The 210,965-nt window shown below is 34.9% G+C and overlaps 1 protein-coding gene and 1 long non-coding RNA gene across 2 annotated transcripts; one reads left to right on the top strand and one right to left on the bottom strand.

Annotated features, from left to right (window-relative positions):
• Nucleotides 1-6,002: 6,002 nt before the first annotated feature.
• Nucleotides 6,003-176,316, bottom strand: MDN1 (midasin AAA ATPase 1). Its single transcript, XM_074310297.1, is given in 103 exon segments — nt 6,003-7,768; nt 11,434-11,576; nt 12,146-12,209; nt 13,435-13,549; nt 13,656-13,729; nt 14,295-14,469; nt 15,652-15,767; nt 16,940-17,029; nt 20,014-20,183; nt 21,020-21,190; nt 22,164-22,365; nt 23,919-24,020; nt 24,552-24,713; nt 25,211-25,533; nt 26,502-26,643; nt 27,039-27,191; nt 27,836-28,020; nt 28,807-28,948; nt 30,128-30,265; nt 32,813-32,974; nt 33,852-34,024; nt 34,233-34,388; nt 34,856-35,079; nt 35,358-35,861; nt 37,140-37,255; nt 38,489-38,594; nt 39,809-39,935; nt 40,929-41,075; nt 41,891-42,053; nt 44,296-44,491; nt 45,009-45,082; nt 46,108-46,217; nt 46,922-47,071; nt 47,681-47,802; nt 48,219-48,313; nt 49,382-49,477; nt 51,186-51,421; nt 52,238-52,511; nt 55,145-55,306; nt 57,523-58,228; nt 59,023-59,132; nt 59,743-60,130; nt 61,006-61,220; nt 63,085-63,252; nt 64,026-64,149; nt 64,793-65,024; nt 65,124-65,334; nt 65,814-65,931; nt 66,197-66,354; nt 68,280-68,312; nt 68,314-68,414; nt 69,495-69,610; nt 70,731-70,863; nt 71,651-71,764; nt 73,525-73,745; nt 74,584-74,795; nt 75,652-75,800; nt 76,490-76,698; nt 77,379-77,495; nt 78,062-78,221; nt 79,560-79,821; nt 80,878-81,141; nt 81,256-81,345; nt 83,478-83,666; nt 83,816-83,923; nt 84,957-85,154; nt 86,594-86,716; nt 89,027-89,235; nt 95,146-95,343; nt 96,010-96,231; nt 100,015-100,144; nt 103,062-103,206; nt 104,889-105,019; nt 105,464-105,599; nt 108,145-108,283; nt 108,369-108,503; nt 109,832-109,973; nt 111,187-111,333; nt 111,545-111,753; nt 112,572-112,750; nt 116,045-116,196; nt 118,401-118,511; nt 119,583-119,730; nt 122,241-122,354; nt 124,461-124,557; nt 125,227-125,371; nt 128,805-128,908; nt 130,007-130,218; nt 131,762-131,822; nt 131,906-132,054; nt 134,121-134,233; nt 138,312-138,407; nt 142,406-142,487; nt 144,716-144,909; nt 148,429-148,543; nt 150,140-150,243; nt 153,093-153,224; nt 153,391-153,603; nt 154,866-155,058; nt 155,184-155,291; nt 156,261-156,485; nt 159,275-159,501; nt 175,866-176,316. Coding segments are annotated over 103 exon segments (16,797 nt in total). The 5' UTR covers nt 175,968-176,316; the 3' UTR covers nt 6,003-7,579.
• Nucleotides 78,068-125,121, top strand: LOC141566153 (uncharacterized). Its single transcript, XR_012489242.1, has 2 exons — nt 78,068-78,235; nt 124,920-125,121. It is a non-coding gene; the product is annotated as an uncharacterized LOC141566153 (long non-coding RNA).
• Nucleotides 176,317-210,965: the final 34,649 nt, after the last annotated feature.

The raw sequence follows: 210,965 nt of genomic DNA, 5'->3' as shown, positions 1-210,965 counted from the left end.
CAGCATGATAATTGTGAAAATATCTATAGAAGAACTGCACATATTTAACATATTTTGGATTACTTGCTCTCTAGGGGAGGGATGGGGGAAAGGAAGAGAGAAAAATTTGGAATACAAGGTTTTGCAAGTGTGAATGTTAAAAACTATGTACATGTTTAGAAAATGAAAAGCTTAGGGGCAGCTAGGTGGCACAATGGATAGAGCACCAGCCCTGAAATAAGAAGGATCTGAGTTCAAATGTGACCTCAGAAACTTAACACTTCCTAGCTGTGTGACACTTAACCTCAATTGCCTCAGCAAAAAAGAAAAAAAAAAAAAAAAAAAGCTTTAAAAAAAAGAAAAAGTCAGCTTCTCGAGGATAGTAGCCTTCTTTTTGTTTCTCTTTGCATTCTCAGCACTTACCACAATGTGAGGCATTCAGTAAATGTTTAATCAATTGAGGGGCAGCTAGATTGTGTGATGGATAAGCACCCTAGAATAAGGACTTAGAGGACACCTAGCTGTGTGACTGAGCAAGTAACACTCTTCATGCCCTCTCCAAAAAAAGAAAAAAATAACCCATCAAATTGTATATTTCATTTTCCTTCTGGTCTTCATTATAAATGGGATAAAGTGAATGAAGGCCTGTCTTTATTCAGAAGAATGTGGCCTCAAGCTCTAGCCTAATTATAACTTGTTATTTGTGATATAGCCAAAAGTCACAGTTGTTTGCTTACATTTCTCTCCTGCTCCCCCTGTCCTTTTTACTACAATTATCATTAAATTCTTAACGAGGTAAAAAGTCTGTCTTTGGCTAGTATTCTTTGTCTCCTGGTAGATTATAATCTCTGGGTAGATTTCTACATTAGGATGTTAAGCCTGAATTCCCCCAAACAAAGAGAGAAAAGTGGGTAGGAGCTTCCATGTTAGGGTCTATGAAATGCTGTGTTTGCAGCTTGTGCTTTGCACTTCAATATCACACTGCTGTCATTGAGAGCTGACCTTTCTTGAAAGATCCTAATAAATCCTTTTTTGCTTTTTACCTTGAGAGTGTCTGATTTTAATTTGGGTATGGGTTGCTGTCCCACACAGTTTTGAGGGCTCATTCTGGGATATTTCCTGTTTGTAAAGATCTCTCCCAAACTGAATCCTTGGGCAGGTGTCTTCCAAAGAGTTCTCCTGTGGCCCCTGGACTTGGCTTGAGAACTCCCACTGCAATAGAGTAAATTCTTGAAGAGAGACACTTGGAGAAAGCAAAAATGAAAGTAAATAGAGCTCTGAGACTGGGCTAGCAAAGACAGGATTTATTCAATTCAGGAGATAAGCCAGCAGAGAAAAGTTTGGAGTCAGTCAAGTACATGTTGGACACAATCCAGATAAGCAAAAAACTGGGAGGTATTGGGGGGAAAGGAGGGATGGGGCACTCTAAGTGATTAGAGTCCATAAGAGTACTTTCCCTTTCACAGGAACTAGTGAGCTGGTTGGGAGATTCTAGAAGAGCTGGTTGGGAGAAGAGACTGTAAGAGTGCTCCCAGTTCTCTTTGTTAAGATCAGGTGAGTTGCCTGGGTGACTGAGGTTGAGAGAATCTAAGAGGTTTTAGTCCTTAAGAGTGCTCCTATTTCCCTTTGGTAAGATCAGGTGAATCCTCCATGAAAATGAAGATTCTATGAATCATGGGAAAGGAAGATTTAAGATAGCTGGCTCTAAAACCTATGTAGTGTCCCAGAAAATAGCCCTTTAGAAAGAATTGGGATGAAGTACCAAAATTTACACGGAAAGACAAAAAGAAAATGATTAAGTACAGTAGTTTTGTTTGGGCAGGCACCCCCTTGGAGGAAATGTCTTCTGGCCAAAGTACTGATTGATTCTCCCAGGCCTGGGAGTGCCAACAATTGCATCTATATGTAAATTCAAAGGAGACTGAGGAGAGTGAATATGTGGCTTTGTGATTGCCAACTGTGGGACAATTTGTATGTCCCAGCCAGCTTCTTTGCCTCTTCCCCAAGAAACAGGAAGAACAGGCGCTTGATTGATTTAGAACTACTATCTATTTCCTCCCTCTCTTTTCAGAGGGAACTTAAGCAAATATTTAAAAGAAGTCTGTGTATGTGAACTTGTGTTTTGTCTTCTATGTTTCTCTCAATCAGCTGAATTACAAAGGAAGAGTTTTTTCCCAAAAATGTGACCTAAATTTATGTGTTTAAATTTAAATGGTATGTGATTAGAATTATTTTCAATTGATGAATTTGGACATAAGATTTTAGAAATATGTGTGCATCTTCCAGTTGATCAATGATGGACAGAAATAACTACAACCAGAGAAGGAACACTGGGAAGTGAATGTAAATTGTTAGCACTACTGTCTATCTACCCAGGTTACTTATACCTTCGGAAGCTAATACTTAATGTGCAACAAGAAAATGATATTTACACACATATATTGTATCTAGGTTATATTGTAACACATGTAAAATGTATGGGATTACCTGTCATCGGGGAGAGGGAGTGGAGGGAGAGAGGGGATAATTTGGAAAAATGAATAAAAAAAAAAAAAGAAAAAAAAAGAAATATGTGTGCATTGATATTGAAATATTGTTACTAGAAATTTAAAGCTGTATTTGATTTGATTTTAAGTAAAAAATTGAGTATTAAAACAAAGTTCTCTGGTAACTTACCTAAAGAGATTACATGTTTGTATATACTAATTCGAAGAAATTTTATTTATTTATTTATTTAAAGTACCATGTTGCTTTTTAAATTGCACATTGGGCAATTTATAAAAATCATATGAGTTGTGTTAACATTTTTATCAGCCCTGATGGATATGAGCTATAAATTTTGTGAAATTTGGTCCTAAGTTATTTAGATATTACCTATATTCTGAATCTTAAGATTTGTCTAGCTTTCTCCCTTTTTAAAAAAAAGGGGTGACAGGTGGTTTAAAAGCAAGAAAGGTTGGTTGGGAAAGCAATTGATAAGATTGAAGATTTTGAAGGAAAAGTTTTCTTTCCCTCTCCAAGCCTCACTATCCCCACTCCTTGTTGCAAGGATGGGCAAATGGGATAGAGAAGGAAATATATTCAGCATAATGAAGTTATTTTTTTTTTTTGAAGCTGGGGTTAAGTGACTTGCCCAGGGTCACACAGCTAGGAAGTGTTAAGTGTCTGAGACCATATTTGAACTCGGGTCCTCCTGAATTCAGGGCTGGTGCTCTATCCACTGTGCCACCTAGCTGCCCCAGCATAATGAAGATATTAAAAGCAAATAGAAGCAGGAAAGTACTGGATTAGAATAATAAAGAAAAATAGAAAGGAAATTGTAAATAAAGGGTTTGAGAATTTTGGGAACTTTAGGGAAATAGAAAAGCAGTTCACTACTACTTTAAAAATTCTGGCAGCAAACGGCCTATTTTTACTGGTACTTAATCCTTTCCTGATTCATTAAAGGAAGGAGAAAAGGGTTGGAAGCTATTGGAGCAAAACAAAACAACCTTGAAGTATTGATATTGGTAATAACCCATTGAAAGTGTTAAATAAGGGCATGACTAGAATGTGTAGTGTCTTTTTATTAAGGAAGTTATTTTGATGCTCAAGCAAAGAAAATTTGGAAAGGCGGAGTCAAGGAGCAAACACAGGAGCTCACCCAGTCTCTCCCCCAGGCCATTCCAAATTCCTTTGGGTGATGGCTCTGAACAGATTTTAGAGCATCAGAACATTAAAAAAAAAAAAAAAAAGTAGAAATTTTCTGACTGAAGGTAACTTGAAAAGTCAGCAGAAAAAGTCTGTGATACCAGGGTGGGAGTCCAGCCCACAGTCCTGGTGCAGGTCCTGCCATAGCAGCCCAGGTCCTAGCCCCTGCCCAGTGTCAGCAAAGCAAGAAAATCTGGTGTATAGTGTAATTGCAAAACAAATATCTGAAAAGTGTGTGTAATATGTCTGAAGATAAATAAGAAGGTATTGAAGTGTCCCTCAGAAGGGGGGAGCCAGGCTCCAGAATATTCAAGTTAGATTTTACTAAAATAACACCAATGGGGGGAAAAAAAGATATTTACTAGTTATTGTGATTTTGATAAGATGGGTGGAAGCTTTCCCCTGAGCTCTGCTGCCTTAAGAAGTTAGTGAAATAATATTGGAACAGATTGTATCTAAGTATGAATTGGTAGAGACTATTGATTCTGATAATGGAACATACTTTTACTTCTAAGATTTTATAAGAAATAATGGGAGAAACTGCAAACTGAGTGGCAACTCCATACACCCTCATTAGGCAAAGTAAAAGAATAAATCAGATTCTTAAGAAACAAATTACTATTTTAGAGACTAAATTGCCTTGGAACAAATATTTGCCTATTGCTTTGTTAAAGAATTAGAACTGTCTCCAGAAGTGACCTGGAACTTTCCCAATATGAGATGCTGTTTGGTTTATTTTATTTGGGAGAAAGAGAAATCCCTTCTTTTGAAACCAAGGATATGTTTTTACGGAATTATACACTGGCAGCGTCCTCATCCCCTTCAGCCCTTTGGAAGCAAGGATTGCTGGATCAGACAATACCTTTGGAGTTTGCCAGGACCAAGACTGCTGTCTACAGGCTTGAGAAGGGATAGATTCATTTCACCAAGGTTAAAGAATCTGTGGCATGGATTGTTAAGGACAGTTTATAACTTCTAAAATTGATTTTGCACCAGGGCAATTAGGAATGTTTTGGTGAGGAGATTAATTGTGCTTAAAGGAATTTTAACAATATTGGTGTTGTATATGTTTTTTATATTTCCAGAAAAGTTTATAGGGACTCCTTGATTGGAGCAAACTGAATTTTTTAGGATAAAGAAATTATTAATGTTAATTCTGATCAGGATATTAGGAATTAGGATAGCATATTTTATATTCTATTTGAGTTTTAATTGGCTGCATAAGGTCATCTTAAAGCCAATTCCATTGTTTAGGGGGATTCTAAGAACGGTGGTCTATGTCTTTGTTCCTTTTGAACATAATATCTGAACATGTTTTCCTATAGATTAGTTATTGAGCATCTTAAAATAAAATGATTTGTGTAATGTTGAATTTAAAACCATCTATTCAGAACTTAACCTGATTATTCTTGAGTCTGGCTAAAAAGTGAAATTGTTACTGCGTGATTGTCAGCCGTGAAACAAACAGAACTAAGGATACTTTATCTTGTCATGTAATTGCTCTCAGGCTGAGGACCTGAAGGACCAATTTGATATTATCATCATGTCCTCTTGTAGCAAATTCTAAAACCAGAGCAAATAGTCAGTAGAAGCCACGAGAACAATTCAAATTTTCATTCTGAAAATTTGTGGTCATTATATTCTAAATAAGTGAAGTATTTGATCTAATCATCTATCTATCTGTTGCTAGATGCATATATCTGTGTGTTTCTTTTAGCATTTCTGTTGCTGACTTTCATGACAGGCATCTTTATTTGTGAAGGGTTACCTATTCCAATAACTGGGGACATAAATGGTTGGGGTGATAGGTGGCCCCAGATGGGAGTTGGGATAAAGGACCCCAATTAAATGCTGAATAGACTAAATAGACTTCAGGCTACAGCCGAAATAATAATAATCCAGACAGCAAAGGTATTGGTAGACCAAAGAAGCAGTACTCCACCACAAATTGGTGTTAAGATTAGTTAGCTGAAAAAGATGGAATTTGTGGGAAATTAAATCTATCCACTTGCTGTATGAAAATTGATGGTAATGGACAAGTAGTAAAGGAAATCACCAAAAACCTCAGAAAATTGGCCAATGCCCCAAATCCAGACCTGGATTTCACCATTTAATACTTCTTAATGGTCTTAGTTTGGAGAATGCTAGTGAAAACAAGTTTTTTGGGTCCTCTTGATAGCTTTAAGAGAGAAATCATACTACTCTCTGTCTGTCTCCCCTGTGTGATGCAGGAAGTCTCATATTTATATGTGACTTCAGATACTTCCTAGATATCTGATCCTGAACAAGTCAATTAACCTGTTTGTTTGCATCAGTTTAAGAATGGCTATGAGTTACATACAACAGTAATACATTTTTTTATTTTTACCAAGAATAGAAGCTGCATAGCTTTTTCAATGAAAAAAAAAAAATCATATACATGCTTTAGGACACTTGGTTAACCAACAAATAATCTGTCTTTAATGACCACCTTGGACAAGTGGCAAACTTCACAGTGTCAAATACATACATAGGGATATTTATATCATGGCATGTTTACACAAAATATCTTTCTGACATAAGACACCAGTAACATTTAAAAAGTGTTATTAAATAGAACAAAGAACACAATTTCAAGTATTCAAGTACTGTTTTTTGGCTGAATAGAAACCCTCCCAAGAACCATGAACATGTTTTGACTGCAAAAATAAATTCAGCTGTTCAATATTTCCCAATAACATTTCCTTCCTAGGAACAAACTTGATTCCTCACTGCTTAAAACTAGCATAAGGAACTGCTTTTCCTATTACATCCATCCTTCTCCCAACAGTTAAGAAAAATATCAGCTAAAGGAATAAATTACTACAACAGTGGCGTAAACAGTGGCACTGAGATACTGCAAAAAATAAAGCAAAAATAACCTTTTCATCATTGCATAGTAGCTTACAATAGCAAATGAGAGGGAGCAGCAAAGACAGGACACAAAAACCCATTTCCACAAGGCCTAAAAACTGCTGTGAAAGTTAACTAGAATCCACAGTGCTTAGACAGGATACAAGAACACAAAAAAGGACATATAGATATCTCCCTTCTAGGACAGTTCATTCCCTTCACACTAATCCTGATAAAAATTGGTCTCTTACACTCAAAACCCATCAGCTTAAATCAGTTGTCAGTCACTTAGGATTGGTGAATGCATTTTGCAGGCTTATTAAGGCAAAGCTGCAACAACAGAAAGATGGAAAAGGCAGCTACTCTTCTTCCTGCTATTGGGGAGAAGCTAATCAGCTCCTGTCTACACTCAACCTCTCCTATATAGCATTGACAGTTACTTTCTAAGGCGGCTGCCAGGACTCCTCCCAAAAAATCCTCTAAGCTTATTCTTAGCTAAGAAGAGTAGGGATGCTTAAGAGAATGGATGATGATGATGATGATGATGATGATGATGCTGCTGCTGCTGCTGCTGCTGCTGCTGATGATGATGATGATGCAAAAGCTTTGGGACATAAGTCAATGATATAATTTCTTCATGGGCAATAAATGATTCCAGGGCAGACATATGAAACGTGGAAGAAATCCTAAGAATTCACAGTTGAAACAAGACTGGAAAAACATTTCTACCAATGCCCTATCTACATTTTCTCCCTAGGTTCACAAATACCAGTTCTGGAGGGAGGTCCTTAAGAGTATGATGTAGTGTTATTAAATAAAAATGTAAATACTGAATATTTTAAACATTATAGCCAAAATTGTAACATCTTGTAAATGAGCTCTGGGTTCATTTAAGAACAAAGATCCAAGAATGTCATGCATCCAAAAATCTCTTCAACTTTATAGAAAGCGCCATCCAACTGGGAGCATCTGGTGATGAAGAATACTATTCTAACCATGTTACAGATGAAGAACTTGCTTCAGGCTCTGCTGTCAAGCCTTAGGGTCCATCAGAAGCAGTCACCAGCTCAAACCACTGCCTAAGGGCATCGCCAAGGGTCTCAGGAAGTGCATTCACATCTCTAAGGATCAAATAGAAGGGGAAAGGGAACTCTTCTATGTAGGAGTGAATTTCAGGCAGTTCTCCTGGTCCTTTGAATACTGGAACTTTAATGTCCAAGATGGAATCCTGCCAATATTAATAGAAAAAAAAAAAAAAAAAAAAAGTCAATGATGTGAAGCGTATGTGATGTATTTCACTGCTTTTCTGAGAATATTGACAAAGCAAGTTTTAAAACTGGTAATCTAAGGGAAAATGATACTGTGTTGGCAAAGATTAATACAGCAGAAGAAAACACTCAACACTAAAGGCTGAATTACTCATGTTTTGTCAGTTAGAACTAACTCTTGATTTGAGAACTTTAGAATTTTCCAAACTAAATGCTTTGAGAAGAAGGCTGATCTTGTAAATACTTTAGGATCTTTCACTCCCTAATACTCTGCCATTCTAATCCTACTCATCTATATTACATGGATGGTTAGCTCTCAACTATCATATAATTTTTCTATTGGCCATTCACTAAAATTAACATGTAAAATCTATGATGAATTGAGGCAGCTTGTGGTCCCTTTAAGAAAATGATTTGTGATCCTTTCAGATTGATTTGTGATTAAGATTATTCCCAGCCCCTCCTGGCTGATACATTAAGTCTGCACCTTAGATTCACAAATCCTGTCAAAAGCATCCCTTTAAATTCCAATAGGAGATCCAGACTCGTCCCAGCCCCCATTGGATCTGAGCCAACTTGGGGGACTCCACCCCCCCCCCTTAACTAAATCTTTCATTATAAAAAGAGCCAAACTAAAACCCTCTCTTTTCAGAGGTTCCAAACATACCAGCCCTATACTTGGCATGCTAAGGGTCTCTGCCCACTGGAATACTGTTTTCAATGCCATATTCTCTTTACCTTCACCTATTCCCTTAACTAAACTTTAACCTTAGTTCCAATCCCCATAATAAACCTCTTTTATAAATCTAGGTTTTAAGGTCTGTAAATTCTTTAAAGAGAACTTCTTGCACCACTAAAAGGGAGTTCCTCAGAACTCCCTAGCCTTGTGCCAAATCCCAAGGGATGCAGGAGAGCCAAACCTATCCTGTACCCCGAACCTGCCACTAGAACTTATTTAACTCCCTGACCAACCAGAAACCCTAATTTCATTTGGGTACCCAAAATCTAAACCTCATCAGAATAACATCACCTGAGTTCTCATAATGGTTCAATGATACTTTTATACTACTGTTATTAACTCTGTCCCTAACTGTTATTTTCTTTTCTCTGAAAACACTGAAGTAGCAGATGACTTGTTTCCCTTTTTACTGAGAAGACAGTATCTGATGTGAATTAGTCTACTGTTCCAAATGTCTTGAAATTATTGCTCATTCTGATATTTTTTCTGGTTCTGTATCCTAGATCCCAATCTGTCTCATACAGTCAAAACCTCTACTTCCTGCATCATTACTATTTTTCCCTTCACTAACTCCTTTCCACCTACTTATAGGTTTAGGCTTCTGAAATCATAATAAAGACTCAGATTTACCCTCTGATTTAATCCAATGGCTCTCCCAATTCTCTTCTTCCCATACCTATTAAATTTCTAAAAAAAAGTATATATATGGAAAATCCTACATGCCATTTAACTCCATGTTCTTTTGGTATTTAAAGTTAATAACTACATTTTCATAGTTCTCTTTGACTTCTTGAATCATTTATTCTGTCATTCCTCTTTGGTTCTGCTCCTGACTTTGGACTTCTTTCTCCATCATTTCCCTAAAGGCCTTCTCACCTTGAAATAGCCCTCTATTAGTTTGAGCTTACTCTCTTCCCTTGTCAGGAAGCAGCCCATCTGCCTCTTATTAGAACCAAGTACCAGATTATCCTATTTGTATAGAATGATTTGTAAGGATCATGAGCTTTATTAACAATCATGATCTAACCCTCAAACCTTGGGCATCAGTGAGATACTGACCTGGTCAGGCAGTTGCATTCCATCCAGCTTTTCTTTGATCCCCCACTTTGAGCTATTAAATTTTGTTCTGGTACTTTCTCTCCTCTCCTGAAAACCCCCCTATGAAAATACACCTACCCATGATGAAGATGAGAACTTTTCAGGACTATTCCCTCTATTGATGTAAATTGTATCCCCTTTAACCTTTGGGGGAGCCCTGATGTAAACTCTGTCCCCTTTGGGGAGAAGGTGCTCCTGATTCTCTGCTCTCTGAGAAGGACACACTCTTCCCAGACAACTCCCAAGATAAGTAATCTCATTCAATTTTAAATTGAATTGAATTGAAAATCAGTCTCTCAGAGACTGTGTTTTGATTTAAAAATTGCAAAGCATCATTTGGTAAACATTTACTAAAAAGGAAAAAAAAAAACCCTGTGTTTTGGCCAGAGATTTTACAGATGATTACTAGTTCAACACATTGATGAGAACTATAAAGAGAAATTATGCCTTTTCCTCATTCCCCTTAGCTATGAGATTCTGTGAATCTCAATCTCTACCTCATTGTCTTCATCTGCAAATTAGAAACAATAATTACTCCTACTTTCCAGGGAAACTGAGGATAAAATGAGCTAATATGTGTAGAGTATTTTGTAAGTCTTAAAGTACTATGACAATAATATTATTATTGTTGTTCAGTTGTTTGTTTGTTGTTTTTTTTAGTCACATATGAACTATTATTACTATCAATTATTATAATAATAGTTCAGGTAACTAGGTGATACAGTGGATAGCGCTCCAGGCCTGGAGTCAGAAAGATCTCAGTTCAAATCTAACCTCAGATACTTCCTAGCTATGTGACTCTAGACAAATCACTTAACCCTGTCTGCCTCAGTTTCCTTATTTGTAAAAGGAACTGGAGAAGAAAATGGCAAATTACTCCAGTATCTCTGTCCCAAAAAACACCCCCAAACCAAAGGGGTCATGAAAAGTCAGACATGACTATCTGGCATTCAAAAGCCTCCACAATTTAGGAGCATTCTCTCTTTTAATCTTCGTCTTCTCCTTCTCTCCTTTCTCCTACTAGCCTTATATTCTATGACTGAGTTAAACAGTACTTCTCTCTGTCAAACATAACTTCATATCTCTGCTCATATAGTTTACTATGCTTGGAATTTCTTACTACGCTTTACCTGATTAATTCATGTTATATTTCAACTGTCATCTCCTGCATGAAGTCTTCTCTGACCATGTACTTGGCAACAGTTTTCTCTTCACATTAAATACTTAATATATGTATTTTAACTATTTGTTGAATTATAACTGAATGAATGTAAAAATATTCGATAGCTGATCAGACACTAGGGTGAAGGAGAAACTCCCTATTTTGTGACAAAATCATTTTAAATTCTTAATTTTCTGAAAACGTAGTACTTGAACAACAAAAAATTCCTTAGCATAATCCCATATGGATGAACAGTATTTGAAACAAATAAAATTTTGGATAAATACTTTAATAGAATATTTGGTGCTCATTGGTATTAAATAGATCATGATATAGTAATACCAGTAAAATGAGGAAAGAAGTAATGAATGTTTTCAAAGGTGTTTAAACCCATTCTCAAAAATGGTGTAAACTGGACTAAAAATTTAAGTAGGTTCCTTTAAAGTAGGGATTGTTTCACTTTTGTCTTCCAATATAGCATATAGTGTAAACAGCTGTCAGATTTAATTGAAGGTGTAAAAACCACAATCCACTTTATAAAGTGATCAACATGAAACCACGTTTCTGATATAAAAGTCACAGGAAAAACTGTCAAACATATACTTTTCCTGCTAGCACCCACTTACCCGAGAATTGGGATTATCCAATATGACAAAGATGACAAAAATGTTTGCACTGCGGGCAGCCTGAACTGCTGCTGTGACTCGGTCTTTCCCCTCCAAGAAAAGGCCTCGGCCATCAGAGACTATGAGAAGCAGCTGTGCTGTTTCTAAGTAAGCAGTACATAGGAGAAGGAATAAAATGAGTCATTTTTAATAATTCAATTACCCATATTAGGAAAAAAATCTAGCAACTTTTAAAAATTGCATTAATGCCACAACAGAAACATTTAGAAAATGAAAAGCTATAACAAAAGTTATGTATAAGCCTTGTGAAAGAAACTCTTGTGTGGGGGTTTTATTGGCAAGGGAGGTTTATCCACAATTTCTACCCACTAGTTGAATCCCAGGCTCCTAAGCTACATACAGTGGGATGAGCACAGAGCAAGGAAGCCTATGTAACATATATTTATGTATCTTTGTATTCAAAAACCAGGAGGTGGGGTATAGTTGATTATAGATTAGGCTCACGGTACTTCTCCATTATTATAGAAATTTATACCCAGGAATTTCCATCTTTGTCTGAAATTACCAGCCACGAATGCATTTTAAGAAAAGATTTCCAGAAGTGCAGACATTCAGAGGCAGTGATAGGTTTGCATATTGTATGGCAAATAGGCTGAAAATGTAGAACAAGTGGTTACTAATTTACTATCAAAGAGAAGAGAATTGAACTCACCTGGACTGGTATTTTGAGAGAGCTGCTGTGCAGCAGTGAACATGCTGGCTGATGATTCTAAAAACTGAATGAACAAGAACCAGAAAAAAGAAAAGAAGAAAACTCTTTGTCATTTCTTGCCCTAAGGTACACAGAAGACATTATCCCCTAAGGGGCCTATATTTCTTGATTACAGGTAAGGAAATAAAAACCTTCCATCCTATACAGATTGGAAAACTTTAGAAGCTGCATTATGGCATCTCTGGGGTACACAACTTCGCAGGCTTGGTCAAGATAAATGCAAGAAAATAATGCCTAGTGTTCTATAAAGGACAGTCCAAGTGTAAGGACATGACCCTCATAGTTTCCAAAAGGAACAGTGAATTTTGATGAGCAAACTAAAAATCCCAAAACATGCTCAAAAAAGAGCCTCCCTTACAATAATCATACCCAACAACAATAACAAAGAAACTTTAAAGTCTAAAGGCAGAATCATGAACTAGAGAATCCAGAAGACTGAGCAATGACTCCTGGAATGATTCAGAAAATGGCAAAAAATCCTTGGATTTTGTCTCTCCAAAACATCTGAGAGAATCATTAGGAACAGATAATTCTCTTTACAAAATGCTCCAAAATTCTCAAGATAAAACTGGCCATGACACTTAAAAAAAGTTCTAGACTCCTGTCTAGAACCAGTTCTATAATTCAATGTTTACAGGTGTCACTTGGATGCACTATTTAAAAAAAAAAAAAAAAAAAATCACCTGAGGCCTGCCTTACTTCCCCATTTCATTTTTTCTTCCTTCCTCTACTTCTTTCCACAAAGTACTGGGAGTTATGCAAAAGAGTAAAAACATTTTGGGGGAAGAGATAAGTAGGCACAGAATTGTAATTATTGGTAAATTAATCCAAAGGATATTTGGAGAGTTCAGAAATATAGGCCAAATCCTGTTTTACATCAAGAAAATGTCCACATTTCTAAATTTCATGTTCTAAATGTCAATTAAAATAAAGGGGGAATCAGCTAAGGCATGGGAATCTTTCTGCAATTCACAATACTCTGAAAATAGTTGATCTGAAAAAAAATTGATGCTAGACTATGGGTGGAGAATGATGTTTATTTTTGTGAAACTTGACTGATGCTATTTGTTTTTACTAAACTGCTTTTTTCTTTCTTATTCTTTGTTAAGATAGAGGAAAGATATTCAGAAATTAAAGCGACATAAAAATAAGAGACAAATTAAAAATTAAAGAAAATAACTGCAAAAGACCATTTGATTCAAATAACATTTGCACTTTTTTCCCCATACCTGAGCAATCTTAGTTTTCTTTTGTTGGAATTTACAGTGCTGCAGTATCCGGGTTCCTGATTGATCATTAAACTGTTCATGGAATGGATGCAGCAGCTGAATAGTTTCCCCAAAGCTGGGAGGAAAAAAATACAAGAATATATTTTTATTATATGACTTAAATAATCAAACCTCAATTTGTTTGGGGTTTTTCCCTCCCTAAAATGAAAGAGCATCCCTACCTGTATACAGCAATCTGACCCACTTCCAAAAGGGACAGAGCATTTCCAATCACTGCCAATGATTCATATGCAAGCTATAAAAAAATATAGAAGTTGAAGAAAGAAAATAAATATTACATGCTAGATACTATGTTGAGTACTTTAAAAATATCAATTCATTTGATCCCACAATAACCCTAAATTGCAGTTGAATGAAATGAGGCAAATAGAGAATAAATGACTTGCTCGGGGTTACCTAATCTAGTGAATGTTTGAGGCTCAAAATATTGTCCTTTGATAAAATGATCAGTATTTTTCTTATGCAGCAAGATAACTGTATAAATATGTATGCATATATTGGATTTAACATACATTTCTACCATGTTTAACATAAATAGAACTATCTGCCATTTAGGGGAGAGAGTAGGGAAATTGGAACACAAGGTTTTTCAAGGGTTAATGTTGAAGAATTAACCATGTATATGTTTTGAAAAATAAAAAGCTTTAATCTAAAAAAAATAAATAAATAAATAAATAAAGATGAACTGATCAATACTATAAGCAATTCACATCCACTTGTAAAGATGTTAAAAAAAAAAAAAAATCTGGTGACTGCATTATCACCCATCATGCAAATCTCTTATTGTCTTTTCTCTTTACCTGTTTGGTGTGGTTGTCTTCCATACTAGAGGAATCATCAATGGCCAAGCAAATCTGATATTGGCGTTTGCTGGGCTTGGTCCTTCGAAGCCAAATTTTGTCCTTCCGAAACTGACTAGCAATATATGGAATGACTTTCCGCATGTTCAGTCGTTTCCCTGAACGATAGTCTCCTCTGTGAATTTATGGGGGAAAAGATATAAATATGTATTGTTTGCTATACATTTGCTATATATTTTGCTATACATGCCATTACATCTGTAATGCAGAGCTTATATCAGTCCATTACTGGACTGGTACTTTTTAAAAATAACAAAATCACCTTAATGTAACCTTTCAAATCAAATCCATCAAAACAACTGAAGCAATCAAAGGCACCATCAATTGAGGTTGAAGAGTTCAGATGATGCTGGCCAACACATAAAAATTTGAATGGATAAACCAATAGCTAGGTAAACATAAAATGAGTTTTTAAAAATAACATTTCTATAAAAAATAGTAGTTTTAAAAATATATCAAAAATTGTTTGATTCTGTTTAATTTAGGGGAACAAGTGAGTAGAGCTGTGAAGTAGAACCAAAATCATAAAAGAAAAAAGCATTTAAAGACCCTCAATTCATGGATCCAGACCTTCATGGCTCTGACTATGGAAACAAAATTATTATTAATAACTACCTTATGTGAATAGATGCATGGAAAACATCAGTTATTGTTTTTGAAAAGAGGTTAATGCAATGAGATGAACCAAATCAGTTCCATTTGTTCAACAATGAAGAGAACCAGCTACACCCAGTGAAAGATCTATGGGAAATGAATATGAACCATAACACAGCATTTCTATTCCCTCTGTTTTTGTCTGCTTGCAATTTTGATTTCCTTCTCAGGTTATTTTTTACCTTATAGCTAATTCTGACTTTTCTTGTGCAGCAAAATAACTATGGATATATATACATATAATGTATTTACCATATACTTTAACATATTTAACATGTATGGGTTTGCCTGGCATCTAGGATAGGGGGTGAAGGGAAGGAGAGGAAAAGTTAAAAAAGGGGGTTTTGCAATTGTCAATGCTGAAAAATTACCCATGCATATATGTTAAAAAAAAAGAGAGAGATTAATGGATGAACTTCATGAATATTAAAAATTCCTAACACAAATAACTTGGAACCCAAATGATAAACTTTACTCCAAATCACATAAAAATAAATTCAGAACACCAGCAATATTATGGTATATTCTTTCTCCATAACTAGGTTGTATTTCTCAGTATTCATATAGACAGATTTTTATAATTGCCAAAATCACCAAGTTTCCTTTATACTCTAAGTATCAATGACCTGAAAATATCACTTACTTTAGCTTAGCTGCCTGGGTGGGCTCCAAGATAAGTCTAAGTTGTTCACAGAGTTGCTGTGAGAGAGGGGCAGTCAGGACAAGGTATTGTTGCCACATCTCAGCTGCTGCTTTCTCCTAGGACAAAAAATGTAGATACCCTCATTACTTGAGAGTAAATTGTGAAGGTACTTTTTCTCAAACATTTGCCTTTTTTGACTCATCCCAAACATTCTATTTCATGAAAAATATGTGACCACTCAATTTTAACTGATGGAAGAAAAAACTCTATACAAGGATGGACTAGATTATCCACATGTCCAAATGCAGCCACATCTGCTCTAAATGAAAGATTCCTTTTTTTAGTAGATGGGTGCTGATAACAGAAAAGCCAACCACTTCATCACGGATACATTTCCAAAAGTGAAGTTGCCAAGCAAATAAAAATAGCTCCACAAGAACTAACCATATAAATTAGTTTTCTGCTTATCCAACCAACATGTTTTTTCTACTAATATAATAGGCCCAGTATATTGGCACATGCATATGTGTGATTATAATGAAAAATATTTCTCTCAACAAAGTCACCAAAAATTAAAACCCTCCCCTGATTAATCAAGACTGTCACAAGTAAGTGGACTGCTTTTACTTCCTCCTCTCTCTTCCTTCCCTTTTTTCCCCCAATTAATGTACCACTGCCTTTGATCAGTACATGCTTCCTGGGTGTTTCCATCAAAGACCAAGGAAGAGAAATCAAAGCAATTTGAACAAATCAATTTTGCTGGTTTTTTTTTTTTTTTTAAATTCAGATAAAAAGGCAAAAACCATTGGATAAGATAAAGCTTTTAAGGTTTCAATTATCCATGCCATTGCTGTTCTCTATTATTAACAAGAGGTATGAAGTTTTCTAGGTCTTTAGAATTGATTTATGGTTGAGATTTCTTAAAAGAACCCATGGATACAGCACAGTGGAGAGATCTCTGAATTTAGAGTCAGAAAAACTGGTTTCTAATCCAGGTTCTGCCAATGTAAACTGTGTGACTTCTGACACATAATGTTGCCTCAAGGGCAGTGAAAGCCAGACTATAGCTTTCCAATGAGATGGGAAATCTTAGTCCTTAACTGACTGCCCTGGCCCAGAGGATCCCCTCCATATCTCTAAGGAATCTGCCTACTTTGGCCAGTGAAGTGTGAGGATCCCTGGATTTTGTTTTTCCACCTTGCACTGGAACACTTTTTAGCTAAATTGATGACTGTTCATGTCAACATCCTGGTGTTTGTTTAAAATCCATCTAACAAAGGTCACTTACTTCATCTGGGTGTCCTGGTTCTTGATTTTGCCATGCTTCTAGTTGTCTTTCCAGCTCTTCCCGTAGTTGTCCAACATCTCTAAGAATGTGCTAAGAAAGCAAGAGAAATTAGTTCAAACAGGACAGGTAAGTCCCATATTTCTGTCATAGGATACCTCTGCCTCAATCTTTCCCAGTGAAAGCTAAGTCACACCTTGTATACCAAAGACTTAATTTAACTTCATATTTAGAAAACACTGTGAGACTGAGATAATTGCTGAAATGCCTTCCAAATCCAAGATTTTAGCATGACACACTGTCTCCCTTCACCTTTTTTTTTTTTTTTTTTTTTTGCTTCATGTCTCAATGTATAGATAGTGCCAGAGTTTAGCAAAGGCATATAAATTTATAAGTAAAAAAAAGATAAACAAAAAAAGTAGCTGTAATTTTCTTCAGGTTGGCCATAAATCAAAAATGTAAGTATACACATCCATCAGCAATAAGATAATGACTACAATGGGACTAAGGGCAGTAAAATGGAGTTTAAAGCCATCATGGCCACCAAACATAGCTAAGTAAGGACTGCCTCCCTCTTCTGTTCTATGAAGAATGTAAATAGCCCTGTTTTGCTGTGACTTATCGTTATTGTAGATTGATGCATGAAATGATGTGAAGAGGGCATCACCTTTCAATTTATTTTTAAAAAAGAAGAGGATTATCCCCGAAATGGATTTTAGAAAATTCTAAAGACAGTGCTGAATACTTCCTTGTTTCCCATATCCTGTAATATCCTAGGGAAGGGCACACTCCCCACTATTTTAATCACAATTTTTCTGAAACCTACTTTATTGATGCTTGCCATGCTTTTTCATGGAATTTTTATTTTATTTTATTTTTATTAAAGCTTTTTATTTTTCAAAACATATTCATGGATAATTCTTTGATATTAACCCTTACAAAACCTTCTGGTCCAATTTCCCCTCTTTCCCCCACCTCCCCTAGATGGCAAGTAGTCCAATATATGTTAAACATGGTAGAAATATATCTCATGGAATTTAATTCCTGTTCAGTTTTACTCTCTCTCTCAACCCCAATCCCCTCCCTAATGCTCAGGATATTCAATATACACATTAAAGCCCCTCACTTTGGCTTTCTCAATTATTCTATGTTCTATTTCTTGGATTTCCCCATTATATAGAACTATATCCACCGTGACTTTAAATTCCTGAAATTATAATTTTCTCATGGGTATTTTTTTCTTCCTCTCTCACTGTACTTTTTTTTCCTCCAGTCCTCTAAAATCTATTCTTCATCTTCAATTTCCAGTCTAGTTTCTTTATTCCTCCCTCTTTTCTCTCACTTTGGCTGTTTTTTTCTTTTTTTCCTTCATCTCAATCCTATGAGTTAGTCAGTTCTACCAAAGCATTCAAGCCTTGAATCCTTTGCTCCTTTATTCTATTACTCCTGATACCCTGCCAAATCGTAACTCTGCTTTCTCCTAACCATCTATCTTCTTAGATAGTTGAAGTCTCGAGGCCACTGAGTTCTCTGTGAATTTTTCTTTACTAAGCCATCCCTGCTGTACAGCAGTCCTTTTATTCTTCCCCACTGGATTCCCTAGCACATGTGGATGTGAGGAAAAAGTTTAAGAAACCCTACCCTATAGTATCTCTTTTTTCCTCCTCAAAAGAGGTCTTTACTTCCTAATACACTCAGAAAAGATTACTTGCTGTGGATTTCCCCTTCTCCCAAATATACTATATCTCTTGCTGCAGTCTCTGAGGGAAAAGCAGCCCTCTTCATGTGAAAGTCAGCCTTACTCATTGTGCCTCTCAAAAATCCATTCCCTCTCTTCTTCCATCTCTTCTCATCTCTCTCCTGGATTTTTCTCTACTGCTCTCAGTCCTGCTGCTCAAATGAAAGTGCTCTATTTTTTCCAAATCTCTTAACTTTATTGTTCAAAGATCTTTTCTCAATCCTCACTCTCACTAGATATTCTGCAACTTTTTACAGTGTCCACCACCATCTACGCAACATTCACTCTCTTTCTTTCCCAGCTTTTATAACACTGCTTTACCAGGTTTCTCAACTGACATAACTGCTCTTTCTCAGTCTTCTTTGCTGGACTATCATGTATCACACAACTATTAAGAATAGATAATTTTACAAAAATCTTTCCCAAAGATTTTTATCTTCAATCTCTCTCGATGATCTTGAGGCAGCATAACCTCTCTTATTTCCATGCATATCATTCTGAATATATCCATTCTGAATCTCTCTACATCTCCAACTGTCTAGTGAGCAGACTTGGATATTTCAATGTCTTTTAAAACTCACCCTGTGCAGAAAAGGATTTACGTGCTTCTTCTCTTCTCTCCCACCCTTCACCCTGCCATCTACGCAAGCTGCTCCTACTCCTCACAATCCTCCATGCTTCTCCACCCTTGTATGCCACTCCTTTCCTTAAGTCAAAATTTTGTCACCTCTTGCCTCCACTCTTCATCTGGTGTTCCTAATTATAGTCTCTCCCTTCTTTTTACCTTTTCACACAGCTTTCAAGTTGCTGTTTGTAAAATAGAGGTCTAACCAAGCTACTTCCCTTCTTAAAAATCTTAAATGTCTTTCAATTGGCTAGGATAAATCACAAATCCTTTCTTATCTATCACTCCCACCTTACTTCATAATGCACTGGATGTTGTAGCCAAACTGGACTACATGCTATTCTGTGAAGTTTACATTCCAACTTCCACCTCCACACCTTTGCAAAGTCTGTCCCCTCTTGCCTGGAATGCACTCCCTCCTAACTTTGGACCCCTTAAAATCCCTTAAATCAGAGGCTACTTCCCAAAAGAAGAATTTCCCCTTTCCCACAGTGGTTAATGCTTTCTTCCTCACTAACTTAGTTTTACTACTTATCTTTGTATATAGTAGATAACAAGCTCCTTAAAGATATATTTTCTTTTGTGTTCCCAGTGTCTTACACATAGCAAGCACTTGGTGTTCATTGGATTGAATTTGGAAATCATTTTTAAAAGCATTTTGGCAATTTTTGAAATTGGAAATTTATCAAATCAAATTAACCAAACTTCTGATACCTGGAAAGTCAAGTCCGTGAGGTACTGAGATGCTGTATGGATGGTTGACTCTCTGCTTCTCTCTTGCTTTTCATTTTCCATCTTAGTAGGTGGTGATTTGTCTGGTCTCACATCTTGGTCTTTTTCTGTGTTACTTGGCTGGATTTCCATTTCAGTCTCATCATTACCTACTGTTACATGAAAATGTATTAATTAAATCCTATGCTATTATCTAAACTTGGTTTATTCCCTTGGCACCATGGTTAATTCTTTTATTTCTTCTTAAATATCATTTACTGATTCTAATCTTCCAGCACTCTTCATTAGAAGGCCTTACCTCCTACTGATATAGCTTCACTCAAATATTCCTAACTTCTCTTCCACATAATACCATTCCTAATTTCTTCTACTCTTAAGAGATAGCTTTCCCCTTGTCTTTATGTAAATATTTCCTTTAATATTCTAAGCTGCAATGCTTCTCCTCTGTCCAAGATGTCACTTCTACTATTATCAAGTACTTAAGTAGTGATGAATTTCTCTGACTATTCAAGAAGCAAGAATTAGAACTAAGTCTTCCTCTGCTAGGCTGCCTACAGCTCTGCATTCTGCACATAATTCTGGCCCTTTAGTGAGGGGCACTTAGCTATCAACTTGCTTTAGGTTCCTGATGGAAGGATAATTTGAGTTCAAATGAATCAAATTTTTTCAGGTATCTTCCTTCAGTTACATAAATCTCATGACTCGGGCAAGGGCCCAAGATAAACATGTCCAACGCATTCTATTCAGAAAACATAGAACTTCAGGAAGTTTTCTCCTTCAAAATTAGAAATCAGGTTTTCATTACAAAGATGGCTTTTTTTACCCCCCTCAAATTAGAAACTTAACACTTGACATAGAACCAAAACCTAAAACAGTTATATACTAAAGAATTACACAGGCTATCAACTTTTGTGATCACCAGGATACAAGTTTTAACTAGTTATAGAGAAAGACATGAGATATATAGCAGAAGAGGAATTAGGCTTACCTTGGGTTGTTAAGGCACCAGATTTAACTTCATCTGGCTTCAATTCCTGTGTATTTATTGTTTTGAGATCATCTTCTTGTTCTTCTAGTTCCATAGGAGCATCTTCTGAGTTTTCTTTCTGCTCATTGCTGGGGGGATGAGCAGACTGTTGCTGCTCCTGGCTGGCCACATCTATGGTCAAAGCATAAAAATCCATCTAGATCACAGAAAGTAAACACAATACTTCCCTAATTTCTAATTTCAGAGATTTATTAGTGTCACTGTCTGACTTATGCAAAATACTTCATAATGCATGCCTCAGAGTCCTCTGTGTTGCACAGAGATAAAAGTACCTCTCACTATTTTCTACAGATGTGTGAATATGTGAAATAATTTATCAGTACTATGGGAAAATGTACACTAAATAAATACAACTGAATCCATAGGAGAGAAGTGTGATTCAGCACCAAGAATGCTGAATTTGGGATCTGAATACTTAAGTTTGAATCTAGACTCTTGGATATAACTGTCCAACTTTGGCCAAGTTACTTAATTGCTCTGAGATTCAATTCCCTTATCTGTAAGATGGGATGAATACTTTCTCTACTTTTCTTAATAAGGTTATTGTGAAGAAAATGTCTTGTTAGCCTTTCAAGTGCTACAGAAAAATAAGCTGTTTTTATTGGGCTGTCCTCCTCAGGTAGCTATCATTAACTTTATCCCATGTAGATGGATGGCTACATAGAGAGGTCAGGGAGTGACCTTTAGGAGAAGGGAATGCATATTTGAATCTGATGCTAGACCTAATTCATTGCTCCATTTTGCCTCTCCTTTTCACTAAGTGAGGAAAACATCTATTTCAAATCCATAACTCTTCATACTGGAGATGCCATCTTTAAGTGAGTTTTAAGCAACAAACTACCTTAGATTCATTAACAGTATATTAGGTGGGGTTATTTAAGAATGACAAAAACATTTTAAAAAGCACATTGGGAATAGAAATCTTTCAGCTTTTACTGCAATAGACACTTTACATTGCAATTTCCTCTAAGAGTACTTCTGCAGAACCCTAAGTCCACAAGGAAATTGCATAGATTCAGCTCACAAAGAGATATAGAACATCAACCAGGACTATGACTGCTCTGTGGTAACCAGTGATATTCACCATAGGTCTGTGTATCATAGGATTCACTGTCTTGCTTAACATATTCAAATGCATCAGCTTCTTCCACTTTCGCTTGTGGCTGGGCTGATTCTTGCTCTGCTGGGCTGGTGGATTCCACTGTTCTTAGACGCTTATGCACATGCTCATTGTGGTCTCCCATGGAACGCTCATTGTCAGCCTGGCCAGGCTTTCTTTTATAACTCTGTGGATAAATAGTCAAGGGACATGAACAAGGAGTTTCCCATGAAGGAATCTACAGTCATATGAAAAAATGCTCTAAATCATTAATAATAAAAAAAATTGATTAAAACCATCTTGAGATATCATTTTATATCTACCTGATTAGCTAAAATAATAGAGGAGGAAAGTGACAAATGTTGGAGAGAATGTGGAAAAATTGGGACACTGATTCATTTTTGTTGGAATTGTGAACCTGATCTAACCATTTTGGAGAATAATCTGGAATTATGACCAAAGAGTTATTAGACTACCTATATCCTCTAATAACAATACCACTACTTGGCCTATTTCCAAGGAATAAGGAAAAGAATCTATGTTCTGAAATGTTTATAACAGCTTTATGAAAATTGGGGGGATACCCATCAACTGGGGAATGGCTGAACAAGTAGTAGTATATGATTGTGATGAAATACTAGTATGAGAAATAATGAGCTCAATGATTTTAGAAAAACATGGAAAAGATTTGCGTGAAATGAGCAAAATCAAGACGACACTATACAGTAACAGCAATATTATTTTAAGAATGACTGAGTGAATTAGTTATTTTGACTTTTATAAACACCCAAATTAATTATAAAGGAATATTAAGAAAGACCCTATCTGTATCCAGAGAAAGAGAATTGATAAATAAAAGTATGTATTGAATAATTTTACATACACAATATGCAAACACATATTTTTAACTAATAGTAGCCATCTCTAGAGTGGAAGAGAGGAAGGAGTTGGATGGGAAAAAAAGAGGGAAAAAGAAATTTACATGACCATTTTGTTGTATATGTGAAAGAAATAGCAAGATCTGCAGTGTCATATAAAATCATCTTTTCTATTTCATTATGAAAATGCTTTATTTTCTTCCATAAATAAAAAATAAAATAGATTCTGGGGGAAAAAAACTTTGTAGATGTATTAAAACATGGGTGACTGGTTTTGATAAGCACCTTGGAAAAAAGATTTATTCTTCTAATTGTCAATTAGGCAACCTAACAAATAGAAATTTTATGGAATGAATCATTCATTCAATAACCACTTAGATACCTACATGTCAGAATCTAGGAATTGACCGTTATCAGAGGATAAGCCTAGCTGAATTCAGAAACACCCAGTACCAAACTAGCTGCTATCAGAGACCATAAATGAAAATTATGAGCATGCTGTGTGATTTGTGACAATGGAAGTAGTTATGCCAACAAAATCAGAAGTCTGTAAGTATAGCACTATGTGCCAAAGTATAAAACTCTGATAGATACTTATATGGAACAAAGAAAATGTAGCATAGTTCCTTCCTGAACCATAATGCTCAAAGGGAGAAAGTTCCAGCAAAGTGGCCCTATCAGGAAAAGCAATTTTAACGTAGTGCTTCTGGGACACAAGATTAGAAAGAGGACAGAGCACGAGAGACAACAACAACAACAACAACAACAAAAAAAAAAAAAAAAAAAAAAAAAAAAAGATCTTGTTTATAAATGCTCTTTTCTATAACCTACATATCAGTTGAGAAGAAAAACAGAAAAAGACCTGTGTTTTTTTCTTGCTTTGCTTTTGAGAAGCCAATCGGGACATCAGCTTGGACTCATGGCCCTCTGCTTGCCTTGCATCTGCAGTACCACTTCCATGTTCCTGAAAATCCAAGGCCAAAGAAGAATAAAGCAAGAAGAAATTCATCAACAATTTATTCTAGTAGATAACAACTAATTTAACATTTGTTGACCTTACATTCTCACTACCTAGATCAATGTATAAGAACATTCCTTTCATGATTTAGGATATACAAATACAAGTTAAAAGTATTTGTAAGATTAATGGCTAACCAAAAACAAGCTAACACTGTTACAAATATATCAGTGTAGGAATGCCCATTCTAATCCCTTCTAGGGGGTTATTTTTTAAAAATAATTACGCTTACTTCTTTGAACCCATCATACCAGTAACACTTGCTATTTACAAATCTCTTAAATACATGCTCTTCTATAGATTTCTGTATACATGAAGCATAATCAAAGGTGAACTGTGGAGTGTTCAGAAAAGCAAATAAAATAATATATCCCTATAATTACCAAGACTTCTTTCAATATGGGTAAGGGGAAAAAAAGGGGGTTTAATCATCATATAAGAATAAGCCTTGAACTGTAAACTAAAATCCCTAATTACCTCTTTAGCTTGGTCCTTCTCAGATGCAGCTCCGGCAAGCTCAATAGCAATCTCACTCTGGAGGTTCTCCTCTCCTATCTGCCCACAGGACTCATGTTCCTTCCTATCCATGGCTTCAGTTACCTCTTCATCCACTTCTGGAAGTTCCTTTTCTTCCTCTTCCTAGGATCAATGTGAATATAATAATTAGCATCATAAGAGGAGGCAATACAAAGGAAACCATCAAAACTAGCAAGTAGGCAGTAGCCTACTTACTATTAGAGTGCTTTTCTCAAGTCCTTGGCCAGAGGGCACTTAAGCAGATTGAAAGTCATATCAGGAGATCTTTTAGTCTAACCCCACCATTTTCCATTTGTATTTCTACCCTATTGTCTTACAAATGAAGAGTCCTAAAGAGATCAAATGATTTGTTCAACTTCATACTGAACTGGGTTATGATTTAAACCCAGATCCTTTGCCTCTCAATTCAGTTCTTTTTACTGCTCCATGCTGTCGGATGAGCAGAAACTAAACTATTAAATACATCACAAGTGTATGAATAAGAATGTTTTTCTCGCCCCATCTCCCCACATAACAAAAACATTTTTTTCCTTTCTCCTTCCTTCTTTCTTCTCAGTTCTTTCCTTCTTTGTTTGAAGGATAACCATAATCACACACACCTGAGGCTGGAGGCCTGGGTGAGTAGGGACTTCACCCTTCTCACTGGCTTCCTCACTGGCCTCTTTGTTCTCATCCTCTGGGTACTGTGGCTCTTCCTCGGCTGCATTCTCCTCTGAGTTTTCAACGTGATCTTTCTCTTGATCATCTGTTCCTGACTCTGCCTCTTTTTCCTCCTCCTTTTTGCTATCTTCAGATACTCCTTCTTCAGGCACATCTTGATCTTTAGCCTCCTCAGGAATAGCATCTTCATCTTTTTCCTCAGCTCCAAGGCCAGCTTCTTCTGGATCCACTGGCTTCTCATCTATTTCAAGAGGATTCACTTCTGGAGAAAAAAAGAGTGAGTTTCAGAAATCCACAATGAAAAGATTGCTCTGGATTAAAGAATAAATGAAACCAGCTTTTTGGGAATGTGAGAACTGAAGATTCTTCATTGTTTACAGAACTTATAGAACTTATTTGGAATTTTATATATCAAATAGTCTGACTAAAAATCTTCATGCTACTTTATAGATGAGTAGGATCATGCCTACTACTAAAAAAGCCTCAGAAGAAAGCCAAGGATGTATGGAAAAGTGGAAAAAAACACAGAAATTTAAAAGGTTCAAGTCCTTTGCTCTTTGCCCCATATGAATTTCATATATCTCGGATTCAATTTTTTTTTTATCTTTAAAATGAGGAATTTCAAGATCTATAAAAATCCCTTCCCACAATGGCAGTATATAATTATGTATCTACATAACTATTTATCTATAGCATAAATGGCTGCCGTATAGAGAGAGCACAAATGTTGAATCACTCTAGAGGATAATATTGTGGGTGCATGTGCATGAAAAAGAAAGAAAAAAAAAAAAAAAAAAAAAAAAGAACACAACCATGGTAAGAGAAAAGATAAGAAAAAACAATATGAGGGGATTAAAAGAAACATCAAGAATATAAAATAATACCAAGATTAAAGAGACATCAGCCAGTTAATAGGCTTTACTTACATATAGACTATTCTATATTCTCTTTTTATACTTTACTGCTACACAGACTACTTTACCCCTAGGAATAAAGTACTCTGTACTATAAGTGGGGAATAAAAAAACAAAAACAAGCAGAGGTGGTCATTTCAAACTGATCCCATCACATGACTTCTGGCCTGATCTCGATTTTAGCTTTTATATTTTATGAAGTTTTCTTTTTTCAATTTATAAGGATTTTTTTTTTTTTTTTTTGAGAAAGTCAAAATATATTTTTCAACCATTTTTAGCAAATTCCAACTGCTGAAGCAGTTTCTTCTACTGGTACCTCCTTCTTCAGCTTTATCCTCCTCATCACTCTTTTCTCCACCATCAAGATTCAAGTCATCAGGAAGGTCCAGAGGTTCTGGTTCAGGTTGCTTTTCTTGGTTGCCATGATAAGGATCCACTTCATTTTCATCATATTCCCTCTGTGAAAGAAAGAGAACAATGTAGTAAGAAATATCTATGTATTTTAATGCATTAGAATACAAACTCCTAGGAAGATGGGGCTGCTTCCTTTATCTCGCCATGCATTTAGGCACTTAATAAACATTAACTGAACTGAACACAGATTTATCAAAAAATCAAACATAAAAGAGATGGGAGAGCCATCCCATCCTTCCTCCCCCAGCACCAGTTCCATTCCAGTGATGCTGTCTGTTAAAAGCCAGGCTTTGTTTATTATGATGTCTACAAACTCATGATACAATTTGAACATAGAACAGTTTTCCTACATCAAAAAGCTTTAAGAGTCAGGAAGAAGTTTTCATTTCATGTCTGCAATTATCATTTTACCTAGAACTTATTTTGAAATTCTTCTTACCTCATCAATTTGTTCATGAATTTTCTCTTTGCTTTGTCCATCATCATCTGCCTCTTCTTCTCCCTCTTCTTCCTGTTTGCTTGGCTGCTTTTGATCTTTGCTCGGATTGCCTGCATCCACACTGTCATCCTTTGCAACAAGTTCAGAGTCCTCCTTAACAGACAGAAGTGGGGAAAGTATGTGATGAAGGTAAGTGTATAATGGCAGGCACAAAAACCCTTAAATCCAAATCCTATAAATTTGCTCACATTTAGTGACCAATTTAGTCACAGGGGATCATACCTGGAGAAATAAGAATCAAAGTAGATCCAAACTGCAATACAGAGAGGTATTTGTATGAAAAATATTCAAAGAGCCATGCTCAGGCAATAAATCTGAAGCTATTACTTTATATCATTCCAAGAACCAAATGACTCTGGCCTCTTCTATCTCCATCATTTTATGCTTCTGGAATAACTAAAACAATTGAAGGAATTCTGTGGCTATTAAAAAGTACATCTTTAAACCATTTTTGCCAAAAGAAGATTTATTTTTGTCCCTTTCTTCTAATCTTAATTCATCATCTACAATTTTAACCCCAGAGCAATCTCACTAACAATGAATGTAACCAATAAAAAACCTAATAAATCTTGGAAGCAGGCAGCAAGAAAGGGAAAGAAGAGGAAGAAAAATAGAAGAGGAGGGTGAGATTTATAGGGAAAAAGAAATACCAAAACATAATCTCTCATATGACCAATATAATTTATTAAGCTATGACTCTGACTTTACTATTTTTTTTCCCCTTTAAACAAAATTACCTCATCCATTCCTGGTCCAGTTTCTTCTACCTTACTATCATCTTCATCTTCATCATCATCATCATCATCATCATCATCATCACCCCAGAGTCTTTCATCTAGTTTTTCAGCTTCCTCTCCATTGAGATCTCCCATCTGTTTATCTAGTTCTTCATTTTCATTATCAGATTTCTCATCATCATTTTCTAAAAGGGGAGAGGCTTTCAGTTTAATAAGACATATCCCAAGACAGAGAGAAATGCAGATAAGATAAAGAGATATAAAAGCTAAAACCTCTTCAAAAAAGAGATACATAAAAGCTAAAACCTCTTCATGGTAAAAGAACAAAGGTTTATATATGATATCAAACAACAGCCTCCATTTACACAAAGCCTTAAATTAATCCACTGGTATGGTAGAAAGCTCAGTGAAATGCAGCAGAAGAATTAGATTTTCAGGTTTGTTATTAGTTGGGTAACTTTGAGCAAGGTTTTTCATTATTCTGGTCCTCAATTTCCTTAATTGTAAGATGAAGCATTTTAGAAGACAACCTAAGTCTCCTTTTAGCTATAATCTAAATAGCAATATTCATTTCTGCAAGATCTAGATCCCTTTCCACCCCCTGCCCCAAGCTACCATTTTCTTTCTTGCTTTGCCATGGGTAATCTCCATGTTGACCAATATATTGGCTTTGGGCAAGCACAACTTTTCAAAATTAAATAAGTCATCTTGTAAGCAAATGTATGAGGTAACTGGGGAAAAGTGGCATCTTTGAAATAACTAGAAATTTCTGCCTTTGTCAAGAGGAAGGTACACATATTTATATCAAATGTTCTTGAACCAACTACAATTCAAACAATTGTTTGAATAACACATTGTTCACAAAACACTGTAATGAACCAACTTGTTCTAACAAGTTAATGAAAACATCAAGTTTCTTGGACTTTAAGAATAAGGTGATACAGGGTCCATATTAGTCAAAAATGCCAAACCTTGCTTTTCCAGTTCCCCATCATGCATTTTCCCATCAAAGTCCTCTGACATTTCAATGGCATTATCTTCTCCTTTAATATCAGGCTTTGAGTTCGGGTCTTCTTTTTCTTTTTCTTGACCCTTTTGATGACTATCTTCTACCTATATCAAATAACATTGTCAAAGACATTAATGAACAACTTAACATTATTTAATTTTGTTTCACCATTACTTGGAATTTAAATCTAAATTTAATCATAAAATGGGGAAAAAATTGGACAACTATAAATAAGAATAAAGCAACAGTTTGCAAATTACCTCCTGAAGGACAAATCAGGCTGCTACTTTTTTTTTTTTTGGGGGGGGGGGTGAGGGGGGGGGGAGAAGGTGGTTTCAATAACAAAACTTTATTTAAAAATGAAAAATTCATTCTTAACTCAGAAACAGGAAAAGGCCACATCTTGGCCTATAAATCACCATTTGCTAAATGCTGAATAAAAATATTTTTTTCTTTTCTTTTGGGGGGCGAGGCAGAGATAGTGGGAACAGACTTGTGATTTCAGCACTTTGGTAAACACCTAGTATGGAAATTCCATCACTACATAGCAGCAACTCATATGTAGCTTACAATCTTAGAAAGTTGGGGTATTCAGAGACTAAAAGTAGCATGTCCCTAATTAAATAATAAGATTCAAACCCAGGTCTTCCTAATTTCAAGCCTGGCACATAATCCATTTTACCACACTCTCTTACAATTTAGTTGCAGATTATACAAAAAAGTAATTTCAGGATCTTTGCATATCTCTATGTCACTTTAATTAACACACATATACTAAATATCTACCAATTCAGATATTAACTGAAGTGAAGACAAAGAGTTTACTCTAAAACATATGAAAACTGGATTTTTCATCCTGAAGTTTTGATTCCAATAAAGAAAATTAAAAAAAAAAAAAAAAAAAAGATTCTTTAGCAAAGAGCTTTTAATAACAAAAGGCTACATGCCAACAGAGCATTTGTTTCCTGTTGGAAGTAAATTTTAATAAAAAGTTTTAATATAACTTCCTTGAGATTGGTTGAGTCTTTCCATAATTAAAAAAAAAACAAAAACAAAAGCACACAAGGAAAAAATACTCCGTAAAGGACCTCCCAAACCACAGAGATTTCCCAATAAAGATAAGCTCCAATACCAAAAAGCTCATTTGTTTTTCTTCAAATGGATAGGCAATAATTCTATGGCAAAGTAATAAGATTCCCTGTGACAAGTAAAAAATAATTTGTTTTTCTAATACTACCTATTAAGAAAGAAACACACAGAGAAAAAGTAGACTCATCACATACCTGCTCTTCATTTTCTATTTGGTCACTCACATCCTTCAAGCCTTCACCCTCTCCGATTCCACCTCCTTCATAGTCATGGAATTCTGATGCTCCTTCTCCTGCACATTCTTCCATCAATTCTTTAGGGAGACAAAATCCCTTTCAAAAAACAGAAATATTAAATAAGTAGTTAATTAACTTAATTAAAGAACCAGAAGAAAGGCCATTTACTTATTTTATTTTCTCACTGTCACTGCTTGCCTCCTATTTAATCATTTTATAGCTATTTCAGAAATTCTGTGAAAACTACTAAATGATTTAATTTGAAAAACTAAAAAGGAATAGCTCTATTAAGTCTTCACTTAATAAAATTCTGTTGTCCATCAAAGATTTTTTGATGATGGATTAATGAAATTAATTTTCATAGAGACCTATTAAGTTTTATTAAGTCGACACAATTTTTGAATCCAAAGGATGACACTGTCAAACACTACTATGCTGATTCATAACTTAGTTTCATTTCACATCATTCAAACTGGCAAAAATTAATCAATAATCAAAAATTGTGAAAAAATAAATACTAACAGAATCTTTGTGAAATTGTGATTAGAAGCCTTACAATAGGAACAATTAATTATGCTGAGAATTCATAAAACTTTTTATACCCACTGACCTATTGAGCCCATATCTAAGTATATATCCTAAAGGAAGAAGGACAGAAAGGCAGGTCCTGTATGTCCCCAAATACTCACATAATAGTTTCTGTGGTAGCAAAAATGTTACCCTATATCAGCTCTGTGTACCCTATATACACAATCTAGCCATACACTATCCTCCCACACAAGCTGATCTCTCCATATTTCACAAGTAACAATCCATCTCTCATTTCTTAGCTCCATAGCTTTGCACTGGCTGTTCTTTCTCATCTCTGTCTCAGAGAATCCTTTTCTTACATTTTTTGATAACCTTTCCTGATTTCTTCAGCTATTAACACCTTCCCTTTCAAATTACCTTATATCTACTTTGTATTTATTCTCCCTTTACTTATGTAGGTCCTTGTTGTTTCCGGTTCCTTGTGAGTATGAAATATTTAATTTTTACATTTTTATTTCCAATATCTAGCATAGTTCCAAGCATATAACAGACACTTAATAAATACTTGTTGATTGATGGATTGATGAACAAGAGGTACCTATATTATCGATGCATCCTTCTAGGTACAATATAAAATTATTTACCCAGTTGATGATGGAGGAATATCTGATATAGTCATAGACCAAACACTTCTTAACTATTCCTATCTGAATCAAAAAATATTGCTCTCCTAAACAAAGCACAGATCTACCCTGATTAAGCAATTCATATTGGCATATAGTTATAGTTGTGAAAAAAAATCTCATGATGTGAATGAAGTTTGTTTTTTTTTTTTTTTCTTTTTTTGCTGAGGCACTTAGGATTAAATGACTTGCTCAGGGTCCCACAGCTAAATGTCTGAGACCAAATTTGAACTCAGGTTCTCTTGACTTCAGGGCTGGTGCTCTATCCACAATGCAACCTAGCTATCCTCATCTCTTAGTTTAATGTCTCTCTTTTTAAAAAAATTTTAATAGTTTTTATTTACCAGATATATGCATGGGTAATTTTACAACACGGACAATTGCCAAACCTTTTGTTCTCATTTTTCCCCTCCTTCCCCCCTGCCAGATGGCAAATTATTCTCAAAGATTTTGAAGAGACAGGAAAAAAAAGCAAATGAATAATGAAGATGTTGCAAATAGACAAATCTGGAATTAAATAAAGAAAGGAGTACCAGTTGGATCACATTTTGAAAACTGTACAGAGTTTTTCAGCAACTATTCTTCTCAGTGAAACAAAAGCCTATCTTTGTAAAATCAGTACTTTTCTCTTGATACTATATGACTGTGAAACATGAATGCCACAATTTCCAAAGAATTAAATTTATAGGCCACCTAAAGAGGAATTAGTAGTGGGTGTTAATAATCTAAAAAATATTACCAAAATAAGAACTGTCTACAAAAAGCAGAATAAAGAATATCTATTAGACAAGAAGACAGGAGGTAGGTCAGTAGGAAGATTCAAGAAACAGATGGACAGTCTAAGAGTTCTATAAGTATCCATATAATCCTAAAATACCTATGTGGATAGACACTTGTGAAAGATTTATGGAAGGACAAAGGACAATCATAGGATTAGAAAGTGTGGATGGCTTGCGATTTGCACCATAAGATACACTTAAGTTTCTTTTCTTTCTTTTCTTTTTTTTTTTTTTTGAGGCTGGGGTTAAGTGACTTGCCCAGGGTCACACAGCTAGGAAGTGTTAAGTGTCTGAGACCAGATTTGAATTCCGATCCTCCTGAATTCAGGGCTGGTGCTCTATCCACTGCGCCACCTAGCTGCCCCTACACTTAAGTTTCAAAACAACAAATAAGAAAAAAGCATTCATTGCAATGGGGTCTCCAGGTTCTATGAATGCCTATGTATGAATTCTAATGGGTTTAACAAAATATAATTAAAAGAGAAACGATTCTTTGGAAAAAAAAATCACTTGCCAGGGCAATAGTCTCCTAAGTAATATAATATAATTCTTCCTGTTATTTTGTTAAAGTCTATCAAACAAAAACTAATTCTAAGGTTTTTGAACATTTGGGTCTCTTCTGACCTAAGTGGTCTCCAAATGCGGCTTACCTTCTGACCAAGTTCAGAGAAGACATGAGTGAGCACAGAGAGCAATTTCCCAGTGCTTCGGTGAGTTGCCAAGGACATCGTCAGGTGAAACAGGACAAGATCTGAATACCTGGAAAGCATGGGCATGAGGCGCACCAACAAGGAACAGGCTTGATTGAAGAACTATACGTTCAAACAAACAAAACAAAACTCTTCAGTGACAAGTGCCTTGTTTTGCCAAAGCAACAGTAATGGTTCACAATTCAAATTATAATCCTGGACAAGAACCTGGGGAACTGTCAGTATGTGTGAAAGACAGGATTTGAATACATATAGCCTTAATGCTAAAGTCAGCCCTCTGTAAAATATTAAATACTGCCTCTCCAGTGGTACAATAAAACATAAAATTTTACAAAACAACTATAAGATTGCTACTGGGATATTTCAACTTCTCATAGTTTAGGTTATTATGGAATGACTGAAAATTTCAATTTATTAGTTAAAATATCTTAATATTATAAACTATTAGTTTAGCATAGGAATAATTATTATTAGTAAAAATAACTTCATATATACTGTTGAATGTTAATATTTGATGGGGATTTTTTTTTTGTCTAGATCTGTAACAATATATGAAACTCCCAACAAGGAAAACCTCCTACCAATTTTGATAGGCCCCTATTCTGCAAGTTCTAGTCTTAACAGAGTTCCCTGGGGCAATAAGAAGTTGAGTAACTTATTCCATTGTCACATCAATTACCCCTATTTCCACAATGGAAATTAAATATTACATAATAAAACCTAACTGAAGATGGTCTAGCTTTCTGGTATTCAAAATTGCTTTTTCCTTTTTCAGGCATCTACTTCCAAATAGCTCAAAGTATCTACATATCAAAATCAGTCAATAATTTATCATGAACAAAATCAGGACAATTTCTCCACTATGCCATCTTGAAGACTGTTAAAGGTAGTCAGACTGGAGATCAGATGGAGTCAGAAGCTTTGTGCTGCTAGAACAGTCTGTAAATACATAAGGTATGTACTTAAAGAGTTAACTTACGTTATGTTTCTCTGTTGTACAGTCCTCACCATAAGATTTCAGCCTCTCCAAGAGCTCAGAAATAACTGAGATTATTTTTTGCACATGGAGAGAACTCACATCAGCCCATAAGTCATCTTCTAGGAGCTTTGTTAGATGTCCAGATTGTACTCTCTCCATTGAGTCTGTTGTTTCTTTGGTGACACAAAAGAAAAAGTGTCAGAAAGCCATACATATACCAAAATCAAATCTGTAGAAAGTCATGGAGCCAGTGAGATAAATCAGTGGGTATCAAACTAACAAGAATCAATGTGGTTTGAGATTTTTTCATCAAATAATTTTTTTTTTTTTACATAATTTTTACCTCACATGAAATTAATCTTTCCCTCACATGAAACTTACCACTGTCCTCTTGGGGGGTTGCTTGTTCTTTGTCATTTTTTATCTTTTGATTGTTTCTCTCTGCTAAACTCTGAGTGGCAAAGAGGATAGCCTGGATAGCAACCTCCATTTGTGCTGAGAATTCCTCCACAAATCCTTCATCCAATATGTGGTTGCCTTGTGAAATAAAAGATAATGAAGTGTTTGTACAAAAACTCTATTGGAGGGGCAGGAATGTCATGAAAGTGTGTGCAGAAATATAAGATGCTTGGTAAACAACACCAATCTTGGCCTACATTTCTGAACTAAGCCTTTCAGTCTGAAAAAAGGCAATATTCCTAATCAACTCCTGCAGTCTTGTTATTTTACACTACTATGATTTATATTCTCTAAGACAATTAACAGGCAATATCTAGCAGACAGGCAGGAAAGCTGAGAAGCGAGGTAACAAAGCCTTTACAAATTTTGTCTTGTATATATTAAACTCTTTTCCTTCCAAGCTACAGTATTTCTTCTGATGTAATCTAGATTTGAATTAACATTAATCTGGAGTTGAATAAACTAAGTTAATGCATCTACTGCTTTAGGCTTCCCATTCTTTCCCCAAAAAATCAAAAATCAAGTAGAAAAATTGTCCTTTTCACCTTGTTTGGAGGAAGTAAGAAGATGTGTTTTCCAGTCAGAGAAGTCAGTTGTGGTTTTATCAATTTCTCCTCTAATATATTCCAGACTCCTGACTAATGTGATTTGCTGTGCAATTTGCTCAGCCTGTGTCCCTGGAAGAACGAATAAGGACTCTAGGTCCTGCAATTGAGCTGAGACTTTGGACATGCAGCTCAACCCAGCAGAACACACTTCAAAATGTTTCCTGCAACAATATAGAAACATTGTAAAAGTTGAATGGGAAATGAGAGAACACAAACTTTCCCAAACATATATACCAGATAAAGCCCACATTATTTTGTGACTAGACATGATATTTAAGGCATATGCTTTTATATCTCATCTTCTACAATTAATCCAGCAAACCAGAACTAAATGAGTTCAAAGCAAAGATTTTGCATATCTGTAAATTCCAATTCTTTTTCTACGAATGATAACTTTTAATTGCACAGTGAGCTATGTTACCATGCCCCATCCACTCACCAAGAATAAAAGAGAGTTTCACAAGCCTGCTGCCTAATTTTGTCCACTTCAGCTTTCACAGCTTTAATGGCTGTTAGCATCTCAGTCACTCTTGCCATTGACTGCTGCCATAAGTCGTCTAATTTCCGCATTCGACAACCAGGGGGCAGGTACTCTCCAGACACGGGAGATGGGCAGTTCAGTTCAATTGGGATCATGTTAGGCATTGCCCCAGAAGCCTCTCCTAGAGTGGATTTGGTTACTTCTGAAGGATAGATTTTACCAGAGTAGGGAGTGGAAAGCTCATCTCCCACGTTCTTGTCATCCACCTCACTTAGAGACTGCTCCATTGGACAGCATTGAAGAAACCAGGAAAGCTGCTCAAGCATTATCATGCTTTGCATGGACAAATGCTGTAGTTTTTCAGTCCATTGCTGAATACCATCTTGAGGTGGGAAAGCAACATGATAGCCATGAGACCCGGGAAGTCTGGAATGAATTTCCTGCACACAACTGAGAAGGTTCCTATTGGAAAGAAATCAATCAAAGGAACATATTTAAAAAGTTCTTCAAATTCCAATTTAACAAACATTTATTAATGCAGACTAAGTATATAGCAGGTTTTACAAAGGGATGGACTTATATGCTCTAGGGTGGAGGCTCTTCCATTTGATCAGAACATTAAATGATTTGTGAGAGTTTGAAAGTCTACTCTAAAATCTAAAGATGAATTTTCAAAGCAAAATGCTTGCTCACTTGCTCTTGTTTATAAGAGCAAGTATATATATATATATATATATATATATATATATATATATATATATATATATATATATATATATATATATATATATAACTTCCTAGAGACTAGAGATTATTGTTCTTTGAGAAAATATCTGGGGTTCCTTTCTTATGAAATAAAAAAAAAATGAAAAAGAGATACTAAGAACTCCTATTTAAAATAAATACTTAGGGTAATCTGCTAAAGAAATTATCATGGATAGTGAGAGGTTATGGCTGAAAAAAAAAAATTACTATACACCAAGGACAACCTCTCAACCAAGAATATACAATTTACTGTGATCTTCCCTAAAGTACAAACACCTATGACTGCTAAAAACCCTGATATGAAAGAGCAGCCAATTGCTGCTTGGTCTCACAAAGATACAGGCTTGCTTTAAACTCTGACTCTGACACTACGGATGTAGATATGGCCAAGTCACTAAAATTCCTGTTACTCAAACTTCCCCATCTATAAGATGGGATAATAAAATTTACTATTGCACCAGATTGTTGTTGGGAAAAGACTTTTATAATCTATAATTTCTATATAAATGTGAATTTTATTTACTATTTTTACCAGTAATAAACAAAACCAAGCTTTGGCAATCTGATCTCTAGAATATGGTTTGGTGTTGATCATCCTAAAACTATAAAAGTATGATATTAGCCATGACAACATTTAGCAGGTCTCAATCTAACTCACTTATGCTGTCATTTCACTTTCAACTCGGAACAGTTCTAAGCAGGTCTCCTTTAACTAAAAGTCTCTACAAACTTTTCACAAGGAAACACAAACTATTCATTTTAAGCAAGCATATTCACCTTACTGGAACACAATAATTAAGCCTCACTTTTCCTGTACTTAACTGTCAGGTCTTTATTTAGGAAAGGTTCCATTTTTGTTACCAGCCCTGATAAATCTGAGTTGATTTAATCTATGAACTAAATATACCATTCTTTCTTTCTCAATCTAAAAGGGCAAGCTCAGTTACTACCATCACCACCCAAAGTGGGCAATACCTGAGAATAATCCATTGTTCTGTCAGAGCTGTCAGTGAGCTCCTCTGGTGGATAAGCGTCTTCATGAGATGTGCTGAAAATCCTTTACATCGGTCAATGATACTCACTCCAATCTCCTGCAATGGGGGGGTTGGGGTGGGAGTGAGGGGGGTGGTAGAAGGTAAGTAAGTACATAAAAAAAAATAACAGAGTCTTACACACAGGCCATTTTTGCTCTTTCTCACATGAGACATTCCCATAGCCTGTTTCTATGCTTTTGGAACTGGCTCAAGATGCTTACAATATACACCTCCTCAATTTAACCTTTTGGAAATCCTTTTCCCTGCAAAACTCTGTTCAAGGGGAAGCTAGATGGAGCAGTAGACAAGAACACCATCCCTGAAGTCAGGAGGACCTAAGTTCAAATCTGGCCTCAGACACTTAACACTTCCTAGCTGTATGACCTTGGGCAAGTCACTTAACTCCAATTGCCTCAGCAAAACAACAACAACAACAACAACAAACCCCATTAAAGTATTGACTGTGAAATCTTTCCTGATCTCCCTGTTTGCATTTTTCATATAAAATGGCCTTATACTTATTTAGCATCCCCAGATCTAGATACTGAAGCCACTCTGGCTATGGGGACTCCTCGACACGGAAGCACCAAAAAGCCACGGAGGGGACAGGGTCACAACTTAAGGAAAGAGAGAGAAGATCTATAGAACAGTCAACTTATGTTAAGCTCGAACTGGCTGCCCTTCTATCTGGACACATCTCCTCTGAGAACATATAAACATGAAAGTGGGGACTAAAATGTTCTTGTTGATAGTTAACGGATCAGGCCTTTAATCGATGCATATTAACTAGTGACTGATAGCAACAACTGCCTCACATAAATGCTGAGATTGAGAATATATGTGAAGCATTTTGCAAACAGACCCACATGAAAGTCAAATTTAATAACTGCTAGAATATTAAAGAATGGATTTGTCTGTCAGCCTGATTCACAGGAAGATTTTTTGCAAGCTTTATTGATAGCTATGTGATTATCGTTGCCTCCACTTCCAGTGTATAATCAGAAAAGTTTTAAAAATAAATTTCATAGGGGGTAGATAGATGGCACAGTGAATAGAAAACTGGCCCTGGAATTAGGAGAACCTGAGTTCAAATATGATCTAAAATACTTGACACTTACCACTTGGGCAAGTCATTTAACCCTGACTGCTTCAGAAATGAATGAATTCCATAGAAATGACATATCTAAACCATTATCTACTGAAAAACATCTTTGTAAGTCTATCTCTAAGAGGCTAAAAACAATAAGAAAACCTGTACTTTTCACTTTAGCAGTAGCTTTCCTCTTTTACCTTTGAAGGTTGCAAAAAAGCGGCTTGAAGTCTTAAGTGGCGAGCAAGTGATCGATAAAAATATTTCTGGCACCCATCCCAGGAAGAAGAGATTTCTGCGAGTAACCTGGAAGAGAGGAGGTATGATTTCATTCCTAAAGCCACAGTCCAGGTCTTGGAGTAGGTTCCAAGCCAAGTAATCAAAAAGTCCAGTTATAACTAATAGCCAACTGTCTGGATTCATTTGTTCACTCAATACATAAGTACCTACTGTGTGCTTAGCATTTTGTATAACATAATCATTGAAACAAAAGTGGAAGTCACAGTTGTTGCTCTAAATGAGCTTATTATCTTGCTAATGTTCTCTGCATTATAATTATTAACATTTCTAAGATAAACAAATGTCAAAAAAATTACTCAATACCCTTTGACCCAGCAGCGCTACTACTGGGATTATATCCCAAAGAAATACTAAAGAGCGGAAAGAAACATATATGTGCCAAAATGTTTGTGGCAGCTCTTTTTGTTGTAGCTAGAAACTGGAAGATGAATGGATGTCCATCAGTTGGAGAATGGTTGGGTAAATTGTGGTATATGAAGGTTATGGAATATTATTGCTCTGTAAGAAATGACCAGCAGGAGGAATACAGAGAGGCTTGGAGAGACTTACATCAAATGATGCTGAGTGAAATGAGCAGAACCAGAAGATCACTGTACACTTCAACAACAATACTGTATGAGGATGTATTCTGATGGAAGTGGAAATCTTCAACATAAAGAAGATCCAACTCACTTCCAGTTGATCAATGATGGACAGGGGTAGCTACACCCAGAGAAGAAACACTGGGAAGTGAATGTAAATTGTTAGCACTAATATCTGTCTGCCCAGGTTGCATGTACCTTCGGATTCTAATGTTTATTGTGCAACAAGAAAATGATATTCACACACATGTATTGTACTTAGACTATATTGTAACACATGTAAAATGTATGGTATTGCCTGTCGTCGGGGGGAGGGAATAGAGGGAGGGGGGGCAATTTGGAAAAATGAATACAAGGGATAATATTATAAAATATATATATAATAAAAAAAAAAAAAAAAGAAAAGAAAAATTACTCAAAAATAAAGTAATTTAGAGGAATACAGACGGTTTGTCCTATAAAATAAAGCATCTTAAAAGATGGATAGTTCTGCAAAAGTACTCAGGATTTTGAAGAGAAATATAGAATCAATAGGGTAGGGGAGAAGATAGTGGTAAGAATTCCTGAGAAAACAACTTGATCATTTGAACAGAATGTTCAAAGTATAATTCACAGCCAAATTCTAACTGAAGCACAAACCTTGCATCTGATCCCTGTGTGTTGCCAACAATAGAAAGTGCACTATGAAGATCTAATGGGTGCAGATGAAGAATATTCTGAAGATCTTTGGAACGAGCCCAAGTAAGGCCTTTACGATAGGACAAACCTTAAAAAAACAAATTTTATTGTAAGTTTATGAAAATAAAAATCATCAACATTCTTAATCTAGTTACTCAGATGTTCATGCTTTAGAAAAGTAAAAAGTGAAAGAAAACTAGAGAGCTGCCCACAGGAAATGGACATTGAGTACAAGAATCTAGTAACATTACTGTTCAATGATTTATAATGTATTATCTGTCATCACCCCCCCCCCATACTCTCAGCCCTTGAGTTATTTAATCTTTTTTTTCTTTCTTTAGGAGAAGTGGGAAGAGTGTGGAATAGGATGTTTATAACCTGTCATTTCACTAGCAGAAGAATTTTCTGATGAGGAAGATTATCTATTAATGCAGATGAGCAACAGTATTTTTTTTTAATTGAAAATTTCTTAAATAATGATTCCTTACTTTCCCTCCTACCTCTCCTCATTAAAAAATAAATAAATAAATAAAAAATCTTGAACACATATGCATAGACAAGCAAAATAAATCATGTCTGTTCTCCATCTTGAGTCCATCACCTCTGAATCAATGCTCATACATGACCACTGTCCTCTGAAATCATGATTGGTCATTACTTTGATGAGAGTTCTTAAATTGTTTGAGGCTGTTAACAAATATTTATTAAGAATCTTTGTACTGCAGTATATCTCAGAGGTTATTCCAGAAACTGTATGATTCTCCTGGCCACTGCTGTCCATATAACTCATTGCAAAGAATTATGCGTTGTCACTGCAATTAAAGAGGTTTTAAAGAAGACCTGGGGCACTGAGAGATCAAATAAGTTACCCAGATTGACTGAGACAATATATTTATGAGTCAAGACCCTCAGCTCAGTCTTATGAATTCCAAGGCCATTCCTCTACCTATTATACCACACTGGTTTTCTTTGTGCATGTATATATGCATACACACACACTCATACACTTTTCATATACATACACTAACAAAAAGGATTAAATGTACTAGAGAAATATATTTTCCTTTTAATGAAGACTCACCAATTTTCATGAGATACTTGAAGAGCTCTGATAGGGCCCGCTGCTTCTGCAAAAGAATGTGTTTAACTTCTGATTTTTGTTTTTCCTTGTCTGTATTTGGTTCCACAGTTAAGCTCTGTAGTTCACATACAGAGGAAATGACATCACCTGTAGGGAGAAAAGCAGAGAAAAACAATACAACTGAAAGCTTAAGCTTGTTTGAGCTAAGGAGAAGTGAATGCTTAAAGGAGCAACAAAAGTTCCATTTGTATGAACTAATGTGAAGAGAAGTATGAAACAATGAGAAACCTGAGAACTCTGATCAATATAATAATCAATGATTTTCAAAGGATTTAATGGTAAAAAGGTATATGGAAGTATATGCAGAACAGATGTGGAATGAAGCATGTATTTTAAGATACAGCATGTATTTTATACACAGTGTATATGTTTGTGTTATATGTTGTGTGGGTGTTCACACATACTCTATGGTAAGGGAAAGTTAGGGAGAGTCACTGGCAAGTGACAGTAATATGAAAAATAAAGAAAAGAGAAGGCCTTTAAAATATGAAAGGGGCAAGTATTTCCTGAGGACCTAGAGCCCACATCTCACTACCAAATCCTGCCCGAAAAGGAAAGGACAAAAGCCACTTCACTACCAAGCAATGAGACATGCTTTTATTATAATTTAGAGATTGGTACTCTTTTTGTTGTTCTAAACAGAGAGATCCCAAAACTACCACTTGTTTCACTTTTATGAGGGCCCCTCATTGCTCCTCCTTTCTTTAAATTGTTTAGGTGATAAAAATTAATCAATTGCATTGACAAGGGTCACTAAAAAATAATGAAAAGCAGCAGAATCTGTCCTGCAACAAACAAACCAAAAAAAAAAAAAAAAAAAAAAAAAAACCCAACCCTCACTGCTTTTCTGAATTTCCTAACCATAAAATCCACCTTACTGCTGTGGGCACCTACTTACACACCTGTAAACTCATCAAGGTTCTCCACAAGGCCAGGCAAGGGGCTCTGCTTTATGACTGTAATACAGATCTTTTTCATTCGTTTGGTGAGCTTTGGCAAACGGCTCTGCAGTAACCCCTCCGAGAAGAAATTTATGATGTTTTGGCAAGCATCAGTAAGCACAGTCTGCAAAACAAAGGTGGAAATAACTTGGAAGCAGATCACAACCAGCTGGCAATAAAGTGCTATCAAATTCACAAGTCTCAAATGTTAAATACCACTAGCACCTCTGATGTCTTAGGGATATAAACATGCCAGTTTCTTAAGTATTGGGGGGAAAAGCAAGTAAGAAAGTCAAAATGTGTGTCTCTTGACCTAGAAACACATGCATACAGTAGTGGATGCTATCAGACATGGTATCCCTACACCATGAATCTTCATGACTGTAAACATAAGTATCGACACAATAATTAACATGAACAAAAAAGGAATTGGATGATAGTATTTTTTCCTCCAAAAATGCTAAAAGAAACCTATGATATTATTTTCAGTGTTAAAATGACTAGACTTTGAGATAGATCTCAGTATGTATCTAGCCCAAGCCTTCTTTTTATGGATAAGATCTGACTAAATGGTTCAGTCCCTTACAATGTTGGACTTGGGAAGCAGGGGAAGACTTGTTCTAACTGGCTCTGTGAAGGACAAGTAATTTATTCATCTCTGCCTCTGTTTTTTCATCTGCAAAACAGGGGTGATGATAATAATAATGCTTATGTCAAAGGACAATTGTGAAGATCAGATGAAAAAACATACATAAAGCACCTTCAAACATTAAGAGTACTATATACATACTAGCTTATTATTAATTGTTTTTGTTGTTCTTATCCCTAGCCAAGGTCATAAGGTCAGTAAGCAGGAAAGCCAAAGTTCAATCTCAGGTCTTCTGACTACAAATTCAGCATTCTTTTATCTTTCTAATTGCCTCATGGCCTCTGAAATAAAGTGATCCATCAAGAGATCAAATGAGTGACTTACGTATTATTAGCAACATACTCTAAATAGCTAAGCCAATGTGTTGTGCTTTGTTGGGGTTTGGGAGATGTTTTTGAAAGCTAAGCAGATAGGTACCCAGTAACATTTATGTGCTTAACTAAAATGTTACCTATGCTTTTTGAAAAACTAGTTTCAGGTATCAAGTCTCTCAATATGAGATACAGAGGTGTCTTTTAGAGGAGAGTTTTTAATTCTAAAATGGACAGATGGTAATCAAAATCTCTGCCTGATGGCTCAAAGATAACAAACAAGTATGAAAATGGGGTAAACCTGTTAAAACATTGGCATTAGTGAATCCATTGAAAAATTAAGTTCTGAACATGGAAGATGTTCATGAATTCATGCAGAGTAAGATAAACAGCCAAGAAATGAACATATAAAACTAATATATATTGGGGTTAGGAAGGGAAGATAAGGAGAACTGCATCTTTATGCAGTCAAAATCAGATTAGCTGCTATAACTTAAGAGAACAGAAGTTCTTGGTTCAGACGTCACCAACACTGTTAGATAAGGTTACTATGCTCCTTGATTTTTGCTTAAATAGTTTTCTTTGTTACATGAGAAGATTGAGTGGAGGTGGGGAAGGGAAAGAGGAGAGGTCCATAAGAAATCAGTCAAATTGAGATAACAAGATTAATTTAGAATTTTCTACTTTCCACAAACCTCCCAAGTTGGAAGGTAGCATCTAACAAAAAGACTATCAATCTCCTCTTTGGTGGCAGATTTTAAAATTCCTCATTCTTCTGGCTCTCCTTACAATTGTGTGGAGAAGATACAGGGGAATGAGGAACAAGTACTGACTGAAGTGCACCCTGGGTACAAGGTATTTGTTGTGCTAAACCATGAAAATAACAAAAACAGAATGAGAAACTGCCCCAGATACCCAAGAGCTTCCTGAGAACAGTGATTTTCCAGCATGTAAACAAAGGATAATTTGAGAGGAGAGAGAGAAAACTCTAAATATGGGGAAGGGAAAAGGCTTCCAGTCTGAAGCGGCACAAAAACTGAGCCCTGAAGGGCCCCTCAATCTGAAACAAAATGACCTTCTGGGATAGTTTTACTGATATTTTGAAAGAGCCAAAAACAGTGGAATAAACAACACCATGGATGAGTTCTCCATAAGCTAAATTGATAAACTGACTCATGTTTCTATGCCAAGACTGAGCTTTCCAGCAATTATGTCTCACTGCTCTGCCGTATCAATCCTTTAATTGGACAAACAACCAAAACTTGAAAACTTCTTTACAATACTTCGAAAGATCTAATTGTCCTGTTTTGAGTTATGAAGAAAATTCCATAGATATCAGGAATCTGTCATTCCAATAAAGTAAGAAATGAATAGAAAATTTCCCAGAAGTCGGTGAATATACATACCTGGGTACTGCCTGGTCTGGCTAAGAGAGTTTCCACCAGCAGGCTGTTCAGAATCTGAATTGGAGTTTTCTCCCCATCTGTTGCTGGTTGCTTATGTAGACAGTCTACCTGCTCTTCTTGGGTACCTTCTACCAAGGAAAGCCTGCAGGGTTCACTCAAGACAGCTTCAAATTTCTTCATGAACTTAAAGAGGGTCCTGACCACAAGCAATGATAGCAATTAAGGGATAAGTAAACATGATTTGGAATAGAAGAGTACTTAAAAATCTTTATCAAAATTAACATACATGTCCTCTTTACATTGACATTTTATTTCTTACTGTTCTATTAAAAAAAATACTTTCTAAAAAGAATACTTTCTAAAGGCAAATACCAAGTGAGGGATTTTTAATTTTGAATCTTTCTATGCATTTTTTTAAATTTTGGTAACAACTTCAATAAAATTGGTTTCCTTCATAATCTTATTATATGTATTCTTTTATGCATTCAAAAGCATTATTCTGAAACAGGACCTACAAGCATCAGCAGATTGCCAAAGGGTTTAATGTTACAAATTAGAATCTCTGTAGTAGGCACTTAAGGCATGATGTACTAACAAAAACAGAATCTAGAGACTTTCAGAAGTTGTCCTAACACTATCCCAAGTGGACTGTGGTTACATACTTATGCATAGTACAAAAACTGAACTCAAATTTCATAAAGTTTTATTACTACCTGTGTGTCTTTTCCACAGACTGCTTTATAGCCCAGAAGCTGACATCATTCCACTTGGAGATTTTAACAAATTCCTATAATATAAACAAAAATCAAATATTTATTAAAGCTGGCAGAAAGTTTATTTTTAGGATCAAAGACTTAAGAAGTGGAAATTATCTCAGAGATCATCTCTTCAGAGGTCATCTACTAAGATCTTCGTTTTAAAGGTTCAAAAAGAAGTAGCTTGCCCAAAGTCCCAAAGGTAGTAAAATGGCAAAGTCCACCTTCAAACCCAAGTCCTCTGACTCCAAACTCAACCCTCTCTCCGAAGTACCATGCTTCATTTTGCTCTCAAACTCAAAAACAGGTCCAATGTTCATTTGTAAACTGCAGGCCCAAGTGCTGGCCATTGATGCAAGCTTTAGCGAAAAGCCACTAAGTTTTATATGTAACATTAGACAAATCCAGTTCTTTTATTAGTGAAGGGATGCCCATTCCTAGAGGATACTATGTGCTTTTAGCTCTTATGCAGTGGGAATTAAAATCAGTGATCCACTTGAATACTCCCATTTTCAGCTATATAGCATCTATGTCCCACAGAATTTACTACTGGAATAAGAGAATTGGTCAGTTCCTTAAACCACAAAGGAATCTATGTGTAATAAGAAACTCAAAACTATGTCAAAGAAGATGTCTGATTCAGTAAAAAGAATATTCAACCAAGACACACCGGATTTCAGTTTGCAATCTGACTCTGCCACCTACTACCTGTGTGACCTTTCTGGATTTGAAATTAAGGTAGTTGGAGAAGATAACTAATACTTTTAGATACTAAATCTATGATTCTTTAAACAATATTCTTTGCTGATCCCAGTTTAAAAGGAAGATGATAAGGGATTGAAGTGGAGGGTCTGTGACGTAAAACTGGAAACCATAAACACTAAAAATCCACATTTTATTATCTTGTTTTATATTAGTCACCTCTTCTTCCCCAAATTGCTTTTCTTCAATAAAATTCTCAAGATTGTTTGATGATTTTAAGACTTAGGAATAATCTAAAATAAATTTGCATTTGCTAAGGTGTTCTGATGAATCTCAAGAAAAATCTTTCTTTTACCTTTAGCTCCTTTTCCAATGGGGATCGAAGCTCCTCAATTCGGGCCTGAACTCTGTCAGAGAACTGTTTATAATAATGGTACAAATTCCAGAGAACACTGCCAAGTGAATCTGAAAGAAAGAAAAGAAAAATGAGTAACAACTGTTTCTAAAAGGAGGCTTTCCCTCCTAGCACTATAATTTGAATAGCATTAAAAAAGTTTGAAGCAGCATAAATTTCAAATTTCTCTGATGAAAATGTTGCAAAGTCTTTGAGACTCTACATCTTCAGTAAAGATCATTCTGTCATTGTTCTTTATGTTATCTGACTCAAAAGACAATGGACCTTAAAATAATGAATTAAAATAAAGTAGATCCTATAAATCCAAAGAAGAAAATATCATCTACACATTTTTCCCCCCACAATCTAGTTTACTAATGCATTACATGGAAAAGAGTATAGATAATATAACTGAAATTTCACTGGTATATGAACCTCATAGGTGAAAAAACTTTAATATATAACATCACCTTCTCTTAGACCAGGAGTCAGTAAACTACAGCTTACAAAAAGCTTCATTTAAAAATGTAAGAGAAGTGGGATAGAAAGAGGAAGTAGGAGGGAGAAGAGTCAGCTTACAGATTAGTCTGACTGTTGACCTGCCCCTATCTTGGAGCTACCATAAGTATGTGGAGGTCAGGGGCCTGGTTCAAGTTGCACAGCCACCTAGGTCTTCCTGGGCTCCCAGCAAGTTTTCTATCCACTTCCCTTGTGCTGTCTCTCTAATGCAATATAGGAATAGCATATGTATATATTAAAACAATCAAACTCTTACCTTTTCCTTCCACTTGTGGCATCAACAAGACATGACAATGGAAAACTAACAGCATCTGAAGTCGTACATGGAATTCTCCCAAGGAGGCTCCTTCAATGAAAGCTTGTAAAGTACTGACCAACATTGTCAGTGCCATCTGCCTGTCACATTCTAGGAAGAATTTAAGTAAAAAGAATATATATATTTCTAGCACATCTTAACACCAAAAAAGGGGCATTTAGTCATAAAAGTTTTCCAATGCAGAATTGGGAACTGGCATAACATAAGCATGAAATGAACTCTTTTAACTAAAACTTATGTATGTAACTTTCTCACTGAAGTAAGAGTGAAGATTAATTTTATCCATATTACACCCTTACCTGTGACCCTTACCATGTTAGACCCATTGTCTAACATGAAGGTACTTCATTTATTCATAATGATGGGTTAATTATATGAAATAGAATAAGTGTTCTCTAAGAGCAGCTAGGCTCATTGTAGAATGATGCAAAAAATACCAGACTACATGACTGGAGAATCTGTTAATCCAGACAATTACCACTAAAACTACACCCTGGAAAACTGGAAGGAAACCATTCCTCACTTAAGTAGATTGAGGAAGAAGTTTAACCTTAGTCAATTTTAACTAATGTTCCTGCTGGGTAGGAAATAAATTTGTTTTCATCTGCTGAAGGGTCAAAGGGCTGTCAATGCACTTCAAATTCACTGTCTTCTAAATCTAAAGAAATTGACAAAGTATAATGTATTAGAAATCATTACCTTCCTTCCCTTCTGTTTGCTCTTGCATATGTTTTTCAAGCATCTGATATATAGAAAACCAATGTTTGGTGGATTTTTCTGTGTGCCTTCTCATGGTGTTATCTAGACTCAAGGACCAGCACCTGAAACATGAGAAAAAAGGCCCATGCTGACAGTTAGGAAACACATTTTGGATTACAGATGCAAGTGTCAAATAGCCACAATGTAGCACAATGCTCTTTTCCCAAGTAAATGTATTTGGAAGAAATCCCAGATCTGGTGGGGGATTCAAATTAGCTCCTACTAAATTGATAGTATGTCAAAACCCATGTGCAGTATATGAGAAGCCATTTCAAAATACAATGATCATTTTGGAAAAGTTTATTCAAAAAACTGCAGAATCATTTGTGTGTGTACAAAACATAAATAATATCAGCTTTTAAAACTAAATAAACATGCAGACCACATGGGTCTCTAATTATTGATTAATGGCTCCAATTCTATATGAGTCTGACACAACTAATTAAGGTACTGAGAGGCAGACATTAATACCACTTACTTAAGCTCCAATTTACGCCACTGGATGATTAGATGACTGACCAAATCAAGGTGTTTCCGTAAGGACAGACTTCGGCTAGCATTCTCTTCCCAATCCTAAAGATAATAAAAGTAGCTCTTTATCAGATAAGTGATTTTTTGATAACAGAACGTCAATCCAAAATGGCCATTCCTTCTTTGATTAGTTCCTTCCCTAATATATCACCTCCTTGTACAAAAAAGATGGTTTTTAAACTGTTTTTCTAGTGGTAGCAATGAATTTGCACTGATTTTACCTACCTACAATCTTTGTCATTTTAAAAAATTTAACACAAATTTATAAACAGTCAGATGGGGAATAGATGAGGTTTTGGATATAGAACTCCTTTTGGTGCTAAAGGAGCAATGTATAAAGGGACCCTCAAAGGGAAATGATGTTCATAAACAAGTAAATTTAAGTTCTTTCAACAAGTTGTGCTCTCTTTTCTGAGTAAATCAACAATAAAGTCTTAAAAAAGCAAAAAATTTGCTTAACTGAAGCGAAATGAAGAACAGTTGGAAAAGAGTGATGAGCTTAGGAAAAAAAAGAGCAGAGTCCAAGACTTGGCTCCAGCACTCACTAACAGTATGACTTCACATATTCACTCAATCTTTTGGGGCTTTGATCTTCTAATCTTTAAGAGAGTAGGACCTCTTTAAAGTCCTAGTCCAGTACTGGCAGTCATGGCACAGAAGTGACCTTGCTTCTCAAAAGCTATGCCAGTGTAACACAAGCCCTAGAAGGCTATTAATAATGATTGGCAATGTTTTCTACACATAATTAAATAAGTTTACAATAACTGTGTGAAATACATAATTACATATGAAGTATTAATATCCATAAATAAGTAGCAATTAAGTTTGTTTGCATTATATATAATATAGCATGTAAGATAAGACTTACGTTTCAGAGACATGTTGTTCCAAGTCCTCCATTTGACACTTACTGGCTAGGTAACCCTAACCAAATCACTTTAACTATGAATACCTCTGACAGTTCTCTAACTCTATAAGGTGCCGAACAGTTGCTGATCTAAATTGATGGGAAGGGATTTGTTCCTGGGGAGTTCCCTATGTCAATCACAGGGAAATATGATCTTGCCCATTTGTGCCACATACCATCCCTGCCCCTTGCAACAGTCTTACCTGTGATTTTGCCAAAAGAATCTCTAAGCCATTCAGAAACTTTGAAAGGGGACTAGAGAGTGGGAAGCTTCGGATTCTGTCCATCACAACCATAAGCTAGAAGAAAATATATTAAGTTTCAGGTAGTGATTACCTTCTGACCACACTTGACAACATACTTAAGAGAAAAAGGTCATCTATGTTTCCTGCTTTAAAAACACTCTTATTTCATGCATTAAAATTAGCAAGGAACACTTAAAAAAAAATCAATAAAGGCAATAAACTAGCCTTTCCTGAGCTGTGCACATTTGGCTTTGCTCTGAAATCCAGAATAAAAGGGATATGATAAATTGGATCTTTCATAGGAATACCATTTAAGCCAGCAAAAGAATCTCAAAGTTACAATGACATTATTCTTATAGACTTAAGGAAAAATATAAGGCACATGTGAATCTAAGTATAAGCACTAACAGGCAGAATATTCTGTGTCAGACATATTTGACTAGCTAACCTTCCATACTTTCTTACCCCCATATCTTTTCTCTAACCATTCCCTATGGAACATCCTTAGGATGTTCCCTTATTTCCAATTGTTGAAATTTTTGCCTTATCCTTCAAGGCCTAATTCAAATGCCACCTCCTTCATGAAGTTTTCCTGATATCCCCCATTAGATATGGGGGGGATCTCTCCTCCATTAGGTTTTATACCATTCTTCTCTTGTACACTTACTATATTCAAATATATAAAGAGACTTACAGAAGGGAGTACAAGTAGGAAGCTAACTCTAGGTAGGGATTGATGGATACCATCAATAGACAAAAGGCTACCTGTGCTAGGAAAGTCAAGGTCAGAGGAACAATAATAGTAAGTAACTAATAAAATATATTGATGATAACAGCAAGATGGTGAACTTTGATGAATTGATGCTCCCAATAATAATATAGAAATTCAGAAGAGGGAATGTTCATGATGGGGAGGGGAGGAAAAGAGGGAGGGTAAAGAAGGGAAAGATAGGATGAGGGAGAGAAGAGAATAGGGATAGAGGAAAAAGGGGAATGACAGGAGAGTGGGAGGGAGGGAGGAAGGGGGGAAAGCGGAGGAAGAAGAGAGATAGAAAGAGAGAGAGAATGACTTATTTTGGATATTCTATATTTAAGAAGCCTATGAGACATCAAGTACAAAATGTCACATCAGCTGATAATGTGGAACTAGAAATCTCAAAAGAAATACTAGAAGATGGATATATACACGTGGACAACATCTGCATAAAGATAATAAATGAATCTATGGGAGCTGGTAATATCAGTATCAATGAGGGAATGTAATGAGAAAAAAAATGAGGCCCTAAAACAGAACTTAACACCTAGTTAATGGGAAAGACATTGATTAAGAACAAGACTGAGAAAGAGATACAGGGCAACCAAGAGCATGCATTCCTAAAAAGCCAGAGTAAAAAAAAGTTGTGGACAAAGAAGGTTGTCAACAGTGTCAAATGTTTCAGAAGTCAAAAAGGAATAGGATTAATAAAAACCCATTAAATTTGGCAAATAAGACATCATTTAAGAACAACGAACACATTATTTCAGTTGGGTAATGATATTAGAAATCAGAATGGAATTTAGAACCAAATATGGAACTTTTCCCAACTAAAAAATAAAATTGACTTTTGACAAGAGTCAAGCATGTAATGTAAATAACTAGCTCCCACAGTGTTAATCTATACTCAATGAATTGAAGCTCTAAAAAACAACTTTTACAAGGAAAACATCATTGAGCATGTACTTGCAATATGTGGTTGCCATTGACAGACCTGATGGGACTTACCTGCATGAGGGCTGGGTGCTCTGGCCAATCCTCTAGAAGTCGATTTACTTCTTCAGTGAAGTCATGCAGCACAGGCTGGCACTGTCTGACTTCCTTTATATTGGGATGCTGATAAAAGTCATATGGACCATCAGGTTTCAAAGTCAGGTCTGAAGCTGCCTCTTCAAAAAGAGTATCATAGAAGAGGGCACTACTCAAAAGCTGGCTGCCCAGAAGCTTGTCATTCACTTCTGTGCCTGTAATACCAGATAACAAGAATGAGACCAATGACCATTAGGGCTGAGTCTCTGCTTGATCGAAGAGAATTTTTCATTTAATTTTTTTAAATAGAGAATCTGAAATTTGTTTAACCAAAGGTATGATAGGCAAATAGTAAAGCTGCCAACAGGTGAGAAAAAAAAAAAACTAGCATTAATGAATTTTTCTTAAAACATGTCAGGTCTGGGATATGGGTAGTTACTGGCATGTCTAAAGAATGTTTCCAAAATCTTCCAGTTTCTGTCATATGTGAGACATATTGAGTGTTTAAGTCTCTTTTATCATTTATATTATGGACTTGACCTGTCCGTTTTATAGCTGCTTTGACTAACAAGAAAGGAAATTCTAATTTAGGGAGCAGAAGTAGTTGGAATACTAGAGAAGTTAGATATGAATAAACCAAGAATCTACAAATGCCCCAACACCCAGTTGTGAAGTCATCTATCCCCTAAATCACAATATTTTATAACATCTTTTTAAACACTGAAACAAAGATTTCAACATAAAGATAGTGAAAAGACCTATGGGAATGAAATTATCATCCAACACAAAAACAACCTTTATGATCTTAATTTCCTTTTCAAAGTACTCAAGTATTAAAAATTCCTTATCATTCTAAGTTTTTAAAATGTAGTATTCTGGACCTAAACAATTTCATTTCTTCAGGAAAAGAAATTAATCCATTAAGAAATATTTAAGTGAATAGCATTAAGTACAAATTTTAACTTAATTTCTTATTTTAGTCTACTCTATCAGCTGTCACATATACTATAAATAAAAATACAACAACATACCCATCCAAGGGTAAAACTGTGTCACAAGAGATGCACCAGTCTGATAGCAGGCCAGAAATAAGCTGAAGTAATGTTTAGGTTGATGTGATGGCAGGTCCTGTTGGTACCAGAGGGATCGTGCAAAATTCAGGCACAATTGTTGATGTACCAACATCACAGCCTGCATTGAGCTCTGGGAGAAGAAAATTACATCCTTGTCTGCTCCCTCCACTGGCTCATCTTCAGTTTCCATTTTTTCCTCTAGAGTTGGCTGGGTTATAATATCTGCGAAGTCCTATAGATCAGATTAAAGCAACAATTAATGTTAGCTAATTAGTAATTAAACCAGCATTTTAAGTTGCATTCTATTGTAAGGGGAAAGAGAAGAAACAGGGTAAAGGAACAAAATAATAGAATAGCTGTACATTTGTCATTAGAATGTAATCTCCTTAAAAGTAGTTTTATCCCCAGCAACTAGCACAGTGCCTGGCAGATACTAGTTTGGGAAGGCAACACAGTAATCAATTAAACATAAATTAATTTAATGCTCCTTTGTTGATCTACTATTGATTGAGTTCATATGGTTGTCATCCATGGGAATTCTTTTTACTCTCCTCTTGGGTCTTAGCTGTTTTGTAGGCTGCCTCAAGGCGGTAAACTATTTTAAGTTATATATGACAAAGTTAATGACATAATTTTTACCAGCTTATGTTATTGCTTTATAGAGTGACATTATTTGTTCCAAGAATATTTCTCTAAATTTTTAATTTAATTTAAATTTAAATTATCATGTTCTCTGAACACATCTGTCAACCTCTTTGTCCTTTGGATGATCAAATATTAGTTTTTCTATAGCTGCATTGGGGAAGGGAGTAGCAATTTATCCTATTTCTTTGATGTTGTACATGGTTTTTTTTTATTTGAACATGTTCTAAAACAATCGTCCTTCACTTATGTTCAACTTATATTCAGAACTAATTATCATTATTATAGTCCCTATATGGGCAAGACTATATTGAAGTTAAACTATCTCTCTGGAAGATTCCTTTTTTAAACATTAATTTCCCTTGGCATTAATGTATTGATGTCAAAGATGTATAGAGTCAAAGACTTTGTGATAATCAATAAATTAGCCAATGCAAATTGTATAATGTGCTACTGTGTGCAGATCCAGAAATGTTTTTACTCTTTCCCAAATACTGTGAAAGAATGGATTTGTTTGTGATTGGTATCATATAATATAATAAATTTAGTAGCTTTTAATTTTTTAATTACTTTGTTTTGGTATAATTGGTTTAATAGTTGGATTTATACTCTCCACCTTAATAAAAGGAAAATTCCATTGTCAAAAACAAAACAAAACAAAACAAAACAAAACAAAACAAAACAAAACAAAACAAAACAAAAAAACCTTAATATTAAGTGCCAGATGCTATATTAAGCACTGGGATTACCAAAAACGAATGAGGCAAAATCAAGGAGCTCAAAATCTAATGTGAAAGACAACATGCAAATAAATAAATCCAAAGTTATATGTAGGATAAATAGAGAATAATTTCAAAGACTCTCTGAAGGCTCTGGAATTCAGAAAGGTTAGAGAAGGCTTCCTGTAGAAGGTAGGGCATTATAGACAAGGAGGAATACTAGAAAGAGTGCTCAGAGATTACTCAGAGATTTAGTGACTTACTGGAACAGGAAGCCAATGTCTCTGAATCAAAGAGTACAAATTTAAGAATAAGATTTGAAAGGCAGCAGAGGGAGGACATGAAGGGATTTAAATGCTAATCAGGGCAATTTGTATTTGGCCCTGAAAGTAATACAGAACACTGGAGTTTAACGAATAGGGAGTAATACCAGTGGTTGTCCACTTGGATGATGCTGATACAGAGGAAAATATCCTAGACTTGAAAGTCAATGGAACTGAATTTATATAGTCAGTATATAATAAACATATCATAATGATATCTGCCACTTATTACACTTGTGGCTTTTTACTTCAGTTACCCTATCTATAAAATTAAGAAATTGGACCAGATGACTTTTAGGATCCCTTTTATATCTAAGCTGATGATCCTATGACATTAAGATTCTGTCCCCTAGACAGCTAGGTATGGATAGAGCATCAGCCCTGAAGTTAGGAGGACCTGAGTTCAAATCTGGTCTCAGACACTTAACATTTCCTAGGTGTGTGACCCTGAGCAAGTCATTTAACCCCAATTGCCTCAAAAAAAAAAAAAAAAAAAAGATTTTGTCCTCTACTATGTGAATGGTCCTGAAAAAGTCATTTAAACACTCTGGATCTCAAACTTTATCAAAAGTGGATTAGAGTAAACCTCTGGGTCCAGCTCTAATATTCCATGATTCTATTTCCATGTTTATATGTTATATTTTGAAGGGTAGTGTACAAATCATTTTTTTTTAAAAGAGCAAGGCAACCAAAATTCTGTAAATGAAGTAAAACCATCCATTAATAAACAGTTCCCCAAAAAGGAGGCAGAGAGATTGGGGTGGGAGGCACAGATGGGGTTCTAGTACTGTAAAATAAGGAACTGGCATTAGATGACTAAATACATTAAATCACTTGATCTTCATAACAACCCCATGATGTTGTGCTAAAACCACCCCCATTTCACAGATGAGGAAAATCAAAACTTAGAGTAACACTTCTATTTAATTATCTGAGGTATGATTCAAAGTAAGGACTTCCTGACTCAGTGTTCATTGCTCTATTCACTAGGCTATGCAGAATGAAAATTGAAAGCACTTTGGCAGTTCATTTTTGAAAAATCTACTGAGACTTATCACAGAGATCACTAAGTGACCAATAAAGGAGTATAGGGAGGCACATAGAACACAATATATGCTGTAAAGAGGATCCAATCTCAAAGGCATCTCCACAATCTCCCCATCAAAATTCTAGTAATCTACCTTTTCATGAAGTGGAAATCGTTTCCTGAATTCTCTTTCCTCTTCTTCCTCCTCACTGAGTCCTGTTCCATGGCTCTTATTCTTATATTTATACAGGCTATTTTCCTGCTCAGCTTTTTCCTGGGCACGGCGTTCTTGTTCATCCCATTCATTTATGATTTCCTAGAAAGCCAAAAACAGAGAGAAGTTTTGCTGCCTTTCCCTAAAAACTCTCACTGAACAAAAATAAAATAAAAGCTTACCTTTTTCTAGATTCCTCAGAAAACCTAGAGTAAGCATGGAACAAAATTAAAGCAAAGGCTCAATCAAATCAGTCAGGAAATATTTACAAAGTGCTTATTATGTGCCAGGCACTGTGCTGTTAAAACAATGGGAATACAAAAGGAAAAATACAATTCCTGCCTTCAAGGAGTTTATACTCATAATACAAAGTACCTTACATGGAAAGCATGTACACAAAGTATGGAAAGCAATCTCAGGAAGAGGCCTAGAAATGGGCCTCTGAAGGATATGAGCTGGATACTGAAAGATGCCAAGGAATATAGGAAGCAGAGTTCAGAAAGTTCAGCATGCTAGGTTCAGTCAGTGAGCCAATGGAAAGGTATGGTATAGTGTGATAGAAGGTCATTAAGAAATACAGCAAGTGTTATTGGGATTATATCCCAAAGAAATACTAAAGAGTGGAAAGGGACCTGTATGTGCCAAAATGTTTGTGGCAGCTCTTTTTGTTGTAGCTAGAAACTGGAAGTTGAATGGATGTCCATCAATTGGAGAATGGTTGGGTAAATTGTGGTATATGAAGGTTATGGAATATTATTGCTCTGTAAGAAATGACCAGCAGGAGGAATATAGAGAGGCCTGGAGAGACTTAAATCAACTGTTGCTGAGTGAAATGAGCAGAACCAGAAGATCACTATACACTCCAACAACAATACTGTATGAAGATGTATTCTGATGGAAGTGGAAATCTTCAACATAAAGAAGATCCAACTCATTTCCAGTTGATCAATGATGGACAGAAATAACTACACCCAGAGAAGGAACACTGGGAAGCAAATGTAAATTGTTAGCACTACTGTCTATCTACCCAGGTTACTTATACCTTCAGAAGCTAATAATTAATGTGCAACAAGAAAAAGGTATTTACACACATATATTGTATCTAGGTTATATTGTAACACATGTAAAATGTATGGGATTACCTGCCATCGGGGGGAGGGAGTGGAGGGAGGGAGGGGATAATTTGGAAAAATGAATTAAAAAAAAAAAAAAAAGAAAAAAGAAATACAGAAAGGCCAATGTAGCTAGATCATATGAAGAAGAGTAGTGTAAAATGATAGGCAAGGAAAGGACCAGCTTATACAAAAATGCCAAACACTGAATTTTAAATTTTATATGGGAGGTAAAGGGAGTTTATTAACCCAGCATATTAACATGGCTAGATGAACCCTTTGGCAGCCAAGTGAAGGAAGGAATGGAGTGGACTTATGACAGAACAACCAATTAGAACACTACTGCAATAGTCAAATGTATGAGGCGATGAGAGCTTTTACCAGGTTGGCAGCTGTATGAATAGAGAGAAGAGATTGTGCATATAAGTTGATGTGAACCCAGAAATTATAAAACTTGCCAATAGACTGGATATGTGGAATGAGTATAAGGAGCTGAGGATGACATCAAATCTATAAACTTGGAAAGATGGTGGTCTCATCAATAAAAAAAGAAAATTATTGAACAGGAAAGGTTTTGGGAAGTCATATTAAGTATGTGATGGCTTGGTAAACATCCTGTTAGAGATGTCCAAAAAAGGAGGTGGTAGAGCTCAGAAGAGAGCATAGGTCTGGGAAGAGATCTGTGAAACATCTACATACATGAAAACAAAAAAAAACAAAAAAAAACAAAAAAAAAACAAAAAAACAACAACAACAAAACAAAACAAAACAAAAAAAAACAGCTGAATTCATGGACATGATGTGATCAAGAAAAAGAAGAGGGGAGGGAAGAGGAGGGAAGGAGAAGGGAGAAGAAAAAAATACAAAGCCATGGGGAACACAAAAGATTAGCATGTATGACATGAATGAAAACTGAACAAAGGTTATTTAGAAGGAATGATCAGAATCACAAAACAAAAACCAGGAGAAAGCAGTATGAGGAAAACCTAGAAAGGAAAACTAGAAGAGGATGTCTGATAATATCAAAGTCTGCACAGAAGTCAGGAAGCATGAGGATTGAGAAAAGTACATTAGATATGGAGAAGTAAATTCACATAGGATTGTTAAAAACCCAACAATCTTTGGTTTGTCTGTAGCATTTGTTCCTTGTTTTCCCCAAAATATGAGGATGAAGAGGAGCAGGAACATTTAGGCATCCATCCTTACCTGACAGATATGCCTAAAAAGCATCAAAGTTTTCTGGTCCATTTCTCCTTTACAAAATACATGGGAACGAAGGTAAAGCAAAGCATTCATCAGTAGCTGCTCTTGGGTTGGACAGGGTTTCTGGTGCTTGCCTTCTAATTCATGCCCAAGAGAATGTTTCACAGATAACTTCTTAAGTCCCCGGAGTACTTCAATCATCTTTACAGAGCACAGAGCATCTGCATGGGAAAAATAGGTGGGAAAGGTAGAGTCCACAGAAGGGAAGGCCAGCAGTGAAGTGACCAGGAAACTCAACTTATCTGGACAGACCAAACCACTGTGGAGTCTGGCATAAACTTCAGAGGCTATCAATCTCATGCCATGCTGCATCTGTAAAATGGCAGTCTGAAATGGAGCCACAGCATCTGGGTACAGAGCAAATTTCTCCATTAGCCGTTTCCTAAACTGGTGTTGCGATTGCTGCCAAGCTATCTCTTCTTTCAGTAAGTTCTGTGTTTTCTGGGATGACTTAGACATATCTGCTCGAAGGCTCTGCAAAAGACGGGTGAGAAGATCTTGGACTGAAGAAATCCGAGCTGTGCTGGTGATATAGTGGTGAATTTCCTGGATTATCAATTCATAAGAGGGACTTTCCGGTCTGAAGGCCTGCTTTTTCAACAGGCTATTTATCTGTTCCTGCAGACGCTGTATCCTTTGGCCTAGTATTCTAAAGGTAAATGAACAAAACAGGATAAACTAATATAGGAAAGACATAAATTCCAGCATAGTCAAAATATGAAATTAAACAGATGTTAACAGCTTGCAGCAGGTTTAGAATAATTGAACTTGTATAGCACTTTAAGATTTCCAAAACACTTTTAACAAATAACACATCATTTTATCATCATGAACACCTTGGAAGGTAGGTGCATTATTATCTTCATCTTATAGTTGCAGAATCTATATCATCTGGCTCTTAATTAACAAATAAAACAAGCTTATAAAGAATGGAGAAGAAAAAGAGGATTAAATAAAAAAATTACAAATCTCCATTACATATAGCTATGTAATTAATTCAATACATAATTTTCAGCACTTTCATTTTATCTTATGATTTTCTTACCTTCTATTCTTTTATTCACTTAAAAAAATTTAATATATCTCTTTTCTTTTCTTGCATAACCAAGTAAAACAAACTCCCATAATGTCTTCAAGAAGACAAGAATTATTCTGCATTTGAGTTTAAAGGCAGAAACTAAGGTTTAAGGTTTAAACCAAGTCTTTCTGTCTTCACCAAAAGCAGTATGCTGTCAACTATCCTACACATGATGTCTCTGCTTCTTAGGTATCATATCTAAACTTCTACTGAATAAATCATGATCTAAGTATTCTTGAAGAAACTAAATGTTACATGGTTATGATCACTAATAATTGTCAGACAGTGTAAAAACAGATATTGTTACTCTTAACCCTACCCCAATCATTTTAATCACACTACAAACTATTGGTCAGCTGACTTACCTGATGTGGGGATGAGAATAAGTGATTACAATTTCATCTTCTAAGTTTCTTCCTGTATGCAGCTGTGATAAGAGGTTTCGAGTCTTCCACTCACACTCAAGCTGATGTAGCTAGCAGGAAAATTGGCAAAAAGCATATTAGTAAAAGTTACATATGGTGAGTATTCTGATTATCTAAAAATCAGACTCTCTCTAGATGATAGTTTATGTCTTTATAGTAAAAGGGAATTTTTAAAAGGTGTGCAAAACTGAATTGATAACACTTTAATAAGAATGTGACATTTTTCATTAAAAAAAAAAAAAAAAATCAATGCCATTGGTATCTGGATCAAAAAACTGTGCCCAGAACATTTTACATTTGCGCTCACAAGAAAGCAATGGCTTACAATATACTCTACTCTCTATCATCATATTCTTTATAATCTGAGTTTATGGAAAACAGTAACTTCAAGAAAGAAAATTCCCTTCTCCCCTGCCATCCCCCAAAAAAGGGGACCAAAAGAAGAATAACTGCCATACTCAGCCACCTCACAGATGAATAAACTTTAATTCTGTGAGATGAATATAACAAATATAACATCAGTAGCAAAAGCTGAATTGGCAACTGAAGAGTCCAAAGGCAGCATCTACCGTTCTTATTTCCTCAACCAAACCCTTCTCTTCTCAGAAGACTGCTCATTGCATGGGGGCCCACACCCTCCCAATTCCCAAATTACTGTACCTCTTCCTTGGCATACTTGAGCTTGTACTCTCTTTTTACTGCAGGATCAAACTGTGTCTGAGGAAGCCATGCTTGGACATGTGATAAGCCCAGGTACACCCACAAGCTCCCTCGCTCAGCCACCTCACTTATGTCCTTCCTAGCCTCTCCTTCCCCAAAGATGTGCCTCACACAAGTCAGAAAGAAAGTAAGAAGCTCTTGTGGCAGCATGTCCCGCCTCATCATGTCACTCAGAGTCATGCACACTTGATGGAAAGCTGATCTGTCTCTGGTTGGCAGCCTGATACACTGCTTTAAGTATTCCTGCTTCCGGGACTCTGGGAGCAGTTCTGCCACAGCCAAAAGGGACCTGTGGAGTATCACTCGTTGGAGGAGGGAATCTGTGCTTCTGAAAGAGGAACAGTATTAACAGATGTTAACAATCAGGGAAATGAACCAAAAGGGTGTGTGGGTATGTGGGGGAGAAGGGGGGGGAGAAAGAGAGAAACTTACTTAAAGATCATACTATCCTTGCCCACTCCCAAAAAAGAAAAAAAAAAATCTTTCTTTAAAAAATTAGATGTATACACATATATAAAGAAGTTTTAGCAGTGAATTTTTCATATATAGGGAACAAGTTTATATTCATCACCTATATTCATGCCCTGTTCCCCTTTGTGAACATCAATATGTGATATGAAAGAATATGTGCTGAACAAAGGGAGTAATTTCTGTATGTGTGTGTTTTCACTTTATTTCAGAGAGACTAAAGCTCTAGCTATTCCTGAAGACCTATAGTTATAGCTACCTACATTATCACTAAGACTGTAGCAGCTATCTATCCCTGTTAGCAACCCCAGAAGAGTTCTGGACATTCTGGAATGCCTCCCATAATCTTTTTACATTTAATTTTTATTTTGTGCAGTTAAAAAAAAAAATCTATTCTTTTCACCATCTTCCCTACCAACACACATTATCAATAATAATCATAATCATAAAGAATTATGCATACTAAAGATGAACAAATTCCTATATTAGCCATATCCAAAAGCATATGTCTCATTTAAAGCAAAGCAATTTAAAAAGGGGTTTACTAATGAACCTGTATTCTGGTCATCAGTTACACAATATGTTACCCAATGGAACTAATCAATAAACTATTGAAAACTGATAGAGAGCCATCTCTGTGCAAAAACACTGTATGAAGAAAAATAACCAAGAATTAAAGGAGATCCAGTCTAAGATATGGAAAGAATATATGTAAAAAATTAAGAAAGGAAATACCTCAATCCTGCCATAGTAAGAACAGGCAAATTGGTCCAAAGATTGGTGCTGATGTCCTTAAGCTGCTGGGCTCTCTCTGCCCATTCTCCAAGGGTGACATGGGAAGAAGAGAGGACCGAAAGGCCACTGATATCCCAGGGGCTTGTTTTGCAGCTTCGTGTTAAGACTTCAAAGAAGCATTTTGAGAAAATAGGTCTGTTTAAAATGCCTGGTCCCTGAAAGATAGGAATTAAAATACAATATCACTGTTGCCAAACAAAGTCAAATTCCATAAAGGAAGACCTTCATTTCTGGAGGTACTTTGATAATCAGCTATTCTGAAAACAGCTATGACCAGGAACTCAATAAAGGAGCATTTTCCAATTATTATTCTTTGGAGTCAGAGAATTCTAAGTCACTATTCTCCTATACAGATCACAAATGTCACTTTTAAGATAAAAGTACTTCTAAAATAATTTATTTTTACAGTTCAGTTCTTAAAACAGAGAAGTCATAAGAAAAAATATATAAGCACACAATTCTTTACAGCCAGAAAAGAGGAAGAAACATCACAAAGCTCACTCTTCCCAGGAATTTCTCACAATGGACATACTACTATTCTACACCTCTTGGGCTCTGATCTTAAAATGGCTGGTTTCTCCCAGAAGCTCCATTTTAAGGGAAACAACCAGACCAATCAAGTCTTCATTCCTGCCTCTCCTGGAATTTTTATATAATCACACTTCCATTTCCTGCTTTTGCAGGTTTCTTGTTTGTGCTGTCTTCCTCCATCACAAGTGCTCTCTGAAGACAGAGACTACCTTTCTTTCTATTTCTATTTGTATTCCCAGCCCTTAAGCACACTGCCTGGCCCATAGTAAGCACTTAACAAATGCTTACTGACTTGAGAAGATATCAAAAAAGTTACAGGTCTGGATACTGATTTTTATATGAAAATTATCTCAACAATCAAAAGTCAAAGAAACATTAGATAAGCAAAACTTCTATATTAGGTATAAGATGTTGCTGCTGGAAAAAAAGAAATAAAAAGGGGAAAAACATTACAAAGTTCTGATTTGCCATCCTGCATCCTGTTAGATCAACATTACTTATAACAACTATTAGACAACTCACATTTGTTACCATCTACACTGCTCTTTAAGGTTTATACAGTATTGCTGTCATAACATTGTCAGGTAACTAGTCCTAATATCATCCCTATGAACTCTTTCTTGTTTCCAAGACTAGTGTGGTATCCTCTCTCCTACATGAGCTTTTATTTCATTGTTTTGTCTTTACTTTCTTTCTACATAAACTTCTTGTCACCCTCATTAAAATATAAACTCCTTGGGAATAGTAACTAATTCTATTTCCAGTATCCGACACATAGTAGAGACTTAATAAATGCTTGTTGATTATTTTTAAAATGAGGAAATGGTAGTCATTAGACTTGTGCAGGGTTATCAAACAAATTAACACAGTCCACATTCCAAACCATATGCATTCAGAACACTATTAGATTCTTGCCACTATATCAGTGCCTCTAAAACCAACAACCAAGAAAATGTTAAATAAAAGTAAGCAGATCACTCAAATGGCTCTTCATCTTGAATTATGTCAATTTATTATCAGCATTTAATTAACCTGAACTGATGGTGCAGTCTGCCTCTAGAACAAATAAGACCGTCATAATGCTGTATTCTTCAAAAGCATTGGCAAAGGTCTTTACATTTTCCATTATTGTAAAGAGCCAGAACTCAGGAGAAGTATACTTGAAACAAGGTGTTAACTCAGTGGAATTCATGAGATGATTGTTCTCTAGATCACATATATACTTAGTACTTAGCATGGTGATATAATGACAAATCTTGGGCATCTAAATAGTGCAGTTGATAGAGCACCAGCCTTGAAGTCAGGAGAACTTGAGTTCAAATTTGATCTCAGACACTTAACACTTACTAGTTTTATGACTAGTTTTAGCACCCTGGGTAATTTTACTTAATTCACTTAAATCACTTAAAACCCAATTGCCTCCCAACCTCTCCCTAAAAATAAACAACAAATAATAGTGACAATTCTAATGACTTTATGAAAACAAACCTTCAAAGATGGATCCAGAGGTTGAGGAATTTCCTTCCCTTCCATATCAAGGACAGGTTTCCAAGTCAACCAGTATTCTGGATCTGTAGTGACAGTACTGCTCCAAAAGGAGATAAGGGTAGAATTAATGAGCTCCAACCATAATGAAGCAATTTCTTTAGTAGATCCCTGGAGATAAAAAATGAAAAAACAAACAAACAAACAAACAAACAAACAGAAAGCGCTTAGAAAGCTTAGGAAAGATTTTGGTTGTCACATTTCTAAACTTAAGTCTTCTAACAGACCCTCTCGTCGCAAAGCTCTCTTTTTCTGTTTCTGTATATGATCAAATTCAACTCATGTGATCTGTTCATATATTTCTGTGTGCTTATTCTTCAACGACTTTATTGTCATATTAGGCAGATGACTAGGAAAGGTTAGTAAAGGACCCTTCACCCCAAAAAAGGTAATTTACTAAATAAATACATATGGCACTTAATTATAGAATTCCTTCATTACAGAAGAGCTGTATTAGCCACACTCCATGCCAAAAGAATAAGGAATTTATCACTCATTGTTGAAAATGGTCTAGTGATTGTTTTTTTTTCCAATTGACCCGAATGTATGACTGAGCTCTCAAATACAGAACAAAGTGAATGACCCAACTATATAACAGCAACATCAGTGATCAAATAAGACAACTTCTATGACAGACTCTAATCATGCAAATTAAATCTACAGGCCTTTTAAATTATATTTCAAATATGAAGAAACTGTCTTCCAGCCCTTAAGCAACAACACTTTATATTACAGGCTTTTAAGATGAAATTGATAAAATTATTTAGATAAAATTATTAAAGTTTTCTTGTAAAAGAGGAAGGGAATGCTAGAAAAATGAACCAAATATTGCTTAAAATCATCAGTATATATAATGAAGAGGTTTAAAAACACAGTATTATTACCTTATGGTCCATCAGATACCAAAGACTTTTAAGTTGCTGAGATGTACATGGTGTGTATTTGAGGCAAAATGCAATAAGGTGACTTAAGTCATGATTTACTCTTCTTAATTGGTTGTTGCAATCCCTGATTAGAAACAAAGGGAGCAAGACAAAGCATAAAAGAAAGGATATAAGACACTGGAAATAATGAGGTGATACATACATTCACACAAGCACTGAATATTTTTGTTTTAAAAATTAACAAGTGTTGTCTTCCCCCCGCCCCCTGAGGCTGGGGTTAAGTGACTTGCCCAGGGTCACACAGCTAGGAAGTGTTAAATGTCTGAGACCAGATTTGAACTCAGGTCCTCCTGAACTCAGGGCTGGTGCTCTATCCACTGCGCCACCTAGATGCCCCAACAAGTCTGTCTTAAAAGAACAAAATGGACTTTTGAAAATTAGTTAAACAAAAGTTACAAGTCTCTAGTTAATCTTCAAAGCTTCTCTTTCTTTGCCTGGTAATTTTGTGCTTTCCCTCCACTGTTCTCTGGGTCAAGACCATGTGTTCCACTTTTCAAAGAATATTTCATTCCACATTTCAAGGAACAAGGCCAAAATGCCCAAAAGGAATTTAAGAGTGTCCAAGATGGGGCACTGGTCCTGGAATCAGGAGGACCTGAGTTCAAATCCAGTCTCAACCACTTAACAATTACTAGTGGTGTGATCCTGGGCAAGTCACTTAACCCCAATTGCCTTGCCAACAACAAAAAGAATAACCAAGAAATTACCTTTCCAGAAAAGCATGAGCCAGAAAGTCTGTTGTCACCCGGTACTGCCACAGCACAGCCAAGTACTCCATACCTGGCCATAATTGAACCTTTCTGGCTAGTGCAATCAAGGAAGCTGCCTTAGGCTGGCACATAATCGATTTTTCCATATGTTTCTTTTCTAGGCAATCAACTGAAATCCCTTTGGTTTTAAGCTGCAAATACTGTGCATTTACAATGTTCTTCAGAGTGTCTAAACAAAAGAAGTATATTTTTCGTTAACCTCCAGAGCATAGTATCCAAGGTGACATCCAAATATGACTTTCAACCAAACACCAAAATAATGACCTACCTGGGTTGACATCTTCCAAATAATTGGCTCTGAGAATCAATCCCCAGGCCTGCAGTAAATGTTTCTTCAATGTATAGTCATTAGCAGCCACTCTCAAGCGAATGATCTCATCCCTCTTATCACTTTCCCCCAGGGCAGGTTTCAATTCCAGGATGCCAAGTGATTTGCTGAGTACATTCAATTGCTCAGAACATTCTACCAATAGCTTATTCTACAACAAACCAAAATCAGAACTATTTAACTGCAGAAAAGCAACATTGATCTATTTCATGGGTTCCTTGGTTTAATTACCCATGTTTCCAGGTAACAGGGACTCTTAACTAGTCAAGACTTATAACTCAAGGTAGGTAGAGACTATTTCACATTTGTCTTTATATGCCAGTGCCTAGCACATTGTAGATTCTTATTAAATGTTATCTGATTTATTCACCTTTGAAAATATGACCATATTAAAAAGAAAAAAGAAATCACACCAGTCACCTTGTAAATTGCTAAGTATAAAATGCCAAAACTTTCATAAGTAACTAAATTGTTTGGTCTACAGTATATGTATATGCATAGAAGCTTTATTGGTAAAGGATAAAATAGTTAAATGTATTTCAAAAAATCCTAAGCTAGATTTAGGACAAAAGAGAATTTTAAAAATGGGAAAACCTGTCTAGCCTTTACCACTACTAACAATTTGTGTACCTTGAAAGGCAGAGGTCTCCCCAGGAATTTCTGCATCTTCTTTGTTTTGGTAAAGCCTCCCATTGGAGTACCAAGGCAGTTTTGAATGTTTTCTGAGACCGACAGCATCTCTTTATATCTTTAGAGAATAAGGAAAAAGGAAAAAGGGAGACAGGAACAAAACACAGAGAAAACATGGGTGGTAAGAAAAGCTGTTATTTTTACAGAAAACATGGGAAGAGAATCAACCAACCATATTTACTTATTTCATTACATATTTCACTTAGCTGTTGTTGGGCTTAATATTACCATCCCTATTACTTTTGTTGCTGCTGCTACTATACCATCAGCACAACCACACACAAGGGAGAGTGAGATAAGTGTACCAAAAGAAAGGCACTTACTTCTCCTCGCGACCTATCAATCGTCGGGGAACCCCATCCATCAAATGCTTTGAAACCCAATGCCAGTGAAGGGACAGCAGGGACAAGCCTTGTGAATCCACTGTGACCATATCAGACATTTTCCAGAACCGATCACGCCACAGCACAAAATGCAAAACCTAAAAAGCAAACCAAGATTGGATGCCAGATATCCCTCTTCATCAAATACACGGCAAATTTTCTGCCTTTTCACATTTACACAAAACCCACAATTTGAAATATTAGTAGGAACATTAGAACACACAAAAAAGGCATGGTTCTAGTTTCATTGTGACTTCCAAACTAACAACCTCAAGCAAGCTTTTAAGTATCAGTCAGTTATTCCATGAACATGTGTAAAATATTTATTTTAAATGTTAAGCACTAGAGTAGAAACTTCTACTTTATATTGGGCATAAAAATATAATCATAGTGGTATAATAGAAAGGACACTGTCCTTGCATTCTAATTCTGTCTCTGACATTTATTACCTGTGAGACCTCAGACAAGATACTGCCTGGGGCTTCTGGGCTTCAGTTTCATCCCAGAATCCCACAGATGAAGAGTTCTAATAAACTCTATTTAGCTGCTATGTCCTGCCTATTCCTATCTTCAGGATGAAATAAAAGATGGAGTTGGCTTCTGTCAGGAAGATCTGGATTCAAGTCTTGTCTCTGCCTTTAACAAAGACAAATGCTAGCTCATTTAACTTCTCAGGAACCAAGGCAACTGCACATGTACAAGCAGAGGAAGTTTTCTTACCTCTATAAATGAAAAAAACAAGTCTTGTCAAAAAAACAAAAAAAAACAAAAAAACCACCCCCCAAACCCCCCAAAAACCAAACTCTTCCAACTTAACTCTTCCTTTCAACATACTATTAAAATCTAGTGGGGGGAGAGGGTGGTCTCTCAAAAGTCTAGACTGGAAACTGAGATTTTTATATTCTAGGTCTACCACTAGCTGCCTAAAGTACCAATAATCAAGCTTAATTTTATCTTCTTCACTTAGTTCATTATTTTTGATAATAATGTTCAAGATGACTTCTATTTAACAAAAAACCAAAAATCTACATTTTCAAATATTCTTTAAGAGCTCTGATGATAATCCAAAGTCATCTGGCTACTTCTTCCTGGATATGCATCTTAATAAATGTTAATAGTTAAGGTTAAGGCAGCTAGGTGGTACAATGGATAGATAGCCAATCCTGAAGTCAGAATGATCTGAGTTCAAATCTGGCCTCAGACACTTAACGCTTCCTGGCTGTGTGACCCTAGGTAAGTAACTGAACCCCAATTGCCTCAAAAAAAAAAAAAAAAAAAAAGGCAATTTTCTTTAGTACTTGGTAAGAAAGTATATAATAATAAATAGGATAAATAGGATTTAAATTAAAAATACTTTGAGGATATTTTAAATCTTATGTAATATGCAATCAATAAAGACTTTAATCCAGCTCCAAAGAGATATATTTCATAATAAAACCTAAGGCATAATAAGAGTTGAAACTATGGTTATCTAGCATAGTGCCTTACAAAGAAAAGGACAACTAATAATAAGTTTGTAGAAAAATTTGTTGAATCTGGCCCTTACCTAATAGATAAATACCTTCACTGATAAATAGTCATTTAACTTTCACTTATATATATCAAGTAACATCCCTGTCAATTATACCATGAAATCATTCATTCCATTTTGGGTAATTCTAATTATTAACCAAATTCATCTCTTACACTGAAATAAAAAGCTCCTTATATAACTTCTATCCATCAGCTCTACTATTCTCCTTTGGAGAAAGGCAAGCAACACCAATATCTCTCTTCCATAAAGCAGTCCTGAAAATATTTGAATATCTTATCTCCTGAGTTGTCCCTTCCCTTGGCTCCTTTAGAGCCCTCCTACCTGTAAAGCCTGGCAAATTCCCCTTTTCAGAAGGGGTATTGCCCAGAAATGAATATAATAAATGAAGATATAGCATGGCTTATGCAATCAATCTTCCAATTCACTCTTAAAGACTACAATAAGAAGAAAAGGAGAAAAGGAAGAGGTGAACCATTTGGTAATACTCACCCGAACTAGAATATCATCAGATAACTCCACCTGGGGAAGACTTTACCAAGGACATTATCAGTGAATCGCAAAATTCAAAGAAAGAAGCAAGATGCACCACAATTTCATGGGACAAGTTCTGATAATTCTCTGGATCTTGAGAACCACAAAAACAAAAAAATTCCACATATGTTTAATAAAATATAGAGACATTAGAAACTCAATCTTGATCTTTATATTGCCTAAATACTGTGGTCATTGAACTTTTATTATATTTCTGTAATGGAAATAAGCAACTAAATCTTTGCCTCCTCTGATTCTGAATCAAAAACAATAGTAAAAAGAAGAATGATTTTAAAAATAATGGAAGAACTGGTACTGGGCTAATGACAGACAGTTTTTGATTAGATGTTCAACTATACAATCAGTGTTCTTTCCATGGTTTAAAGGATCTGGATTAATGTTCACAGAAGGGATCGTTCCTTGACAATGGGAAGACTATCTAAGCTGAAGAGACAAGTCAACTAATAAGTTATCTAATACCCTGACATCACAGTTGTTTGACCACTTCACTTCCAAAGATCTCTAAACCCCCATCTAGGAAATCTCACTTTAAGAAAAAAAAAAATAGTAAATTCTTTCTAGGGAATAGGGCCTGGACCTGTGATTTCATCATTGTTGGAAGCTCTTAAATGAAGAAATTCCCTCTACCAATTCAAGTTTTCTTTTTTATTTATTGTTTTAGAGAGCTGCCCAGAGTAGAGGTATCAAAAACAGTGGAATCACTCCCTACTTCCAAGAGTTGCAAGGATTGTTTTAAAATGTAATTGGAAAACATTCAACAAAATAAATAAAAATATAGTATAATATAATCATAGTGCTAGGGTAAAAATAATAAGGTATTTATAGACACTTTTAAAAAATAAAGATTACCAATCTCTTGGAGAGCATGTTCCTAGGACAAGTAATCTTACTTTAAAAAAACAAAATGTTCCTAGACCTATTCTAAAGGCTTCTGATGAAAATTTCCTTAAACATTATACAATGTGTACAGAATACTTAGTCAAGTGAGTAGGATTTTAAAAAGTCAAATGGAGAAAAATTATTTTTCCACTTAAAAAGAAATCTCAGTCTTACATGTAAGACATGGGAGCCTTGCTCTCATAAAAATGCCAAAATTCTAGCTTTCTGGAACCAGAGTAAAAGTTGACAATAATATCAGTTAAATATTCTCACCTTTTTGCAATTCTAAGGACATTCTTAATGTGCTATTATTTGATTTCTTGCCTCCGGTAGACATCAAGTAGGTTTCAGTAAAAACCCTTTTTTCCCGGTTCAGATACAGATTTATCCTATTATAAAATGAAAAGAAAAGTCATAATTTGAATCTGCTTATGAAAATTTACACCTCTAAATTACTATCTACTAATCCAATGTATCCCAAAAATACTTGGGGACACTGAGGATGGCCTGAGTAACATATCAATGTAGTACAATGTATATATACTACTAGCTCTGGAATCAGAGCTACTAGATTCAAATTATGAAGCTGTGTGTGATCTTGGTCAAGTCACTTAATCTATTTAGAGGTTTCAGTTGCTCATCTGTAAAATGAGAGAGTTGAAATATGTGTCTTCCAATTAGGGCTTCTATCAATAGGTGGCGATTCTGCCTTGCCCAATTTCTTTTTGTGAACTTTGAACAAATTAGATCAAAAGATGAACAACATCTGATATAAGATAATGATAATAAAAATCACAGATTTAGATTTGTATAGGTCAGTTAATGTCAGTTTCCTGAAACCACAAACTGTACCAACTAAAATGATCAAATACCATCTAATGGTCCCCCCCCCAAAAAAAAAAAAAAAAAGAGAGAGAGAAAATGAGGAAGAAATAGCTAAGTACACTGTTCCTGATAGAAAATCTATAACATATATATTCAAATGATAGTGAGTCAGCAATATAATACACAGAAATTTATATATTATATACCTATGAGCCATGGGCTGATATGTCTAATGTATTTAAGTGAAAAAAAAAGTGGAAACTACTAATTTTTTTTTTTAAACAAAGACCATACTTTAAAGCAGAGGTGTCAAACTCACAGGGCTTCAACATGAAGCTTTCAGAGATCCATTTCTAACTGATGTTTACTGACCTGGAAAGGTTTAGTGAATATATGTATGTGTGCATATAACATGTGTGTATACATATACATCTGTGAAGAGGTACAGGGAGACCTTTTAAGCCTTTTCAACAAAGCAAACAAAAATCATCTCATTTATGAGTGTAGTGACAAAGGGGACAGCAGTAAATAAGCTGAGATCTACACACTAAAATAAAAGAATGTTTTTCCTCAATTCACTGAAAAATCATTCTACATTAGCTACCTTTGAAGAAGCTACAATATTCAAGAAACTACAACATTCTGTCTGAAGTATAAGAATTCAGGGCTACTACCTTCACTTACCTATTTGCTACAGATTCCAAATGCACAAGGATTTGCTCAGTTTTTCTGGATTCTGTATCAAAGTCCATTGAGTTTCTTGTAATATCCAAAGCCTGCTTGTTCCATCGAGGGTCCAGTGAAATCACAGATTCATCTAACAGCATTAGAAGAATGAAACAATATTGAAGTAGCATTCTTTACCCAACAGGGATTTCAGTTATCCATATTTCCTATTATTTTTATCCAGATCATAAGAAGCAACAATGAATTGGGGTGCCAAAAGGAAAATGTTTATGGCTGAGCATGGAAATGGAAGTAAAGGAATGTATTTTAAAAAACAACAAAACCAATATGCTTCAAAAGCCTTAAAAAATAATCCCAGAAAAGTCTTACTACTATTTCTTTTGCAAATGCAAATGTTATCTTAAATCACTGAAACTATGCACCATGTAAAATTTCTTTTGGTGGATGTTTCAATAGGTCCCACTGCTAATACAAAATAATCCTGAAAATCTAGCAACCTACCAAATAGCCCTACTTCCTGTCATGTTTTCTGTTAAGTAGCATCTATTATTTTCTTGTCCCTGGGTAAATTACTTATGACAAAGCTCTCAGCTTTACCATTGTCTAGTCATAGTCACTTTCGGTAAGAAAACTTTTTGGTAGGTTGCATAGCTAATGAGAGTAGTGTCCAACAATCTACAGCTTAGTGTCAAATATAGAAGTTCTATTTTTAATATAATAGTGATCATTCTCTTTCAGAAATCAATTTTTACATGAAATGATCAGTTTTTCTTTGATTTGAAGTTTTGATAAGTGAGAGTCAGTGCAAAATATACTACATTTAACATCCTGCCAGGTTATCATTTCTTGTAATTCAGTGAGAGTCATGCCCAACCCCTCTGCTTCCTCCCTTTCCCCTAGTAGGTGAAATACAATACCTGTGACATTTGGTTGTATTTTCTTGACAACATTATTGATCTCAGCAGAGAGAGGATTAGAATATAAGTTTGTCAGGGATGTAGCACCAGATTCTAGATAAGTTTTTACACACTCTATAAGGAGGAGGAAAAAAAAAAAGCTAAGGAACTGATTACATCAGTAAGCATGCAATCAATTTCTGCATAAAGTCAGCCAGATATACACTAAAGGAAACATAGATTTTTGTCTATTCCAGTTCATTATCAAAGAAATATAGAAAATATGAATATAAATCTATATAATTTTAAACAAAAACTTTCACCAACAGATTCCATGTTCCACAGTATCTGTTACCTCTAGTGTTGCACATTCTTATTTTTTTCTATCAACTGACAGAAATGACATTTATTGTGCTACCACAAGAAAAATCTGTGAAAATTTATTTTTAGCCTTACATTATATCATCCTTTTATGAATAAGGTACCCATGCTTGGACAAAGAAAGGAAAATAAAATGTGTTATCTATGACACCATTCTTCTTAAAAAAAATTTTTTAAACAGGCTATTATTTTTAATGACTAAATTATTGCTAATGTGCACTTGCACAGATCACTAATTCATTTTATATTATTCTATAGAGTAGAGCCAAAAAGGTTATACAACTTCAGAATCACTTGGGAATATCTCATGTTAGAAAAGAGTGGTTAGGAGGAGCAAGAGGTAGGGAGGGGTGGTTGGGGGCAAAAGGTTTTATTTATATACTTTATAGGATTTGTGATTTCAAAAATGCAGAATTCTCTCACTGATACAAATCATAAGCACACTTACTTACAATTTTTAAAAATTGTCTTTGTTTCAAAAATTATCACCTGGGTATATGAATATTATGGAATATTATTGTTCTGTAAGAAATGACCAGCAGGATGATTTCAAAAAGGCCTGGAGAGACTTACATGAATTGATGCTGAGTCAAATGAGCAGGACCAAGAGATCATTATATACTTCAACAACAATACTATATGATGATCAATTCTGATGGACGTGGCCATATTCAACAATGAGATGAACCAAATCAGTTCCAATAGAGCATTAATGAACTGAACCAGCTATACCCAGTGAAAGAACTTTGGGATATGAGTATGAACCACTACACAGAATTCCCAATCCCTCTATTTTTGTCCATTTGCATTTTGGATTTCCTTCATAGGCTAATTATACACTGTTTCAAAGTCCGATTCTTTTTGTACAGCAAAACAACTGTTTGGACATGTATACATATATTGTATTTAACATATACTTTAACATATTTAACATGTATTGTTCAACCTACCATCTTGGGGGGGAGGGTGAAGGAGGGGAAAAATTAGAACAAAAGGTTTGGCAATTGTCAATGCTGTAAAATTACCCATGCATATATCTGGTAAATAAAAACTATAAAAAAATTAAAAGTTAAAAATAATATATCACCTGGTAATTAATTTATCTCTATGAATTAAAGCTTAGATTTACATGACCAACAGACCCACTATTAACTTGGATAAGTGAAGGGGAGGCACTGTGCCAGCTAGTGCTAGTATAATCTCTAAGAATCCAGGCTACCTCCCCCTCTACATCACGATATTCTATTAGGACTTTAATAGAAACTTTGTTATTCACAGAATTTCTTTGGTAAATGTCTATCACCTACTGATTAAGGGCTGTCTATCAACTGACTAGTCTAAAAAGCCTCAAGGACAATATATAGAATGTAATATGTGATACTTTGAGTTACAACATCAAAACACTATACTTGTTCTCCACAGTATGAATGTTTCATGGCATTCAAAAAGTAAATTAAAAATGATGAATATATACATACAGGCTTACAGAAAAGGACTGAGACCTTGTTACTTACCAAGGCCTTGGGGTATATTCTTGGCCAGATGGTAAAGCCATCTAACTCGAAGAACCCAATCCTGATTAGTTGCTCTTTCGACAAGCAATTTAACAGAAGCATCCAAGACATCGGTTTCATCTAACCAAGAAGTATCCATTTCAATTGCACTAAAGTTCAAACTCTCAGAGTTAGAGGACTGAATTATTCTCTCTAAGTCTTGCAAAGTAAGAGGAAGTATCCTGGAATTCATGAGAAAGGATAAGAATGAGTAAGAAAAGATAATTTCACAATTCAATAAAGCAAGAGCATGAACACAAAAAGTGGTACAAGGAACAAATATTGCAACGAGTATACTGAATTTAAAAATTCAATCACAGCTATGACATTTAAAAGCAATATACACTGGGGGGCAACTAGGTGTTGTAGTGGATAGAGCATTAGCCCTTAAGTCAGGAGAACCTGAATACAAATCTGGCCTCAGACACTTAACATGTCCTGGCTGTGTGATCCTGGACAAGTCACTTAATCCCCAAATGCCTCAGTGAGAGAGGGAGAGAGAGAGAGAAGAAAGGAGAGAAAGGGAGAAGGGGAAAGAGGGAAAGGACAGATACTGCACTGGCTAATACAGCAAATCAACATTAACTACTTTTAATAACTTCTGTTCAAGAAAACAAGAAATCATAATACCTATGTTTTATTCCAAAAACGGATTGAAGAAACTACTATAAAACAAAAAAATCATCTAAGATTTGATACACCTGAACCCCAGAGAAAATCAAGAACATTTGATATCTTGGCCACACAATGTACTGTTCTGGGATATTATGAGCACACCCTCTATTACTCAAGGACAAAACCTAGCATGATAATGCTATGCAGTCCAATCTCCTTATTTTACGGTTTAAAAAAACTCAGATCTCAGGAGATTAAATGATTTGTTCAAGGACGGGTGGATAGCAAGCAACAGAAATGACATCTGAACCCAGTTTCCTTTTACTTCAGATCCAGTGCTTCTTCCATCATACCATGCTGCCTCCTTCCATCATGGATCAACACAGACTTAATTTTCTTGCTCACCTTTCCCATTTGCTGGTTTTTAGGCTCAGCCTATTGAGGCAGTATACCAGGATCTGTCCATCACTTCGGACTGTAGAAAGGTGGGAATCCTCAGTGGCAAAGAGGGCTGAGGGCAAAGAGTCTGGCCACACACCCATGACAAGAAGTGAGCTACCCCATTTTTCTGGTGACTTCAGAGAAGAAACACATCTCATCAATATTTCCTGCACAAGCTGGTAAGAAAAGGAGAAAAAATAAGTAGCATTCAATATTTTAGGGTGATCTGGACTTATGGTTTTATTAGCGTAAGAACCCTCTTATCACCAATTCAGACTGAGAATTTCTCTGCAGCCAATAATTTCAAAGAGATGATTAACACATCGAGTGGTTTTAACTATCTTACACAAGGTCACACACTCAAATATATGTCAAACCCAGAGCTTTCAAACTCAGACTAGAAACCAATTCACTAGGCAATTAATAGTATAAACAATACCCAAGAGATCAGTTAGAAAACTCACAATGTCTTTGAGCTCCTATCTGGACTACAGCTGTACAATAGCATTAAGACAGACGTATCAATAAATAGCCGTACAATTTAGATGCGGTTTTCTTCATCCAATCAGTGGAATGAATTCCAGCATAGGAATAACTGCAATCTTACTAGTGCCCAGGGATGACATCAAGAAGAATGTGACACTTTATACCTGACTCTACTGTCAAGGTCTACTGAACCCATTTATTTTATTAAGTTGTCTTTCTCAGAATATGAAAGGGATAAGACTAAAGGACAATAAATTAATGCTGAACCTGTCCTATAATGCCTTCAAGTACAGACCCTTCATTTTGCAAATGTGACGTGACTTATCCAAGATCACAGAGATAATAAGTGGCATTAATGGGTTTCAAGCCCGGGTCCCTCTGCCCAGTGTCTTAATACTTTGCTTAGACTCTGTAATGTGGTAAGAGATTAAAAAGATGAAAAACATTTTACTGAGAGGTAGCACTATATATATTATTCATGTAACACTGTACTTTTGTATTCATTCTTTCAATATGACAATTCATCTAAGGGTTTAAAATATTTACCTGTCGGCTTCCTGGTGACTGTTGAGCACAGACATAAGCTTCCCAGCATGCTCCATAAAAGGCTCTGGCTACACTCAAGCCTCGCATCAGACGCTGGGCAATGAGTGTGGCCGTGTGAAAAAAGGTAGATAAAGATGATGTGGGAGAACCTTAGAAGAGAAACATTATCATTTCTGAGCAATTGTTTTCAAAAAGTTTTTGTCACAAAATTAAAAATTTTTTTTAAGTATGATTAATTTCAACTCTGCTTAACATCCAATGTGCCAATCTCTCCTTCTCATGTAGGTGTTCTTGATCCAAAGCAGATTTCTTATCTCTGGAAAAGTTTTAACCAACATTGGATTTGCTTTTTCTTTCCTACATTCTGTCATACCATTTTTCAAATTTTTCAGAAATTTTTTTAAAATAGTGAGTCTAAAATAGTGAAGCTGAAGTCTTTGGGTTTATCAAACACTAGGTTATGTTTATTGACTACTCTATCTTATATACCTAACCTATTCCACTGACTGACTATTCTATTTGTTAGTCACTACTAAATGGTTTTGATGACCCCGCTTTTTCATTCATCCTCAGAAGGACATGCATCTGAACTGTAACGTAGGACAGAGGCCCACTGCCTCTAAAAGACTACACAACAACAGTGACAGGAGTTTCTTATCACTGTTTCCACAAGCAAAAATTTGAAAAATAGAAAACTGATACATCACACAAAATGCTAAACAAACAAAAAAAACCCCAACAAATTTAAATCAGTAAGTCACACTATTCTTTGGAAAATTTTTTGTGATTTCTGAAGCACAGGTGCTTATCTAACATAGGAACTAATAATGAAACTTACCTGTAATGATCTCTCTGGTTTCTGTGTGCATGGTTATAAGGGTGTCACATAAATTGTCTCCAACCAAACCTATGCTATGCAATAGTAATTTCAAATCCAGAAGGTCTGGACTATTTGCATCCTTTTCTCCAGGAATGTAAATTTCAATTCCTCGGTTCCTCATGGCTCTGGATATTTCTCCATGAACAGGATCCATTGAAAGAAAAAGCCTGTTAAATGAAGTTTGATGAGATAGAAAAAGAAAAACATTTAAAAAAAAAAAATCACATTTTAACTATTACATTGATTATGTGAAATAAAGGCAAACCTAAGGTCCATCATCTTTGTGGAGCTAATCAAGGCATAAACACAATCTTTGACAAGACTAAAAGATTAAAGACTTTAAGACTAAAAGATCAACAGCATTAATTTTGTCCTTAAGCAGACAAATTTCAAGCTGGCTTAATATTATTTATATCACTCATCTAGTGTTGTTAAAAAGGAAAACACCAAATGATAAATTCAAAATGTAAAGTTTTTATCTATAAGGATTGTGCTTAATCTCTATAACTGCTACTTGCTCAGATAAATAACAAAACTTCACTTCATCTTGGGAATCTGACACTTTGGCATTATAAACTTCTGAAGATTAGCAAAAATGACTACTAATTAACATGGACCCAATGTCAGTCAGGTTTGCCTTGAATATGCATTTCTCTCTTATTTGTATCATTGTATCTAATAAAATAGTTCATAATGCATCTAAGCATAATATTAATAATGTTCATTATATGATCTCTCTGGCTTGATTTCAAGAAAAATAATCTATGGATCTGTGCTGGTAACCTATTGTTATACTGGGGTAGGGGCATAGATAAGATTCTTAGGAGGATAACAAAAAATATAATACCTGAAATTGGGATGTGGAGCAATAGTGGGAGTAGATCCATCAATCACTCCTCTCTCACTAACAGTGAGAACACCTCCAGGTTCAAGCAGAGCATTCAAGCGATCCAACACTGATGGACTGTGTGGCAAAGAATTTCAATGGATAGCAAGTTGACATTCTCAAGTGAAATTAAAGTTTAAAAATTAAAGCTCTCCACTCTACCCCCTGACAATCAAAATCAACTCAAAATACCTGGACATCTTTCACACAGCAAATAAATGGCAAAGCTAGGACATGAACCAGGATCATTGAATCCAAACACAAGTCTTTCTATTATACTAAGTTAGGGCATGTAGAAAAACAGACCTACTCCATGGTCATTAAGGAATTAATAAAAATTATCATTTTCTATGCCAGAAATTAGGAAACCACTATAACCCAAGATATACTATACAACTAAGGGAAAAGCAAAATTTTGATGTTTAGCTGAGTTGAAAATATATCAAGTACACTGTAAAAAATTACTTATTAGCAACTAGTCTAAGAACCAAAAAGCTTTCAATACTTAGTACAATAACAAATTTCAAATAAAAGGAAACATAACTAATCAGAGCTTCTAATTTCTGAGTTAGGTGTACTAATTTTCCCCAAAGTCTATCCTCATCCAAGAAGTCCCAAAGAGTAATGAATGAATGCTCTCTTACTTGCAGAAGTTAACATTGTCCATCAGAAGCCAGTCTCCAGACTGTAAGGCTTGAACTAACATGCTGTCCACCCACTCAAATGTGCCATGACTACGACCATCCACAGTCTGAATAAGCTTCAACCTAAAACTTCGGAACTCTTCCACAAGTCTGGAAAATTCTGAAACATCATAGGTAAGATTTTGCTTTATAATGTTTAACAGTCAACCACCACATTAGAGGAAACTATCAAAATATCAATATTTTATTTAAGAATAGAACTACTAATTTGTATTTTTCCCTGAAATAAATAATTATTATCTTATAAGCTAATAAGGATGTCTCCTTTTTTTATAGTCCATGCTTATTCCAGGCCAATTATTTGTGTCATCCAAATACTTAGTTTAGGAAGGTGCTCCAAGCATCCTAGCATACTATTTTGTCTATCTCCATATGTTCCCCCTACCATACCAAAATTAATAAAAGTGAATATAGGCATCTGTCTTCCTCCCGGAAAGGTGCCCTGAGCCATATGAGCCTATTACAAATTCTCATCCTCACATTTTAAATGACACTTGCTTCAATCATAAATGACTCCTAATAAAGAATGAAAAGGAAAAGTTCCAAAATTTGACTAGACATATCAAAAAATGCCCAAATAAAAGCCTGTTGATATCCTATAAAACCATCATTTCCTAGATTAAAAATGCAATCAATCGGTACATGGCATGAATAGCATTTTCTATTTACAGAGCTAAACTTTTCCTAAAGGGGTCATATCATTTAACAAAACTCCATTCTAAGCAGGAAGAAGTTGGCAGATGGAGATTGCTTTATGAATACCAAGGGTTCTTTATTAAAAGGAGCGTATTGGTTGAGAAAAAGGGGAAGTGGAGAAAAAGGGAAAAAGTGGGAGAAAGAAGAAGAAAGGGAGATGGGGATAGGGAAGGAGAGAAAATAGAGGGAGAAAGAAAGGAGAAAGAGAAAAGAGAGAATTTTTAAAGTGTGCACATGGGCTATGTGCAATGACTGTCTTCTTCATGGATAAAGTAGTGAACTTATTCCTAACAGAGATTTGTGCATCAAAATAAAAATTCAAAGTACCCAGGCTACACTTGACAAAGAATAGAGCTACATCTTCTGTTTAATTTACCAAATTTATATTATAGACCATCAGACTGTAGACAAATGTACTTCAAGTAAAAAACCCTACAGTTACACAAATTGTTGGTATACACTATCAGCAAATTTCAACAATAAAACCCAAAAGGCTAGGAAAATTGGACTTTTCCTAGCTGCATGCAAAATAGTATTGCTGATTCATTGCTTCAGACAAGCATTTTCAACTATATTTTTGAGATCAAAAATTATTCTTGGATTTCAATGACTATAATAATTACTGCATGAATAATGGGTTCGGGGAATTAGTAGAAAACTCCCCAAATGTCCAGGCACCATGGACAAAGGCATTCTACACCAACTTCCTTCAGAAACTTGTGTCTACATAACATACACCTACCTGCCTTGGAGAAGGAGTTGATTTTATTATTCAGGCGCTGGACAAGAAGTAAAACTGCTTCTAGCTTGTTCACAATCTCCACAGTGATATTCTTTCCAACTTCTCCAAGAGACTTGGGCTTAAAGGTAAGGAAGAAATTGCTCCAGGCACGAAGGACCACTTCTGCATCCTCAGGATTAAGAAGAAGGCTATCCCTGAGAAGAATACTCACAGTAGACTCCACTTTTTTGAGCAGCTGTCGCCATGGCCGTATGATGTCAACCTGTAACAAGTAGTTAAGACAGTCACATGCAACTCTATAATAGTCACTAGCATCCCAAAGGACAGCAATTAACATCATTTTAAAGAATACATTAGAGGAGAAAAATATGAAGAATTAGAGAATACAGGAAGCCTTTTAAATATAAAACCTTTATTATATTGGAGGCAGAGGCTAGAGGACAAGGCTCTCCTCCTCAAGGGGACCCAAGTTCAAATTAGGCTTCAAACACTTCAATTATGTGACCACTGCTTGTCTCAATTTCTTCAACTATAAAATGAGTACTAATAATAGTATACCTACCTCACAGGAATATCATGAGGATCAAATGAAATTTCTGAAAAAATGCATGAAATATATTTTTGTAGACTTAAAAAAAATTGAGGGGCAGCAAGGTGGCACAGTGGATAGAGCACCAGCCCCGAAGTCAGCAGAACCTGAGTTAAAATCTGGACTCAGACACTTAACAAACACTTCCTAGCTGTGTGACCCTGAGCAAATGGCACTTAACTCCAATTGCTCAAGAGAAAAAAAACTGATTCAGTAAGTAGAAGCAGGAAAACAATATCTACAATGAATACAATAATGTAAATGAAAGGGGAGAACTGGAGAATATTGTGTAACAATCATGCTTATACTCAGAAAAGAGCTAAAAAAAATTCAAATCTCTGTTGCACAAGTTGGGGAATAGATATGTTTTATTGGTTTTGATGAATTGTTATTTATTTTTTTGGTTTTGCTGAGGCAATTGGGGTTAAATGACTTGCCCAGGGTTACACAGTTAGAAAGTGTTAAGTGTCTGAGACCAGTGTCCTCCAAACTTCAGAGGTGGTGCTCTATCCACTGTGTCACCTAGCTGCCTATTGTTATTATTTAAAAAAAAAAAAAAAAAAATTTTCCTCATCTGCCAATTTGGTTGTTTATAAGGTAAAGTTCCCTGGTAAGAGGAAAGTTCAGATACATGTTTGGAAATGAGTACAATGTAAAAATAAAGAAGCTTCTATAAATAGGATGAAAGAGTTCTTTAAATTAATTGATTAATTAAGACAGGGTAGTTACCTGCTCAAATCCTCCCAACAGTTCAGTGGTATCCATAGCACTATTCATGGCCATAATCCTTAATGTATGTCCTGTCAGGTGGGCCAAGAGCTGGACCAAACTGGTCTTCCCAACAGCAGTGGGACCCACAAGGATGACCATCCAATTCATTTGTACACACTTCATGACAGGCTCAAGGAATTTCAAGGACTGATGTAAAAGAGACAAAGGTCTCTGGGATTGTTGAGGAACATAGTTGCCACGGGAAAGAACTGAATAGCCAACCTTTAAAAAAAGAAAAAAGAAAAAAAAAAAAAGTAATCAAAGGTGAATATGTTAAAAGAGAGAAGAAAATCAGATTAATAATGGGCTACTGAATAAATATTATATTCCCCTCACCTGCACTTCATAAGGAGTAATGTGGAACTGTCTTGTACCCATGTATGGGACAGTTTGAGAACCAAAAACCTCCTTGAAAACAGAAATGACCTAAAGAGAAGGGAAAAAGGAACAAAACAGGAGTTTCTCAGTTCTAATTTACATACTTTACAAGTATTTTTGCTTTTTATGCACAACTACAGAAGTTTAGTGATTTGACAAAGTAGATGTCAAGGCCATGATTCATCCACAGCTATGATTACAATGAGAAATAAAAGTTGGGCTAAAGAACACAGAAGCTACTATGCCTAAATCATGTGAAGATATATAAGAAAAAAATTCTGAAAACATTATCAAGTAGTTCCATCTCTATAAAGGAAGAAATCTGAGTTCCTGGTATAGATTCAGAGAGCCCACATAAAATGATGGAAGGAAATAGAAACTGTTATGATTTCAATGCACATGCATCCCAAATCTATCTCCAAGGCTGGGTGGCAGATTGGATAGATGACCAGCCTGAGAGTGAGTTCCAATGATGTCTCTGACATTAACTAGCAAATCACTTTACTTCTCTCACTTCTTTTTCCTCATCTGTAAAAGGGAAATTAATAATAGCACCTTGCTCAAAGAGTTGTGGTGAGGCTCAAATGAAGTAATATATATAAAAATATTTTACAAACTTTAAAGTTTCATACAAATTCCATTTGCTTTTGTTATTATCAATCCCTGGAAAATAATGTCATCATCCAACATTCAAAAAAAAAAAAAGATGCAATTCAGTAACACTTGCTCCAAAATAATTTCCGTTGAATAAATCCTAATTTTTCTTTTTTAAAGAAATATCTTTCCCTGGAGTAAACTCAAAATCTAAAAGAAAATCACACCTGAAAATTTAACAGCTACTTTAAAAAGCTTATTTTATTGATAAAAGAGGGATAATAAAAAATATAAATGATGTACTAAACTCAAAATGCATGAAACCAGAAACTAGTAATATAAATAAAGTAGGAATAGTGTACTGTATCAGTCAGAAATCTTAGATTCTAGGTATATCTTAATATTAAACTAGTGATCATAGGTAAGTCACTTAAACATGACGTCTTTCAGCTCAAAGATTTTCTACTTAACATACGCCCATTATATAAAGAAAGAAATCCCAAACTACCAATAAGGATATTTCACCAGCTATAAGGCTATATCACTTCTAATTTTATATTCAACTTTTAAAAACCAACCTATTTGATCTTCTTTTCCATTCATTTGAGAATTTCACATAGCTTTTTTTCTTTCTCTTTTTCATTATAGCTTTTTATATACAAAACATATGCATGGGTAATTTTTCAACATTGACCCTTGCAAACACTTCTGTTTCAATTTTTCCCTTCCTTCTCTCCAACCCCTCCCCTAGATGGAAGGTAGTCCCATACATGTGTGTATATTCACATAGCTTTTTTAAAGAACATTTGTCTCATATTACCATTTAATTCTTCTAATAGATATGAAAGTGATATTTCTATTGGACTGAACATGTCATTCTACTGCTCATAATGGAATGTTTTTCCATTTCATTCTCCAACTCATTTCACACATAAGAAAATTGAAGCAAACAGGGCTAAATGACCTGTGCTTAGGATCACACAGCTACTAAATATTTATGATCAGATTTCAACTAAGGAAAACAAGACTTCCTAATTCCAGACCAGCACTTTATCCACTGACTGACTTAGATGCCTTTATGATAAACTACATTTTCTTCTAATTTCCATAGTCACACATATTCAGGTTCATTCTACATGTAATAAAATTATGATAGGACATTTAATCTGTAAGACAGAGCACTTCTTAATACCTGCCTTACCAAAGGCAGCTCATTTAGATAACTCAGGGAATATGAGCTCTGGTCTGAAATCAGGAAGCTCAGAGTTCAGATTCTTCTGTGAGATCCTGAACAATTCATTCAACCTCTGATTCAGTTTCCTCAACTCTAAATAGAGATCATAATAACATCCGTCTTCCAGGTGTTGTTATAATAAAATGAGTAAATTTTAGTAAATCACTTAGACTAGTCCCTGGCACAGAGTAGATACTTAATAAATCCATCCTTCACATCAAAGGGTTCCAACATGTCTAGCATTACTGCTACTCTTGTCACATTGCCAAGCTTGCCTTCCTCTTATGAGAAATAAGCCAGCTTTTTGGTAGGTGGGGGTGGAAGGGAATAAATAAAACAGTGAAATAATCACCTTCTCTTTGTCTTCTGTGGATCTCATTCTTTCCCCATAAACCAAATACACATGCTGGCTAGGGTCATAACATCCTGGAGACTGGTCAACGAGGATCAGCTGACACCAGCGGAAGAGATCCCGTAGGTTAAATTCCCAGGGTCCTCCTTTCTGACCCCATTTCTTCTCAAAAGTCACTTCTTGATCAATCTAGGAAAGGAAAAACTTTTCTTGGAGACTTTGTCTCACCACCAGGCATTATATTCAAGCTCTTGAAAGAATTATGTGCAAGGTGAAATTCACCTCAAGCCTGAGCCACGCTAGAAAGACTGAAAACAAAATACAAAATATGTTCTTACTTTGTTGTTAAAAGCTACCATTTTTGCTACAATGCGTTTTTCAATGGCAGGAAATAAGGTATTAGCGATGAACTCCATGTCAGAAGCTGAAAGTGGGTCTACATAGACCTGGAAGGGAAGAAAAAAAAAGTCTATGAACAATTTAAGAAAATATCATCATTTCACCTGGTCAAATTGCAAAAAGAGCACTATGAAACTTCAACACATTTATACTTCTGCAAAACAAATAAGTAAATAGCTTTTTTTTTTGGGGGGGGGAATCTGGGATTCATAATGGGAAGAATAAAACAGTTTTCCTATTATAGAAATTTCCTTTCTCTTACTGTGCCCTAGGACAATAAAGTCCCTTGTAATTCTCAATTAGGAAAGGAGTCTTCTTTTTATTACCCTCCACTGTCTTGAGGAAAAATCCAGACTTAGAAGGAAGATAGCTTAATAATTTTCTTCACAATGTTCTTAAAAAATGCATTTAAATTATAAGGAGTAGATGCTCAGTCAACTTTGGTTAATTCAGCATAATAGATATAGTAAGGATAGTTTAAAATCTGGATTTATTATAGAGAAGACCTATTAGTCAAACAACTTGGATGACAGTTGGTAAATTAGACTGGTTAAATAAAAGGTCTCAACAGTACTTTGCTCAAATCACCCCCTCACACTATCTTGCCCTCCCCCCAACCCAAACAGATCATGATTGCACTATTGTAGGGAACTTGGTGAAGAAACTTCTTGTGGGGTGGGGATAGGCATAAAAGGTTAAGAAACTTTCCCAAGATTACACAGTCAATATGACTGTGAGGAAAGCTTTTAGCCTTCTCTGTTCATTGCAGAATCAGGTCTGGGAATAACCATGAGGTCTTTATATATTCTGAAGAAAAATCAAGAAAGTTGGCATTAGCTTCATCACTTAGACCTCCCAGAGATGTAAAACAATAAACTCTAATCCAGGTTTGTGAATCACAGTATGGCCTTCCCAGTGACTCAAGTCAGAAGACAGGCCCTTCAAATGCTGCCCAGGTAAAGATACAAAATCAGTTCTCTCCTCATGATCCCAATGTTTTGTTTTTTTTTAAACATCTGAATTATAGACAAGCCCAAAATCCCATCTGTGGGCTCTGTTTCAAGAAATGACAACACTTGCCTGAGTGAATCTATTAAGGAAGGACCGAGGCAAACCCTTTCTTCCCCCTCCTTGTCGATAGGGATTCTGACAACCAAAGATCTTAGTCTTCTTGTGTTGAACTGTAAAGCTCATGCCTATTTCAGGAACGTAGACTTCTGCTCGATGATCAAAACAGGCATTCAGGCCTTCTAACACTGACTGAGAAGCCAGGTTCAACTTTTGTGGTCCAGGGAAGAAAAGGGAGAAAAGGTTAGTAACAAGTAATTGATATATAGTTTTCTCCTCTCAGCAAGTTAAGTGAGTTCTACATTTTACAAGGTTCAAAGAATAAAAAATTTCAATACTCTTATAATATCACAATACACCATAAACATGGAGAAATCTCCCACTAGATTAGAACTATGGAAAAAGGGTCTAAACTTCCCAACCCCTACAACACTCTATTTATTTGGTGATGTGAGAAAAACACACACACACACACACACACACACACACACACACACACACACAAACGCCTTCTTGAAAATGATGAAAAACAAATTAATAAATTCTAATCCTCAAATTTCATATCTGTTAAAAAAAAAGGGGGGGGGAGGGGGAGTGAGACAAGAATCATTTATTCACCAAGGTATTTTTTTTTTGAGCACCAATAATTTGCAAATCATTGTACCAGATACTGGGACTGCAAAGACAAAACTGAAATAATCTCTGGCCTTGGATCTTTTAATCTAAACAAAACTCAAATTATTTAATTTTCCTGCTGAACAGAGATTTTGTGGTGAATGCTTGCAGTGGTATATTTTGGCCAAAAGATGGCAACCATGTATCAGGGAAGCAAAACACAGGTCAACAACAACACTGATATACTTATTATATGACAAAGACCAATAGATTTTACTATAAAATGAGTTAAAGTCAGGGATGTGATTCAATCAAGTCAAATGGGCTGGTGGAACCTAATTATTAATTTGCAGTGTGAGCTTTTACACTTTGGAAGTGGACAAAACATTACAAATAAGAACTTTATTGTTCTGTTGCCTATCTAGACTTAAAAAAATGATAGAGAAAATATTAATAATGCATTTCAAACTTAAGTTTCATGTACGTGTGTGTATGAATGGATATGGATGGATATTTTCTGGAATTAGTTACCAATATTTTTACCAGGACAGAACTAGTTATAGAGAAAAAACTGAGCTAGATTTTTTAAAAAGTATCATCAAATGAAGAAAGTAGAGAAATGTTTTCACCACTGTGCAAAAGCTATTTTATACTGATTATTCCAAAAAAGAAAATTATTTAACAATGTTATGTCATGTTTCTAATAAGCACTATACTAAATGCTATCCTCAATTACCTTTTAAGCTTTGAAAATACAAATGCTGATATATTTTTGGCACTTTTTACTTTATAACACTAAGTACACAGTTTTCCTATGCAACAGGTTTAACAAAAGTATCTATCTAACAAAAGTACTTAGTTGACAACAGAGTATCCAGCATATAGTAGATGCTTAGTAAATACTAGTTCCTTTCTAATCTCACATGCCTTCTAAGAGTCTTCCTGTAAAATATAACACCTTATCTTGCAAGGTTTCACTGTCTGAATTATACAAGTTCTCCCTAAAAACACACATACACACACACACAACTCACCTCATCCAACACAATCCAATGACCTGCTTTCAATGCTGCAAGTAAGGGGCCATCACGCCATGAAAATTCTCCTCCTTTTCCTCCTTCAACAGGTAAATTTGCCCCAAACAGATCAGTGATGTCCTTCAGAGGAAAATAGGGAAAATAAATCGCTCTTAATTGGGGGTACAATAGTTAACTCATTAAGAGACCAAAGGGACCAAATCAACAAAATCTGGCAAAGGTGATCCATGTCTTTTCATAATCTGATACAATAACTTAGTAGTCACTGCCTAAATTTTAATTCATGAAAATGATTCATGATGAAAAATAGTAACATTTTTTTCTTATTCCTACATTATAAGTGGTAACATTCAGAATAAAGTATGCAAGGCACTGTAGTAAGAATCACTTGATAGAAATATGGCTCCTCATTTTTCTAATTGGTAATAAACACTTCTCTATGCTCAGCAATGCAGAACTGATAAATCAACTTTACTCAGCAGCATGTAATATCATTATGAGTCACAGCAGTAGAAATCAAGGCCAAACCAACATTCATAAAGTCAGAAGCCAGCAGGACTGAAAAATATGGCATCTTGCCACCAAAAAAGTGACAAAAAGATACCTAAATGCAAACTAGACACACAGATACACTAGCATTCAATAATGGAGCACACGGACCCAAACTTATTTAATGAAAAACAAACTGACTTACAGGTAAGTATATTTTAGGAGGAAGGTAAAAAGGAAATGTGTAACTGGAACATAGCTTGCATAGACAAGCCATGAAAATATCCACATCAAAACATTTAAGTTTCATTTGTAATAATAAATCAGGATAGCCACTGCATCCCATTTCCTTCTACTGATGGAGGTGTCCACCTCCATATAGACATATTGCTGTAGAATGTAGAGTCCTTGAGAGGCAGGGACTGCTTGCTTTATCTTTGAACATCCCAGGTACATTACGCTTAAATGTTGAATCATTAGATACAAGACAATTTAACTTTGACCTACTTTTCATTGTAGAAGTTAATACTAAGGATTGTCTGTGCCTTTCAGAAAAACAACTAATAAACCATTTTAAAGTTTTCAAAGATTTCATTTGAGCTTTGAAATACAATTATTATGAGTAGATGCCCATCAATTTGGGAATGATTGAATAAGTTATGTTATACAAAAGTAATGAAATATCATTGATTTTAGAAAAGCCTGGAAAGATTTACATGAATTGTTACTAAGTGAAACAAGCAGAATCAGGAAAACACAGTACACAGCAACAGCAAGAATGTTCACTCAACCATCATAGACTTGATTTTTCTCAGCAAATCAGTGATCAATAAATACCAATAAACTGTAAATAGAAAATGCCATCCATATCTAGAGAGAAAACTCTGGAGAGTGAACGTATATCAACACATGCTATCTATGTTCAGTGGTTTTTTTTTTTTTCTTGTGGTTTTTACTTTTGTTCTAATTTTTCTTTCCCAAATTGATTCCCTCCCCCCAAAAAAATGTTGTTTCACATGTTACTGAGAAAAATAAAAATATAATTATTACTATTCCCATTTTACAGATGAGGAAAATAAAGTTCAGAGAACCTAAAGTCACCTAGCTAGTGTCACAAGAGGAACATGAACTCAGATTTTCCTGTCTCCAATCTGAAAGTATCGTAAGGAAAATCTTTCCAGGGCAGGAATGTGGAGTACATTTTGGAGTAGGGAGGGATCCAGAGTACCCCAAAAGACTTACCTACATAATATAATTAAGAACTATCACTTCCAAAATGTAAAAATGAGGTATAGAGAGTAACAGTTTTTCACTCAAAGCTAAACAGTGAATAATGAATGCAAAACAGAATCTGACATCCACACTAATTCACTACAAAACTCTGGGAAAAGGAACTTTTGCTATCTAGGCCTCATTCTTGCAAGTTGGAGGTAAAGATAATTCTTAAATATAATAATAATATATTGGGAGGGAGGGAGGCAGCTAGGTGGCACAGTAGACAGAGCACCAGCCCTGAAGTCAGGAGGACCTGAATTCAAATCTGGCCTCAGACACTTAATACTTCCTAGCTGTGTGACCCTGGCCAAATCACTCTTAACCCCAATAAATAAAAATAAATAAATAAAAATAAAATGAAATAAATAAAAATCAAAATTAAATAAAATTAATTTAACACAACTTTGTAATTACATGCCATCATTCACATATTTGCCAGTACTTACAAAGTCTACAAAGATTAACCACTTTTAAAATAAAGATTTAGGATAAAAACGTCAAAAGGCAAAATCATTAATGACTTTATTTGCACAGATAGTTACAGAAGGGCCTTTTTAACCATATTTATGTCTGAAACAGGTAATGGTTTCACCTTCTATTTATGAATATTTTTGAATGACATTGTCATAGCAACATCTACTCAACCCAAGAAAAATTTGTACTCACCGTTTGTTCAGATAGGTTGATTCGCACAAGGTTATTACCCGAAGCTTTTGCTAAAGCTGACACCAAACTGGTTTTGCCCACCCCTGGAGAACCCTCCAAGAGAATGGGTTTATTCAATTTTGTGGCTCTTAAGACCCTCTGGGCATTCATTGCTGTAGTGCCTGCATTAAGTGCGTAATCTGAAACATCCTGCCTTTGCAAAACAGATCCTAAGAATAAATAAAAAATATACACAAGTTAGAGGACTTTGAAATATATGTGGTGATTCTGACAGTACCCATGAAGCTTAACAGTTATGAATATTTGATTATTAATAACTTTAATTAGCTTACAATTAATAACTTATTATTAGTTATTTTAAGTAACAAAATTTATAATGATGAATGCACTGGACAGGTCTCTTATTTTTTTTAATCAAACAGGATGACGAAGTTCTAATGATATATTCAATTATTTAATTATTCCCTAAATTGACAGGGTTTTGTTTTTTTTTGTTTTGTTTTTTATTTGTTTGTTTTTGCTGAGGCAATTGGAGTTAAGTGACTTATCCAGGGGCAGAAAGCTAGGAAGTATTAAGTGACTGAGAGCAGATTTTAACTCAGATCCTCCTGACTTCAGGACTGGTGCTCTGTCCACTGCACCGCGTATCTGCCCCTAAACTGATATGTTTAAAACTCTTTGAAATGCTTGTCAACTTTTATAGGCCATATCCACTCACATAAAAGTGTGAATATATACATGTGTGCCACACACACACACACACACACACACACACACACAATCCAATGATTAAATTTAAATGATTAAGTAGTGACATTCACTCAACATATCCAACATGTGTATTTCCACCTTCAGATCAACTCCCTTCTTCTTCACTCAGACTACCATCCTAAGAAGTTTTAAAGACAGATCAAATCCCTCCTTTTGCAAGAAGGCTGCCTCCCAGGTGAGACTACCTTCCATTAACACTGTATGTATTGGATATGTACATAGTTGTTGACATGTCTTCTCTCTTATTATAATGTAAATTCCTAGACAGCAAGGGATATGCTTTTGCCTTTCTATGTCCTCCCAAAAGTAAGCTAGTGCCTGGTATTAAGGGCCTCATGAATGCTTTTTAACTGACAGAGCTTTACAATTTATATAGCAAGATCCTTACAACAATCCTATAAAAAAGGAAATACAAATATTATTTCCATTTTACAGATTTGGAACCCGAAGACTCAGAAAATTTAATGACTTGGCAATTACACAGTTAGTAACAGGAAAAATCAAACCTGAGCTGAGGGCTTTTTCAATGCCATATTACTTATGGGCAAAGGGACTCATTTACTCCTAGAGCAGTTGGATGGCAGTACTAATAATATGACAAAGCAGAGACATTATTCACATGAGAAAATATATCTCTATACCAGGAATGAACCTCTTGCTGATTACAGCCTGGTGGTAAAAAAAAAAAAAAAAAAAAAAATCCTTTTATTTAAAACTAGCTCTAATGAGAATGAAGTTTTTCAGGTTGGGAAGAATTCATGAACAAGCATTTAATAAGGGTTTCTCATGTGTCAAGCACTGTCCTGACTACTGAGGATACAAAGAATGTAAAATTTTCTTCAGCAAGAAGACTTTAAAAGTCAGAATTATTTCCAGGAAGAATGGAATAGAAATAAGAAGGGAAAGAAAGGGTAGGGAGAAGGGTACAATCAGGTAAGGAAGATCATGTCCCCTCCAAATTCTTTTAAGTTCTGAGCATTTAATGGTTTTCCCTAATCAAGTGATGGTATCCTAACCATACATGACCAAGAACTAAAGGGAACTAAAGAACATCTCAGTTCAATCTATTCATTTTATTTGAGTCTCATTTATGAAAGACAATACAGAAAAATGAGGTAAAATGAGGTCAACAATCCTTACATTCTAATGGGCAGGTTGCTCTCTTTTTATTATAGCTTTTTATTTACAAAACATATACAAAACAAAGCATGGATAATTTTTCAACACTTACCCTTGCAAAATCTTTTGTTCCAACTTTTCCCCTCCTTCCTCTCACCCTCTCCCCTAGATGGCAGGTAGTCTAATACATGTTAAATATGTCAAAGTACATGTTAAATTGAATATATGTATACATATAGAGAGAGCTATCTTGCTTCACAAGAAAAATCAGTTCTAGAAAGAAAAAAACCTGTGTCTCTCTTTTTTAATCAAAGAGAATGACAAAGTTCTAATGCCATATAGTTATATAACATTATACTTCTCTTAAACATTCTCTTACTTTCACACAGCCATTTTGTATTTTGGGAAAGATATCCAACTAACTTCTCCCACAATGCTCTTATCTCCAAGACCTGAAGCCTTAGTTCAATCAAGAAGTATCCAGGCTGCCTGCCACAGTGCACAACACCTCAGTAGGCCTTGGCATTTACAGACAAGGACTGACTATGCAACAGCTGATATATCATATATTCCCAAGATAACCTCTTCCAACCAATGCTGTGGCAAAGGGAGATGCTTTTGGTATCCTAAGCTGACACCTGAAACAGATTTTTTTCACAACCTTTGTAATGAACTGGGAATGCCTGTTCTGTCATCCTACTTATGTAAAAGAATCACAATGCCTGAAGCTGGGAGGAAATAAATGATCACTCAGACCGACCCACTCATGAACAGAAATTTGACATATGGCTAAGAGGTCAATCAGCCGCTAATTGAAAAGGGAACATGCACTACCTATCATTGCAGCTCATTCCAATCTATGACAGTTTCCACTGTTAAGACATTTTATCTTGGATAATGTTCTTTTAGGTAACCCACTGTTCTTAGTTCTGGTTTCTGAAGCCAAGAAGAAAAAGTCCAGAGAGTTGCCTTTTAATGATAGCCCTTTAAGGAAAGCAATCTTATCCCCCACAAAGTCTTTTCTTTTTCAGGGAAATAATTCCCCACTTGCTTTATAATGCAGTTGGTTAATCAATGTCCTTTCTAAAATAAATGAATACCATGTTTCAGCACTGTTCTGAAAACACATAATATTCTCTGTAACTCAGCTACAAAAAGAATTAAAATATATTTCTGATGACCAGCAGGATGAATACAGAGAGGCTTGGAGAGACTTACATCAACTGATGCTGAGTGAAATGAGCAGAATTAGAGATCATTATACACTTCAACAATACTATATGAGGTTGTATTCTGATGGAAGTGGATATCTTCAACATAGAGAAGAGCTAATCCAATTCCAATTAATCAATGATGGACAGAATCAGCTACACCCAGAGAAGAAACACTGGAAATTGATTGTAAACTGTTAGCATTTATTGTTTTTCTCCCCAGGTTATTTTTACCTTCTGAATCCAATTCTTCCTTTGCAACAGCAAAAACAAAACAAAATTCAGTTCTGCACATATATATTGTACCTAGGATATACTATAAGATATTTAATATGTATGGGAATACCTGCCATCTAAGGGAGGGGGTGGAGGGAAGGAGGGGAAAATTAGGAACAGAAGGGAGTACAAGGGATAATGTTGTAAAAAATTACCTATGCATATGTACTGTCAAAAAAAATGTTATAATTATAAAATTAATAAAAAATATTAAAAAATAAAAATTAAATTAAAAAATATATATTTCTGGGGACTACAAAGCTAATTCCCATTTCTGACACTTTGTTTCAAGAAAAAAAATTGCATTTTGCATTTCATATAACTACTAATAAATGAACTTTTGGGACAAATTGATGTGTAAGTTATGATCTGCTTTAAACTTTCTTCTTTTAACAAGCCAGAGGCCTGCTTAAAAAACATTTTCAAAAGTATACATGGAACAGATGGATTTACATGTGAATTCTACCAAACATTTAAAGAACAATTAGCCCCAATGTTATATAAATTATTTGAAAAAATAGGGGATGAAGGAGTCCTAGCAAACTCTATTTATGACACAGACATGGTACTGATACCTAAACCAGATAGGTTGAAAACTGAGAAAGAAAACTATAGACCAATCTCCTTAATGAATATTGATGCTAAAATCTTAAATAAGATATTAGCAAAAAGACTTCAGAAAATCATCCCCAGGATAATACACTATGATCAAGTAGGATTTATACCAGGAATGCAGGGCTAGTTTAATATTAGGAAAACTATTAGGATAATTAACCATATTAATAATCAAATTTTAAAAAACCATATGATCATCTCAATAGATGCAGAAAAAGCATTTGATAAAATACAACATCCATTCCTACTAAAAACACTTGAGAGTATAGGAATAAATGGACTATTCCTTAAAATAGTCAGGAGCATATATTTAAGACTGTCAGTAAGCATCATATGTAATGGAGATAAACTGGAACCTTTCCCAGTAAGATCAGGAGTGAAACAAGGTTGCCCACTATCACCATTACTATTCAATATTGTATTAGAAATGCTAGCCTCAGCAATAAGAGTCGAGAAAGAGATTAAAGGAATAAGAGTAGGTAATGAGGAAATCAAACTATCACTCTTTGCAGATGATATGATGGTATACTTAGAGAACCCCAGAGATTCTAATAAAAAGTTATTAGAAATAATTCACAACTTTAGCAAAGTTGATGGATACAAAATAAATCCACATAAATCCTCAGCATTTTTATACATCACCAACAAAATGCAACAGCAAGAGATACAAAGAGAAATCCCATTCAAAACAAATGCTAAGAGTATAAAATATTTGGGAATCCATCTACCAAAGAAAAGTCAGGAATTATATGAGAAAAATTGCAAAACACTTGCCACAAAAACAAAGTCAGATATGAATAATTAGAAAGTCATTAAGTGCTCTTGGATAGGCCGAGCAAATATAATAAAGATGACAATACTCCAAATTAATCTATTTATTTAATGCTATACCAATCAGACTCCCAAGAAACTATTTTAACGACCTAGAAAAAAATAACAAAATTCATATGGAAGAATAAGAGGTCGAGAATTTCAAGGGAATTAATGAAAAAAAAGTCAGATGAAGGTGGTCTAGCTGTACCTGATCTAAAGCTATATTATAAAGCAGCAGTCACAAAAACCATTTGGTATTGGTTAAGAAATAGACTAGTCAATCAGTGGAACAGATTAGGTACACAGGACAAAATAGGGTACAACTATAGCAATCTACTGTTTGACAAACCCAAAAATACCAATATTTGGGATAAGAATTCATTATTTGAAAAAACTGTTGGGAAAACTGGAAATTAGTATGGCAGAAATTAGATACGGACCCACACCGAACACCATATACCAAGATAACATCAAAATGGGACCATGATTTAGGCATAAAGAATGAGATCATAAATAGATTAGAGGAACAGAGAATAGTCTACCTCTCAGACCTGTGGAGGAGGAAGGAATTTATGACCAAAGGAGAACTAGAGATCATTATTGATCACAAAATAATATCCTGTCATCTTAGCCAATCTGACAGGTGTGTAGTGGTATCTCAGAGTTGTCTTAATCAGCATTTCTCTGATCAATAGTGATTTGGAGCACCTTTTCATATAACTTTTCAGTTTCTTCAACTGAAAATTGTTCATATCCTTTGACCATTTATCAATTGGAGAATGTCTTCAATTCTTATAAATTTGAGTCAATTCTCTCTATACTTTAGAAATGACATCTTTATTGGAACCTTTGAATGTAAAAATGTTTTCCCAGCTTATTACTTCTCTTCTAAGCTTGCCTGCATTAGTTTTGTTTGTACAAAAATTTTTAAATTTAATACAATTAAAATTATCTATTTTATGATCAATAATGATCTCTAGTTCTTGTTTGGTTACAAATTCCTTCCTCCTCCACAGAGCTGAGAGGTAAACAATTCCTATGTTCTTCTAATTTGTTTATATCATTCTATATGTCTAGATTACAAACCCATTTCAACTTTAGTTATATAGTGTTATTTATGGGTCAATGCCTAGTCAGAATGGAAATTGTAGACAAAAATAAAGATATCAGAACAGATTCTAACTGGGGCAGCTAATACAAAAAAGCCAAGTCAGAAGAATACCTAAGAGCAACACACATGAAAATAACAAGTCAATTTTTTTTTTAAATATAAGTATATAATTTCCAATGACAGGACTTAAAAGTCATTCTCACCTCGTGGTATAAAAAAGGGGTGGATACCACAAAAGTTATCCGTACAAATAAATTCCATATCTTTGATTTTTTCATAAATCCTAAGCTTATTCCTTGCAGAAACTGTAAGATGGACTACTTGAGAAAGTTTCTTGGTCAGGAATTGTAGACATTCTTTGCGAGCCAGGGGTGCAGTATCAAATCCAAAGGAAGTTGTTCCTAAAAGAAAAGACACCATAATATTAATCAAACTCAAAATAAGCCAGATCTTATGGTTAGTTAGCAAGATTTATATAACAGTTCAATGAATAAACTCTGTCCTTTCTAGATATACTACAACCTATACATTGCTCTAAAGAAAGCATACTGACCATTAAATGTTACATGTTATCTACAACCCACTGAGGTTAAGAGCTTATGTAAGACTAAAGGTTAATTGTTGTCAACTTTTGCTCAATGATGATGAAATTGGACATAAAGAGAGTTAGATATAGTCAAGAGCCCTGAGTTCAACTACAGTTCTGCCCACTGCTGTCTGAGAAATTAAACAAATAGAACTGATCTCTGGGAAGAGATAACACAATAATTTCTATATATTTTCAATTTTAATAAATTACAACCAACTAAAACTTAAATGTGTTTAAATGTGCTAAATGTGTTAAATATAAATAAGTTTAAATATATAATAAATAAATAAGTTTATTTTATTTTAAATAAAGTTTAAATTAAAATAAATTAAAATAAAGTTTAAATAAGTTTATTTTATTTTAAATAAATAAGTTTAAATATAAATAAGTTAACTGAATTTATAGCTAAAGATTGGAAAACAGAAAATATGTGAATCTGTATAAAATCTGATCCTAAGGGCTCTTATTACCAACTTACCTGAACCTATTCCATCCACATATACTAGGCATGCACCATGGACAAAAGATGTCACAGCTGAAAGAGTCTCTTCTCCCTCCTTCAAAGTCTTTTCCGCCTTAGTAACATTCATGAAATTGACCCAGGACAGGATATCTCTGATACTGATGATACATCGTCGACCAAACTCCTGACTAGTGAGCCAATCTATGAACTCCATCATAAGTTCAGCTATATCTGTTCCTAAAACACAAAAGAGGAGTAAGAACATACTCTATAGGCAGCCCTGAAGAATGTAATCCCCCAAATAAGACCTATTAACCTAAAAAAGGCTATTCTAAGGGGATTCTCAGTAAATGAAATGTAAATTTGGCTCAAGTCTAGAAAGGATTTTGGTGGTTCCCAATTTTAAATGACGCACTTAAAATGTATTACAATATGATAGAATCAAAAGAGAAATAGATATAATCAGAGGTCCTGAGTTCAAATCCTAGTTTTGTCAAATACTGTCTGAGAAATCAGAGGCAAGTCACTTCATCTTTCTTGACTTTAGTTTTGTCATCTGCAAAATGAAGGAGCTGGAAGAGATGGCCTGTGTTCTAATTCAGCTCCAGAATAAGAGTCTACTATGATAATCCTACAACAAGATAACCTAAGATTTCCTTCCAAATTTTAAGTCTATATCTCTGACAGAGTGGAATTTTAAAATTTACTTCAAAAATTTATTCGCTTTTCCAAATCTAAGGTATAATTCAGAATATGGTAAAATTAATGCTTCTCATTTGTATTTTGATTCATGATGTTTTTGTTTGTGACGAGTATGTGCTGAGATCATGATACTTAAAAAATGAAAAAATTCATTTTGGTAGGATTCTAGAGGAAGAAAACAATAGGCTGAAAAGAAATGAACAAAAGCCATTCTCTTGCTAAGCCATTTTCTACAGATCAGAAAATTGCTTTTTAAAGATGCCAAATGGAAAAAAGGAGGAAAACTCTCCTTTTCTGTCTTCCACAGAATTATTCTCCTAGAGTTCTTAATAACTCCTTAGAAGAAGACAATTGTCACAGAACTCTGAAAATAACAAGTAACCACCTTAGGGACAACCTGATTAGCACAAAGGAAAATCGCAAGGCTCCAAGATTCATTGTGCTGGGAAATGCTTCATGACAGAGATGTAAGAGATATACTCATGGACTCTTTGGAAACAGTATGAATAAAGAAGAGGGTTCCTTTTACTGTGATCTTTACTATAATTAATACAGCTTAAAGAGGGAAGACATCTCCAGAATGGATCTCAATCTAGGCAGGGTAGAAGACAATACTATCTCATTTGTCTGCTTCTACAATTCTATCAAGCTTTCTCCTTCTGAAGATGATTTTTCATGCTTTCCACTGCAGGCAATCAAGTGTAATTCTGTTATAAAGTATGACTGTTTTTCCAAAGACAGGGTCTGGAAAAACCATTTTTTGTGATAAAATTATTTTCTTTAGAGAATCAGTGTAATGATTTTATTCAAGCATTTAGTTGATTCCAGACCAGAGGCCTTTCCTTTGCATTGTGTACAGCAGGAAAATAATCCTGACTTTCAAATACTCTATACTTGTAAAGAACATAAATACTCACCTTGCTTGATTGCTTGTACTTGCAACCAAACCTGAAACATAGAAACTGAGACAAATGTCTCTCAATTTCTATGCCCCCACAACTACCCAATATATTTATGCCTCAAGGAATACTTTTAAAAGTTAGTTGTTCTTATGCACAAAGGGTTATCAAACTGTGCATACCTTTTTTTTTTTAAGTTTTTATTTACCAAATATTTGCATGAGTAATTTTACAATTGACAATTGCCAAACTATTTGTTCCAATTTTTCCCCTACTTCCCCCCCCCCCCGCCATGGCAGGTTAACCAATACTATATTTTAAATACGCTAGAGTATAAATTAAATACAATATATGTATACATTACCAAACAGTTATTTTGCTGTACAAAAAGAATCAGACTTTGAAATAGTGTTCATTTAGCCTGTGAAGGAAATCCAAAATGCAGGTGGACAAACTTAGAGGGATTGGAAATTCTATGTAGTGGTTCATAGTCATCTCCCAGAGTTCTTTCACTGAGTGTAGCTGGTTCAGTTCATTACTGCTCCATTGGAACTGATCTGGCTCATCTCATTGTTGGAGAGGACCACGTCCATCAGAATTGATCATCATACAGTATTGCTGCTGAAGTATATAATTATCTCCTGGTCCTGCTCATTTCACTCAGCATCAGTTCATGTAAGTCTCTCCAGGCCTTTCTGAAATCATCCTGTTGGTCATTTCTTACAGAACAATAATATTCCATAATATTCATATACCACAATTTATTCAGCCAATCTCCAATTGATGGGCATCCACATAGTTTCCAGTTTCTGGCCACCACAAAGAGGGCTGCCACAAACATTCTTGCACATACAGGTCCCTTTCCCTTCTTTAAGATCTCTTTGGGATACAAACCCAGTAGTAACACTGCTGGGTCAAAGGGTATATGCATACCTTTTGATTCAGCAGTATCTCTACTGAGTCTATCTACCAGAAAGATCATAAGAAAAGGGAAAAGGATCTACATGTGTGAAAATGTTTGTAGCAGCCCTTTTGGTAGTAGTGAGGAATTGTAAAATGAGTAGATATTCATCAGCTTTAGGGAATGGTTGAATATATTATGGTATATGAATAATATCAGAGAGGCCTGGAGAGACTTACATGAATTGATGCTAAGTGAATTAAGTAGACCCAAAAGAACCATTGTACACAACAATAAGAATATTATGTGATGATCAACATTGACAGATATGGCTCTTTTTAACCATGAGCTGATTCAGGCCAATTCTAATAGACTTGTGATGGAGAGAGCCACCACAACATAGTATTTTCACCTTTTTTGTTACTGTTTGTTTGATATTTTTTCCTTTTTTGATGTGCAGCACAATAAATATAGAAATATGTATAGAAGAATTGCATATGTCTAATATATATTGGATTACCTGCTCTCTAGAGGAGAGGAGGAGAGGAAAGGGAGTGAGAAAAATTTAGAACACAAAATTCTGAAAGGGTGAATAATGGAAAACTATCTTTGCATGTATTTTGAAAATAAAAAGCTATTATTGAAAATTTAAAAAAAAAATTAAATGGGAATCCTATTCGGGGAACAGAAGAGGTTCAGAAAATTAAGTGGTAGAACCCAGATCTATGATCTGAACTGCATAACATTTGCTAAGAAACACAAATTTAATAAAGCAGCTTGAACTCAGTGGAAGATGTTTAAAAGAAAAACTAAGTCCATTATCTATACAATATTCTAGATTTTTTTTTCCCTTAAAGGCATTCTGAGAAAAAAAAATTAACCATATTTTTTATTTTTTTCCAACCACATCATTTTTTCCCCTACACCTGTAATTTCATTCATACAGGAAGCATCAAATGAACAAAGTTCCTATAACAACACAGATCATCATGTTATATAATTTTTGATCTCATAAAATCTTTTGGACAAGTGAGAAATTAAATGACTTGTTCAGAGTCACGAAGTAAGTGTCAGAGGTAAGCTATGAACCTCTGGCTACTCTGAGGACAAAGCTGGTCCTTTATTTATTACAATAGAACATAAGCTCCTCAAGGGCAGGTTCTAGTGCAGGTATATCTTTGTAATCTGAGCACATATCACAGTACAAGCATATAGTTGCCCTTTAAATTAATTCTTATTAAGTAAATGTATTGCTACTACTCTGCTATCACATTCTACCAAAATGGCAGTCACAGAAGTATAAATGTGAGAGAATGACACAGAAACTAAAATATAACTCCTTTCTTGCTGAAGGAGATGAAATTTAAGCATCTTAGTGAAGGAGATACTATGAAGATCAACCAGATGGATACAGTAGCAAAAAACTATCAATCAACTTGGCTGAAATCCATGCCTGCCTTCATTTCCTTAAATTTCTTCTCCTTGAAATACCAATCTCTCTCTTTCCCCATTTCTTACCTTGATGGTCTACTTTACCCAGAAATAATCCTGGATGAAGATTACGCTTGACAATCTGAATTAAATCTTTGCGGCTCTTACTTTGAGGGCACCATATCTCAGTAAATCTGTTACGCAAAGCAGGAGAAAGCTGCAAGAAGAGAGGAAATAAACCAATATGATCTTAATAGTAAATTTTAGTACAGAAATACTTTTCCTTTTCTGAGCTTGAAAATGCTTTTGAACCTCCCAAAGGATATCCTCTCCTCTTATCAGTGTTCCAAAACCATATATGTAAATTATTTAGTAGATGGTTGTAACCTTGATTACATGCTACAAGTGAGTCTAGTGACCCTAATCCCTTAGTTAGGATGTCATATAAATTGAGAACTCCCAAACAATTAAATTCTATGAAGATATCACCAAATCATAGTCTTAAGAGCAGAATTTCTAACAGGTAGAAAATCAAAGATTTCTGCCCCTCCCCCCCCCCCCCCCCCCGTTCCCTATCAATTATAAGAATTCCTAGTTAATGGGGAAACAAATGGCAATTCTACCCTTGGTTCATCAACTTTCATATTAGGAATGAATACTAGAAAAATGGAAAGTCACTTTCTGACGAAGACAAAATACATCATAAGGTACATGTTTATTATGGCCAAAAAGAAGATTAAGCATTGTAATAAGATCCTTTGAGATTATTGCTTTCTATGAGTAAGAGTAGCTACATATACACCACTTCAATAAAAAGACTATATTGCAAGTCTATTCTTAGCATTTTGCTATTTTTTTATTTTGCAGTTCACTTTCCATGGAGCTTTTCTTTCAGTTCAGTGGTTTCATGGGGCTTATTTGTTTCTTTTCTAATTTGTTGTTAAGGAAAACAACAACAACAAAAAATCTTAGATTTGCTTCTCTTACTCATTTCATGGCACTTCATGTAATCTTAATTACTTTCATTCAGGATCACTATTTCTGTTCCTTAACATTCTTCATCAACATCCTTCAGTTCTTTTAGTAATTTAACTAACAAAACCTATGTATTACCTGAATATCATTTAAAAACAAAGCTGGCTCTTCCATGAGACAGTTAAAATGACAGTTTCAGGAGTGGCACATCCCTAACTGGATAAACTAAATTAATTCAAATGCTGAGTAAATTTGGAACTGAGAAAAAAATCTTATAAATTATTATTAACCTACTCAAAAGAGGCACACAACTATGGAAAAGGGTAAAGATTTGTTCAAATTGCAAGACAAAATTATTATTTTTTATATTAAATTCGATTGTGAAAGCAGGTAGAGAAACAATGAGGAAATATTTTTAATGGTTCATTTGCTGGGATTTTAAAGCTATATAGGTGACAAGAGAAATCATTTTTCTAAAACATAGTATTTTAATTCTATTTGTCCTCCCCACCTCTCATTTTTCTTTTGGTCAATTTCAGTTTTAGTCAGATTCTATAACATAATGGAAATGGTCTTTGTCAAGAAATAGTTTCTTGGAAAATTAGAAACCTATATATACTCAATAATTGGAGAATGTCTGAATAGATTATGGTACATTATTTGTAGGTCTAGAAAAGGAACATGAAAACAAAACATTTTCCATTGCTTCCTTGTTAATTCATTTTATTTTCTCTAGGAAAAGGCTAAAAATTTGGCAAAAGATTTTGCCTTTGCTTTGGTATATTTATTCAATTAAAAAAAAATTTATTAAATGTATAATTTTTTAAAAATTCTTGATCAAAATGGGTTTATAATTTAGACACAAAGGATGATACTATAAGCAAATTAGGAAAAGAAGCAAATCAGGAAGACAGTCTATTTCTCAGATATTTGCAGAAGGTAGGAATTCATTTTTTTAAAAACCTTTTTATTTTCAAAACATATATATGCACAGATAATTTTTCAATACTGACCCTTGCACAGCCTTGTGTTTCAGATTTTCCTCTTTCCCCGCCCCTTCTCTTGGATAGCAAGCAATATACATATTAAAATATATATTAAATCCAATGTTCATAAACATATTTATACAATTCACTTGTTGCATAAGAAAAAACAAATCAAAACAAAATGCAAGTGAACAACATCAAAAAGAGAATGTCATATTGTGATACACATTCAGTTCCCACAGTCCTCTATATTGGTGTAGATGGCTCTAGAAGAAAGGAATTCAGGGCCAAGAAGTAGAAAACATTATGAAATGCAAAATGGGATAATTTTGATTACATTAAATTTTAAAAGTTTTTGTGCAAATAAAACCAATCCAGCATTATCTCTACTGAGTCATTAAAAAAAAAAAATCATAAAAAACGGGGAAAGGGCCCACATATGTGAAAATTTTGTAGTAGCTCTTTTGGCATTAGCTAAGAATTGTAAAGTGAGTAGATGTACATCAGCTGGGGAATGGCTAAATATGTTATGTTATGTTTATGTTATGGAATATTATTGTTCTATAAGAAACGATCAACAGAATGATTTCAGAAAGGCAAATTGAAGTGAGTAGAACCAAAAGAAGACTGTACACAATAACAAAAAGTTTATGTGATGATCAACACTGATGGATGCGACTCTTTTCATCAATGAGGAGATTCAGGCCAATTCCAATAGACTGATGAAGAGAGCCATCTGCATCTAGAAAAAGGATTATAGGAACTGAATGTGGGTCACAACATATTATCTTCACCTTTTTTTGTTACTGTTTGCTTTTTTTCCCTTTCTCATTTTTTCACCTTTACGATCTGATTTTTCTTATACAGCATGATAATTGTGGAAATATGTATAGAAGAACTGCACATGTTCACCATATTTTGAATTACTTGTTGCCTAAGGAAGGGGAGTGTGGGGAAGAGAGGGAGAAAAATTTGGAACACAAGGTTTTGCAAGGGCAAATGTTGAAAATTATCTTTCCATGTATTTTAAAAATAAAAAGCTACTACTTTAAAAAAAGACACAATGGCGACAGTGTTTTTATTTTTGAAATTAATTCAAGAGTACAATGAAAGAGTTGTTGCAACATACTTGTTAGAATCCAAGCAAATTACTGAGTATGAATTTAAGTTTACCTCCTTTTTTCCAAAATCACCCCCAGGGTTCATGGTTGCTAATATACGAAATTTTTTCCCAGCAGTCAGTAGTTCTACTTCATTATTGTCTTCCTCTGGGCTACCTTTTTCAGCCAATACCAGGGTTTTTTCCACTTCAAGGACACTAAAAGGTGAAATAATAGCAAAGAGGCAAAATGAGAGAAGTCTTGTGTACACAATCATTGCTCTACCTGATTTCAGATTTGAAATAAACATCATGCCAGATTCAAAAAATAAAGCTTATCACAATCCTTTTATAAGGGTATGGCTTCCTGAGCAGAAGAAAATTGTCTCTTTCTATTCAACTCCCCATTTAAGCTACTGTTCATTAAAAAGCAGATGTTCTGAAATCTCAAAGGAAGTAATGAGCAAAGTGTAGTATTCAAGACCTATGCTTTAATCTGCAGGTGTGCTGTGACCGATATTGTGCTTCCTCAAGTCCTTTTTATTAGGCTATCTGGTGGATGACAGAGGTAGGAATCAACCTAATACATCTGTGGGTCCATTTCCACTTTAATTCTTGCTAGGGAGGCAGAATGAAGCAGAGAAAAGGGCACTTTATTTGGAGTCTGAGTAAATAGTTTCAAGCCCTTAATTCTTTTTGTCACTTATACCTATATGACCTCAAGCAAATCACTCCAGTTCTGTGGGCTTTAGTTGGACTACATAACTTCTGAGGTCCCTTAACTCTAAATCTTTAATTCTGAACATATGATCACATATAACTGTAAAATGGGTAAAACAATGCTTCAGCTATGTAGAGGCAATAATCAACCTTTCAGTTCTAATATTTGTATATAATTCCAGTTCTTCCTCAGAGCAAGGATGGATTCCACAAAAACAATTCTGTTCCAGAAGAACTACAAGATTTATTTATCCTATTTCCTTATTTTCCCAAACTTCCCTTTCCCCAGTGACTTGTACCATGCATATCAATCATGCAGAAAAAAATCAGCTACCCTTGAAGGTTTCCAGAGTGATTAGATCTTAACAAAGCCAACACAAATTAAGCTGTCATCATCAAGCACCACATTATAGATGAGGAAGAACAATTTTCTTCTATATCTGGTTAAACTGAAAGACAGGATGCCACCCTGTAGTGAAAGAGTGATAGGCTTGGAAGTAATGAAATTTAGACTCAAAAACCATCTCCAGTGCTTACTAGCTTTTTGAATATGAGCCAATCACTTAGCTTCCCTTAGTCCCAATTCCTTCATCTGTTAAAAAAAAAAATTATGTCACGGGAATGTTGTAAGTATCAAATGAGATACTCTGTGCAAAATTCTTTATAGAATAACAATACCATTGTAAACACAGACAACTTGAAAAACTTAAGAACTCAGAACAAGGCAATAACTACCCACAAATAACTACCCACTTTGACAGAGAGATGATAGACTCAGAATGTATTATGAGGTTAGTTTTTGTGATATGAATAAAGGAATTTGTTTTGTTTTACTATGTCTGTTTATTTCTTTACTTTTCTTTTTTTTACTGAGGCAATTGAGGTTAAGTGACTTGCCCAGGGTCACACAGCTAGGAAGTGTTAAGTGTCTGAGACCAGATTTTAACTCAGGTCCTCGTGACTTCAGGGCTGGTCCTCTATCCACTGTGCCACCGAGCTGCCCCTTATGTCTGTTTATTTCAGGGATTTTTCTTTTTTTTTTCCCCCTCCTAAGGGGATATGTGGAATGGAAGGGGAAAAAAAGATATTTGTTAATTGGAAAATAAAATTGTTAAAAATTATTTGTAAACCTTCAAAAGCTATATAAATGTCATGTTACTGTTATTATTGCTGAAACATACCTGTTGAGTCTTTCCAAGACAGAATCATCAGCTAATGATATTTCATCTAAAAGAAAAAAGCCATCTTCTTTCATTGCCAAGACTAGGGGACCATCATGCCACTCAAAGAGTCTAGACTTATCAAGTTCTTCCTAGAAGATAAAAAAGAAAGGATCTATTACTTCATAGACAAATACACAACATATACACAAACATATCTATGCACAATGATATATATATATATATATTCACAATTTTAAATAGAATGTAAGCTCTTCAAGGGCAAAGACTGTTTATTTTTTTCTTTGTAATTACTAGAGCCTAAGCCGAGGATCTGATACATAAAAAATGCTTAGTCAATGCTTACTGATTGTTAAAAATATTTCTTTGATTTAAGAAATAGATTGCAAACTATATTACAAGGAAAAGAAAACAAAATCTAAAACTAGATTTGAAAGCTAGAATGACCTTGAAGCCCCTTTCAAATTTCAAAGAAATGACAGCCAAGGTACACAGTATTTAGTTAAAATGATGTGCAATCAGAGAACCCCAACTTCAGAATAAAGGTGCCTCAGGCACAACACTATGAAACAAACCTCCTTTGACCTCTGTCTGACTGGTCGGAGACCTCCCAGGAAGTCAGATGTCTCCATGTGCAAGTGGCAGTTGACGGAATACAATTTCTGATTTGCCAATGCTGCAAAAATTTGGCAGATAGTTGTTTTCCCACACCTATCACAATGAAAGAAAAGGCAAACAAAATTGATGTATACCCAAAGTAGTGACAGGGACAGGAAGCATATTGTGATTTTGTGTGTATTAGAAACTCCCAAGTGAGGACATTTTTCCTACCAATGCAGGTGGAGTCCTTCATTACAATTTATAATCTCTATAGATTCTCCACATCAGGGGCAAACCCAAATAAAAATAAAGGCCACTAAACCATTCATAAGGATCTTACGAGCCATATATGGACTTATCTATGTCATCTATGTTCTACTGTATTTTTACCTATTTTGTTAAAAATTTCCCAATTATATTTTAATATAGTTCAGGCATATTCAGAAGGGTGAAATGTACAGGACAAGATGTGTTTGGTTCCTGTGCTCTGGAGTACTGAGGTTCGAGTGATTAAGGTTACAACAGCAGGGATGGATCAGATGCCAGATCAGGTGTCATTTGAACATCCCAAACTTCAATACCACTCCATGCTGTCTCTCCATTACTCTAATCAATACCCACTAAAACCTCAGGATGAGGAAGATTCCTTAATATAAAAGACACAAATTGGCCATTTCATGAAATGAGCATCATTACAATATCAGATAAGATACTCCAACTGCAGTAGTTCCATTATTGTGCTTTCCTTTCCTCAGAAAAGAACATTCTTCACTGACTAAAGTATCTTTTTTTTTTCCTACTTCTCTTAATGATCCCTAAAAAATGGGGAATACTCATTACTCTAAAAACTTCAAGGAAAATGTGGCCAAGATGGTGGAGAGGATACACGCATCTATCTAAGCTCTTCTTTGCCCTCAGACTACTTCTTTCATGAAATGGCTTTGGAATTAGTGCTTGTCTGAAAAAACCTACGAATATTGGGAGTACAACACATTACCAACAGAAGATATCCTCAAAATTTGCCAGAAAAAGTCTGTTTTTACTTGTGGACAGGGGTTGGTTAGACCAGGCACAGACCTCAGGCAGGCAGTGAGAGCACAGAAAGCAGCTAATGCTGAACAGACTACAGAGGGGTAAGGTGTGGTCTAAGCCAGTGGAATATTTGTGAGGAGAACTTTACCACAATGTGGCTAGTTTGCCCTGGAAGCAAGCCAGTAGATCAGCAAAGAAGCTGTAAACACAGCGGGTAAAGACTATAACCCCAAAATGCTAGTCTCGTGGGACCTGGCCATACCCACCCAGCATCGGAGTGACTTAGCATGCTCCCAGAGCGTACCCGCTGTGCAGACACAGAACAGCCATTGCTGTCCCACTGCTGCTTCATTGCTACTTCTTGTTGTCTGTAGAAGAAGCTTGGTAATACCATGCTTCCCAAAAAGCAGACTACTTGGTCTTTTTTTGTTTGTTTGTTTTCTTTGTTTCTTTTTTTGTCAAAATGAGTAAAAAATTAAAGCGAGTTCTAAGTATAGATAGCTTCTATACTGATACAGAGCAGAGTTCAAACTCTGAGGAGACTAAAAACAGATTGTCTCTAGATGAATCCCCAAAGAAGGATATGATTTGATCCTCAACACACAAAACTCTCATAAAAGAAATTTTAAAAGGCTCTCACAAGAGAGCTAGAAGAAAAATGGGAAAAGGAAAGGGAAGCTTGATAAGAGGGACGAGATAAGTCATGTTACTCATTAAAAGATACAGTGGATAAAGAAATCAACTCCCCAAAAACAGAATTAGTGAATTAGAAAAAAGAAAACAGCTCTCTTAAAAAAAAATAAAATTGAAAGGAAAAATAAAAAAAATAAAAAAAATAAAATTGGCGAAATGGAAAAAAAGAAATGGCACTCCTTTATGTGAACCTTATGATTAAAAATGATTTTTTAAATATCAATTACATTAAACCAAAATAAAATTTAGTTACATCAAAAATAAAGTTTTATTTTTCATAAAAAGAGGGCAAGAAGAAAAAATGTTAAGAAAAATAGTGGGGGGCAGCTAGGTGGTGCAGTGGATAGAGCACTAGCCTTGAATTCAGGAGGACCTGAGTTCAAATCTGGTTTCAGACACTTAACATTTCCTAGCTGTGTGAACCTGGGCAAGTCACTTAACCCCAGACTCAGAAAAAGGAGAGGAAAAAAAAAAAAAAAAAAAAGACAAATAGTGGGCAATTTACCTTTTTATTAAAAAAAAGAAAAAAAAATTGGGGATGTAAAAAAGACACTATAGGAAAAAGAGACCTGTAATTTCACTGGCATAGGGAATTGGTACAAATGAAGAAACTGCTTCTATGAACACAGATTGTCAACTGCCCTGCAAATTCAGAATCTTAGAGAATTGCTCAGGGCATCCAAAAGCTAAATGGCATGCTTAAGATAATCCAGCTGGTATGTGTCATAAAAAGGTCTTTAACTCAGATCTTTTATTAAATTCAATTCTAACCCTCTACTATTTTGCCCACAATGTCACTCAAAAAATTAATAAGGATAATTTCAAATGAGTAACTTCTGAGGACCCAGAACCCTACAGCTGCAATCCAATAATATACCATTACAATCTCAAGACCTACAACAGCAAATTTCAAAGAATCATAGACTTTTACCCAGTATCTCCCACTAGTAGCACAGGTTCTCCAAACTCTAATGCCCTTCCCACCAGAACAGCCAACCTCCTCATATCTTCAGTCCAAACAATGTGATTGAACTTGGACTTCAATATGGATAACTGGGAAGAAAATTTCCCTACAAAATTAAAAAAAAAAAAAAATTATGTTAAGGCAGTTTTGACAATTCAAGACACTTTCTCTAGCATTACCTCTCCACTTACCCAGTAATTTTTGGACACTTTCTTCTGAGAAAAGGGCCTGTGGACAACATTTCTTTTTGAAATGTTTGTGTAGCACTTCCTGTATAACATCTACTTCCTCTTGTTTCCTAACTCGGCCAGCCAAAAGCATAAAACCTGGCAATAAATCCAGAGGAAATGTCACAGTAAGAGTATGCAAATGCTTCATCTCCCTCACTTTATACCTTCCATTCAAGTTTCATGCAATCATAGTTTAAAGAATGGACTAGAAGCCTCTCAGTATAACCCTCTCATTTTACCAATAAAGAAACTCAATAATTGTGAGATAATAGGTCAATCATTTAGATCTTTAATAAGAATTCAACTGTAGGTCTTCCTGACTCGTTTTCAAAAGGTAAAGTATTGTTTATTTAATCCAAAACAGAGCATCAATATTAGCATTTTGATATATTATAAAGCAATTAATGCCCACAAGAATAAAAAATAGACATCTGAAAGGACTCTTACAAAATTATGCAAAAGAAAAAAAAGCAGAGTCTGTATACAGAGATCATAAAGGAGGGAAAAGGACCTACATGCATAAAAATGTTTGTAGGAGCTCTTTTTGTAGTGGCAAGGAATTGAAAATGTAATGGATGCCCACTAATTGAAGAATGGCTAAATAAGTTATAATATATGAAGGTAATGGACTATTATTGTTCTATAAAAAATGATGAGCAGGCTGATTTCAGAAAAGCCTGGAAAGACTTAAAGAAGTGAGCAGAACCAAGAAAACATTGTACACAGTAACAGCAAGATTATATGATAATCAACTATAACAAACTTAGCTCTTCTCAGCAATATGGTAATCCAGGACAATTCCAATAGACTTAGGATGGCAAATACCATCCCCATTCAGAGAGAGTACTAAGAGATTGAATAAGGAGTAAAGAATACTATTTTCATCTTTTTTTTTTTTTTTGGTGTTCTTTTTCTTTGTGTTTTTTTCTTTTGTTCTGATTTTTTTTGGTCACATCATAATTAATATGGAAATAAGTTTAAAATGATTGCATATTGCCTATATTAGATTGCTTGCTGTCTTGGGAAAGTGAAAAGGAGCTATGGGAGGGCAGTAAAAGAATTCTGGAATGTTGAAAACTATCATACATAAACTATATGTAATTGGAAAAATAAAATGCTACTGAGGGAAAAGAAAAAAAAAAGAACACAAAGAATTAAGTGCCCAATCATTACCAGTACATAAGAGGAAAAGTGAATGAGAATGAAAAATAAATTTTCATGAAGACTTATGAGGGAGTTACTAAAAAACTGTTATTATACACTATGCATTTAAATTAATATACATATGAAGATACTTGGCAATGTCAATTAACCTACCTATGCATTGTTTTATAAAAAAAAATTTAAGAAAAAATACAAGCAGAAATATAATGACCTTGTATCTACCCAGTTTTGCACATTTAAAGACAACAACAAAAGCATACCATCATTTGCTAAATGTTGAAGCCAATCATACTCCTTCTCTGTCTGTTCAACTGATTTGTACCGTTCAGCCCATCGGAAAAGATCACGAAGAGTGATGAAGCCTTGCTTTCCGGCAAACAGAGAAGAACCTCTACGATAGGACTACCAAAGTAACAAAATTAATAAAAGTATTACCAAATTCACAGAACTACATATTTATAATTTTTAAGATAAACAGGTAAAAATGCCCCAAATCTGCAAAACTTTTAACAAACACTCATTCTACCAAGCAAAGTTGAATGACAAATCAGAAAATGCTATTTTGTTTTTGACTGCTCTGGGTCACTATTCATTTTCAAACTGCATCTTAACACTTTAGAATCAGAGGTTAATCCAACAATACTGAAAAATATGGAATTACAATAATAATTATCAGAAATTTTCTGAAGTGATACTTTAATGGGAATGTTTATATTAAAACCTAGGAAAGTACACATATAAATTCAAAAACTAAAGAGCAAAGATTCTTAAGGTACCTAGAGAACTTTAGGACACACTTAAAGCAAAGAAGTTAGAACCCTATGATTACTAACTTCATGGCCCTCCTTAAAAATGTTTCAAACTTCCAATACACCTCAGTGTATTCTTATCCTAGAACTTCCCTCAGCATTTAGGGTCTCCTCAGCCTGAAACAACTCTTTGATCTTTCCACTCTGGAACATGCCTCTGTTATGCCAGTTCCCATTTCCTATAGATGATTTCCTGCTGGAGTTTCTTCCATTTTGGAGAGGAGGCCAATCCTCCAAGCTATGCTTCCGACTTTCTAGATTTCAACCCTAAGTTCTCTCTCACTTCTTTCTCCTTTATCTTCCTTTTAAGCTTTCATTTATAAAATATGAACATGAAAATGGACTCAGGGAAGCAATTATCTTTCTTTTTTATTATACTTATATCATCAACCACATATCACAATACTTGACACATAGTAAGCATTTAGCAAATATCTTTTGCCTCATCTAACAAGTTATTACTTTTAACCAATCTGACATTCATTCTGATGTGAAACTTGGGAATATTTGAGAAAGATTTCCAAAACAAACTTTTCAATATATTATAATCATTTCCCTTCTCATCACAGAGAGGTAGGAAATTATGAGGAATAAAATTGGATCACAAATATAAAGATCTAATTCCACACCCTCATTTTAAATGTAAAAAAACTGGGGTGTCAAAGAGATTAAATGATTATCCTAAGTTTAAGGGCTGGGTTCTGAACCAAAGATCAAATAAGGGGAATTCAGGACTTCACTGAGAGATAACTTTGGTATAAACTTTAAATTTTTAATTAAAAAAAAAAAAATTTGATGTTCAATACCTGTAAATCCTGCATAACTTTAACCAACTTATTGCAATAAGAAGGCGGCAAACTACAACGTTTATGCAATATTGTTTCCAGCTCAGTGCTAGGCAACTCATCAAAATGCAACTCCACAAAACGATTTCGAAAGGCTCGAGAGAGTACCTAGAAGATACAGAGAGCAATATGAAAGAAAAAAGTTACTTTTTGCCCATTCAATCTTCTAAACAGCAGTCTATGCATGACAAGGACAGGAAGAATAAGAAGGAAAAAAACCCTTTCTATTCTTTAGTTAAAAAAGAAAATTCTGCCTAGAAAGAGAGTACTCACAGAAAGAAATCATTAAAAGAAACAACAAAAGAAAAGCCACACAAACCTTTCGACCCCCATAAAGGCCAGGGGGGTTCTGAGTGGCAAAAAGCATGAAGCGAGGATGTGCTTTGACAACTTCTTGAGTTTCTGTTATAAGCAATTCCCGGTTATCATCCAGAAGCCTGTTCAATGCCTCCAACACATCTGTGGGAGCCAGATTCAATTCATCTAAAATAATCCAATAGCCTTTTTTCATAGCATCAATAAGGACACCTTATAAGGGGGAAAAAAAGGGAAACTAATCATTTAAAAGGTATTTCTCACGATTTTAACATAAAATTTGTCACAAAGTTCAAAATAGACAATTATTACTTTGCTACACTATTAGTTCTAAATTTAAGTATTGCTGAGAATAGTCTCTGCTGCCTCTTTCATTGTAGTGAACTATGTATGCTTCATTCTTAACCTTGTCATCTTAATCCATTTCAATCAGTCAATTGTACAAATTTTCTTCCCTTCCCTCAATTTATTTCTGGGAAAATGAAAGTCAAATACAATGTCTGTTGAAATTAAGCTGTCCTGCAGTACTGACATAGTCTGGAACTCTATACCACAGCAATGGTTAATGATGCCCAATGGGAGATTGCCTTAAGGGCAAGACTGTTTTGTTTTCTAATTATATCCCCAATGTCTAGTATATTGTCTGGCATACAGAGGATACTTAATTAATTCTGATTAATTGAAGAAAAGGTGGGTGGTCCCTAGACTTTCTAGATAGACCCTTAAAATTCAGGGAAGGATACTTTAAAAAGAAGACTTCTGTAAATATTTATATAGCCCACCAGACAGAGTATCAGCCCTGGAATCAAGAGGACATGAATTCAAATCCATTCCCAGACACTTGACACTTAATGCCTGTGTGAACCTGAGCAAGTCACTTAACCCTACCCGCTTTGCCAAAACAACAAAAACAAAACCTACCCTGATATGCAGAAATTATCACATCACTTTCACTCAGGCTCAGAGAATTAAGTATGTCGTTGACTCATATAAATGAAGACCTAACACATTACATAGACTGTCAATCATACCTTCTTTAAATACTAGCTTCCCTGAGGCATCCGATGTGTAGCAACCAATATACTCCTGAATGTCAGTATGCTCATGGTTGTTAATTCGTACACAATGATTCCCACTTGCTGCAGCCAGCCAGCGAATTAGGCTAGTTTTACCAACAGATGTCTCTCCCTGAATCAGCACGGGGTAGGTTCTTTAAAAGATGAATCATTGAAACAAAACAAAAAAAAAAAAAAAAAAAAAATGTATTTTTATATTTTAAAATAAAATTTTTTAAAAGGAACAGGCAACTATTTTCCTTATTCAAACACATTTATGATTTGATTTTCTTAATATAAGAAAGGTAACATACCTAATCTCCTAAATTCTGGAAATATAATAAGACTTATAGCAAGGTTAAGGAGTTGTTGAATGAAAAAACATTCATATGGAAGAACTAAACATGCTTTTATTTCACATGGGTAATTTTTCAGCATGGACCTTTGCAAAACCTTATGTTCCAACCTTTCCCCTCTTTTCCCCCACTTCCTCCCCTAGATGGCAGTTAGACCAATACATATTAAATATGTTAAAGTATATGTTAAATACAAAATATGTATACATATTTATAAAGTTATCTTGCTGCACAAGAAAAATCTGATTTAGAAAAAAGGTAAAATAAACTGAGAAGAAAAAATAAAAATGCATATGCTTTTATTTCTTAAACAAATTGTCTCATGATGGAGAATAAAAGAAGATTTATTCTATAAATACAAACACATAACTAGAGATGCTAACAACGTACACTGCAACTTGGGAGCAATAAAAATTCTTTAATTTTCTTTTCTTATTCCTAAATGAAAATCAAAGAGATAGAATTTTGTCTTTTTATTATGACTTGAGTCAAACAAAAGTACCTAAGACAATGGAACTAAAAAACCAATTACCAGGAGACAAGGTGGACTAAGAATGTTGCCAAGGAACATTTGTTATTAATATTAGTTCACTGATAAAAATGGGGATGAGAATGCTAGTACTCCTTCCATACAATTTGGTTTTAGGGTAAATCTAGGCTGTTTTATTCCAATGCTATTACTTAGAGTAGAGTTGGCCAAGCTTCATCTTGGTTGTAAATTCATTTCAAACTTTTTTTAATTAGCATTCAAACAAAACTTTATACAAAAGAGAAAAAAAAAAATCACCAAGAAGGAATAAGGATACTGTTAAGAATGGTGATAGGAATAGGATGAAAGGGAATAGGAAAAGGGATGAAGGGGAAAGAAGGAAGAAAAAATATTTTAAGAAAAACAATTCACTGAATTGAAATAGAATGAAAAACTTAGAAAAATAAAGCTTACTTAGTACAAATAAGATATTAGTAAAATAAAAAAAAAAAAAGGAAACAGTATCACATATACATTTCACACTGTATGTAACAATGCATGTTACATATAATCAATTCCAACTGGATCGATGAGTAAAGGAAAATGAGTAAAAATTAGGGAAAAGTAAAGTTTAAACATAGGGAGAATTTTTAAACTATGAAACAAAAGAAATAAATTACTGGAAATAAAGTAGATAATATAAAAGCAAAATGAATTTTACTACAAAAAAAAATATACATCCCCCAAATAAAGAGATATTAAGCTGGAGAAAAAAATACTTTCTGTTAAATATATCTGATAAAAATCCTACAGCTGGAATTTTGAAAGCAACAAATAAAAGCCTTAAACTAATTAAAGCAAAAATCATACTTATTCCTCAATGGAAAAAAAAAATGGCCCCAGAATAAAAATTTTAAAGGAAATATCAATCTGCTAATTAGAAAACTGTTAAAATTCTTAAGTAAATCAGAAAAAAATATTAAAACAATGATAAAATGTTTTTCTTATACCAAAATTGTCAAAAATACCTAGATAAAATGAAATGAAAGAAGGGTTGTAGAGAAATGACCACACCAGATCTTAGACTTAATGCTGAAAAACTCTTAAGGAGTATCTCTATCTAATTTTGGGGCCACAGAAAATGAAGCCCAGAGAAATTAGGATAACTTGCCTTTAATAACATACACAATAACCTGCAGGCCCAGGATTTGAACCTAGCACCTTACTATTTAAAAATCAGGATTTCTTTTACATTGCACTACACTGCCTTATTCTACTAAATCATTGATGCAATATAGTTTGTTTAGTGAAAGAGAGAAAAAACCCATCTATATATACAACTTTTTGTAGGAAAAAACCTGACAACAACTTGCCCCATGACTGGGAAATAGAAGTTACATGAAATAAGTGAAAAAGTCCAGAATACTACATCATAGAAAAGTTACAAATGTGAATGAAAAAAAAACAAAAAAAACAAAAAAAAACAAAAAACGAATAAAAGTAATATATATGATTTTTCAAAAGTCCTAGCGTAGTTCTAAGGTTTAACTTTTAAGAACTACACTAAGAGATTCTAGGACTGCCACACTGACCATGTCTTTATTTTAAGAAACCATCAACGACGACCAAACTTGACATAGACAGGGAAGAGATCAGAAGTAGACAGAAAATCAGTAGGGAAGAAATCAATTTAGCACTTTACTAAAATTCAATTTAATTTAAAATTTAAACTTTAATCACATTTCAAACACTTTAAAAGAGCAGCCATTCATTAATATGGGGTGCCTCCTTTCTCTTCTCTCCCTCCCCCTCACCCCTGCCACCCTCAGACAGAAACCTAACTTTTCAATAGTTGAATAATGATTTTGAATTGCTCTGGCCCCAAAGTGAAAACAGCAAGGTCTCTGAGTCAGGAATTTCTAGAATCAAATCTGAAGTCTTCCTATTATATATCTCGGGGCAAGTCACTTAATTGCACTGATCTTCTCTTTCTTCATCTGTAAAATCAGATGACTTTTAAGATCTCTTGAAACTAACAGTATGACTCAATACTGAGTGATGAAGTTCTCTAAGCTTAGCTAGGCTTGGCAGTCAGATAACTGTTGTCTAGTCTTGTAGGACCTATCAGAGACTTCTATTCTGACTAGCAAAGTTTTCCAAAGTCCAGAACCAACTCCATGTATATCACAATGAGGAAGTCACATAAAGATTCTTTTTTCTCTGCTCTCTTAGTAATAATTCAGACAGCCTGAATTTTGGTGTTTACTGAATACAATATGTACAAAAATATTTATAGAAGCTTTTCATGGTTACAAAGAAATGAAAACTGAAAAGATGTCCTTCATTATGGAATGCCTGAATAAATTATGGTACATGAATATGTTATATTACTGTTGTACGCAATTTGATGAAAGGAATGGTTTCAGAAATGAACTTATATGAAATGATACAAAATGAAATGAGGATGAGAGTAGGAGTAAGGGGAACTTAGCAGGAAGAGTACATGATATAAAAATATATTTCAAGAAGTTAAAAAATATATATATATGAAATTTTGTGTCTCAAATTGTCAAATTGTACACTTCCTGAAACATATAAGGAAGGAAAAAAAAAAATCACCATACCCTGCAGAGACGACTCTGACAATATCTCTTAAGTTAAGTTTAACAGAAGGAGTGAGTATATATGTTTCATCTATTGTGGGTTCCTTATCTCCCACTGAAATCCAGTATCCTTCAATCTGGATAAGTCGACCTCCTTTAGGTTCTGGAATGGGCTGAAAGATATACATTACAAAAACAAAACAAAACAAAACATACCATCAAAAACCCATTCTTACTTTCAAGTAAGGACAGATCAAGACAGGAAAAAGAAAAAAAAAAACAAAAGAAACTTCTCTAGAAAGCCAGTTCCTTATGGTATTTTTTTCCCCTCTAATATTTTCAACAAGGAAATGACTGCTTACAGAATGAAAGAATTGAAGCATAAACTATTAAATGTTTGAGAATATAGTTGGCCCAAAATAGTTTTACAATATTATTTGATTAGACTGTCTTCTTTCCTAACAAAAATATCCCAAGATATGCAATTATTACACGACAGTATCTTATCTCTAAAATCAGAATCTCCAAAATTCTCTCCAACAAGCATATAAGGGAGCTCTCTGGGAAGTATTTTAAGTTCCTCCCAATAAAAATATTCTAATACTGATATAGGTTCAGGTGTCCTGGTAGATGTCCAATAACTGGATCTCTGAAGAACACAGCATGATATACTTGTAAATTTAATCTGCATTATTAATATTTTCTATATCACTTTCTTTTTTAAAAATTATTTATTTGCAAAGCATATGCATGAGTAATTTTTCCAACACTGATTCTTACAAAACCTTTTATTCCAAATTTTCCCCACTGTCCCCCCCCCCATACCCTCCCCTAGCTGGCAGGTACTCCAATACATACCATACAAGCCCGTTGGACTGTAACCTTCCTGAAGAAGGCAGAGATTATCTTTTTCTTATTTGTATCCCCAGCATTTAGCATAGAGTCTGGCACAAAGTAGGTATGTGAGCAACTAGATGGCATAATGGATAGAGTGTCAGGCCTTAAGTTAGGAAGCCTCATCTTTCTGAATTCAAATGTGGCCTCTGACACTAGCCATGTGGCCCTGGGCAAGTCATTTAACTCTTGTCTGCTTAAGTTCTTCATGTGTAAAATGAGATGGAGAAGGAAATAGCAAACCACTCTAGTATTTTTCTCAAGAATACCCCAAATGGGGTCATGAAGAGCCAGACACCATTGAAATAACTAAAACAACTAAACAATTGCACATAATAGGTAATGGATAAAAATTTATTGCCATGCATCATCAAAACAATAAATCAAGCCATAATTTGCAGAGCTTGCCAATGAAAAACATTTAAAAATCAACTCAGATTTCAGATGACTTCAGCATATTACTAAATATAACATACAAGATTTCAGAAGACTATCATCAGGGCATGGCAAAAAAAAAAAAAAAAAAAAAAGAAAAGAGTCCAAAGATTGAAAGGCCCTCTCTGAAAGCATAATATGTCATACATTCAAGAAGCTAGGTCCAGGAACTACTGACTACAGCACAAAACAGCCTACTCTGCAATGTCAGAGTTTGAGAGTGGTAATAGGCATTAATTGTCCTCGTTTACTCCTCCAACAAATGCCAGAGTCCATGGTCACTCAGTATTTGTTGCACCATAGGGCTATCTCTGTTCAATTCAACTTGTCTCAAGACAAGTGATAGAAGACAAAGAATAGCCTTTTAATTAGTTATCAAAAACCACAAAAACAGTTTACTGTCATTAAAATTACAGAAAATAGATTTTCTTAATGAGATTTCATCAATAATTGACAAGCGCTAGTAATTAGAATATTCATTAACAAATAAATCAATTGAATGAATTTATACTAAGCAGCTACTATGAGCAGAGAGGCAGCCATATGGAGCAGCTTACAGTTGATTTCACTCAGGAAGCCTCCTCACACAAAAGCCTCCTCTGCATTGTAAAGGCTGTGTGACCTGTGTGACCTTGGGTAAATCAATCTCTCATTTTGCCAGGCAACTTTGTAAAACTATAAATTCTGAGAAGATGCCAATCAACACTGCTGGTAAGAATGTCCTCACTGAAAGTGTACCAATGAAATCTCATCCTTGTTCATTGCCTTCCTCCCTCCAAAAATCATGGTGAGGTAAGTATGGCACTAGATGTGGCAAGATAGCAACATCTAGAAAATAAAATACCATTTCTATCCTTGAAAAGCATACACATTACAAGGCTGTCAGTTCTCTTGTATTACCCAAGTACTTCAATTCTACACTTAAACTCATTTAGTTGACAGGATTCAGGATTTTAACATGGTCTTTCATTTCAAATCACTAAATTGATTTAAAATTCTGATATGAAAAAATCTCTAATATTTGTCTAAACAGTCAAAATGAACATACCTGTTTAAGGAGACTTTTGATGTTGCTGGATATAACATGCTGACAAATGAGTTTCTGAACTAAAGGGTGTGATGCCCTGTCAAGTTGTGTAAGGAAACCCAAGCAAAAGCCCTTTAAAAAAGAAATAAAAAAACAAACATTTTGACTTTGAAAATAACTTCAAAATAATAATTATTTTGCAATTACAGATCATTTATTTTTAGGAAATGGACAATCAAAATTCAAATCAAACCATTTTATTACAAAGCTTGGCATTACCATGAAAAGCCATATGAGCAGCCTAAATATTGTTAATTTGAAGAACTAGGTCTTCCTAAAGGCAGTCTGCTATTACCTTCAAGCAGAACAAGGAGAGGGTTTTATAAGTCAGCCAAGTTAACTTACTGTCATCAATTATGTTTATTGTTTCATCTGTTCCTTAATAGTTACATTTCATACTTTTTTAATCGTATATCTTCACTATCTTAGTCATCTTAAATAATATCGTAATGAGATTTTTGTTATTCCAAAGGCTGACAGTGCACTCCTTTTCCCACATTAGGGGAAATTTTGACAGAAACATCTGTTAACAAGTCTGTGTCAATTTCTTCCCTTGTGTACACAAGAAAAAAATGCCTTGATTAAACAAGAAAATAAGAATCAGACTGAATCAATGGCTAAACACCTAAAATTCTGTCTCTTTACTCAAGCTGTAAGCCCACACTTTCTACACAAACATTTAAAATATGGTAAGGTGGTAGAAAATGGCCAAGAGGAAATTTCCTTAAATCAGGGGCATTCCGAAAACTTTGACTAAATGAAAAAATATAGGTAAGTTACCAAAATATATATATATGCTTCTCTCAAGGCACAAAAAGAATCATAATAGCACCCACAGATATCATCTATAAAGAAGATAATCAACAAAATCTAAAGGAACTCAAACAAATAAGATACCACTTGCAAAAAGTTTATATGTATATACACACACACATATACACACACATCTTTTAAAAAACTAATTATTTTAGAATTCTTGTCTTTACATATGGATTTGATATTCTTTTTAGGTTAATAATTGTTATGTTGCATTATTCAATTTATAATTATAAAAAAATACAAACACTTATTCTACTTCTAAAAGTGTTTTTCACATCCACTTCTCATCCACAAATTTAGACAGCAGGTAAAAGTTAATCTCACCTCATACAGGGAGCGCTGGATGTTATGACAAGGATTGGAAGCAGCAAATCTCAGCGCTCTGCAGAGTGTGCGAAGACTGTAATGAGGTCTGTGGCCTGTCCCATCCACCAACTTGTTCATGGATTCCTTTCGCACAGCTATATAGAAGCTACAAAAAAAGATTAAATAAGTGGTTATAATTGTGCTAATCCTTCAATTTCTAAACAAAAAACTATTCCATTGAGATAAGTTTTTCTTCTACTTAAATACAACTTACACCTGAGACATGTACCACTATTTATGCAGAACATTAAAATCTACAAACTTTGAAACTACAGTGTTAGGGGCCGGGACCTTTCACAGGAAACCTCAACAGTGACTGCCTCTTCCAGCTTCCCCGACCCGACGGGGCTTCAGACGTCTCCGGCCCTCCTCCTGGAGACGGGAGGAGGGAATCACCAGACAGAGAGCCGAGGTGGATAGAACACAGTGATGTTTATTGGAGTTACAAGTCAGCAGTGTCTCCCAGAGCCCTTCCGTGCTCGCTCTTTTATAGCCCATTTATCTTTTTTGCATATTTCCCCATTAGAGTTTGGACTCCTCCCTGATTCCTCCCCGAAGGCAGAGCCAATCCTTACTGTGCCTCCCCTGCACCCACCCAGATCCTACCGTGTCAGTTGCCACGGTGACAGATCCGGGTTCGGGCGGGTCCTGACACAAAGACTCTCAACTATCCCCCAGGAGGTTCAGGTCCAGAGCCTCTTACACTACAGTATTCAGTGATTTAGAACAGAGGTTCTCAAACTGCGGCCCACTGAGGACATTTATGCGGCCCGCTGGGTTATGGCAATTGGGCTGAGGGGCATAGACAGAATAGGGTGTGAATTTTTGTTTTTACTATAGTCCGGCCCTCCTACAGTCTGAGGGACAGTGAACTGGCCCCCTATTTTAAAAGTTTGAGGACCACTGATTTAGAATCCAATCTGCTGGGTAGATGGTACCAAATAAGAAAAACCTACGAGAATACCAAAGCCAACTATAACATTTTCAATTTTAAAATAAATACAAATTTGACAATCTTGAGCAAATATACACACTTCTCGTGGAAGGAAAATCCTTTAAGTCAAGCAATATAAATAAAGTGATGTAAAAAGAAGAAGAAATTATAATGTCGTAAGAGAGTCTACTCTAATGATCAAATGAAGGAGCTCAGCCCCTTCTGAGATGAGAAGAGAGAGAGCTATTAGAGTCCAAAAAAATGCCTTTTTTTAGCAATTTACTTTGAACCTATAGTTTGCAAAACAACAAGAACAACAAATCAACAAATAAACTTTGGAGTCATGCTTTACCTAGTAAATATCTATGGAAGAATTTGAAGCTCCTGATTACAACTTGTGGTAAAGCATTTAAATTCACTACAAAAATATCAATCACTTCTACCAATGCAAATTTGGCACTTCTCAACAATTTATTATTTTAGAGCACTGACCAAGATTTGATAAAATTTTATGAAATACCCCAACTGCTGGTGTTAGTACTACTAATACTACTACTGCTACTATTATTACCACCACTACTACCACTATCCTTGAATTTTTAGCTGGTTTAAATCAGCTTAAAGGAAAGAAAAGATAAAAAATTTCATGTCCCAGAGCAAGTCAATAATAGCCAAGAACAGGTCCCAGACCTAAGAATTACAGATACCATACTCATACTTCTACATACATTCAACTAAGCAAACATGCATTAAGTTCTCACTATGCACAATGCATGAGAGACAGCATATAGTATAAGGACAAAGAACTAGGCTAGCTCTGGAGCTGAAAGATGTGAATTCAGGTTACATTTCTGAAACATACTGGTTGTGTGATTCTAAAAAAGTCATTCAAATCTTGATCAATTCTCTCAAACTATAAATTGTTGAGAAATGCCAAATTTGCATTGGTAGAGGCAATTTTCTCACTGGGAATTCCCCATACCAATGAAAATTATAGGTCTGATTCCTCTGCCTCCTCCAAAAAAATTATAAGGCACTATACTAATTCCTAAATGTTAAACACAAAAATGAAACAAACACCCTAACCTGCAGAAGCATACATTCAACAGGAGAGAAAAGTACTTACATGGTTCTGTTCAGTGAGGAATGCTCAATGGGACATATGTATATGTATATGTATAAGGGTATATAATACTTATATGTATATAAGGGATATTTTATATATATATATATATAAAAGAGTATATAAGAGAAAGCTTGCCCACATGCCCACACACAAATCCACAAATTCAAAAGTTGGGAAGAAGAGGGGTAGGTAGAAAGAGCTTGATTAAAATATTGACAACTTACAACTCACAATGGCAAAACATGCTTCTAAAGCATAGCCAATCCTATCACTGAAATAAATATAAATGCCAGAATTTATTTGGATAGATCTAGATTCAAATGATAATTACATCTAATAACTGTTTATACATATCCAAGAACATGTTTATGTGTGCGCATATACACATATGCATACTGGCTTACAAAAATCCCAAGTACTTTACAAAAGGTTAAAATATTCAAAATTAAAAACTAGTAGTCTGCAATAATCTTGTGAGATCAAGAGTCAAATGTACTGTAGGATAAATATGTAATTTTCTTTTAGAAAAAGTGTTTCTAACCACACTAGAACCTACTTGATAATTCCTTGAACTATGTTTTTGTTTACATTCAATCCTTTCAGATAATCCACAATAAGAATGTGTAAATCTTCTTTACTCTCTAATTCTTCCACATAAAGTTCTGTCAACCTAAAAAACACATAAAATATTATTATTCACTTAAAATGAAGCATGTTAATTTCCTGAGATCTTTCTAAAATTGTTTTTTTATAAAATTTATTTGCTACTAACAAGAATAAACCTTAATTTATATTATTATATTAAATATATAATATATATTATATATATAATATATTATATATAATATATAAAATATTATAAATATATATTATTAATTAATATTATTATATTAATTATAATAAAATTAATTTTTCAAAGAAAAGAAACTTTTTTTGTTAATTTTTTAAACTTAGAAAGCCTACTATATTAAGTTTGAAAAGAGTCTATACTTTCTTCCAAAATGTGACTTAGCCAAAACTGCAGCATGGCTTATAAATGCACTAATTTTTCAGGCTGCAAATATTTTTTCCCTTTCAGATGCCTCTGATTTTGACATGAACAATTATATGAAATTCATCTGCATGTGTGCTCACATAATACTAATACACTTATACAAATTTTTTGAATTAAAATATTTTATCAGTCCATGAAAATTCACTTTAACTCCCACTTATTCTTTTAAATCTAAATCAGTTTATTTTAGAGAATTTAAAAAATATATATATATTGCAAAGATATTTGCACCCCTCCCCCATTTATTTGCTTTCCTTCTCATTTCAGTTTTGTTTTCGGAAAAGAAAATTAATTTTATATAATCAAAACCATCCACTTTACCATCAGTGATCCTGCCAATCTCATTTGTCAAGAAGTTCTCTTACATATAAATCTGAAAGGTAATTTCTTCCTTGTTCCATAAATTTATTTATATTACCCCTTTATGTCTAAGTCATATACCCATTTAGAATTTATCTTGGCATAGAATGTGAGATATTGGACTAAACCTAGCTTCTGCCACATTGTTTTCCTGTTTTTGTGGAATAGTAAGTTTTTACCACAATAATGGAAATCTCTGGGTCATCCAGTACTAGGGTACTGTCTAAGTCCATATGCTGTTTGCAATTTCACTGATCAATCTCTCTATTTCTAAATCAATACTAAATTGATTTAATGATTACTGCTCTACAATCTCATTTGGCACTCTCTTTCTTTAGTTAACAAGATATTAATAAGTTTACCAATTAAATAGAATATTGTCATCCAAAACATTGAAATTTATCTCTAAATCATGCTTAGGAAGGAAAAAAAAATTGCACATTAACATACTACTGGGAAACCTTAGGGTTTTTAAAAATCTCCTATAAATCAGAAGCCTAATTTACAGAATAAGGCCTCTATCAAAACTAAATAGGACTACTATCTTCTCAATCCCAGACCCAACTATGAATGAATCAATTTTCAGCAGGAAATATTAGTTAAATCATACAGGAAGAATCCTATTTATTAATCAATTTCACTAATCATAAAGACCTCCAAAAGCTAACAGCAGCAGGACACAGAAGATCAGCAAATGACAAAAATATACACCTATGCCTCTCTCCTTGCAATCAAAGGAAAGTTAATCTCTTCTGTTTTTTTTTTTTTTTTTTTTTTTGAAATTTGAAAATTAGTTTTAAAATTTCTAAGTGGGGAGAAATATGATCATTTGAATCACAGTAGTAAGTGGTTTTGAAAAATAAATGTGTATATGCACATGCTGGTTTGCAAAAATCTCAAGTACTTTACAAAAGGTTAAAATTTAAAACTAGCTATTTCTTAGACTTTATGCTTTTTTTTTTTTTTTTTTTTTTTTTTTTGCTGAGATAATTGGGGTTAAGTGACATGCCCAGGGTTACACAGCTAGGAAGTTGGTGTTCAATGTTTGAGACCAGATTTGAACTCAGGTCCTCCTGGCTGCCCAGACTTTGTGCTTTTCAACAATGAGGTGAATCAAGGCAATTCCAATAGACTTGTGATGCAAAATGCCATTTACATGCAGAAAGGAAAACAGACTATAGTCCCATATTTTATAAATAAGGAAAATTGAGGCATAGCCAGGCTAAATACTTTCTCCAAAGTCACAAAACTAGTGTCTTAAAGGGGGATCTAAACTCAGCAAAACCCAAAGTCTGGCTTCTGAAAATTGGTTTGCTTTTTTCTACAAAGTGTACTCAGCAGCAGTCAAACAACATCTCTTACCTGTTTCTTATTCCCTGAGGCAGGTTTTTTTTCCCTACATCAGTAGCTGGATTCATGCAGGCAAACAGGCGGAAGTCAGGGTGTCGTGTGAGTGGTTCTAAGACAGGAAACGGCAACATATATATATCAGTTGTCATGACAATGTTAACCAACATGGGTAGATCATGACAACCATTATGTCAAAGTCACTTGGTTCCAAGCATTTTCCAATCCCACCTGAATGCTCCCTTACCCTTAGCCTAGCCTACACTGGCCTGGTCATAGTCAAATTCTGGTTCCTCTTACCCACCATGACAATTACCATCCACATCCCTTATCTGGCATGCATTCAAATATTGCCTTTGGTATCTCCAATCCAATGCCCATAATTATTAAAACCACTGAATAAATTATTATTGTAACTAATAACTTATTTTTTAAGCATTTAACTTTTCAGATGTCCACCTCTTATCTCCTTAGGTAAGACACAAATCCTTTTGAGGGAAGGAATTCTATGTCAAGACTTCAATGTTTCTTCAAAAAAGCATCATAAAGCACAGGAAGCAGAGTTGGAGAGAATATAATCCCATTCTCTCATTTGAAGATGAGAAAATTTGAGTGTCACAGACAGGTTATAGCAAAAATGGCTACACAACAGGCAATCAATAAAAATTCATTTAATGAATGAAGCCTCATCTTTATCTATGACCATAAAAATCATTCTCTTAAGTAACCCATAAGCATAGCAGCATAGAAGCATATAAAGGCACTAACAATAACATGTTACCTGTGTCTCCACGATCCATCAAAACTAGTGAGCCAGAGGATCCTTCCAGTAAACCACTCAGGCATTCTAATGTTTCAGGGGCTGCCAAGTTAATCTCATCGAGTAAAATCCATTCTCCTTTCTTTACTGCTTGTGCCAGGGTGCCCTAAATACAAAGACATAAAAAGTTTAAGAGTCTATTGCAACTAATTAAGAAACACATAGCAGCCAACATCATTACTCTCATCAATAATTTCTGGAGATATGAAAGTCTACAATATTTTCCCTAGTGTCCATTGCCGACCAGGTGATCAAAGTGTCTACATGCAGTAAAGTGATACAGTGAGGACAGACCCTGGCCTTCAAGTCAGGAAGACCCAAATTCCAATCTGGCCAAACACATTTAGCTTTGGAACCATGGGCAAGGCACTTAATAACTTGTTTGCCTCAGTTTCCTCTATTGTATAATGGAATTAGCACCTCCCTCCCAGGGGTGTTATAAAGATCAAATGATTCAAGATTTGTAACATCTCAGTACAGTGTAAGGTAGGCATCATATAAATGCTAGTGATGATAATAATAGATGATTATGCTAATGACGATATTGGGTAAACTAGCCTTTTCTTAAGGATTATTAATGAGGGAGAACCAACTCTCTAAAAGTGCAATCAATTCTACCTTAAAATAGATCTAAATGTTAATAAGTTTTCTTAATATAAAGCCTAAATTTGCTGCTTTGTCACTTTTGTAACCCACCATTCCTTGTTCTGACCATCTGTGAACATACAGAGTAATTTTAATCCTTCTGTCAAATACATGGTTCTCTCCTAACCAACTCTGTTCATCTTCCCAGGCTAAAGATCCTTGTTCTAACTCAAAGTCCTTCATTATCTTTACCTGCTTTCCTCTGGAGCTACTAAAACTTAGCAATTTCCTTCCTAAAATGAGGTTATGGGAACAGAACACTATGTACTCTAATCATCTGACGAGTGCAGAGAATAGCAATCTATCATTTCTAGAAGTTACAACTCTCTTAACATAGTTCAAGATTACATTGGAGGGGGAAAAAAGATTGCATTAGCCTTTATGCCTGTCACTTGATACTGTTGATTCATTCAACCCACTGAAACATTCAGATCTCTTTCATATAACCTGTGTAACCACATACTCCCTCACTTTGGACTTGGAAAGCTTCTTTATTGAACCCAAGAGTAAGATATTATACTTATATCTACTGAATTTCTTATGCCAATGTTCTAGCCCATAAAATTTTTTGATCCCACTTGATACTGGCATAGCAGCTATCCATTTCAGCTAAATACAAAGAACAAGCTCTTCTAATAATATGGAGAATTATAAAGTACAGCATGGCTTTATTGGAGAACTGGGGTATAAAAAACTGGATCAGTCTAGCAATATAGCAACATCAATTAACTCAATAAACCAGAAAAGTCTACAGATAATATTTCATATCTATCTTTTAAGACATGTCTGAAGTGGCATTAAACAGCCCATCAACTCAATTTCAGCTGGAAATGTTCATAAAAGGATTGAAAAAAATCACTGAGTCAAATATGTATTTAACAGGTATTTTGCTCCTAACTTTGTGCTAAGCATTTGGAATAGAAAGAAGTCTCTTTAACAGCTCCCAAATCCAGTCCCTGTTCTCAATGAATTGACAACATACTAAAGAATTAAGTACAAACAAGCTAAATACAAAATAAGACTCACTGGGAAGAAAAAGATTAGAAGAATTGAGAAAGAAAGGGAAGGGTGTATTAAGGTGTTACTACTACTACTACTAATAAGACTGGAAGGAATCAGGTTATGAAAGGTTTTGAATGTCAAAAAGAAGATTTCTATTAACTCTGAAGGTGATAGGAAGCCACTGGAGTTTACTGAAAGAAAATGGGAAGGGGAAGAAGGGCAACAGGTTATTGTCAGAGTTGCACTTTAGGAGTTTTTTTGACAGTTGAGTAGAGGATGGACTAGAGTGGAAAAAAACTTCACAGTTTAAATCAAGGCCAAAACACCTTCAAAGTTGAATATGTGGTTTGTCTTTTAGCAGCAAAGTGACATTTTTTTTTTAAAGAGTTATTACATTAAATTGCTCTGTGGTTTGTTTTCATGCTGATCCCACTATGAAAACATAAAAAACCTTTTGAGTTATTCTAGAAATATTAAGGAATAATACTTCTTTGCTTAAAAAAAAAAAAAGCCCTCACTATACTTTTCTGTTTGCCATATTAGATGGCAAAAAAGTAAAGAGACAGATTAAAGGTAGAAATTAAGTTTAAATAAAGATTGCCTCTATTTCTACTTAGATAAGAAGTGATTGGGTTATTGATTCATCAGAGAGCATTTCCTTTTCTGCATTCCCAGAAAGTAGGGTATGTAATTCTCTCTTTAGAGAGATAGAGAATATTGATAGGAAGTGACCCCCCCCAAAAAAAGGGGACTAATGTTTTGTAATACTAACCCAAAACAGCATTTTAACATATTATAATCTTTTCATTAAATATCCCAATAAATATTATTTCAAACTGGCTTGGAGTAGAATCATGTCTTAGGACATATATGTGCCAAAATGTTTGTGGCAGCTCTTTTTGTAGTAGCTAGAAACTGGAAGATGAATGGATGTCCATCAGTTGGAGAATAGTTGGGTAAATTATGGTATATGAAGGTTATGGAATATTATTGCTCTGTAAGAAATGACCAGCAGGAGGAATACAGAGAGGCCTGGAGAGACTTAAATCAACTGATGCTGAGTGAAATGAGCAGAATCCAGAAGATCACTGTACACTTCAACAACAATACTGTATGAGGATGTATTCTGATGGAAGTGGAAATCTTCAACATAAAGAAAAGCCAACTCACTTCCAGTTGATCAATGATGGACAGAGGTAGCTACACCCAGAGAAGAAACACTGGGAAGTGAATGTAAATTATTAGCACTAATATCTGTCTGCCCAGGTTACATGTACCTTCGGAATCTAATGCTTATTGTGCAACAAGAAAATGATATTCACACACATATATTGTATCTAGGCTATATTGTAACACATGGAAAATGTATGGGATTGCCTAAGGGAGGGGGGGGATAATTTGGAAAAATGAATACAAGGGATAATATTATAAAATATATATATATAATAAAAAAATTATTAATTAAAAAAAAAAAAAAAAAAAGAATCATGTCTTAGGGAATAGAGAATTAAGCCAATGTGGACAATTCTCTCTGTAGGTTAGAAGTCCTCAAATATTAGATTGTCAAAATAAATAAAATTATTTCTGGCAGACTTGTACAAAGTATAGTATTTATAGTTCACCACTGTTGGTATTCATCTTCCCTTAATACATTTGTGCCAGCAGTGGTATACATGACTACTTTATAAGGTGGCCTTTTCCATTAAGGAAATTTGATAAAGTTTAATACATACATCACACGTCCGCACGTGCGCGCACGTGTGCACACACACACACACACACACACACACACACACACAGCTTATTTCTATCATGTATTTAAATATGACCACAAAAATCAGTTTGAGAGTCAAACAATCATGCTGTAGAGATATGTAACCAAAGTCAAATACCTCTACAAATGCAAACAGTAGGGCATTTTCAGTCAATTTCATTTGTTGCTGGGCACGGTTGAGTTTCAAACCAAATGCTTCCCACTTTTCTCTTAATAGCAAGCCTGAGAGAGAAAAAAAAAAAAGAAATCTGAAAATTAATTTACAACATAGGGCATTAAGGAATGACTTGATCACAAACATACATGAGGGGGCTGGACTAGATGACATGTGAGTTTCCTTCCAATTCTAAATCTATGATCCAAAGACTCTACAAACATATACAATAAGCTTTAAAGATAACACTTCATTAAACTTTCCAATGAGCCCCCTGAGACAAAGCAGGTCTTCTCTGGGTGAGAATAGCAAAAAAAAAAAAAAAAATTTAATTTTTAAAAAATCAAAGGCCTATTTTCAGAATCATTTTTTTAATATAACATTTTATAAGATGAGAGAATAAAATATAATATAGTGGACATAGAGATGGTTTTTGAGTTCATAATGACTACCTGTTTGACTATGGACACAATTCACTTTCAATTCCCAAGGCAATACTCTAGGTCTCTAAACTACACAAGTAATGATGACTTGCATCAGTAGAGGGAGTTTCCAACACCAAGAGTTCTTTGAAATGATCAAATCTGGACCAGTATCCCTCCTACCACTTACAAATGGCAAGTAACTTAATTACCCTTATAAAATTATAAAGAAGCAAGTACTACTTCTATTTTTGCTGTGAAGGAAAGAAATCAATGGCTCAAGACTCAAAGTAAATCCACAGATGGGGTATCCAGGTAGGCTGAAGAACTCCCACTCCAGGATTCAGAAAGGCAATTACAACATACTTTCAAATAAAATCACTTGCAAAGTTTTGCACAATCATATACCTGTTAGCTTGCTTATTTCTGAAAGCTAAATGAATAGCTATTTGGCAGCAGGTTTATGAGTTTGGTCATCATTAACAAAACGAGTTACAAATAATTGTTCTCTAGCTTAAAAAAAACTATACCTTTCATTTAATTCTATCACTCTCACAGACACCATTGGGGATGTGACAGTACTATTCTGTTGAAGAATTGTGCCAAGAAGTAGTTCTATAGCTGACTTTATGTTCTGATAGCACTCTCTGAAAACCGCATCTTTCTTTATATCATATTTCTTTCATTACATATTTTCCCCTCCCTTTGAGCTGTTCATTTATTGCCTTCAGTTGGCTCTTTTACCTGCATCATTGGTTTTTGTTTCCTTGTTGAGGGCTGATCTATGTACATGTTGCATTAGTTTGAGCAGGTCTCGCCAACGTTTCTGTCTATAACAGGTCTGAATGTGTCCCAAAAATGTAAGATTCTGCTTCCTAGAAAATGTCTGGGTGAAGAGCTCCTCAAAGCCCTCTCGTAAGGGCAGCCATATAACTTTATGGTCCACTGGTTTATAACTGAAAGAAAAATGCAAAGATTCTAGAAAACTGAGTTCAGAAAAAGGAATAATTTAGAAATTAAGGGTGTTACCTAATAATACTTCATGTGGGGAAAAACCTGTAGGAAAAAAAATCATTACAATAATACTTATAAATTTTGAAGTATAATTCCCCCTTCCTCCTCCATAGAGGTCAATCTAAAGACCCAATTAAAAAAATTTTAAATGCAAATGATCACTACTTGATGTGGTCATATAAAATGAGTTGAGCCATCATTGTTTATTATTTACATTAAATAAGATTAAAACAGAAATTAAATAGTCCAAATGTCTAACAATAGGAGAAACACAAAAATATAATAGCCATGTAAATACCATAAAATTATCAAATACAACATTAACCTATAAAATATATAAATGAAAGAAAATCAAGTTAAAATAAAGCATCTAAAAACTTGGGTCTTCCCCATTCACAAAGTCCACTTTCAAAGATCATCTATTATGTGGTAATTTCATCTTAGAAAGGATCTACTAGATAGATGCCTTCTATGTTTGATAAAAAGCTAAGAGATCAATGATATTTATTACAGAATATGAAATAATTAAAAATTTTATTTGAGGGATATGCATCAATTAAGAGCAACATGATATATATCTGACAAAAACTTAGAAAATTCCACAAATACCCAGAGCAGGCACCTCTGCAACTGGCTCACCCAGAAATTTAAAAAACAAAATTTTTAAAAGAGGAAGCCAAGGAAAACAAATTTACTACAAGGAATCATGAAGAAAAAGACAAAATGAAAGAGGAAATTCCACAAAGGAAGCATGAAAGCAGCAGACTAAAGATTAAAAGGACACAAAGCAAGCTTAACAGAATTTACATACAGGTACAGTACAACATCAAAGTAATGCTAACAATAAGAGAGAAAGAAATTAAAAATACCCCTCCCTCCAAGAATGTAAAAAAAAATTAAACCATCCCAGCAAAAAGGGAAATTATTTAAATAAGGTAATCACTTCTTTAAAAAGTTTTTTCTAAGTAACTATCCAATGTTAATAGAATAAATCACATTTTTAATTTTGGAAGCCTATACAGCTTATGATTTGGGTATTTTCTCAAAATAGAAAAAAATGTGTACTCATGAAACCAAACTGCTCCCTCCCCCTCCCCCTCCCCTACAATAGGGGAGATAGAAATGTAGTATTTTCATAGGACAATAAAAATTAGACCCCAATAAACATACTTCTTGCTGATACTTCATAGTCCCTTTCCCACTAATAATTATTTGTCTACGTGTTTTGAATTATATGGAATAAGGCTGTTTGGTTTCCATTTTATAGTGTAATCTTTAAGTACAAACTATTATACCTCATACATAAGTATTCAATGCTGTTTCAGGATGGGATGGTCTAGGTTTGAGGATATTCCTGTCATATTTTACTTAATGCTTCTTAATGAACAAGAAACATAACATTTAAAATGTTAAATCTGCAATCTATCTCATATGAAGCAACAGAAGAGAGAGTAACAATTTCAAGTGTCTAGAAAAAGCACTAACCCGCCAAGCAGATCTGCTGTGTCACTCTGTTGGTTCATGTTAACAACCCTCAAACGGTGACCTTTGAAGAACACACACAAAAACTGGTTATCATTTAAAAATACATCCTATGAGCACAGAAACATCTTCAAGTTTGCTTATTACCTGTAATGTGAGCCAAGTACTGGACAGCAGAAGTCTTGCCGGTGCCTGTCTCACCCACTAACAAGACTGGCTCCCCTTTGCTGACACACACTGCAAGCTGTTCCATTAGTACAGAAGCTGGTCGAGTAGCAGCAAAAGTGAGTTTCTCCCTGATCAGAAAAGATGGATAGCAATAGTGAAAAACAAAAGTCATCCTAGAAGACCTGGGTTTTGTCTAAACTGAGCAATTTGTGAAGAATAGCTCCAAAAGCACCACCTTCTTGCTAAGACTAGCATCAAAAGACTTTATCAAACTTGTAGTCACTATATGGCTTCTAATACTAGATCTGCCACTGACTTGTTGGTGGACACAGGGAAAATCCCTCAACATTGGAGCCTCAAGTGCTATTTTAAAAAATAAAACAAAACAAAACAAACCACAACAATAAAAAGAATGTTTACTCCAACCATATTTCACTCAATAATTACATTTATAGCTAGAAGGGACCTCAAACTACTATCTAATCTAACTTCATATTACACATGAGGAAACTAAGGCTCAGGGCATTAAGTGACTAACACAAGTCTTTCCAGCTAATAAACTAGAGTTGGAATTTGATATCCAAATCTACTGACTTCAAATTCAGCTTTTTCCCAAATAACACAATGATTTTTGAAGACCAAAAGCACAATAGGTAAACTGAAAAATGCTTTTATATTACTGTGGGAGATAACCTTGAATTCTTTAACCAGAAATCCAGTTTTAACATTGCTATTTTAAATTCACAGTTGATTTGCAAGTAAAACATATTTATCTTCACAAAATAGTATGCCAATGACCTAGGGCTGTTGGCTGCTATTCTGTCTTGACATGCTCTGTTGTTTTTAAAGGTATCTCCTACTTTACCTTTCTTTAAGTTTTCATTCTGCCTATCCCTTTGCCCTCTTATGAGGTCTGTTCTAACAGATAGAAATCTAAGATAATATCTTCTGATGCCTGCCATATATATATTCTTTGGTTCTGTTTAGTCAAATCTGAACCCCCCAAAAAGTTAAAAGTGAAGGAATCATTTTCACAGAATTTCTGTTAGGGGGACAAGACACGAAGAGAAAACTACTCCAATTTTCTGTATGACATAAAAGGATACTTTAAAGCCATGTAAGGAAATAGGCATTTATCAATGATTGGTAATGATTCTTCCCCACTGATTGCTTTCCTGCATTAGAGGTCCACCTAAACCCATAAGCTACAGGCAAACAAAAAACACTCTAGAATAGTGAGTAACTATGAACTATTAGAAAAACATATTATGACTACAGATATTTATTTGCTACTAATTTTTTTTTGGACCAGGTCTATGACTTCAAGGGTATGAAGGAACTACTTGATGCTTGTTCCATTGATGCAGAGCAGCAATTCCTTTTGCTTTTCCTTTTTAATATATTGTATACCACATTACTTCTGTTACCTTTCATGTAAACTACATAACCCCTGACATGAAGTAGACAATACAAGTTATTGACACCAAAATTTTATAGATGAAGAAAATTCAGAAGGGTAAGAATATGTCTACAGTAATGGTCAGGACTGGGCTTAGAGAAAAGGTCTTCTGGTTGCAAGCCTCCTATGATATTCCCATCACCCACTACTGCTTGACTGTAAGAAGACGTAAGGAAACCATGGTAGAACAGAAAGAACACTGAGATAGAAAACCAAAGACGTATTCAAATCCCAGCAAAATGGGGCTTACAATGCTAATAGGCCATCTGTCCCTCAAAACTAGAATCTGTCTCCTAGGATTCCTCAAAAGCAAACTACAAGTTGAGACTCAAGCGTCACCCTCCACAAACTCCTGATCCTTAAATCTGCTCCCTTTTCCCAAAAAAATTAATTTATGTTTGTTTTGTATATATCTGTATTTATTCATAATTTAAACATATTGTTCTTCACCTTTTGTTTCAGTTTTTGTTCCCCATCACTTCACAAGGTAACTGATACATAGTAGGTCCTAAAAAAAAATGCTTACCAACTAACTGTGAACAGTACCAATTACCTTACACAACAGCTGGGCAAATAAAATGAGAATGTATAAAATACTTGGTAAACTAGAGACTTAGAGAGGTCAAGTGTTATAATTAATGAAAATATGAGTCACGGGTCTTGAACAAAACCAAGAAGATAGATGGTTAGAATCTCCATTCAAAAGTCAACAGTTTTATAAAGACCTGATTTTACCTCTGGACCTGGACAGCTGGACTCTGTATCCGCAGTAATTGTGTTCTGCCCACTTCCACTTCTAATTCATTTACCATGATCTCTGGCTTATAAAGTTGACAGAAGTACTCAGCCTGTGGAGAAAATGGATTGTGCTTCAGGTAAAACTGCTCCTACATTTCCACAGATACCATGCTCTGATTATTTTAAATACTGCCATGAGAGTCACTCTCTTAAAGAATGATCTTCCTATATCTAAATATGTGGCCCATTATAATGAATGGAGAACCTCTGCTTTGAAAATTCTAAAGACATTTTCTCAAATTCTTCTTGAACTCTCTATATCATCTAACAGAGCTAATCACCTTCTCTAACTCTTTTCTCTCTGAGTTTCTCTCTGTTGTCTCTTAATTCTCTTCCTACTTTATTGACTACCCCTACTAAATCTCCCTTGCTAGATCTTTATCCATCTCTTGCCCTCAAAACTGTGTTCTGGGACTTCTTCTGTGTTCTTTTTATTCTCTCTCACTTGGTGATATTTTTTTTTGAGTTTATTTTTTTTTAATTTTTTTATTACATATATATTTTTTATAATATTATCCCTTGTATTCATTTTTCCAAATTACCCCCTCTCCCTCTATTCCCTCCCCCCGATGACAGGCAATCCCATACATTTTACATGTGTTACAATATAGTCTAGGTCAATACATGTGTGTGAATATATTTTCTTGTTGCACAATAAACATTAGAATCCGAGTACATGCAACCTGGGCAGACAGATATTAGTGCTAACAATTTACATTCACTTCCCAGTGTTTCTTCTCTGGGTGTAGCTACCTTGTCCATCATTGATCACTGGAATGAGTTGGATCTTCTTTATGAAGATTTCCACTTCCATCAGAATACACCCTCATACAGTATTGTTGTTGAAGTGTCAGTGATCTTCTGGTTCTGCTCATTTCACTCAGCATCAGTTGATTTAAGTCTCTCCAGGCCTCTCTGTATTCCTCCTGCTGGTCATTTCTTACAGAGCAATAATATTCCATAACCTTCATATACCACAATTTACCCAACCATTCTCCAACCGATGGACATCCATTCATCTTCCAGTTTCTAGCTACAACAAAAAGAGCTGCCACAAACATTTTGGCACATATATGTCTCTTTCCGCTCTTTAGTATTTCTTTGGGATATAATCCCAGTAGTAGCGCTGCTGGGTCAAAGGGTATGCACAGTTTGATAACTTTTTGGGCATAATTCCAGATTGCTCTCCAGAATGGCTGGATTCTTTCACAACTCCACCAGCAATGTATTAGTGTCCCAATTTCCCCACATCCCCTCCAACATTTATCATTATTTGTTCCTGTCATCTTAGCCAATCTGACAGGTGTGTAGTGGTATCTCAGAGTGGTCTTAATTTGCATTTCTCTGATCAGTAGTGATTTGGAACACTCTTTCATGTGAGTGGATATAGTTTCAATTTCTTCCTCTGAGAATTGTCTGTTCATATCCTTTGACCATTTATCAATTGGAGAATGGTTCGGTTTCTTATAAATTAGGGTCAGTTCTCTATATATTTTGGAAATGAGACCTTTGTCAGAACCTTTGTTTTTAAAAATATTTTCCCAATTTGTTACTTCCCTTCTAATCTTGTTTGCATTAGTATTATTTGTACAGAAACTTTTTAGTTTGATGTAATCAAAATCTTCTATTTTGTGATCAATAATGATCTCTAGTTCTCCTCTGGTCATAAATTCCTTCCTCCTCCACAAGTCTGAGAGGTAGATTATCCTCTGTTCCTCTAATCTATTTATTATCTCCCTCTTTATGCCTAAATCATGGATCCATTTTGATCTTATCTTGGTATATGGTGTTAAGTGTGGATCCATATCTAATTTCTGCCATACTAATTTCCAGTTTTCCCAACAGTTTTTTCCGAATAATGAATTTTTATCCCTAATGTTGGTATCTTTGGGTTTGTCAAAGATTAGATTGCTATAGATGTACCCTTTTTTGTCCTTTGTATCTAATCTGTTCCACTGATCTACCGGTCTATTTCTTAGCCAATACCAAATGGTTTTGGTGACTGCTGCTATATAATATAGCTTTAGATCAGGTACACTTAGACCACCTTCCTCTGAGTTTTTTTTTCATTAGTTCCCTTGCAATTCTCGACCTTTTATTCTTCCATATGAATTTTGTTGTTATTTTTTCTAGGTCATTGAATAGTTTCTTGGGAGTCTGATTGGTATAGCACTAAATAAATAGATTAGTTTGGGGAGTATTGTCATCTTTATTATATTCGCTCGGCCTATCCAAGAGCATTGAATGTCTTTCCAATTATTTAAATCTGATTTTATTTTTGTGGCAAGTGTTTTGTAATTTTTCTCATATAATTCCTGACTTTTCTTTGGTAGATGGATTCCCAAATATTTTATACTCTCAACATTTGTTTGGAATGGAATTTCTCTTTGTTCACTTGGTGATTTTATCAATTCCCACAGATTCAATCTAAATCTATGCAGATAATTCTGTCTATGTCTATGCAGATAATACTAAAATCTACAAAACCAGACAGGTTCTCTCCCGAGTTCTACTCCTAAATGACCAAAGGTCCCCTTCCTACAACATACCTTTCCTTTTGAACTTTGCTATTACAATAAAGGATATTACTCCTCCCAATCACTGAGATTTGCAATCTTAGTATCATCCTGACTTCTCATTCATGTACATACAATCAAGTAGCCCAACCCTGTGATTTCTTTCTCCACAGTTTACTATATAAATCTTTTGTATTCACATGGCCACCACTTACAATCAGAATTACATTTTCAACCATTTAGACAATCTTCTCTCTAATCCATCCTGCACATAGCTGCCACATCACTCACTTAGTGAAATGCAGTAGTTCCCATCCCATTTTCAAATATAATTTTATCTTTATCTCATCCTTTTAAAAATTCTATTTATAATCTGTTTTATAATTTGCAAAACCATTCATACTATAGTACATGCATACACACACACACACACACACACACACACATATATATATATAAAACTTACACATAGTACATATATATAACTTCACAAAAAAATCAATATATACATATGGAATTTTCTACTCATAGAGGTGCAGGATGGAAAATCACTGTTCAACATAAAGAAGATCTAACTCACTTCCAGTTGATCAATGAAGGACAGAAACAACTACACCCAGAGAAGGAACACTGGGAAGTAAATGTAAATTGTTAGCACTACTGTCTATCTACCCAGATTACTTATACCTTCGGAATCCAATACTTAACGTGCAACAAGAAAATTGGATTTACACACATATATTATATCTAGGTTATATTGTAACACATGTAAAATGTATGGGATTGCCTGTCATCTAGGGGAGGGAGTAGAGGGAGGGAGGGGATAATTTGGAAAAATGATTACAAGGGATAATGTTATTAAAAAAAAAAATTTACTCATGCATATATACTGTCAAAAAAATTTTATAATTATAAAATAAAAAAAAGATAAAAGCAGATAGAAAAAAAAAAGAAAATCACTGTTCAAAACTAGACTTTTTTTCTAATTGCAAATTTCAAGATGATCCTACTAAAACACGTTCTATTTTTCTCTATACAAAACAACTTACAAAGTTGCCCATACTTATCCCCATCATAAGGCCTCCCTCAATGGAAAACAGCATCAAAGGGGGACAAGGATCTTTCTTGAACCAGGACAACGCATAGCCAAACAATACAAACTGATACATCATACCAGAATAATTGGGATTCCAAACTTTAGGTGATCAAGTAGTGGACTTAGTTCATCTCTTTTCTTTGGATATTCTTATAATCATTTTCCATCACTTTTCTAGGGACCCAATTACCTATGTTTAACACTGAAGATATCAGAATTACCCTGCTTCTACATGATTATAAAACCTTACATAAACTATATGATAAAAGTGACTGACTAAAGTACAGGCTAAAAATATAAAACCAATAATGGACACTAAGGTATATATACTTGGTAAGTAACAAGGTACATTTTAAGAACATAAACAGAGAGGTACATGATAACCAAACTGCCCAATATAAACATAGGAAAATCCATCAACAATTTAAATAGGTTTAAAGGGCAGTAATGATGTAAGAGAGGCACCTGACAAGCTAGAAGTAACAGCTGCACATCAGAAATGATTTCAAGGTTTACCTTCTTCTTGGAGATATTTAACTTGCTCCCAATAACCTCTGCCATCTTCAATCTGCTTGTTTGCTTAGATAGCATTGCTGTGAAACAATCCAGAGCCTGTCAAAGATAAAGACAAATTTTTGACTCTTTACTGAATGTAAAAATAAAAATTAGTCCTCTATTCCCCCCCCCCCCCTGAGGCTAGGGTTAAGTGACTTGCGCAGGGTCACATAGCTAGGAAGTGTTAAGTGTCTGAGACCAGATTTGAACTCGGGTCCTCCTGAATTCAAGGCTGGTGCTCTAGCCACTGCCCCACCTAGCTGCCCCCAAATTAGTCCTCTATTATAAATGCTCAAGGATGTGATCATAACAGAGGCAATCTTATCTGAAAAGAATAACTGATTCCTTTCATTATTTTATGCAATCAAAATGCACCCAAGCATCTAACATGAGACATTTTACATCTTAAAAGTGTGACAGAAGATGTTTTTTTTATCCTCAAGAAGTTACCATTTAGTGAGATAACATATAAGATTACAATGCAGAAGATGTCACCAAACATTACATGACTAATTTCCAAACAAATGATACAGATAACAAGGGTCACTGGTTCAACTCCAGACAAAGATGATAAAGAAAAATGTAAGAAAAGAGATAGAAAAATGAAATAGAATTTGAAGGGTGCCTAGGTTTGGATCAGGAGGAAAGAGAGCATGGAAAATGTGCTCTAGAGGACTTACTTGATACAAACAAATGCACAAAGAATGAAATACAAATAGTATGTAAATAAAATGCTAAATAGAATGGTTTGACTGGTGCAGAAATTTCACAGGAAAGGAGTAATAGAATATAAGGTTAGAAAACAATTTGAGACTAGCCAGAAGGAAGTCTTGAATGTCAAAATAAGGAATGAGGACATTATTTTGATGATAAAGGGGAAACGTATTTCCATCCCTACCCAACCATGCTGACGTTTTCTCCCCAAAAAATAAAAGTACCATATAAAAATCAGTGTCTTTTAAATACTAATTAAGCAAAGTAGATAAATTAAATTAGAAGAAAATGTCAATTAGTAGGATCCTAGAGGTTATGTATTAATCAAAGCATGAAGTGGTTGGAGCCTTAATGCACCTGATGATTGTGGCAATAACAAAGTGAGAACTGATACAAGGGATACTATTACTTGAGAAAAGGAGTAATAATGGATGACTGAAAAGTTTCAAGTTTAAATACATTCATTCAATAAACATTTATTAAGCACCTACTCTGCCCACTATGTGCCAGGCATTGTGGTAAGTGCTGAAGATATAAAAAGAGGCAAAAGACTGTCTCTGCCCAGAAGGAGTGTACAATTTAATGAAAGAGACAGTATGCAAATACAAAGCAGCAAAAGGAAATAATTAACAGAGTTAAAGCACTGGAATTAAAAGAGACTGGGGAAAGTTTTCTATAGAAGATAGGAGTTTAATTGGAACTTAAAGGAATCCAGGAAGGTTAGTAAGTGGAACGGAATAAGGAGAACATTTCAAGTCTAGGGGACAACCAGAGTCAAAGCCTGGAGACAATATGGAGTGTCTTGCTCACTGTGGCACAGCTAAGAGGGCAGGATCTCTGGATTAAAGCATATATGCCAGGAAGGAAAAGTGTAAAATCATTGGAAAGGGAGGAGGGAAATTAGCTTATGAAGGACTTTGAATGCCAAGTAGAACATTTTAGCCAATAGGAAACCTGTTCTGAAATTTACTCACTAGAAGGGGTGACATGATCAGACTTGCATTGAGTAAAATAATTATGTGATTATTAACAAATATGAAAGAAAAGCCCATTTGAGGAAGCAAAAATAATAACATTTGTTTTATCTATATGTTATATCTTGGGTGGAACAGTTAACAAACTCTTAATTCCAATAATGGCAGAAACAAAAGTTATTCCTTATATTTGTTTCATAACTGAAAGAATAAGAAAAATAATGGCAGAGTTTAAGAGAGCAATAAGGCCACATAGGGTTTTTTTCCCCAAGATAAGAAAGATCTGCACATGCTTAGGAGTAACTGAAAAGGAACAGATTACCAAGTTTTTAAAAAAGAAAAGATTACATAACTGAACTTAATTGTTGAGTGGGAGGACTGAAAAGTTCCAGTTACAGAAGTGAGAAAAATGAGTTGGAATGATAGGACAGAGGTAAGAACTATGGCTTTATTAATCTAGGAAACTTCTTCTACCAATCAATGGAAGTCAGCACTTTCTCTGCAAGTTATAGTCTTAGAGAACTGCTTCAAACATTGAGAGTTAGTGACAATGACACACTAAGTGACTGGTCCAGCATCACAGAGCCAGTATATACATCAATTTGGACTTGAACCAAGTTCTTGCTGGCTCTAAGATCAACTCTCTCAATATTACACCATGCTGTTTCTCAAGAATATAGATTGTACTGAAAAAGATCTCAAGCAAAAAGGGATATGAGAAGTTAAGAAGTGACAGTGCAGACTGAGAAATATTTTCTGGACATGACCAAAACATAAATTAGCTTAGATGAGATTCAATTTTTTTTTTTTCCACCACACATAGCCATTTCACCTTACAATGGAAGGATGCTGCAGTGGAAAAGTGGGTATGGAAACTAATTTTGTCTATTAAAAAAAGTTTTATTTATTTGTTTATTAGGAAAAGCTTTATCTTGCAAAAGTGACAATTAAGGGGGAAACTAGATGGTGCAGTGGATAGAGCACCAGTCCTGAAGTGAGGAGGACCTGAGTTCAAATCTGGCCTCAGGCACTTGCTAGCTATATGATGCTAGGCAAATTACTTAATTAACCCTGTATATTTCAGTTTCATCTTAAAATAAGCTGGAGAAGGAAATACCAAGGCCCTTCAATATCTATGCCAAGAAAACTTCAAAAAGGTGCACAAAAAGTTAAATATAATTTAAAAAACCAACAACTAAAAAAACAACAAATTGCAAGAAAGATAGGGAATACACAAGAACCATTCTATAAGAAAGAAATTGTGATAGGATAAGTCATTCTAATCTATCAAAAACCACATGGAAAAAAAAAAAATGCTCTCCATATCACTCCTGAAATCACATATATTAGATTGCCAAAGATGATAAAATGGAAAATGCTGATTAGTGGAAAGCATATTAATGAACTCTTCAAGCTGTAAATTAGCTTAGGTATTTTGGGTAGCACTTTGGAACTGTACTCAAAAGGGCACTAACTTCTACCTCTACTAAGCACCTAAAAAGACAAAATAAAAAGAGAATAAGCCAATAAATTTTTTAAAATTTCATATTATGTCTTTTTGGCAAAGAAAAGAATATAAAAAAAAATAATGCATATTAAATAGCTAAACAAATCACAGCATATAATGAAATTGAATTATTATTAAAATATAACAATAAATCAACAGTATCATCTTTTCCTCTAAACTTATCTTCAATCTACCTTTTATCTATCTTGTTTATAAATGCCTACTTATACACATATCTCCCTATTAGAATGTTAAACTCCTAGAGGGGCAGTGATTATTTTGATTTTTTCTTTGCATTCTCAACATTTAGCTTCTGCTAAGTAAGTGCTTAATAAGTGTTTATTGACTGATGGATAGTAGCTACCTTATTGAGGTAGCTATTGAACTGCTGGCACAAATGAGATAATTCATACAAAATACTTTATAAATCTTAAAAGTGATATATAAATGTCACTTATCATAATTATCATAAAGTACATTATTAAATTTTTAGCTTTTTATTTATTAACTTTAATTCATTGTTGTAATGTCTCCTTAAGGCTTATTTCAAAGTAGGATGGGTACATTTGCTTTATTATTTTATTTATTTAGCAATTATTACACTTCTAAAACATTTTTAATAGGAGTGGTCCCTTTTTGAAATTTTATATTTCTACCTCCAATCTCTCTGAGGTAATATTAGCTTGTAAGGAAATTAAGTCCCTTGACTAGCTTTAAAAGTAAAAGAGACATCATGTGCACAAAAGAACAAGCTTGATAGCAGATGATAAGAGGCAAGGGGGACAGATGCATCAATAAAAAGAGACAGATGGAAATTATGTAGCACAAAGGAAACAAGACTTCAGAGGATTACAGCTTACCTCCTGAAAAATATTGAGTGACGTAGATGAAGAAGAACTGTCAAAGCTGTAAGAAATCCTGTTGCACCAATTAAGTAAATCCCTAGGAAAAAAAAGAAAATAAGCAATGATGATGAAGATAAAATGGAAGTCGTGGAGAGGCTGTCTATTTATTCAATAAGCTCAGATAAGTCATTAAAATTAAAACTTTAAAAAATGTCTAACATGCTCAAATGTATGAGTTAAAAAAACAAACAAACAAACAAAACAGCAAGCAGAAAGAACAGAAAGCTGTGTTGAAATCTTGTCTAGGCCTCTTAAGTTTATAACTTAGCAGGAACCAGGAAGCTAATAGAAAGACATTGGAAGAAAAAGAAGAAAAAAGAAACTTTATGGACTCAGCCAGAGGGGTCAGAACCTGTTTATCTTTCCCCAGCCCAAACTTCTGATCTGGAACCTGAGATACTCTTTAATTGGATCTTCAGTGCACAGTGAATTGAGAGATATGGTGCTACCATATCTTGTAAGGGTACATTCCCAGCTTCTAAAAGAAGGATCATCTATTAGCTCATAATTATGCCAATCAGGAACTGTTTCATCTACATTCCCAAAACTTAAACCTCAGCTGAAAGGAAGAAGGAGAGAGTCATAAATCAATGTTTCCTCTCAGATGGATAAAGCAGTATTATATAATTTAAGTGCTCAATCTACAAAACTGCAAAATAGCTTCTAACGCTGACTAAAATTCTATTCATTTGCTTCATGAGTTTAACAAGGGATGAGCAAATATCATCCATTTAAAACTTAACATATATAAATTTAATAAACTTGTTTTTCTAATATTTAGTATTAAAGGGATGGGAATCTGGATTTTGTTTTTAGGAGGATGAAGTCAGAGCAGATCATCTGAATATAGCATACTCAAAAAATACACCTGAATGTTTTTTAATAGGAGAATTTAGAAAGCCAGGTAATGATAGCTTTCAATTTTAACTTGATAAAGCTTTGTTTCCTGGCCTCTGCAGAAAGACAAAACCAAGGCATGTGTTGTCGTACCAGAGGCTGAAAGTCCCATAATAATCCAAGAATAAGCCATGCACAATGACTTGAGAGAGGCAACATGGGAATTTTACAAAGAATCCTGGAACTGGAGAGGACTTAAATATACATATGGCTCTATTACTTAATCTTAGAATAACCCTTGACAATTAATTTCATACTTTCTGGAATTCAAAAGATTTTGTGTTGACTCATAAAAGGAGGGGGATGGATTAACAGTACATAATCAATTTTGCACCTCAGTCTGGTGAAGCCTATAGACCCTTTCTTACAAAATTTTAAAATAATTAAAGGTAATATTTTAATTTTTTTCCACCCAAATCTATAGATTGCTTATTTGTCTCTGGATTCCAGTTTAAGAACTCTTGGATTTGGGGCAGCTAAGTGGTACAGTGGATAGAGCACCAGCCCTGAAATAAGGAGGACCTGGGTCCAAATCTGGCTTTAGACACATAATACTTCCTAGCTGTGTGCCTCTGGACAAGTCACTTAACCCCAACTGCCTCAGCAAAAATTAAAAAATAAAATAAAATAAAATAAATAACTCTTGGACTAGACAATCTCTTAAGATCTGATGGTCTAACTTCTACTGTGGAAGAATCAGGACTAACCACAGCAACAAAAAAAAGGATACAAAGAGAAATTTTAAGTCCTATTCCACTACTCAAAGATTAGGAAATAATGAACAGTAGTTATTTTCATTAACACATACTAAACAAAGTTTTAGTTAATAAAATTATCTTAATCATACATTCATTATAAGGAATTGTTTTGCTGTTAGCAGTTTTTCAGTCATGTCCAAATCTTCAACACCTCATTTGATATTTCCTTAGCAAAGATACTTAAGTAGTTTGCCATCTCCTTCTCTTGCTCATTTTACAGATAAGGAAACTGAGGCAAAAAGGGTTTATTAATATACCCATGGTCACATAGCTAGTAAATGTCTGAAGCTAGATTTGAATTAAGCAATATAAATCTTCCTAACTTGAACCCTAACACTATATCCACTTTTGTCACATGTTGCTGCCCCTGAGGAATTACCAATCTGCAAAAGGGATACAGTTACCCACGACACAAAGAAAAAACTGGCAGAATTCATAAACTGATCCCAGTAAAAAAAAGGTTTTGGCCATTAAAACAAAATACATACAAAAATAAATAGGATGGAGAGAAAGGTAAGTAGGTAAGTAGGTAGGTAGATAGGTAGATAGGTAGATAGATAGATAGATAGACAGATAGATAGATAGATACTAATTCAACCATCTTTAATACCGTAGAGATAATTCTCTTCCTTCAAGACTTGGACTTCTGTCATCTTCTCTGGCTTCTGAGACATCCATAGACATTTCCTCATTTCCATGGCAGTTGTTAATCTTAGACTGATGTTTATCTCCAGTAAGTTTTAAATATATATCTAAAAGATGATCAGAAACAGCTGACATGCTGGGATACTTGCTCTGAAGAACCTGACAGAGGGAAAAAAAAAAAAAAAAAGATGAATGTTTTTAAAGAACTAAAGACCTCACAAAGTACTCACAAAAAATGCAAAGATACCATTCTGGAGAGCAATTTGGAACTATGCCCAAAGGGCTATAAAACTATGTATACCCTTTGATCCAAAAGCATCTCTATTGTGTTCCAAAGATCATACAAAAGGAGATTTCAGAAAAGCCTGGAAAGATTTGCATGAACTGATTCTAAGTGAGCTGAGTAGAGCCAAGAGAACATTGTACACTGTAAAAAGATATGATCAACTGTGATGGACTTTGCTCTTTTCAACAATGAGTTGATTCAAGGTAGTTCCAAGAAACTTATGATGAACAATGCCATCCACATCCAGAGAAAGAGAACTATAGAGACTGAATATAAATCAAAGCTCAGCATTTTCATCTTTTTTGTTTGCTTGGTTTTTTTTTTCTTTCTCTTGTTTTTTCCCTTTTGATATGATTTTCTTGTGCAGCATGATGAATGGAAATGATTTGAAGAATTGAATATGTTTAACCTATACTAAATGTTTTGGGGAGGAGAGAGGAAAGGGGGGAAATTTTGGCACACAAAATTTTGCAAAGATGAATGTTGAAAACTTTGTATGTATTTGGAAAAATATTACTTAAAAATCAGAATGCAAAGAAACAAAAACATCATATTTATAAAAATTGAAGTATCAAGAGGTCAATTCTCTCCATCTTGAAATTCTTTCATTCTTCTCATTATAGTAAGACCTCTATGATGAGAATTCACTATCCCAGTAACTAACCTCTATCCAAAAGTTAGTTCTTCCAAGAACTGAAAAGTAAAATGGGAAAAGCCCCAGAGCTTCCAAAATACGTCATATATTTCACATAGTAAGACTGATGCATTTACTTATAAGAGAATATGAAGATTCCAGGCCCACAAACAATTCTGACATATAATTTCATTTTTATGCCCATACCTATCAATTTGGAATACCTGGATCCAAATCTTGCCTCTGCTACTTACTATGTGACTCTCATAGGCATTAGACATAAGTTTCCTTTTCTGTAAAATAAGCAGTTTATAGTCCATAGATGCTCTTTATCTTCCAAATGAGATTATAGGTATAGACAAAAAAAATGAAATACACATATACATATTTTTTTCATTAACCATATTAACTCTTTTACTACCCACTTTATTTCACTTTGGAGATATCAGCCTTCTCTGTCCACACTGCTGAAAGCAAGGCTGGCAACAAGATTTCACTTTAGAGAATTACATGACTGTTATATTTTTAAAAATACATTTTTTATTTTCCTCAGCACGGTACTTAAGCTAAATGGATAATAAGCTATTTCTCAGCTTCTGAACATAAAAGTCTCCTTCCTTCTTAATCCTGGCACATGCACATGAGTTACTAGTAGAATGAGCAAGTGTGAGAAGGCATCTCTTTGTATTTATTATGAGTTCAATAAAAGCAGATTTCCATTTCCAATGTTAATAAGTTTGAAAGCTTCTGCAAGCATTTATTTAGAAGTATTCAAATTTGCTAATATGAAAACCCTCACAAATAACTGTTTACCACTCTTTTCAAATTATAACAGTAAGTATAATGAATGGAATACTCTGCTCATGAAGAGGAGAAATAAAATTTAATAGAAAATGATACTGTTTTTGACATTACTTCAATACAAAACTCTTAATATGTGGGTAAAGGATATAAAATGCAGAAAGGGAGAAAGTCTTTGCATCATTCACACCTTCACTTTCTATCCCAACAAATTACCTCATGCATAAAATTAAGTAATGGTCACTCAAAAAGTAAACTAACAATTTAGCAGGCTTGAAAGTTAAAATTTACAATTAAGTCAACTGTCAAATAATAATAGTCATAGAGCCTTAGAATCCAAGGACTTTAGAGAACATCCAATATAAGACTGTTCAATTAAAAAGTGAGAAAATTGAGTCCCATAGCAACAGATTATACACATGCCTATGTTAACTTAAGATATCATTTCCCATACTTCAGATGTCATTCTAAAGATAAATGTGCTTTAAAAAAACAGAGACTTAATGGCTAATTATCTATGACAAAACTTCTTAAACTGTGGGGTCATGTAATTGAATGTGGGGACACAAAAAATGTTAACAGTAAAAGGTTTCTGAAGGCAACAACCAAAAATTAGTTCAAAATGAAATACATAATGAATCTGAGATGTTTCTAGCAGCACATTGTACAACTCTGCTGCAGCTTTGGGTCTGAATGCAAATGCACATTTTGCACTGCACATGCACAAACAGGGCCAAACATCTTGGCTCAAATTCAAGATAAGAGTCAAGTAAGTTCATTGAAAGAAAAGAAGTTGTAAGTGAAAAGTTTAAGAAGCTCTGATCTAGGACATAATATAAAATATATTTCCTTTGCTTGTTATCATTCTTTAGCCAATATAGTTTTTATTCTTGCTATTAATGCTGTTAGAATATTCCAAAGGCTGAGATTTGATGTTTTTATATGGGAAGAGATAAACACTGGGGGGAAGAGGGGAAAAGAGAAAGATTACTGGTCATAAATTAGCGAAAAAGCTTATGAGTACTTACTCTATGTAAAGCAATGTGCTAAGTGCTATAGATAGAAATTTTAAAACACACACACACACAAAACATGACAGGTCCTGCTCTCAAAGAGCTCACTTTCTATAAAAGAACACAGCTCACATAGAAGGCTCAGATCCAAATCAGATTACATGCTTTGGTGTCATTCCTACAGATAAAAACCATATCCATTCTGACGGATATCATTTTAATCAATATCATTTTGATATTGCCAAGGACTTTGATGGTGAGAACTTTCTAGGTCTTCTGTAGCTGCAACTATTATGTGTGAAAAAGGAAGTATAGAGTATCTACAAAAACAAATTATATCACATCTTTATAAGAAGTGCCTCTTTGGATGATGGCTGCAGAGGCAGCCTGTAACAAAGAGTCAATAGGAGACCCCAATTTGCTGCCTCCTATAGGCATGTAAGTACAAGAACCCTGAAGTAGGGCAGCAAATTGGGGTAAGAAATGATGGGCACGTGTCCTATAGATTGGTCCCCTTGATGATGGATGCAGGGATATGTCTGGATGTAACACTGGTGTGCTAGAGGAACATAGTGTCCCTAGGTTGAGGGTTCAGGGTTGTGGGTTATTTATATTTTGGCCTACTGTCTAGTAGATTCCATTTGCTATCTTTTCCTCAAGGTACTATGTTCTTTCAACTAAGTCACCTTTTCTAATAACAAATAAAACTGAATAAATGAAATGAATGAATGAATGAAAAAAATGAATAAAAATGCAAAAATGAAAAAAAAGTCTTTGCTATCCTATTTCTAAAGAACTGAATTTAAAATTTTACTTCATGACGATGTGCCAAATATCCTGGGGTTTTTTTTTTTTGTTAATATCCAATTATATTTAATCTTAATTTAAAAGTCTCAGTCAAAACTATCTAATAGATGAGACAATAATTTAAAATGTAGGCATACCTCTTTCAATTCTGTCTTATCCATGTTCTCCAGATGAATTCTGGTCCAATATTTGTCTAGCAAAACAGCATGGCTATTGTGGGGTCGGAACCAATTTCCTGCACAGCCAAACAACCTAAAATATAAAATAAAAACCACAAAGTTACATAGCTGGCTAGCATATTTAACCAAATCTTCTGATGTGGTTCAAGCTAATTTTATCTTCAGATCTAGAACTTGTATATTTATCTCAAGACTTATCTATTTTTCTTTCTTGAAAACTTACTCATACAACTAAAGATGCTAACAATATTTTACCTTTAAGTAATTAAAAATTAATTAGCATAATATAAGAGTCAAATTATAGAGTGCCCATATGAAAACAGCACCTTTAATAATAAAGTTTTGGTAGCCCTGCAGACTGGTGTATATATTTTGGAGGATAACATGATCATATACAGTAAAAAGTCACAAAACTGCTCAGACATTTTCATCTAGAGAGTCCCCTTTTGCAACTTTATCCTTAAAAAAAAAAAAAAAACGGTCAGAAATGATAGATGGGAAAGAGGGGAATACAGCTCTCTACAAAAATACTGAAATACTATTTTTGTAATATTAAAAATCTGGAAGCAATAAGTACAATGATTGAATATTGGTTGAATAAAATATGGCAAATTTAAATAACAATGTTTTGGTTCCAAAAAAATAACAAATGAGTGATAAAATGAAATATGGAAGGTCCCATACAACTTAACATAAAAGAAATAATACAAGAGCTATTTGCAACTGTTTTTGCAAAATAAATAAAATTAAACCAAAGCCCAAGGAAATAAAACCACAAACTGAAAAGGGAAAAAGACCAAATAGATCTTTTGCTGCACATTAATTTGTTAAACACTACTAAAGAGTTCTATAAGTCAGGAAACACATCTAAGTTAGATCCTACCTCTCACATACTCACCAATGTCAAGTAAATGAACTTTTCATTGTCATTAAGACATTAAGAAGATATAAAAAAAAAAAAAAAAAAGTTGTTGGTCTGAATAGCAAAGGGCAATTCTTGAGACTCTTAAGTTACAGCATGAGTTTCAGTATCTGGAGATCATCCACACTCAATTTCAGACAATAATCTCTATCACCCCTCTCTGTTAGGCCAGGATTAGTGGCAACTAGGTGGCACAATAGATAGAGCACCAGCCTTGAAGTCAGGAGGATCTGAGTTCAAATCTGGCCTCAGACACTTAAACTACTTTCTAGCTGTGTGACCCTGGGTAAGTTACCTAACACCAACTGCCTCAGCCAAAAAAAAAAAAGGCTACTAGGTCTGGCAGTGAACAGTGCCTGTGTGTCATACTGTAAAAACAAATACACAAAGACCCAATCCTCTAAAGATAAACATAAATTATAAAAATTAACAGCTATTTCTTTAATAATTCTTTAAGTTGGCTTGAATCCTAAACATTGTTCTCAACGTCTAAAAGTAAGTTTCATTTGGTTCTTTATTTAATAAAGCAGTTTGTTATATTTTGTAGATTGATTTTTCTAACTCAAATAAAGTTTGGACATATAACCAAGAAGTGGTATTTATCACTTATCATAATTATTCTATCATAAAAATTATTTTATGATTGTGCTATATACATCAAAGTTAAGGATCTTTTGAGTAAGAATTTAAAACACTAAATTCTCATGAAAAGATCAAAATTTTAAACAGCATTCTTAAAACTCTTACCTCCTGGTTGCAAAGAACTGAAATCCAGGAGCTACTTTCAGACAATCACCACGACCAGGAATTACAAGTTCTTGATTTTCCAAAAGAGGAATCAGCACAGAAATCTAAAGGGGGGGGGGGGGAAGTCAATTAATAAAGCTTTCAGAAAAAAGTACACACATCGAGAACCAAAAAAAAAAAAAAAAAAAAAAAAAAAAAAAAAAAAAAAACACCCCACATGCCAAATTAGGTACCCTTGTAGGCAAACAAAACACATCAAAAATCTCAGTCTAGCTGAGATTTTCTAGCTCATGTAGAGACAGAAAAACAATATTCTAAGTAAGCAGAGTCATTCCATAAAAGACCAGTGTTATGGGCCAGAATTCTGAAACAAGGATTCTTACAAGGTGTTAAGTCAATGGAATTGATAAGACAATGGTTATCTAGTTTAGCATGGTGATTAATAATTCTCTAGTTCAGTACATGTACTTAGTACTTAATATAGTTCCACAAGATTCACACCTATGATAATGTAATTATAATAGAGTATATAACAGCCAGCAGGACTGAGAGACAGACTCATTCCATCTACCACCTTTGTGGTGGCTAGCAGCACAAGCCCTTGGACTCAGAGAGAATCACTCCATCTCACATCACTGTGGTGGCTGGCCTGTCCTCCTGCTCCCCCCACTGAGATTAAGGCCAATTTGAAAGGCTCTCCAGAAAGCTGCCCAGCCTTAGGCAAGGGGACAATAAAGAATGTGGACTTTATCCCTGGCTATTCTTGTGGTGATTACTGAAAAGAAGGCTACTCCAGAGACCTCCAGAAAACCAATGAGAACACTACAGACCAGCAACTTTAAAAGTAAGAAAGCATATACAATGCCTTAATAATTCTAAATGTAAACATACAAATATTTTTATAAAGGCAGCTAGGTGGTGAAATGGATAGAGCACCATCCCTGAAGTCAGGAGGACCTGAAGTTCAAATCTAGGCTCAGACACTTCATACTTTCTAGCTGTGTGACCCTGGGTAAGTCACTTAACCCCAAATGTCTCAGCAAAACAAATATTTGTACAATTTGTAACACAAAGTCACTTCCTATCTCTCATCGTTCTTCATTTTTACTGTCTCTACTGGCTCCTTCTTATCTGCCTATAAACATATTCTATTCAGTCTGGTACAAACAAACAAACCCTCCCTACATAGTTCTAAATAGAATTTATTATCTTTTTCCAAATCTCTCCCTGCCCCAAACTTCTCTTATTCTGTTAAGAGTACCACAATTCTTCAGGTCTCACTAAAATCCAAAATTATTCTCTCCCTCACCCCATCAATCAGAATTTAGTAATCCAGAATATCTTATTCCCTCCTTCACTCACTCACACAACCATCACTTGAGTTCAGAACTCTCAAATTTCTCTTTTCATCACCAAATTGGATTTTTTTCAGTCCAATCTCCCAATTTGTCTAAACTACTTGGCCCCTGATTATCCATCCTGTAGTCCTTTCTTTTCCCTTGGCTTCAGAGTTACTTTATTCTTTTGGTTCTCCTCCCACCTTATGAATAGTTCAAGAAAGGGGAAAGTGAGGGAGCCTGAAGTCAGAAAGACTCCAGAGACATACTGTGTAGTGACTGTGTACAGGTCACATGACCTGTTTGCCTCAGATTCCTCAACTGTAAAATGGGGATAATAACAGCACTTACTTTGCAGGGCTGCTGTAATTTTCTATAAAGCACTCAGCACAGTTCATATTACAAGGTAGATAATATGTAAATACTTATTCCCTTCTCTCCCACTTTCTTTTCTAATAGGTCTTCCTGCTTCTATTTCCTCCCACAATCCATCCAGCATACTAACAAATAAATGAAAACACTTACATGCCAGGCTTTATCTTCCATGCAGCAATCTGTTCGTGTTACTGTTGCTAAAAATTCTACAATGTTCTCCTACTGCCAACCAAAGAAAATTCAACTTCTTTTTGCCTGACATTAAAGACATTCAACAATCCAATCTCCAGCCTATCTTTCCAGGCTTAACTCTTTTACACAGCCCGCCATATACTTTGTATTCCAGTTACTGGGACTGTTCTGTTCCCCAAAACTTGCCATGTGCTTTCCTGTCTCTTCAGCTTTACACATGCTTGTTCCCTATGCCTCAAATGCTCTTCTTCCTCCCTCTCCACTTACTGAATTCCAAATCAGCCCCATTCAAATAATGCCTCTTCCATAGAGTCCTCCTCAATCCCGTCCTCTGTTACTGGGATTATATTTTCCCCTGCAGTCATCCCTCAGGACTTTGTTTTGAAACCAATGCATTTCTATACACAAGTCATATTCCCTACTAGACCCTGACCCTAACCCTAACCCTAACCCTAACCCTTAGGCCACAAGGAAAGGATTGTAGTTAACCTAACCCTTAGTGTTCTTCTCCAAGTAAGTGCTAAACAAATGTTATCTGCAGCCTGATCAGGTAAAACTTGTATTTTTAATGGTTAGTCATACTTTCTTTCATTTTTTTTTTAAAACCAAGAATATCATATCATTATCACAGGGAGGTGCTGATGAGCAGGCTCCTTCTACCAATGCTAATCAATCAGAACATGACCCACAATTTAGACTCTTAGAGTTAACAGGGAAATTAAGAAATTAAGTGACTTGCAGAGCTAACAACATAGCTCTGATTAATTCAAATTCTGCACTCCTCCCCAATGATTACAGTTTCAAAAGAGTAGTGATAAAATCTTATTCCATTAACCAACTCATATTAGTTAGGTGACCAACAATCTTCTTCCTGCAACAATATGGATCTAAGTACTTGCTCACTTTCCTAATTTCAAGATCAAATAGGGTTCCCTCAAAATAATTCATTCATTCAAAAATCCTTTTTAGGCAAATCATTTTGTTAAGCATTAATAATGCTGATGAAAATAAAGGATTTCTCTAGAGAAAATCCTGCAGAGGCTACATACCACATCTAAAGGAGCATAGTCAATGTCTTCCAGGAGTATCCAGTGTCCCTTGGTGACAGCCTGTGTCAAAGTCCCTGGCTGCCAAATAAACTCTCCTGGAACATCCGTGCAGCGATACATCCCCAACAATATCTGCAAAGAGAACATGGCACTAAGCATACACTACAATATAGCATCATGGATCACCGGCAAGGAAAATTTTTGCATGATTTGACCTCTTTACATTCTCAGAGAACCACAAAACATCAAAACCTAGGTACTTGTAGTTTTTAGGCTCCCAAAACTTGCCATTTCTTACCTTGCTGTCAGTTTGATCTCCAAGCTGGACTTTAAGAATCTGAGGTGATTTCCTTCTTCCAGTCATGGCAGCTAAATGCTCCACTAAAGATGTTTTGCCACATCCTATTGGTCCTTCTAGCAACACAGCACTCTGAGAAGCGACGGCCAAAGCCAGGCTCTGGAGATTTTTAGAGACAGACTCGACGAGCACAAAAGACTGAGGTGTCATCTCCTGTTCAAGTAAAGAATGCTTGTTACTATAGCACTGAAGAACACAAGTATATAAAAATCACTTAGAAAATATTGCTTTCAAATAACTGTTTGGACATATATATATATATATATATATATATATATATAGTATTTAACTTATATTTTAACATATTTAACATGTATTGGTCAACCTGCCATCTGGGGGAAAGGGTGGGGGGAAGGAGGGGAAAATCTGGAACAACAGGTTTTGCAATTGTCAATGCTGAAAAATTACCTATGCATAAATTTTTTGTAAAAATTAAATAAATTAATTAATTTTTAAAAACGAAAAAGAAAATATTGCCTTCCCCAAAAGACTATTAGCTAGTTTATTTCTAAACAAAGATGTGAAAATATCTGCATACTTTATATAGTCTACAATAGCAGAGGCTCAAAATGCCTTCAAATATAAAGTTATGATGACCCAAGAGAAGTGAGACAAAAGTTAATCAATAAAATTAATTTACATAGTTTTCTATTTGTTTAGAAGCTTAATTTTTTTTTTGTTTCTGCCCCCAATGTTTTTCTTTTGAGCTTTTTACTTCTCTACTTAAGGTACAATGTGCTCCTATGGGATGGAGAAGCTGGGAAAACATATAAATTAATTTCCAACACAAAATTTCTCAAATCTAACCCTTAAGTGAAAATAAAATGGTTAACAATAATGTCAGATCAAGACACTAAGGTGCTCTGGCCTTTTAGCAGTTAACCTCTCACTGCATATACAAAGTGGTATCAAGGATACTTCCAATTCATCATTCTTCCCTATATTTTCCCTTTTTTTAAAAGTAAACTATCTAAACAGAAACTGGTTTTTCAAATACTTATCCAAGGAGTCTGAAATCCTCTTGGGGGAAAACTGGTACCATATAATTATCAAATAAAGAGGAACTACTAAAGGCAAAAGAGCAGAGTTCAATTATAGTCCAATTACATCCTCATGGGCAAAGCATTGAGGATTCTAGATATCTGACCATGTAGCCTTTCAACAAATCACCACTGCAAACTACAGATAATACTTACTGTACTGATTTCTCCATATTGCTAGTTGTAAGAAAATTCTAATCCCTTTTCTGAGTATTTCTTTTTCTGATAGTTCCAATTTGCCAAATTATAATAACAAGTCTTTTTAGCTTGTATGAATAGAATACAAATCTTGGTTAAGGGCAGGACTAATTAATATCAGTCTTAGGAAAGCCATGTATTTTAATAAGAGAGATCACAATCACAATTTCTACCTACCTGCTCTGTGGGTGTCGGATCCTGCCGTGGAAGAACCACTCCACAGACTGCTGTCACATGGGCTGAAAGATCACCAGAAATGATGTGGCCTTGGGTATACTGTCGTTCTTTCTCCCTTTGCCAAAGTGCAGTGTCTGGAGTGACCAGAACCAAGGCTTTTTCTACATCCTGCAGTTGTGCTTCTTCTAACAGCCTAAGGAAAAATCAAGATCCCCATTAGTTATTCTGAAGGAAAAATAACTATGCTTATAATGTCTCTAAAAAGCTGAATTAATATACTGATGTCAACAAGAAAAAAAACCTACAACTTTTACTTACTTAAGCCTGTAATGTATCAGTTCTTCACTGCTGAATATCTTCTTAAGAAAAGATAATTTGTGTTCTTCATTCATTGAAGTAATCAAAGCAAGACAATTTGCAGTGTACCTGGAAAGAAAAAATAAACTGTGTGTTCAAAATTTACTTCATAATTAAGTGGAAACAAAAATCTGCCATAATGAGAATTAAACTATACTTTCAAAACATAAATCTTGGAAAAATTCTATAAGATTAGGAAACAGAAATTGGGACACAATCTCCCTATGATTGCATGTATAGGGAGCTAAATATATTATTCCAAGATGGTCTCCTGATGTGTATTTCCTATAATCCTACCCCACCCCTTTCACCCCTGATAAGTTACTTAGGCTTGAGAAAATGACAGATGAATTTCATATAAAGAACAAGTTCAGAATAATTCCATCATACTGAAATTCTGACAAGATGACCCAAAGGTTCTGTGAAAAAAATGATCTATTAGCTCCCATCTCCTAGCAGTTTTGGAAAAGTAGGAATCTGTAAGTGTCTGTGTTCAGCCCTGGATAGCAGGCCCACCCTCCCCTTTTTCATTTGTGCAATTAGACTTGGAAAAATTGAGGTTAAAAAGAAAACTTGAGGCTCCAACTCCCCTTTCCATAGCACTGCGACATAATGAAAGATAGAAAAGTAAAACAATCTCTAAGTGTTTGCCTCTCTGACTTCATCCTTGTCTAAAAATTACCTTGGGAATATAATTATTGTCAAGAACAATCTTGTGTCCTGCAGTTATGCCCTCATTATAGCCCCTATCTATCCAAGAATGGTCCTACTCCTCTATCTATCAGGATCTGAGCCACAATCTCCAACTTTTAACCTGGAGTTAACCAAGTTAGCTCCTCACTTTGAAGACTAATTGCACTCTTGCTTCTGTATTTTGCTTGCTAAAAAAGACCTTATAGAAATGGTGTGCCTCAGTTGCTCTGGACTGAATACTTTGGAGGTATATTTCCATTTCAGTCAGCAAGCTTAAACTCTCCACATTAAAGATTAAAAACACTTTCTTCTCGCCTCAGTTTCTCTGGTATTACATCTACATACCAGCGAACTAAAGTGTCATGACTCCTAAGAAGTGGAACACAGACACTCCAGTCCCAAAGCTCCCGAAATGCAGACTGATTTTGCTGTAAAAACTTGAAGGCTGCTTCCATTAAGTCCCGCAATTTCATCCGCCGACGCCCAAAGCGAACAGGATTGGCATCTGAACTTTCCAAGAAGAGTCTTTGAAAGACTGGGAAGGTTTCTTTAAAATATCTCAGGGCAAACCTTTCAAGAGAATACAAGAAAAATATCATTACCAAAAACTAAAAGCAATATCCAAATCCAGGTCTCTAAAGAAGCAACAAAACACAAAGCAACATTCGATGGGGCAAAGAGCAAAAAAGAAGAGATGAGTATTAAAATCAAATATATAAGCAACATCACCTTTACTCTTCAGGGACCAAAGGAAGATCTTCAGGGAATAGAAGATCCAATTTCCCATTGATTGGTAATACATATAGCTTGTGCTTAGCACAGAATAAGGAAGAAATACACCTCATCAAACCAGGAAGGAAAAGAGACATGACTTACATCATTGCTCTGTTTCAAATACTCATCTATAAAATGGGTATAAAATGTCCTCACAATTTCCTTGGGATAGACACAAGGGACATTTACAAATTAATTTTTTGAACTTAGGAAGAAAATAGTATCAATAAATTATAATACTTCAAAGTGTTATCTATACTGTAATTTTGCATGGTGGGAGAAAATTATGGTATATTTAAGTTGTTTCCCAACAGAAATGGTTTTAGTTTATCTATTTTGTAAGGACTATGCATCCTACAATGCCAAGTAAATGCAATATTGAAACAACACATGTAATAAGATTACTTACATATCATGCATGGGTACATGTATACAATACAAAGATATTTTTACAACAAATCAAGGTAAGAACAGTAAGGTACATAAGGATATTGCAAAACAAAGAAAACCCTGCTTAAAGACAGTAAGGTGGAACAAAGGATAAAGCACTTGATCCAGAGTCAGGGAGTCCCAAATTAAAATCTTATAACAAATACTTTTTAGCTGTATGACTCTGTGAAGATCTTTTAACCTCTACCTGTCCATTTCCTCATTTGCAAAACTGAGATCATAATAGGATATACCTCACAGGTTGCTGTAAGAATCAAATGACATAATATTTATAAAATACTTTGTAAACCTTAAGCACTATGTAAATGTTATTGTTTTTAAATCTATCTTAGAAATGAGGATTTGGAATGGAAAGTAACGACACCTGTTAAAACTCAAAATAATTCATTATGACAAGCCTCATTCCCATCAAAACTATGTCAACCATGCAAAACATACATACTGGAATAGTTTTAAATCTTATGATTCACTGAAACTCAACAGAACATGACTTAAGAGAAAATAAGAGAAAAAATGTTGATGAAATTTCACATTCATTTATCACAAACATAAAATCTGCAACTACTGAAAAACAATTTAATAAATTTCTACACTATCCCAAAGAATAATTCTACTTTCTGGAAAGACTGAATAACAATGAGGTTTCATGTTAGAACCAGCACTTCATTTTTACAGAGCATCAATGTGAAATGTATCTGCCAAAAGTAATGAAATAGCAACATGATCAAATATATTTATATTATTCTTTAAGTAAGTATAAATTATTAAAGCACATTTGGTAAGATTACCACACTTATTTTAATCTCTATAGATTACACATTCCTCCTTTTAAGAGACTACATACAATATTTCTGCCTTTATATGAATTTCTCTGTCTCCACTCTACAGGACCAGTTTTTTCCCCTTTCTCTTTTATGGCAAATTTCTCTAGATAAGGATCTTTCTTAAACATGACAGACCTCTCAATTATTATTCAACTGACCCAAGAAAAATGTCAAAACAAGGGTAGCTAAATGGCACAATAGGTTGTGTATTGGCCCTGGAGACAGAGGGCCTAAGTTCAAATCTAGCCTCAGATACTTAACCCTTACTAACTGTGTGACTCTAGGCAAATCACTTACCCCTAATTCCCTCATTAAAAAAAAAATTGAAAAAGTATGTCAAAATGGTAAGAGATGTTTTATAGTGTTTATGAATAAACATCCTTCTTATAAAAAATATTAATAATACTGCTACACAGAAACAATTTTTTTCATCCCAGAAGCTGAAAAATCTTTACATAAATACATTTGCTCCTCAATTCTGTGAAGCTCAATTTTGCATCCTTTCATAAAAAAAAATATAGTTTTCTGTCAATCTGAAAGCAAAATAGTAAAATGCAATTACAAAGTTGTTAGACTGCAATTATAAGATTGGGGTTGAGAGGTAGAGGGAATGGAAATAAAGACTTCATTGAGCCTCTGAGAACATCTAGTGCTGCTCATTTATTTTATATTATGTCATGTCACAGATCAAGTCATCTGCTCCTCAAAGCATAATTATAAAATGTAAAAATCCAATAACATATTTAACTTGATTATATATATATATATATATATATATATATATATATATATATATATATATATATTCATGCAACAAATATTTACTAAATATTGCTGCAGATAAGGCTTATTGCTAAGTACTGCAAGACAAAACAAGATACAATTTCTGACTTTATAGAACTTATAATAGAGAAGACAGAGAGAAAAAACATTAAAGTCTCTGTTCTCAACTAGTTATTCTACCAAGGAATACATAAGTATAATATGAAGTAAGGAGTGAAACACACAAGTCAAAGTATATATTTTAAGAGTCTCAATAAAAATAAAATAGGTCCAGCAGGCATACGGGTAAAAGATAAAAGCTATGAGAGAAGGGGGTAGATAAAGAAAAGAACTTCAGAATTCTAGATTTGAGAGGTGGACATAACCCATCTTTATATGTTATATAGTCAGTTCTTTCCTCAAAACTTTTTTTGGTATCTTTATTCTATCTTTTTTTTTTTTTTTTTTTAAAGAAAATTCTTCTGCTATCCAAGAAGGAATGGGTCTAAAGATCACAGAAAAAAATCATAGAATAAAAACATTACTCACGGAAGGACATCAGGATGGCTACTGATGAGTTTACTCATGGCCACACACAGCCTTTCATGTAGATCATGGTTGATCTGACCTCCAGCTCGGATGGCTTCCCTATTTCTTTCGAGCAAATCCAAGACAATTGGTCGAAGCTGACGACCAATAACGACAGTACATTCTTTATCCAGAAGAAGTTGTGATAAAGTACTAAGAATATATTGACGATCTTGCTGAGTCCATGTCTAGGTGAGAGGAGAAAAAAAAAACAACACCTAGTTTTAATAACATGTTTGCACCAAGCCAACCTTCCACTGACTAAAGAAATTAAGCAAACTGTTTTCCAAGTTTCAAAAGTGAATCCAGCTAAGGAAAACTAATAAAATTGTCTTACATAGAGCCTTGCTTATCTTGTTGAAATTACATTTTTCTAACACTAATCTCCATTATTGACAGAAATCATCTGTCTAGTTTTGAAGTGAAAAAAAAGCAGATTAACTTATACTGCACTTGAAAGGGAACATCATTACTCACAATGATCCTATGAAGTTATAGCATATTTTTATGTCCCCTATTTCACAAAAGGGCAAACTGAGGCTAAAATATTAACCTACCCAATATCACATTTTGATCTCCTGAGAGGTAAGCAGAGAGGAAGGAAGCAAAAACTTATTACCCTTTTCCTCTTACATTCTGAAGGGGATTCTTTAACTTATATAGGTAATTTTAATTTTAGATGCTTTTTTTTCCTTCAAAGACCTAATTAGAGTACCTAAGCTATAAAAATATAGGAGAAAATAATGCTACCTAATGTCAACCTGAAAGAAACACAAAATAGCTAATTACAGAATATCTATCCTCTTTCCAACTATTAATACAAATGTTACAAATCAAGTTCTTGTGTTATAAAAGATTACAGTGTGTCCTAATGGAAAGAATTTATTATTTGGTTAGAAGTAAAACAAAGCATATATAAAAGAGATTTAAAGTTTCATATTCAATCTTCTTTGTTATACTCTGAAGAATCATTACATTGCTATTTGCTAAGTTTAGAATAGAAATATCTTTTTTTAAAAAGAGATAACATCAATTTAGAAGAGTTCTCCATTTACTTAACATTAATTCAAAAATAATTTTTTATATACCAGATACTGTGACAGGCCCTGGGAATAAAAAGATATAAATACAATAGTTCTTGCCTTCATAAAGCTTACATTATTAATCTATCCTATATGGAACTGTAAAGAATTGATCATTGCCAGAAAAAGCTACTTTCTAAAAGGTCTTGAGTCATACTTCTTTAAAGTGGGATTTGGAATGGAATTTTATTTCTAAACTCTTTAGGTCCCTGAAATAATATGACTATCACAGAAGCTCAAATAGTTAAATTTCAAGAAAACATCAAGTAATCTAGAAATGCTAGGGGCAAGATTGGTAGCTTTATCAGGATCAACATCTTATGTAGTATGACTTTTGTAATACAGATGACAAACTGCCAAGTACTCATTTCACTCACTCAAACTTATCTTAAGCACCTGGTCTATACCAGGTCACTCCATAAACGTACTTATTGGTTGATTGGTAGACTGATAGGTGATATAGTATGGACAAAGTCTGTGTGTTAAATTCATCTTTGTAATTTTTCACTTTTAGCTATGATTGACATTTTTCTTTTGAAAGTACAATGAACTAGGAAGCAAAATTGATTTATTTGATATGACTTGAAGTAGGCATTAGATCAGAACCATCACCTTGGTGATTAATCCACAATTTGACATTTCCAAATCAATTTCTCCCTACAGAGATTTCTTCTGACTGAAGCTAAAATTCAAAAACCTCTAAGAATGAATAATCAATCTGTTCACTGAAGTAGTAAACACAGACCTCCAGATAAGATATGGTTTTATTGACATTTCTCTAAGTGGTTATAGCTCCCGAGTTATATGGGAGAATGGGACAAGGAGACACAGTTGTTAAGAGGCAATGTTAAAATTCTAGACCATTCCTGCCAACTTAGGCTCTTCTCATCCAGAAGTATGCAAGTAATAGCAGGATGAGCATCTATCATAATTATTGTAGAATAGATTTGTTTTGGGGGGGAAATTTCAACTGGATTGATCTGGAAGGTGCAAAATGGTAAAGGGATTACACTTTATAAAAGGCATCTTCAAAGGAATTGGGAATGTTCAGCTATAAGAGAAGATTCTGACATCATTGATTATAGATGGTTCCTCTAATAATGGAACTTAAAAAATATTTTTGTAAAATTCTTTTGTCCATACTTTCTCATTAATCTTTTACTGCAGATAGAGGGTGGAGATCTACTACATGAGGATTTCTTTCTCCTTTCTCCTAACATCAAAAGAATACCAGTAAAACCCAAGATCCAGGTTGTCAACCAGGTTTTTCCCTTACCATGTAAGCAGCATTTAGCTTCTCTTTTTTAATCATGTATCTATAGCCTATGTTTGGGGTTCTTATTCATAGGAATTTATTATATCTACTTATGACCCCTGAGTTATGCTCATTTTTAATTCCTCAGATACAACAGTAGTGCCCCATGCTAGTTGTTATATTACACTGGTAGAACATTGTTATTAAAAAGAATGGATTTATTGTTTCTGGGAGAAAAGTTTGGAGGTCATTAGAGGAGTTTTGAGATTTATCAGAGGTAATCCAACCTGAAAGATACCTTTTTTTGCATAATGCAAAAAACCTAAAGTCCTAAGTATAAGGTCCATATAAAAGTGGAATGTGATACCTGAGGAGATAAGTGTGTTTCTCCTCTGTAAGCGATGGGCTGGAGAGTTTTTCGGATTTCATCATTATACAATTCAGATTTCATTAATTATACATTTTTTTTAGTAATATATAAGAACAATGAAAAAAAAATCATAACATATGACTTAATAAAGGATGTTCCTTTTGCAGAAACTCATTAAAGATAACTTGAGACTAAATCAGGACCATCCCAGAAAAATAGATGGCAATCACATGCAACAGGTACATCATCAAGTTTTGAAATCTATATTTTAGAATCAAAGGGATGGGAAAACATCATCTTTTGAAACATGTAAAAACCTCTGCAGTGGAAAAAAAGCAGAATTAGAAATGCCTAAGCAAGGACAACATAAATGAAAACAAAAATGAAAATTGAACTCAAATCAAATTCAAATACTGTTTTTTTTCTTTAAAATATCACTCTTGCCTCAAAAATAATAGATTATAAACTCTGTTTAAAGTTCTACAAAATAACACATGTAAAATGTATGGATGGGATTGCCTGTCATCTAGGGGAGGGAGTAGAGAGAGGGAAGGGATAATTTGGAAAAATGAATACAAGGGATAATATTAATTTAAAAAATTACTCATGCATATATACTGTCAAAAAAAATTATAATTATAAAATAAAATAAAATAAAAAAATAAAGTTCTACAAAATATAGTTCACAGCAGTATTGTGCATTATTGCTATTTTTCTTCCATTTTTACAAAAGAAGCTGGAGATATAGAGGCTTATTAAAAAAAAAAAATTCATTATCAAGAGAATTAATGAAAAATACAAATGAAGGAGGCCTAGCTATACCAGACCTAAAACTAAAAGCAGCATTCATCAAAACCATTTAGTACTGGCTAAGAAAAAGTAGTTAATCAGTGGAATAGGTTAAATTCACAAGACACAGTAGTCAATGAATACAGTAATCTAGTGTTCAAACACCCCAGCTTCTGGGGTTATTTGAAAAAAAATTTTACATCCAAAGGTTCTGATAAAGGCCTCATTTAAAAAAAATATAGAAAATTGATTCAAATTTATAATACAAGCCATTCTCCAATTGATAAATGACCAAAGGATAGGAATAATTTTCAGATGAAATTAAAACTATTTCTAGTCATATAAAAAAATGTTCTAAATCACTATTGATCAGAGAAATGCAAATTAAAATATCTCCGAAGTACCACTACACATCTCTCAGATTGGCTAAGATGACAGGAAAAGATAATGACAAATATTGGAGGGGATGTATGGAAACTGGTTCACTAATACATTATAAGTGGAATTATGAACGGATCTAGCCATTCTGGGGAGCAATATAGAACTATATTCAAAGGGGTATCAAACTGTACATCCAGCAGTGTCTCTACTGGGCCTATATCCCAAAGAGATCATAAAAAAAAAGGGGAAAGGACCCACATGTGTGAAAATGTTTGTAGCAGCCCTTTTTGTAGTGGCAAGAAACTAGAAACTGAGTGGATACCCATCACTTGGAGAATGGCTGAATAAGTTATAGTGTATTAATGTTATGGAATGTTATTATTCTTTAAGAAACAATCAGCAAGATGATTTCAGAAAACCTGGAGAGAGAGTTACATGAACTGATGATAAGTGAAATGAGAACACCCAAGAGAACATTGTACAAGGCAACAAGTTGATTAGATGATCAATTATGACAGATGTGACTCTCTTCAACAATGAGGTCATTCAGGCCAATTCCAATAAACCTATGATGGAGAGAGTCATCTTCCCAGAAAGAAGAGAGTGAGGACTGAACATGGATCATAACATTTTTCATCTTTTTTGTTGTTGTTTGCTTGTTTTTTGTTTTCTTTCTCATTTTTTCTTTTTGATCTAATTTTTGTTATGCGACATGGATAATTGTAGAAATATATATTGAAGAATTGTACATGTTTAACATATTGGATTACTTGCTGCCTAAGGGAGAGGGTGAAAAGGGAAGGAGAAAAAATCTGGAACAGGGTTTTGCAAAGGTGAAAGCTAAAAACTATCTTTGCATATATTTTGAAAATAAAAAGCTAAAAAAAATCATTCAGCAGTATAAAAGTCCAAATGATAATCAGAATTCAATACTTCTAACATTTGATATCCTTTTCTGAATTTTAGCTTCCTTGTCTCTTAGGATTAATTTTAAGGCTTTCAGCTAAGATGATTCATAAAAACAAAGCAATTTGAATGAATATGGAAAGTATTTTTGGCATCTAGGCTTAAAGGCTCCAAAAGATTGGCTATGGAGGGAGGGATAAAGGAATGTTGGGGAAGGGAGGAGAAATAATGGTTCTATTTCATTATTGATTAAAAAGTAAGAAATGAAACCAGTTCTTTCTTTATAATCTCTTTTTTAGCAAAGTGTCTGATACATAATAAATGTGCACCCAATAAATGCTTGTTTTCTTTTTCTTCAATTAAGTTACACTTAAGAAATTATTAAAATAAATTATTCAGAACTGATTAACCTTGCTCATCTATATAAAATAATCTAGTTACCTAGCCAGAAACTTTCCTTCCCACTTTCCAAGCCATCTTAGAAACCTAGAAACTCATCACATGATGCTAAGTGAAGCGAGTAGAACCAAGAGAACATTGTACACAACAAGATTATGTGATGTTCAACTCTGATGAACATTTCAACTTTTCAACAATGAGGCGATTGAGGTTAATTCCAATAAATTTGTAATGAAGAGAACTATCTTCATCTAGAAAGAAGACTGTGGGAACTGAATGTGAATTACAACATAGTATTTTTACTTGTTTTTGTTTTCTTACTTATTTCCTTTCATATTTTTTAAATTTTTTAATCTTATTTTTCTTGTACAGCACAATAAATGTGGAAATACATTTAGAAGAATTGCACATGTTTAACCTATATAGTATTACTTGCTGTCTAGGGAAGGGGATAGGAGAAAGGGAGGGAGAAAAGTTTGGAATGCAGCATTTTGCAGAGGCATCAATGTTGAAAACTATCTTTGCATATATTTTGAAAATAAAAAGCTATCATTAAAAAAAGTTTGTATAAATACATATCCATGATAGCAAAGAATTATAAGTCAGAATAATCAACAAAAGGCAACATAAGGAAAGATGTCTTAAAAGCATTAAAATGGAATCTTCCAGAAACAGTGTTTTGTTGACAATTCCCAAAAAGGACCCTGAATCACTTTAGTGACTGAATGATTCATAATAATATCATTGTTAGGGTCTGTTTAAATTTTTTTTTTGCTCACATTAAATTTCTATAATTTGTTTTGATTTGTTGTCAATTTAAGTGCAACTAAAAATGGTTATTTTAGTAAAAAAAATTAATTCGATAGCTATAACAGAGTCCTAAAGTTGGAGCCCTGTGGATCTCAATCTAAATCTAATCATTAATTCAATAGTGTGACTATAGGCTTATGGTCTCAAGCCTCAATTTCCTCATCTATACAAAATAGGGATAATAACAAAATGAAGCACCTTCTTCCCAGGACTATTCTGTTCTGAGTCTCAAACAAGATATGTAAAATGTCAACCATGATTAAAATAAGCAATGAAGTCTCATTAAGCACTACTGATTCAAAAGGAAAATATTTCCATTATTACAAAAAAAAAAATTCACAATTTCTTTATTCTCTGAATTAAATGACCTAGATTCAAGTAAGGCCATTCATTACAACAAAAATAGATACTTTTAAAATAATTTTCCTTTTTGTTTTTTATTTTGACTTTGACACATACCCAGAAATATGAACATTTTCATCTAAAGAAGAGAAAAAGTTAACTTTGATACTGAGAATCTATTTCATATAACTTCTTTAAAAAAAAAAAAGTAGGCAATAAATCCAAGTATCAAATATATCCTGTTTCTGTGTCTCTATGAATTTTATTCTGTTCTCTACTATGTATTTTGCTAAATGATTCAGAGGTTCCTTTCTTTTCCTTTTTTTTTTTTTTTTTTTTTGGGGCACCATTATCATTATTCTGTCTTTCCCCAACCCCCACATAACAAGTATATAGTCAAGTAAGACTGATCCATATATTGATCATAAAGTTCAAATACTTTGTGGCTAGAAACTGGAAGATGAATGGATGTCCATCAACTGGAGAATGGTTGGGTAAATCATGGTATATGAAAGTTATAGAATATTATTGCTCTGTAAGAAATGACCAGCAGGATGAATTCAGAAAAGTTTGGAAAGACTTACATGAACTGATGCTGAGTGAAATGAACAGAACCAGAAGATCGCTATACACTTCAACAACAATACTGTATGAAGATATATTCTGATAGAAGTGGATATCTTCAACATAAAGAAAATCCAACTCACTTCCAGTTGATCAATGATGGACAGAAACAACTACACCCAGAGAAGGAACACTGGGAAGTGAATGTAAATTGTTAGCACTACTGTCTATCTACCCAGGTTACTTATACCTTCGGAATCTAATACTTAATGTGCAACAAGAAAATGGTATTTACACACATATTTTGTATCTAGGTTATACTGTAACACGTGTAAAATATATGGGATTGCCTGTCATCTAGGGGAGGGAGTAGAGGGAGAGAGGGGAAAATTTGGAAAAATGAATACAAGGGATAATGTTATAAAAAAAAAATTACTCATGCATATATACTGTCAAAAAAAATTATAATTATAAAATTTTAAAAATAAATTTAAAAAAAGTTAAAATACTTTGAAAGTGAAAATATTATTCAAGAATACCAAGAAATCATTTTTACCTTCAACTGAGAAAACTCCCTAAGAAGCTACCACTCACAAGAGTATGTTGAAACATTACCATTTGCCCCTCCCCCCCAAAAAAGCTAAAGTAACCTTATAACTTTATTTTCCAGAACCAATGAATTACACTGGGGGCTCAAAGTAGGGAGAAAAAAAAGAAATGAAGCAAAAAAGCAAGGACACAGAACAGAAAAAACTGCTTCCCAAAGTAGCTTCTTATAAGCTTCCCTGAAGACCTCTTGCCATCCTTCCCACATCTAAGATTGGACGTAACCCTGGGCTCTTAAAGACTGTGCTAGAGTCTAAGCTTATCGAGTCCTCTGAGGACAATTCTAGTTAAGTTCAGAAAATCTTGTTTCAACCCTTGTTGAAAAAAATCTTTCCAAAATGTATGACAATAATGAATTTTCTTCCTTTCCTAAACAGGCAACACACAATATAAATAAATCTTTATTTGATGTGTAATGCTCAATGCTTTCAACTACACGTGAAATAACTGGAGACAACCTAAGATGTCACAAAGTCAGCACTGGTCATCACTGTCAATCTAGTGTGTAAGACAGCAGTAATACTTCTTGAATACCCAAGTTCTTGAAAACACACTCACTTTTATCAAAAGCAATAATAATGCTAATTTTTTTTTTTTTTACAATTTAAAGGACTTTATAGCTTACAAACTTCTTTCTTTTCCCCCATAACAAATCTGTGAGGTAGTTAGATTAAACATTATTCCCCATTCCCCAATTGATAAATGACAGTTTTCAAAAGAATCCAAAGTTCATGTGGGAAAAATGCCAAAAGACAAATGCATATGAAATTAACTCTGAGATTCTACAAATTGGCAAAAATTAAGAAAAATTACAACTATTGGAAGAATTGTAAGAAAAGCAGGTGCATTGATACATTCTGGACTAAGAATTGGTCCAGACATTCTGGAAAGCAATTTTGGAATAATACCCCAAAAAGTAACTAACACTGAGTTGATTAGAGAAATGCAAACTAAAACAACTAAGGACCACCTAATAACTATCATGTTGGCTAAGATGACAAGAAAAGATAATTGCTGGAGGGAATGTGGGAACACTGGGACACTATAATGCATTGTTGTTGGAGTTGTGAATTGATCCAGCCATTCTGGAGAACAAGTTAGAATTATATCCAAAGGACTATCAAACTATGCAGGCTATCAAACTGTGCATAGTCTTTGATCTAGCAGGGTCACTACGAGGTCTATTACTCAAAGGATCATAAAAGAGATCCATAGATGCAAAAATATTTGTAGCAGCTTTTTGTGGTGACAAGAAATTGGAAATTGAGTGGATGCCCATCAATTAGGGAATGGTTAAATAAGTTTGGTATACAAATATAAAGGAATATTACTGTTCTGTAAGAAATTATGAACAAAATGATTTTTAGAAAAGCTTAGAAAGATTTGCACAAACTGATGCTGAGTGAAGTGAGCAGAACCAGGAAAATACATAACAGCAAGATTATGTAATGATCAATGATACTTAGCTCTTAGCCATATAATGATCCAAGACAATTCCAATACTTGGGAAGGAAATCTCATCTGCACCCAGAGAGAGAATTATGGAAACTGAATGGATCAAAGTATACTATTTTCATTTTTTGTATGCTTTTTCTTTCTCATGATTTTTCCCTTTTGTTCTAGTATATTCTTTCATAACATGTAATATGGAAATATGTTTTAAATTATTGTACATGTATAAATTACAATATCACTTGTTGTCTTGGGGAGGAGAAAGGAGAAAAAATCTGGAACTCGAGATCTTACAAAAATAAATGTTGAAAACTTATCTTTACATGTAATTGGAAAAATAAAATATTATTGAAAAAAATAGTAAATGCCTTTTGACCCAGAAAAACAAGACCCTTCTACCCAAAGAAATCAAAGAAAGAGGACAAGGCCTCATATGTTAAAAAAAAAAAAAAAAAAAAAAAGTATATAGCTGCTTTTTTGACAAAAAAAAAAAAAATAGAAACTAAAAGGATGACTATCAACTGAGCAATAGTATAGAATTAAGGGGAAAAATTACTATGTATAAGAAAATATGAAAGGGCTAGTTACAGAGAAACCTGGAAATACCTGTAGAAATGAATGCAAAATGAAATGAAATAGAAAAAAAAGAGAACAATTTACACAATAACAATGTAAAAGCAAATAATTTTTTAAGATTTAAGAACACTAATCAATTTAGTGATGAACCATGACTCCAGTAGATCAATGATGAAGCATGCTAACCACTCCCTGATGATGATGGACACTAGATACAGAATAAAATATAAATTTCTGGTCATGGTCTTTGAGAGAATTTGTTTTCCTTGATTATGCACATTTATTATAAGGGTTTGGTTTTGTTTTTCATGAAAGTGAGAGAGAAAGTAAATGCTTGTTAATTGAAAAACAAAATTTTTGAGAAATTTTAAAAGAGAAAAAAAAGACTGATCTAGCTCCTGTAAAAAAAGCATTGGTCTTGGAGTAAAACAAAAAATAGTAGTTACTGATTACAAAGTACATGAAGGTGAGAACATTTTCTTCTTTTCTTTCACCAATGCCTTGCCAAAAGTTGCACTAAAGTTTTCAGTTATATTCCTGTCTCTAGCCCTTTGCCAGCTTGGTAAAGCTAACCAAAACAAATCATTTGAGCTCTTTGAGAAGCAGCTTCCTTATCTTTAAGATAAGATAATATAACCAGGATTACATAGCTAACAGGAGCCTAGTGAAAAAAGAATGCTTTGTACACCCTCGAATGTACTATTAATGTGAACTGTCTTAAATGACTTGACTTTTGTTAGCCAATGGCAGTCATATTTCAAACCCAAGTCAGTTATTTTATAAACATCTGTTTGTTTTTCTTCTCTTAAGGAATAAAGGCTGCATCCAGAATCTGAGGATCTCTGCTTGAGGCTACTTGTTACCTGGATACCTCCAGGGAAATCATTTGTCCTTTCTAGCCTTCAGGTTCCTAGCCTGTAAAATGAAGATGTTCCACACAATCTCCATGATCACTCTCAATTCTAAATCTATTACTTTATTGAACTATAAATTTCAAGAAACAAGAAAGAACTCTAAAGAATATGTGACTGAAGATGAGGCCAAATTTATACTGTATTGGGATAGGCCAGACACCACAGCTGATGCACATATAAAAATGTTGCTATGGCTACAAGTGGCCATAGCAAGTTGCTATAGTTACCTGATAGCCAGCCTAATGATAAGCCTAGATAAAGACTGGTCTCATTAGCTAACAGGAAAACACCAGGCCCTACTTTAAAGCTTTTCCAGCTTGATAGAGCCTGCAAGAATTTTTAAAACTGGGATAAATCTAAGAATCTGAAGGTGGATGATCCAGTCATAGAAGCAAATAGATAAAGCAGACTCTAAAGCCTTCTGACAATTACAGCTTGATTATAATTCAATTTCAAATAAATGCTATTTAATTAGGCAAATATTAGACATCTATTAGCAAAGGTCTGAGGGAAGATACAAAGATTAAATAAAACATAAAGACTGTGTCCTCCAGCCTTTCAGTAGTTCAACTGGGAGGATAGGGAGAGGGGAGGATTACAAATAAAACAAATAATCAGCTGGTGTGATAACAATATAGATTTGATCAGGACTTGGGTATGCTCTCTGAGATCCTTTCCAGCTCTAAATCTGTGGTATTGTAACTCTATGATTGCTAACCACCTATCTCCTATGAAAAGAAACAAAGAACTTCTAGGAGTCAGGTTTACTCCTGACAATCTATGGGAAAAAAGAGAGAGGGGAACCCATAGACCTTCTAGCTTCATTTGAAAGGAGCAACCTTCTGTAGTCATAAACAAATTCTTTCTTTAGCTGTGACATGGAACCGTCTCTTATGACTTATGATTGAGTTGAAATTATATGCATAAAACTACATTATTTCATCATTAACATGTTGCTTCTTGAACTAAACTCAACTGACAGATGAGTTCATATGCACTCACATGGTGCCCTTTATTTAACAGGGCTCTTGGGGTTGAATTTTCCTTCCAGATTTTATTCTGCTCCAGGATGAATTTTAACTATTCCTTCTCTCAATTAAGAAGTAATTTTTTTCCCTCTCATCTTACCTACCTAATAAAAAAAATTTAAAAAACAAATCAATACAACAAGTATACATATTAAAGCAAAACAATCCCCTCAAAGTTGGTCACATCCAAAAACATGTCTTATTTTGTATCTTGAACCCATCACTACTGTCAGAAGATGGGTAGCAGGTTTCAGATAAAATATTTCAATACAGAAAACTGTATAGCAGTAAACCCAGGCTTAAAATCTTTTATTCATTAAAAGAAATTAATCTAACAGAGAGCAAAACGGCAATTTGCTTTCTTGTTTATATTCAATTAAGAACTCTCCACTTTCCATTAGTAAACATGAATAGTAATGGTTAAATCTATTTTTCTAAGATCTCTTTATCTCCCCTTAGGCTTGACTGATTTTATTTTTTTTTTAAAGAAGGCTTAATGGAATTGCTTTTTAGGAGCAAGTCGATAGAGATCCAACTTATAGCTTCCATCAATATGAAAACCACTGTGTATTGAGAACACTAAAAGTAGTCATACAAATCTTTTTTATATACCAACATGTGCTACACAGATATGCCCTAGTTCTATATGTATCCACAGCAAAACGAAATTGTGCTTAATAAAAGCTAAGGGAAAAACTGTACTGAGCTGATGATTTCCAGTGTATTTAAAAGATACATATAAGCCTTAATAATGACATTATTTAACTTGTGACAAAATTGTTCAAATCAATAAATTAGTAGGCCCCTTCTGTGCACAGGGTACTGAGAACTATTTTATACATGGAAACAATTCATCTAATTGAGAAGACAAATCAAACACAAAGTTAAATAAGATTTAAGAGTTCAAGACAATAATAGAATAGCTATCACAAAGCAATACATGATTAATAGTCACAGAAACTATACAGATAATAACTATTACATTAGAGGGAGAAATTCACTTTTCTGCTAATGACATTTCTCACCATTTTCCCAATCATTTCTGACTCCTCAAATTTAATGTCATAAAGCCCAGTCTATACTTAGAAATGCATTTCATGTTAGCCATTTATGCTGTCTAACCTCAACTGGACTCTAATATGGGGATTATTTTATTCTTTTAACTTTCTAAACTTTAAGGATAGGGGCAGGACTTATGATTTCATTGATATAGAGAACTCCAGGATGAAGACACTCCCTCTACTAATTGTTTTAGCATCTTTTCTGTAACTCAACTCTCTTCAATTACTTAAAGCAGCACTTCTCACAACAGCTTTATGTTTACAACTCCAGATATATAGGTACAAAAAAGAGGTATACAAATCAAACATTATAGCTGTGTGACCGGCCCTGGGAAAGTCACTTAACCCCAATTGCCTCAGCAAAAAAAAAAAAAAATCAAACATTTATTAACATTAAGACATAATTTCATGACTCCCACATTTAGTTACAGGACTCACAGTTTTGAGAAGTTAAATAGCTTGTTGAGGGTCACATACACAGTAAACATCACAGGCAGAATTTGAACCCCAGTCTTTCTTGCTACAAAGCCAGCTTTCTAGCTTTTTTTGCCACAATGCCTCTATTTAAAGAGTTCTATGATTTCAATAGACTTATGATGGAAAAAGTCATGTGCATCCAGAGAGAACTATAGAGACTAAAGGTAGATCAAAGCTCAGCATTTTCAACTTCGCTGTTGTTTGCTTGGTTTTTTTGCTCATATTTTTCCCTTTTAATCTGATTTTTCTTGTGCAACATGATAAATGTGCATATATGTTTAGAAGAATTGCACATGTTTAATCTATATGGAATTTATTGTTCGGAGGGAGAGGGGGAGGAGGAGGGAGAAAAATTTGGAATACAAGATTTTGTAAGGACGAATGCTGAAAACAATCTTTGCATGTATTTTGAAAAAGCTACTATTGTTTTTAAAACTTAAAATTAAAAAATAAATAAAAATAAAAATCAAGAGCCCTATGGGGCAGCTAGGTGGCTAGGTGGTTAGAGCACTAAGAGGTTAGAGTTCAAATCTTATCTCAGGCACTTAAAACATCCTAGCCGTGTGACCCTAGGCAAGTCACTTAACCCCAACTGCCTCAGCAATAAAATAAAATAAAGAGCCCTAGATGTGAATTGATATGAGTTATTCTAATAGCAATTACAAATGTCCTTTTCTTAATTCTCCACCCATCAATATCTTGCCTCCTATTTGAGCTGTAATAATAGATGCCAACATGAGAATCCCTTCCTCTACTATAAACTCCTCAATTTCTTTACACACCCTATTATCTTTCATTTCAGTCTCAAAAGATGAGGTTACTGTTCTTATTGGGCAAGTCATGGAAAAATCAATCTCCTCTTAGCTCCTCTTCCATCATCATACACTCACTCCTTAGCAGCAAAATTACTCAGGATTCCCCAAATCTAAAAAGCTTTTCCTTGACCCTATTATAATTTTCTTTTTCTTTGTTATGGCATTCACTGCCAAACTTAAAGAGAAAAAAAAAAAAAAGATGCTATTATTCACTGCCTCCATCTCTTCTCTTACTCCTGACTCCTGAAACCCCAGCAATCTAGCTTCTACTCCCATGATTATATTCCCACATAGTATATGACTATTCTAGAACACCTCTTTCTCCAAAGTACTTATCTTTAAGAAGACAGCCTAGCACAGCTTACCTAATATTAAACTTGGGAATCCCAAAGGCTTGTACTTGAAAACATCCGAATTGATTACATCTCAAAAAAAAAAAAAAAAGATACAATTTCCTCTACTAAAAAAAAAAAAAAAAAAAAGTGACAACTCATTTGTGATTGGGAGACTATACAAATGCTAATTCAGATTCCAAGAGCTAAAGGACTTTTTGGTCTTCATCCTCCAAGACCTTATTCAACATTGTTAAACATCCCTCCTCCCAGAGCAGTCAGACATCAACCACCCAAACCTTAAAAGTGGGAGTGCCTACTAGGTTCATTTTTTAGCCAATTAAGCCAGTGGTCAGTTCATCCACCTTCCAGGCTTCATTATGCTCCCTACACAAATAACTCTCAATTATTTATCTTCACCCCCAAATGTTCCACATTACCTCCAGTCTCTTTCCATTGCCAAATACCTCAACCTCAACATGATCACAATGAAGTTATTTTCTTCACTCCAAAACCTCTGACTAATCTCTAATAGAACCATCATCCTTTTATTTTCCCTTACTTCACACATCTAATCAATCAGTTGCCTTGTTCTATTAATTCTTCTTCAATAATTTTTTCCCAAATATTGATATGGATACATACTATTTCAGTCAATAAAGAATATAAACAAATCCACAATTTGGTTGATGATTTCATGAGCTATTATTAACGACAAAAATCACTACCAGTTGTGGAGCAGCCTTTTAAAGATGAGCCTCTCTGAATTCAGCTAGACTGTCCTACCAATAATACAGAACTCATCACCATGTCCATTATTTCCATCTTGACAAGAACTGCTAGGGCTTCATATCTGATGAAACAGCCTTCAAGAATGCAAGCACTTCCAAACTATAATGAGAACAAGAGGATATGAATCTAGATCTAACACATCTGTCCACTATATAACCACACTAAGGGAAGACCTTAAATATTCTCAGTAAAACTATTAGAATAGCCTCCTAGCTATTTATCCTCTTTATCCTTTAAATCTATGCCAAAATAATCTCCCTAAAATGAATTATCCTTAGAATCACTGCATGCAACCAAAAATCTCCATTATTCACTAACATTTTAAAAAAACTCAATGTGGCACTCTAAGCCCTCCTCGATCTGGCTTCAAATAACCCTTTCTTTTAGCCTCTTCTAATAATCCTCTTCTCATACTGCATGCTCCAAACAACCTGGACTGCTCTCAATCTTCAAATGGAAGACGATAAATCTCCATTTCACAAGCCATCATTACACCTAGGTTAGACTCCTTTCCCCAGCATCCATCCCATCTCCCTCTATAGAGATCTCTCCTTTCTGGGGTCCAATTGTGGTGTCATCTCTTCCTCTAAACCCATTAAAGTAATCTCCTAATCAAATTAAAATAAAATTTGTGTTTTACATATTTCATTTTTACATAATCTTTTAATCAGTACTTGTGGATTTCTCCTTTGTACATATCCTCCCTGGTTATCAGATCGGGGCAGTGCCCCGCCCCCCATTAGCCGGTATGCTCTAGAAAGGCAGGGAATGTACCCTCTTCCATTCCCACCGCATCTCACAAGGCTGATTCATGTTCCCGTCTCTCAAAATCACGTCGCTCCAGAAAGGCAGAGTTCAGCGCTCCAGCCCACGCAGCTCGACTCCTGCGAAGCTTATTGTCTGCATCACACTAGGAGCACCGATTGCACTTTACAAGATCCTAGAATCATATCATCTCAACAACCAGGCTGAGAGCGCTTTGAGTATAGGTTTCTCTCTCCCTCACACTCACACTCACACACACGTATATACATTTTTGAGTCCTCCTCTGGATTAGGTAACAGGGAACCAGTATGGTTACATCTTCGTAAACTGAAAAGGAGGCGCAGACAGCGTGGAGGAAAGGAAGAAAATGGGCAGAAATCAATCACCACCCCTTAGAAAAAAACGTATTTGGAGAATATAGCATCCTTCAAGGCTGGGAGCCCTCAACCTCTATTTCAGAAAACAAGTCAGATTTACGTTTATTTGCAAAGACCACGCAGAAGGGATACATGACGGAGATCAGAAGAATCAAAAACGCCCCGCCTTAAAGAACATGATGCGGCCCCCCCAACTCACACACACTCACACACACTTACACACACACACAAAGAGATAAACAACCCCGATACCCGCAAGCCAGGATGCCAGGTGAGGGAGAGCGGGTCTACACCGCTCCCTCTCCATCCTTTCCTTCACACCGCACCCCTCACTCCCTCCCGCCGCGTTTCCGAGGCGTATTGGGGCTGAAAGGAGCGGCGGCTCGTCAGGGCCTCTCCTCGCCTAGACCCCCGGCATCCCTACCTCCGGGCCTCGGGGGCTGGTGACGGGAAACTCACCTGCTTCGTCAGGAACCTGCCAAGCTCGCTGCGGCTCTTTTCATTCCTGGCGGCAAGGATTCGCAGCGGGGCAGCCGCCAGATCCAGCTGCAGGTGCTCCATGTCTTCAGCACCCGCTTCCCACCCACTCCCGGTTAGGGCTCTCACAGCCCGCTGCCCTCCGCCTGACGCGATGCCTCAGGCTCCCAGCCGCAACGTGCGCACTATTCCTATGGCACCGCTACTGCCACCGCCCCCAAGGAAAGCGGCCGCCGCGGCTCCTGGGCAGCCGCACACGTGGGATGAGCACGAGGCCCCCTGCGTCATCCGCCAGCGACGGCGACGTGAGAGGATAGCGGTACCGTCACCTTCCAAGGCGGCATGGGGGAGGGGCGGAAAGGTGAACTTTGGGCTACCAAAAGGCCGTACTTATAGGCCTGGGAAGATGGGCACAAAAGCTGGTCCTGAGCACAACTACACGAGGATGCTGGACAGAGCTCTCTAAGCAGCTCAAAGATTTGTTTCCCCCCAAGCCCCGCCCAAGAGGGCCGACTCCGGAAGGTGCGGTGTACGCTGGAACTTGTAGTCTTTGCTAGCTACCCTAGGCCCATTCCCTGCGAGCATTGATTTGCAGGTGGTACATCTCAGTCCCCCCGCTTCCCTCTTCAGCAGTAAAAGCTCTCATAGATCTTCGTTAGTCAGTACATGTCGTATTCGCTACAGAGCATTCAATCAAGAACTGGCTTGAGGAAGGAAGATCTCAGTTACTAATAGTTTCGGATAACTTTTCTTCCAAAGAGCACAAGGTGCTCTCTTTCCCTTTCATCCACCACGTCTGGTATTAAAAGTTCAAGTTCCCTCATCTCTAGTCCTCGGTGGTGAAAAGACTCCGAGATCTGCCTTCTTCCTTCTCCCAGAGGCTGGAAGATCGGGATTCACGTGTCTTTGTGACCCCGGCAAGTCACTGGCAGGACATCATGGGGCAAGAGAAGTGCTTTTAATTCACATATGCAGCAGACAGTTGAATTCATTGTTGAATTCAATATTAACTGGAGAGAACCCAAGTTCAGATGAGACAAGTTCCGGCCGGAAGCTTACAAGCTTAGGTCAAATTGTAAAATCTTGGAAGAGAAAAAACGCTTTGCTCCAGAAGATGATTAAGTTTTCACCCTTGCTTAGTCACACGCCCTGCCTGAGGTCCTGCCTTGTTCATTCATCCAGCACCTATTCTGTGTTGGGTGCTAAGAAAGAAACAAAATATAGATATATGTTCCCTTCTTTCCTACAGCTTAAAAGCTAATAAGATGTTTAAGATACATGAAAATAATTCTATGTATTTTAAACCAAGAAGGCTTCTAATCAAAAAAATCTGTGGGTTCAAATCCATTCCTGACAGTGTGCCATTGGAGAAAGTCACATCTTCTAAGTTCCTCTGTCAACCCGGAGGGAGCTCACAATTATCACACAGCATCATGAGAGATCATGAAAACTGGAAAATGGACCAGTGGACCTGGAAGGGATCTTAGTTTAATCTCATTTTACACATAAGGAAACCGAGGCCCAGAGAAGTGAATGGCTATTCAGGATGACATAGAGAACATGCCCCAGAGTCCAAATTTAAACTCATTTCCCAGGCTCCAAGCAAGTCCAATGCTTTTTTTGGACACATCACAGGTTTCCCTTTCACCAAAGAAAGCCAAGTTGTGGTTGTTTTGGTTTTTTGTTGTGATTATTGATCCTTCATATTTAAAGAATATCTTAACCTCGGAAAGGTGATACCATGATTTGCAAATGAATTGGATTTATGTGAGGGAGAGCTGTGCAAGGTTACCTGCTTCAGCTGTCTGGGTCCAGTAGCCAGATGTACATCAGGAGATGCCCCTGGATGTAGTGGGAAAACTTGACTTTTTAAAGCTAAAATCTTTAAAAGATCTCAGTTTGACCGAGGCCACACCCGGTTAGTGATTAAAACTAGGTAGCAATTTCACTTAGTCAAAATAAGTAAATAAATCAATCAATCAGGAAGAGGAAAAAAGGCCAAAACAGGAATGATTACTATTTACATTCACTCAAGTCAATTTGAACCCAAACAATGACCAACTGGGGCTTGCCTTGGAAACTATTGTTGGCCCATTAGTGAGAATCAGAGAGATTTGGGTTAAGAAAGAAAGCTAGCCAATAAATCCCAAGATATTTTAGGAAGGTTCACTTATTGTAAGAGATGTGAAGCTGCTGGGCATGATTGTGAGGGAGTCTGGAATTAAAGAAGGCTTCACAAAAGGAAATTTGCCTTTGTAGGCTGCTAGATCTAGAGTTAGAAAGACTTGGATTCATGCTTCATCTCTATCATTTGTTAAGTGTGTAGTTAAGAATAAATTACTCGACCTCTATCATGGGGGAAATTTTAGTAATAAGGTTGAAGTAAAGCTCAAATGTGAAAGCAGAGAAAGGGAGGAAGGAAAGATGATCATTTGGAACTCAAAATTTTAAAAGTGAATTTTTTTTTATTATTAATAGTTTTTATTTACCAAATATTTGCATGGGTAATTTTACAACATTGACAATTGCTAAACCTTTTGTTCTAATTTTTCCCCTCCTTCCCCCCCCCAGATAGCAGATTTACCAATACATGTTAAATATCTTAAGAGTATAAATTAAATACAATATATGTATACATGTCCAAACAGTTGTAAAAATGAATGTTTAAAAAACTTTTTGTTGTAAAAGCCTGATTTCAACAGATATGTTGGGGAAGGAGTACTTTGATTTATCTATACTTGAAATGGACTTTAGCCATGTAATCCATTTGTTAATCTAATTTTATAAATGAGATTAAATGACTTAACTAAAGTTGCATAGCATTGGATAGAGTGCTGGGCTGGGATCAGGAAGACCCGAGTTCAAATTTAACCTTAGAAACTTACTAGTTCTAGGACCCTGGGCAAATCACTTAATCCAGTTTGCCTTAGTTTCCTTATCAGAAAAATCAGTATACTCTTTCTAAGAAGGAAATGGCAAACTACTTCAGTATCTTTACCAAAAAAAACCCCTGGACAGCATAGTCCATAGATTCAGACATAACTGAATAGCAAACTTTTTTACAAAAAGTAAACATCAGAGTCAAGTTTAGGATTCAGCTACTATGATCTTCAATTTTAAGACTATTATGTAGAGAAAAACTTATATTGGATTACTAGCTTTCTAGGGGAGGGGAATGAGGGGAAGAAAAATTTTAAACACAAGGTTTTACAAGGGTGAATGCTGAAAACTAATTTTGCATGTGTTTTGAAAATAAAAAATTATTATTAAAAAAAAAAAAAAGACTATTTCTACTTGACCATGGTGTGTCCCTAGGGAACAATATGAGCAAAGTCTCAGAGGTGGGAGGGTATATGATCTGTTACAGAACAGAAAGTATACCAGTTTGGCTAGATAGTAGAAAATATAGAAGATAGTAACATTAAACATTTTGTTTCATTCAACTTGAATACTAACCAAAGAAGTTTGAAATTGGAACCCTGATCCATAAAATAGAAGTAATAATAAAGTTTCCAATATCTATCTTATAGGGTTATGAGGAAAATACTTTGTAAACCTTAAAATATTGCAGCATATAATTGTAATTGTTAGGGACTGTTTCTTATTAAGTTGATATGTATCCTTAAGTCTCTAGGGTAGTTTTTAGCCCATTATCAGTAGTTAATAAGTTTATTGTAATTAAATAAAATGCTATGCAAATAATAATCAGATTATGATAATAATGTTATTAATGGCTTCAGAAAACAATTTTCTCCCATAGATCACAAAGTGTTTTCTTCTTCTTCTCCCATCTTTTCAACATTGCTACTTTTGTTTTTTATATCATTTACATTTCCCCATATATCTCCCCATCTTCCTCCCAAAAATTCATCTCTTTGCAAAAACTTTTTTTTTTTTCTGAAGCAATTGGAGTTAAGTGACTTGCCCAGGGTCATACAACCAAGAAATATTAAGTGTCTGAGGTCAAATTTGAACTCAGGTCCTGCTGACTTCAGGATTGGTACTCTATCCACTACACTGGATAATAGCTGCCCTGCAAAGATTTTTTTTTTTTAAATCATTTAACTATTAAAATTATAATTTTAGATTAAAAAAAAAAAGCATTTAGCAAAATTATTCAATCCATCAAACACATCTGATGTTAAATGTGTTAAATGTAGTGCTTCCCACCCATAAGGCCCCGTGCTGTGAAATTATAATGACCAAACTTGGCATCAAAGAGGATATGAGAACGTAGCTTCTTTCCTCTTCATTATCAGTATAAATCATTTGGATCCATAACATTACTCTGTGTGCTAGTCATAAGATAACAAGCAAAGATTCTGTTTCACACAGCCAAAACAAATAAGCATTCACTCACTTATTCATAAGCAGGCTGCAGCGTATCACTAATAATTACTTGCCCAAAAGAAATAGCATAACAGATAACATCCAGAAAATAATATGGTCAGTGGGCTAGAGAGAGTGAAGGATGACAGATGGACAGCCTGAGTGTTTCATCGGTACCCACAGAATATTAAAAGACCTAGACAGAGAAAGGCCTCTAGTGCATTGGATAGATTCTCAGCTCAGTTGCTGTGGCAACTCATAAAGGCCCTCTACTAAGGCACTGCATCAGTGGATCAAGGCAGACATATATATCCCCAAAGAACAGAAATAAATATTCTGCCCTCACCTAAGCTAGCTGCAACCAAGTAATTAGTGTCTCCCATTAGATCGGCACAGACATAGACATTTCAGGAATGGAGCATTTAGAAAACAAAGGACTATTTAATTTAGTTTCTTAGGATATTTATGAAATAAAAAATTGTTTAATCCATGACACATAAATTAACTTCATATTATATTTACAAATATATTGTAAAGTTCTGAGTGTCCAAATCTTCAGGACTTATTAGCTATGTGATCATGGATAAGTCATTTAATCTCTATGTATATCTCATGCAATTCTTTAGACTTTAAAAACTAATTTACAGAAGACTGTTTACTAGGCCTCAGTGAATTTCTCATTTGTTTATATTGTAGTTTCTCCTAATCACAGGTATAGTCAGCCAATTGATCCTCTCCTTTTCTATTTTATTGCAGAAGATTTCAGAGATATAAAATTTCCTCTAAGAATTGTTTTAGCAGCTTCTCAAAATTTCCAGTATATTATTTCTTTATTATCATTAAATTTAAATTAATTACTTATTGTTTCTATGATTTGATCTTCGACTCAGTCATTGCTTTACATCCCCATACTGACATTATCAGTGATCATTCCAATATTCTACTTATGGCCCATTAAATATGACTTAGAGAATTCTGAAGGACTTTACTTAGACTGCATTAGGGCTGTTCCTTTGACTCATTTTCATTCAATTTATAACTAATTTTATTATATTGGGATCTATAAAGAGTGCATTTACTATATCTGCCTGTTACATTTATTTGTGATATATTCCCATTCTGATACTTTGTTTTTTGTTTTTTTTTTTAATTTAGAATTTTTTCCCCACAATATATATGCATGAGTAATTTTTTTAAATAATATTATCCCTTGTATTCATTTTTCCAAATTATCCCCCCCCTCCCTCCACTCCCTCCCCCCAATGACAGGCAATCCCATATATTTTACATGTGTTACAATATAACCTAGATACAAAATATGTGTGTAAATACCATTTTCTTGTTGCACATTAAGTATTAGATTCCGAAGGTATAAGTAACCTGGGTAGATAGACAGTAGTGCTAACAATTTACATTCACTTCCCAGTGTTCCTTCTCTGGGTGTAGTTATTTCTGTCCATCATTGATCAACTGGAAGTGAGTTGGATCTTCTTTATGTTGAAGATTTCCACTTCCATCAGAATACATCTTCATACAGTATCGTTGTTGAAGTGTACAGAGATCTTCTGGTTCTATTCATTTCACTCAGCATCAGTTGATGTAAGTCTCTCCAAGCCTCTCTGTATTCCTCCTGCTGGTCATTTCTTACAGAGCAATAATATTCTATAACCTTCATATACCATAATTTACCCAACCATTCTCCAATTGCTGGACATCCATTCATCTTCCAGTTTCTAGCTACAACAAAAAGAGCTGCCACAAACATTTTGGCACATACAGGTCCCTGTCCCCTCTTTAGTATTTCTTTGGGATATAAGCCCAATAGCAGCAATGCTGGGTCAAAAGGGTATGCACAGTTTGATAACTTTTTGGGCATAGTTCCAAATTGCTCTCCAGAATGGCTGGATTCTTTCACAACTCCACCAACAATGTACATTCTGAAAGCCATCTATTGAAGATTTCCATACCCATCTCATGGTTCACTGAGGCAGAATTGCTAAGTACCTTGCTCCCACACTTACTAGAAAGTTAGCAATTTTCAAAATCTCAACTTCTCTCTATGAGGAAGTCCCAATTGAACTAGGTAATATATAATTTCAAAAATCTTTCTGTTGTTCAGTTGTTTCAGTCATTTCCCCTTTTGGGGCTTTCTGGACAAAGATCCTAGAGATGCCAGACTGGTTTGCCATTTCCTTCTCTAGTTCATTTATTTTAAACATGAAGAAACTAAGGCAAATGGAGTTAAGTGACTTGCCCAGGTAAGTGCCTGAATTCATATTCGAACTCAGGAAGGTGAGACTTCCTGATTAGCCTTAGTGTTCTATCTACTATACCACCACGTTGCCCCTTGAAAGTCAGAAAAAAAAAATTTATCAGAAAAATTGACTGCAAAGATGTTATTTCCAGTTGCATTATTTTTATTAAGTAATCAAATTCATTTTTATCTCTTATTTAGTCAAGAAATTCCCTATCTTCTTGACTTCAGGCTCAGCACTCTTTTCACTTAACTACCTAGCTGCCCCATGTCAAGGATCTACCAAATCAGAATAAACTGAGCCTCATTCACTGGCAAAACTGTGCCTCCATTTGTCCGAATTTGGTCCTCCATGTGTTGGAACATTGTTATATATAATAGCTTTTTAGGCTTTGTTTCATAGGTGGGTATATAAATTGTACCAAATGTGCCAAATATACATACTCTAATGTTTCAAAAAAAGCTTAGGTATTTGGTGTCTCCTTTTTAAAGTTTATATTTTGAAGTAAAATTTAAGTATTTATTTAAAAAAATAAATTTAGTTAAAATTTAGTATTTTTTAATTTGATGAATAAAAATTATACCTCTTATGATTACTTGCTTGCCTTTAAAAAATTGAACTTCCTGAATGTAAATTGTTAGTGCTAATGTCTGTCTGCCCAGGTTACATGTACCTTCGGAATCTAATGCTTATTGTGCAACAAGAAAATGGTATTTACACACATGTATTGTATCTAGGTTATATTGTAACACATGTAAAATGTATGGGATTGCCTGTCATGGGGGGAGGGAGTGGAGGGAAGGGGGGATAATTTGGAAAAATGAATACAAGGGATAATATTATAAAAAAAAATAATAAAAAATAATTTTAAAAAAATTGAACTTCCTAGATGTGTACCCTAATTTAATGTGTTCTACACATATAATTGCATAGAATTGATAAGCAAATAAACAGTATATAATGACCAAAGAACAATGCGTGACAACTAAAATATCTATTAAGTGTTACCATTAGTAACATTAGTTAGTAACATTAGTAACATTTTCACCACTTTCCTAGATGCCAGAAGTTCTCCCAGATATAGAATTAATTTGGATCCAGAATTTCTAGGACATATACAGTTTAAATTTGTTTTCATTTCCCACCTCCATTTCCTTTTAAGTAGTCAAAGAAAATCCAGGCAGCTAGACGGTACAATAAATTGAGGTGTTAAATCTGAAGTCAGGAAGACCTGAATTCAAATGCTAGCTATGTGGTATTGGGCAAGTCACTGAATTCCTTTTTGCCTCAATTTCTTCAACTGCAAAATGGGAATTATAACAGTTCCCAGGGTTGTTATGAGAGTCACTTGAGATAACATTTATAAAGCACTTAACGTGTGGCTAGCATGGTGGGCACTTAATAAATGTTTATTCCCTTTATTTGTTCTCTTTTATTCCAAATCTTTACTCATTAGATGAAATAACAAAAATTCTGGAGGAATGCTGATCTTAAAAATCACAGAAAAAGGAGGAGACTTGGGATCCAAAGTTAAGATCCTGGCTCAGTCATAGCATGTGGAATTTGAATTCTAATGCACCCTTAAACTCAGGAACCTTCCGGAGTCAGTAGTCATTTCTCAGTTATAGTAGTCTGATGGAGTAGTCTGCTCACTGATAGATACCTGGTAGATACACTGATCAATAGCAATGATACTTCCCTTAAGCTAACTAATTTCAGAAGGATTAGGAATTTAACTCTAGAAGAGAGCCAAATTATACCATGATTTTAGTGTATCTTTCCTTCTCAGAATGAGTATTACCTCTATGTCATGGATGCATCAAATCACTTGTTCTCTTGCTTCCTCAGCCCCAAATCCAACTACTTCTTGAGCAAGAGGGAGAGGTAACTATAGAATAAGGGCCATTATGATGAGGTCAGCATCAAATGATGAAGATGACAACAAATGATGAAACTGGAATAGCAATTCCTAGTTCTAAATACAAAGCCCCCGGCACAAAGCACATATGAAGAATTCACAATGGGGTTCTCTTTACCAAAAAGTACCTTTATTATTTTATTTATAAGAAGAAGTAAAATAGACACCAGGAATGGTAAATATGAAATAGATTTGGGAAAACATGGAGTTAGCAAGGAGAAGGGTTTTCACCATAAACAATGAAAAAGACAAGTTCCTATATCCCATGGATATGCCATGAAGTGGGAGTATGCCATTGATTAGCAAGTTAAATCCAGAGAGGAGTTTAGTACCCTAAAAGAACTATTTAGCTATAACAAGGATGAAGACACCACAAGGCATGAGGGGAAGAGATAAGAAGAAAAGATACCCCAGAATGGGGTATCCCCAAATGGGATTCAGCAAAGATGGTGTGGACCATGAGCAGATTTATAGCATTAAGGGTTTCATGTCATAACTTGTCTTTTTGATTGGTGTTTCCCAAGAACTCCACAGGAGTAGGACTATAAGGAAGGGCTGAGTCCCATCTGTGCCCTTCTCTGCTTGCTTCAGGAGTATTATAATTCTATCAGGACTTCAAATTTTTTCTCCCAACCCCACCTAGTTATCTAGGATCTTATCAATTAATTAATTCCTCTTCTCTACCCTCATGCCCAATGAAACATTTGTAGTCCCCAATCTTGTGGAAATTTGTTTTTCATGTGTGTGTGTGTGTGTGTGTGTGTGTGTGTGTACACATATGTATCTTTGTAATGGGATTTTTTTTTTTTTGGCCTCCTCACTAAATGGGGAAGAGGAGGGGAAAGGAAAAGAAACTGAAAATAATAATAAAATTGAATTCCATTCCCAATCTACAAATATTTTTTCATGCATATACTTAACAGATGGCATTCTCATTCATATTATTTGTAGCTATGATTAGTGCATGTAAACAAAGATTCATCAGGCAAAACACTGTACAAAATAACCAAAAACATAAAACTATATATATATTTAATAGTATATCTTTCTTATACTATATTATATATGTGTGTATGTATATATCATTTACTAATAACATAGCATAGCATATGCTATTAATATATCAGTAGTATATATAAAAAGTAATATCACTGTAAGAATATATATATATATATATATATATGTAAGGAATATCACTTTAGGAATTAATAACTATGACTAATGAAGAAAAGACATTGAACTGATGAAAAATGAAGTTAAGTAGAGATAGGAAAATGAAAATATACAATGACTACATCAGACAATACATTGTACAAAGTAATCAAAAAACATAAATCAGTATAATTAGTAGTATATGTCTTATATTAAAAAAACACATGGAATAGGCACATATTGGCATTTATTTAACTACTCTTAATTCTTCTAAAGCATTAAGGAAATAAAAATGGATGACTCAATGATATCAGCAAAAGCTGAAGATATGCAGGGGAATGGAGGAGGGAGGAGGGAGGAAAAAAAAGAGGGGAGTAAAAGACAAAAACATTGAAATGTAAAGAGAAAGTTCTGAAAATGAAAAATAGACATTCTTCAGTCAGGAAAGAGTGAAAGGTTGAATACCTCAATTGCTTATGAGGAAGCTAGAAAGTCAATGAATTTGACTCCAGGGCACAGACTACATTTAAATCTTTGTCCTTAGCTTCTAGCAACAGAAGCTTCTCCAAGGAATTAAGAAAAGTAAAATTGACTGAATTGAAATTAATCATTCTAAAGCAGAAGTATTTAATCTAGGATACACAAACCCCTTAGATTTCCCAGAGTTCTTAAAATTTAGATGAAAAAAAAGCAACTTCCATTTCAATATAATTTGTTCCCTTTGTAATCCTATGTATTTTATTTTGTCCATTTAAAAACATTTTTTTTCTGAGAATAGCAACAATAATAATAGCTAACTTTTGTATAGTGTTTAGTATTTTATAGGTACTGTGCCAATTATTACTTCATTTGATCCTCTGCAAAGTAGGTGTAATTATTATCCCCATTTTACAAATGAAACCAGAGTCACACAACTAGTGTCTGAGTACAGATTTGAACTGCAGGTTAGAGACATTTCAATCTGCATTTATACATAATCCACGCTCTCTCCAACTACAGACCTTATGGGTAACTTTTCTTCCTTTAGCATCTTTACAGTAAAAACCTTTTAACAGTCTGCCCAAAAGGACTGACATCGTTCTGAAGCCATGGTTGGCTTGTTTGAATATGAGTACACAAATTCCTTCTTATCTGCATCAGTCATCTAAGCTATTATTAAGATATAGAATTCTCTTAGCAACTGGTGACTGGGCTCTTCTTGGAGTCTCCTTGGCTATCTGTTACTCCATTTCTGCTGAGGAAATATGTAGTTCCAGTGCATTCTCTTTGTGAAGCTCTAACTATTCCCTGGCACTGTTTTGGAGACAAAGAAGTTTCCCATTTTTTGACCACTTGGTATAAAATGGCTTTCCTTTAATCTGTTAATTCTGTGTATTCCATGTGCACCAAAGATTCCTTAAAAAACATCTCATCCAACTCTGAGATACCACTACACACCTGTCAGATTGGCTAAAATGACAGGGAAAGATAATGTGCAATGTTGGAGGGAATGTGGGAAAATTGAGACGCTGATTGGTGGAACTGTGAATACATCCAGCCATTCTGGAGAGCAATTTGAAACTATGCTCAAACTGTGCATATCCTTTGACCCAGCAGCGTTACTACTGGGCTTATATCCCAAAGAGATTTTAAAGAAGGGAAAGGGACCTGTATGTGCAAAAATGTTTGTGGCAGCCCTTTTTGTAGTGGCCAGAAACTGGAAACTGAGTGGATGCCTATCAATTGGAGAATGGCTGAATAATCCATACTCCTCCAGGCAATGAAGGGGAATTAACTATATTCTTATTCCTAGATTCCTGTGTTACTCTGATGTTCCTAAGATTGTGATCCCTCTACCTAGAACTAAAAAGAAAAAAATGAAAAAAAGCTAAAGACTAAGATCTGTTTCTTAAAGGTCCATGTGGCCTAAGAGGAAAGAATGAACTGTGGTATATGAATATTATGGAATATTATTGTTCTGTAAGAAATGACCAACAGGATGATTTCAGAAAGGCCTAAAGAGACTAATATGAACTGTTGCTGAGTGAAATGAGCAGGACCAAGAGATCAATATGATGATCAATTCTGATGGATGTGGCCCTTTTCAACAATGAAATGAACCAAATAGAGCAGTAATGAACTGAACCAACTACACCCAACGAAAGAACTCTGGGAAATGACTATGAACCACTACATAGAATTCCCAATCTCTCTATTTTTGTCCTCCTACATTTTTTACTTCCTTCACAGGCTAATTGTACACTGTTTCAAAGTCCGATTCTTTTTGTACAGCAAAATAACTGTTTGGACATGTATACATATGTTGTATTTAACTTATACTTTAACATATTTAACATGTATTGGTCAACCTGCCATCTGGGGGAAGGGGTGGGGGGAAGGAGGGGAAAAGTTGAAACAAAAGGTTTTGCAATTGTCAATGCTGGAAAATACCAATGCATAAAATTTTTGTAAAAAGGAAAGAAAAAGAAAAACTATGGAATACAAAAAAAAAAAAAAAAAAACCTCATCTTGCTAAAGATTAAGCAATAAACTCATGCATGACCTTGTTTATATCAGAGCTTTTTTGAGATAAGATTAAATACTGTGGTAGTCTTCTTTCAGTTGATAAATGTACTGGTGTTAAGTCTTTTCTTCAAAGATAAAGCAAGAACAAACTTATAAACATTTCTTTTTTGGAAAAATAGGTTCAAAACTTAGCTTAGTTACAAAAAGGCACCGGTTTCACCAAATTTCATGTCCAGTGGCATGATTTGAAAGAATCCTCCCCCTGGACTGGATTCCCAAATATTCCTAAAGATCAATCCATACTCCTCCAGGCAATAAAGGGGAGTTAACTATATTCTTATTCCTAGATTCCTGTGTTACTCTGATGTTCCTAAGATTGTGATCCCTCTACCTAGAACTAAAAAGAAAAAAATGAAAAAAAGCTAAAGACTAAGATCTGTTTCTTAAAGGTCCATGTGGCCTAAGAGGAAAGAAGGCCCCAAATTCTTTTCTTTATCTCTCCTCTTCAAATACCATGAGAAAAAGAGTCACTGTTCCCCTCATCTTTAAGTATGTACTCCATTGTCTCTCTAAGTCACCTCCCTTATTAATATTATTATTAATCACCATCAAGATTCTGCTGGAAGCAAGCTCCTCAGGTTCTTCACCTGAGGAAATGGTTATCAGCCAAATAATCTGACAAGGTCTGCATGCAGATTGTATACTTATTACCTTAGAATTATGTACTTATATTAGAAATGCCATGTTTACTATTCTGAGTCTTCTGCTTAGAGCTCAAGGCATCCAGCATATTCCACCCATAATTCCACCACATAAATTTCTTAGACTGTATGTCTCTAATGGGATAAGTGTGCAGCCTCAAACAAATAGAATTAGAGAAACAGTGTATCCTGGAACCCTAAGGGTAAAAAGTGTGTGAAAGTGATATTAGAGAGTATTTACTACAATAATAAATCCAAGACAAGAATTCTAGCTAAGTGGATGGAAAACCACTGAGTTTTATCTAGGCCTGAATATGAAGCCTCTGTTGGAAGTACTGAGTGTATTTTTACTATCAAACTCTGGAAAAACTCTGGAGCCCCTACCCTGCTCTCTGACCAGCAGTTTCTAACTGTCCTGAAGGACACTCTCCTCCCTTCCCCCACCCTTAAGCCAGCAGTTTCCAACCACCCCTGTTCCTGGAACACCCAGCAGAACTAATCCAAGGACATTTCTGTGACCTTATTTCTGTAACTTCTTATTACTCCCCTCCTGCAGCTTGTCTGTTCTATGTACCCAGACTATATTGTTCTATTTTCCCATAACTTTACCTTATGAAAAATCTGTTCTCCCTTTCCTCCATGGGCATCCCTGTCTGAATAGGATAGTATGATATACTGAATTGTAATTCTTTGATCTTAAAAAATGTTTCATTTTATTTTTTGATCACTGAATTGGTGTTTTTCCAGGTTGACAAAACACAAAACCATTTTAGTAACTGGACTGAGATGCCTCTTTAGTCTATTTTTAAATTTCCAATTGGATTCCTATTAGAATACCTTTTCAGCCTATACTTTTTATGTATCATATGTTCTTATCTTGCTTACTCATTGTCTTCTGCATGAAAATGAAAATGGCTGGAGTTTTAGAATTATGTTTTTGCCTTCTTTGTATCCCTAGCATTTAACAGTGGGATAAGCAATTAATAAATACTTGTTGACTTTACTTCCATTTGCACTTAAATTAGGATTTTCAGAATAAGTCAAATTATCTGAATCCTATAATAGGTAGTTATTGTAAAAGAAGGCTTTTATTCTGCTTAGTCATAGGAGTTATATAAAGAAAGAACTAATCTCAACCTGAGGGTTAAAATGTCTAGATTTTTTTTTTTTAATCTGGGTATGGAATTTTCAGTGTTCTATTACCAAGGACAATTTTTAGCTGCTTTAATTTACCCTGATTGAAGCTTAATGTCTGGTTGTTCTTCATTCTTGTTCTCAACAAGGACCAAAATGACATCACTATCTTGGAGTCAAAGTACAATGTGGTTGTTTTGGATGATCAGACCAATAGGAGTTTAGAAAGCTCTATCACAGGTTGGGCAACATTGTCTATGTGAACATTTGTAGCAGAGATGTCTCTAAATGTTCATATCTCATGTTTCTTTTAAGATGTTGCAATTCTCAGAGCACAGAGTCTTATTTGATATGGGCAAGACTTTGCTAATATCTCCCAGGTCACACAATCAAAGCTACAATTTTTCAGAGAGACTTTCAAGTATCTTTGTATCACTTCTTCTGACCTCCATGTGTGAGTAAAATAGTCTTTTAGGTAAACATGTTTTGTCATTCGAACAATGTAGCCAAACACTGCAGTTGAGCTCTAAGTTTTAGCTTGAGAAAGGACTTCATCATCCAGTATCTTATCTTGCCAGGTGATCTTCAGAATCTTCCTAAGACAATTCAAATGGAAGCAATTCAGTTTCCTGGTGTGACACTGGTTAACTGTCCAGATTTCATAGGCATATGACTTTCAGTTTGGTAGGCAAGCTAATATCTCTTCTTTCTTAACACTTTCTTTCAAAGCCTCTCAAACACTGAACTAGCTTTGACAAAGCATGTGTCAGTCTCATTATCTATGTACATCCCTGGAAAGTATACTGCCAAGGTAGGTGAACTTATCCACAACATTCAATATTTCTCCATTTGCTGTAGTTGATGGTTCCATGTGTAGATAGTGTGGTGCTGGTTGGTGGAGGACCTGCATTTTCTTGATGTTAATTGTTAAGTCAGTTAGCACAAATAGCTGAGAATCAATCCATACTTTGATGTGTCTCAGTCTCAAAGAATTCATTGAGTGTACAATTATCTGCAAATAATGATGTACACACTCTTGCTCAACTTTAGTCTTGACTTGTAACCTTTTCAACAAAAATATAGTAGCTAACCTTGATGCCATTTTGGTACTTGTTGAAGTCATCTGACAACATTGCTGAAAACATCATATTAGAAAGCATGGGAGCAAGCACAGGCTGGTCCTAAAAAGGAGAACATGTCAGCTAAGATTAAGAGGCCATCATAGTCCAATGTATTGATATATATCCAGCATGCCCAGCAGTGACACTGTAGCCACAAGGACCAGGCCTAGGTGACAGCAGCTATAATATCAGGCCCCTCCACACATAATCCTCATATGTGACTGTTGTTCTTTCATTTGTGACTCTTATGCATGCAAATTCTCCCCAGTGATGGAGAGAGAGGTATTAATGAGTTCAGTAGGATTCCATAGAAGTAATGATTGTTAGCAATCATTAGTAAGTTAGAGAATCTACTAAGTTACATTAGTCAGTTTAATCAACTAATGTTAATATAAGAATAACATGTATTAATGCATATATATATATATATACATATATATATATATCATACAGGGATAATTAAATAAGATAGATTCCTTCTTATAGTAAGCCTCAAACTTTAAAACCTAGAAACTCACTAACCACAAGAATGCTGATCACCAAACTCAGCATGGGTATGATTTCTTGATATAGTATGGAAAGTCTTTCAACTTGTTTTTGAACCTTTGGATCACCCTTTCTTGCCCAATATGAGGAGACGATAATATTATGATCAGCGGTCATATGGTCAGTGGAGATAACCCTTGCCTTGACCATCCTGTGACCATCTATGCTGATAGATCATTTCCAGTCCTCCTAGTGGGTCAAAAGAAAGCTCTATCAACCAACAAGACCCTGTATTTTACTTTGTTTTAAATGTTTGGGTATCATGTGGAAGTAAGGGCCTGAGGATCAGGGGGCATCTTAGTTCCTGAGGAAGATCTGAGGTCTTAGTCACTGTGGGGTTCTATTCATTGAAGAGGTCCTTTTTGTTACTTTTTTTTTTTTTTTTTTTTTTTTGCTGAGTCAATTGGGGTTAAGTCACTTACCCAGGGTCACATAGCTAGGAAGTGGTAAGTGTCTAAGAACTCAGCTCCTCCTGACTTCAGGGCTGGTGCTCTATTCACTAGACCACCTAGCTGCCCCAAGTTTGATCCTTTTAATAAATGGTTAATGTCTCAGAGCCCTGCCTCAATGATTTTTCTTGCAGATTATATAATTTTGTATCTTAAAATGGTACATATGTTTTTGGAAACATACACACCATGTTTTGGGGGGAAATAGTCTGCTACAAGTGTATATTATTTCATTAAATATTTTTGCTTTTCTTTTTACTAATTATGTCTTCTAAATAGAGAAAAAGGAAACACATTAGTTGTTTCTTATAGATTATTAGTTTGAGTAGATTTGGTTCAACAGAATACCTTGGATCTGGGAAGGCTATTATATTCCTTCCTTCCTTCCTTTCATTAATTTTTATGTAATCTTGTCAAGCATTTACCAAACAAAATGTTTACTTCAAAAGATAACCACAGATTTATAAAAAATACCCACCCCAAGTCAAAATTCTTCCCCCTACTCTGTTATAGGGTGGTGGTGAAAGATATTAGGTTCATATACAGTCTGAAGTCAGGAGGACCTGAGATCAAATCTGACCTCAGACACTTAACACTTCCCAGTTGTGTGACCCTGGGCAAGGCATTTAACTCCACTTGCTCAGCCAACATTTTTTTTTCTATTTTATTTAAATAGTTTTTAATTTTTTGCACATGTGGGCACTTTCCCCCTTTTTTTTTTTATGATTTCTTTGGGATATAGAACCAGTAGCGACACTGATGAATCAATAGGTATGCACAGTTTGATAACCTTTAGGCATAGTTCCAAATTGTTCTCCAGAATGATTAGATCAGTTCACAGCTCCATCTCCCAAAGTATTAGCATCTCAATTTTTCTACATCCCCTCTAGCATCTATCATTATCTTTTCCTGTCATTTTAGCTAATCTGAGAGTTGTGTAGTAGTACTTCATAGTGATCCTAATTTGCATTTTCTAATCAATAGTGGTTTAGAGCATGCTTTCATATGATTAGAAATGGTTTTAAAAACTATTTTTTAAAGAGTTGCTATAAATATTTTTGAACAAGTAGGTCCTTTTTAATTTTTCTTTAATCTCTTTAGATTACAGGCCTAGTAGTGATATTGCTGGATCAAAAGGTGGTCCATATGCCATATTAAATAGCATGGCCTTAAATGCAGAATCAGTTTCCCAGCAAATCTAAGCTGGAAGGGGCATCAAAGTTGATATAGTATAAATCTCTTATTTTATAAATATGGAAACTGAGGCCCAGACAGTTAAGATGACCTTACTTAGTCTTATGTGCAAACATGGAGAAAGGGGTGGGAGAAGCAGGCATCATTTGAACCATCCCTGTTATTTGAACCAAACAAAGGAGAGTAAGACACTTATACAAACATATATACATGTACATAATTTTTATTATAATTTTATTTTTATTTTTATAATGATGACATTTACAAATAATTTCAAATTTAACCAAAAAAGATAGAAGTGGTTGAGATTATAATAAAGGAAAAAATTAAGAAAATTATTTGAAATTACTATGAACAACTTTATGCTAATAAGTTTTAGGATCTTTAAGAAATAGATGAATTACCTACAAAAATATAAAGCATACCAATTGGTAAATTATAATTAGAAAACCTGCATAGAATCCAATTGGACACCATTAATAAGCTATTCCTTAAAAAAGTATCTCAACCAGATGAATTTACATATGTATTCTTCAAAGATTTCAAAGAACATATAATCTCTATATTATATTGATTAATTCTATTTTAAAATTTTATTTTTTTATTAAATCTTTTTATTTACAAAACATATGCATGGGTAATTTTTCAATGTTGACCCTTGCAAAACTTTCTGTTCCAAATTTTTCTCTCCTTCCCCCCATCTCCTCCCTTAGATAGCAGGTAGTCCAATACATGTTAAATATGTTAAAATATATATTAAATCCAATATATGTATGAATATTAATACAGTTATCTTGCTGCACAAGAAAAATCAGATCTAGGGAAAAAAAAACCTGAAAAGGAAAACCAAATGCAAGCAAACATCAACAGAAAGCATGAAATTGCTATGTTATGGTCCACACTCAGTTCCCACAAGCCTTTCTCTGGATGTAGATGACTTTCTTCATAGCTGAAAAATTGGAACTAATTTGAATCATTTCCTTGTTGAAAGGAGCCATGTCCATCAGAATTTATCATTGTATAGTCTTGTTGTTGCAATATATAACAATCTTATGGTTCTGCTCATTTCACTTAGCATCATTTCACATAAATCTCCCCAGGCCTCTCTGAAATCATCCTGTTGGTCATTTCTTACAGAACAATAATATTCCATAACATTCATATACCATAATTTATTCAGCCATTCTCCAATTGATGGTCATCCATTCAGTTTCCAGTTTTTAGTCACTATAAAAAGGGCTGCCACAAACATTTTTGCACATATGGATCCCTTTCCCTTCTTTAATATCTCTTTGGTATATGTCTAGTAGAAATACTGCTAGGTCAAAGGGTATGCACAGTTTTATTAACTTTTTGAGCATAGTTCCAAATTGCTCTCCAATATGGTTGGATCCATTCACAGTTCCACTAATGTATCAGTGTCCCAGTTTTCCCACATCCCCTCCAATATTCGTAATTATCTTTTCCTGCCATCTTAGCCAATCTGATAGGTGTGTAATGATATCTCAGAGTTGTCTTAATTTGCATTTTTCTGATCAATAGTGATTTGGATCACCTTTTCATATAACTAGAAATAGTTTCAAATTCTTCATCTGAAAATTGTTCATATCTTTTGTCCATTTATCAATTGAAGAATGGTTTGAATTTTTATAAATTTGAGTTAATTCTCTAAATATTTTAGAAATGAGGCCTTTATCAGGATCTTTGAATGTAAAAATGTTTTCCCAGTTTATTGCTTCCTTTCTAATCTTATCTGCATTAGTTTTGTTTATACAAAAACTTTTAAACTTAATATAATAAAAATTATCTATTTTGTGATCAATAATGATCTCTATTTTTTCTTTGGTCACAAATTCTTTCCTCTTCCACAGATCTAAGAGGTAAACTATCCTTTGTTCTTCTAATTTGTTTATATCATTCTTTATGTCTAGATCATGAACCCATTTTGGGTATATGGTGTTAGGTGAGGATCAATACCTAGTTTCTGCAATACAAATTATACGGATTATTTCTAAAGAAAGATAGTATGCTGCACAATTCTTTTAATGAAGTGATCATGGTTTTGATCTCTAAAATTGCATGGACAAATTGAAAAAAAAAAGATTATTGCCTAAAATGGCTAATGATTATTCACACAATAAATTATTGGTATAAAATATTGGCAAATAGGAGATAGTAGAATAAAAAAAAATTCATTACAACCAAGTTGGGTTATAACAAGAAAGTGAGGATGGTTCAATTTATGTATTTTTCAAAATATGTTTTATTGCTGCCTTTTGTTTTTATAACATAGTCATTTCTGGAAATATCCATCTTTCCTTGTTCTCCTGATTGAATCCTACATTGTAATTTAATACCAGAGAAACTGAGGTGAGAAGAGATTGTTTTTAATCTTTAATGTGGAGTTTAAGCTAACTGACAGAAATGGAAATATAATTTCAAAACTTTCAATCCAGAGCAATTGAGATACACCGCTTATATAAGGTTTTTTAGCAAGCAAAATGCAGAAGTGAGAGTGCAATTGATCTTGTAGCTATTGTTATCTTTACTTCAAAGAGAGATCAGGGAGAGAGGAGTTAACTTGGCATTTACAGCTTGGAGATTGTGGCTCCAGCCCTGTCAGACAGCAGAATAGGACTCTTCTTGGATAGATAGGGGTATAACGAGAGCATTACTGCAGGACAAGAGATTGTCCTTGACAATAATTCTATTCCCAGGGTAGTTTTTGGACAGGGAAGAAGAGAGGCAAGCACTTGGATACTGTTTTTCTTTTCTATCCCTCATTGTGTCACAATGCTATGTGAAGGGGAGTTGGAGTTGATGTTGGAAGTTGGAGCCTTGACGTTTAAAGTTTTCTTTTTAACCTCAATTTTCCAAATCTAATTGCAAAAATAAAAAAGGGGAGGAGAGGTCCATGGCCTGCTATCTAAGACCTAACATAGAAAGGGGCATATGGCCTGCTATCCAGGGCCTAACAGTAACATAGAAAAATAATTAAGCAAAAACACCCATACAGTCCCCACATTTTTTTTAATTAAAAAATTTTTTTTTGCAGTCACCCCTTCCAACAATGTATACAACATTGTGTGCTAGTATTTATCTCTGCTATGAAGAAACTACTTTTTGTTGTCTATTTTCTGAAAACAATAATAGTTTTTCAATTTGATCATTAATCAATCAATAAACATTTGTCTCAAACATTATAGTAGGTACTTAGAACACAAAGGAAAAAATTAAATGGTCCCAGGTTCCAAGTAACTTACTTTCTACTCAGTTAATATTTTAATTAACATTTGTTGTAATCATTATGAATATTATATATTTGGTCCTGCTTATTTTAACTTTATGTGAATCTTTGAGGTGTGTTTCTTATAAACATCATGTTTTTAGATTCTGATTTCTAATCTGTCCTTCTAAACTCTTCCATTTCATGGATGAGTTCATGCCATTCATAGATAAGAGCATAATTTTCTATTTTTCTCCTCTTATATTCTTTCCTCTCTTTGTCTTCTGTTCCACTCTTTACGAAGATGGTGAATAGGAATGTGTTTAGAACTAATGATCTAAACCAAATAAGATTTGCTTCAGCTCTCTACTTTTCTCTTCCCTCAATTATAATTATCAATCATAGGTGGCTCAATGGTTAGAATGCTGGGGCTGTAATCTGAAAGACACCTTCCTAAATTCAAATCTGGCCTCAGACATTTAATAGTTGTAAAACCCTGGCCAAGTCACTTAACACTGTTTGCCTCAGTTTCATCACCTGTAAAATGAGGTGGAGCAAAGAAAACCCCAAATGTGGTCACATAGAATAGGACATGAATAAAAATATGACTAAATTGTAATCAATTCCCTTTTTTCTTTTCAACCCTTTTTGAAATTAAAGATTTACTAATCCCTCTCTGAATTTACCTACTTTTTTATCTTCTCCCTTCACTACCATTTTCCTCCTATTTCCCTGTGGAGTTGGCACTAAACTTTGAGTGTGTGTTTGTGTGTGTGTGTGTGAATTTTATCCTCCTTTACTTGGTTTAAATAAAAGTAATGCTTCATATGATGCTTGCTTCTCCCACACCTTTCTCCATGGCTATATAGTCTTCTTTATAAAATGTGTGATAATATGAAATATTAAGTTCTATCTCTTTTGTCCTTATTTCTTCCCTAGTGTATTCCATTTTTTCTTTTTTCTCTTAAGAGAATCAAAACATGGATGCCCATCAACTGGAGGATGATTGGGTAAATTGTGGTATATGAATATTATGGAATGCTACTGTTCTGTAAGAAATGACCAGCAGGATGAATACAGAGAGGCTTGCAGAGACTTACATGAATTGATGCTAAGTGAAATTAGCAGAATCAGGAGATCATTATATACTTCAACAACAATACTATATGAGGATGTATTCTGATGGAAGTGGATATCTTTCATAAAGAGAAGATCTAATTCAGTTCCAATTGATCAATGATGGACAGAATCAGCTACACCCAGAGAAGGAACACTAGGAAATGAGTGTAAACTGTTTGTATTTTTGTTTTTCTTCCCAGGTTATTTTTACCTTCTGAATCCAATTCTTCCTGTGCAACATGAAATTCAGTTCTGCACACATATATTGTATCTAGGATATACTATAACATATCTAACTTGTATAAGACTGCCTGCCATCTAGGGGAAGGAGTAGAGGGAAGGAAGGGAAAAATTGGAACAGAAGTGAATGCAAGGGATAATGTTGTAAAAAATTACCCATGCATATGTACTGTCAAAAAAAAAAAAGTTATAATTATAAAATAAAAATATATTTTAAAAAAGAGCATCAAAACATTAAAAAAAAATTTTAGTCTCTCTCTCTCTCTCTCTCTCTCTCTCTCTCTCTCTCTCTCTCTCTCTCTCTCTCTCTCTCTCTTTCTCTCTCTCTCTCTCTCTCATGATATTATGCTTCTGAGGAGACACTTTGTTCACCCTCTGTTACAGGAATTCCATGAATATCAGGGGCTCTGCCTCTTTAAGGAAAAAAAAAAATACCTCTTTATTTTCACCAACCTTTAATTTCCTTTATAATCCCATGTACCTAAGAGAAGAAAAAAAAAAAAAAAACTAATGAGTTTTATAGGCTTCAACAGATTACCCAAAGGGGTCTGTGATGCAAAAAAGGGTTAATAATCCTTGCCTTATTAGAATGCAAAACTGTTTGTTCTTATTTCAATCTCTTTTAATTTGCTTAAGTGTAATTGCTTTTTTTTCTTGACTGCTATACATGCATTCCAGAGTTTCTATTCAGCTCTGGTCTTTTTTCAAGAATGCTTTGAAAGTCTTTTATTTTATTAAAAATATTATTACTTTTCTCAGACTTTTTTCCCCCCTCAAACTGAGACCTGTTAAAGATCTTGGTTTAAAAAGGTCAAGCTCTTTCACTGCATCTACACTCAGTATGATCTACATCTGGACCCATATGACTCCAGGGGAGAAAGTGAGTCTGATGATTTTATTTAGCCTTTATTTAAATATCATCTACCTTCATGTCATGGCATCACCTCCATGATCTCATGGTTGTTTATAAGAATGAAGAAACAACGACCCTAACAAAAGTCTTTTTTTTTTTTTTTCTTCTCTAGAATTAATCTCCATTTTACTTGGTAAATTATTCTTGGTTATAAGCCTTTGTCTTTTGCTTTTTAAAATAGCATATTATAATTTCTCTTTTGTAGTAACTGCTAAGTCTTGTGTACTCCTGACTGGGTTTTTTGGAACTTGAACTCTTTTTTTCTGGCTTTCACAAATTTTTTTCTTCTAATTTTTGGCTCTGACATTCCTAGAGATTTTAATTTCTTTTTTTTTTTTTTTTTTTTTTTTTTTGGGAAGTGACCAGATTATTTCTATTTTGACTTTGTTCTTTTGTTCTCATAGATTTGGATAGTTATTGAAATAAAATATTTACATTTTTATGGGGGGAATAATAACATATTTTCTCTAGTTGATCTGTTTTTCAAGTCACTTGCTTTTGATAGAAGATACCTTAAATTTCCTTCTATTGTTTTCAGTTTCATTTTTATTTTGTTCTTATATTTCTTCTTGTCCTCTATATGTCTTTTTTTCCCATGTATGTCTTATATGTTTGAATTTAGACAGATGTCTTTCAGACTCCAGCCTTCGTATTCTATCCATTGAGCCATTTGGACATATGTCTTGTTTTGTTTATTGAAAGTTATTGAATTCTTTTCAATACATTTTAATTTTCAGTAGTATTTTTACTTGGATAAGGTTTTCTACCTTTTAAAATAATATTTTATTATTTTCAATTACATATAAAATCATTTTTTAATATTCATTTTATGAAATTTTGAGTTCCAAATTCTCTGCCTTCCTCCCTGATCCTCCTGCCATTAAGAAGGCAAGCAATTTCTTTTTTTTTATGGGTTTTTTATTTTATTTTTTTAAATTAATTTTAAAATTATAACTTTTTTTGACAGCACACATGCATAGGTAATTTTTTACAACATTATCCCATGCACTCCCTTCTGTTCTGAATTTTCCCCTGCTTCCCTCCACCCCCTCCCCTAGATGACAAGCATTCCCATACATATTAAATATGTTATAGTATATCCTAGATACAATATATGTGTGCAGAACTGAATTTTGTTGTTGTTGCTAAGAAAGAAATGGATTCAGAAGGTAAAAATAACCTGGGAAGAAAAACAAAAATAGACTCATTTCCCAGTATTCCTTCTCTGGTTGTAGCTGATTTTGTCCATCATTGGTCAATTGGATCTGAGTTAGATCTTCTCTTTGTTGAAGATATCCACTTCCATCAGAATACATCCTCATACAATATTGTTGTTGAAGTGTATAATGATCTCCTAGTTCTTCTCATTTCACTTAGCATCAGTTGATGTAAGTCTCTCCAAGCCTCTCTGTATTCATCCTGCTGGTCATTTCTTACAGAACAATAATATTCCATAACATTCATATACCATAATTTACCCAACCATTCTCCAATTGATGGACATCCATTCATTTTTCATTTTCTAGCCATTACAAAAAGGGCTGCCACAAACATTTTGGCACATACAGGTCCCTTTCTCTTCTTTAGTATTTCTTTGGAATATAAGCCCCAAAAGCAAGCAATTTCAAAGAAATGTATTTCTATATTCTTCGTTAGTCCATATTAGTAATAGAACCCCTCCCTCAAAAAAAAAAAAAGAAAAAAAAAAAAGATCTGATCTGCATTCAGAGTCCATCAGTTCTTTCTCTGGAAGTGAAAAGCAGTTTTCATTATAAATTCTTCAGAAGTGTCTTAGATTATTGTATTACTAAGAATAGCTAAGTAATTCACAATTGATCTTTACGCAATATTATTGTTACTGTATACAATGTTTTCCTGGTTCTGTCATTTCACTTTGTATCAGTTCATGTAACTTTTCCCAGGTTTTTCTGAAGGCATTATTTCTTCTCTGCTCATTATTTCTTATAGCATAATTATAACGCAATTACAATCATATAAGACAATTTGTTCAACCATTCCATAAATAATGGATATTCCTTCAATTTCCAGTTTCTTGCCACCAGAGAAAGTGCTGCTGTAAACACTTTTTTTTTTTCCTTTTGTACATATAGGTCCTTTTCTTTTTCTTTTAAATTTCTTTAAAATGCAGACCTATAGTGGTAGTGCTATGTAAAGGGCTGGAACTGAGCAGATGCACTTAAGGCAAGATAACCTAGCACTTGAGGCTAATTACCAATTGGACAATTTTCTATTAACATATGCTTAGAGGATGACCCTACTCAACTCTGTGCTGGCTCAATCTGTGGGTGTGGACAGAGAAGGGGAAGGGAGATCAGAGGGTAGAGTAGGACAAGCAGGATCATTCTTTGGCAGTGGAGAGAAAGGAGGTGTGGAAATTCCTATATCTAATCCCCTGATGGTGACCCCAAAAGACCAGGAATAAAGACTTTTGCTTATCCTGACTCTGGCTGATTCTAAGATATCCAGGGTACTAACACGGTCACTACATTTAGCGCCCAACGTGTAGGCCAAGCACCCTACTTTCACTGAAGAAGTCCTCTGGTGACCAGGAAATTAGTTAAGTATTTTAATAGACAAACAGGGAACTTACTTTATTAAGGACTAAACTAGTAATCTTTTCTATCTGAAATGGGGCAGATTCTCCCCCATCCCCACCTCCACCCCAAAGGGGCATTAGAGAAAGCATGCTTAAGTTAATTGAGGGACAAGCTTTAATTATAACCTGGGAACAGATTGCTAGACTCTCGGGTACATTAGGACACACGTCTTCTTGGTTCTTACAGGAAGAAGAAATAAATGCAGATAATTGAAAACTTGTGAGACAACAACTCTGTGAATAATACAACGATAGAGGTCCTCATTCAATTTCCACAGAAGCATTTTATATATACAATTTAATTCAATTGGCCTTAAACAATCTTGCAAGTTATAGAAAAAGAAAAAGTTTTAGAAACGGCCAGATGAGGAAGTGTGAGGAAAAAGAGGAGGACAATGAATAGTCAAAAGATCATATTGCCCAAGGGCATGGGGACTTAAATGAGGTTCAAGGGCATGGTGATTTTGGCTCTCTTGAGGAAGCTTCAACCCCACCTAGGGAGAAGATTATTGACATGCCCCCATCAATTCCACCTTCCAGGATGGAGGGAGGAGGAGTAGTGAGAGGGGCAGTGATATCACCAGCCCCTCCCCCTCAACAATCACCCCTTCCTCTGACTAGATTGCAAAAGGCAGTACTTAAAGCTACAGAAGAAGGGAAGGATATAGATGATCTGAAGCTCCAAATATGTCCTGTGATTCAACAGTTTAACTCAGGTCACTCCTTTTGATGTAGACATCCTCAAAGCCCTGAAAAAGGCTTACACTCTTTATGGGGCTACATCAGCTTATGTTAAGATGTTAATACAGACTTTGGCTTATGAAGTCTTGACCCCTAGTGACTGGAAATCTATAGCAAGGGTATGCTTAGAATCTAGACAAAACTTCTTGTGGCTTTCTGAATATAGTGAGCTGTGTAGGATACAAGCCCAACAAAATAGTTAAAGTGGAGTTAATACTTCAATCACCTGTGAACAACTAACAGGTGTAGGTTCTTACGCAGAAATTTCAGTACAGATTAATTACTCCATAGCAGCATATGAGCAAATTGCTGTTGCTGCTATAAAAGCATGGACTTCTCTCCCCAATAAAAATGACAAGGGCGAGAACTTCACAAAAATTGTACAAGGATCAAATGAATCCTTTGCTGATTTTGTGGGATGTTTGCAGACAGCTATAACACGGACTAATGGTGAAAATACGGTAATAGACATTTTGATAAGGCAACTTGCTAAAGAAAATGCCAATGAGGTTTGCAGAAGAATTATACTAGGACTATGCAAGGATGCTCCTTTAGAGAAGATCATAAGACACTGTGCCATAGTGGGCACAAATGCCTTTTATAGTCAGGCTATGATGTAGACTTCCCAAGATCCCAACATGGGAAGACAGGGTCCCTTTTGGCAAGGGACTTCCAGAGAGACTTGTCAATGCTTTCAATGTGGTAAAGTAGGGCATCTAAAAGCTCAATGTTGGCATAGAGACAGAGTGAGAAAACAGAGTGGGAGAACAAGACCCAATACCCCATGTCCAAAATGCAACAGAGGGTTCCATTGGGCATCAGAATGTAGACTGATTCAGGGAAACGGGATGAGGGGCCCAGCTCCAGGGCCCCAGGCAAAAAAAACACTTGGGGCATGATGGCAGCCAATGACACACCCAGAGAGTGTCTAGAAGTCCAATATCCAGGCATGACCAATCAGCCAGGAAGCCATCTGATGGGAGAAAGGAATTATACAATCAATTAGCCAGGAAGCAACCTGATGGGAGAAAGGGATTACAGTTGGGGAAGGATAGAGTTGTATGCAACTGGGACAACTGAGATACCCCCTGGAGAGGTGAAATCTGTTCCTCTCCAGCCTATTCAATGAAAAACTGATATATCAGTGTGAATAGAATAGTGGTCCTTAGCAAGTGAAAAAATTCAGGCCTTATTAGATATAGTACAGAAGCAACTTGACCACGGACACTTACAACCTTCTCTAAGTCCTTGGCATTCCCCTGTATTTGTTATTAAAAAAAAAAAAAAAAAAATTTGGAAAATGGACAATGTTGACTGATCTGAGAAAAGTAAATGAACAGATGGAAATTATAGGAACTCTTCAGCTTGGACTTCCATCTCCTACTCAATTTCCTAGAGAATGACCTCTGGGTTATAGACATTAAGGATTGTTTCTATTTTATCCCTCTAGATAAGGACATTTGCCTTTTCAATGCCCACCATTAATTTAGCTGAGCCTTATAAAAGACATGAATGGACAGTTTTGCCACAGGGAATGAAAAATAACCCTACTGTGTGTCAAATGTATGTTGCTGCTTTTCTTGCTCCAGTAAGAAAAGCATTTTCAAAAGTTATGCTATTACATGTTATTACATTACATGGATGATATCTTGGGGTGTGCACTTGAGAAGCAAATGTTAGAAGCATGTTTCCAAAAGACCATAGAAACACTAAGAAACTACAAATTGTATATAGCTCCAGAAAAAATTCAAAGAAATGTTCCTTTTCAATATTTGGGATATGATATATATCCTAAGGTATTTATAGTACAAAAACTTTAAGACCAGAGAAGTTGAATATCTTAAATGACTTTCAAAAATTGATGGGAGATATCCAATGGATGCATCCAGTGTTAGGCTTAACTATCCATCAATTACAACCATTATATGACATTTTAAGGGAAGACCTGCTTTAGACTCACCATGCCAGCTTACAAAAGAAGCTCAAGAGGCTTTGAGAGAAGTTGAACTGACTTTATCCAATGTGGTTGAAAGAGTTACTCAGAAACCATTAGAAATACCAGTTTTTGCTACAAAAGAGGTACCCACAGCAGTCCTTCATCAAGAAAACAGTGTGATACAGTAGGTAAACCTCCCAGCACAACCAGACCAAAGCCTTACTCTTTACCCAGTGCTTGTGGCTAGAATTTTTTTTTTAATTAATAATTTTTTATTATATATATATATTTTTATAATATTATCCCTTGTATTCATTTTTCCAAATTATCCCCCCCTCCCTCTATTCCCTCTCCCCAATGACAGGTAATCCCATACATTTTATATGTGTTACAATATAGTCTAGATACAATACATGTGTGTGAATATCATTTTCTTGTTGCACAATAAACTTTAGATTCCGAAGGTACATGTAACCTGGGCAGACAGATATTAGTGCTAACAATTTACATTCACTTCCCAGTGTTTCTTCTCTGGGTGTAGCTACCTCTGTCCATCATTGATCAACTGGAAGTGAGTTGGTTTTTCTTTATGTTGAAGATTTCCACTTCCATCAGAATACATCCTCATACAGTATTGTTGTTGAAGTGTACAGTGATCTTCTGGTTCTGCTCATTTCACTCAGCATCAGTTGATTTAAGTCTCTCCAGGCCTCTCTGTATTCCTCCTGCTGGTCATTTCTTACAGAGCAATAATATTCCATAACCTTCATATGCCATAATTTACCCAACCATTCTCCAACTGATGGACATCCATTCATCTTCCAGTTTCTAGCTACAACAAAAAGAGCTGCCACAAACATTTTGGCACATATATGTCTCTTTCCGCTCTTTAGTATTTCTTTGGGATATAAGGCCAGCAGTAGCGCTGCTGGGTCAAAGGGTATGCACAGTTTGATAACTTTTTGGGCATAATTCCAGATTGCTCTCCAGAATGGCTGGATTCTTTCGCAACTCCACCAGCAATGTATTAGTGTCCCAGTTTCCCCACATCCCCTCCAACATTCATCATTATTTGTTCCTGTCATCTTAGCCAATCTGACAGGTGTGTAGTGGTATCTCAGAGTTGTCTTAATTTGCATTTCTCTGATCAATAGCGATTTGGAACACTCCTTCATGTGAGTGGATATAGTTTCAATTTCTTCATCTGAGAATTGTCTGTTCATATCCTTTGACCATTTATCAATTGGAGAATGGTTCGGTTTCTTATAAATTAGGGTCAGTTCTCTATATATTTTGGAAATGAGACCTTTGTCAGAACCTTTGTTTTTAAAAATATTTTCCCAATTTGTTACTTCCCTTCTAATCTTGTTTGCATTAGTATTATTTGTACAGAAACTTTTTAGTTTGATGTAATCAAAATCTTCTATTTTGTGATCAATAATGATCTCTAGTTCTCCTTTGGTCATAAATTCCTTCCTCCTCCACAAGTCTGAGAGGTAGATTATCCTCTGTTCCTCTAATCTATTTATTATCTCCCTCTTTATGCCTAAATCATGGACCCATTTTGATCTTATCTTGGTATATGGTGTTAAGTGTGGATCCATATCTAATTTCTGTTGTGGCTAGAATTTTATTAAAGGCCATTGAGCAAGTAGTACAATTATATGACACCTAACAAGATATACACCTTTTATACCAATGCTCAAATTAATGTATGCTGTGAAACTATCCCAGAGTGGCAAATTTTATTGTCCACAGCTCCAAATTTTACACACGGGTCTCCATTAAAGATATTCTGGGTATTATATAATTGGCAATGGATTTCTTAAAGAAAATGTTTCTAAGGTTCCTCTTAAAAGACCAACTATCTTTACAGATGCATCCAAACATAACATTTGTGCTGTATACTCTCATGACTTAACTATAAAGAGAATAGTCAGAACTCCTTTTCAGTCTACTCAGCAGAATGAATTGTATGCAATCATGTAACTCTTACTTGTTATCTAGGAGATATAAGTATAATACCTTACTCAGCCTATTTAGTAGGTATACAAAGAATTGCCACAGCCCAAATAAAATTTGTAGCTTCTAATATATATTAACTCTTTAAGGAACTTCAAGAGCAAGTGAGAAAGCATCTAGGTAAGATTTATATCTTGCATGTCCACTCTTATAGTGGACTTCCAGGTCCTATTTTTATGGAATTTTAAAGGCAGATAGCCTTCTAACCATGTTAGCCAATACTTCTTTATTTCAGACAGCCCAAGAATCTCATTCTAAATATCATTAGGCTCCTTGAGCTTTACATTTGCAATTTGGGATAACAAAAGAGGAAGCTAGAAGCATAGTAAAAGCCTGTACAGTTTGCCTTCCTTTCCATACTCCTAAGCTCCTTTCAGTGAAGAACCCTTGTGATTTGAGATCCAATGAAATCTGGTAAATGAATGTGACCCATTATAAATCTTTTGGTTGTCTTTTATTCATGTTGTAGTAGACAACTTTTCAGGATTTACTTTCATAATACCAGCAGCAAAAGAGATAGCCCGAGTGGTCATTGAATTCCTTATACAAGCTTTTGCAATTATGGTTATGCTACAAGCAATAAAAACAGATACTGGACCTGCAAATACTTCTAAAAATTTTGCACATTGTGCACAGTATCAGATTTTACACACTACTGGCATACCTTTTAATACTCAAGGACAGACAATAGTAGAGAGGAGAAACAGAAACATTAAGACACTTCTCCAAAAGCAAAAGAAAAGAGGAGCCACAGGCAACCCTAGAGAACTAAGGTTCTCTAGTGTTAAATTTAGATCTTTACACTATTACTTTTTTGATTTTTGATAAAGATGCACTGTCTCAGGTAGACAGATTTTATAATCCACCAGATGGGCAGTGTCCAGTGTGAGCAGCTTCACTATCTTTAGATAATTGCCAGATGATGTAGAGAGATCCCGAAAGTGGTGAATGGAAGGGACCAGAGAGGTTAACTCCTTGGGGGAGAGGGTTTACTTGTATCTCTATAGATGGAGAAGGTATCAGATGGCCAACAAGCCTTATTCACCTTATCCATCAGAGAGGGACAGCAAAAGAGAAAAACCTCAAAACAAAGAAAACCCAAGAAACATTTGGTGGTTCCATTGCTCACTGTGCCCACCACTGAAAGATCATGGCAGTTATGGCAATTGACTCATGAACATTAAAAATTGTTGATAAAACTGTTGCAGGACTTCAAAACCCACAGAAATCATTGTATTCCTCGACATGTGAAGTAATGGACAATGGATTAGTTTTGGACTATTTCTTGGCTGTTGAAAGAAGTGTATATGTGATTGTTATTTATATACCCTCCTTCTAGGACTTATGGACATACATAATTCCTCATGTTGATTCATGTTGCTTATTACATCACTTCTAGCTTGTGTTATATTACCATGTGCTTGTGTAATACTTCCCATACTTATAGACTTATGGATACCTGTTTCAATTTTAGCCCAGAGGAAACCTGATAACAATATCTGGTTTGACACCTATAAAGGATAAGAACTATGAAAAGGTATACTTAAGGCTCAGCATGATTGATTTAATCCTACAACAAGATATTAACTCAGTGGAATTAATATAATGATTCTCTAGTTTACATGTACTTAATACTTAGTATAGTTCTACAAGTTGACACCTATTCTACAAGATTGACATCTATGATGATGTTCTTATGATAAGAGTATATAAGAGCCAAGCGATCTGGGAGGGAAGACAGAATTCAAGATAGAGATCCTTGTGGTGGCTCGCCTGTCTTTTGCATTTCTCCACTGAGACCAAGGCTCATCTGAAGGTCCCCCAGAAAGCTAGCGCAGTCCCAGGTGAAGGAAACAGACAGCGAAGGAGATAATAAAGTCTTTGGACTTTATTCCTGACTATTCTTGTAGTGATTATTCCTCTGCTGCAACCAAGGCCCATTTGTTGGATCTCCAGAAAGCTAACCAGAACATTACAGACACCCCATTTCCCTTTGGTGTTTTCACTTCCCTTCCTTTGAAATCAGGGAGGGTGTGATCACCTTCCTGAAAAGTCAGGGTAGGAGTGATCACCTCCTTTTTAGTGTTTTCACCTCCCTCCTTGAGAAGGAAGGGAGGGCGTGACCACCTGTGTTCTAAAACAAAAGAAAGCAGGAGATGTAGAGGGCTGGAACTCTGAAAAAGTTGAAGGACTGCAGGGTGCTTATAGTTAGTGTGAAATAATGGTTCTCTAAACATATACTTAACGTGATATGGTGATGTAATGGTGCATGCTCAGTGTGCTGTAGTGATGTAATTGTACTAAGGTATTTAAGGGAGTCTTATATACAAAATAACTCTCTCTCAGCCATGGACAGAAGAAGAATCAGTCACAAACACAGAGAAGACTCAAGACTCCATCTTTGACCAGCCTTATAATGGCCCTCCTGCTTTCATCACTTCTCCACCTAAAGACCAAGGCCCATCCAGAGATCCCCCAGAAAGCTAACTCAGAATAAAGAAGTCTGAGAAGAATCACTAAGAAAGGTCTCAAAAATCTAGAGAGAGAAAAATACCAAGGGTAAGAGGGTGATTGAAGAGTGGTCAAGAAGATTGAAAATTGAGAAAAGACCTTGGAACTTGTAAATTTGCTTTAAATGATGAGGTTGGAAGCCAAATTGTAGTAAGTTAAGAAAAGAGTGAGAAAAATAGTGGAGCTACCTACTGTAGATTGTGTTTAAAGCATAGTCAGGCAAGACAATAATTATCAGGTATGGATGGGTCAAGTCAAATGTTTTTTTTGTTTTGTTTTGTTTTGTTTAGTGGATGGAAAGGAAACAAATGAGCATATTTGTAGGTAGTAGAGAAGTTTGTTGATTATGAATTCAAGAATTCTAAGAATTCTAAGGAGTCCATTTGCAAAAGTTGAATTGAGAACAATTTAAAGGACAGAGACCAGAGCTGGGATGTTGCTTGAGAGCTAGTAGGCCCTAGAATTAAGCTGCCAGTTTGTCTTGAGGTATATAACACTCCATCCAAAAATTCATTAGTAGAGGGCAGCTAGGTGGTACAGTGGGTAGAGCCCCAGCCCTAAAGTCAGGAGGACCTGAGTTCAGATATAGCCTCAGACACTTGGCGGTTCCTGGCTATGTGACCCTGGGCAAGTCACTTAATCCTAATTGCCTCAGCAAAAAAGAAAGAAAGGAAGAAAGCATTAGTAGTAATCTAATTCAGGATATCTGCTAAATCCATAGCTAGAGAGAGTATTAACTACAACCAAGCAGTAAAGTAACAGGCAATAGAGGCTGTGAAATCAAAGTGTATATCAACAGTGTGATGATATTTGGGCTCCTGCAACCCTTTAGCCTCAGAAATGTTGCTTACATGTGATTCTGTCCATATGTGACTTCCCACTTATGCAATCTATGTATCTATTGAAGATTAATTAATATTAATCTATTGAAGATTACATTCCAGGTATTATTGTTGTGTAAGAAATGACCAGCAAGATGATTTCAGAAAGGTCTGGAGTGACTTACATGAACTGATGCTGAGTGAAATGAGCAGGACCAGGAGATTATATACTTCAACAACAATACTATATGATGATCAATTCTGATGGACATGGCTCTCTTCAACAATGAAATGAACCAAATCAGTTCCAAAAGAGTAGTAATGAACTGAACCAGCTACACCCCACCCTACTCTGGTGGGAGATGACTAGGAACCACTATATAGAATTCCCAATCCCTCTATTTTTGTCCGCCTGCATTTTTCATTTCCTTCACAGGCTAATTGTACACTATTTCAAAGTCTGATTCTTTTTGTACAGCAAAACAACTGTTTGTTCATGTATACATATGTTGTATTTAACTTATACTTTAACATATTTAACATGTTTTGGTCAACCTGCCATCTGGGGGAAGGAGGGGAAAACTTGGAACAAAAGGTTATGCAATTGTCAATACCAAAAAATTACTTATGCATATATCCTGTAAATAAAAAGCTATAATTAAAAAAAAAAAAGATTACATTCCAGGATAATGATGCAAATGCTTTTTTGCTCTTGCTGTTTTAGTAAATGCCTGTGCGTTGGACTAATTGATGTTAAATCACGTGATAGTTTAATAAGTGTGGGTGGATACATAGAATATACTAAGCCTATAGTAGTAATCCTCAGTGTCATGAAATGTGTGTGTGTGTGTGTGTGTGTGTGTGTGTGTGTGAGAGAGAGAGAGAGAGAGAGAGAGAGAGAGAGAGAGAGAGAGAGAGAGAGAGAGAGAGAGAGAGAGAGAGGAGGTAGGAGAGAGAGAGAGAGAGAGAGAGAGGAGGTAGGAGAAAGAGAGAGAAAAAGAGAGGGAGGAGGATAAATCAGAAAAGGCACTACATAAAATGAATTAAATAAATTAAAATTTGCTATTTTTTTTTTTTTTTTTTTTACCACAGAATCATAGACTAACTAACCACACAGAGGGTCTTTTCATATTGGCATTCTACCTTCTAGTGTCCATTGTCTACCCTTGGATAAATTAGGTGATACTTCCTGTTGATCTCCTTCCTCCCACTGCCCTTGATATATGCTCCTGTTTAATTAACATCTCCAACTGACAGATTTTGTTTTTGTTTCTATTTTTTTGTTTGGGCTTAGAAAGTTACTAGTACTCAAGCTCTTTTTTTTTTTTTTTTTAACATTTGATTCCTATATTCCTTCAAGGGGGCTGGGTCAGCTTATATAATATGAGTGAATTTTTAAAAGCTTCTCTGGAAATCTCAGAATATGGAGAAGCCCCCCAGATTGTGCTTCTAGAACATTATGCCTGTGATTTAGAGAGAAGAGGAGTGGACCCCTATTCTTTCCCCACCATAACATATTGCTTCCTTAGATTCTGTGATTCTGTAAACTAAGAAATAATTGATGGAATTAGTTAAATTGTTTAAATGGGAGAATGTGTTTCTGAATGTATTAGATCAGAGAGCAGTACTCCT

Source organism: Sminthopsis crassicaudata, chromosome 4, assembly GCF_048593235.1.
Source record: "Sminthopsis crassicaudata isolate SCR6 chromosome 4, ASM4859323v1, whole genome shotgun sequence".
Lineage (NCBI taxonomy): Eukaryota > Metazoa > Chordata > Mammalia > Dasyuromorphia > Dasyuridae > Sminthopsis > Sminthopsis crassicaudata.
Note: the sequence above shows the minus strand (reverse complement) of the source record. Positions and strands in the feature narration are given on the sequence as shown.